We start from the raw sequence: 202,356 nt of genomic DNA, 5'->3' as shown, positions 1-202,356 counted from the left end.
TTAGAGTAAGATGTTTGTGTGGTAAACAGGGGACAGTGACTGAATGGATAAATGGGTAGACTGCTTAGTTGTACTAAAGAAAAAAGGAACAGAAAAACACAGTGACAAGAAAAGAGAGTCTGTTCTTGGCATTGTCTCCATAGTAACAAAGTTTAGAGAGTACAAAAAGTTTTCTAGTGCAGCTAAAAATACTTGTAAACGGGACAAAACCTGCTGGAAAAAACATACAAGACAAAGAGAGAATACATGTATGCACAGTATATATATATATATATATATATATATATATATATATATATATATATATATATATATATATATATATATATATATATATATATATATATATATATATATATATTTCCATGCTGCAAGATAGGATGGTATATAGATCACAAACATTCTGCTAAAAGTTTTCTTTTCTGCCCATTTGCTCTTAATTCAGAAATGTAAAAGCTTATTTTGTTGTTATTTTGCTGTTTTCTGACTTTCTCCAACTTTGTATATATTCTGGTAAAGGATTTCTTTCAATTGCTGAATTTGACAAAGATACACTGTGAAGGGTGCCCTTGGCATGACCAACTGAAGGCTTTCTTTAGTGGTAAAAGAATGCTTTTGTCATTCAGCACTGTTGTTTTCATGGTCTTTCTTTGTGTTCATTAGCTCAATAGTACATCCTTTCTTTTTAGTACAAAATGGTTTTAAGGTGCAAGCTTCTATTCTTCTATGTTGTCAGTTTTATATGAAGGTAGACATTAAAATACAATGATTTATTCTTTATTTAAGCCCCATAAACAAAGCATCTGTTGCCCCTGCAGATAGGACATGATGCAATTCACTGCTAAAATAGCATAAAATCTACATAAAAAGTGGTAAAAAAGAGAAAATACAAAGAGAATAAAAAAGTTTGAGGTAAAAATACCTACATAGAGACTATACGGTAAGCTTGATACAAAGCATGCAAAGTTTTTTTCAATTATATTGAATAAGACAGGAGAATTACATAAGACAAAAAAGTTTTACAAGGAATTTACATGGAATCAATTGTATGGTTGTTGGTCATGTTTCTCTTTTTTTAGCCGCTAATCCACTGCTTTAATTCCACACATATATCTGTTTGGGTTTTTTTGTGGTGTTAGTTTTTACTGTACTTAATTTTTTTCACCCATAAGTGCTTTATCAATTCTGATAATCAGCCTGATGATTCATAAGCCAAGGTTTTAATCCACTTGAAGGTTTCTCCTGATCTTCCTGTCAGAAACTACCATTAAAGCATCTATAAACCAGATTTACAAATCAAATTCACAACAGCATTATTGTAGTCTTAGCGACAGAATGTTTTCATCATATGCAAATGAAGTCACACAACCACAAAAATAAATGTCTTATGGTCTAGCGTTAATTTCTAAATGATTAGCAGGTATGCACCTTCTGCAAAAAAACTAAACAAAAACATTTAAATGATGACAACCTTCACTTGAACTAAGTCATACCAATACAGTTAATCTAATTCTAAATGAGGATATTGCCATTCAAAGTTCATTGGAAATAAAATGTTAAGTCTATCCATGTTGGCTGCTCTAAATACTTTAAGGGACAAGGTGTATAACACTAGGTGCGTATATCTATTTTAATGCACAAGGTGAGAGCAAGATTGGGTGTGTGTGTTAAGCCCAACCACATATTTACACATTTGGCAATATCTATCTGCACTCAGGATTAGAAAATGAAGATCAATTTTAGTTTTTCTGTTGTAATACTGCAGGATACTTAAATTTACAAGATGAAAAGCTATAAACACATACACTGGTTTCCAGGGGTATTAGATAGGGTTCTGATAGATTTTTTTTTAAAGAATGCTTTCACTTATACAGTGTTTAGCCCCCAAGGTGTGGTTAATGTGGAAAGGTTAGGACATAGCAATAACACTTGGTTGCAGAAAGTCAGTTGAGCAGAAACATTCCGAACTATCCTTTGTTTCAATCACATGGAGAGTGATTTCATCATTACTTGACCCAACTGAAGGAAGTGAAAATGTAAGATTAAACATTAATGGCTCTTACTTTTTAGCTGTGCAATAGACCTTAGTGTTTCTGTGAAACAGTGTCATGCAAGTCACGAAAAATCAGTAATGAAAAGTAACACAAAACACACATTGAGCAAAATATATTTTATTTAAATAATCTAATAAGATCTAAAACAATTTCGAGAAGTTTTTGCAGTAATATTTGAATGGACAATGAACAAGATAATTTGACTCTTCTAATAAAGAAAAATTATCAATACCTAATAAAATGTCAAACTTAAGTGGATACAGTACATGAGTGATACTACATATGAGACCAACATTTACATACATGTAAGCTAAAGAAATATTCAATCCCAGTTTTTAAGAACTCAATTAATTTTTTTTGCTACAACAGAGATCTTTTTGCAAGCCATTTGGAATCTACTTTGTTCAAATCAAAAGCTGTTCTAATGGAAAAAAAAAAGTATTTATCTCAGCCTTTTTTTTTTTTTTTTTTTTTTTTTTTTTTTTTTTTTTTTTTAAACATATATAGTATCAAGGAGGCATAAATTGGCACCTAGGAATGAACTGAGTTTGAGGTTTGAGAATATATTATTTGGTATAAACCTAACATTTATTAACCAATTTATTTTGATCGGAGCCTGAGGGGATACAGAAGCAATCCCAGGAAAAATGCAGGTAAATATAATTTAATTCATTTTAAATCAGTAGTTCATAGACGATGCAATTAGAAGCAGAAACACTTCCTGACACCATATACACACATACAGGAAAATTAGACTAGCCAATTCCCCTATTGGTATATTTTTTTTTTTATCAAAAACCCTGTTGAAAAATATGCAGAACTTCTAACAAATAGGAACTAACACCACAGGTTTAGTAACTGAAAGTAAATGTAACTATGTGCAATAGCAAATTAACAGCACAAATAGTATTCTTAGTCTTGCAGTTAAAGAGTTAAATTGTCATAACCTGTTCTCATAGGCCTGGGAATTAGAATCTACAGTATATCCCTTGTGCTCTTTTCCATGTGACTCATGAAAAAAAAAAAAATAAAAAAAACAGAAAAAAATAATGGCTAAATGAGGAGAAGGTCACATAAAATTAAGCAGAATCAGGGCTGAAGTGCCCCAATTTGCTCTCTTCTACCTGCTAATGTGACTTTCAACAAGAAAGAAACAGTCACCAGTTTTGCTAAACATACCTGCACATGCACACAGACATAAAATACAAAAATCCCAGACACACATGCTCACAAACACCCATATACATAAATAATGTACATATGTACACATGCATTCAGGCATTACGGAATTTCTTAGATGTTATGCAAGCAAATTAAGTTAATCAGGGCCAGCAGATGGTCTAACATTGTTGCCTGTTTTTTAGTTTCTATTTTCCAGAAAATATTTTTTGCAGATACAGTTCAATTTGTGTTTTTAATTTGTGGCTTAGAATAAGTGAATCGTTATCGTTTGAGTCTGTGCTTACATTGTTCATCCACAAACCGGCAAGCAGTGATTTGATGGAGCTATCTAAAATGGAGCCAAGGCACCTCACTTTTCTCAGCGGCTGATCCATTACAGAAATCCCACATGCAATCAAACAAGGTGTATAGCTGTTAGTGTTATGATGGTTCTCACACCAGTTCACACACATTCCTTTGTCTGTTTAGTGTCTGTTTATTGTATAATATTTACGTATGTGAGGTATACAGGGAGTCTTTATCTGGGCTTTATCTTTATCTCCGGCTAGTATATCCTCTTGTCCAAACAGGAAACATCTTTAGGTATATATATACACACGTGTCTGCTGCCTGCAATAAACCGAAGAATAACATTACTCCATTCTGTGTGCTGTGTGATTCTTCCCTGATCAGAAAAGGCACCACTGGCATCGCAGTTCATATGGAAAACCTCTACAAGAATCAAGTTTCGTTTGGGCATGATAAAAATCTAAAAATAGCTTTATGTCATCCTCCAACTAAGGGAATGAAACTTAAAATTTAATTATATTTTTGTCATGTTATTAGACAAATATTGATTCTGAACTGCTCCAGATGATGACGTGGCACAGTTGCGGTTGTAGTGTAGAGGTTTGGAGCTTGCTTTAGTAAAAATGATATTCACCATCCAAATGTAAAATATCTATTACTCTGTAATGCCACACGTTGTTATATTGCGTTTTTTATAGTATTGATGGTTTCTATAATTGTGACGTGATAGTGGTGGTATTGAGAGGTTCTTATTGTAGCATCTCTGTAGAAAAAAGAAGTTATCAGTAAACATACACTTAAATCTAAAATCGAGTCAACTGCTAAGGTTTATTTTATAGTTTTTTTTAAACAGTTACAGAAATGTCAGCAATTCAAAGTACATTTCTTAATTAAGAATACTTCATTATTTCTAGTATGTTCATCTGTCTAAAACAAATATTGGCCTTTACAGGTTTCCCTTTCACTTCCTAGTTTGCATCCAGCTGCAGTGGGCTTTCCAGATGTTCCCAAGATGATTGTGAGACATAAGCACTTCAGCAGGTTCCGTCCAATGGGACATGCTTGGTAGAGTTCTGCTGGGAGGAGTATCAAACTGGTATCATTGTAATTAGGACAGCTGGTTTTTCTGAATTGGAAGAAACTGTCTCTATACTCTGAATCTCAAGAGTTGTTAAGAGCTTTACTATTTGTACTGTACAATAGCCTTTTAAAGGTTCAGTAACTAATACTAATTCAGACTAATTCAGACACAAGTACCAGTGTCCATGTTCAAATTAATAATGGTGAATGGTGTAGTGTTGTATAGTCTTGTCTATAAGCTAAATGTATAGTGTTGTTATTTATGTCTGTACTTTTAAGGGTCACCAACTATTGAAACCAAATTCCTTGTGTGTCAACACACTTAGTCAATAAACCTGATTCTGTTGCATGAGTCTGGTTTTGTGTGTGCATTAGTTGTTTGATTGAATTTACTGACACATAATACAAAAGCCCAAAGGTTAACCAACAAAGAAAATACAACTGTACTTAATTACAGCACATGTAAATGAAAACAGCTCCAAAATGTTGGATCAAAAGTTTGTTACTGTACCGTGTCATATCAAATATATTTCAGGTGAAGGTTATTTCGGGTGCATTTCTATTTTAATGCAATAGTCATCTAAACAACAGCCTCCCAGCCAGAAGAGAAAATCTTTCTCCAAATCATCTGACACACACATTCCTTTTTTTTTTATTCTTGATAACCTGTGTTACTGTATATAAGCCACTCAATCTCACAACGACCCCCATGTAAACTGTTACGTATATTTATTGTTCTGCATCTCACTCATATATTTGTACTTTACTGTACTGTATTATGTTACCCCATGGCCCTGAACAGATGACTTTTCATTCTAATACATAAGGTGTGCATGCACACTCACCAAGCACATTATTCTGAACACATTCAATCAGCCAATCATTTGACAGCAGTGCAATGAATAGAATCAAGCAGCTTCAGGTAAATTTCTCTTAAACCATCGGAATTGGGGAATTTAACATTTGAAGTAAAAAATAAAGCAATTATTAATTGTATTTTAATTTAGGATTTTAGCTGCACAACCATACTGGGTCTTCTTTGCTGTTTTTTTTCTTTCATGATGCACTTAAAGTTTTCAACTTCTACTATGAAGCAATAAAGTATTAATAAATGCAATATGCAGTTGCTGAAATATGCTTTCAAATGCATTTGTGGATAGCACAGCAAACTTTGTTCACAGACAATGACTTCTGGAGGTGTTTTTGCAGTGTGGCCTGAGGGCCCAAAGATCACAGACATCCAGGATAGATTTTTACCCTTGCACACAGAGATTTCTCTAGATTCCTTTTATGATATTATGTATTATAGATGATTATATACTCATCCATAATTTTATGTTGAGGAACATTCATTTTAAATTATTACACAATTTATAGGCACAGTTTTTTGAATATTGGTGAACCTCTGGTTGGTGAATTGGGTTACTGACCTGCTCCTACAATTTACATAATTTTCACTGTTTGTTTGTTAGCTGTAGTTCTGCAGAGTGTACAGCAGGGGGCTCAGAACACAACTCTAAGTAGCTTAAGTGCTGAAGGTGAGGGTGGTTGAGGTGTGTTTGTCCACCTGTACGGCTTGTGGTCTGTGTGTCAAGAAGTTGGAGATCCATTGACACAGGGGTGGGCTGAGTCTCAGGACCTCCAACTTAGAGTTGAGCGTGGAGGGAATTATGGTGCTGAAATGTTGTAGTGAATTTAGCTCACAAAAAGGGAAATATCTATAAGTAATTATAACAGGTTATGATTAATTATAAATATTTAGGTTAAATCTTAAAATTAACGGTAATAGAACCAATGTTACAATTATTTGATTTGTTCATCCAACAAACAGCCCCGTCCAATGATGGCGAGCCCTGCGTTGTAGGCAGCAGAGCGGTATCTCAGAGCATCGCGTATAGTTTTATCCACCCACGGCTTCTGGTTGGGAATTGTTCTGATGGTGGTTTTCTGTACTATATCATCCGCTGGTTTCCCGATGAATCCTACAACCGCTTCTGTAAACATGTTGACATCATCAGAGCTGCCCCTGAACATGTCCCAGTCTGCTTCATCTATAATGTCCTACAGAGCGGCCACCGGTGTTTGGTTTAACGTTAGTGTCTCATGTCTCATGTCCCATATTGTCCCATATTGCAGTGTCCATGTCCACTCGAGGTGGAATATAAACGCCACTGAATATGACCGAGCTGAATTCCCGAGGTAGATAGAAGGGGCGACATTTGATGATCAGTAGTTCCAGATTTGGTGTGCAGAAGCATGAAAGAGGAACAATGCGCCATTTTTCCTATATATAATAAACATTTACATTTACATTTGTGGCATTTAGCACCTTGTCCAGAGCGACGTATAACCTTAACCAAACATGGACGCTGCCATAACAGGCATATGGAAGCTGACAGCTCTTTCTGGAGTCTCTCTTCCCTAAGGTTCTTGTCTCTCTCCTTTTTATTGGATACTGAGACTTTAGACCCATCAGCTACAGGTGCGCCTCCGCTTACGAAGGAATAGCTGCCATAAAAGCAACTAAAAGCTGGACAAATTATGCAAACTTTATTTTATAAAAAGTAATATATAATATATGAACCAGATTTAGACACTGTTCAGTTTTTGACAATGATATATTGATCCTTTTCACAATTATACTCCAAAAAATTTATCTTCCAAATGCTCATCATCCTTAGCAAATAATATAAATAGCACAAAGTTTGTAGAATTTTTTCCTATTTACTAAGGGACACTGCCCCAAAGGCTGTTTATATAATTCTGGCAAAGCCTCCAACAACCTGATGGATCGAAATCAGTGTTTAAATAAATGTAACATCTGACACAGTACTGCTAACCCAAAGCATAGATGTTGAAACAAGACGATACAGTAGGGTATGCAAATCCAATGTTTGAGGGATATGTATAAAATAATTATATTATATTATATTATATTATATTATATTATATTATATTATATTATATTATATTATATTATATTATATTATATTATAAATTGAATTACATTTATGATAAAAAATGCACACTTTACAGTTAGTGCTTGTTCTTTGCTGTTTAGTATCAAAATATATAATTTTTCGAGGCAATGAACACTGCCTATTATTCTCAGTATTTTCATAGCTGATGGAAATCTGAATAAATAAATAAAACTCTTTTTCTTAAAGTATGGTTGTAGTTACTCTAGCAACTATGAGTGCCGTCATAACTTAATTTAAAGCGTACTGATTCAGATACACAACATTTCAACAGGTTATTATTTCAGTCCCTTGTGAATATAAGCTAAATTATTTTCTGTCAGAAACATAGCTCTTGCAGGACAATTGTGTGTTTTCTGAGCAGTGCCAGAAGTGCAGCAGTTGAATAATTTAAAAATAAAATTGTATTGTATGCAGCAAAAGTGGAATTTTAAAAACTTCAGTAACGCTCTTATGGGTCAATTCACTTTCCAGAGAATGCAGTCATAATTTAATTATGAATAAAATTACACTTGAAACTTTTCTTAAATGACTACGACCTCAAATTACCTCAAAATATAAGCAATGTTTTTTGTCGGTGGTGGTAATGGTTTTGGGTTTTCTTGAGGAGGGGGGTGGATAACTTATAAATGACATAAAGAATTGCACAATACGAATCCGGCACAGATCAAAAGAATGAGGAATGCATGTGTCACATAGACAGAGAGGGATGGAGTAATTCATTATAAGAGAAAAGGAATGTGAATATAGAGAGATGTGAAACAGCTCTTTACTGCTACTGATTTACCCACTTGAAAAATGTACTGATGCAGTGGCCTCTTTTTTGTCATTATAATTTTTTGTCATCATTAACTTGAGATAAAATCTATCAACATATATTTAAATTAACTTTATTGAACTAACTATTTCAGCTACAAAACTTTTATTTGTAATCAACTTTTAGTCAATTTAATGTTTATGTGTAAGGTTCATAAATTTTATGTTTCATGTGTGGATAAAATTTTTTTTTCCAAAATGCTGTACCCTTCTTCACATGTTTACCCACAATTACAGAATGGTGTTAATTTGCTTTATGATCAACAATTACCAGTTATTTCAGTTTATTCACAAACTAGCTTCTTTAGATCATACAGATTGTCTCTAGGTTACGTATTCAACCCTAGTTCCCTAAGTGAAGGAGACAATGCATCGCAATGCTTTAGGAACGCGACCGCGTTGTCTGCACTCTGAAATAATGTGTGTAATCAGTCAAATTGGAAGCGCGGCACGATCAGGAATTTTTTACAACGCACATGGAGTGAAGCCAGTGCCAGCTTCTGTCAAAGAGATGGCAGTGTGGCATAGAGACTAAGCGTCTCATTCTCTGAAAGAACTAGGGTTACATACGTAACCTAGTTCCCTTTCAGGAACTCGAGTTGCGTCGCAACGCTTTGGGAACGAGTGTCCGATCACACTAGACTGACCAGTCCCTGATCAGTGTGTATAGGCACAGCTAGGTTGAAGGGGCCAGGAGTGACACTGAGGTCACTGTTATAAAACCGGTCAAAGGTCAGGTACAAAAAAGCACTGGCTATAGCTGGGGTAAACTCCAGAAAGAAGGGCATGTACATCTCCCAAATGGCCAATAAGAACACAGTCATAACTGTGAAGTGCTTAAAGGAGGGTTCAGACAGAGCCTCCATCACAAGGGCCAGGTCTCATCGAGGCACTCTGGGTCACACCTGGGGCCTCAGCCTCCGGGTGCCACGGAGAAAAAACTTCAATAGAGGGTCTCTGACCAGAGTTTGCCCTGCCACGGCATGATACACCGAAATGGCGGACATGTAGACTTTTAGGGAGGACGGAACCAACCCTTTGGGAAATTGTCATTGGAGGAATTCCAGCGCTGAAACAACCGGGCAGTAGACTGGTTTCAAATGGTGGTGCTCACACCACGTATTGACCAGGCGCCATCTTAAAATCTCTCCAGAAGCCACAGCCATGCCTAAGCCACGCTCACCTAAGTCACGCCCAGTAGGGTTACATTTATTTTTTTGGACAAACAATAGACAAACAATTCAACATGAAATACACACAGAGCGCTTCATAAACAAACGGAAGCCGATGCCGGCTTCACACCATGTGCCTTTTTTAGCTTTCCGGTCGTGACATCACCCCGCTGGTTTTGATAATAGAAATTTCATTTTCTATTATCATTTTACTTTATGACTGTTTGTACAACATCTCAGGTCTTTATAAATAAAACAGCATTGCTAATAGTAATTGTGTGCTATGGTTTTATGACACCTGACTGGCATGACAATCCACTCTCAAACCAAACCAAAAAATACTATATAAATACTATATAAATAACATTTATCCACCTGTACTTTATAGACATATTTACAGGTATAACAGTGTAAATGCATTCATTATGCGACTCATAAAGTAACTTATTTTAACCTTGTTTTCCTACATTTATTCAACTACTACACAATGCTCTAGTAGCTCTTTTGATAAAAAATCCCCTTAAAATGTTTTTAATAAATTGATTAAGAAACCTGTTGATGGTTTTCATTTGAACAAATTAGGTATGTACATTTTGCATCCGTGTGTGTGTGTGTGTGTGTGTGTGTGTGTGTGTGTGTGTGTGTGTGTGTGTGTGTGTGTGTGTGCAGTCATCAGTAACAGATGTAATAAAGTGTGTGGAGCAGCCCTCTGGGCAGTGCTGTCAACTGTTTAAGAGGTCATTGCCTTTAAAATGCCTTTTAGTGCTGGACTATTTAAAAAGGCTGTAACAAGACACACAGACCCCTGAGACCAGATATCGACTATATGTCATTACCCTCAAACAGGGACTAAACATGTCCTTTAGCTTTGCACTTGCTTACCGTGTGTGTGTGTGTGTGTGTGTGTGTGTGTGCAAAATAAAATCAAAGATATTACAAAATATATATTCTTCTACAAGACGGAAGGTTTGAATTAAGGCAATAAATATCTGAGTAAATAATTATCTTAAAAGTAAATTGCTCAGGATAAGGGTGTCTGCCCAATGTTGTAATATTTTTGTTCATAGTAGTAGTAGTAGTTGAAATTGTAGTTGTATTGTAACAATAGTAAAAATAATGATTGTAATTGTAATTTGTATCACAAATATAATGGATATTTCTGTGAGACAAATGGATAGGTATAAAATCCAGCACACACTTTCCTCCTTGTACCTCTTTTATGGATATTTTATGAATAGCTCAAAAGAAAAAAAAATAATTGTATTCATATCTGGTGCAGTAAGTATTTGTTGCAAGCATAAATATTATTATTATTATTATTATTATTATTATTATTATTATTATTATTATTATTATTATTATTTTATCTGGACATCTTATTCATTGCCGTTACCATTGAGATTTCAGTGTGATTAGAAATACATTGTTGTAATGAACTGGTTGAAAAGTGGCAAATAATTGTATTTCATCAGAGAACAATTTCAGACTATAACCTTTTTGCATAGTAAACATTTATTAACAGCATTTTAGAAGAAACTGTGTTTGCAAAGAGTAGATAATAAAAAATCAGGCCAGATAAGTTCAGTATTTGTGTAAACATTAGTGGAAAAGTTTAGATGCCTAAAATTCAAAAGAGAAAAAAATCATGCTGCAACAGTCATATCTTTATGATAAATGCTTCCTCTTCTTCTTCTTCTTCTGGCTGCTCCTATTAGGGGTCGCCACAGCGGATCAGCCATCTCCATACCCCCCTGTCCTCTACATCTGCCTCTTTCAACCCAACTACCTGCATGTCTTCCCTCACTACATCCATAAACCGCCTCCTTGGCCTTCCTCTTTTCCTCCTTTCTTGTGGCTCCATTCTCAGTATTCTCCTACCAATATACCCCATGTCCCTCCTCTGCATGTCCAAACCATCTCAATCTCGCCTCCCTCACCTTGTCTACAAAACGTCCTACATGCGCTGTCCCTCTAATAAACAAATTTCTAATCCTGTCCATCCTTGTCACTCCCAACGAAAACCTCAACATCTTTAGCTCTGCTACTTCCAGCTCCACCTACTGTCTTTTACTCAATGCCCCTGTCTCTAAACATATACATAATTTACATTTGCGGCATTTAGCTGACACCCTTACAAAAGTGCTTTGAGTCTCTAGCAATGAATAAATCTACAATGGTATGCTAGATTACAAACGTAATATAAATATAACTCTTGAATTCTACAAAGCAAACATGGAAAGTGCTAATTTAAGTGTTTCAGGAAGAGGTAGGTCTTCAACCGTTGCTTGAAGATAGCAGGGGGCCTCGCTGTACGGACATTTAGGGGAAGTTCATTCCACCACCTCGGAGCAAGAACAAAGCAGAGCCTTAAAGTATACTTACCTCTCATTCTGAGAGAAGGTGGTACCAGTCAAGCAGTGCTGGAGGATCTTAGACAGCGTGGTGCAGTGCGAGGTGTGATGAGGTCTCTGTGTTAAGATAGTGCTGGTCTATTTTTGGCCTTGTAGGCAAGAATCAGTGTTTTGAATCTGATTCGTGCAGCTACTGGAAGCCAGTGAAGGGAGATCAGCAGTGGAGCGGTGTGGGAGATCTTGGGCAGATTGAACACAAGTCGTGCAGCTGCGTTTTGGATCATTTGCAGTGGATGAATAGTGTTCAGAGAAAGACCTGCCAGCAGAGAGTTGCAGTAGTCCAGTCTGACAAGAGTGACAAGAGACTGAACAAGCACCTGGGCAGCATGTGTGAACAGAAATGGTTGAATCCTTCGAATGTTGTAGAGAAAAAATCAACAGGAACGAGCAACATTAGAGACATGTGAGAAGAAGGACAGTTGATTGCCCATAGTTACCCCAAGGTTACGAGCAGTGGCTGAAGGGGAGAGCAGAGAGTCATGAAGAGTTATTCAGAGATAAACCATACAACATTGCAGGTCTCACCACAGTCCTATAAACTTTCCCTTTCACTCTTGCAGACACTCTTCTATAAAAAATCACTCCTGCCACTCTTCTTCACCCACTCCACCCTGCCTGCACTCTTTTTTTCACTTCTCTAACACACTCTCCATTACTTTGCACTGTTCACACCAGGTACCTAAACTCTTCCACCTTCTCTATCTCTTTTCCTTGCAAACGCACACACTCCACTGCCCCCCTCTCATTCACACACCTGTACTCTGTCTTACTCCTACTGACTTTCATTCCCCTTCTCTCCAGCGCATATCTCCACCTCTCCAGGCTCTTCTCAACCTGCTCCCTACTCTCCACAAATAACTTACCACAAATAACAATATCATCCGCAAACATCATAGTCCATGGAGACTCCTTTCTGACCTCGTCAGTCCAACCTCCATCTTGAACCAGTTTGTCGTTCCTACTGCACACTTTACTGCTGTCACACTCCCATCATACATGTCCTGCACCATCCTCACATACTTCTCTGACACACCTGACTTTCTCATACAGTACTACAATTCCTCTCTTGGCACTCTGTCATATGCTTTCACTAAATCCACAAACACACAATGCAACTCCTTCTGACGTTCTCTTTACTTCTCCATCAACATTCTCAAAGCAAATAATGTGTCTGTGATTATCTTCCTTGGCATAAAACCATACTGTTGCTCACAGATGGTCACCTCTTCTGTTAGCCTGGCTTCCACTACTCTTTCCCATAACTTCATGGTGTGACCGATCAACTTAATTCCCCTGTAGTTACTGCAGGTCTGCACATCTCCCTTGTTCTTAAAGATCGATACCAGCACACCCCATCTCCATTTCTCAGGCATCCTCTCACCTTCCAAAATCCTGTTAAACTATTTTGTTAAAAACTCCACTGCCACCTGTTTTAAACATCTCAATGCTTCTACCGGATATGTCATCTGGTACAACTGACTTTAAAATCTTCATCCTCTTAATCTCTGCTCTCACTTCCTCCTTACTAATCCTATTCACTTGCTGCTTCACCATCGCCACACCATCGAACCTTCTCTCTCTCTGATTTTCCTCATTCATCAGCTGCTCAAAATACTCCCTCCATCTTCTCAACACACTTTCCTCACTAGTCAACACATTTCCATCTCCATCCTTTATTGCTCTAACTTGCAGCACATCCTTCCCAGCTCGGTCCCTCTGCCTGGCCAATCGGTACAAATCCTTTTCTCCCTCCTTAGTGTCCAACTTCTCATACAGCTCCTCATATGCCTTTTCCTTGGCTTTCCACACATTCCTCTTCACCTGCGGCTGCATCTCCTTGTACTCCTGCCTACTTTTTACATTACTCTGTTGATCCCAATTCTGTTTTACCAACCTTTTTCTCCTTATGCTCCTCTGCACTTCCTCATTCCACTACCACGTCTCTTTGTCTTCCTTTCTATTTTCAGATGTTACACCAAGTACCTTTCTAGCTGTCTCCCTTATCACTTCTGCAGTAGTTACCCAATCATCCAGCACCTCTTCACCACCACCGAGCCAATGTCTAACCTCTTTTCTGAATCTCAAACTACAGTCTTCCTCCTTCGGTTTCCACCATCTTATTCTTCTTTCAGTCTTCACACACTTCCTCTTCTTCTTCAACTCCAAAACCATCCTACGGACCACCATCCGATGCTGTCTGTCTAGCCAATTGATCGGCCCGATCTTAAAAAAATATATATATATATTTATCAGCATTGGCTGATTGTGCTGCAAATTAGGCCAATTATAAGGCAGGTGCATCTGACACACCAAACCATGCATTTACATTCCTTGAGCTCGAGCTGTGTCAACAACGCTTTGGAAACGCTTTCAGGTTGTCCACGCTCTGAATCACCTGTGCAATCAGTCCATTGGAAAGCGAGGCATCACCAGCATCAGGAAGCTATAAGAGCACATGGAGTGAAACCAGCACTAGCTTATGTTTGTTTAGAAAACACTCGGTGTGTGCATGTCTGAAGAAAGAAAAAAAATCAAAGCGACTGGTAAGAGAAAGCACTCTTTTCGGCCATGTGTTTATTTTTGCCCCTGCTATATGTTGGTGGGAGATACGCACAGCCGATGTGTCGCTTTTTTTGGGAGCAGAGCATGCTCGGGTGGTTCTCGAGGGAGCTGACTGCACAGATGCACTCAAATGTCAATGCGAATGCTTTACTTCTGCGAAAAGAACTCTTAGAGGAGGGTGCTCCTGCTCTGCGTGGCTGAGGCGAAGTGGCGTTCGAGGACATGGGGCTTAAAGGTAGACCTAGCAGAGAGTTTGGAGAAGGGCTTCAGGAAGTTAAATCTTCAGGCTCTCTCTGTGGCCCCTTCTTTCCTGGAATTCACTCCAGGCATGGCCAGTGCCTTCCTCTAACCTAAATACAGTAAGGGTATGTTTCCAAGGTACCCTCAGCCGTCCCACAACCTGTTATGCTCCAGGAATTCTTCCCTCCTCCTTTTCAGGCCACAGACCAGGAGAAGCTTCACCAATTGTGTCCAGTGGTAGAGTCTACGGAACGGAACTGTGGAGGAAGTCGGAGCAGATGTGCGTCTGCTATGGCCCTTCGAGGAGAGGTCTCCCTGCAAACAAGCAGATGCTTAGCAGATGGATTGTGGATGATATTTCATCCTCTTATGAGTCCTCTGGTCTTCCCGATTCTTTCAGGGTCAGAGCTCACTCGACTTGAAGTGCGGCAACCTCTAAAGCTTTGTCCTCTGGAGTCTCCCTCAAAAACATCTGCAATGATGAGGGCTAGTCCACCCCACTGACCTTTTTAAGGTTTTATAGTCTTGATCTTAGTGCTACTCCTGGCCCCCCTGTCCTTCGACCTATCAAAGGACATATGTGGACATATGGTTCCCAGAGGGAATGAGAAGCTGCATCTCCATGCCACACTGCCTGCATCCCTGCAGCACTTCCTTTCCTTTTTAGAAGCCATTGGACTGATTACACATGTGATTCAGAGCTTGGACAACACAGAAGCGTTCCCTAAATCGTTACTGATGCAGCCTCTTATTCCCTCAGGGAACCATGGTTACATACATAACCTGAAGATGTTCTGCACTTGTGTGAAAGAACATAACTCTCTCATACCAGCAGGTGGCAGTAATCTATATGATATAAAGTATTGAAAATGTATTGTTAGCGATTGAGCAGAAAGTTGCCACAACAAAAGCTGGGTCTTCTGGTACCAATGATGACTCAAAAAAAAATCTTTATCAAAAAAGACTTCAATACATGTGGATGAGAAAAAGTGCATACTCATGACATGTCAGAGATGCTCTGAATATTGGTGGCAAAAGATGGTATCGCCAGTTTCTGCTAACGCATTTGGCTGCTGAATATGCATGGTTTCTTGATACTCTTGCTGTCTTCTATGCCTTCACCTGACCCACGAATGTGGCCATCATACTGGCTGGTTCTGATGCTTCTGCCTATGACATATGTCTTCCTGATACCAACCATTACTGGATATGGATAATGACAGTGATGTATCCTGTTCTAGTGCCAGTGTTGATTCATGTATTAGTGTAGGTGGTCATGATTACAGGCCCACCTCACCTGTATGTGACAATCTTACTGGTCAGGTCAGTGAAGATTCAGCTGGGGATTTTTTCTGAGTTGTCCTATGTTTTTTCCTTCTGAACATTCCCTCATGTCAAGAACAATTCATTCTGGTCACCATGACCTGATCAAATTAAACTTATCGAACATTGTGTACATATTGTTAAATTTAGAGTGTGCAGTCTGTTCATTATATGATAAATTATATGATAAATAATCCTACATGAGCCTACAACCAGCTGTAGTTTAGGCTGCAGGTAGGCATAGGCATACCAAAACCTGGTAACAAGTGTACTATTTAGAGATTTGTTTTTTAATAAATGTTTAATTTAAGCAATTTTCTGTATTACTTCTTATTAATTAACTGTTAGCTTTAATGAGATGAAGGGGGAAACAAAAAAAAAAGAAAATCTGCCAAACAAAATAAGCATCATATATCGGCCATCGGTTTCCCCTATTTTGGCATAAGCTAAAGAAAAAACTGATATTGGTCAACTTCTACACACAGTCATACTGTCAGGGATTCACCCTGCCACGCCCCCCTCTGTAGCTGTCAGGGATTCACCCTGCCACGCCCCCGTCTGTAGCTGTCAGGGATTCACCCTGCCACGCCCCCCTCGATAGCAGTCACGCTGCTTCCCAAGATTACCGACAGCTGTGGCTCATGAAAGATCAGACTACATAAACTCACGTTCTTGAGTCACAGGCTGTCGGTCGTTATATTGTCAAGCTGGACAATCGCGTGGCTGCTCGACCGCCGGCTGTATATGCGAATTCCACTTCCGACTTGGATTACTCATTGCCGAAGGCTTTATGGATTATGCTTGGGACATTCGAACTCATAGCGGACAACGCGTATCGAGCGGATGTCTTTGTTTGTTGTTTTCAACGGCTTATGAGTGTTTTTGTGTTGTACGGTTGTTGAAATAAAAGGACAATGATCGGACTATATCGGCTTCCGCGTCTGCAGCCTGACACATACAGCCACAGTATATTAGTACTCTATCTCAGTAATTCTACTTATTGTGAAGTACACACTATATGTTTACCTACTTATAAACGAGACAAAGTTTAGCTACAAGTATGATGGTAGGAAAAACATAAGGAAAGTACTGGTCATGATCTGAAGCATACCGCATGTTGTAGGCATTCATGGATACAAAAAGAACTCATTGAGCAAGATGACTTCTTAAGTGTTAAGAGCTTTATAATCTGTGCTGATCAAGTCAAATAATATAAAACCCCCCTTTACCAATTGGCAATGACCCAAAGCACACTTTGAAACCAAATTAGGCAAAAAAAAAAAAGTGCAATGCTCAGCAATGGCCAAATCAATCACCTGACCCGAGACTCGCCTCCCATGTTTGCATGCATACCTTAATCAGCATCTCACTTGCAGCTTATTTCCATATCAGGCAACAGCAAATAATATATCTGGACTTTCAGCCACTCACTCCTATACTGTTCTAGTTTTTAATGTGGTATCGCTCATGTCTGATGTATTGTCTGTTTTTTCTCATTATTTGTTTGTACTAATAATTTTATTTATTTATTTATTTATTTTTTCCGGGTTTTTCCCGGTTTCAAAAGCTTCAAGCTAAAAAACTGAGCCCCGTAACATTAGACCAATGAAATTGCCGAACGGGTTGAGGTGAACCAATGAAATTCTTTATATTAAATCTAGCACGCTCCCACTGAATCGGGCCGCAGCACATCATAAATATGGATGAGGTTTCTCTGACGTTTGACCTGCCTCTCACTCGGACTGTCAACAGGAAAAGTGAATCCTTCGTCACGCTGAAAACAACCGGGCATGAAAACTTCACCTGTGTTCTGAGCTGCACGGCATCGGGAGAAAAGCTTCACCGATGGTGATTTTTAAACGCACGACGATGCCAAAAGAAAAACTCCCGAGAGAAATTGTTGTGAAAGGAAGGAGGAAGACAGTGAACAATGACTTTCTTGGTAGGCTACTGTTTAGATACAAACCGTGTAACAGACACTGTCTTTCGTAAAAGCCTATGTAAAGTTCATTAGTTTCAACGTAGGCTTATAAACAGGTGCGGCTTATTTATGTTCAAAATAAAAATCTTTGTCAAATTCAGCAGGTGCGGCTTATATTTGGGTGCGCTTAATAGTCGGTAATCTCTTTCAGATTTACCACCAGGATCACCCGCATACTAATACTCTGCCTCGCTCAGCCTGATCCCACACTTACCTGGTAGTTTTTTTATTGAGTGCTCAACTTTCCCTTCAGTGACCTAAGTTCAATCCCTGGTCTCAGTGTTTACCAGGTCTGCATATTTCATCTCTTCTCTCGCATCTTGTGGCTTAACTCCCCCCCCCCCACACACACACACACACACACACACCCCTCAGCCCCGCTGTTACGTACTGCAAAAGCACGTACATGTTTGTATAGTTTTGCTTCTCTTTCTGCATTGTCTCCCTGTCATTTTGCCTTTCCTTGAATGCAGGTGTCGGTTGTTATCATTGGGGCATTATGGGGGATCTGCCACACCCCTAGCATAAGCAGACGTCACCAAAGAGGTAAGGCTTCCAGGATTAAAGCGTCATCATTGAGGAAGGAAAGGGGAGAGGTAGGGAGATAAGCAGAAACCTGAAATTTTGCTCTGCTTTCAAAGCAATCCCCTGTCTGTAGTTAAACCTGCTGTTACTACCATTTTTGAAAGCACTATGTGGACAGATAGTTTGGGCACGCCTTTACAAAAAACCCCATAGAGGTTTTCTGTTGAGGCACACTAGGATTAGAGGCAAGTGTTAGTTTGGCAAGTTAGGATGTAAATAAGTAGTGAAGTTTCACCCGGTCCAATAATATGATATTACCAATAAACTACTTTCTCTCTGCCAGGGTTAGGGTTTGGGTTTTCGTTAGAGTGACAAAGAACTCAGGTTGGATAAGCACATGTGGGAGCAATGCAGGGAGGGTTTTCCCTGGCCAATTAAATTGTCAACAGTTCTCTCAGTTTTCAAGCCCCTTCCAAACCCTGTCCTTGTAGTAATAGGCCTGCCAACCAGGATAGGGTTGGAAGAGCCTTGAAGACTGGGAGGACAGACCTGTCCACCCTGGCCAAAAGAGAGGGCTTGCAAATACATTGGTTTGATGGCTAGTGGTAAACCAGATAATCCTCCCACCGGGGCCTCTGTAGACCCACAATCTCCTGACATGTGTACTGGTCCATGTAAGTATCACAATCGAAGTTAGTTATTCAGCAAAGAACAAGCTCTTTCCACAGCACTGTTTGTTTGATTGATGGGGGCCATGAAGAAAGAGATCAGCAATTCCCTTACTGCAGCATAATATAGCCCTCCTCTTTGGGCATCAGGTTTCTCTTTGTGGCTAAGAAGGACAACACTTTTCAATCATGTATTGACTACAGGTGTCATCAATTAAAAAAAAAAAAAAAAAAAAAAAAAAAAAGAAAAACATTTCCACTAATGAACTTCACATTCACTGGTCTATATAAGGGCTGGAGATAAATGTAAGACCACATTACACATTACAATCATATACCAACCAGGGTCTAAGAACATTAAGCCTAGTGCCCTCTCCAGGTTGTTTAACCCCCAAGGAGAAGACCTCAAAACCAGGCACTTTCCTTGCTCCAGAATAGCAGGGGCTGTTTCCTGAAAGATTGAGGCTTAATGTTCTCAACTGGACTCTAGAGGTATTGGTCCTCCTAACCGATTATTTGTCCCCAGTTCTGTGTGTTCGCATGTTCCCAAGTGGGGACAATTGTTGTGATTTTCCTGAAATTCTGGTCAGTCCTTTGCATGTCAGGATCCAGGAGATTTTCCAGGTACTGCGCCACATTTGTTTTCTGTTCTCGCCACAAGAGGATTTTGGGTCAGCTCTAAATGCTTCCACCTTGTTTCCACTGTGAATAAATAGTTCCCTTTTTGGCTTGTCTCTCACTGTTTCATTGCCTTTCCTGACGCCTGTTGACTCTTCGTAAAATCGTGTCAGCTGTGTTGGCAGCCCTAATCCCCTGCCTTTTCAGTCACAGAGAAGGTATTGCTTTTAAGGTTTTTTGCTGTATCTTTGCTCATACCTTTCACTTTTATTCTCCCTGCGATAGACTCAGGTCGATTCAAAAGATATAAACTGTTTATATTTTGCCGGATTATTTAATATTCTATTCTAAAACTATTGTTGCATTTATTTATTTTTTTGACAGTTTTTCTAATCACTGTTTTTGGTTCAGGGCTTTTGCTCAGCTTTTGTTAAATGCTTCTTTCTGTGTTTTTAGAGTTGTAATTTTGGTTCCTGATGGATTCATTTTGTTTTGCTTTCATTGAACATTGTGTTAGTGTCTTTTGGAATTCTTTTGGACACTGTCATGGACCGTGGACCCCAGTTTGTCTTTCAGGTATGTAAAGCCTTCTGTAATGCCAATTGCATGTCTGTCAGTCTGTCTTCAGTCTTTTATTCTTAGTTGCGTCCTGCTCCCTTGCAGATCATCATTGTAGGCTTGCACACAAATGTCATCCATTGCAGATTGTATGGCATGCTACTTAAAACATTTTACTCTTAACTATCTTTAACAATCTCTTACCTTGCTACCTAGACCTGTTCGTTATCGAGAAGATCATCTGTATATAAATTCAAGCAACCCAGATCCACGAGAGTCCACCCATTCTTTCACATTAAAGCCAATCCTAGTTAGCAATTGTTTGTTAATTTTAATCTCTCTGTTCTTAGGATTCACTGCCAGCCTCACTCAGGCTGCTCGCCTGGTGGCTCTTTTACTGAAAGCTTGACTCTCACACCAGTGATCCTATTTTGAGTTCCGGTCTTGGCACTTTCAAAATCTGCATATTTTACTTTCCTTTACTAAGTATGGAAAACGATATATTTTTTGTTTCATCTTTTGGGTGAAAAGATTTTTATGTGAACATCTGGAAATGCACCCTCAATGCTAAAATATGTGTAAAAGCAACATTTTATTCCATTCATATATCTTTTTCCAGGAAGCCCTTGCATATTCCAGAGAGGTGATGCTAAACTGCATACTGCATCTAATTCAACAGCATGGCTTCATAGTGGAAGAGTCGAGACTTTTTACCAACTGAAAACATTTGGCACATTATGGAACAAAAAATATGGCAAAAAAAGTGCCAGGACTGTTGATAATCTAGAATTCTGTATCAGACATGCATGAGAACATTTCTTTCAAAATTTTAGGAATTGGTCTGCTCAGTTATCAGATGTATAAAGGACATTGTTAAAAGAAGAGGGGGATGCTACACAGTGGTAAAAATGGCTGTGTCCCAAACTTTTTGAGATATGATTCAGCCATCAATTTCAAAAATATGTTTTCCATAAACTTTCAGTGTTTTCTATGGTCTATTGTTAAAATATATGTTTATGAAATTTGAAAATCATTGCATACTATTTTTATTTACATTTTACACAGCGTGTGTGTGTGTGTGTGTGTGTGTGTGGCAATTGTTTAAAACCTGTGTGCCAACATATAACAGGGATCAACAAGGAACCAAATCTAAAGAGAAACATATAGTAAAACATTTTAAACATTGCAACATTTAAACATTACTTTCACATTTTCAAATGAACATTAATATCATTGCATGGAACAGTCATCAATTTGCAGTCTTCTGACTCGGAACTCTACTTGAAATACTGTATTTAAGTAATTTTCCTGAACTGGAGTCACAAATGTTGGAATAATGTCACACATCTAAAAGTAAAAAAAAAAGACATAAAACAAGAGACATCAACCCTTTTACAAATTAATTACACAAGTAAAGTTAAGTTTATTAAAAAAAAAATACAGTCATTTAGTGATTTTTCCAGAAAACCCAGCCATTAGGGATGCACAATCCAGTGCACTCTTAGTGCCGGTCCTAAGCCAGGATAAATGGGGAGGGTTGCATTAGGAAGGGCATCCAGCGTAAAACATATGGAAAATCTAATATGCGGGTCACGATTAAGAATTTCATACCGGATCGGTCAAGGCCCGGGTTACCAATGACCGCCACAGATATCATTAGCCAACAGGGTACCGGTGGAAATTGGGCTACTGTTGGCCGAAGGAGCCAAAGGAGATGAAGGAGAGGAGGAAGACGTCTACAGAGGTGACAGGGAACAGAGACGTGTAGGAGAGTAGAGGTTAGGGTTGGTACTTTAAATGCTGGTACTATGACTGGTAAAGGGAGAGAGGTAGCTGATATGATGGAGAGGAGAAAGGTAGATATGTTGTGTGTTCAGGAGACCAAGTTGAAAGGGAGTAAGGCCAGAAGCATTGAAAATGGGTTTTAACTGTTCTATCATTGTGTGAATGGAAAGAGAAATGGTGTAGGGGTGATTCTGAAGGAAGAGTGCAGTAAGAGTCTAGTGGAGGTGAACATAGTTTCTGATAGGGTGATGGACGTGAAGCTGGAAGTTAAAGGTGTGACGATAAATATCAGTGCTTATGCTCCACAAGTGAGTTGTGAGATGGAGAAGAAGGAAAAGTTCTGGATTGCATGTCTATAGTGGGCATGTTGGTGAAGGGAACGGAGGGAATGAGGAGTTAATGGGTAGGTGTGGCTTTAAGGAGAGGAATGTGGAAAGGCAGATGGTTGTAGATTTAACAAAAAAGGATGGAAATAACAGGTGTAAATACATATTTTAAAAATGAGGAGCACAGGGTGATGTATAAGAGCAGAGGAAGGTGCACAACAGAAGACTGTATTATATGCAGGAGATGCAACCTGAAAGAGAATGGAGTAAGGAGACTGTGAGGTGTTGGCAGGAGATAGTAAAGTCTTTTATCAGTAGATTTTTCTTAGGTAAAGGAGCACATCTGGAGGGATCATGGATATAGAGTGTTTGGTGAACTGGGATATTTGTATAATGTTGTCCCCTCACTCTTACACATTTACTCAGTTTTGTTGATGGTGGTGTGGTGGGTGCCGCTGCAGAAAAGACAAATGAGGAGCTGTATGTGAATTTGGACAATAAGGAAGGAGAAAAGTATTTGTACCAATTAGCCAGGCAGAGGGACGGAGCTGGAAAGGATGTGCCGCAAGTTAAAGCAATAAAGGATGGAGATAGAAATGTGCTGACAAGAAAGGGTTGTGTGTTGAGAAGATGAAGGGAGTATTTTGAGCAGCTGATAAATAAGGGAAATGAGAGAGAGAGAGAGAGAGAGAGAGAGAGAGAGAGAGAGAGAGAGAGAGAGAGAGAGAGAGAGAGAGAGAGAGAGAGAGAGAGAGAGAGAGAAGGTTGGATGTGCAGGAAGTGCATAAGATTAGAAGCAGGAAGTGAGAGGAGCTGTTAAGAGAATGAAGAATGGAAAGTCAGTTGGTCCAGATGTCATACAAGTAGAAGCATGGAGGTGTTTAGGAAAGATGGCAGTGGAGTTTTAAACAAGATTCTGAAAGGTGAGCGGATGCCTGAGGTATGGAGAAGGAGTGTGCTGGTACAGATTTTTGAGAATAAGGGAGCTTTGCATACCTGCAGTAACAGTATGGTTTAATGCCAAGGAAGAGCACTATGTATGCAATATTTGCTTAGAGAATGTTGATAAAGAAGTATAAAGAAGGTTAGAAGGAGTTGCATTGTGTGTGTGGATTTAGAGAAGCGTTGACAGGGTGCCAAGAGAGGAGTTGTGGTATTGTATGAAAAAGCCAGGCAGAGAAGTATGTGATTGTGGTGAACAATGTATAAGGACAGTGTAACAGCGGTGATGTTTGCAGTAGGAAAGACAGACTGGTTCAAGGTGAAGGTTGGATTGCATCAAGGATCGGCTCTGAGCCCTTTTCTTTTTGCAGTGGTGATGGACAGGTTGATAGGTAAACCATTTCTGAAACAGGTGAAAACCTGGCCAGAAGGAGCTACTTCTGCTCTTCAGGACTGTTTTGAGTGCACTGACTGGGACATGTTTAGAGAGGCTGCAACCAACGGCGATTCCATCAACTTGGAGGAGTACACATCATCAGTGACCAACTACATCAGCAAGTGCGTTGATGATGTGACCATCTCCAAGACAATCACTACATGCTCCAACCAGAAGCCGTGGACGACTGCAAATGTGCATGCGCTGTTGAAACAAAGAGACTCTGCCTTCAGAGCAAGGGACAAGACGGCCTTAAAAACAGCAAGGGCCAAACTGAGAGGCGAAGCGCACACATGCGAAAAAAATCCACAGCCACTTCCAGGAAAGTGGAGACACTCGGGGCATGTGGCAGGGCATTCAGGCGATCACCAATTACAAGACAACATCACCTGCTTGTGACCGTGACGCCTCCCTCCCAGATGCGCTAAACGACTTCTACACCCGGTTTGAGGTACAGAACAACGTGAAGGCGAGGAAGACCATCCCTCCTCCCACTGACCAGGTGCTCTGTCTAAACACAGCTGAAGTGAGGAAAGCTCTCTCACCCTCCCTGGACCCCATGCAGTTTGCGTATCGTCCAAAACGTTCCATGGCCCTCTCCCACCTGGATAACAAGGACTCATATGTACAAATGCTGTTCATTGATTTCAGCTCAGCATTCAACACATCATTCCTCAGCACCTGATCGAAAAGTTGAACCTTCTGGGCCTTAACACCTCCCTCTGCAACTGGATCCTGGACTTCCTGACTGGGAGACCCCAGTCAGTCCGGATTGGGAACAGCATCTCAAGCACCACCACACTCAGCCCACTGCTGTTCACTCTGCTGACTCACGACTGTGTAGCAATGCACAGCTCGAATCATATCATCAAGTTTGCCGATGACAAGGCCGTGGTGGGTCTAATCAGTAAGAACGACGAGTCAGCATATAGAGAGGAGGTGCAACGGTTAACTGCCTGGTGTGGAGCAAACAACCTGTCTCTGAACGTAGACTAAACGAAAGAGATGCTTGTGGACTTCAGGAGAGCACAGAGGGACCAATCTCCACTGATTATTGATGGCTCCTCTGTGGAGATCGTCAAGAGCACCAAATTCCTTGGTGTTCATCTGGCAGACAACCTCACCTGGTCACTAAACACCAGCTCCATCACCAAGAAAGCCCAGCAGCGTCTCTACTTCCTGAGAAGGCTAAGGGAAGCCCACCTCCCTCCCCCCATCCTGACCATGTTCTACAGAGGGACCATTGAGAGCATCCTGAGCAGCTGCATCACTGCCTGGTTTGGGAATTGCACCGTCTCGGATTGTAAGACCCTACAGAGGATAGTAAGGACAGCTGAGAAGATCATCAGAGTCTCTCTCCCCTCTATTATTGACATTTACACCACATTCTCAACACACAGAACTAAAACAAAACTCACACACACTCACTCACACACACACACACTCACTCAAATGTGTGTTACCGAGCTGTACAACCTGGACTAAACACAATCATCACTCATCTCGATCCACTCCACCACCATTTATTTTTTATTATTATTTATTCTTGCACCTTTGTATTCAGTATAATGTTTACATGCTGTCTTGCACCTCCTTGCTGCTGTTTTTTTGCACTACATTGTTCTGTTCTGTTCTGTTTGTATTCTCTCCTGGGTATAGTTTTTACATTTCTCTTTGCACAGTACTGTATAATCAAGTATACAGTAGGTTTACTAGTCGGCGCTATACTTGGTTTTTTGTTTTTTGTCTTGTCTTGTGTTGTCTTGTGTTGTCTGTCTGCACTGTCTGTCTGTACTGTTTTTTGTTTGCACTGTTTACACTGGGTTGCACTCGATGGACTTTATGTTTGTGTTGTAGCTCTATGTTGTTGTTGTTTAGTGTAGCACCTGGGTTCCGGAGGAACGTTGTTTCGTTTTTACTGTGTACTGTGTACCACTGTGTATAGTAAAAATGAAAATAAAGGCCTCTTGACCTTGACCTTGACAGATGAGGTCAGACAGGAGTCTCCATTAACTGTTGTTTGCGGATTGATTTGTGGTGAAAGTAGGGAGCAGGTTAAGAAGAGCATTGAGAGGTGAAGGTCAAGTCAAGTCAAGTCAAGTTTATTTGTATAGCGCTTTTCACAACAGACATTGTCTCAAAGCAGCTTTACAGAAAACAACAGTGAAGGTGAATGGTGTGCGTTTGTCCCTGATGAGCAGCCGTGGCGACAGTGGCAAGGAAAAACTCCCTTAGATGATATGAGGAAGAAACCTTGAGAGGAACCAGACTCAAAGGGGAACCCATCCTCATATGGGTGACATCAAAAGGTATACACTGGAGAGAAGGAGAATGCAGTCAGTAGGAGTAAGACAGAGCACATATGTGTAAATGAAAGATAGGGCAGTTGAGTCGTGCTGATGCATGGAGAAAATGTGACGTGGATGAGTTTATGTACCTGGGGTCAACAGTACAATGTAATGAAGAGTGTGTTAGAGAAGTGAAGAAAAGAGTGCAGGCAGGGTGGAGTGGGTGTAGAAGAGTGGCAGGAGTGATTTGTTTCTGTGGTCTAACCTGCTATGGGGTATGGTTTAGAGACTGTGCCATTGCTTAAAAGACAGATGGAGGTGGCAGAGTTGAAGATGCTGAGATTTTCATTGGGAGTGACAAGGATGGACTGGATTAGAAACAAGTTTTTTAGAGGCACCATGAAGGTAACACGTTTTGAAGACAAGGTGAGGGAGGCGATTGAGATGGTTTGCTCATGTTTAGCAGAGGGACATGGTGTATATAGAAAGAAAAATGATGAGGATGAAGTCGTCAGGCAGAAGGAAGGCCAAAGAGGAGGTTTATTGATGTGATGAGGGAAGACAAGTAGGTGGTTAATTTAAAAGAGGCAGATGTAGAGGACAGGGTAGTATGGAGACGGATGATCCGCTGTGGTGACCACTAATGGGAGCAGCCAAAAGAAGAGGTTTCGGTTCCATTGCATTCATGGTATGAAAGAGTAATTTGGAACAATAATAGTTATTTTATAGCATTTCAAATATATCTTATTTAAATAGTTTGCTTCTATTTAAAAAAGTGCTTGAATAATTTCCTTCCCTCCATTTACATTTATGCATTTGAAGGACCTACATCCAACAAATGCCTAAGATAATCACAAGACTGACCTCTCAAATTAATCTCTTGGAGTGTATCAATGTTGAATAGTCCCATGAGCAAATTTTACATTAACATCTGTTACACTAGTTTTACATAGTAACTAATTCCAAATCTCACCATCATGTATCTCATATATTATTTTGTATTTTAAGGTATCATCAATGATGTTACACAATATTTTAAAGTGTACATATCTTACATATGTATAGAAACATTAGATAGTAAGTAAAAAAAAGAACGTTTCCCACATGTTTGTACATAAACTTTATTAAATATGCCTCAAGCAACCAATAGAACTACAAATATGTTCATATATGTTAACATATACAGATGGTCCCGGACTTACGATGGTTCGACTTACAATTTTTCTATCTTACGATGACGATAGTGATATGACAAAATGTAAAAAATATTCATAATTTTGTGCAACAGTCACAGGCAGCAGTGTACGATACATTGGATGCGCAACTACGATGAGCGTATCTCTCGACCTGTGAGATGCACCACTCTCACTAACGGTAGACAGAGTAAATTTGTCTCAGTGTGTGATTTCTTTCCATTTTAAACGGTTTCAAACAGCAATTTTAGTGATAAAAGCATGTCTTCCAAGTGCTCAAGTATGTCTCCTGCTGCTAGTGAAAAAAAGAAGAGAAAAGCCATTAGTTTAGAACAGAAAATGAAAATTATATATCAGCATGAAGCAGGAAAGACCGTCATAGTACCATCTTCGACTTACGATATTTTTGGCTAATGATTGGGCCATCTTAACGTATCTCCATTGTAATTAGGGACTACCTGTATTAAGTAATTTTATATATTTTAGTAATACATTTTTTTAAGTAATAGATTTCCATATGGGTAATGAGGGAATGAGCAACCTTTCACCTATCAAGTAAGAAATGGCATGTTTCATGTCCTGACCTTGACAGTAATGACCTTAAGCACATGCACAGACACCACCTTCAAACTGAAAATGATCGTTGGAAGTTATTTACATCAATTGTGCTAACAATTTAAATTATTATTATAATTATTGTGCTTTGAAAATACTTGGATATACAAACTCTTACTGAGATGTTTTGTAGGTTAAATCTGATAATCTGATGCAGGCAGCTACAGGAAACCAGTGGAGAGAGTGAAGCTATAGGAGATCGTGGAGATTGGTGTTCATCTGGCAGAGAACATCACTTGTTCACTCAACACCAGCTCTATCACCAAGAAAGCCCAGCAGCATCTCTACTTTCTGAGAAGGCTAAGGAAAGCCCTTCCCTTTCCCCATCCTGACCACATTCTACAGAGGAACCATTGAGAGCATCTTGAGCAGCTGCATCACTCCTGGTTTGGAAACTGTACCGCCTCGGATCGCAAGACCCTACAGAGGATAGTGAGGACAGCTGAGAAGATCATCAGAGTCTCTCTTCCCTCTATTATTGACATTTACACCACACGCTGCATCCGCAATGCCAACAGCATTGTGGACAACCCCACACACCGCTCACTCTTACTGCCATAAGGGAAGAGGTTCCGAAGCTTTCGGGCCGTCACATCCAGACTGTGCAACAGTTTCTTTTTTCAAGCAATCAGGCTTCTCAACACAAAACTGAAATAAAACTCACGCACACACATGCTCAACTGTGTGACTGATCTGTAAAACCCAGACTCAACACACAATCGTACTCACTTCACACATCCATACCCATATGAAATCACTTCATTACTTCAAACTGTTTACATGCTGTTTTTGCACATATTTTTTGACTGCTGCTAATGCTTTTTTGCACAAACCATTTTGTTTACATTTTGTTTAATTACAATATTCACTCCCATACTCTTTTACACACCGCACTGTGTAATATACAGCCGGTTTACTGGCGGCGCTATTTTGTGTTTTGTGTATTTGTCCTACATTGTCTTTTATCGTCTTGCACTGTCTGTCTTGCACTGTTTGCACCAGGTTGCACACGATGCACTTTATGTGGCGAGGACACTTACTAGTCCTTAGCTCTGTGTTTCCTGTTATGTAGCTTTATGTTGTCTATGTAACACCAGGGTCCTGGAGGAACGTTGTTTCATTTCACGGTTACTGCATCAGCTATATATGGTTGAAATGACAATAAAAGCTTCTTGACTTGACTTGACCAGGGTGGTGTTGGAGGAGGTTTGAGAACAAAACATAATGACATTCAAAACATTAACAGCTGGAGTATAATCACTATGAATATTGTAGTGTCTTAAACGTATAGTATCTTAAATGTGTAATATCTAAAAGCCTTAACTCATACAATTCTACAAATGGTGTCCTGAAACGGCCAAAGTTAATTACTGAACCATCTGGCCAGATGTTTTCCTTTAAGCCAAATGTATGAAAGGCCCATAGTGCTTATCTTATGAGCCGTGACTGAGAAAATGAAACGGATGGTCGTCTTTAAATCAGTATAAGCCGAAGTATAGAATATGATCCAGGATGCACATCCTCTTGGGAAAAGACCTCTGACCCGTTCTCACTGTATGTTAAGATGAATGGTCTGGGAAAGTTAGCGCTGGTACATTTGAGATATATTAAATCTGGACAAAGACAGGTTTCTCTTTAAGATAAACATTATTGCACAGTAGGCTCATATACATCTGTTATGCATCAAGAGGCGGACCCAGAGAATGATCAGAATATATAATGAGTGTGCAGCCATGGATCGGGAGTCAGACTTTGAATCAGAGCGTGCTGACTCCAGGCTTGACCGGAAGGCCTGTAAAGATGCTATATTTCTGTGCTGAATAAAAATCATTGTTTACACGAAATAACTGCGTCTACGGAGATTCCTTCCAACCGACAGCTACACTCCATCAAGACGACGAAATACACAACATTTCCTGGCGTCACGAATCCTGGGCGGTTTGCGGCCTCCTCAGCTTCGCGGATCTGCTCCGACGACGGCTCCCTGATCTGTCCGGCCGGCTGAAACGGTGAGCGTTTGGGGTTCCGTTTATCTGCTGTTGGGTCGCACCGTTAAAGGCCTGTGTGTGGGTTATTGGGTTGTTGAGTGTTGTGTTGTGATTGTCGGTTTGGGTGGCTCTCCGTTCTAAAATTTTTGCACTGCTGGGCAGCGCAAAAGGGGGGATTTGACTGTAATAATGCTTTAAGGAAAATTAAACGTTGAATTACAATAGAAAAGAAGTGAAGTAAAAAGTTCAAGAGGAAAAAAAAAAAAAAAGGAACAGGAATAAAGAGAGAAGTGAAGAAAATAAGAGTTGAAGCTAAAGTAAAAAGTAAAAGGTGAATGACTCTGAGAAAGAGTTAAATATGGTAAAAAGTTGAGGAAATAAAGGAAAACAGGAATATAAAGGTTGAAATAAAAAGGGAAAAGTAAGAATAAGGTTTAAAGAGGAAGCCGCAAGATTTGGACAAAAACCCTCAGGGAGGTGACATTTAAGTCAGGCCACAAAACCTGGACATTCACTAGGTGGATTTCAGGTCAGTTCTGGGAACTGGATGATGCAGAATTAAAAATTCAATTGAAGTTCCCACTCTGACTAATTAGCTGACGAGCTAGGTGATGATGCAACTGTCATTTGAATTTCTGCATATCAAAGAGGTAGCATAAATTTAATAAAGGAAGGAAATAAAGAGAAAAAAGAATAAAGGTGCGGCAAAATAGCATGCTATAAGTTTGTATGACTGAGTCGACTATAGTGTATGTGGAATTTGTGTGTGTGTGTTGAGGAAAACGTGTGTGCGCTTTGAAAAAAAATAAATAAATAAATAAATAAATAAATAAAAAAAATAATAATAAGAGAAGATAAGGGGTGTCTCTCCCTTTCTGTGCGCGCGGAACTAAGTGTGTGTTTGTGTTTGCGCGTGTGCGCTCAGCTACGAGTGAAGTCCCTCTTTCTCCGCTGTGGGCGGGACCCCCTCCCTTTCTCTCTCTTTCTCTCTCTTTCTCTCTCTCTCTCACTCTCTGGAAAATTTGTGTGTGCGTGACTGATTGCAATATGTGCTGAGATGTGTGATATATAGATATGAATAAATACATAGGAGAGTTAAGGTGGAAAACAAGGGTTAGTTTCTAGTAACTATAAGGATAATATTTATCTTCTATTAAGAATAAAACAATGAGCCTCATTACATGAGAGGACTGAATCTGTTAAAACTTATGAGCTTCCTTCGGAAGACCTTCTTCTGTTAAATAACAAAAGACAAGATAAAAAAAGATGAGCCTTTTTGAGAAAATGTTTTGTGTATGGCCAAATAACTTTATGAGCCTTTTTAACAGGACCTAAATACTAAGTCAAAGCCCCTTAATACTGAATGAACAAAGATATCCCTACAGTGAGACAAAACACTCCCCTGCCCTGAATGAATAATATAATTCCCAAAAAAGGAAATTTTAAGTAGAGAAATTAATGAGTGTGTGTGTGTGTGTGTGTATGAGCAACTATAAAGTGATTATTGTATATGTATATATATTGTTTGAGTAATACTGATTGATAAAAAGTTGGGGTAATTATTAAAGTAAAGCAAATTAAAGTTTAAACAATAATGGTGTTTAGAGGTTAAAAGGAGATAGGAAATCTGTAAAGTATAAAATCTTAAATGCTGATGGATATTGTGTGTGAATTATATTGAATTATATGTGGTGTTAGCTGTAAAAATCTAGGAAAGGATCTAAGGTCCTGTCTGCCTCTTTTGTTGAATCTTTGGTGTGTGCGCGTTGCTGAGACAGTTGCTCAGAACGTCACACGGATTGAGGCCCGTGACCGGAGCAACATGATAAACGCATGGCTTCTGTTTGATTAAGGCCAGTGCTGTTTTATCCAAAATAAATAAATAAATAAATAAATAAATAAAATAATTTTTTTAAATGCTTGGATGTGTATTTGAACATGTGTGCGTATTCAAATATCTATTTTTGTTACTGTGCCGTTTGATCTCTCAGCTTGAGAAGTATCGCAGTGAATTACATTTTGTGTGTGACCTTTGTGTTATGCAGTTTAAAGGACACTTGGCAACGGACTGACCAGTCATGGTGTTTAACTAGTTAATGAGGTACAATCGTTTGATTTGAACTCAGTTACAAGTTGTTGATGCAAGTTTTACAATTGGTTTATGGGGTTTGCTGAAGTCAGTTTTAAGTAATCTTTAATTTGGTAGTTGGTATCAATTTATGCGTACAAAAATACAGAAAGTTGTAATGTCAAAAATAATTACTCCTGTAGATGTGGTATGCGAACAAGTTCTTGTGTAGAGGTTATAAGCAGGTGGGGACTTCCGGATCGAATATCCTCAGATAACGGTAAAGAATTTGTGGATAAAACAGTCAAATTAATCTTACAAAAGTTGGGAATTAAACAGCGTCTTGGAGCAGTGTACCACCCACAAAGTCAAGGAATGTGTGAAAGAATGAATGGTGTTTTAAAGAATCGCATTGTTAAGATCTGTCAGCATACGGGTTTAAATTGGGTAGCAGCGCTTCCGTTGGCACTGATGGCGTGCCGATCAAGTGAGCTGCGTGATTTGCATATGACACCTCATGAGTTGCTAACGGGAAGACGGATGCCGACTCCTTGTTTGCGTACCAGTGGGAAAGGTCCAAGTCTAGCACTTTTGGAAGACGAAATGCGAACTTATGTAACATATATGGTCAGCTTACATAAAAAGATATCCACATATGTTTTTGACAGGCAGAGGAAAGACGAGGCGCAGCAGAAACTTGATGAGCAAAAGAGCACCACAGTGCAACCCGGAGACAAGGTGTTTGTGAAAGTGTTTAGAAGAAAGTGGTATAACGAACGTCGGGAAGGACCATTTGAAGTGGTCCGCAGTACTGGAACAGCGGTCCAGGTCAAAGGGTCTCCAACGTGGTATCATTTATCACATTGTGTTAAAGCACCAAAAGAGGAGATAACGTGTTCCCAGAGTCAGGATGTTGAAGGTTCAAGAGAATTGGAAGAAGGTATGGGTGAGCATGCAGCAGGAGAAGAGATGCATGACAATAACCAGAGTCAAATCCCAGAAGGGGAGATTGTCCATGATATGGGCAATGGTGATGATGATGTGTATGCTTTTGATGATGCCAGAAATGACAGTACAGTTAACGGACAGGAAAGAACATTTGGGGACATTGATTTCCAGCAGGTTCCCGAATCAGCAGAGCCTGTGGCGGTGGAGAGAAATGCGTCACAGGTTAAGAAGGACTGTAACTCAACTGCAGGAGAATCAAGAGAGACAGCTGACAGAAGGAGTCCGAGGCCGGCTCGGAGAAGGGTTAGACCAAAACGATACGAGAACTAGAGCCCATGTGGCTATAGTTTCTCAGCAGATCGCTACAACACCCTCTCCTCCAAAGGTTGTTATCAGAGCTAAGTTAGGGAAAGCGGTTGTTCTTCCTTGTCAATGTGGAAGATGGAATGTTGGTAGTACTAATCCTCCTAAGTGGAGAAATAATCGTGGTGAAGATGTGTTGTTGACAGGACCCGGATTTGAAAGTGTGCCTCGCGATCAAAGAAAGTATTTTTTGTACAATGACATGAAGTTGGTGAAGATGCAGACGGATTGTTCACTAGTTTTGCGTAATGCTACATGGGAAGATGCAGGTGAATATGTGTGCACTTATTTAGAACCAGCATTTAAATTTGTGCCAATTCTTAATTATTGGGAGGATGATTATGTAACGCGTAAAGTGACACTTGTGATAAAAGGTTTGGAACCTAGTGGAAATGTCGCGGATATTACAAAGGTTCAAGATCAATCTAATGCAATGACTACTCAGAGAATGAATAATTCTCAAATGGAGCTTGTTACAGTAGTGCTGGGTACAACTAAGAATGTTGATACATCAACCCAGACTACTACTTTGTCACAGATAAAGCTTGTCACTACAGCTCTGGATACAACTACGAGTGTTATTACATTAACCCAGACTACTCCTACTTTATCTACGATTGTAAAAGAGTATAATGATACAATAGTGCCAATACCTTTGATGCCTGTGAAGTTTGTAAACGTAACACAGGCGCCGGATGTAGTGACCTTAGAATCGACAGAAGTGTTAAATATGACTCAGGAACCCATGTTAAAAACAAAGCCTACAGTAAATGGTAGAGAAGAGACCTTTGAGGCCGGGAAACAGATGTGGGATGAGCATGTTGTAGCCTCAGCTGAGATAACTCAGGAAAATATATCAGATACAATGAGTGACTATTTTAATTCTACTCAAGTTCGTACTTTGCAAAAGAGAGACAGTGACTGGAAAGCATATGGTTTCGATTCATCGGTGTTACAGATTGCTGACCCCTGGGCAAGTAGGAACTTATGGTTCCAGCAGATAACTCATTCTGTTAGATCAGTTAGAAATTTGAATTGTCCATGTGTGGTGAAAGTTTCATCACCAGGCACATGGCCTTCAATTTTAGAAACGGTGCCAGAACCACTAACTATTAGGTGTCAGTCCTTTGCATTATCATGGTTGTTGTTTCAGCAGCAGGCATCGACGGATATAATAATGGCTTTGTCAAGTAGTCTGTTTAGACCTAAATATGATTGTTCATGGTTGGAAGAATTACCTTATGTGAATCTACTGGATCAACATGAAAATATAATACCAGCAGTCCCTGAGCCGATGGAAGTGACACCTGTGAAAGCTGCTGGTTGTTTCTGTTCAAATGAAACGTATACTGGTTCGGGGATGTATATGGGAGTATCTGATTGTGACAGCTATTTGATGAATTTGGGCCAACATGATAATAAAAATATTAGTAAGTTGTATGAAGTAAAGTTTCGTGCGCCACATCAGAAATATAGTAAAACTTTGATGGTAAGGAATCAAGATTTGCCTGGAAATGTGACAATAGGAAATTTTAGAGATATTTGGTGGGTTTGTGGTGATAAGGCATATATATTTCTGCCTTATGGATGGATAGGATGCTGTTACATGGCAAAACTGAAGCTCCCATATGAGGTTTTTACAGTACAGAAGGGAGACGGTCCTGATACAAATCAGTCAAATGTTGTTTCTGCTAATAGGAGGAAAAGAGCATTGGCACAGTTCCATAATTTGGAGTCATACCATTGGAGAATAAGCCTAGGAGAAAAGTGGGGTATAGGTCTGTTCCCATGGTATGGTGTGACATTTTTAGCTGATCATATTGATAACATCACTTATACATTACAGGGTTTCGCCAATGAGACAATAAGGGGATTTGATTTTCTGTCTAATACTCAAAGAAGTCACAGATTGACCCTGCTAAAGCATGACATGGCGTTAGCTTATATATTGGCCAAGCAAGGTGGCCTATGTGTGGCTTTGAACTTAACTGGTGACGCATGTTACACCTTGATCCCCGATTCTTCTGATAATATGACTAGTGTTATAGAGGCATTGCGAAACATACGAGATGAGGATGGAATGGAATTAGATGGTGAACTGATGGAAAAAGTATCCGTTTTGATATTAGTTCTTATTGTGATTCTTCATGTTATTTGGCTATAGGCTTACTTTTTGATAGTTTCCCCCTATACTGTGTTCGGGTGAAAGGGGGGAATGGAATGTGATATGATTCATTTGTTGCCTGAGAAGACGATACTGGTTGGTTTTTTTTTTCTTTTCTTCTCTCCAAGGAAACAATATTGGGGGAGATTTGAAGGCTCGGAACAAGGAATGCTGTGATTCTACACATCGGCGACCCCATACTGAGAATCAACGCAGCCGCGGATGGACATTTTCCCCCATACACACATATATATGTTTATTATAGGATTTTATGTGTTACAGTATATCCAGTGACATTGATAGAAAATGTTTATACTAGTAGTAATCATAGTAAGTCATGATAGTTTTTAAGTTTCTTCTGATACATAACCAATGCATATGTATTACTTCTTGTTAAAATCTTGATTGGGCTGGAGTACAATTTGTGGCCACCTGGGGCAGAGGGGCCGTGAGAGCGGTTTTCCTGTCTTGATTGTTTGAAGGATATCTAAGGAGAAACGGCTGCCTGACAGGTTTTTTCTCTCTCACACTCCATAAATTCATTATATTGTTAAGGTTCTGTGACAGAATGTATTATTACTATTTCTGTAACCAATGATGAATATGTATGTTATATTTTTTGTTTATCGTGGGATTATTGATCCCCCGAAGGGGGGAAATATGTAGTGTCTTAAACGTATAGTATCTTAAATGTGTAATATCTAAAAGCCTTAACTCATACAATTCTACAAATGGTGTCCTGAAACGGCCAAAGTTAATTACTGAACCATCTGGCCAGATGTTTTCCTTTAAGCCAAATGTATGAAAGGCCCATAGTGCTTATCTTATGAGCCGTGACTGAGAAAATGAAACGGATGGTCGTCTTTAAATCAGTATAAGCCGAAGTATAGAATATGATCCAGGATGCACATCCTCTTGGGAAAAGACCTCTGACCCGTTCTCACTGTATGTTAAGATGAATGGTCTGGGAAAGTTAGCGCTGGTACATTTGAGATATATTAAATCTGGACAAAGACAGGTTTCTCTTTAAGATAAACATTATTGCACAGTAGGCTCATATACATCTGTTATGCATCAAGAGGCGGACCCAGAGAATGATCAGAATATATAATGAGTGTGCAGCCATGGATCGGGAGTCAGACTTTGAATCAGAGCGTGCTGACTCCAGGCTTGACCGGAAGGCCTGTAAAGATGCTATATTTCTGTGCTGAATAAAAATCATTGTTTACACGAAATAACTGCGTCTACGGAGATTCCTTCCAACCGACAGCTACACTCCATCAAGACGACGAAATACACAACAATATAAAATATAACTAAATAATGCAATAAAACTAACAGTAAGAAGCTTCATTTCTCATGCTGTAGACTGCTTTCCTGCTGTCTTGTGGTTTCATTTCCTCTGACTCATTGTTTGACAACAAAATAAAAGCACCATTTGCTTCAGCACTAACAAAATGTTTAAACATGTTCTTTCTATCAGGGTGGCCAAATGGTGCTGGCCAAATGGGTGCAATTCAAAATTTGTAAGTTTTACAGAGGGATAGCCCTTCTTTTTCTTTTTCTAACACCTACCCCTAACCCTTTTTCATCAATAAGCTCATCACATAATAATGCCTTTGCTAATTCAGAGTTGATGCTGATTATTGATGATTGTGGCATTAAATTAAAAGTTTTTAGCTTTAAACTTTAGCCAAAAACAAAAAGTTTCACAGATTCATGGACATACCTGAAAGCGATGCACGTGATTCCTCTTGGGCTTTAATTATTTTTCACTTCTCATCGCCAGACTGCTGTTGTCTCTTCCCAGGCATAGTTATCCATTAATTATGATCATTTGCAACCAGACGCAAACACAGGTGTGGTGGGGGTGCGGATGCAAAAATGGCATGTCGCCTGCTTTTGTTCACTTAAAAAATGATAAATTATTTTATATTTATCATTGTTTTGTTTATGTTAAGATTTTTTTATTTATTTTTTAGCAAGAGTGATAAAGCTATTTAGAAAGTAGTTGAAAAAACAAGTTAATAAGTAAAGACAAACCAATTGTTAAAATTTTTTACATCGATTTTATTTCTATAGTACAATAGGCATAATATACTCATACATTTCTGAAATTCAGCAGATGCTCTTATCAAGAGTGACAGTTACTATTATCTTAATTTATAGAACTAGGAAGTTGAGGGTTAAAAGCTTTGCCCAAGTGCCCAACAGTGGAAATGTTGTGTTGCTGGAAATTCAACTAAGCACAAAACTTAACCACTAAGTTACTACTTCCCAATTTTTTTTGTATTTGATGCAAAACTATATATATATATATATATATATATATATATATATATATATATATATATATATATATATATATATATATATATATATATATATATATATATATATACACACATACACACACACACACACACACACATCTTACTTTAGAAATTTTATTTCTGTCTTAAAGATTCAAATAATATATTAAAGATTTCATTATCAATACTCAAATACATCATTCATTGCATTACACACATACATGTAAAAAATCTGGCGCAGTTTTTGTGAGGAAGGATGTGTGCAGATGCAGATCAACCTGTTTATTCAGTGGTAAAGCGAACAGCCACTTCCTGTGCACCACGTTATTACTTTCTTTCTCTAAAACGAACTCTTGTTTTACAGACATGACTTCTGCCATAACTAACCACGCTACAAGCCTTTTGATATTTTTAAGCATCGTTCGAGGTAAGCTTGAATTGATTTATTCACAAGCCTTCAGTACAAATATATCTCGGTTTTATTATTTACAAATGTGTGGATTATTTAATTGATTAAACAATTGTTAAGTTTTTATAAATTTCTATCTTACCTATATCTTCTAAAGAGAAAATAAATGATAATATTAACCAATTAAGCCAGTTGTTTGAAAGACAAAACATGTTACAAAACATTTACTGTTGTATAATATATATGAAAAATTCAAACAAAAATGCCTAAAAAAAATAATAAAAATTTGTCCATCTCTAATTATTGTTCTGCAAACTAATCAACAGGAACTCAAAGTGTCCTCATAGAACACAAAACAGAGGTGAATGCATCAGTTGGACAGAACATAAGCCTGCCATGTATCCTGTTCAAAGAGAAGACAAAAATCATCCAGTTACAATGGCATAAAATGGGAGAACAAGAAGAGCAGAAATTAGTGGTGTTTAATCCTGCTTATTCTCCTATTTATAATGGGAATGTTGAACTAGAGGTTGTAAAGAAAACAGAGAGCACAGAAGTGCGAGGCACCATCCTGCATTTGCACAATGTTACAGTGAAGGATAGTGGAGACTACGTTTGTGATATCGCTACATTTCCTCATGGCAGCATCAAAAGATTCACAAAGGTTCGAGTAACAGGTAAATTCGTAATGGATTGAATTATAGGTGGAAGAGTATGTAAGATGACCAGTAGCACCATTTTTTTTGTTTTTAATATCACAGTATCTACTTTCACAGTATCTAAATTTCATCATCAAAGTAAATGTCTTTAAATTGTAGTTAGTTAGTTTTTGTTTCGAAATTTAAGCCACATACTTTATAATGTACAATATGTAATAAAATAATCTAGATATCCAGAAATATCTTGAAATTGAAGATATCTAGACATTCTAGATTTTAAATTTTGACTAACAAATATAATTTTATTTCTCGATATTTATTACTTATTTCAAGCTTAAAGTTGTCTTTTTCAATCATACCATAATTTCTACTACAATTAGAGGTTTAAAATTATTTAGGTTAAAATTTTATCTAAAGTATCTAGTGATGGAATAAGACAATTTGAGTGAAGTGAAATATATCTAGAATTAAGTTTAATAATAAACAATCAAAACAAATGTTGACTGTTTTACTTGCTAAAATTTCCTTTTTTAATTGCTGTTATGTTTATTTTTATACAAAATATTTTAGCATATTTTAGTGACAGCTGTTCTGCATGTGAAATTTATTTATTACTGAACAGAATATATGCTTTCAAATAAAGCATGATAGCATAATTATCTTTAGACTTAATCACACAAATACACTGCTTTTTGGCCTGTTTTGTTCTAAATTGGAAAAATTATTGGAAAATTATTCATTTGCAGATACATGGATTCAGTTTTATTTTATTTGAATGTTTGTGTCTTAGTGGCAACTGTTTCAATGGAAGTCATGCCCCCTGACAGGACTGTAGTAGAAGGGGACACAGTGAACATTACATGTGTCTGTGATCCTGCACCTGACAAGTACATGTTATTATCCCCCCTGGTGAGTCAAAGAACAAACACAGTAGTAAAAAGTTTCCCACTGTGTACACCATGAAAACCTACTAATTTACAACACTTTGCGCTGCCCTGCCAACATGTAGATATTTTCTTATTTCAACAGAATCATCCAATATTGGAAAGTCAGGATGGAAAGTTTACTATTCAGAGCATTCAACGTTCCAACAGTGACCTGATCTGTCAGCCTTTCTGGGTCTCATCACATCAACACTTACAAAGTCTCAAAGCAACTGTGCACCTTACTGTTGACTGTGAGTCTTTATCTCTATTTATTACAGTAATATACTGACATATTCACTTTGCATTCATTGTGAATAAAGATGCATAAAAGTGAACACAAATCTTAAAGCTTTCTTTTAAAAAGTCTCAAAAATATTATTCTTGCTCTGTCAAACAGTTCTTGACAACATAGACTGTAATTCCAACAGCCAGATACAAGTGGAGACTGGGACAAATCTGACGATTGCCTGTGAAGCAAATTCTTCCAAGTTCTTGCATTTTATCTGGATGAAGGTAACTCACAATATGGACCAAATATAAAACTGACAAACCTGTAATAAAATGCAGATTTATGTTTATGGATTACTACCCAAGATATATATATATATATATATATATATATATATATGTCCTTTATGTAGGACATCGACATAACCGGGTTCCACTGTATATTAGTGAAACCCGGTTATGTCGATGTCCTAGGGGGTTGCCAAAAAGCATCGAGATAACCGATGATCGAGATAAACGAAAATCAATATGGCGGCAATATATTAACGTGCTTGAAATTTCTTTATGTACATGATGTGCGTTAGTAAATGACAATGTGCATGCACGTGTTTTTGGAGGGCTTTTTTACACAACAGCGTTGCCGCGATTTGTTTGATGAAGGCATGCTATAAAAATTTACATACATGTTTGTTAACTGTCAGGAATCCCCCTGCCACGCCCCCTTCGGCGCCCCCTTCGGCGTGGCAGGTGTTTTCTCTGCCGCTTTCTCTGAAGCTCCCGGCTTTAATCGCGCACATATGGTGCTCGTTTATCATCATCACCAGCTTCTATTTAAACTTCCACACTCTCACTGTCCGTTATTGTTGGTATATGTTGGTTCACGGCGGTCGTTGTTATCGCGCATGCGTATCCCGGTACGTGTCTTCCCACCGGCACTTTCTCACCGGCTGCTCTTTTCTTCCAAAAGCGCACCGCGGATTCCCCCCCGATCCTGCCGGTGTTCATTCTATACTTTTGCTGCTCATCCCACGTTCCGCGCTGCGCTCCTACCAAGCGTGGCTTTCGCCCCCCGTTCATCGCATAACATTTAACAACAAAAGGCATATGTGCACTAACTAACAGCAGAGATTCACCAGTATACAATACAACACCTGTAGCATCTGTAAGGCTTGATTTTTCCGCCACTTTCGTGAGTTCTTCTGCAGCTGCACAGCGCCGATCGACATAACTGACGTTAAATGACAAATTTTTCCCCCCTTGTGCTCGAGATATCAGGGGTCGGCGACATAAAAAAGTCGACATAACCGATAAAAAAATGCTTAGACAAAGCGAGAATTTGGCGGTTCCACTTCAAAAACGTCAACTTAATAGGGTTGTCGAGTTAACCGAGGTCGAGATAAGTGAGTTCCACTGTGTGTGTGGTGTGTGTGTGTGTGTGTGTGTGTGTGTGTGTGTGTGTGTGTGTGTGTGTGTGTATATATATATATATATATATATATATATATATATATATATATATATATATATATATATATATATATATATATAATATTTTTTAAAAAATTGCCTTCTCTGCTGGCCTAAACACTATCAGAAGCACTGACCTACATTTAAAAAATAAATTTAATATTTGTTTTATGAAACTGTATTCATTTATTCCCAACAGCTTTCAGTACGTGTTTGTGGATGGTCGATTTTTTGTCCATTCAGATTTTTGCCTCTATGTGCTGCCATGTCAATCTAATCTGCCCAGGGTCTTCAAAGTCAGTAGTGCTGGCCTTTTTACCTTAGTCTCTATCAGAAATATAATAGAATTCAACAATATAATAATAAACTTTCTTCCGGCTTCTCCTATTAGGGGTCGCCACAGCGGATCAACCGCATATTTGATTTGGCACATGTTTTTACGCTAGATACCCTTCCTAACGCAACCCTCCCAATTTATCCGGGCTTGGGACTGACACTAAGAGTGGCTGGGGTTGGTTCCCTGAACGGGGATCGAACCCGGGCCGCAGGGGTGAGAGCGCCGCGTTCTAACCACTAGACCACCCAGTTTAATAATATAATAATAATAATAATTATAATAATAGTTTCTTTAACCAATCAGATTTCAAATTCGCCTCACAGATTTACATTATAATGCACAAAATTATCTAATTTCAAATTTGTTGCTTGATACAGGTCTCAAGAAAGTTGGCACGGGGGCAACAAAGGGCTGAAAAACCCAGAGATTCTAAAAATATTCAGCTTGAAAAAATCATGAAAAATACACAAATACTTATTCAAGGAGAAAACATTTATGCCCTGGAAACTACTGCTTTAAAATCAAAGACATTTTTAAACTGGCAAGTCAGACTGTACTGAAAGCCAAAGTCTACGAAATTGTGCTGAAACTGAAATGAAAGGAAATGAAGTGAACTCTGTCCATTTTGACATCAAGTGCAAGAAAGGCAATTTCTTTATTATGAGTTGTAATCTGTGTTTGCCCAGAGACTGACCTAACATCTTATAAAATCCTCACCATTAACTGCTGGAAACTATTTATGAATGATGCTAATGCTAATGCTGGCCCATTAAATGTACCACTTGTTTGAATGTAAATAGGGATATGACTTACATTTACACAGGGAAATGATTATACAGTCACATCAGAAGAAGAAGGAACTGTCAATCTAGAACTAGTGGGCTAATGATGATTCTTAAGCCCACCCCAATTTGCATAAACGTCTAACTGCGACATTTGGAAATGTGAGCACAAAAGGTGAAAACAAGTGTAGGTGGAAAAAAAAAAGATATATATGCATAAAATAATTTTTGAGTGTATTTCTGAACATTTTTTATATTTTTTTTAGTTTTGTTAAATGTAATCATTCTTTTTATTCATGCTTAAGTTTCCATCTTTGACCACAACAGTTTAGAGGGAAAATAAATCCCATATATTACCCATAGTCGGCAGCACTTCAGTGCTCAGTGCAGTCATCAGTTTGCATGAGCAGAGTGGGGACAGAACCACACAGCAACAAGTAAGACTTCCTTTAGGAGGATAAAATACGATTTGGCACATGGCTGTCATCATGCTCAGCAGTGTAACTCTCTGCCCCTTCTTGATTCCCTTCTGATTTGTAAGATTTGCAGTATGTTGGTTTTTTGCTGGTAACAAAAAAACCCGAAAAAAACAAGGATGATCTACAGAAGCCACAATCTATGCCATTTTCAGTGGTTGTATTGTTTAAAACTGTTAAATGGGATGGTTTGCACTAAAATGGCAGATTAAACCTAAATATTTTTATGATGTAAAAGTGCCTCTTTAATTTATATCCCCTTGTCCTTTTTGCTCTGCACAGGAGAGACCCTCTGCAGCCCCCCTCACTGTAAAAAAAAAAAAAAAAAAAAAAAAAAAGCAACTTTTACTTAAATTTAATAAACAATTTAACTTTTTTTTTTTTACTTTTACTGTACTTAAGCAAAATCCCATCAAAGCAACAGAACTCTTTCCAATTATTGCTTATACCAACTATTTAGGTACTATTATTCCTTTAATGTTTTCATTCTCAATCTCTACTTTTATTATTCTTATTTGGTAAGACTTAAATAAAATGGTGTCTCTTTTACCCATAAAATCCTAAAATCTAATTAAGAAATCTAATTGGGGAATGTTTTTGCAAAAACTAATAAAGCTAAACTTAGTTTATTTGCTCATTTGTTCTGAACCTCAATCTCTTACAAGAGACTCAAACACTTATAAAAAAAAATATATACCTTTTTATCCATCAATGCCTGCTACCTGCCTAAAAATATAATACCTCTATTCATATATGCCTGTTATATTGTCGTTTTCTACAGGACAACATGATAGTGTCCACCAATGGCACTCTAAACTTGTGCTCAGTGAGTCCTGTTCAGTCTGGAAATTACACTCTGATTGTTCATGCTGAAAATCATAGTCGTCTACACAGACAGAAGGATTTTACAGTTACTATTATGAACAGCATTCCCACAGGTGAGTGTGTCAAAAAAACTGCATAAATCTGTAATGAGGAACAGCACGTAAATAAAGCTATAAGATTAAAGAGTTGTTGTTTGCTGAATTTGCTGTTTACTCTTGCACAGCGAGGTGGACTGTTGTCTGTTTCTTTTTAAGGAGAATGTGTTGCAGATATGGAACATATAAGTTGAAATACCTTAAAATACTTGTGCTTAACTTTCATGTTTGCAAACCAAAATAATTAATTATATATATATATATATATATATATATATATATATATATATATACAGTGGGTACGGAAAATATTCAGACCCCCTTAAATTTTTCACTCTTTGTTATATTGCAGCCATTTGCTAAAATCATTTAAGTTCATTCTTCTTCCTCATGAATGTACACACAGCTCCCCATATTGACAGAAAAACACAGAATTGTTGACATTGTTGCAGATTTATTAAAAAAGAAAAACTGAAATATCACATGGTCTTAAGTATTCAGACCTTTTGCTGTGACACTCATATATTTAACTCAGGTGCTTTCCATTTCTTCTGATCATCCTTGAGATGGTTCCACACCTTCATTTGAGTCCAGCTGTGTTTGATTATACTGATTGGACTTGATTAGGAAAGCCACACACCTGTCTATATAAGACCTTCCAGATCACAATGCATGTCAGAGCAAATGAGAATCATGAGGTCAAAGGAACTGCCTGAAGAGCTCAGAGACAGAATTGTGGCAAGGCAACAGACATGGCCAAGGTTACAAAAAGATTTCTGCTGCACTTAAGGTTCCTAAGAGCACAGTGGCCTCCATAATCCTCAAATCGAAGACGTTTGGGATGACCAGAACCCTTCCTAGAGCTGGCCGTCCGGCCAAACTGAGCTATTGGGGGAGAAGAGCCTTGGTGAGAGAGGTAAAGAAGAACCCAAAGATCACTGTGGCTGAGCTCCAGAGATGCAGTCAGGAGATAAGAGAAAGTTGTAGAAAGTCAACCATCACTGCAGCCCTCCACCAGTCGGGGCTTTATGGCAGAGTGGCCCGAAGAAAGCCTCTCCTCAGTGTAAGACACATTAAAGCCCACATGGAGTTTGCTTAAAAACACCTGAAGGACTCCAAGATGGTGAGAAATAAGATTCTCTGGTCTGATGAGACCAAAATAGAACTTTTTGGCCTTAATTCTAAGCGGTATGTGTGGAGAAAACCAGGCACTGCTCATCACCTGTCCAATACAGTCCCAACAGTGAAGCATGGTGGTGGCAGCATCATGCTGTGGGGGTGTTTTTCAGCTGCAGGGACAGGACGACTGGTTGCAATCGACGGAAAGATGAATGCGGCCAAGTACAGGGATATCCTGGACAAAAACCTTCTCCATAATGCTCTGGACCTCAGACTGGGCCGAAGGTTTACCTTCCAACAAGACAATGACCCTAAGCACACAGCTAAAATAATGAAGGAGTGGCTTCACAACAACTCCGTGACTGTTCTTGAATGGCCCAGCCAGAGCCCTGACTTAAACCCAATTGAGCATCTCTGGAGAGACCTAAAAATGGCTGTCCACCAACGTTTACCATCCAACCTGACAGAACTGGAGAGGACCTGCAAGGAGGAATGGCAGAGGATCCCCAAATCCAAGTGTGAAAGACTTGTTGCTTCCTTCCCAAGAAGACTCCTGGCTGTATTAGATCAAAAGGGGGCTTCTACTCAATACTGAGCAAAGGGTCTGAATACTTAGGACCATGTAATATTTCAGTTTTTCTTTTTTAATAAATCTGCAACAATGTCAACAATTCTGTGTTTTTCTGTCAGTATGGGGAGCTATGTGTACATTCATGAGGAAGAAGAATGAACCTAAATGATTTTAGCAAATGGCTGCAATATACCAAAGAGTGAAAAATTTAAGGGGGTCTGAATACTTTCCATACCCACTGTGTGTATATATATATATATGTTGGTACGTTTTTTTAAATTTGAATAAAATGAAAACTAAAAGACGAACCCGATTCCAAAAAAAGGACACTGTACAAATTGTGAATATAAACAGAATGCAATGATGTGGAAGTTTCAAATTTCAATATATTATTCAGAATACAACATAGATGACATATCAAATGTTGAAAAATGTACCATCAAACTGAGAAAATTTATTATTTTAAGGGAAAAATAAGATCATTTTAAATCTTCATCTAAAAAAAAGTTGGGACATGGCCATGTTTACCACTGTGTGGCATCCCCTCTTCTTTCTATAACAGTCTGCAAACGTCTGGAGACTGAGGAGACAAGTTGCTCAAGTTTAGGAATAGGAATGTTAGGAACAGGAATAGGAATGTTGTCCCATTCTTGTCTAAAACAGGCTTCTAGTTGCTCAACTGTCTTAGGTCTTCTTTGTAGCATCTTCCTCTTTATAATGCGCCAAATGTTTTCTATGGGTGAAAGATCTGGACTGCAGGCTGGCCATTTCAGTACCCGGATCCTTCTTCTACGCAGCCATGATGTTGTAATTGATGCAGTATGTGGTCTGTTGGAACTATTGTCATGTTGGAAAATGCAAGGTCTTCCTGAAAGAGACGACGTCTGGATGGAAGCATATGTTGTTCTTGAACTTGGATATAACTTTCAGCATTGATGGTGCCTTTCCAGATGTGTAAACTGCCCATGCCACACGCACTCATGCAACGCCATACCATCAGAGATGCAGGGTTTTGAACTGAGTGGTGATAACAACTTGGGTTGTCCTCTTTAGTCCGGATGACATGGTGTTCCAGTTTATTAAAAAGAACTTCAGATTTTGATTCGTCTGACCACAGAAACTTTTTCCACTTTGCCACAGTCCATTTTAAATTTGCCTTGGCCCAGAGAAAACGCCTGCGCTTCCCAATCATGTTTTTAGATATGGCTTCTTTTTTGACCTATAGAGTTTTAGACGGCAACGGCGAATGGCACGGTGGATTGTGTTCACTGACAATGTTTTCTGGAAGTATTCCTGAGCCCATGTTGTGATTTCCATTACAGTAGCATTCCTGTATGTGATGCAGTGCCGTCTAAGGGCCCGAAGATCACGGGCATCCAGTATGGTTTTCCGGCCTTGACCCTTTCGCACTGAGATTGTTCCAGATTCTCTGAATCTTTGGATGAAATTATACACTGTAGATGATAATAACTTCAAACTCGTTGCAGTTTTTCTTTGAGAAACTCCTTTCTGATATTGCTCCACTATTTATTGCTGCAGCATTGGGGGAATTGGTGCAGGGGCATGTTTACCATGGTGTAGCATCTCCTCTTTTTTTAAAAACAGTCTGAAGACGTCTGGGCATTAAGGTTATTTGATTCTCGAGTTTTGCTGTTGGAATTTGCTCCCATTCTTGCTTGATATAGGTTTCTAGCTGCTGAAGAGTTCGTGGTCGTCTTTTTTGTTTAATGATGCCCCAAATGTTCTCTATAGGTGAAAGATCTGGACTGCAATCAGGACAATTCTGCACCCGCTGAAGCCACGCTGTTGTAAGAGCTGCAGTATGTGGTTTTGTATTGTCCTGCTGAAATACACAAGGCTTTCTTGAAATAGATGTCGTCTGGAGAGGAGCCTTTGTTACTCTAAACCCTTTATATACCTTTCAGCATTAATAGTGCCTTCCAAAACATGCAAGCTGCCCATACCATATGCACTTATGCACCCCAATGCCATCAGAAATGCTGGCTTTTGAACCGAACACTGATTACACAGTGGAAGGTCCCCCTCTTCTTTAGCCAGGAGTACACACCGTCCATGATTTCCAACAATAATGTCAAATTTGGATTTGTCTGACCATAGAACACTTTTACACTTTGAAACAGTCCATTTTAAATGAGACTTGGCCCACAGGACATGACGGCACTTCTGGACCATGTTCAGATATAGCTTTATTTTTGCATGATAGAACTTTAGTTGGCATCTGCAGATGGCACGGCGGAATGTGTTTACCGACAGTGGTTTCTTTTGATGATGTTATATACTGTATGATGATGAGGTTTGCAAAGCTTTTACAATTTGATGTTGCAGATTGTTGTTTTTAAAGTATTCCGCAATCTTTTTACGCACTTGTTCACAGATTTGAGAGCTTTTGCCCATCTTTACTTCTGAGAGACTCTGCCTCTCTAATAACATCCCTTTTATAGCTAATCATGTAACAGACCTGATGTCAGTTAACTTGATTAGTTGCTAGATGTTCTTCCAGCTGAATATTTTCAAAATCTCTGGAGTTTTCAGCTCTTTGTTGCCCCCTGGTGCCAACTTTTTTGAGACCTGTAGTAGGTCCCCTGGTGGTCTAGTGGTTAAGATGCAGCGCTCCCACCGCTGCGACCCGGGTTCGATTCCCGGTCAGGGAACCATCCCCAGCCACTCTTAGTGCCGGTCCCAAGCCCGGATAAATTGGGGAGGGTTGCGTTAGGAAGGGCATCCAGCGTAAAACATGTGCCAAATCAAACGTGCGGAGGATCCGCTGTGGCGACCCCTAACGGGAGAAGCCGAAAAGAAAGTTTTTAGTAGGCATAAAATTTGAAAATGAGCTCATGGTGTGCATAACAATGTCAAATTTCTTTGTTTAAACATTTATGTTCTCTATGTTCTATTGTGAATAGAATATTGGCTCATGTGATCTTTTAGTTTTTATTTTATAAAAAAAAAACAAAAAAAAAAAAAACATCCCAACATTTTGAGAGAGAGAGAGAGAGAGAGACAGAGACAGAGAGAGAGAGAGAGAGAGAGAGAGAGAGAGAGAGAGAGAGAGAGAGAGAGAGAGAGAGAGAGAGAGAGAGAGAGAGAATATTTTTCAGTCATTAGTTTGAAGGGCAAAAAAAATTATATTCTTGTTTAGAGTTAATTATCGATCAGCTGATGACCCCTGTCTAAATTTATGGTTTTTCAACCTTGGAATAAGCAAGCAAGCAAGAGAAACAAGACAACATTTCAGGCAAACTTACATGTGGATGCTTATAATCAGTGACAGTTTGATTCATGAAACAGATCCACAGTGTGATCACAGTGAAAGCTGTTCCTTTCCCTAGTCAAACAATGTTTGGATCAGTATAGCCATGCCACAGATGTTAATGCCTCTTTCCTTTTGCAACGTTATACCACATTTGCAAAGACTATTTATTCATTTTAAATTAATTTATATAAAATGCATTTAATATCAATTTAATATTATTTTTTATTTGCTCTGAATTCCATTTTTTATATTATCAATTTACAACTCCTGTTTTGTTTAACATATAATCTCTGCATGTGTGAATTTAAAGCACATCTGAGCAGCACAATGACAATGGAAACAACACCACAGATAAGCAGCACAACTATGACCACACCAAAACCCAATGTTACAATGCCAACATCACAACCACACCGTACCAGCAGCAGTAGCGGTGCCACATCTACAGAGGAAGTCATGTATAACAGCACCTCAGCTCCCTCTACTGGAACAGTCACCATGGTGCATAAAAACGTCACAACACCACACACAAGAGCCTTCACCACTTTCACACAGACCTCAGGTGAGGTCAGGACAGTTTCTGAATTCTTTGATATATCCAGCCCAGAAGTTACCAAAAAGATTTTCAACTATGTACACCCAGATACCAGTACAATCATCTTAACATCGGCTTCCGCAAGCAAAGCCACTGTGAGAATTAACAATGTATTAACAACGAAAGTTACAAAACAAGGTAATGTAATGAAAGCATTCTTCCTTATTTACAATTATATTTAGATTTTCATTAAATTAAGATAATGTCAGCTGCCTGGAAATCACATTTTATATTGAAATAAACTGATATGAAGCATAATATAAATCAACAATATTATGTCAAAGCATATGCCTTTTAGAATCTACATAAGAGAATGTATGAAGACAGGATATAAAAAGAGAAAGAGATGAGAGGGTTTCTTTTTAATTCATTTCATTATTACTTTGTTACAGATTTAAGTACAACTAAGTCACATGCAGTGTTTATTATTCCTTTTCTTCTCGTGTTGTCTCTGATTGCCTTTCTTTACCGGCAATATTTCATTCAGAAAAGGTTAGTTTTAAGAACATACTGGTATCATGTCTGTCTTCTTTGTTGTACAAATATTTAAATATTTATCTGCACTTGGTAATTTGCACAGTGCTAATCTTTAAGTATCTAGCTGTCTATATTGCTGTCTGCTAATCTCTTTATTTCTTTGCTTCTCAGGCTAGATATGCCACCCCCTTTCAAGCCCCCTCCTCCACCAGTGAAGTACACATCAGCAAGAAATTATGATACACCAATGACAGACATTTTAGTATGATGACCTTACGATTACCTTTATTTTAGACGTGTACATTCAAATACATTACCAATGCAAAAGAAATTGGGATGCTGTGTAAAATGTAAATAAAAATGGAATTCAGTGATTTGCAAACCTAATAACCCAATATGTTTTGTTCTGTGGATGTGGCAACAGGACAATGTTTTTTTTTATTTTTATGACCCAGTGTGCTACATATAGGACTGTCAAAATTAATGCGTAATAAAAAGTTACGCAAAGGTAACGCATTTCTTTGTGACCATTTTTATAGAAAATATAAAAATATAAAAGAGGCTAAATTAAAACCTTCAATGCAACACACATTTATTCACGTCCTTTCTTTATTTAGATATAAAAATAAAAAAAAAGTAAACTACACTGAAAAATCTGTAATCACTTAACATTGCCTTCCTAGACAAATTCAGCATTGACCTTTCCACAGCCGGGCTCACTGTGCACTGGGGAAAAGCAACCGGAACACAATTCTTACCATATTTAACAATTAAAACAACCACTAAATAAAATAAAAATATAACTATAGAAACATAACATTTCAAAATGAAGTTAATATCCAAAGAATAATTATTCAGAGTTTAAAATAAAATAAATGAATAAATATAAATAAAATAAATATATCAATATAAAATCATTAATAACAAAGGGAGAGATTTTAGGTGAAATTTATATATTTGTAGCATCTGGTTATTGTATTAAATACTGGTAAAGTATTAATTTAAAGTAAAACTTGAACAGATAAAAATGTTTGATTAAGTTGCAATTAATAATTTAATAGATTTTTTAATTCATAGTCCTAATAAATATTTAATATATATATATATATATATATATATATATATATATATATATATATATATATATATATATATATATATATATACCGACCATGCATAACTTTATGGCTATCGATCAGGCATAACATGACCACCTGCCTAATTTTGTTTTGGTCCCCTTTTGCTGCCAAAACAGTCCTGACCCACAAAGCATTAACAGCATTACCTACTTCATCAATCAACTACTTTCATTCAAATCACCAATTTTGATAGATACTGACCACTGCAGACAGGGAACCCCACAAGAGCTGCAGTTTTGGAGAAGCTCTCACCCAGTCGTCTAGCCCATTTCAAACTTGCTCTAATCCATACGCTTGCCCATTTTTCCTGCTTTTAACACATCAACTTTGAGGACAAAATGTTCACTTGCTGCCTAATGTATCCCACCCACTAACAGGTGCCATGATGAAGAGATAATCAGTGTTATTCACTTGACCTGGCATAATGTTATAAGGTCATAAAGTTATCCCTGATAGGTGTAAATCGTTTGCTACCACAGGAGGGAACAAATCATGCAAAGCAGAACATATCTTGTGGATCATATTTATATGTGAACATAATCCAGAAATGTTGCTGTCTTCTCTGGGACAAAGCTCATTTAAAATGGATTGAGGCAAAATAGAAAATTTTCTGTGGTGTGAAATAATTTTTGAAAAAACATCTATGCTGTGTCTTCTGGCCTAAAGGGGAGTTTAACATTTCACCTTGTTATCAGCAGTTATTTTAAAAGTCTGCATTTCTGATTGTATAGGGGTGCATTAGTGCCTATGGCATGGACAGCCAGCATCTGGAAAGGGACTATCAATTCTCAAAGGTATATACAGATTTTAAAGCAACAATTGATTCCATACAGATAACGGTTTATCAGGAATATATTACAGCAGCATGGCTTCATAGTACAAGCCAATCATAAAACATTTGTCACATCATTAAACAAAAAATACAACAAATCAGACCTGTCCATCTAATTAAAAATTACCTTATTTGATTTCTTAAAATGTTACATTTCTTAAGGTTAAGTTTATTAGACAATGCATTAATAAAAACAAATCCAAAAGGGCAAGCTAAAAAAAACAATAATACTATGATATACAAACAGTCCAATCTGAACTAGGCAGAGGCTGAATCGGTTAAATATCAATTGTAGAGCTGTAAATATTGTGCATGAAGACTGTTTACACACAAAGACTGGAGTACTAGGAATGATTGTAAATATTGTATTTTTCTTATTTTGTATAATAAAGGCCTCAGTATTGGACACTTTTGTGGTATGTGCTTCCTTTGTACACACACTCAGTTGCAGACCCTGCTGAAGGGTTCAGTAGTAGCAGCTTGGTGGTGGTGGGATTTGAACTTGTGACCTTCCAAACCAGAGTCTAATGCTTTAAACACTGAGCTACCATCTCAGTAGTGCCACTAAATAATATTGGGTTTGTGAATGGACAAGCCTTTTCAAAAGATCTGTGTATTAAAGGTGTGCATTTGGACTGAGATCCTGCAGCTCTTTTAAGGAGGGGAGCAGAATGGCTGCTTCTTCTTTAGTCCATAGCAGATGACAGGGCAGGATTGCCTCTGGAGCCAATATGTTCCTATAGTGATGCTGGATTTTTAACTTCACTCAGAATACCAACAAGGGACATGCCAAAAATGTGTCTTGTAATTGCATTAGAAAAACCTCAGGTTTGTTTAGGCCTTGTTTGAATCCATAGGTCAATTAATCAGCCGCAACTCTGTTGGTGGTCCTTGTAGTGGGTCATGGTTGAGTAGATTTTGGAAGTATTCTTTCAGATATTGGCTGGATGAGCTAATGACGGTTCCCTTTTTTTTTTCTTATTGTTGTTCTTTTTTCCACTGAGCCTCTTGAGAGCCTTGTACAGGTTTTGATACCTGTGACAATGCTTTCCCCGAGGTCAGCTGCTACATTTAAATAGGTTTCTCATTCTGCCTTCATCTTCTGTCAGATTCTGTTCAGATGTCAGAATTGCGCAAAGTAATGCCTTGATTAAGATTCGGTATGACAATGGTTCCTTGCTGAGGATTTCCTTTAGGCCGGCAGAGTAACCACTTTTTACAATTTTGTCATTAAATATTAGCTTCTTTGATCAGTAGCAAGTTCTCCCCAACACCATGGGTCCCATAATGCTAGCACTGGTGCATCTGCTGCCCTGGAAGAGGAAGCATGAGTGAAGAAGTTGAAAATGTTGACCTAAATTCCATGCAGATTCTTGCTTATTTTAACCCGGGTTCTTGGTTCTGGTCACAGTGGTAAAATGAACAATCTCCACTTTTTGGACTTGGGCTTGGCACTATGTCATGGCTCTATACACAATACTACCCTTTTTTTAAGATCTATACACCTGCTCATTCATGCAAAGATGCCTCAGATTCCTGTTTTTGGATGATTGGAGTGGGACCTGATGTGGTCTTCACCTGTTATAACTCATCCACCTCGATTTCTGACATGATAAAATTCCTGTCAGCTTGAACCAATCTGGTCATTCTTTAATATAATTTTTTTTATCTACCTACAGATCTGCAACTTACTAACCCAGCCATTAGGGAGGCACAAGCCAGTGCACTCTTAGTGCCGGTCCCAAGCCTGGGTAAAAGGGGAGGGTTGCGTTAGGAAGGGCATCCAGCGTAAAACATGTGCCAAATCAAACATGCGGACCACAAATGAGAATTTCATACCGGATCGGTCGAGGCCCGGGTTAACAACGCCCGCCACAGGTATCGTTAGCCGACAGGGTACCGGTGAAAATTGGGCTACTGTTGGCCGAAGGAGCCAAAGGAGATGAAGGAGAGGAGGAAGACGTCTACAGAGACGGCATGGAAAGGAGCAGTGGAGGAGAGTGGAGGTTCGGGTTGGTACTTTAAATGTTGGTACTATGACGGGTAAAGGGAGAGAGAAAGCTGATATGATGGAGAGGAGAAAGGTAGATATGTTGCACACAGGTGGAATATGTTCTATGTGGGAGATGCAACCTGAAGGAGATTGGAGACTGTAAGGTGTTGGCAGGGGACAGTGTAGCTAGACAGCATTGGATGGTGGTCTGTAGGATGGTTTTGGAGGCAAAGAAGAAGAGGAGGAGAGTGAGGACTGAAAGAAGAATAAGGTTGTGGAAACTGAAGGAGGACAAGTGTAGTGTGAGGTTGAGGGAAGAGGTCAGACAGCGGCTCGGTGGTGGTGAAGAGGTGTTGGGTGATTGGGAAACTACTGCAGGAGTGATGAGGGAGGCAGCTAGAAAAGTATCTGGTGTGACATCTGGAAATAGAAAGCAAGACAAGGAGATGTGGTGGTGGAATGAGGAAGTGCAGGAGAGCATAAGGAGAAAGAGGTTGGCAAAACAGAAGTGGGATAGACAGAGTAATGAGAAAAGTAGGCAGGAGTACAAGGAGATGTGGCAGCAGGTAAAGAGGGATGTGGCGAAAGCCAAGGAAAAGGCATATGAGGAGCTGTATGAGAGGTTGGACACTAAGGAAGGAGAAAAGGATTTATACCGATTGGCCAGGCAGAGGAACCGAGCTGGGAAGGATGTACTGCAAGTAAGAGCAATAAAGGATGGAGAGGGACATGTGTTGACTAGTGAGGAGAGTGTGTTGAGAAGGTGGAGGGAGTATTTTGAGCAGCTGATGAATGAGGAAAATCAGAGAGAGAGAAGGTTGGATGATGTGGAGCTGGTGAAGCAGGATGTAGATAGGATTAGTAAGGAGGAAGTGAGAGCAGCGATTAAGAGGATGAAGAGTGGAAAGTCGCTTGGACATACCGGTAGACGCATGGAGATGTTTGGAAGAGACAGCAGTGGAGTTTTTAACCAGATTGTTTAACGAGATTCTGGAAGGTGGAACGATGCCTAAGGAATGGAGAAGGAGTGTGCTGGTACCGATCTTTAAGCATAAGGGAGATTTGCAGACCTGCAGTAACTACAGGGGAATTAAGTTGATCAGTCACACCATGAAGTTATGGGAAAGAGTAGTGGAAGCCAGGCTGAGAGAAGAGGTGACCATCTGTGAGCAACAGTATGGTTTCATGCCGAGAAAGAGCACCACAGATGCCTTATTTGCTTTAAGGGTGTTGATGGAAAAGTATAGAGAAGGACAGAAGGAATTGCATTGTGGATTTGTGGATTTACAGAAAGTGTACGACAGAGTGCCAAGAGAGGAATTATGGTATTGTATGAGGAAGTCTGGTGTGTCAGAGAGGTATGTGAAGGTGGTGCAGGACATGTATGAGGACAGTGTGACAGCAGTGAAGTGTGCAGTAGGAACGACAGACTGGTTTAGGGTGAAGGTTGGACTGCATCAAGGATCGGCCCTGAGCCCTTTCCTGTTTGCAGTGGTGATGGACAGGTTGACGGACGAGGTCAGACAGGAGTCTCCCTGGACTATGATGTTTGTGGATGGTATTGTGATTTGTTGTGAGAGTAGGGAGCAGGTTGAGAAGAGCCTGGAGAGGTGGAGATATGCGCTGGAGAGAAGGGGCATGAAACTCAGTAGGAGTAAGACAGAATACATGTGTGTGAATGAGAGGGAGGGCAGTGGAGTTGTGTGGTTGCAGGGAGAAGAGCTGGAGAAGGTGGAGGAATTCAGGTACCTGGGGTCAACAGTGCAAAGTAATGGAGAGTGTGTTAGAGAACTGAAGAAAAGAGTGCAGGCAGGGTGGAGTGGGTGGAGAAGAGTGGCAGGAGTGATTTGTGATAGAAGAGAGTCTGCTAGAGTTAAAGGGAAAGTTTATAGGACTGTGGTGAGACCTGCGATGTTGTATGGTTTAGAGACAGTGGCATTGAGTAAAAGACAAGAGGTGGAGCTGGAGGTAGCACAGCTAAAGATCTAAAGGTTTTCGCTGAGAGTGACGAGGATAGCCAGGATTAGAAATTAGTTTATTAGCGGAACAGCACATGTAGGACGTTTTGGAGACAAAACGAGGGAGGTGAGATTGAGATGGTTTGGACATGTGCAGAGGAGGGACATGAGTTATATTGGTAGAAGAATGCTGAGGATGGAGCCACCAGGTAGGAGGAAAAGAGGAAGGCCAAGGAGGAGGTTCATGGATGTGGTGAGGGAAGACATGCTGGTGTGAAAGAGGCAGATGTAGAGGACAGGGTGGTATGGAAATGGATGATCCGCTGTGGCGACCCCTAATGGGAGAAGATGAAGAGAAGAAGAAGAAGAAGAAGAAGAAGATCTACAACTTACTGGACATTTGGGGTCAAATTAAGATCTAATTCTGAAGTTTTATTTTAAGCCAAAACCTTTATTATGAGTCAAAACCTTACCCTATGTCCAAAATATGACCTATCCAAAAGGTCAGCCTTTTTGTATTTCCTGGGTTCAAATAACATTAATGTTCAGCAATTTCTGCCTAATAAGACTTTTTTTCTACTTAATTAAATTCCTTTTTATTTGTATAGCGTTTTTAACAATGAACATTGTTTCAAAGCAGCTTGACACAGATAATGTGGTGATAAAAAATTAATATGTTTTTTATAAGTATTGTCCCTGATGAGCAAGCCGGTGGCGACTGTGGCAAGAAAAAACTCCCTGAGATGGCGTAAGGAAGAAACCTTGAGAGAAACCAGACACAAGAGGGAACACATTCTCATCTGGGTTGCACTTAATATCCATTTATTGCAGATATACAATGTTGCGGGATACAGTGATGTGATCACTAGCAAACTGTAGTCCTGAGTCAGTGTAGCAGACTGTTGACATTACCTGCAGTCCAAATCCATCCTCAAAGCTCCCGTTCTTACTCCGTAATTTCATAAAACCACCCAGTGCGTTGATGAGAAACCGTCCCCAGCTTCACACAGTGGCCTCCAATTGAAGACAACACTATCCAGGCCTGCCTCTGGGTATTTAGTAGTATTTTATAATCAATGGGAGATTTGATTGGGAGCCAGTGAAGACTGATTAAAACAGGGGTGATGTGGTCATATTTTATAGCTCTAGTGAGGACTCTGACTGCTGCATTCTAAACTAACTGAAGCTTATTTATGCATTTGCTCGAACACCCAGACAGTAAAGCATTACAGTAGTCTAATCTAGATGTAACAAAAGCATAAACTTGTTTTTCTGCATCCTGTAACAACATCATATTTCTAATTTGAGCAACATTTCTAAGGTGAAAGAAGGCGATGATGGTAATATTATTCATGTGAGCCTCAAAGGAAAGACTAGGGTCACTAATCACACCAAGGTCTTTTACTGCTGTACACGCTAAAATAGAAATATTATCCAGAGATGCTACGTAATCGGAAAGTTTACTAGCTGCATGTGGTCCTAGTAAAAGTACTTCTGTCTTATCTAAAATTGAACAGAAGAAAGTTATCAAGCATCCACTGTCTAATGTCTTTTACACACTTGTCAACATTGTTAAGCTGATCTCTCTCATCTGGCTTTGCTGAAATATACAGCTGTGTATCATCAGCATAGCAATGGAAGTGAATACCATGTTTATGTATAATTTCACCAAAAGGCAGCATATATAAAGAGAAAAGCAGAGGGCCTAAGACAGATCCTTGTGGAACACCAAACTTTACCTCAGAGAGTGTGGCAAACTCACCATTTACAGTACATCAACAAACTGATAGCAATCAGTCAAATAAGACCTAAGCCAGGAGAGACCTTTTCCCTTTATTCCAACAATGTTCTCAAGTCTAGCAAGCAGTATATTGTGATCAATGTTGTCAAAAGCTGCACTAAGGTCGAGCAAAACAAGTAAAGAGACAAAACCCTGATCAGAGGCAAATAACAGGTCATTTACCACCTTAACTAGCGCCGTCTCTGTGCTATGATGAGGCCTAAATCCTGACTGATACATTAAAAAATTTTTATTCCTAAGTAGATGTGAGCATAACTGCTGTGCTACAACCTTTTCTAAAATTTTGGATATAAAGGGGAGGTTTGAAATTGGCCTGTAGTTGGACAGCTGACATGGGTCACGGTCAGGTTTCTTAATTAGGGGGTTGATAACTGGCAGTTTGAAGGATTTAGATACATAACCAGTGCTAATGGAAGAGTTTATTATTTTTAAAACAGGTTCAATTACTTCTTGAGTTATCTGTTTGAGCAAAATTGTAGGCAGGGGATCGAGAATGCAGGTTGATGATTTTGATGAGGAAATAAATGAAATTCAAATGAAAGTCATTCTCTTAAATAGGAGTAAAGCTTTGTAATTGATTGTCTGTAAAAATTACACTGCTGTATACAGGGTTATTTGTAAAATAGTTTGGATTTATATTAATCGTCTGGATTTCTTGCCTGATGTTTTCAACTTTATTATGAAAAAAGGTGATTAAAATCAAAGTTAAAATCATTACTACCTATTGGTGTGCATGGTAGTGCAGTGCTTTTATTTCCTGCTAATTTTGCTTCCGTGCTAAATAAAAATCTAGGATTATGCTTTTTTATTTTCTATGAGGGTGGAGAAATATGCTGATCTAGCAGCAGCTAAGAGATTTTCTATAATTTAGGAGGCTCTCCTTACATGCTATTTGAAATACTGTTAATTTTGTTTTGACGTCATTTACATTCTAATTTCCGAGTGGTCTGTTTTAGGGTGCGCGTATGATCATTATACCACTGTGCTAATTTTTTCTCCCTGATCATTTTGGTCTTAAGGGGAGCTACATCATCTAGAGCAGGGGTCACCAACATGGCACCAGGTCGCCTGCAAGGACCACATGATTCGCCCGCGGGCCTTTTCTAAAAATCTGTTTCCTACCTTGTTAAATCATTGTTGATAATTATGGTGAGAAATCATTATCAGTGTCTTCACATAGATCAGGGGTGTCAACTCAAGGCCCGCGGGCCAAATCCAGCCCGACGTACAATTATATCCGGCCCGCGAGATTATTTTATATAGATCTATTATTATTGTTATTAATGGCCCGGCGATATGAAGCGCTGATAACACAAACTACAGATCCCATAATGCTGTGCTTCAGCTGCCTTACCGAACGCTAGGCTACCTGGGAACATTCCAGCATCAATCAAGTCGAGCTTCTTTTCATGTATTTAACCCTATTGTAAAGTTATTTTGAAGCCCTTCACAATGGTGAAGAGAAAAGTGGATTCTGAAAACAGAGCCTTTCGAAACTGATGGGATTCTGAGTATATGTTCACTGACACTGCTGGTAAACACGTGTCTTATTTGTGGAGCAAATGTGGCTGTAATTTAGGAATTGAATCTAAGACGCCACTACGAGACAAAACATCAGGATAAGCTAAAAAACCTGAATACAGAGCAGAAGATACAGAAAGTAGAAGAGTTGATGAATCTGACATAACAGCAGAAGTTTTTCTCCAGAGCAAAATCATAAAGTGAAACTGCTGTAAAAGCAAGTTTTATTGTGGCAGAGGAGAAATCAGAACCAAATCAGACAGTTATTTACCTAGGGAGAGTTTCTGAAGAGCTGCATGATGAAGGTGTGAGACGTCTTGTGTTTGACAGGGGATATTTTTATAGAGAGCACAATATTTTAAAAAGATTAATTTTTTTATGAAATGGCATAAGAGCAAAGACATCTGATTGTTTTGATTTGTTGTTATTTTAACGTTTACTTAAAAGCACAATTCTTATTGATTTTTTTCAGGGTTTTTTTGCAGCATGTTCATATTTCTGAATTTTAATTTAATTTCTAATTTTGACAGAGATATTTTTATGGAGAGCAAAATATTTTAAGTTATTTAAAGTTTACGATAATTTATTCTGGAATAATATTCCTGTCTGTTTTTATTCATATTTATGTAAAAAAGAAAAAACATTGTTTTAGTGTGTTTAATAAATGTTCGGCCCAGGACCTAAAGTGTGCTTTGAGTTTTGGCCCCCTGTGCAATTGAGTTTGACACCCCTGACCTAAGCTGACCTGCTATGTCCAGCGCCCTGGCTCCCGGTATACACATGACCTGTGCTGCTGGTGCCCCCTAAAGGTCTACACAGCTGTAGGCCATTTAGTTTTTAATAGTGTTTTAAAGAGTTTCACAGTAAAAATGCTAAGGTCATTTTGAAGCCTCAACCAATAACACAAAACCTACTGCTTAGTGACAATTCCAAGATTATAACTCAATCATAAAAAAACAGGACAGAGAACATATTAAGGCAACCCTTGCCTTTTGATGAGCCACATATAAAAAGACTTGAGAATTTAAGATGAATCGACTATCAGAAAATCATACTGTATGTCTAGTAACGATAAATTTGCCAATTGTTACTACAATAAAATTTTGAAGATATTTCAGCACACATATAAAGGGCTTTATTAATATTTATAAGAATATATTCATTCTTAGTATTATTACATTGGTATGGCCGATTTATACAAAAATATACAACCATGAAACAACCATACAACCATGATTTTAATAATGAAATGGATGCCTGAAAACTTTGACACCTTACTTCTCAAACATAGAGAATGACCTTTTAAAAGACAGTCTAAAAAAAAACAAGAAAAACCTTAGCACCAATGTTGAAACTTAAACCACAGGTCACACCTCAGATATTCAGACAAGACAGGAAAGCTAACCAAACAAACCACATCAGATATCAAGAATTGACCAACAGGAACACCTCCCTTCAACTGTACAACTTCGTGTAAAATATTTTTCAAGAAGGCTAACCACCAATGTGAATAAAAATGTAATTCCATTTCAGTTGTCAGCTAGTGACAAGTGATCTGGTCTGTTTTATTACTGTTAAAATCTTAGCAAGAATATGTCCGAATATATGTGAATCAGGTAATATCAAATAAGGTGAACATATTTTATAATAATTTGCATGATAACTGAGATAACTATGTATTTGACCAGTTTAATCAATGGGATTAATGTTAATAACAGTGAATATATATATGCTTACACTGGCTAAACTGTGTTAGTCATTACATTGTGCAACTGTTTTGTGTTTGTGGTTCAGTACTCACTCAAAGAACAGATACAAGTTTACCCAGAAGGACGTTTCCTGCTCTGTGGTCGGAAATGGAAAATGTAAAAAAATGAATCTCACATACTCCACAAAGTACACACATCCTGCAACCTTTAAACATTTAGCTAAAAGGAATTAACAGATAATAATATATCAATAATGTTTACCGTTGCACTGATTCAGATTTTACAGGCTGGTAGATGCAAATGCACACCAAATACTCAATTATTGTGACTTCATTCTGGTCTGGTCTCTATATGTTTCTGTTAAACACTACATGATTCAGCATGGGAGCTCTGAAAGAAATGATGACAGCATTTGGAATTTCATTTGGCTTAAGATACAACCCATGACTGCAGAACACAGGTCTATAACTAATGCCCTCAGTCTTTACAATTCGATGCAACTTTAATGCATTATATTTATTAAAATGACTATTTAACATTACACATGATTGAAACATTTGTGTTGATTCATATTGTTCCAGATTATTGGGGCATAAACACAGCATTAATTGGACACAAGACTAAGAAAAAGATATAAATTACAGTAGACACTGTGCTACAAAAAAGCATTAAAAAATTATAATGATGAAGTGCAAGTAGAAAAAATGAGTGACAAAGTGAGGTGCAAAATAATAATTTACTATAAATAACATTTGCTATTTCTAATAGGTAAATCTATTCACAGTCTTGTAAAACTGTAAAAAGTTCCAAAAACATCCACATATATATATATATATATATATATATATATATATATATATATATATATATATATATGTGTGTGTGTGTGTGTGTTTTTGAAACTTGAATAGATGAATAGATTCTATTCATCAATCTATAGGTCAATTATAGGCCACAGACAGTCAATTGTATTATTTATCGTGTTTACCAGAAAACTGAGGGAGTAAATCTGAGGAGTGAATTCAATAAATGAAGCAGAGACAAGTCAATAAACAATTATCAAACAAAAAAATAGACAAAATAAAGATTAAGAATGATTACCTCTTAATGTTTCAACAAACATTTAAAAAAAAGCTACATTTTTCTTGTTGTGACTTACCGGGTCTTCGTGTGACGTGAACAGTTGCAGTGAATTAAGAATCGCCCACATTTCCTGTTTGTAACCGAAAAAGACACAAGACAAGTAAAAATAGAAGCAGATATGGTGCACCCCTGAACAACATGCGTACTAGACAGAGCTGAAGCTGCACTGAAAACGGACAGTTGAGGACCAGAAGATCCACAGTGTCAAACAGTAAGCTATATAAAGTAAATTATTACTTTTGTTGTGTAATAAGTATACTTAGTCTAAAACATGTAAATTCATTCAGTTTTCAAAACTGAAGGATGAGTATATATCTTGCAACTGAACAGTTCTTTTTCACATTTTAAGTGTTTCCCATCAGGTTCTTTAATGCATTTTTGAAAGACACATAAACAGAACATAATGCAAAACACATAAACAGAACAAAACTAATGTGCTAGAGAATTGGAGTAAGCGTGGCCTATTAATTCATTATTTGTTTTAGTACGTTAAACATTATTTCATCTATCATTTATACATCTGTCCTATCGTTACTGTTAAGAAGTTGATTTTTCATTTTGTTCTTATTCATTATTATTCATTTTTATTCATTATTATTATTATTATTATTATTATTATTATTATTATTATTTAAAATAAAATACTATACAACACAACACAAATGTTATTGATATTTTTTCCATGTTTTTTTTATTTATCTGGCGAAGTACTATGAAAGTTTACTATGAAACTATGAAACTTAAATGTAAAATGTAGGATGAAAGTATCCGTTTTGCATTCACTGTGATGAGTTGATTGAATTATTACAATTGACATAAATGCCTATTTTACGTGTCTATTTTATTAAGTGACTTGCATGGAATACACTGTGGGTCTGGCACTAACATCTATAGCACTGGTAATATCTGTATGTTTAAACATACTTCTCTATTCACTGAGAAGAAAAGAACAACAAAACAGAGGTACATTCAATCGTTTTTATTTAACACATACCTGATTAGAAAGCAGCTATTATATATTAGAAAATATAATACAGTTTCAAAGTATATTAAGAATAATTTGCAATGGATTTTGTATAATTATACCTATAATGTTAAACATATCAAGTTAATAATCTTACAATGCATTTTAATTGCAACAATACTATCATTTTTTTCTCCCTGTTATAGATATTGGCATGCCAATGTACGAAGATTCTTTACAAAGTGACAGGTAGAGATATCCTATGAGCGATTTCGCATGCTTGCCTACGTACTTATGTACTTACATGACAGAAGTCAGGTATTACATCAAATTTATTTTTATTTCATAGACTGGAGGAGGATGAGCCGCAACTTCAAAATAATCCTATTTATGGTAATATCTTTGTAGATAATGGAGGTGAGCCTTTAATCTCTTATATCTCACTGATACTGTGGGTATGCAGACCACAAGCTAGAAAAATGAGAAACACAATAAAATAGTATTGTAAAAGACAAGAGATCAGAACATTCAGCTAACGTTCGGATCATATAATGATTCAGATAAATGAATTCTTTGAAATCTAGTTTTATATACACGTGCTTTGTAAATGTCATTTATTTTATAAATACGTTTTTTTTTTCATGCAGTATAGAAAATGGTTCATTGTGTGCTATAAAAGATATCATCTGATTTTAATCGTTCCTTTTTTTTTTTTTTTTTTTTAAGAATACAAGCCAAGGACTGTAGATGGGGACTATGAACCAATGACAAAGCAAAGCACAAGACAAAATGAAAAGGTATAGTCCACTCGTGCCACCCGTGTATACAAACATTTAAACAGATTGAAATTGGAAGAGTGGCAGCTTTGATTACTTTTTTGCTTTAGCTGATGTTCTGAAAAAAGATTTTATCATAATATAAAACTAATGCATGCATTGTGAAATTTATAGTCAGGTAACTATTTTGAGCAGGCCATCCCACGCATTTATAAGCAGCCACATGCACAGAAATGCTGTGGCTCTTTACATTCACACAACTACTGTGGTATGCATTCTTAGACCACCGTGCGTCAATAGGTTCGACTCTAAGAAATACACAGGCACAGGAAACCAAATAAGACTGAAAACTGACAGAGAATCTTTATTTTGCATGACTGAGACATGTCAAATATAATACAATAGACTATTTCTTCAGGAGCTGTATATTATTGACCTCACAGCCGCACCCAGTGAACCATTGGTCACAGCTAAATAATTTAGCAACGTTAAACAAAAGTACTTCTCTAAAAGGTGGACTAACCTCTGTGCAGTGCAAACAAAAAAATAACATTTTGACAATATTAAAAATGTAGCACAATTTTAAGGGCACAGTTTTAATGGAAGCAAATTTGTGATACTGATCATGCTAACTGCGTTTACAAAAAAACGAAAAACTATAACTGTATCTGTAAGTTTCATGCCTTCCACTAAAGCATGCATTCAGTTGACAGAGGACTTTCATCTAAAACGATTGATCAAAGTTCATACAAACTTGGCACGCAATGTCATTAAAGCGAATGAGAGATATACCACATACTAAGAAAATCTTTTTAAGATTTCCACATTTTACTCAAGTTGTTGCTGATAACATCATTTGTAATAAAACCTTTTCTATTTTCAGTAGTGACTAATGACTTTTAGACCCCACTGTATATTACATTTAAAATGATAGCCTTCATGGATGTATGTAACAAGCCAACTTTATACATAGCTATCTTTTTAATGATTTGTTCCCTTTCAGAAAACATTTAAAGGCTAAATACATCTAGCAATTTACACACATGTACTTTAAAATTCTAATTTTGATTGATTTATGTACAATTTTTACACTGATATTTCTGTACATCCAACAATAACTCTTACAAAGCCCCCCCCCCCCCCTCCACCAAATAAATAAATAAATAAATAAAAATGACTCAGAAACAAACAAACAAGCCAACAAAATTTGCTATATTTCCTATATCTTGAAATTTGATTGGTGGTTGCACTTTCTTAACATTCCAGGCTACATATCTGTAGATGGGTGATGCAAGGGGGAAAAAAAAGATGTCTCCTCAAGCCACCAAACCAGCTTCAGCGCACGTATACTCAAGTGCCTTTAACCATACTAAAAAAAATGAATACTGTGCTTACTGTTTTCCCCTCACTTGGTGTTTTAATGCTAGTGAAAAGATTGGATTCCTGGGAATAGACATGTTTTATTATTAGAAAGAAGCTACCAGTCAAAAAACTTTGCATTTATTTTCAGTGATCTTCAAAGGGGGAAAGAAATGCACCATTTACTCTGTTAATGTGACATATTTGAACATTACATCCTGTTTATCAGATTAATAATAAATAGCACAATGATTTAGTCAAGAATGCATCTTTACACTCATCATTTCTTATCAGTTTGAATGAATTAGCAGGTCTATTCTGAACTGAGGACCATTCTGTATTTTAGTCATTGAGTGGGATATAGATTAATTAAACCAATTTTTTTTTTTCCCACAGTCTGATTCAGAAGATGTTTCTTATGCATCGTTGGATTTAAAACTGTTTCAGAATCGTAAGAAAAAGAAGAGATACCAGGCGAAACAAAATCAGACACATAAGGTCCAGACTCACCCTCCACCTAGGGCACAGATGAGGCGCATGGACTCAGTAGCAGACTGTGACGTCGCACTGCCTTCACGCTCCAGCAGCATCATTGTGTAAAATATACATAAATATCTGTATTTTCTACTATTTACATTTTCAAACCAGGCTTGTTACTTTAGTTTGAATCCATTTAGTGACATGATCAATGTTTTTTCTTTTCATTGCATGCAGTTTTCAGCCGATCAATCTATTTTTTTTCATTTGTGACTTTTTCAACCTGCCACTGCTGTACCATTTCCTAGCTCTCACACATCACAGATGTAGGCTAGTTTATAGAGTATACAGTGGGTACGGAAAGTATTCAGACCCCCTTAAATTTTTCACTTTTTGTTATATTGCAGCCATTTGCTAAAATCATTTAAGTTCATTCTTCTTCCTCATGAATGTACACATAGCTCCCCATACTGACAGAAAAACACAGAATTGTTGACCTTTTTGCAGATTTATTAAAAAAGAAAAACTGAAATATCACATGGTCCTAAGTATTTAGATCCTTTGCTGTGACACTCATATATTTAACTCAGGTCCTCTCCATTTCTTCTGATCATCCTTGAGATGGTTCTACACCTTCATTTGAGTCCAGAAATGTTTGATTATACTGATTGGACTTGATTAGGAAAGCCACACACCTGTTTATATAAGACCTTACAGATCACAATGCATGTCAGAGCAAATGAGAATCATTAAGGTCAAAGGAACTGCCTGAAGAGCTCAGAGACAGAATTGTGGCAAGGCACAGATCTGGCCAAGGTTCCAAAACATTTTTTGCTGCACTTAAGGTTTCTAAGAGCACAGTGGCCTCCATAATCCTCAAATGGAAGACGTTTGGGACGACCAGAACCATTCCTAGAGCTGGCCGACCGGCCAAACTGAGCTATCGGGGGAGAAGAGCCTTGGTGAGAGAGGTAAAGAAGAACCCAAAGATCACTGTGGCTGAGCTCCAGAGATGCAGTCGGGAGATGGGAGAAAGTTGTAGAAAGTCAACCATCACTGCAGCCCTTCACCAGTGGGGCTTTATAGCAGAGTGGCCCGACGGAAGCCTCTCCTCAGTGCAGGACACATGAAAACCCGCATGGAGTTCTCCAAGATGGTGAGAAATAAGATTCTCTGGTCTGATGAGACCAAGATAGAACTTTTTGGCCTTAATTCTAAGCGGTATGTGTGGAGAAAACCAGGCACTGCTCATCACCTGTCCAGTACAGTCTCAACAATGAAGCATGGTGGTGGCAGCATCATGCTGTGGGGGTGTTTTTCAGCTGCAGGGACAGGACGACTGGTTGCAATCAAGGGAAAGATGAATGCGGCCAAGCACAGGGATATCCTGGACGAAAACCTTCTCCAGAGTGCTTCGGACCTCAGACTGGGCTGAAGGTTTACCTTCCAACAAGACAATGACCCTAAGCACACAGCTAAAATAACGATGTAGTGGCTTCACAACAACTCTGTGACTGTTCTTGAATGGCCCAGCCAGAGCAATGACTTAAACCCAATTGAGCATCTCTGGAGAGACCTAAAAATAGCTGTCCACCAACGTTTACCGTCCAACCTGACAGAACTGGAGAGGATCTGCAAGGAGGAATGGCAGAGGATCCCTGAATCCAGGTGTGAAAAACTTGTTGCATCTTTCCCAAAAAGACTCCTGTCTGTATTAGATTAAAAGGGGGCTTCTACTAAATACTGAGCAAAGGGTCTGAATACTTAGGACCATGTGATATTTCAGTTTTTCTTTTTTAATAAATCTGCAACAGTGTCAAAAATTCTGTGTTTTTCTGTCAATATAGGGTGCTGTGTGTACATTAATGAGGAAAAGAAATGAACTTAAATGATTTTAGCAAATGGCTGCAAAATAAAAAAGAGTGAAAAATTTAAGGGGGTCTGAATACTTTCCGTACCCACTGTATATAGAGTATTCTTTTGTATTAATATATTAATATGATTTGAGGTTCAGTTACCAGTGTGACACTAAAACAGGTTGAAGTAATGTCTAGTTTTTACTTAAATACATATCAGAGCCCAGAATTTACTTTAGCTTGTAAAAAATATAAAAAGTGTAGTCAGTACTCTTTTTAAACATGAGTATTTGTCCTTCTACTTGAGTGAAGGATGTGTGTACTTTTGCCATCTGATCCTTTCAATATACAATTTGGAAACAACATACAAAAAGTGCTGTTAGTAAAATGCATTAACACAAATGTGTGATTCTTTTTTCATAACTGTATATTCAATGGAGATCAGTGAATGAGTAGTACACTATAAAAACGCGATAGGCTTCATGTCAGACATTAGTACATTTATTATCGTTTGAGAATAAAATAAGTTTATCCTTCTGGAGATATTTTGCTATATGTTTGTTGTGTCGGTGCTATTTCTAATAAAATGCTTTTTTTTTAACATGGCAAATGTGTCTTGTGATTATATTTAAAATATTGCATATGAGAGGAGAAGTTTCTCTTAATTATTCTTATATATTTTTAAATCTTTAATGTTTCCTGCTAAGATATAAAGAAGTGAATGTGTGAAAAGAGCTATAAGTGCTAGTGTCTGTTGGATTGAACTATATTTATTTATTCATTTTTTTTTACAATTTAAGTCATGTGAAGCATGTTTGTTAGTAAATTGTATATGCTCTGTATCTGACCTCAGTTATTTTTTATCTCCTACCTTTGGGACATTTCATTTAGCCTGTGTATTAATCAAATGACATCACTGCTTTCAGAATTTCCTCTCAGATTTATATCTCAGAGAGAACTCGACGATTATGCATCCAGTTCTTACCAGTTTCTTTCGTTTATATACTGTTTAATTCATGTTTTAGGCAGGGAAAGCTAATCATATATCAGTGTGAATTTGAGCCTGAACCACAGAACAGGCAGCTTCTTATGTCAATGGAAGCTTTAAAGGAAGAAGCATGTCAGAGCAGCATGACTGGTTTAAAAAAGATCCTCAAGGGGGCTTGTGCAGGAACTTTCCAGTAAGGTATTGACTGCAATCTGAAGATCAGCAGCTCTTTTGTTACTAATTTTGCACTGTAATGACTTTTTTTTTACCATTTATTTTATTTGCATTTTGGGAAGCATTTTCTTCTTCACTGCATTTTATTGTGTATTATCTTGCTCCTCTCTCAACTACATTTCAGTAATTTTCAATAACAAGCAGGTGAACACATTGTGTGAAAGGATAACCTCTGTTCTCGCGAGACTTGCAGAGTAAGTGTAATGTAGCTGTTCTCGCGAGACTTGCGGAGTAAATGTAATGTAGCTGTTCTCGCGAGACTTGCGGAATAATCGTGTAGTAGCTGTGCTCACCGTGTCTGTACCGAAAAAAAAAGATTTGCATGTGAATGAGAATTTAAACTGCAGAAATTATTCAAGTGTCTTTCTTATAGATTAAAACTTTTGATACTTAAGTGCATTCAAAAGAAGAAATACTCATATTAAAAGATAAAGGGGATACTTTGACTGGATTAATATTTCTGAAGGTTATTTGTTACTGGTACTCATTTACAAAAATGTCGTATATCGTCCATCATTGCACTTTGAATAACAGAGGGACTTCTTGACATCGTAGACATCTTTATAATCGGAGCCTAATTATATCTTTGAGACTGCTTCAAGAATGTTGGTCAGAATGAGCTGCATTGTGTTTGTGGTTTTAGAGAAAGCGTACGACAGGATCCGGAGAGAGGAGTTGTGGTATTGTATGAGGAAGTCAGGTGTGTCAGAGAAGTATGTGAAGGTGGTGCAGGAAATGTATAAGGACAGTGTGACAGCAGTGAAGTGTGCTGTAGGAACGACAGACTGGTTCAAGGTGGAGGTTGGACTGCATCAAGGATCGGCTCTGAGCCCTTTCATGTTTGCAGTGGTGATGGACAGGTTGACGGACGAGGTCAGACAAGAGTCTCCATGTACTATGATGTTTGCGGATAATATTGTTATTTGTGGTGAGAGTAGAGAGCAGGTTAAGAAGAGCCTGGAGAGGTGGAGGTATGCGCTGGAGAGAAGGGGAATTAAAGGCAGTAGGAGTAAGACCGTGTACAGATGTGTGAATGAGAGGAAGGGCAGTGGAGTGGTGCGGTTGCAGGGAGAAGAGGTGGAGGAGTTTAGGTACCTGGGGTCAACAGTGCAAAGTAATGGAGAGTGTGTTAGAGAAGTGAAGAAAAGAGTGCAGGCAGGGTGGAGTGGGTGGAGAAGAGTGATAGCAGGGGTGATTTGTGATAGAAGAGTATCTGCACGAGTGAAAGGAAAAGTTTATAGGGCTGTGGTGAGACCTGGGATGTTGTATGGTTTAGAGACAGTGGCATTGAGTAAAAGACAGGAAGTGGAGCTGGAGGTAGCAGAGCTGAAGATGTTTAGGTTTTCGTTGGGGGTGACGAGGATGGACAGGATTAGAAACGAGTTTATTAGAGGGACAGCACATGTAGGACGTTTTGGAGACAAAGCGAGGGAGGCGAAATTGAGATGGTTTGGACATGTTCAGAGGATGGACATAGGTTATATCGGTAGAAGAATGCTGAGGATGGAGCCGCCAGGAAGGAGGAAAAGAGAAAGACCAAGGAGGAGGTTTATGGATGTGGTAAGGAAAGTCATGCAGGTAGTTGGTTTGAAAAAGGCAGATGTAGAGGACAGGGGGGTATGGAGACTGATGATCCGCTGTGGCGACCCCTAATGGGAGAAGCCGAAAGAAGAAGAAGAATTATATATTTGAGACAGGAAGTAATATTTAAAATCAGACCAGAATTGTGAACAGAATTCAAAGTGCTTGCATGTCTTGACAGTACAGAAATCACATTGTTTATTCCGTTTAAATGACTTTATTCATTCATCTGTTTATAACGCCCTAGCAAAGCTCAGAATGCAACATAAAGTTGACTTCCGGGGTCCCGCCTCCGCTATGATGACGTTGATGCGGCTGCTCTGGTCACGTGACATCAACATGGCTGCGCGCATATGAAAGTCATGCTACAGCTTGTCGGGATCACTACGCGTTGTTGGGTTTTTTTAAATAACAATTTATGAACAATCACAAGAGAGCAGTCTAATAGTAGCGTTTACAGATATTTTATTTATAGATACATTTACTGATTTACTGATATGGAACCCGACGGACAGCTACGGAATGTAAGTAAACGGAATACTTGCTTCATTAGATGAGGAACTAATACTACGAAGGTATAAGACTTATTGTTGAATTCTGTTTTGTTTTGGACTGTTTAGCTTCGCGACTTCCTCTTGGTTTATAATCGAATGACGGAAATTTGCTTCCAGAGATGCACGAACAATTTCAACTACAGAACCCTTACAATGGATGAAGTAAGTCAAAGCATGGATGCGAACCAGTTACATATCAATAAACTGCAAGTGCTGAGCAACACTATGTACATTTAATAATGCTTTATAAGTCCAGTGCTCTAGGGTTCACTAAAGATTTGTCCTACCTTATCAAAATCTTATAGACCTTTATAATCTACATTACAATTGTTTTGTATTATTTGTTTAACATTTCAGTTTAACCTTTTAGGAAAATGCTTCCAGCATTCAAATAATAGGTACCTACTTTTTATACACTACCAGTCAGAAATATAGACACACCTTTTCCTTTAGTGTTTTTTCTTTATTTTTATTATTTTCAAGATTGTACATAATACAAAAACACAAACTACTGAAAAACACACATAGAATTATGTAGTAAACACGAACATGTTAAATAACCCAGAATATGTTTTATATTTTTAAATCTTTAAAGTTGATCGATGACAGTTTTGCAGACGCTTGACAGTCCCTCAGTCAACCTCATGTGATAGTCACCTGGAATGCTTTCCAACAATCCTGAGGCATTCCTATAGATGTTGAATGCTTGTTGTCTGTTTTCCTTTACTCTCCAGTTCCATTAATCTCAAACCATGACAAATGGTAGGTAATTGTGGAGGCCAGATCTTCTGATATATCACTGTATCACTCTCTTTGAACAGATAGCTCTTACATAACCTTTAAGTGTGTTTGGGGTCATTGTCCTGTTTGGAAAACAAATGATGGTCCCACTAAGTGCAACCCCAAAGGGATGGCATGTCGGTGCAAAATGTGGTGGCCATGCTGTTTAAGGGTGTCTTATCACCAACAATGCAGATGAACACCATCACACCATCTCCTCCAAACCTCAAGGCTCTTCTGCTTGATATTTTTTCAAAAGTACTGTTTTATTTTTATATTTGGTGCAAAATCGACCGTGATGGCATAGATTATGCAGTCCCCTCTGATCAGTGGATGTTGACATACGTCTGCCACTAGAACTCAAGAGAAGTATTTATGTGAATCATAGGTTTCTGAGGCTGGTAATTCTAATAAACATATCCTCTGCAGCAGAGGTAGCTTTTGGTCTTACTTTTTTGAAACGATCCTCATGAGAGCCTGCTTCATCATAGTGTTTGTTCTTTTTTGGCAATTGCACTTGGATATGTTTCAATTTCTTGAGATTGACTAACCATCATTTGTTAATGTAATAATAGACTGTCTTTTCACTTTAATTAACTAAATGTTTTTGCCATAATATGCATATGTACAGAAGTTGTATCAGCACTAATAGGGCCCTTGACTTTGTATTCACCCTGAGTTGGTAACTCAGTGGTTAGGGCTCTGGGTTACTGATCCTTAAGCAAGGCCTTTAACCCTCGGTGCTCCAGGGGCACTGTAACATGGCTGACATGAGCTTTCTAACATCACTGTGATATACATATACATTTTTTTATTGTGCTGTAAAGTACATGTAATAAGTATGAAGCACCTTTTCCTCTGCACAAGACAACTGTTAAACTAAAGCACATTAAAAAGGCAACAACCAGGCACACATGTGAATTAAAGACCATTCCAGGTGACTATCGTGTGAATATAATGAGAGAATGCCAGGAGTTTGCAAAGCTGTCATCAAAGCTTTTTGTAGCTCCTTTAGACAATCTAAAATATTAAACATATTTGGGGTTGTTTAACACTTTTTTGTTTACCACATAATTCAATACATATTCTTTCATAGTTTGGCTGTCTTCAGTATTAATGTAAATATTTGAAATAATAAAAATAAAGAAATACCACTGAAGGGGTGCTCAAATCGTTGACTGGTGTTGTATGTATAGATTGTCTTGTCAGAAAGTGTTCAAGTGAAGCATGCATGCTCAGAAATTCATAGGCTATTTTTGATGGTTGTCAGAAGACTGGGAAGAGTTATTGTGGCATAATCATAATAAGCATGGTTTGATAGCATTAAAACATGATTTTAGTGAATTGCGTAGACATAAAAATGACCAGTTGTTTGACATTCTCAGGAGCGTTGTGTGGACAACTGTGCTGGCAAACTAATCCGTTCCAACCATCGCCTCATGGGCACATATGTAAAACTGATGCCAGCTATGGTCCAAAGGCGAATGGAGGAGTTGGAGAGCAAAGCTGCTGAAGCAGCAAAGGCAACCGAAGCCATAGGCCCAGTCGAGCCTACAGACATAACATCTACTCTTGCTAAACCTGCACCATATGGGCTGACACCTGCATCTGCTGCAGAAGTGTCAGGAACAGAATCTATCACAATCTTATCTGCACCATCACCATCTAAAAATGAGGCATTTGTTTCACCCATCCCTGTTACAGAAAGTGCACACAAATGTTCAACTGAGCATCCATCAAAGCATGCATCCTTAGACCTGACTTCTCCACTTTTAGAGGGACTGCATGTCTCTACACCTCCTGCAAAACCTAGTGTACAAACACAAGAGTCCTTCTCCAGTGCTTCATCAGGCATTGCTTTAAAAAATGTAGATGTAAACCACATTGGTATAGTGAACAGCAGCATATCACCACCAGCCTCAGCCCATCAATCTACTGGGGGAGAAAGACCACCATCTTAATTTTAGTTTATTGATATATAGGGATGACTTTTATTGATCATAGCTGTTATATCAAAGCATGTCCTTGGTAGAATGACCAGTATAAAAACTGTTGATTTTCATATTGTCTTGAGGGACGTTGATATTTCCAATTCCTATTGATAGCAGGCGCAGAGGCAACAAAATATGACCGTCATATATGAATGACAACTATGTTTAATTCATTTTTCTGTTCATGTCCAAATTTGGGAAGTAAATGTGATTATGACTGAAAAGATAAGCAACTGGGAAAAGGTGTTGTAATGGTGTTTAGATGTGTAGAACAAGTAAACTTTTGAGTAAAAAAATAAAATGTGTAAATCCTCTGAAGGTGTTTTTTCAACTTCTTAATATTATCTAATTTTGGGTTGATGATACTTTTACACTCATGTTATTGTAGTATATTGGACAAATAACTACCATATTTTTTCAGACTATAAGCCGCTACTTTTTTCCTACGTTTTGAACCCCGCGGCTTAAACAACAAAGCTGCTAATTTATGAATTTTTCCTGGGTTTTTCCCGGTTTCACAAACTCCAAGCCAAAAAACTGAACCCCATAACATTAGACCAGGGGTCGGCAACCTTCACCACACAAAGAGCCATTTGGACCTGTTTCCCACAGAAAAGAAAACACTGGGAGCCACAAAACCCTTTTGACATTTAAATTGAAATAACACTACATGTAACGTTTTTTTTTTTTGCCTTTATGCTATGTATAATCAAACCATAATGTGTTGCATTTATGAAATCAATGAACTGCAGAGAGAATGAAATTACATTTCTGCATGCAACAAAAAATTTTATTTTCCAAAGCCACAGGGAGCCGCAGAAGAGGGATGAAAGAGCCGCATGCGGCTCCGGAGCCGCGGGTTGCCGACCCCTGCATTAGACCAATGAAATTTCTGAACGGAAACGAAAAAAACGCACCTCACCTGTGTTCTGAGCTGCACGGCTTCGGGAGAAAAAACTTCCATCGGGTGATTTTTAAACGCACGACGATGCCAAAAGATAAACTCTCAAAAGAAATAGTTGTAAATGGAAGAAGGACGACAGTGAACAATGACTTACTTGGTCGGCTACTGTTTAGATACAAACCGTTGTTACGCGTTGAGTCTGGGTGAAGGGAGAGCTTCAGTCAGAGATAGCTTCTCCAGTTGCAACAGAAATCATATAAGCACAGACAGGTTTCCAAAACTCGTGCTTTTTTATTTTTCTTGGCAACAGCATTACGGGTTAGTCAAAGAAACTTAGAAATGAGCATCAAAAAATAATAAGGACATATTCCTCGGTCTCCACACATGCAGTAATACCGGAAACAATGCGGCGGCATGCTATTCCCAAAATACCGCTATGCTCCTAAAGGAAGCACATATTTCACCCGCTACACCGCGTGTAACGTGTATTTTGTTAAAGCCTGTGTAAAGTACATTAGTGTAGACACCTGCGGCTTATTTATGTTCAAAATAAATATATTTGTAAAATTCAGTGGGTGCGGCTTATATATGGGTGCGCTTTATAGTCCGGAAATTACGGTAAGTTTTGAAATGGTCTGAAATTTTTTATGGGAAGTGCTACTCGGACACCTGACATTTCTCATATTAGTCTTTTATTTATTTAATCTATTGTCACAATGAATGTATTAGATTATAGATAATACTATAGTTTACTGTTCTTTAAAGAAACTGAAACAATAACTGATGCAGATATGTTCCACTCCACTTACAAACTGCACAAATGTTCTGTTTGATAGCATGTGTATTTAATTTATGCTGGCTCTCAGTAGCTCAAGAAGCAATGCCTGGAGTGTAATCGTGAGCAATAAACAGTCATTCAAGACCTGCTAGACATTATTAGTTCATTCTCAGTGGTGGACACTAACAAAGTAAATGTAATTGGTCAAATATTGATACTTTTTACTCAACTTTGAACTTGTTTTGATTGCCCCTTGGTAGTATCTGCTAAGCACAAATATACAGTTCTACAGTTCAACAGCAAGCAGAAACTCCTGATTCGATCTTGCCAAAACACCCGTGGCCTTATTTCTTTGACTTTCTTTAGTGTTAATGATTATATTGATAAAAAGATATGTGTTTGACTTATATTATTCTATTTCTAGATTTGTGTGCTAAGAGTAACAGATTCTTTTCACATAAACTGGGTTGATTAAGCAAGAGTCTTGTGATAAATTATAATAAGTACGTTCTAGCTTATTAAATCATAGTGATCTGGATACCTCAGTACATTTAATGGCAAATACTTTTGTACTTTTACTCAAGTGAAAGTTTAAAGCGAGCATTTTTATTGGAGTCATATTTAATCCAGTGTATTTCTACTAAAACTCGAACCGAAAAATAGTTTTTAATCAATAAACATTTGTTTTAAGTCGCATGGAAACATAGCAAAAGTTTGGTGTTCTGATTTCTGTAATTTAAAACACCATAATTACTTTACATGTTGATTAAAATATTGAAAAATGTGAAAAGTATTAATTCAAGGTTAGGGTCAGATTTAGAACAGATTAATCGTGATTAATTACAATAAAATATTTTAATTGATTGACAGAATACCCCCCCCCCCACACTTTTTTTTTTTTTTGAGTTTGTGCAAAAGTCAAGAAAAGTATTTAAGTATTTATATTTTCTATGCAGATTGGGAAATACCCAATGCATCTTAGAATGGGTTACTCACAGGAAGTAGTAAAAATATTTTTGCAGTGTTGCAATCTCCTGATCTTTTTATGTATGTATGTCACTGACAGTCACAGGAACAAGCTGTCTTCCTGTTGGCTATACAGAATAAAATACCATCATGCTCTAAATCTCAATGTGTTTCTTTATCTTTATTACTTATGGCACTTGCTGTTTCATCGTGAGCATATAAACAATAAATAGTGATATCTTTGTTTGCCTGTTTTTATAAATCCCTTTTTGAAATAGGTGTGATAACAAGTTAGAGTTAAAAAAAAACAAAAATTGGTACTACATAATCCACATGTATTAGTATAAATGAAAAATATGTTTTTTGGGCACAAGAGTGTTTTATCCGTCTTAACCTAAATACTGTATAACTCAAACAAATAATTTACACCCATAAAGTCATCAAAAGTATATATTATTATATATTCCGTATATACAATGATAGGTTTCCTTATCATTGTTAATCCTATAATCAGACTGCTGTTAGTCCAGCCACAATAGAAATGAGGTGTGCACATATATGGGGTTTTATAGTAACCACCTTGTGAAATGTAAATGCTAGTTGACATGGACAATTTTTTTTTTTTCTTAGAATAGCTAGTATTTGTTCACTGCAAAAAAAAAAAAGAAAAAGTGATTTTTAAGGTAAATAATACTTAATAGGTAAATAATTTAAAGTAAATTATGCACTTTTCAGCCCCAGTCCCTAGGGTATGGCCAGGGGTGGCCATGGTCATCATTAAATTAAGATTGGGAAGCAAATATGCAAATAGATTTGTTGTCTTTTTTTTATTCATCTGAGCTCACAAAATCAAAGTTCTTTTGAATGTTTAAAAAGAAATGACCATAAATAGTCAGACAGTTCCCAAAATCCGAAGAAATCTTAATGTATCTCCAAGTGCAGACAAACAATCAACGCTATGATGAAACAGGAACTCATGAGGACTGTCCCAGTAAAGGAAAACCAAGAGCTACCTCTGCTGCAGAGAATAACCAGCCCCAAAACCCAACAATTTACAGCAACTCAAATTATAACCTTTATGAATACTGCTTGGAGTTTAAGTGCCAGACATTTCAACATGCACTGTTCAGAGGTGACTGCTTGAGTCAAGCCTTCATGGTAAAATTGTGGCAAAGGAACTATTACTTCAGAAGAACAAGCAGAAGAGACTTGCTTGGGCCAAGAAACGAAAAAGAATGGACGAAAGATCAGTGCAGAATTGTCCTTTGGTCTGATGAGTCCAAATTTGAGATTTTTGCTTGTACCTGCTATCATTGTTAGACGTAGCGAGGGTGAACTGGTGGTTTTTGAATGTGTGGTTCCCATTGTAAAGCCTGGAGGAGGAGGAGGAGTGATGGTGTGAGAATGCTTCGTAGGTGACAGGGGGCACTCTACCAGCATGTCTACCACAGCATTTTGTAGCGACATGCCAGCTCATCTGTTTTGAACTTAGTAAAAACCAATGGCAGGCCGTGCATTTGGTACCTGGGCCTTCAGTTGGGACTTACCCTATTTAATCCACCTCTTAATACCACAACTATCATATCGCAATTATAGAAACCATCAATACTATACAAAAACGCAATGTAACATTGCTTGGCATTACAGAGAGAGAGAGGCATTTTACATATGGAGGGTGAATACTATTTTACTAAAGCAAGCTGCAAACCTCTACACTACAACCACAACTGTGCCACCTACATCACCTGGAGCAGTTCAGAATCAATATTTGTCTAATAACATAACAAAAACATACAAAATTGATATAAAATACAACCTACTCACCAGAGATGCAGACTCATAATTTGCACCGCTCCTCAGAGGCTGTAAGACAGTGATACCGCTTGTAGGCACTGGTCTGAAAGTGGCAAACAAACCATTTTCGGGGCTGAGACAAGCTAGCTAGCTTCGGGGTTGGCCGACCTCTTCTTTTGATGTCTGGCTTTTCTGAAAATGGATTTTTAAGAATTTCCGAGATCAAATCAATTTCTCTTCCTCCGTCAGCCATTGTAGGCGAGAAATTTCTAACTCAGATGTGTGCAGATCATTACAGATGTGCTTTGCTAGTCAAACTTGTCTGTAACAGTTTCCCTCTGACCAACCAATTAGAGGGTGGAAAAATGCTGACGCTATTCTGAGCAAGCTGGCCCTGTGAGGTGAATTTGAAATCTGATTGGTTAAAGAAACAGACCCATTGCTAATATAGTCTAAGGTAAAAAAAAGGCCAGCACTACTGATTGTAAAGGCCCTGGACAGATTAGATTGACATGGCAGCACATAAAGGCTGAAATCTGATTGTACAAAAAATGTAACATCTACATACACCTACTGGAAACAGTGCAGCCAAGAGAAATGCTACAAAATAAAGTGAATAAACTGTTGGGAAAAAATTTATACAATTTCATGGAACAAATATTAGAAATTAGATTGTAAATGTAGGTCAGTGCTTCTGATAGTGTTTAGGCCAGCAGAGAAGGCTTTGCTGGCCATGATGGCCCACCACTGGTGAGACCATCCTTTGTTTTTCAACAAATTAATTTTTTAAAAGGACAACGACTCCAACATACTAAAAAGCTAAAGGTTATGTAAGAGATATTTCTTTAAGAAGGAGAGTGATGGAGTGCCTCATCAGATGATCTGGCCTTCCTAATCACCTAATCTAAATACAGTTAATATGGTTTAAGATTAATTGGACTGGAGAGTGAAGGAAAAGCAGCCAACAAGCACTCAACACCAATGCAAACCTCATGAAGCTAAACGAAAGAATGCCAAGATTGTGCAAAGCTGTCATGGCAAAATATGTCAAAACAAATGGTGGCTATTTTAAAGAATTTTTTTAAATATAAATACTTAACATGTTTTTGTTGACGACATAATCCATATTTGATCTGTCATAAATTAAATTTTCAAATAACAACAAATAAAGAAAAACCATTGAATAAGAAGGTCTGTTCAAACTCTGGACTGAAGAAAACATACAAACCTGCTTCCTCTGTAAGTATATAGTAACATTTAAAATTATAATTCTATACAATTCTACTAACCTCAGTGCCCTCAATTTATTTTGCCATGTATTTTTTGACATGTAAAAGCATGATATTCCTATCTTGAAGATTAGTACTAAGTTAAAAGAAAAGTAGATTGTTTATTCCTGTGAAATGACCTCTCGTACACAATGTTTCCCATACAGTAAAGTGTGTTGTTCTTTTTTTTTTTTATTTTTTTTTTTAGTTTCGCTGGATCAGGGGCGTAGGTTACACGGGGGGATGCGGGGGATATGTCCCACGCACTTTTTATAAAAAGTAAATTCGTCCCCCTCGCTTTTTTAGTGGAGAGTTGTGTTCACAACATGTTGAGGTTTTAATGGAGCAATGTATATAAATGCACAGTGATTTAAAATTCAAAGAGACAAGATAAAAAAAACTCCTTTTTTACAAAAAGTCAAGCAGTGTAAATTGGCATATGGTATCCGAATTGTGTTGCACAATGTTTAGTAACTCTGCCTGTTGCTCTTGTTGAATAATTAGCAAGTTTTAAAGAATTTAAAGGATTATAAGGAAAAATAGCTGCTTGGACAAACGTTCACTTTTTTCTGTGTATTTTCCTTGAACTCTTTTATAGATGAGAAGCAACGTCGCAGAAACACTTTTGACAGTTTTAAGTAGCTTTATATGTTGAGATATCTGTTAGCTTTAACACTGTGTAAAAAGCTTTAAAAAAGTGACACAATGTTTATTTCATCTCATTGTATAATTGATATAGGGTCTTGACATGTTTGTCAGTTGAGTTCAATACATATTTTCTTTCAATACTTTGTTTTGTATTACCGTAATTTCCGGACTATAAAGCGCACCCATATATAAGCCGCACCCACTGAATTTTACAAATATTTTTATTTTTTACATAAATAAGCCGCACCTGTCTATAAGCCGCAGGTGTCTACACTAATGTACTTTACACGGGCTTTAACGAAAGACACGTTACACGGTGTAACGGGTAAAATATGTTGCGCTTCCTTTAGGAGCAGAGCGGTATTTTGGGAATAGCCTGGCACTGCATTTTTTCCGGTATTACTGCGTGTGTTCAAGACGAGGAATATGTCCTTATTATTTTCTGATGCTCATTTCTAAGTTCCTTTGACTAACCCGTAACGCTGTTGCCAAGAAAAATAAAAAAGCACGAGTTTTGGAAACCTGTCTGTGCTTATATGATTTCTGTTGCAACTGCAGTTAGCGAGCTCTCACTTCACCCAGACTCAACGCGTTACAACGGCTTGTATCTAAACAGTAGCCTACCAAGAAAGTCATTGTTTACTGTCTTCCTTCTTCCTTTTACAACTATTTCTATCGGGAGTTTATCTTTTGGCATCATCGTGCGTTTCGAGCCGTGTAGCTCAGAACACAGGTGAGGTGCGTTTTTTCGTTTCCGTTCGGAAATTTCATTGGTCTAATGTTATGTCGCTCAGTTTTTTGGCTTGAAGTTTGTGAAACCGGGAAAAACCCAGGAAAAATTCATAAATTAGCCGCTTCGTTGTTTAAGCCGCGGGGTTCAAAATGTAAGAAAAAAGTAGCGGCTTATAGTCCGAAAAATACGGTATTTGTTTTTTATTCCTGAAACATGGACTGTAGAATAGAACAAAATAAAGTATTATTTGAATGTGCAAGTATCTATTACTGTGTGCCATGTACTGCACAAACACAAAATACAATATGAAATATGTAAACAATATACTCTTAGTACCATTATAAGGACATCTTTGTACTTTATACTCAAAAAGGTACACATTACTACCTTAGAGTACCAATGTGTACCTTAATGTACAACTATACATTTTTGGGGTAAATAAGGTACAAAAATGTCCTTTTAAGGGTACTGTCCCAGTGGCAAGCTGTTGTATTTCTTTCTTTCTTTCTGTTTTATAATCATATATAATCATAAAGCATATAAAGCAAAAAAATTATGATTACAAGTAAAACCTGTCAATTACACAACGGTTAACTGAAGGAAAAAAAAAAACAGGTAACACTAGACATATCGTCTCCCCCACTTTTGAAATGATGGTTACGCCCCTGCGCTGGATGAAGATACCACTCACTCAGATGATTCATCTTCATCACAGACCTTCTGATCATCTCTGTAGATAACTCTACCTGTGGAAGTCCTCGGGACTTTGTTTTCTATAGTGTTTTCTAAAATTGCCACCTGAGGGCACGGGTTTTGAGCGGATTCCCAACAGAGGGCGGTGCAGGTTGGTTGTTCTATGTGTGGGGGAGCGATTTTACACTCCCAGCAAGGCGGTTCCTCATTCTGTACGTAAAGTCTCCGAGAAGGGTGTGGACAGTGAGGGCTAGTGTCCGCCACACTGTCCTTTCTCGGCTTGTTCACTTCAGCCAGAGCTGCCTCTTCAACAGGTAATAACCGAGGTTTATATTTCACATTTCATTGACTTTCAGTGGAATAATCCGCTTGGGTAAAGGCACTCCTGCGGTCTGCTCAGCAGATCTACGGTTCGCTAACGACCTAGCCTTCTAAGCTAAAATGGCTAAGAGTTGGGTTAGCTCATTGAATACCATTCTTGCTTTTTTTGCACTTAAAAACATAAACGGAAATGTATCGAAGGCGAATATTTTAGTCATTATTTTTTTAGGTTTTTTGCGTTCATTACTAACTTTTCTCTATTTTTCTCCTCTGCCCCAGCGAACACAATCTCAAACTGCAGTGCTAACGTCACAAATCCCGAATCCACGTCTGAACATTTCAGGCATAGCTTTAAAACCCCTCATCTTTTTTAAGAAGATTGTTTATTCTTTCAAGCTAAAAACTCCTATTCTATTATTTCTTTTAGAAACGTGCCGGGTGTTAGATTTTTCATGACCTTATATGAATGTAGGCAGAGGTGGTCTTGTTGTGATTTTGTGACGTCATCGTGTTGGATTTCTCCCCCCTCCAGACCAACGTTTAGTTTAAACTGTAACATAATGCAAACATGATGTTCTCCTCAGAATGAAAGTGTTTAGAGAGAAGTAATAGTAACTTATTCTAGGGTTATTGCTTCATCTATGAATAAAAGGGTGGATCAATTAGAGTGTAAATGATTGATGTTTTTCTCTGGTAACTGCAGACAAGGCATGTGTCTGTACTCAGCTGCAGGATACATCAGTTTTACTGTCATGGACATTATTATCACATCCCCTGCATTCCATTAAGGAAGAAGCTGCTTAGGTTGACTCTTTTGGAATGTCTTAAGACCATCTCCTACAGAAGGTAGAATAAGGACAAGGATTTTTATTCACCAGGAACCACTTAATTTCAAAACAATAATCAGTTGTGTGGATTTCTGATCAATTACGTTTACATCAGTAACAACTCCGTTTCATTCGACTGTCTGCTTATAATGTATACTTTCTGTTCCGTGTTTATTAACCTAACGTTGATCTGCTAAGATCCCATCAATGCACCTTCATCTACAGTCTCATTTAAGATGTCCATCTGATGGCCCTGATATGATCATGCACTTTTATTCTCTCTTTTTTTTTTCACTATTACAATTTGCTGGTGCACCCTATGTATAGTTACTTAATTTTCTACTTGCATATACAAAAACTTCATGTACATGGAAAAATTATTACGCGCATAACATTTCACCACGTAAACGCACCTTGATGTGCAGTGTACTAACTGTGTATCATAGGTTTTTCTACACTGTGTTGCTTGTACGTTTTTGTATGTTGGTGAACTGGCTGCTGTAACATTACCCTTTGCTATTTATCCATCCATCCATCCATCTACATATCTTAAACTAATCTATCGTGGCGACAGTGAGAATTCATCTTCACCTCGAGCGCAATGCAGCAGCCCTACAGTTCTTTATTCAGCCCATCTCTCTCCCTCTACACTCTGTACTAAGAAATAAAGATACATATTGAGACAGAGAGTCTACTTTCAACTTAATATATCGCTATTTAATAACGTTGATTTCTTCATCTGATTACTAAATAGCCAAGCAAAGTCTCTGCTGTAACTCAGTCAAACTTCATCTTATAGCAATGTGTTCTGTTACTTTAAGTCCGTTGTTTGCTGTCTCTAGATTTCTCATAATAAAATGTCTTTAAATGTTTCCAACAAATAGTCAGTGCGAAATGAAGCTCCTGCTGATTTTTTGTAATTAGGATTATCTCATTTTTATATCTTACGTTTGAGATTTGTTGAAAATTATTCTGCCAACTACTTTTGGGAATGGCAGAAAAATAGTACACAGACCAACCAGCAGCTTAGCAATTACCATTAAGCACATCACAAACGTGTTTCTGAGTCAACTGTACCTGAAATTCATTTTGCCACATTTAACCGAATGAACGTGTTTAACCAAATAAATTGTGTAGTATTAGGCTATGATTTATGATCTCAAAATGTGAAGAAATGAAACATGCTAAAAACAAGATTGCACATAGATATAAAACAATAAATGCAGCATTTTCTCATATTTCCAATAAAACAAAAGCTGTTCAAACAACAAAAAAATGTTCCCAAAAGCAATCTGTAAAATAACACGTAATGTTTTCTGAAGCATTTTGAATCAAAATTGTTTAACGTTTCCAAAACATAACAGGCAACTATTTGTTCTTGTAAATGTTTAGAAAGTTTCACTATATTTAACTAAAGTAATTTGACTCCACAGGCATTTTGCTAATGACATGTGGTGAGACGGAGTTGAAAATAAGAAACCTGTCAGAGTTTTTATTTGTATTTTATTTTTCTTGTTAAATGCCACCCATATACTGCTAAACAAGTAGTGAGGTGGGATGTAAGAAAAAACATTAGCACTGTACTGCACATTTATCATGAGCATGTATTGTAATATTTTACCATATTGTCTATACACATGAAGCACACCACATAGATATCCGACTGAATTGTTCATTACTTTTTATGTCTTCAGTTGACGAATAACAGGAGTTCTGATAACATTGCTATATTACCTACCTGGTTAATATGTAAAGTAACAAACTGTCATGTCTCTCGAATGTGTAACTGCTGGAAAATAGGGCTTTATCATGTTTATTCTCATTGATGTAAATGTCTTATTTTCTTCTGCTTGTGTGCTCCAGGTAGCGCTATATAACACCCCTCTCCCAGGGCACTCCTGGTAGGGGACGAAGGATTATTTTAGGCAGAGGAAACCTAGCGAGCTACAATGGACGACATCTTCACTCAGTGCAGAGAAGGGAACGCTGTAGCCGTCCGCCTCTGGCTGGACAACACGGAGAACGACCTAAACCAAGGGTAAGTTCGCTTCTAGATACATGTGAAATGCTTCTAACTGTTAACGAGAAACAGCTGAATCATTGAAGCGGTCTTTGAGGCTAAATCATTCCACGGATCAATTGAATATTACAGTTTTGTGCAAAATACTATAGTTAATCTTTAAGCATTTTTTAACGGAGTCTGTCACTTTAAGCAGGCAGGATACTTGACCTGGCTTGTTGCTTGGCATTTCACTTACACTCTAAGCACTGTTATGCCATGTCTTTTTATTGTGGGTTTTTTTTTTGGTGTGTGTTTCATTGTAGCCCTTAATTTGTTCCGTTCTCTACAAATCTCGAGGTTCAATTCAATCCAATCAATCCCTTTTGGAAGGTGTGGTGGTTCAGTGTGTAACATTCAGTGTGTGATGGGAATCCTAATGATCCACATTATGAGAGTTCAGTGAGTTGGTACTCGATTGCAGTTCACTCTTCCAAATAGTGTGATGGTGTTGGTCCCGAAGTTTTTGGAGGAACCGTTGATTGCTGGATAATAGTGCTTGCTTGTGCCTTTACAATTTGCTTCCACATTCTTCTTCTCAGCGAGTAAACGGTACAAACAGTGCTGGCTCTTCAGATAACTCGCTGACAGCATAGTTATTTTCCACCGAAAGACCATCGGTGAACGTGGGCTTCGTTGGAAGGGTGACAGTGGAAAAAGCCGTGCACATGCTGGAGTTGAGAAAACGAACGCGCGTCCCTATATGGTGCAGGGATATACAACGTTTATCCTTGACTCAATGTTCCAGACAGCTCTTCTAGCTGCTACGTTGAAATAGGTAGTGATATCATTTTAGGCACCCAATCCAAGCATATTTGAAGCAGATCCCATTCATTCTGCATTCAGTTCAGTTAGTATTTATGCAGACATTTCGGGCAAAAGTCCATTCCTGTATTAGCTTTGCTAAACTGTTGCCAAACAAAACCATTTAAGAATATGTGCTAGACAAGGAGAATTAACTATGAAGAAAAACCATTGATATAAGCAATTAAGTGCAGGACAAAGTATTCTTTTAATAACACTCCCAGTGCAGAGTTCCAACATGTTAAGATGTTGTCATTGTCTGATGTGTTGATCACAGGCAAATACATGTTTGTAGCATGGCACTTCTCTGTTCATAGTGTAGGCACTATCACGTGAACAGTTGAGCAAATCGTCATATCCGTTTGTAGATCCTATCTAGGCATTTCCTGGATACTTCAAACTGTTAACCACTGAAACAATCAAGCAATCAAGCTCGCCCTAATGGTCAACTGAATTAGACTAATGAAGACTCATTAATGATAAGATTAGGCCTATATATTCAGCCAGGTATGTTTTGCAGTGTGACTAACATAAGGTACATACTACATTACATGTTTCTAACACTATACTGACTGCTATTGTGGAGGTGGGAGGGGGAAGGAAAAGCCAGACTGCTCAGGAATGGCAGGGGCGAATAGTTTCCATACTATGAGCTCACTAACCCGAGCATTCTGACTTGAGCCATACCAGTGGTCTTGCTCATTCTCTTTTTCTCTCTTTCTGTCTTCCGTTTTTCTATCACCCTTTTCTTCCTTTCACACAATCTTTCACACAAATTTTCCTCTTCCAGAAATAGAACTGCTACACCAAAATTATCTGAATATAATTGCAATTCTGGTGTTCACTCACTTGTCCATAATAAAGTTTAGAATTATATCATTCTGGAACTGGTCACAAAACATGGCTTTGAATTTCTCATGAAGTGCATAAAGTAAATTTGCAGCTTTTTCAGGGCTGTAAAAGGCATTTAGATGTCACGACCCTAAATTGTTGTAGGAGGGGACAGGAAATGGCAAAAAAACATCCAGGCTGTGTAAATGACCATGGAAGCTTTAGGATTTCAGTTATAGACAGATCTTATCTGAGAGCACGCAGTTAGTTTGAGGACCCGCTTTCTTTGGACCCGCTCAATGGTCTAATTCTACAGGAATTTTGCAATTGTCAATACAATGATTAGTTCAAGGTTTTCCACTGTGTTGTCATGCATTAAAATTAGTTACACGTTTTTTTGGTTTGGATGCAGGAGAAACTTTAATCAGAAGACCTTTTGTTTACCAACTCATTACTTAAATTGCTTCCAACAAAGCCAGTTTCGTCTGTAGAATCAGCATAAATAACAGAATGCCCTCATGTTAAGTAGAGAGCTCTGCTTTCATGTGTGTTAGATGGACAAAGATGGGGAACATCACTGCTTCTTCTCACATCCCCTTTCGAATTTAATACCGAATGGTGCATAAAAGCTGCTGTACGTTCAGATACTGTATATATTTAGAATTTGACTCAGAACAGTATGCAGGGGTGGAGAAATCATCAGTCTATTAGCTGGTGCACCAGGAAAGTACAAGCTCCAGTGTGCCAAGTCAAGTCATGTCAATAAGCTTTTATTGTCATTTCAACCATATATAGATGATGCAGTACACAGTGAAATGAAACAACGTTCCTCCAGAACCCTGGTGCTACATAAAACAACATAAGGCTACATCACAGAAAACACAGGGCTAAGGACTAGTAAATGTCCTCACAACATAAAGTGTATCGTGTGCAAACAGTGCAAAGACATCACAGGACAGCGCAAGACAACACAGGACAGCGTAGGACAAATACACAAAATAGTGCCGCCGGTAAACCTGTTCTATATTACACACTGCGGTGTGTAAAAGAGTACTGAGTACAGGAGTGAACATTTGAAATTAAACAAAATGTTGTTCAAAAGAGCAAAAACAGCATGTAAACAGTTTGTAGTAATGAGGTGAAGTAATATGAGTGGTGCTGAAAACATGGATGTGTGACGTGAGTGCGATTGTGTGTGTTGAGTCCGGGTTGTACAGATCAGTCACACGTGTGCGTGTGTGTGTGAGTTTCAGTTCAGTTCTGTTTTGGTTGCCAGGAAATTGATTAGGATAACGAATAGCAATCTGTTTAATTGCATATAGTGAACCAGTGTGTTAGTTATGTGCATTATTACAGACTAAGGAAAACATTTGCGATTGTTATTCACATTGGGATTGTGCCCTAGATAAAACATCATCCAGCTGTTTGTCAGCATTTAAGTAGATTTGGTGTTTTGTCTTCTCATCACATCTATAAAATATTCAAGTCTGAATTTTATTTTTTGAATTCTATTCTACTGAGCTTTTTTCTAAACTAAGTTTTGTTTTATGTTTCCACATGAAAATCGGAAAAAAAGTCTGTACGTGCGTAATGAATATTCCTGGTAAAAATGAGTGACCTCATGTGCTGTAGTTACTGTATCGAGGTATATTACACAACCATAAAGCATGGGGGGAAGGGGGGGGGGGATTGCTTGTAATGGTCTGGTGTTTTATCTCCCTTAATGTTTCTATTTTTTATTATAATTAATTTTTTATATAATTTCCAGCTCTATAGAGAGCAGTTGTAATTTAATGACATAATCTAAAGATAAATTTGATAATGTAATTGTCACATTCTAAAGTCCTTACTGCCAGCAGTCCATCAGTTCACATTCAGAAAGTTGTTCAGCAATCAAATCATATCACAAGAAAGAGCAAGTCATTACAGCCTAATTAGAATTTTTACATTAAAATTACTTTACATTTTGGTCTACACTTTATTACCTTGTATAATCCATGTGCATGTGATGTAATGCTGTTGCACTAGCGCACATATTGCTGTCCGTTTGTTGTACATGAAGAATCAACATTGCCATGACACACGAATGTTCTGTTTACATCAGCAAGGTCAGGGGTCTCAGTAGCACCTGAAAAGTGCATCTGCCCGTGGCCCGGTTCAAGAAGGCACTAACATGTTTCCTGAGTGATCTGCTTGAATGGTGGTTGCACTAAGTACAGTTATAAACAGGTCAAAGGCCATGTGTCCACATCACATTTCTGTTGTGAACATGAATGTGCTTCAGTGCATCTCAGACAGCAAGCAAGGATTGTGTCATTGCATCACTGCTTTAGCTTAAAATGTACAAGACCTTTGCAAGACTGTTTGGAAATCGTACTGCCATTGTAAGAAATAAAGGGGTAGCGGCCACGAGTGGCAGCTTGGCTATACTGCAGTTTGAACCCCCGACCTTTCGATCAGTAACCAATGGCCTTAACCACTGAGCTACCACCTCCACAAACATTAAAGAACCTTCAAAGAACGTTATGCTGAATATGAACATAGCTTGCTGTAGCTTGGTGAACGTCTGCCTATCTTTAAATCTCTGCCTTGCTTAGATACCCTTTTATTTATTTTTTAAATCACAATCATACTACTGACCTGTTGCCAATCAACCTTAATATTTTTTTTTTATTTTTTTTTATAGTAACATACTGTTCCAACCTTATGTTGACCCGTCCCTGTCGTTTTGCAGCCATCAAATTCATTATTTTTTCCTTCAAATTGTACATTTCATCTGTTAAAACATTTTATATGATTTCTATGTTTTCTTGTGAATAAAATTAGGGTTTATGAAATTTGCTTCAATTTGAAATCTGTTTTATTTACATTTTACACAGTGTCAGAATTGGGGTTGTAAATGCAGTGGAAGACTGGTGTAATAAATGTACACCCTTCAGCAGAAATGATGTATGAAATCTGATAGGTAGTGACAGGGGACCTGTTCATCTCACCAGAGACGGATGTTACTACCAGGTGTGAACAGGGCCAAGCTGTTTGCTCTTCACAGTGGTGACTGGTGAATGCATTCGTTGATTAATTTATGCCTAATATCTACAGGACAGTCCTGAACAGAATTGTTTTTTGCACTTCCCTCTGGACATGTTGCTGTTGCTGATAGCACCATTAATTTAGGGGAGAATTAAAAAAAAAAGATTTTTTTCTAAAAAATTTTTTAAAAACAATACTGAGTACACTTCTCTAAAAGTATTCTACCACATAAACCACTATTTTTTTTTTCTAGTGGTGAATTTCCATTACAGAAGTATAAGAATACTGTGATCACAGATATAGAAAAATCATAGAGCTGATTATACTTAAGCCAACCTTAGACACACAATAGCACAATAATCCTGTGTAAAAGCATTAATTACAATTATTTAATGGAAGTATAAAAGTATGACTGTCACTCATCGGGTTGTGGGCGGTTCTAAAAGGCAATCGAAAAGAAGTAAAAAGAATTCTGGCTATTGGAAAGAAGTAAAAATTAACATAATTTTATTTGCATAGTTAATTTGATGTGTTATGTAGGAGCTTTTAATAATCCTGCGTAGTATCGCTCAAGCTAATATATGTGCTTCGTGTTGGTTGGTTGTTCTTTTACACCCTCAGTATGAGTGTTAATGATGTGCGCCTTTGGACTTCACATCCTTACATGGACAAGAGAGTGTCTTTCTAGGAACAGCACAGCACCCACACATGCTAAAAAGGCGAGGGGGGGCAGCCAGGGGTATTTTCTATTTCCTGGCTTTCCTGCTTGCTTCGCTAATAGTCCTCCTTCCTATGTTTGATAGTGTCAGTCTTTTCTCTGCGGAATCATTGTGAAAGCTGTGTGATATTGATGCACAGCTGCTGTAATGTTGCATATCTCGCTTGCAGAAGGAAGCATGACTCTTTTTTTTTTTTTTTGTGTAATAAAGCGTCTTGTTGCTTGGCTCTTTTTTTTTATTATTATTATTATTATAAATACTTCCCTAACCTAAAAGTCTGACTCAGAAGCTTCCTTTTTTTTTTTTTTTTTTGTCTTTTATCTTTTTGTAGGGTCTTGTTTACAAATCTTGTAGACAGGGAGTTCTGGACCGTTCTTCTTACATGGTCGCGATCCAGAGACCTTTAAACCCTCTAAATGTATCCAGTCCCTAGTTTGTATTTGTGTGTGCATGACTATGTGTGAGTGTTTGTGGCTGAGTGTGTGAGTGTGTGAGTGTGTGTGGTCAGTGCCTATGTAGTAATGCAGCATGAGAAACACTAGCAGCTGTCTTAAAGTTATCTGTGCTCAGGAGTAAAAAAAAAAAAAAATCAAAGAATTTTTGCGATTGTAATAAACTCACTACTTGGGTAGAATTACCAGTGGATTACTAATAAGATAAAGGTGTCCTCTGATTTTGATAGCCCTCAGCAGTTTGTGAAGTTCTTGCTCTTTCTTTAGTAGCTGTAATTATTGCTGCAAATCGCTGGCCCCGGCCAAACTGCTGATATCAGCATTCACAACCGTTCCCATTCGACCATGAAAAAGGAAATGGATGGCCTGAGAAAGAATCCCGCATTCAAGTATAAATAAAACCCGTTGCTGATTGAGTTAGCATGTCACATACACACACAGAGCAGGGGGGAGGATGTGCTGCAGACAGCAGAGGGCCAGTTAACTGCTGTTTATATATAACCTGACAGGGGAGCCTTAGAGACTGACAGCTGAGAGTAGGATCGCCCGCAGTGTGTGAAGAGAGGGCGGTGGAAGTTTCTGTGGCCAGTGGCTTTATTTAATAAAGGAAAAAAATCCTCCTAATATGAAGAGATTATAAAGCTATTACATCAGTTCATTCAAATGAGGCAGCTACCTAACTTGGTAATATTTCTGTAACGTGTAAGGACATGCTCACGGCAGCACTCCTAACTGTGATGTGTATTAACTTGAACACATGAGCTCACCACAGTAGTCAGTGTCAGTAAAGTACAACGTGTAAACAATCTTGTGATACTGAACTATAAATACCCAGTAAGTTCTACAAATCTGCTGTATGTATTTAAGTTTTCTTCATTTTTGTCTAACGTTTGTCAGATTTTCATCTGACCGTAATGCTTCTGTGTTTGTGTCTTAGAGATGATCATGGATTTAGTCCACTGCACTGGGCGTGTAGGGAGGGCCGCACCAATGTGGTGGACATGCTCATTATGAGAGGAGCTCGCATCAACGTGATGAACCGCGGAGACGACACGCCTCTCCACCTGGCCGCTAGCCACGGACACCGTGAGATCTTGGGCAAGGTTTGCAGATTCGGCACATATTTCTATATATATAGAAGGATATGCTGATTTTATTGGCTGGTTCAGAATTACAGTTGCATTGTGGTGTGCAAAACTGATGTTTGTGTGTTGACTTTTAATTCAGCTGATCCAGTGCAAAGCAGACACCAACGCATCTAACGAACACGGCAACACCCCTCTCCACTATGCCTGTTTCTGGGGCCATGACTTGGTCGCTGAGGTGAGTTTACGCCTCCCCCTGTTGGCCATAATATAGAACCACTGGATTTTAGGAAATCACCATAATGGCTTTAAATTGAAGCCCGAACCTTGCCTGTACCAGAGATTGTTCGGCCAGAAACAACCGGTACTTTTGAATTTCAGTCATTTGCAGTCAGCCGTGTTTCTGGATTGCATGCGACAGTTTCATTAAAGCATCACTGCCCCCCAGCACACCAGCTCAACAGAGAAATGCCCAATTACCAGTTTGCTCGGTGAACAACAGATTTAGCAATTAGCAATTATTCTTGGAGCACAAAGGTTTCATATCAGAGATTGCAGAACCATTTTTTTATAACCATTTATACAAACATCCTTATCAGTACAGTAGTATTTGTGAGGAAAACAGAACAGGCAGTTGATTGTTTCAGTGTGGACCTCTATTTCTATCTTAATAATATTTTGCATTATCTCAGCTAACTAGTTATAGCTAGAAGTCTGCACAGTATTTCAAGTAAATGCAAATATATACGGATAAGATGAAGAAGAACATTGCTAGTGTCCAAACCTTTATGTATCATGTAAATCAAGAAGCTGTGACAGAATGACTGTATCAGTGTGACAGTAGTTCTAGAGTACACTGATGGACACCAGTGTTAAGAGAACTTTTCTTGAGTGCAAGGAGAGCTACTGAAGACCTTTTTTGACTCTGAGGTGGCCTCAGCCATCTTTTATGGTATGGTCTGCTGGTGCAGTGGCATCTCAACTGTAGACAGGTAGAGACTGGACAACCTGATCAGGAAGTCCAGCTCAGTCCTGGGGATTCCCCTGGACACTGTGCAGGAGGTGGGAGAAAGGAGGATGGTGGAAAAACTATCATCATTGCATTGAAGACTCTTAACCCTGTATGAGCAGCTCCTTTAGTGACAGACTGTTACATCCTAAGTGTCTGTAGGAGCAATACAGAAGGTCTTTTCTTCCAGCTGCTATTCGACTGTACAATCAGAGTTGCTCCCAGTGAACCAGTCACCATAATACACACTCTTATTGTGTTTTTAGCTGCGCAAAATTAACAATAACAAAGTTTTGTGCAATAACACTATTTAAAACCGTGCAATATTACCCATGTTTGAAAGCGTAACTACTTTATCTCTTTTTCTTTTGTTTTTATGTACTGTGATGTATATACTTTTATTATGTCTCTACTTTATAAATATTATTATTATATTATAATTTTGCACTTTTGTTTTTGCTGCTGTAACAGAGAAATTTCCCCACTGTAGGACAAATAAAGTTATATAAAGACATTTGGGTAGCCTCTAAAATGTTCTGGCAAACTGCTCAGCTCTTCAGGAAGGGGAGATAAGACCATGCATAATTTTTGCTGTAAAAGTGTGTAGGAGTGTTTACATCTTCTGATGATATTGTTGAGCAATAGAAGGAGCAGTTAGGGGATATCATTAAACCACAGTACATATCCTCCCTTTATGAGGCACTGCCAGAAAATTCTGGTGTTATGTACTCCCTCTCTATATCTGGGGGTTACTACAGCAAAATCTTGTCAATGAAAGACAAAGTTCAACAAGCTTCTTGAATGAAGATTTGAGGCGGTGTCTGGGAAACTGGAATGGTGGTCCCTATTTTTAAAAGAGGCTATGTTCCAATTATAGGGCAGTTGTGCTCCTCAGCCACCTGGGAAAATGCCATTCCAGGGTTCTGTAGAGAGGATACGCCATCAGATAGTTAAACCTGGGACTCGCGAGGTATGCGGTTCTAACCCTATGCGTGCCAAGAAACAGTTAACCAGCTCTTTTACTTTTGCACAGCTTTGAAAGGGGTTACGGTAGTATAGTCAGTTCACTTGTCTTATAGATTTTGGAAAGGCCTATGATTGTTCGCCATTTTTGGGAGGTACTGAACATGGGTGAATGCCTGGGTTTGCTTCTAAATGTGATCTCTATGACCACTGTAAGTTGTATCCATATGTTTGGCATTAAGTAGAAGTTTCCATCTCCATCAAGGGTGTGTCTTGTCCCCACTACAATTAATGGTTTTCTTGTATAAAGGGTATAAAGCTGTAGCCAAGGCTGGACAAGTTTCCAGCATGGTGTAGGTAAGAAGTACCATCCCTGTCTTGGCACTAAATAAAGAGGGATGTAAATCAGCACCTCAAAGTCCAAGGCTTATGGTTCTCTCTCAGAAAATACTGGGATGCTTTGTTCAAGTGAGGAAAAAGAGCTTGTTTAAATATTTTGCGATCCTATTCCTCATTAATAATAGGCACCTCCCACTGGAGATGCAGGACCAATTAGAGAGACTATTTCATAGTTTCTTTGGGAACGTATAGGGGTCTCCTAGAAGGAGCTGGAAGCTGTAGCTATGAAAAGTCTTGGTTGATTTTTCCCTGCCTTTTGCCACCATTATCATTACAAGGAAAAGCCGAATGAATAAATACATAAATATCAGCTATCTGTTGTACCTAATTGAAATATTAAAACAATCAATTTCTTATGATAATATTTTTTACTTGCTCTTACTAAAAATATCATAATTGATATCTCCTTTAAATCCATTTTAGGACCTTGTCAATAACGGTGCTCAGGTGAGCATCTGTAACAAATATGGAGAAACACCAGTGGACAAAGCAAAGCCACACCTGCGTGACCATCTGAAAGGTGATCAATCTATTTGTGACCAATTGTACAACTAATGGAACTTAAAAGAGTTCTTGTTTTAAACGCTATTTTGTATCTGCTTGTCACAACTGTCTAAAATTGTCAAAAATAAATCCTGGTTTATCTAGAAATGGCTGAGAAGCAAGGACAAAATCTGACCAAAGTTCCCTTTAAGGACACCTTCTGGAAGGGCACAACCAGAACACGACCACGTAAGCACACCCACAGTGTGGAAAATGTGGAAAATGTGCATGTAGGATGTACAGTTTGTGTTAAGTTTTGCTTAGGATTCTCCTAATTATGCGCTTATTAAAATGTGATTTTAAAATAAGAACCGCCAGTATAAACACTGTGATGTAACTGGAAGAAGTTACAGAATATATCAGGAAACATCTTTAAAAAGATGCAGTATTAAAACATACCTTTTGTTCTTTAGTTTCACTGCTTTTACTTTCGATATCTGTAGGCAATGGCACCCTAAACAAGCATGCCGGAATAGACTACAAGCAGCTTTCATTTATGGTCAAGGTCAATGAAAATCACTCAGGAGAGGTGGGCCCAGTTCTTTTTTTGTTAACATTGGCATTTTTTTATTTTTTTTGGTTTGTTTTTGTCTTTTGGGATATTTCTTACTTTGGCTTTGAAATATTGACTTTTTTCTGAAATTTGTGTTGTTGATTACTCTCTCTGTGATAGTTGTGGAAGGGCCGCTGGCAAGGGACTGAAATTGTGGTTAAAGTGTTCCACATTCGGGATTGGACCACCAGAAAGAGTCGTGACTTTAATGAAGAATACCCCAAACTAAGGTATACATACACTCATCCTATGTAGCTGCTACATCTACAGACGGAAATGGGGATTGCATGACATCATTTTGTTCTCTTGTACTGTACATTTTTAGTCATTTGTCCCATTTCTAGCCTTTATGCCAGGCACACACTGCACGATTTATTATTATTATTTTTAATATTCCTTGGTGATTACAAACAGGACCCCCATTTCACAGTGTAGGATCTCAGTTGTCATAATGTCAGACTGCCAGTCAAAAATTGATGCACACAAGAAAAAGACACGTCCAAAGTTTTGTCATTAATCCGTGATGGGTTCAGACCCACTTTCTCTCGCTAATGGTAGCAAGCGGCAAACAAAAACAATCTGTAGTTGATTGTTTTTTATGACATTCCTTAATAATAAACAAACGGACAAAAAAAGTCATACAAACACTCCTTTTCCCTGTAACTCAATACGTTTTTCCTCTTGCTGTATTGTCCACCTGACCCACACCTCTACATTTTCCCTGAGGTGGTTTATCGGGTTCTTGGTTCACGGTCATCTGACACTGGCAGAATTAGATTGAAGGGAAAAATTATCGCAACAGCCAGTAATCAGCTGTCGGTAAACATGTTTCCCCACGGACCATCATTACTGACACACCACTCACCAAACTAGAAATTTCGAAACAGGGCTGGAAACTTGCGTACTCCACTTTTTTCCTCCTCTGTTTCTACATTGTGTATACGAAGGGCTCGGACTTTTTTTACCGGTGCGCACTTTCTCCCGTCAAATTTTGTTTTTTTATTTATTGTTTTTTTTTAATCAATCACAACTTTTGCGTGACTAGTGGCGCACGCAGGTTTTCAACCTTGTTTTGTGCAGACGCATGTTTTTGTTTTTTGGTTTTTTTTTGCGTTTTGATGTAATATGGCTATTAAATGCACTAAATGTGTTTTCGTTTTTACAGATTGCAATTTTAGCAATAAAAATGTTTTTCTAAAGATGACAAAAATGACTTGTTCATTTATAGAGACCTGTCTTATTTTCTCTTGAATATTTTGTATTAATCTTTAATTGTAGAAAAAGTACTTCTCATCCAACTACTCGATGAATTGATTGAGTAATTAGTAGAATATTCTATTACTAAAATAATCCTTAGCTGCAGCCCTTGTTGATGGGGGTAGTTGAACTGTTTCAACCAAACTTGCTCTTAAATGTTTGTCTGCAAACTGTCATGTGTGCATACGTGTTTGTAACCCACTGTAGAATATTTTCCCATCCCAACGTGTTGCCCATGTTGGGGGCCTGTCAGTCCCCCCCTGCTCCCCACCCCGTCATCATCACACACTGGATGCCATATGGCTCCCTTTACAACGTGCTCCATGAGGGCACCAGTGAGTAAAATTTTTAAACACAACACAGTCTGAACACAGACAACAAAAATGACATTGTTTTTAAGTGGTTTTGTGTCTCATGTTTGGCATCACAATGATATGTTTTGCTTTTTGTGGTATATGTGTTGCAAAATTATTAGATTATGATTATGAATTCCTAATACGTATCACTTTAGACTTTGTGGTGGATCAGATGCAAGCGGTGAAGTTCGCCCTGGATATTGCATGTGGGATGGCTTTCCTTCACACACTGGAACCCATGATTCCGCGTCACTATCTCAACAGCAAGAGTGTCATGGTAAGCATGAAATCAGCACACGATCATTGTAGGCTTCAAGAGTATCAGTACATTGGATGAGGTCTGCAGTATTTTGCACAGAAAAGCAGCAAGTTTGCATAACCATCCAGACCTGATTCTTACTTTGAACATTTTGTGTTTAGAAGCAAGTCAGGCTGTTCAATATTATAACATTTTATAGTTGACTTTACTCCACTACTAGACATTTAAAATGCATGGTATTTTTCTGTCCTTCATGAATAGTATATTCTGAAAATTACTACTTTCATCTCTTTTTTATTTATTTATTTATTTTATTTATTTATTTTTTTGCCATTGATGACCTAACAGATAGATGAGGACATGACAGCCAGGATAAGTATGGCAGATGTAAAATTCTCCTTCCAGTGTCCGGGCAGGATGTATTCTCCAGCATGGATAGCCCCTGAGGGTATATCTCTTTCATTTTGCTTTTTCATTAAATTTTTATATCTTTTCTGATTTCTTACCCAGTGTCCTTTTTTTTTTTTTTTTTTCTTCATGTGCTCCCACTAGCTCTGCAGAAGAAGCCCGAAGAAATTAACAGACGTTCTGCAGATATGTGGAGCTTTGCTGTGCTGCTCTGGGAATTGGTCACCAGAGAGGTACCATTTGCTGATCTGTCCAACATGGAGATCGGAATGAAGGTAAGAGTGTGTCACCACCTTCAGCCCACGTGTGTATGTGAGGGTCGGTTGGGGTGGTAGGTGAATTTTTTTTTAACGATTAATTATTACTAAATATAATGTTGAGAGACGAGGTTGTGCTCTCTAGAGTAAATAAATGAACAGGACACCAAACATTTGTTTTACTGATGCACCAAGTTTCAAATCAAGCACCAAAATCCGCCATGATGCCCACATTCCGACAATTAAAACCGTCCGTGTAGAAACATGGCAAAAGTTCCTTTTGGTGTCCTGACGATTTACGTAATTAAAAATACCATAATTACTTTAAATCGTTAACAAGAATATTTTGTCTCCATGCTCTATGTTGAGTGTGGTTTCACAAATAATAAACAAACATTTTCCATGCACATGTTGATTAGAGTATTACATATTAAATACATCTGCTGTGGGTTTTTTCTATCATTTTATTTATATTTTTTTACTGAGCTAATTTGTCTTCCAGGTGTCGCTAGAAGGTTTGCGTCCCACCATCCCGCCTGGCATCTCACCCCACATCTGCAAACTTATGAGGATCTGCATGAACGAAGATCCTGCCAAGAGGCCCAAATTCGATATGATCGTGCCCATCCTGGAAAAGATGCAAGACAAATAACGAGCCCCAACTGATCTCTCTACACTTCGTTCTACACCTCCCCTGCGCATCTACAACAATCATATGCTGATTGCACCAGTATTGCCTTAAACCCGCCATTCACCAAAGTGCTCTGTGTCACTGTAACCTTTCAGCAATGACAGCACGTACGTGCTTTGTACGTGTTGGACACTTTAGTTTTATCCTTGCAATCTCTCTCTTGTACTGTTCTTTCTTGAACACAATCAGTAGCTGATTGTGTACGTTAGTATGTATGTCTGCTCTGTGTAAGCGGTTTATGGAGATGGATATGGAATTATTTAAATGCCTCTTAATAGCCATAAATCAGTGTGTTGGTGATGAGGAGCATGTGACACAGTGAATGTACGTAACAACTAAAGTGTACCATCTAACCACTAGTCCCTTCATTTCATTGTTCATCCTCACTGTCCTTCCACGGGGTCATATTTCAGCATTATTAACTGTGCTTGTGAAGTTTTTATTTCAACTGTTTGTTTGCAATGTATGTTTATCTTCTGGGGCGAATGGAGTATTGCTAAATATACTCCCTGCAAGAGAATTATATATGCAATGAATTATGTATTTGAGCAAATGTACCATGTTAGCCATATTCCCCACTTCTAGCAGCCATCCAGTAATATTTTGTGTGTGCAAGAAGTGTTATACTGTTTAGATTTTGTACTGAACAATCTGAAAGACTTGCCATATCTAATGTTAGTTCTTTGTCCTGTCATGCAACTAGTTACCAGATTAGTGACATGCCCTAAAAGCATCATGCTAAACTTGATTAAAATACGACTGCGGTTATATCAGTGGTAGGTTTCCCTGTATCATGTTTCGATCCAGGTCAAGAGGAAAGCAGCATTTTTCTCTATAAATGCATGCATGACTTGCTCTGTTTCATCAACTAACGTTTCCATGATCTAATCTTCATTGTCCTTGTTGTGTGCTGAAATGTAACGTTTTAAACACTTTTATACTGGCTGTATACATATGTATGGGTTTGTTTTGTTTTTTTATCATGGGGGAGATGGATCTGCCAACCCATGAACGCTTTGTTATGAACTTTTGCCAACACTACATCTATACACTAGCTCCACTGTTTCTGCTTTCATTCTCCAATCTGAGCTTCTAAGTGTTTTATAAGAGCCAGAGAGAAAATGATCATAAAGTCTCATATACGATTTAAATAAAATATATAAGATCAGTAAGGGATTTTTTTTCCTTACTTTAGCTTTAGGTAAACCTCTAGGTTGTGGAGGAAGAGATCCTTATATTTTAAATTATCATGCAAGTTTTTTTCGGCTGATATTTTGAGTATATTTTGTGGCCTTTTGTTTATCCTGTTTTGGGCAGTTTATATATATATTTTCATGTTAACAGGAGTTTACAACAGAAGACGAACAAATAAAGTGTTTTGGCCTTGCTTAACCCGATTTGGCTTCATTTTCTTAAAAAAAAAAAATAATAAAATGTATATTGGGGTTTGTTGGTTTTATATCTTGATCGGGGTTTTAAAAAAAAAAATCTTGCCATTTTTGGGACCCCTTGGTCACGTGATCAAAACAGGAAGCAGATCGCTCAGGCCAATCTACTCGGTGTAGTTTGAGAACGCAGCAGAGCTTTTCTATATGAAAAAGAGGTGTCAGTTGTGTTGTATTTGTTCAGCTATGGCTATTATCTTCCTTGTGATGTTCGTGATGTATAGCACCTTAAATTCCCAGGTACGTGTTTTATTTTCTACTGCATTTGACATTGGAGTCTGCACAGACCTCGGTTGCAGATGTTTGGAGCAAAGAAGGCACCTAGCTACATGGTTAATACTAAACAATTAAATGCAATAATAATAACTCTGATGTTCTGATAAGAGGAAACAATGCTTGCTCTAAGATCTTTTTATATTCATAAATGACCAATTCTGCCTATATCAGTTTCACTTATGAGTTGCAATTTCTTTTCTATGCACCGGTAAATGAAGCTCGACTGATTCTGCGTTATGATAAATTGAGTTACATTTGCATTATATATGCAATAATTAAAAGAATACATCAATCATGTTATGTGCATAATAGGAATTTAAATTGCACGTTATTGTGTTTAGCACGTCATAGGAAAGGAACCAGGAAGTGTTTTTTGCCGGGTGTAGCCCAGCCTTAGTTATTATCACTGTGTCTGTGAATCATTTTTGTAAGCATGAGGTACAGGACAGAATCAGCTTCCTTCTGTTTTATCAGGATTATTATTATTATTTAGAATTAGACCTTTACCAGCCTAGTATGGCTACAACCCTTACTGAAAACTCGAGACCAGTCAGTGTACCAGTCCCTTACACCGCGCTGCTCGGCCTGTACCCCGGCTATATTAACAGTCCTGGGTCTTCTTTGTTGTACTTTTTGCTTGTTTGTTTTATAATGTTTTTAACTCGTGATAGGTTTGGACTGTAGGCAGCACCCAGCCTCTTTTACTACTATGCAATATGTGGTTTAGCATTGTCTTGCTGAAATGTGCAAGACCTTCACTAAAAATTACGTCTGGAGTAGAAGCATATGTCCCTTTATATACCTTTCAGCATTGATGGTTACTTCAAATGTGCAAGCTGCCCATTCCATAGACACTAATGCACCATCCATACCATCAGGGATGCAGGCCTTTGAACTGAGTTATGATAACAAACTCTATAGCCCCTCTCCTCATTAGTCCTCAATATTTTGGGAATTTTATACTTGTCTCTTTTTAACTTTGCCTTAATTCATTTAAATGAGCTTTAGCCCAGAGAAGCTGGCCACTTTCTGGAACATGTCCACACTATGGCTTCTTCTTTGCATGATAGAGGGTTAGCCTGTGTTTGTGGATTGCACAGCAAACTGTGTTCACAGACAACTAATTTGGCAGGTGTTTCTGAAACCATGCAGTGATTTTCATTTCAGAATCCGGCCTGTGTGTGCCGTCCTGACCGGACACCTTGCGTGTGTCCACTCTGCTTAGTCAAGTCAAGTCAAGTTTATTTCTATAGCGCTTTTTACAAAAGACATTGTCTCAAAGCAGCTTTACAGAAATCAACATCAAGGTGAATGGTGTGCATTTATCTCTGATGAGCAGCTGTGGCAAGGAAAAACTCCCTTGGATGTTATGAGGAAGAAACCTTGAGAGGAACCAGACTCAAGTGGGTGACATCAAGAGTTTGATCACAAATCTTTCAACAATACAGAACACTGGAGACAGAGACTGGAGTATATAGCACTGTAGTATAAGATTATAAATAATGTTTTTTCTACAGATTTATACAGTCTTTATGGGTTTAAAATAGGAGCTACTGAGCTCAACATTTGTGATCATCACAGATCCAGCAACAGCTTCTCCATGCCAGAGCCTTTAAACACTCAAGGAGGTCCAATGTCAAAACTCCACAGATGTAGCGGGATCCAATTGGCACTGGTACATCTCTAGATGGTTCGGGATGTTTGCGAGTTCGGCATCTACTTCTTCAAAGGTCCATAATCTTCATGAGGTGGGACATGACTGGAGCTGGCCAAACCTCAGGATGCCTCGGGATGGGGAGAGAAAGAGAAGCAGTGGAGAGAAATTAGCATAGCTGCTGTTCATGATATTAACACCACAAGTTGATAATGTGCATGTGATCATATGTTCTGAAACACAAGGTTATGATGTGAGACGTATGTTATGTGTAGGCTCACATAACATAGCCCCGAACACTGTCAGGAAGACTGTTCCAAAGTTTAGGAGCTAAATGTGAGAATGATCTACCACCTTTAGTGGACTTTGCTATTCTAGGAACTACTAGAAGTCTAGAGTTTTGAGATCTCAGGGAGCATGACGGATTGTAGAGTGTTAAAAGACTGGATAGGTACATGGGTTAGCTTAGTGCTGACATCTGTTGTGGAGAGTGAAAGTGGAATGTTATCAGAAGAAGGGTCAGCATTTGAGGTGAAATGTCCTATGTCTTGATTAAAGCGAGCAAAGAAGTGGTTAATGTCATCTGAGAGGAAGGCACTACTGGTTGTTAGGGATTGTATTGCGGTCACTAATAGTCTGGATGCCGTGCCAAATGTGTCTGGGGTCAGAGTTGTTGTGGAAGTGCTCTTTAATGTGCAGTTTGTATGAGTGTTTGATTCTCCTAATACCCTTCAGGTTGGCCCTGGCTTTGTGGTAGCCCTCTGCATTGCCAGATTTAAAAGCAGCATCTCTTGCTTTCAGCAGGTGATGGACCTCAGGGTTCATCCACAGGGTTTTGTTTAGAAAAGCTTGTGTTCATGTTTTTGACGGCAGTGACAATGCATGGGTTAATATGGTCCAGAATAGAAGTGCAAATTTCCATGTCTGTGTGAAAGTCCAGTGTAGCAAACATGTTCTAGTCATTATCCCGAAACTGTTGCTGTAGAGAAGAAATGGCCCTCTATAGCCATACCTTCATTAGTCTCACAGATGGTTTCACCTGTTTGATCAGTGGGGTGTATTTGGTAGCATGAGCAAAGAGTGGTGATCAGACTGACCCATATGGGGAAAGGGAATGGCTTTGTATGGGGATGTTTGTGTATGCATTTAGTTTTTTACATTGTTCCAGGTAGGTTTGGAAAGCTTTTTTGTCTTAATAAATGAAATCATTATTCAAAACTGTTTACCAATCTTATATTTATTAGTGTTATTTAACACTGAGGAAATGCCACCCAGCTTAGGTTCAAACTGGGAATTCTGGACCTGTGTGGCAGCAATGCTATTCACCATGCCACTGTGCTGCCCCAGCTTCTTGATTACTTGACTTATATTGTGTGTCAAAGGTTTTGAATAACAGTCTTCTATCGTTTTTGAGACACATGCATGTTCCTTTGGTTTATATGCAACAAACTTATCAAAAAAGAAAAACACACAAGAAATGACAATGAATGACTGGAAGAAATGTGATGAGATGGACATGAGACCAATTTGACATTTTTGGCTCTGAAAGAAGAACTTACTGTATGTAAGATGGAGAACAGGAGAGATGATGTTCGCAGACTGCATCAGTCAAAAATGGAGGTGGAAGCATAATAGTTTGGGGTTGTTTTGTAGTAGAGAAGGTTGGAGACATATTCCGGTTGAAGGGATACTGAGCTAACATGGCTACCATTCCATACTACGACGGTTTGCAATTGTGTCTGGACTAGAGCTAATTAGAGGCAAGTTCACCGTACAAGACAATGACCCGAGTATATATTTGTTTGGTCAGAGTAAGTCTTCATACTTTTAAATGACCTAGATTGTTGCACGTAAACAAGAGGAACATTCACGTAGGCACATTTTTCAGCATTCTCTTAACCTACTGCATGCGTAATTGGTTAAATTGAGCTGAGATTAATTATTTGAAGCATTTTTCTCATTGTTACTATCAAACTATCTTTTCTCTACGCTCCGTATTTGATAATTTTTTTTCTTTATTGTAATGTTTGGGAAGTATTTAGCATCAGGACATAAAAGGGACGTCAATACTGTCGGAAGATCCCTCTACAAGCTGGATGTCTCATGGCCCAAATATTCGGAGCATTTCACCGGAGAGGTTTTCGGAGTGGCTGTAGGCCTAGCTGGCCTAGTGTACGTAGCGCAGGTGAGGTTTAAACATGCAACTGATTTAACTTACTTACTAATATTACTAGTTACTTATATGTAACTAATTAAACAATACAGATATGTATTAGGTGTGTACACTGTTTCCATGCAGAGAGGTGAGAATATCCCCAAAGTGCTGGTGTTTAGCACAGATGGGGAATTCCTGCATGCCTGGAACACCAGCACACTAGAGATGCCCCATGGTATTTTCTTGGCCAATGCTTCAAGTGCACCCTCTGTGTGGATCACTGATGTAGGGAAAGGTAAGTTCATGCAGAGATTTGTAATAATTTCAGTTCTGATCTTTGATTTAATAGGAGGAAAAATGCATTCCAAGGATACTGATACAATTACTTAATTGGAAGCAAAAGTATCTTAGGAGGAACAAGTGCACGATGTTGCATTAGGAGATAATAATTAGTATTGTAGTACTCAAACCCATATTCCCATATAAAACCAGGTCTTAAGCAGAACTGACATTACTTTGTCTATATTAATAGTCACCTTACAGCGATGGTCAACTGGTGCACCACAGTCTGGTTGCAGAGCCATCAACATTTTCTAAGACTGGGCAGTATGTGTGAAAACACACTGTAGAGTTTTTTAAATCCACTACCTGTATTGAATGTCTGAATCAAATGGGATGTTGGCACCTTACAAAGCTTTATATTATACTTTTAACAGGAAGAAAGCTATTAAAAATATTTAGACTTGCACTATATAAGACTTTTACTTATTGTGCTTACTGTAACCATTGTTACTGTTTTGGATAAATTACTAAATCCAATTTGTTCAGTGAATGGACAGATAAACAGACAAACATCTAGAAATGGCAAAAGCTCAATAGCAGTCTATTAACAATAATGTATTAATGGTCGGCCTCTTGTTTCTTATTCTAATAATAAAAAAAAGTAAACATAATTGTGTTCCTATGTGTCTGTAGGACCCTATGGACACACTGTAAAGCAGTATTCTCTCTCAGGGAAGCTGCTTCAGGTACTAGGAACAGCAGGGAAACCCGGCCCTGGTCTCATTCCACTACAGTTTGACCAGCCTGCTGAGATTTTTGTCCATGACTCTACCAGAGAGATTTACATTGTGGATGGAGATGGAGGAATGAACAACCGGCTTATCAAACTGTCTCAAGGTGTCTTTTCTGTTCCTCATTTTTTGCATTGCTCAGTTATTCACAATAATAATGATAGCTTAATTTATTGTATATTAAGAATGCTAAGAAATATTAAAAAGTGTTCAATGCAGATGTGCAAATATACAGCACATAGGACAAGAGAGAGATATAATTAATTTCCAATAACTATGATAAATGACTGGTGGATTAATGATCTTGGCAGTGCTAGTGCATGTTTTTAAAAACTTGATCTTTGCACTGCATATTTAAACAGTCAGTAATTGAAAACACAGAATCTTTAGAGCGTCAAATTAGTCAATAAAATGATTTTTTTTTTCTCATTCTCTGTGACTATTTGATGACTTTTAGAAAATTGACACCAGAGTGATACAGTAAGCTACAGCGGAGTTACAGGCTGAAATATTAAGCGGATATGCATCTAAGCATTTAATATTTGTTAAATGTTTTATATATTACCGTCTAACAAATAATTATTCTTACCAACAGGAGAAAAGATTCTCTTGTTTCTTTTTTCCCTGCATTACGTATTATTTTTTGAATAATATAGACAAAAGGCACATTTAACATATTTATTTAGTGTTTATGCATAAATTGACACTATTTTACTGACATTTGAAAAATGCTACTGAAAAATTACTAAAAGCAGAGACCTTTTTTAGGAGGCACAAATAATTCTATTTAATTCATTTTATGTTTCTATAGAGATTTTTACAGTGGACATTGTCCCAAAGCAGCTTTACAGAAATGAATAGATTACTAGGGCTGTAACCAATGATTATTTTGCTAATTGATTAATCAGATGATTCATTTTATCGAATAATTATTATTCTTTTTTTTTATATACTAAAAACATTTTTATTAATGCTTATTATAACTATCTAAAACCTTAATTCCGTGTATTTATGTATTAAAGTGTACTTTAAAAATTGAGTTTAACTATCTTTAATTTGTCACGAACGAGCTGATTGCTCAACGAGTCACGACAGAACAGATCTAGTGCAACCGTCCCGAAGTTACAAACAAACAGTTTACACAATAGCACCTGATTAAACTAGAGCCTTTTCACATGATGTTTTTGCTTACCGTTCTGATGTTTCGCCTTCATCCGTGATTTGGACACTTTTTCCTGCTGCTGGATGACCTTGAACTCTCCGCCATTTCGCAAGCGGCTGTTTTTTTTTTTTTTTGCCATCACACTAACCCATAACTTGAGCAGCCCAACTACTCAATAATGGCATTCTTTGACAACGAATTTCATTATTGATTATTATCCCTATAGATTACATATATATTTTATCATTTTAAATGTATAAATCAGTTCCCTGTAAGTTTATATGAGCAAGCCATAGCAACAGCAGTAAGGAAAAATCCCTGAGATGGTATGAGGAAGAAACCTTTAGAGGAACCAACCTAAATAGGGAACTCCATTCCACCTTGTTAAGGTTATCAGTTGCTTACTGATGGTCACTTGAATGGAAAAACAGTTTTGTAGCAAAATGTTTATATTAATCACAGTCCAAATCCATCTTCGTGTCTCTTAAGTTGAACCTTGCTCAGTAACTTAATGGATCTTTAGACTGTTCGAGTGGAACCATTATTAGCAGCAGCAATGATGTATAATTATCAGTACTCAGGCAACAGCATTTGACACTTTTTGTAGTTCCACTTTCAGGCAGATATCAATATAGTCTATTTAATGGAAAATCCAGTCTCTGTGGAAACCAGGCTTTATGAACAGAAATCAATCTCTGACTATTCACAGCAAGGTCTCTCTGAAAGAATTCCTTTGAAGAAATACTGAACATTGTGTGTGCTTTCTAATTTCTAATTAAACTACAGAGCTGTTGAATGCTTGATTCTGGTTGCTCAGCTCTATAATCAGCTATGATGGAAGTTCCAGCTGCCAGTTTTATATTGATATAACTCATTTTACACATTAGCATTTTTGTCAGTGGTTAAGCTGTAACTCAGTTTTCAAAATCACAGCAGGCCTTTTTGTTTCTTAGTATAAAAAAAAGCTGTATTTATTTTACTCTTTTTAACTGAGGGAGGTAAGAGAATGACTGACTGTTTTGTGGATTTTATAAATAACAAACTTATTAAAAAGTATGTGTAATTTTTTTACCAAATGATTGTGGTTTGACAGGAATAAAGCACATTGGGACATGTTTTATTGATTTTTTTTATAATTTATTTTTTATTTTTATTTAGACCTACAGATGGTATGGATGCATGGTGAGAAAGGTGAGGGACTCTCGCAGTTCTACATCCCTCACAGTGTGGCTGTCGATAACTTTCAGAGGGTATGTCACCGAAATATTTTGTAATCCTCTTTTAACTGTCATTCATCCACTTTTACATCAGTATGGTTTTTACAACCTTGTACACTATGGAAAAAAGGTCTGTTGTGCTCATTTGTTTTTTGTTTTGGGAATGACAGTTGAAAATGTAAGATTTCATACAAAAAATATAAAAAATACACTTTTTAATTTATAATGACTGAGTTATCTGATTTTGTCACACTCTTGCGCAACCCAGATGTAAAATAACTGATCAACCATCAGTGTATAAACCGTCTGTGGCTTCATCGAACATTCCGGCTTTGCTCTGGGAATTTAATATGTATCAGTACATGCTTTTCAAAAGCAACAAAAAAGTGACAGTAAATGGGAGTTCAACAAATATCCCCAAACACTCACCCTGCTTTGTACCATGCTCTACCGCTGCAATCTCTGAATATATTGCTGTAGTTTCTATTATATTATATAATATATTATATCCCCCTGTTCTCTACATCTGCCTCTTTCAAACCAACTACCTGCCAACTACCAACTTCCCTCACCACATCCATAAACCTCCTCCTTGGTCTTCCTCTTTTCCTCCTTCCTGGTGGCTCCATCCTCAGCATTCTCCTACCGATATACGCCATGTCCCTCCTCTGCACATGTCCAAACCATCTCAATCTCGCCTCCCTCACCTTGTCTCCAAAACGTCCTACATGCGCTGTCCCACAAAAAAAAAAAAGCAGAAAATATATTGCCCCTGCACTCACGTTAGCGCTCACGTTACACTTTTGCTCTAGCCATTATCACAGTGCTACCCAGAAAAGGACAATCATGTCAACGGTATGGAAGTATTTTAAAGCAGTAGTGTCACCGCTACATCACAACTGGACGCGTATCTTGCTGAACTACCCACTGGCAAAAGTGATAATCCACTTGACTACTGGCGCATGAACAAAGAGAGCTTTCCATCGCTTGCTCGGATTGTGCGCAGGTATTTATCTGCCCCAAGCACAAGCACAGAGAGTGAGAGACTACTTAATGCAGCATCTCATGTTCTCAATGAGAAGGAGGAACCTTCTCTTCTGCCAGAAAGCGGGGGAACTGTTGCTCTTAAAGTAAAACCTGGCACTTTTATAGAAATCGAAAGTGGTCTAATTTGCTATTTGCAGTTACATAAAAATATGCGCAGCCTTGAAAACGTTGTTCTCGACTTGTGGTTACATCTGTTATTTATAGTTTGAGGTTGGTTTCAGTTTGTATTACTGCAGTTTTGCACAATAATTGTAAAATTGTATTATGCTGAGAAGAACTCAATGAAGAATAACATTTAAGTTCTAAAATATTTTGTTTAATACTTTTGGGGTTTTTTTTTTTCTTTTTTTCATTTTGTTGAGATTCTTTCAATAAAAAATCATGAAATGCATGCTTATTTTTTTGGTTTGTAGTTTGTCAGTTCAGATAAATAAAATTTCACATTACAAAGTCTAATATTAAAACAATTAATTATACAAAAAATATTTAAATAAAAAAAAAAAAAAAAAACGGATTATCTAGGTCATAATTCACATTAAGTTTTTTAATTGCGAATCAAAAATATGTATGAATGCAGTATATGTGTATTCTACACGGATGTTGTGTACTATAAATTGTTTGTTTATTGTCAGGTGTGGGTTGCGGACCGAGGAAACAAGCGGATTCAAGTGTTTAACTCCGTGACAGGGGACTGGCTGGGCTCATGGGGAAGCTGCTTCACAGACGATGCCCCCTACTCCGTGAGGTAAGAACAGATCACATGATGACATGATGAATAAAAACCCAGTATGTGTTCACATTTTAATACAGAGTTTCACCAAGATAATTGTTGCACGTCTTAGTGGACAGATAGACATTTGCATGTGCTTTCTGAACATTCCATTCCACATTTAGCTCCCATTTGCTACTCTTCTGGTAAGACTTTCCACTAGATTTTGGAGTGTGGCTGTTGGGGATTTGTGTTCATTCAGCTACAAGAGTTGTAGTGAGGTCAGGCACTGATGCCAGGTGAGAAAGCCTGGGGTATAGTCTGCATCCCATTAGATTTCATTGTTTTAATGGACCTTGCTTTGTGAACAGGTGCATTTTCAGGCTGGAACATGTTCAGGTCTCTTATTTCTAAAGCGAAGTTATAATGCTACAGAATACATGCTATACAATGTTTTGATATACTATACAAAGCCTGATGGGCATGCTTTTGGTCTCGTTCCGGTTGCTGTGTCTCGTGCTCTTCTGGGAGAAGTGCCTTTACAAGGAATTTCACACTTCATAATGCCATGGAGGGCCATAGTCATAAAAAACTTTCTGGAACTTATGTGAACTAGGAAGGAGCGTATTTTGAAACTTTGTTAATTTTTACCATGAAAATCCATTTTAACAGTGTAAATAACTCAGAATGCCCCCCCCCATTTTAAGTTGTTAAGCCTGTATAAACTGTGTACCAGTACACATACATTTGATTTTTTTTCTCCACAGGTTTACCCCTGACCAGAAGTACCTAGTGGTTGCACAGTTAAACACTAACCGTATCACTCTGCTGGAGGCTCCACCTGTAGGAATTATCGGCCAGTGTAAAGTGGTGAGTTCCATCCAGTTGGCTGACGACGTTAAACCTCACCTGGTGGACTTGGATCAGAAAACCGGTGCACTTTACGTGGCAGAGATCGGTGCGAAGCAGGCTCAAAAGTTCGTTCCAATCACATTCACAAATGGTGTCCTTTAAATGGAAGACTTCACCTGCTCAGAGTGGGAGAGGTGTGAGTGAAGGGAACACGAGATGATATGGTATTGTTTAGATTCATTTTTAATAAAGGTGTAAACCCTTTGATATTTGGGGTTTGGTTCATTTTTGTTATTTGTTTGATCTTTTTTTAAACCGAAAATCTTTATTATTATTATTATTATTATTATTATTATTATTATTATTATTATTAGATAATAAGAACACCTTGGTTGTAGTTATATGTAATAATGCTGGTGTCTGTTTAAATATTTTTTTAAATTAAAAGTTTTTCATTTGTTATGAATTCATGCATATATTTTCTGACCTATACGCATGCATGCATACATCTTGCTCGGTGTTGATGTTTTTTAATGTGACTAATTGTGTTTGCTATTCTTTTTGTAAGAATCCATTCTGTAGGAAGGCTTTACCTCGTAACAAATTAATGCCAATGTTGATGTCTGCTGTCATTTTTGTTTGTACAATATGGATCAACTTGCAATTACACAACTGATTTTTATCCATCTATTATTTTTGTGTGACTTTCAAAAAGTTAAAAGCAAATAAATGTTTTTTTTGTTATGTATTGATGAAATTCACTTGGAGTTGGCTAATTTTTTCCTAAAATACTCTATATGGACAAACATTTCTGGACACCTGACCTTAAGATTTGTAGTTTATTTTATTTTTTTTTTATATCCCATTCCTTATTTAGCACCTATTTGCTGTTATAATAATCTCGGCTCTTCTGGGAAGATTTTCCACTCGATTTTGGAGTGTGGTTGGAGATTTGTGCTCATTCAGCCACAGTGGTTTTAGTAAAGTCAGGTACTGATGTAGGGTGAGGAGGTTTAAAGTGCAGTTCCAATTCATCCCAGAGGTTGTTAAGTAGGGTTGAGGTCAGAGCTCTATAGCAGGTCAGTCAAGATCTAAAAGGTCAGTCAACACTAAATCATGTACAGTATGTCTTCTTGGAGCTTGCTTTGTGCATAGGAACTTTGTCTCCTAGCTCAAGTGAAGGGGAAATGTAATACTATCCTGTACAATTGTGTGCATCCAGTTTTATAGTAACAATTTTGGGGAAGAACCACATATTTCTGGAAAAGTTCCAGTATGTTTGTCCATATAGTGTTGATTTATTATTATATATTTTTTTCTTAATTAAATGGACACAAATTTCATTCCAAAGTTTAAAAATCAAAACTGTAAAAATAATTAAAATTAGTATAGTGTTAATGATCACATCTATAAATATTATTACGGATTGATATTGTATTTATTTATTTATTTTTTTCCTAAGTGTTTGTTTACATTTGTAATGTGATTCAATCAATGAATCACTCTAGTAAAAGATGAAAGGTAAAGGGGCAACATGCCCAGACTTCATGAAGAAACTGTCATTTTGTCTTTACTGGAAAGTAACCATTGTATTAAATCATTATTTTCAAACCAGTGAGCGTTCTTTTTAGCTGTGAATATAAATTGAATGAGTCTCACCTGAGACATGTGCTGTTACTGTGTGTTTTTCTCTGTGCATTACACACATTGTGCTTATACACGTTTGTCACTTCCACCTCTAGGAAATTATCCAGTCAGGCAGCAGTGCAATGCATAAAATCATGTACATACAGAGAAGTTTGAGAAGTTCAATTGATGTTAATTTCAGAGTGGTGAAAAAAGGTGAATCAATTAAGCACCTTTAAGCCAGAATTGTTATTGGTGTCAGAAGGATTGGATTAAGAATTGCAAAATCTGTTGATCTCCTGGGATTTTCACACACAACAATCTCTTAATGTTTATACAGAATAGTGTCAAGAAAGGAAAAAACAAACATCCAGTTAGAAATGCATTGTTGATCAGGGTTTTATGGTTTTCACTTGTATCATGAATCTACCACAAACATGTGCATGGTGGCCATTATTTGTTCCCACTGAAGTGAGTAACGAAGTCTCTTCCTGCAGTGTCTAACACAAAAAATAAAGGGGGGGGGGGGTATATTGGGCTGTTTTTTAATGCAGAACATGTTTTATGCTGCTTCAGTGAATAGGTACATCTTCCCAAATAACAGAGCTTGTTTTTCCACCTCAGCAGGGTTTGTTATTTTGTGCTTCTCTTGTGTATGTTTTTGCTTTATCCTTATATACTAGTGGGCCCTGTATTTCACACCTATGTCTTTACTGGTGTCCTGCCTAAATCAATCCACCTCTTAGTATCACCATTTTGTATAAAAACCATCAGAATCACACAGAAAAGCAGTATAAAAAAGTGCTGCATCATAGACAGGTATCTCATGCAGTATGAATGTCATTACTAAAGCTAGAAACCCAATGAACAAAATTCAACAAGTCTCCTTTCCACCTGCATACATCATCTCTAGCAGAACAATCAATATTAACCTCATAAAATGACCTTAAGATTTTCAGTGCATTTTTGTACATTTGTGCATTGGTTTAACGGTTTTTCAGGGATTTAAATGAAGGCAAATTGTTTGTTTTTGTGCAGATTCTACAGGAAAGAAAACGCAAAAGTATTAATTGTTAATGAAAAAGCTCTGTTTTGTTCAACTTCTCACGATGTCTAGCTTTTCTTGAAAAGTCTATCTTATAAATGTCTTTGTAAGTAAATCTGCAAACAAATTAATTTATTCCTTTTTGTCGTGCATTGTGGTATGAAAAAAAAACTATTAAATCCATATGAATGTTTGTGAGCTTGTGCAGTTTGCTACAGATGCGGTTTGCGAGTTCTGAGTAGTGTGCTCTCTGACCATCCAAGGACACGAAAATGGCAATGTTATCAGATGCCTTTTAGATGGCATATTGAGTCCAGATCGCAATCTAAATGGTAAAAGCAACAGCTTAATTCTCATGTATTTAACGCTACCAGGCTCTTGTGGTGCTAATTTCTAAGGGCCTTATGGCAGATAACTTAGAACCTGACAACACGTAATGTGACGTCAGAAAGCTGATTGGATGAAGGTTCTTGCAGCATTGCACAAAAAATGGTATGAAATGAAGAGAATATTGTATTAGGAATACTTTTGTACATATTCATAGAAAAAATATATTAAAACCCAGTGGATGGCCGTGCAATTGGTACCTGAGCCTTCAGTGGGAATTTACCCGACTTAATCCACCTCTTGATACCACCACTATCACGTGGCAATTATAGAAACCATCAATACTATACAAAAACATTATATACCTCTACACTACAACACTTTATTTTTAACTATGTCGGAGACCAAAACAATTTATATTCCTTCATAAGCATAAAAAAAGTTTAACTCTTATCCAGAGACTTAAAGTATTTCATTTATACAATTGAGCAGTTGAGGGTCAGGGGCCTTGCTCAAGGACCCAGCAGTGGGAGCTTGGTGGTGCTGGAATATAAACTCATAACCTTCTGATCCAAAATTCAACATATTATACATTGAGCTCCCACTTCCCTACTTGGTTGCTTTGGTCAGTTATGCAAATGTTTTATCATCTTCATAAAAGGCGTTGTAGAACACCATCTCCCCATCAGAGGTCGCTGTACTGCGATTCTTTGAAAGACTAAGTCATGTACCGAACAATTACATCATCAAGATCCCATTACAACATCCTCCTATAATTATATTTTATTGTTCTTGATGTTGAAGCGTTAATTACGGGAGGTTATTGGACAGAAATGCACCTTATTAACTGTACTAGTTTGGGATTATTGTTATTTCGTACAATCGTGAATAATGTCTGAGAGCGTACTACAGTATTACCCGCTTATGAAATCAAATAATTATATTAGTGTTTAAATAATGCATTATATAAGCATACAGCTATTTTTTATACATTTAAATTTGTAAAGCAAAGTTGCGGCTTTCTCTCCGAGTAATTTATTTATTTATTTATATATTTTTTAACGAGGCCCTCATTGGGACACACAAAAAAGTGCCTGCTGTAAAGGTGGGAAAGGTCCTAAAAGAATAAGGTAAAAAAATAATTTTACAAAGTGCTTAGAAATTTTTTAATGGACATGTTGTATTTGTAGTAAAAGCCTTTCATGATGAAATTATGATGCACATTTTTAAGAAAGATAATTTTATTAAGGCGTTCCTGTAGGCACCTATAGCTGCGGCTCTTGTGTTTTGGCGTCGATCAAACATTAAACATGGCGGACTTTGGGGACTGGGTCTAGCAAAGGTTGGTGCTTGGTTTTGTCTATATTTGGTGACACGGTTGCATTTTGCAATTGTAAAATTTTCATATTTGTATATTGATGGATTTTTTCCAAATGTGCTACTTTGGTCTTGTTCTAATGTTAGCTGGTTCGTGCTGATTATGAGCTCTGTCTGTCCCAGCACTCTAACCCAGATAAAGAACTGCGAGGAAATCCTCTTGGTGCTGATGAGGGATATCGTGTGTTTGTTTTTCCCCTATATTTTCTCAAAAAGGAAAAATCGCGCGATCATGGTCACATTGGTGTTTTGTGTCAGTTTGAGTGGGATTGTGCTGTAGAGAATTAACTAGCTGTCTGTCATGTTGGACTGATCTTTAATGATTTAATGGCAGCAGTGTGTCGTGAAAATAATGTTGTATTTGCTCACTGATTACAGCGGATTTAAGCGTGACGTTTCCCCACACTGTACTGTACTGTTAACACGTGTGTTGTTTTTAGTGGTAATTAGATTCTAGAGGGTTTCCAGCTCGCACTTATACTGTTTTCCATCAAGAAGATTTTTATTTTGTAGACATTTCCGCAGGTTATTTGCTAAAAAAAAGGAGACCATTTCTCCGGATTTGTCTTATTTTAGTACAAATCTATTCAGATATACAGACAGATAAATAGTATGTAAATATGTAAATATATGTAGAGCCAATACATATAAAGACTTGGGTGCAGAAGTGTCTAATGGAGTCACTCATAACTGCAAAAAACATTTAAAAGTTCAGATGTGTCTGTTCTTTACTTTGCACTTTTTATTAACAGTGTTCATGGGGAAAATGACCTATTGTATATTCAGAAAGTCGCTAGAAGGCAAATGACAGACGCATTTGCATATTTGTTGAATCGACACGGTCATTTGCATATCAGACCATTACACAGGAAGAAGGAAGATTTCCCGAAGACCCTTTCTATTTTCTAAAATAAAAATAAAAAGTACTGTGTGTGTGTGTGTGTGTGTGTGTGTGTGTGTGTTATTATTTATATATATATATATATATATATATATATATATATATATATATATATATATATATATATATATATATATATAATTATTATACAAGTAGAAAAATAATAAATGATATTAATTTATATATAATAAAGATATCATTTATTTTCTATTTTGTGTGTGTGTATATATATATATATATATATATATATATATATATATATATATATATATATATATGTATACACATATTGTATGTATTGAATATATATGTTTATACTGTACTTTTTATTTGTATTTTCTCTGAATGCAGAGGACAAATGCAGCAGTGTGGACTATAAAAGCGACAAAGAAAATGGCTATAGATGGAGGAATAATGCACACTTATTACTTGTTAACTGTAGCTAAGAAGAGAGTTTCAGTTTCTACAAACGTTTGATAAAGATTGGTGATCATTGATTGGTTGTTAGGAATCAGTAGTTATCAGTGATTGGTTGGTAACTTTGGGTTGGATTTACATGTCCAACTCAGTCAGTCAGTTTATTGTAATGTTTAGCACATTCTCTGTCAATAGATCAAAACAAAACAGTGATGAGAACCGATTGATGGTTTTATTGTCCTCATCATCGTGTCTTCTACATGTTGAAAGCGGAAGAAATTTGTATACAGTATCAAATCTGAAAGAAAAGAAAAAACAGCTTTTTGAATGGGAAGGTATTTAGTGTGACTTCCCATTACCAACTTATAAACTTATTGGGAAGGAACCCTGATTAACCTCATTGCTTATGCTTGTGTTTGTCCGAATATTTCTTGTCAAAATCACTGCTGTGAAAAAGGTCTGTTCTACCAGATTTGCACAAGACATGCTTGAGTATCACATACACATGTTTGAGTTTGATTCATTTTAACTTGCTAATAAGACAAACTTTTTATTACATTATTCGGTTCAAAATGGAATTGATCACAGAATTGTCAGTATGGTGTCAGTAGGGGATTACATGGACAGAGAAAGAAATAAAAGACCACCTAAATAAAAAACCTTAAAGAAAGTGCTATAAGAAACCTGGAATCGTATACCTGAAGATTCCTTCAGAAAACCTCAGAACAGTCTTTTAAAAATAATTCAATATACTGACTTTTGCCCGAAGAAGCCATTTTGTTTTAAAAATCGTGGGTTTTTTTCTGTTTGTATGTTATATAAAGACAGAAAATTTTATATGGATAGTCATTTAAGATTTGCTACAACAAAGCTGGAAAAAATAAATAAATAAAACCATCAGATTTAGCGACAAAGACCTAGAGTGTTGATTTTTGTAATGATAAAAATGTTAAATCGAAACATTTCTAATTATGTAATAAAGTTTTTATTTTTTTTTTAAGGGTCATGTTTTCTAGATCAACATTAATCGAGCGTGCACGTTTCTGACCGTGTTCACACTCCCCCCAAGGTAACAGTTTATTTCTGTAAATGTTTCTATTCTTATAGTAAAAATAAAGTTTAAAAATGATTGTTCATACCTTTTAAATCCAATTATATTAATGTGCAACAACTTAATGATAATATGTGATGAATTGTTTTTATTTATAAAATGCATTGATCAGGCGTAACATTATGACTGGTAAATCATGGCACCTGTTAGTGGGTGGGATTATTATTATTATTATTATTAGGCAGCAAGTACATTTTGTCCTCAAAGTTGATGTGTTGGAAGCAGGAAAAATGGGCAAGCATTTGGATTTGAGTTTTTTAAGGGCCAAATTGTGATGTCTGGGTCAGAGCATCTCCAAAACTGCAGATCATGTGGGATGTTCCCAGTCTGCAGTGGTGTCAAAAGTGGTCCAAGGAAGTAACAGTGGTGAACCAGCGACAGGGTCATGGGCAGCCAAGGCTCATTGATGCACGTGGGGAGCGAAGGCTGGTCCGTGTGGTCCGATCCAACAGACTGGTCCTGTTAATGCTAGACAGGTCAGAACTGTTTTGGCAGCAAAAGGGGGACCAACACAATATGAGGCAGGTGGTTATAATGTTTTGCCTGATCAGTGTAGTTTATAGCTGCAAAATCATTTATTATTAAAACATTTTCTTATCAAAGAAAGACTGTTTTTTTTTCTTTTCTTTTTTAAAAGTGGATGATTCAGCAGGAGAAGCCTCAGCTGCCTGCCACCATGCCGGTGGTGTGGCCTACACTTCTCGACCTCAGCCGTGATGACTGTAAAAGAATCCTGCGAAAGCTTGGTGAGATGATTTTGTTGTGTGTTATCTGACATACTTTGACACTTTGTGAAAGTGTGAAGACCCTCTGAACATAATGTTCATGTGTAACTGTGTTTTTAACTGGTTTGCGTGTAGAGCTGGAGGCATATGCTGGAGTGATCAGTGCACTTCGTGCTCAGGGTGATCTTACCAAGGACAAGAAAGACCTGCTTGGGGAGCTTACCAAAGTATTAAGGTAGATTCTACAGATTTTCTCGATTGTAACATTGTAAGATTTATGCGGGGTTTTTTTTAAGTGCATTAATCAAGGCTGAGAGTTTGCCATGAAAAATAGTTTGCCATGTACACCATCTGGTCATAAAAAAAAGAGTTTGTAGAGATAAAATAATCTCACTGAGAGTAAGAGAGAAAATTGATCTTCCTACCATGGAGTAAATGTAAAGAGAAATTTTACAATGTGCTTTTAGCTAGCATATGCAGACAAAAACGCCATACAGGAGGTAAAATATCACTTTTGTGCCCTTCTGCATGTATGAATATATTAATATGTATAAACCTGGATAATTTACGTAAAAAATTATTCAAAGTCAACATTATGCATAATATTTCTGTGTAAACAAACAGAATTATTTAATTAGGGGTTGTCCAACCTTTTTGTGAGTTAAAACTCCCTAAAGAGATAAAAGAATCAACAGGGTGAAAATATACTATTAAGATTATAAATAATACAAATAATGGAATATCTTGGTATCCCATAATAATAATCTCTGAAACATTTGACATATTTCTTTATTCAACAATATTGAAAAATCATCTGTTTATCATAATCATATGTGTCTTGTAATATCTCATTCTAGATATAATACAAAGTACCGTTTGCTTTTATAAAAGCCGAGTTTTTGTTAATCACTTTTTTTTTCTTTTTTTTATTGACCAGCATTTCAACTGAGCGGCATCGTGCAGAGGTGCGGCGTGCGGTGAATGATGAACGCCTCACTACTATCGCATACCAGTAAGAAAGCCTTGAAACACTGCTAATAAAAGCTTTGTGCCTTAATCCAACTCTACAAGCTTAATCAGAACAGTATCTGGTTTATTTATAGCCTTCAAATTTATTATCTTAAACAAATCTCTTAATATGTTTTTTTTTTTTTTTTTTGGGTAACAGCATGTCTGGGCCGAACAGCTCCTCAGAGTGGTCTATTGAAGGGCGTAGGCTGGTTCCCCTGATGCCCAGGCTGGTACCTCAGACAGCTTTTACAGTGACTGCCAATGCAGTAGCCAGTGCAACAGCACATCAGAACTCTTCTCTGCTTCTGCCGGCAGAGACTGGCAACAAAGAAGGTAAATGAGAACAGTTGAAATATTGTGGGAGCTTGTATGGATTTGCTTATGCAGTGATGTGTGATAGTTGTGGTGTTGTTTTGCAGTGGTAGTGTGCTATTCGTACACCAGCACTACAACCACGCCCCCCAGTGTATCCGCCCCCAGCGGCAGTGCAGCAGCTGCGGTCAAATCACCTCGGCCTACGAGTCCTGCCTCTAACGTGGTAGTGCTGCCCAGCGGTAGCACTGTGTATGTGAAGAGTAAGTACTTCAACGCACAGATTTAAATATCTATCTGTGTGTATGCATATGTAAGAGATGAAATGTAAAGATGATTGTCTGTAAGAGATGGAATGAAAGTAGAAAGAATTAGAGTTGACCTATTTTACCGAAACCAAAAGTTTTTAAAGTACCGTATTTTCCGAACTATAAGCCGCTACTTTTTTCCCAAGCTTTGAACCCCGTGACTTAAACAACGAAGTGGCTAATTTATGGATTTTTCCTGCGTTTTCCCCGGTTTCACAAGCTTCAAGCCAAAAAACATTAGACTAATGAAATTGCCGAACAGGTTCAGGTGAACCAATGAAATTCTTTATATTAAATCAGATGCGCTCCCACTGAATCGGGCCACACCACATCATAAATATGGATGATGTTCCTTTGACGTTTGACCTGCCTCTCACTCGGACTGTCAACAGGAAATGCGAATCATTCGTCATGCTGAAAACAACCGGGCAGGAAAAAACACACTTCACCTGTGTTCTGAGCTGCATGGCATCGGGAGAAAAGCTTCACCGATGGTGATTTTTAAACGCATGACGATGCCAAAAGAAAAACTCTTGTGAAAGAAAGGGGGAAGACAGTGAACAATGACTTTCTTGGTAGGATACTGTTTAGATACAAGCCGTGTAACAGGCACTGTCTGTCGTTAAAGCCTGTGTAAAGTTCATTCGTTTCAATGTAGACTTATAGACAGGTGCGGTTTATTTATGTTCAAAATAAAAATCTTTGTAAAATTCAGTGGGTGTGGCTTATATTTGGGTGGGCTTAATAGTCCGGAAATTACGGTAGATACTGGATTAAAAACAAAAAACAAATAAACATTCCATGTGGAAATGTGCTTGAACTTTCTTAAAAAAAAAATTAAGTACTGAATCATGAAGATGTACTAAATGAAATAAATATGAAAATATTATTAATAAATAAGACATGCATTCAAACCGAAAAAAGTAACACTTCAAATAAATAAAAACAGTTACATTCAGATTGAATAATAAAACATTTAATAAAATAAACAAAAATAGTGTAGTCATTCACCTTTAGAGGCCGCTCTTGTACTGTAAAACGCACCCCGGAAAAACTATAAGTATGGATTTTTGCTGATAGATCCAGCAATCTACTATTGGTGCTGATAAATTAGCAAGAAAGAATGTTTCACATTTAATGGGGACATTTTGACCTAGTTAACATCTAATGAGTATTTATCTCTGTCAGCTGCAAGTTAATAATCAACACATTGACTGTAAAGAAAGAAAACTGTAATTGTCGTTCTCTCTCTTTCAGGCGTAAGTTGCTCTGACGAGGATGAAAAGCCTCGCAAACGTCGACGCACAAACTCCTCAGGTTCTTCACCTGTTCTACTAAAGGAGGTGCCTAAAATGACCCCACCCACCTCAAAAAGCATCACAGTGCCACAGTGCAGCCCAAAGATGAGCAACCTGATGCAGAGCATCGCGAACTCACTGCCGCCCCACATGTCTCCTGTAAAAATCACCTTTACCAAGCCGAGCACACAGGCCACTAACACCACCGCCCAAAAGGTCAGCACACACTCACTGCTTTTCTTCAGTTCTGATAAATCAGTTTTATTGTCATTTCAAACACACACTCTTATAAAAAAGAGCTGCACAACTAGTGATTTGTATTATTTGACCACTAATTAGTAAGCTAGTAGGGGTGTAAATCTACAAAAAATTCACAGTTTGGTACATACCTCGGTTTGTAAGTCATGGTTCGGTTTAATTTCAGTACAGTTGGGGGAAGAAATGCAAAACAAAATTGCTCGTCATTTTCTTTATTAGCGCACTTTATTATTGTTACTATTTGTGAACATCAACAGTTTACATTTTCAAAAACTTTAAATAAAATGCCTGCTTGGTTAAATAATTTATATTAAATAAATTATATTTCATAATATTTTATATCAATAAATCAAATTAATGCAAAAACCCTTTACACTGATTAAATTGAGTAATCTATTAAATTGGCACAATTGATTAAATAACATTAAATAAATAGAAAAATGTAATTAAATGGTTTACGTTTGTTAGACCCCATGTTTTTACATTTAATATTTAACTTTCTAAGGATATGAACTACTTAACTGTTCTACTTATTTCAGCATACTTCAACAATTGTCTTTGTTCCTTCCTTCCATCCTTCATTCACTCCCTCCATATGAGGAATTGTCTCATTATAAGAGAAATTCTTGAATCTGGACATGAAACACACTTCCTGGTTGGTGCTAAAGTTAGCGCAATAGATTCTTTAGCGTTTTTATACATGTGCTAAACAAATCCTATATTCAGTATGTACTGAGTAGCCACAGTGATACTGCGCTAACTTTAGTTTCGCTAACTCTAGTCATTTGAAAACAGATTAGTATAACTAACTAATTAAACACATCAGCCTTCAGCTTGAACAATAGCTGCCATGCATTGCTGTTTAATGAACCTCAGATTGATGTGCTTTTTTGTTATTGTGTTTTGAGCATTTTTGTTCGCTTTCAAACAGTTTACAATTTACAAATCATATTTCCAGCTCCATTTTGTGTTTTTCACTGTTAATGACAAAAACAATTCAGTGGTATAAATGTTTAAAAAAAATAAGTCTGTTTATCATATTACCAGAGGTCTACCCATAGTGGATTTTACCGATAGCTAGGTTCTCCTTGTAGGTCAATGATCAGCCTGTCTTAGATAAAGGATGAAATGTCTGTAGTAGCATCTGTGAGGTGTTTTCAAGCTGTTAATGACTCAGTAGTCTAACTAGCTTGTGCAACTTCAGCCTCGGTAGCATTGTGAAAATGAGTTGTCGAGTCAGTAAGTATGCGTTGCTCTAAATGAGCTGAATTAGAATTATTTTATTTTTCTCACTGTTTTTTTTTTCTCTTTTTTCTCACTCTGATTGGTCATTAGTGGCAACAGTGACAGCTAGCCTGTACAAACCCCTAGTATACATACCCATGAAATATCAAGCCTCTAAAAACACTAAAATTCAAGATCATATAGATGTCAAAACAGAAATGTGCAATTGTAAAAGAGTGAGAAAAAATCTGAATGTTGTTGTTTTGAACTTAAAATTATCTTGTCTTTTCACCTTAGGTCATTATTGTAACAACATCTGCCAGCTCCAGCTTTGTTCCCAACATCCTCTCCAAGTCGCATAACTATGCAGCTGTCTCAAAGCTGGTGTCCAGCTCTGCAGTTACATCGTCTGGTCAGAAGCAGACCATGGTGATTTCAGCTGGCAACACCACTGCCCCTAGCCCTGTCGCCGTGACAACTGTGGTGTCCTCCACTCCTGCAGTGGTCATGTCCACCGTGGCTCAAAGTAAGTAAAATAATTAGGCTGATTTATTTTTTATGTATTTTAATTGTTTATGGTTCACTGAAAAGATTTTCTCTCTCTTTTTCTTTCTCTCTCCCTCTTTCTCTCTCTCTCTCGCTCTCGCTCTCTGTTCAGCAGCATCTACAGCAGGAGTAAAAGTGGCCACAGCGAGAATGCCCTCTCCCAAAGCTCTGGTTGGCTCTCCATCTCAGATCCTCCAGTTCCCAAAGCCACAGCAGTCAGTTTCACCCAAAGGCCTGACTGCGTCTCCTCTTTCCTCCTCACCTCAAACCACCAGTGTAGTGTCTTCATCCAAACCCACCATACAGATCAAACAAGAGTCAGGTCAGAACCCTTACTCTGTCTTTATCTGGATTTCATTTTAGGTTCCAAATCTCAATCCATTAGATTGTCAAAGACCGTGTCCTTGTTATAAGTTGTAGTTTGAATGAGAGAAAACATGAGAGAAAATCTGCAGGCAAAATTATTTGAGAACAGACTATCATGTTTTCTTCCCCAAAAAAGATTTGCAGTAACATTTGGTGAGCAGAATTGCAGAGACATGGTGGAAATACATTGATTTTTATTTTCTTAATGTATGTGTAAGATGTTCTATTCCTGAACAGTATGTATTAGCACTAATATTATTTATTATTAGTAGAAATTAGTATAATATTTAATTGGAGTCCTTTTTGAAACCATCTGGATCTGTTCTATCCCTTGTTCTATGATATGGTGCCTAGTGCTTTTAAGACGTTTGAATAATTTCCTTTTATTAAAATAGCTAGATGGAAAAAAGGTACAACGTTTTTGTGTGTGTAGGTGTAAAGATCATCACCCAGCAGATGCAGCTAGTAAGATTTTGCCGAAGCCCACGAGTGCTGCAATGCCGAGTAGCAGCTCTGGTCCCATCATGGTGGTGAGCAGCAATGGAGCCATCATGACCACAAAACTGGTCTCCACTCCTACTGGTACCTCTTAAACATTAACCCCAAATTAAAAAAGTGCTTAGGTTCTGGTTAAACGACTGTAAATAAACAGTGTAATACACAGTGTTGATCTCTCTCTCTCTCTCTCTCTCTCTCTCTCTCTCTCTCTCTCTCTCTCCCCCTCTCTCTCTCTCTCTCTCCCCCCCCCTCTCTCTCTCTCTCTCTCTCTCTCTCTCTCTCTCCCTCTCTCTCTCCTCTCCCCCCCCCCCCCCTCTCTCTCTCTCTCTCTCCCCCCCCCCCCCCCCTCTCTCTCTCTCTCTCTCTCTCTCTCTCTCTCTCTCTCTCTCTCTCTCTCTCTCTCTCTCTATATATATATATATATATATATATATATATATATATATATATATATATATATATATATATATATATATATATATAAATATATATATATATATAGTGAGAATGCAGTGAGAATTCCATCTGTTTTTATGGGAATTTTAAGTTTGGACATAACCTGAAAGGAAATGCCTTTTTAAAAAAAAAAAATAAATAAAGGCTTACTGCATAGCTAAAGTGGAACATGTGTATTAAACCTAATGTTAGCTAATGTGCATATAAACTGATGTTTTCCTTTGCTGAGTTTCTGGAAAGAATTATAAAATGTGCACAACATGTAAAAGTAAACATATAGAGTGCGTATCATGTGTGTGCAGGAACCCAGACTACGTACACACGGCCCTCTGTAGCTCCATCCATCGGAGCTCGGATGGCAACGTCACCCGCTGGGACTACATACGTCAAAACCACCAGTGGCAGCATTATAACAGTGGTCCCCAAGTCTCTTGCAACACTGGGAGGAAAGATCATCAGCTCCAACATAGTGTCCGGTAATTTGATGAGCGAACAGAAGCACAGGGTTTGAATTTATGTTGAATTTAAGCCTTAGTGCACTGAGCGCATAGTTATTGCGAGAGTTATCATCCTTGTTTAGTTGTCTGACATAATAATGTGAAAAATATGTTACATGAGGGCTAGTTTGTGCATTGTGTGTGAGGAAAGGCAGAAATCTGAAAAATTTAAACAGTTGTCTCCATAGTGCATGATATGACTTCCTTTCTGTACTCTTAATGACAGGCACCACAACCAAGATCACCACCATTCCCATGACCTCCAAACCCAATGTCATCGTGGTGCAAAAAACCACTGGCAAAGGAACCACCATCCAGGGCTTACCGGGGAAGAATGTGGTCACCACATTGTTAAACGCAGGGGTAGGATCATTATTATAATATTTTAACTCAGTTTTTTTTTTTTTTTTTTTTTAAATCGTTTTTTTTAAGAGTTAAAGACAAATAAGTGTTTGTGCATGTTCCCCAGGGGGAGAAAGCTCTGCAGGCTGTGCCGGGAGCAAAGCCTGCCATCATCACAGCATCTCGGCCCATCACGAAGATGATTGTAACGCAGCCGAAGAGTCTGGGCTCAGCTGTGCAGCCAACTACCACCACCAAGCTCATCCCAACCAAGATTGTCTACGGGCAGCAGGGCAAGACACAGGTCTGCTGTAGCGTTATCTATTCGATCTTTTTGGAAAATGCTTGATTTATTGCACACAAACTAAATATCACCTCGAATTCCTTGCAGGTGCTGATAAAGCCAAAGCCAATGGCGTTCCAGGCGACGGTAGTGAGCGAGCAGGCAAGGCAGCTGGTGAGCGAGACGCTGCAGCAGGTGAACCGAGTTCCTGAAGCAGCCGTAATACCAAGTTCTAGTCAGGAGGGGGCGCTCAAGGATGAGTCTTCATCCTACTTGGAGAGCAGTCCAACTTCTTCAGACAATACTCATGGTGAGAGATTGCAGTGAGCAAGCCGCATTCTTTTGCCTTTAGTTATTATAAAACTCCATAGTATATATTTAAACAAAGTCCTTTTCTTTCTTTCAAAACAGCAGCTTGTGTATTAGTCCTGCAAATAATTAAAGGAATATAGTAACACGTATAGTGTTGTTCTGCGTAGAATAATTAAGAATAACACATTCACTAATTCAGTGTGATCAAACATAGTGCACATGACATTAGTAAAAGATAATATACAATATACATAATATACATACACACACACACACACACACACACACACACAGATGGTCCTCAAGTTAGGGTTCGACATGGAAGATTTTTCGCTCTTACGACGACAAGAGCGATACGACAAAATTGTAAAAATATTAAAAATTTTGAGCAGCAGTGTACGATGTTGGACGCACAGCTGGGATGAGCGTATCTCTCACCCTGTGAGATGCCCCACTCTCGCTAGCGGTCGATGGAGTAAAGTTGTCTCAGTGTGTATTTTTTTATTGTTTCAAACTGTTTGTAACAGCAATTTTAATGATAAAAGCATGTCTTCCAAGGGCCAAGTATGTCTCCTGCCATCAGTTTAGATCAGAAAATAACAATTATATATCAGCATGAAGCAGGAAACACTGTCACAGTCATAGTACCATCTTCGACTCGGGTCGTTATAATGTTTCTCCATTGTAGGTAGAGGACTACCTGTATATGTATATATAGCACAGACTTGGATGTCTTTGGATTCGTTAGCATTACAATTTTCATTCAGTTACTAGAAACTAGGAGACCTAAACCTGTTCCAGCATGACACAAAGCCAGCTCCATAAAGATATGGTCTACATTGATTTAAATGAAAGAGCTTAAGTGGCCTTCTATAGAGCACTGACCCCAACCCTGATGTACACCACTGAGATGAATCGGAATGCTGACTGCAACCCAGGCCTCCTCACATCCCTCCTACATCAGTACCTGACTTTACTAATGCCCTTGTGTCTAAATGAGCACACATCTTAACAAGCACACCTTAAAATCTAGTGGAACATCTTCCCAGAAGAGTGGAGGTTATTAGAATAGCAGATGTGGACTAAATATGAAATGGGATGTTCACACAGCACATTATGGTTCACAACATTTTGCCTATATAGTGAATATGGCCAGACATTTAGCACATTCATGATTCCACAAGAGTCCCTGAACCACTAACCACAAGTTGGGCCTAAAGCCTGAATGATACACCACAAGATTTAACACTGGTTAACACTTGGGTTTTCTTGTTTCCACTCCCCTTTTGATTCCAAACTTGCTCGTTTTGTACACAAGCAAAAAGCTTGTTTTGTGGTTTGAATGACACTTGGTATCATTCAGTCTATGCATGAGCTTTCTGAGATGTTCACAGAAAGTGCTTCTTTTCAGTGTTTAAATAGCCTATGGTTATGAAAATTGATTTTATCAAGCGTTTTTTTTTTTTTAAAACAGCAAAAGTTTGCAAGTCAAAACCTGTGACAAAATGCTTCCTCTTCAAGTTGACGATGGGACAGTTTGTTCACAAGTCCAATTCTAGGCAAATTTCCAACTGGTAAATACAATAATAATGCTTAATAAATAACTGCTTGTGTATTACTGGATGTGTGCAGATCATCAACTGTCTGTTACTGTAGTGTTCATTGGGTTTTCTGTGGGAAATCCCATGGATTATAATAGATGATATGAGAGATTTCCATGTGTGCAACTTTTTTGGACTATAAAGAGGACATGGTTATACAACAAACCAAGTTTATTATAACAGATTTGAAAGTGTGAAAATAGTATTGATACTTTAAATTAACCTGTAGATTTTAAAGAAAAAAAACCTTTTTTTACTAAGCTTGGCTTTTCCACATTTCTGCAGACACCCAGTCGGTCGTCCATGTCATCAGCTCCAGGGGCCAGGACTGGACAGAACAAGAAGTCTCAGTGGAAGCGAGTCCCACTATCATTTATCAGGACATAAGTGGAGAAGCTCAGTCTGCTACGTCTACCATTAAGGCCCTGCTGGAACTTCAGCAGACCACAGGTGCACATGGATATGGGTGAAGGCAACTTCACCTGTTACCCTTCTTTAAGTAACTGATTACTTTATCTGCTGCTGAAATGAACATGCAGCTGTGTTTTGCTCTTTTTTATCTCAGCGAAGGAAAAGGCAGAGGCCAAGCCTCGGCAACACACCATTGATTTGAGCCAGATGGCCGTGCCAATACAGATGCCCACAGAGAGAAGGCAGTCGCCTGAACCCTCAGGACAGGCTGCAGGCGAGCCTGAGACCCAAGCAGATGCCACAGGTATAAAAAAATAAATAAAATGCCCTGTTTACTAATAGGCTCATTTGCAAATCATGAGTGTTTATTCTTTTTTTTTGTTCAAGTATGGACTTTAGACTATGGTAAAAAAAAAAAAAAAAATACAAAAATGCAAATAAAAAAGCAAAAACTAAGAGCATTTCATTTATACAAAATATAATAAACCAAGTGATTGGCTTTTTTGTAAACAATTAAATAAATAAATAAATAATTGTGTGTGTGTATATATATATATATATATATATATATATATATATATATATATATATATATATATATATATATATATTCATTCAGTGAGGAAAATAAGTATTTAAACACCCTGCTATTTTGCAAGTTCTCCCACTTAGAAATCATGAAGGGGTCTGAAATTGTCATCGTAGGTGCATGTCCACTGTGAGAGACATAATCTAAAAAAAAAAAAAAATCCAGAAATCACAATATATGATTTTTAAACTATTTATTTGTATGATACAGCTGCAAATAAGTATTTGAACACCTGTCTATCAGCTAGAATTCTGACCCTCAAAGACCTGTTAGTCTGCCTTTAAAATGTCCACCTCCACTACATTTATTATCCTAAATTAGATGCACCTGTTTGAGGTCGTTAGCTGCATAAAGACACCTGTCCACCCCATACAATTAGTAAGAATCCAACTACTAACATGGCCAAGACCAAAGAGCTGTCCAAAGACACTAGAGACAAAATTGTACACCTTCACAAGGCTGGAAAGGGCTACGGGGAAATTGCCAAGCAGCTTGGTGAAAAAAGAAAGCCTCTTAAAATCGCACATTGCGCCAAATAAATTTTTCAAATGTTTCAGAATCCAAATGCTTAAGTGATTTCAAGGCATGTAGTTATTGTTTGAGGAATCTCTCAACATCTTGGTTCATTTTGAAACTGTTTAAGAAAAGCTGTTTTGAAATTGGGATTCCTTGATATTATGTTTGTGTATGAGTTTGCTAAATAAGAAAAGTTTTATGTTTATTTGTTCAGGTAAAGCAGGGAAGGTTGCAGCAGGAGGTGAAGTGTCTACATCCTGCAGTCAGTCATCAGCTCTGTCTTCTACAGTGAAAAGCTCCAGCACTGCTCCATCCACCAGCACCAGCTCAATCACTGTACAGGTATTACACTAAAACTGTAAAGTGTCTGATTCTAAACTGATGTCCTTTAAATTTTGATCCTAACCGAAACACAAATGAACACATTCTCTTCAGATAGATCGTATCTTTAGAAATCAAGAGAACATAGGAAGGATATTCATCTTTGATTCACTGGACTGTTATTACTCAGAATGAAAAAAAAACTATTCCCAGTCACAATCACTTTTGCTTATGTAGCTAAAACAGCTAAAAGTGGAGGTAAAGTAGGTAAGCTCTCATGTATCTAACGGTTTCCTGTTTTTTACCACCGTTTCTGCTTGTATTTTTAAGTAAAATTATTACTCAGTGAAATGTGAGCTGATAATAAAACTGCTGAAACAGTGGGTACAGTAGAAAACAAAAGAAATCCAAAAATAAATTCTGTTGATGTCTTTAAATAGATAAAATGGCTAAAATAGCTGTTATTTTGTCCACTACAGTACCAAGTTTGTGACAGGTTATAGTGTGTAGCATGTGTGGCTACGATTCCCTACTTCAACCCAATGCAATTCCATCTAATCTGTGGCTAATTGGAGCCATCTTCACCATACAGCAAGACAATGACCCGAAGCATCTGGCTCTGTAAGCATTATTTAGAGACCAAATAGTCAGATAGAATGTTATCTATATTGGAATGGCCTGTCTAGTCACTGCAACTAAATTCTTTTGAACCACTTTGGGATGAACTGGATGGCAAGGTCAGAAAGGAATACGGAGAACACCGTTGGCACGTTTTACTAGAGGCATAGCAAAGTATTTCAGCTGAACAAACCAACTGTCTGGATGCCAAGAGTGTGTAAATCTTTTATTTATATATATATATATATATATATATGTGTGTGTGTGTGAGAGAAAGAGAGAGAGAGAGAGAGAGAGAGTACCGTATTTTTCGGACTATAAGCCACTACTTTTTTCCCACGTTTTGAACCCCGCGGCCTAAACAATGAAGCGGCTTATTATATTATTTATTATTTATAAATTATTTATTTTTCCTGGGTTTTTCCCGGTTTCACAAACTTCAAGCCAAAAAACTGAACCCCATAACATTACACCAATTAAATTTCGGAACGAAAACGAAAAAACGCACCTCTCCTTTGTTCTGAGCTGCACGGCTTTGGGAGAAAAAAAGTTTTTTTTAAACGCACGACGATGCCAAAAGATAAACTCCCGAGAGAAATAGTTGTAAAAGGAAGGAGGAAGACAGCGAACAATGACTTTCTTGGTAGGCTACGGTTTAGATACAAGGCGTTGTAACGCGTTGAGTCTGGATCATGGGATAGCTCGCTAACTGCATTTGCAACAGAAATCATATACAGGTAGTCGTCGACTTAAGACCACGATTGGGACCGACAGACCGGTCGTAATACGATTTGGTCGTAAGTAGAGTAGGCTATATGTACAGTACTGTGAAATGATGCCGGAAGCTGGTATGACTGTCGGACGCCACGGCTAGCGATTTTGGTCGTAAAGTCGAATGGTTGTAAGTTGCATAGGTCGTAAGTCGATGACTACCTGTAAGCACAGACAGGTTTCCAAAACTCTTGCTTTTTTTTATTATTCTTGGCAACAGCGTTACGGGTTAGTCAAAGAAACTTAGAAATGAGCATCAGAAAATAATAAGGACATATTCCTCGTCTTGAACACACGCAGTAATAGCGGAAAAATGCAGTGCCAGGCTATTCCCAAAATACCGCTATGCTTCTAAAGGAAGCGCAACATATTTCACCCGTTACACCGTGTGTAACGTGTCTTTCGTTAAAGCCTGTGTAAAGTACATTAGTGTAGACACCTGTGGCTTATAGACAGGTGCGGCTTATTTATGTTCAAAATTAAAATATTTGTAAAATTCAGTGGGTGCGGCTTATATATGGGTGCGCTTTATAGTCCGGAAATTACGGTACACATTTCTGCCTGCATTTAATTAATAAATGGTTTAAAAGCAACCAGTATGAATGTGCAAGCAGATGTGACTACAGAATGCCATTCAGTTTTAATGGCATCTAAAGGAAAGAAACCCAGCCTTTGAGACTGTGAAGGCTTTGTTAATAAGATACTATGGTTCTGTGTGTGTTTGTTGCAGGCAGCTCCTGGCAAGCCCATGGAGGAGCAGGCCATAGTGGAGGAGGGAGAATTAGAATGTGACACATTGGACCCTCAAACTGGACTGTTTTACCGATCAGTAAATCCGTCGACCCAGACTACCCCTCCTCCTCCCCCTCCTCCTCCTCCTCCTCCTCCTACTACTACTACTACCCCTCTGCCTCCCCCTCTCCAGCAGCACCGCACCTCCCCACACACTCTTAGCAAGCCTGTGGTGCTGTCCATATCCACACCCACAAAGTCTACTCTCAGCCAGACTGAGGTCACCAAAATCATCCCCAGTGCCAGGCCTCCAGCGCCTTCAGTGACTGTACGGGTGGAAAAACCCACCATCTCACCTGTTACCTCTCTTTCTGCTCCCTCTGGATCTGGAGCCCAACACACTCCCCCCACTAAACCAATTCACACTCCACAGCTGCCCCGACTACAGCAGGCACCGACCTCACACAACCGACCCAACACACACACGCAGCTCTCCCAGCCTCCACCACTGCAGGCCCACCATCCTGTGACCTCTGATAAAGCTGCTAGCAGCAGCAGCCAGGTTGGAATGCACACATATACATACACAAAATATGGAATGAAAGAAATCACACTAACCAATTTACTGGTATCGCACTGGAAAAAAGATAGACAGGCAATTGTTCACCAAGCAGAGCTTTCTTTATTCACTTTTGTTTGCACTTCCGCGACTTTCTTTCCAGTATTTACACCATGGCTCACCCACACACACGCGGTTTGGGGCGCCTTTCCTTCTCGACATTCACTGGCAGTCCCTCCCGGATCGGCACACACTACTTCCCATTTTATTTAAGGGTCTTCATTCGGCGACCCTTCTGCTCATCTCTCTGTTTGGTGTCTCTCTCTCGGCGGTTGGCGTCTGTCTCCTCGTTATTGGCGTCGCCGGACTGAAACAGAGCGCACTGATTAGTCTCATTAGCTGCAGGTGTTTCTTACCGCTTGTTTTGTCCGGCCCCACCCACCACTCGTGCACCGCTGGTATATACCCCCAACGCCCGACTCTGGCCAGGGAATTGTTCGGCGGCATGAGAGACAAAAGGTGGTGGAGAGTGCTCCCAGACTTCAAGGAGCGGGTGGGCGGGCATGCGGGTGGGGAAGGAGAAAGGGAAAAGAGAGAGCAAGAGAGAGAATCTGCCTGTCCCTGAACAAATTTATTAGTACCGCCCTGGAAGAACGATAGACAGGGAAAAGTTCACCAAGCAGAGCTTTCTTTATTTTCTTTCGTTTTCACCCTGGTGGATTCCTTTTCAGTACTTACACCAGGGTCTTACCCAGACACTCCCTGTTCGTGACGCCTTTCGTTCTCGACGTTCGCCGGCAGTCACCGGCACTCCTTCGGCGTCCTCCCGTCTCACTCGCGGATCGCTGCGTTTTCTCTCTTTGGCGCCCGCCCGAGTTTCCTTGCGGACCGGCACGCCTTTTACTGCGTCCACCTGAGTTCACTCGCTGGCCGACACGTCTTTCACTGCCGCCCGATTTGTCCCCGTTCGGTGACCCTTCCGCTCGTCTCTCTGCTTGGTGTCTCTCTTTCTCTCTCGGTGGTTGGTGTCTCTCTCCTCTTTATTACCGTCAGCAGACTGAAACAGAGCGCACTAATTAGGCTAATCAGGTATTTCTTACCGCTCGTTTTATCGGCCTTCGCCCTCCACTCGCGCACTGCTGGTACACACACAAACTTAACCGAAAGGTGATTTGACTGAACAATTGCTTGCTGGATGTTAATTTTTATAAATTTTTTTATGTGACAGGTGCAGCAACCAATCATAACACAAGGGGCAGCGGTCACCAAAATCACATTTGGGGCTCCCCCTGTGTCTAGCAGCAGCGGTGAGGCTGCGGTAAAGCTGCAGGCCGAGTCCAGCTCGGAGAAGCCCAGCGTCTCTGATATCCTGAAGATCTCCATGATGGAGGCGGAGATCGAGCCAGGCACAGAGGCCGTGGTGGTGGACTCATCCAGTGACTGCAGCACCTTTACCAAAGCCGCTTCAACTTCGCCACTCATCAGCAGCTCAAAACACACACACTCACATACACACGCCACCTTTGGACGCATCCAGAAGAGCAAGGACCTGAATGTTATACAGGTAAGCAACCACTTGCTTCTCTGTGTGAGTTTTAGTTTTAATCTTCCTTAGCACTCATTTGGTAATTATAGCATATACTGAGGATTTCAGTTTAAATTTCTGCCATGTGAAAGGAAGGGTAATGTAGACATAATGAAATAGCATACTTATTTACTGCTTATTACGGTACATTAGTCTAGATCAGGGGTGCACACACTGTTTCAGCATCCAAGCTACTTTTAAAATGACAGTCAAAATGATCTACCTACTATAAAAATGCAGAAATAACTATTTTTTTATGTCATGCGATCTACCCACACTACCTTTGCGACCGGTAGATCGCGAACGACATATTGGGCACCCCTGGTCAAGGGGTCAACCTGTAGTGAATTTTACTACCAATAGCTAAGTTGAATCGTACTTGCTGATAACTGAGTAAAATGGATACAAACACTCCATGTAAAAGTACTAAACTTTATAACAAAAATTTTAAAAAGTACTGAATCATGAATATGTGCTAAATAAAATAAATATAATTTATTACATTTAAATATAATTATGTAATTAGTAAATTATAAATTAGAATTAGTTTACCGCTTTCAATGCAGTATGCACTCTCCGTGCAGCATGCAGCCTCGCATGTAAAAACAAACAGAACGTGACACCGGTGACTAGCCTCTAGAAGCTGCTCTCGTAATGACAATGGACCGGAAGGTGGATAAACTAGCTGTATTGATTTCTGCAAATACTTCCAGCAATCATCAATCTGTGCCGATTAATCGGCAAAACCGATTAATTGGTCGACCTCTACAATCATCTATTGCCTGGGATCCATTCTCTTTGATTAAGATCTATTTGTAAGCAAAAGTACTCCTATACAAAAGACTAAAGACTATTGCATGGTGTTATGTCAAAAACTGACAGTATTACAATTAGTAGATCAGAATGGTGCACTAAATGTAACTATAGTGCACTGTATTGATGGTGAAGTGTCCTGTGTCCATGTTTGGTAGTCTATTGTTTTAAATGTTGAATTAGATAATGGCAAAAAATTTGATTATGATTCTCCTTTGTTCATTTTTGTAAAAAAAAAACAACAAAAAAAAAACCATTAAAACTAAAATTCTAAATGGAGACATACCCTTTCAGAAAATAGAGTATACACAATGCAGGTTTTAATTTTTTTTTCCCAAATGTAAATCTTTACAAGATTAAATAAGGCCTTTCACTCTGCGCAAATTAATTTAACTGACATTTTTCATGCAATGAGCTACAGGAGCTCGCTGGATATAGCTTTCTTATCCGGCACCTACAACATTCACAGTCATGTTTATGATATCTTCATAACCTTTTCCCCAAAATAAAATGAGTCATTTTGTGGTTTAATCTGCTCAACGATGAGTAAAAGGAAGTGTGCCATCTTTTGATTGCTCTTGCAGGTTGATAATGTTCCAGTTTTTTTGTACAATTGCTTAAATACAGGTAGGTTCTGTTCCACTGAATTCTCAAAATACCTCATTTCCTAGTGTGATGACGAGAGCTGCGTTCTGACAAATGTACAGAACTTCTCATTTCATTTAATCGAGATATACACTTTCTATAAATGTTTGTAATCTAGGTATCCTTTTTGGCCGAACACCTCATAATATGTTCTTTATAAACTTCACTTTTTATAAGCTCTGATCGGCTTCAACCTTCATAGCCTTTAAACTGTCAGGAAAGGTTATTGTTCTTCCTTAAACAGACTTCAACGCGTTCAAAATGTGGACGATTAAGCTCTCTGTCATACCAAACACCCAGCACTCATTTCTGTGTTACTGCAAAAGATACGTGTTACCTGTTCTACAGCAGATCAAACTCTTACTTTGCACTTACAAAGCATGCCATGGCCTTGCCCCCGTCTGTCTGAGCTCCTACACCTCTGCTCTCACACTCTAATGGTAATACCTGACATTATTAGGGGAGATGATCTTGTAGTGCTATTTTCCCCACTGAGGATGAACTTCTTTTCTTTTCTTTTTCCCCCTATTTTGGACTTTCTCCTTTATTAAAAATTTACTATTACTTTGATTATTTTAATAATAATAAGTAATAAATTATAACCAAAGAATTGCTTTTCTATCTATTATATATTGTTGCCAATATATGTGGTCATAAATAAGCCATAATTACTATTATAACATTATTAGTTATTAGTTCACCCCTCTATATTCCTCTATACACATTATACAACTCTCTTTCTCACTCTCTCCTCTAGGTGATACCGCAGTACTCCATCATGCCTGACTCGAGTCAATCAAATGTCGTGGTGGAGCCAAGCGGCTTCCTGGAGATCACTGACTACACCAGCCAGCGCCTGGATGATGAGGCCGCAATGGACCAGGAAGTGGACAGCAGTAATGATGAGGGTGCAGCCCCCAGCCCAATGGAGACCTGCGCTGATCAGTCACAATGAGCAAAGGCTTGTTTGAAAGATGCCAGCATTCACATTCATGCTATTAACTCATGGCTTGACTGGTGGCTTTCTGTGACATTTCCTGAAGGAGATTTTTTGAAGAACGATTCCTAACTAGAACTCTTCTCCATCGTACAGTTTTCAGAAAAGAGTTTTCACAATTATTTCTTCTCAACACTTTTTTTTTATTTTAATAGGACAGTATTCAGCCATGTTGTGGCATTACTGTTTCCAGAAGTTTAAAAAGTTTTCGTTTTGTTTACTTAATATCCTGCATTATTTTACCAGGCTGAGCAAGACAGAAAGAGCAGAAGTGTTTATTCTTGTCATTTCGTGTATGCGTGCTGGATATGATACTGTAGATTTACAGAGCATGAGCTCTTGGTTTATGTTGAATTGTCAACACTAGAAATTTGAATTGTTTCATGCCGTTTATTTTTTTCTAAAAGGCGTGCGTGCACTGTGCCGCTGAGTGTAAATATTGTTACAGTTCTCACACAAGCAGTGTGAAGATTCTTATTTTCATGATGCACTTGTAAATTGACATTTTTTTTCTCCAGGTCCCTAAAGCAAAAACCTTTCCCTATTCACTTAATCATGCTTTGTCTTTTAATGTAAAATTGATCATTTTAATAGAGTAAACTTTCATTCATGGTTTCTCACCAAAACCTGTACTGTGGTCTTATCTTATCAGTAGCATGTGCTTGACTTTCTCTAGTTAAGGGGACAGATTAGGAAGTCCTGTTAGACATGCATTTAAATCTGGAAAGTACCAATTTCCTTGTTAATCAGCTGATTGCATTGTGTTGTTTAATCACAGGGCTGGGTTGGAGGTGTGTGAGGTAAAGTTTAGGTAGGTGAGTGTAGAGCTGCTTTGAGACAATGTTCATTGTTAAAAGCGCTATACAAATAAAAATGAATTGAATTGAATTGAATATTAGGTTTTATCAGGTAAAAAAAAAAAAAAGTAGTAGGATGGGCTTCTGGGTGGATTCCAGCGGCTGTAATGGTTATAGGTGTTTGGGAAGCTTTCAAAGTTTACATGCATTATTTATGGACCTGTTTGATGAAGAGGCGGCAGCTGGCCTTTGTGGAAATTCAGAGCGCGTCACTAAAAGCCCCTTTCAGACCCTTATTTGCTTTCCCACTGCATGTCACTTTCTGTTTCTACGTTGCTCCATTGCCCTTGGTGGCATAATTTCCATTCATTTCCATGTTTCGTGCAGGGGTTGGGACTTTCCGAGCCTGTTTTCCTGAAATCCATCGGGAGCCACAGTGTCCACCTTTGGCTACAATTATAGTGTCGTCATAACAATCCGTTTTGACAGTTTCATTTTTCTATCCTTTTCCAAAACCACCAGCATTTTTTGTCAGATTATGTTCTTCTAATGTTGCATGTAGACACCCTGCTATTAGAAACATTGTGAACATTTTTTTTCTTGTTCAAGTTTCCAGTTTGTCTTCTTTCTTTGTGTTCTATAATCTGACACCATATATAATCTGACATGTGCTCATGTTTGTGTATTTATCAAAAACAAGTATTTAAAAAAAAAACCTAAATGTTTATATTTATGGGAAAGAGGCCAGCAGCTTCAGCTATTTCTATAGGCATTGGGATTTCCCAACATTTAATGCATATTTTAAATAGATCTGGTTTTCCCGCATTGGATAGATGTGCATGAAACATTATGAATAATTTGAAAGGGTGCTGTATCTTGTGGTTCTGACAATACAAGTCAGAGACAATCAGCTGGTTGAAGTTACGCTTTCAGTTTCAGCTACCTTGTCATGTTAGAGTGAAGCATCAGGTGCGGGGAAAACCCATCTATAAGCTTAAATGAATCCTTTACTCCTTAACTGTCAAGGGATCAGAGGTTTCTGTGTTCATAGGTGTCGATTTTAAAACGAGGATCATTACTGTTAACTAGGACTAAGCCTAGGATTAATGTAGAACTGAATTCAGGATTTTTTAGAGTTTAATCACCAAAAGGTTGATTTTTACCTTTAGTTAATTTCTGCTTGCAAAACTGGTCCTGTGAGTTCATACAGTGTGTAAAGATATGGGATCTTGTTCTAAAGCGCTACCTTGTGAAAAGGGAAACCTGGTTTTGGTTTAAATTGCATTTTTCTACTATAAGTGCATGATTTAAATTATGAAAGCTAGAGCAATCAGTGTCTTGTGGAAACATGTTAAGACCTGTAAACAAGTTAATTAGATGATTGGGGATTTCCTGCACTGGTCCTGTTTTGATTCTAGGCTGCTATGCAAAGCTCTATCCTCCCAGAAAGACTAATATGGCCGCTTATTAAAGATTTAGAACTTTCATTTGAAAGTGACCTGAAACTCTTAACAGGTTCACATGGCCAGGCTGAGACCATTCACATTTTTATTGATATGAAGATTTGGTTGACTCCTACATGTATTATTCATTCCAAAGTATTCCCCTTTTTTTCTGTGGACATGGGGAATGCGGAGATGTTACGGTGCCAAGAATATTATAACAGCAATATGTTTATTGGATTGGTTTGGAATATATTATCCTTCTAGTTAGTATTCAGGGAACAGGCTCAGTGGATAGGTCTAGGTTGAAAGCATATTTCTTGAGTCAAGCCTTTAATTAATATTTTTTTCCTAGAAAAGGAGCAGATCTGGAGGGTTCACTAATGGTGTTGATGAACTGGACCATTTTGGTTACATGCTTCCCTCCAGTTTTGCTGTCGTAGCTAGTCTTGCCAGAATTCCCGCTTGCACCGTCCTAAAAATGTCCATTGCCCATTGCACATAACCAAGCATGTCTCTTTCTCTGTCTGATCCCTCCAAAATGCACCACTTGGAAACCAATTGCTGCTCCTGATGGCATCACATGGGCATGATGCTGACAATCGCTTCACATGGAATTGAAATTCTCTTACCACATGCATAAGCCGTCCCTGGCTATTTCACTCAAAATATAAAGAGTTAAAAAAGTGTGACTGATGGCTGTGGCACCAGCATTTAGCTTGCACATAATGTTACATGGCTGAATTAAACATTCATGACCCTCCAAAACCTCAACGTAAAAGTATGCAGTTCATAAGACAATATGTTTGTTGTGGCAAACCGCTGTAAATTAAAAGCACTGCAACTCTAGGGCATGCTGTTATTGGAAATCTTCAGGGTCTTAATTATTTTCCACTGCACCCATTGTGTTCTATATCCGCAGAACTCCGACCCTTGGGAGCTATTTCCAAATAGAGTGAATGCTGGAAAGCTATATAGGGTTATTCAGCTGTGCATCAAAATGTAAAGTAATTAACATGAAGCTCAACATGTTTGGGCCTCCTCCTGAGATCAGTCGATAAGGAGGAAAGACTGAACATGTGTCTCTCGTTAGCTCGCTGGAATTTTACTGTCTTTAGGAAAGGATTTATGGACCAGGGTATTTTTTGGGTGACACCCTTTTCCTTTTCCCTCTCAATCATGTCTGCACACTCATTTGAAAACCCTGTCATCCTGGTATCAGCTCAGAAAAACAGCCCCCACAATGCCTTTTAAAACAAAACCTGACATCTAGAGTTTAGACGTCTTTAATATGAATTACGGGACAGTTCATGCAGGCTTACGCTTTTGCCGTTCTCAGAAGATACACAGTAATTGTTTTTTGATTTCTGCTCAGAAGAAGATTGTACAGATCGTACAGTTGCAGCTGGAACATATAACACTGGAATGCAAATCATTCCGTGGTCCAGTCTCGTGAATAAGTGGTGAGGCACCTTTAGTGGGAGAGAGGCATGTTGGCAAGTTAACTGTATAGAGTAATCACAGAATGGGCTTCACAGGAGTGAACTCGAGCAATACATTTCAACAGAGTTTGTTTTTACCTGCTTGTTGCTCAACTCTCTGTTGTTTCAAAACCGAGCCGACTAAGTCTCACCAATTTCCGGATAGACGCTGTGACTAGCTGTGTCTATATTTAGTGTTATTCCTATCAGAGTGGTTGCTTTTTAATACAATGATAAAAAAAACAATATGTTTATTTGTATGACACATCATTTATGGTAACTTTTGAATACGAACCCGAAGGGCTGGTTTGAGTATTTCAGAAACTGCTGATCACCTGTGATTTTCATGCACGAAAGTACAAAAACAAAAAAAACATTCAGTGAGCAGTGTTTTTGTGGGTGGAAACACCTTGTTGTCGAGAGTTCGGAGGAATATAGCCAGACATGTTCAAACTCACTCACAAAGGAATTATACATTGACTACTAATACTGGCATCCTTTGTGATTTCAAATTACTTGGTAATTATAATTACAAATCATGAAAAATACTCTGCTCTCATGAATATCAAATAATTGCAAACAACAGTTTTATTAAAAATGTCTTTGTTGAATATTCATGTGGCACAATTATTGCCACCCCTGTAAATTCATATGGTTCATTGGTCACATTTTATTTTAGGTGTTTATCACAATGCGAAAGATTAAAGAATATAGCTGTGATGTGTTGCAACAGGATGAGTTTCCCAAAATAGGAATTGGCTATAAAAAATAGCAAAAGCATTAATAATACCCATTTTCACCATCAGGAAATAATTAAGAGGTTTAACTGGAGATGTTCTGAATCAATCTGGAAAAGCATGCATGCCCAAACTGTCTCAATGAACTGTGAAGATTATTCGAGTGGCCAAAATATTTTCAAGGACCACAGCTGTAGAATTGCAGTAATGAGTTGGGGTCAGTAATCTCCAAAACTACAATCTGACATCACCACAAGTTGTTCAGTAGGGTTTCAAGAAAAAAGTTTCTACTCCTAACCAAAAAGAAACTTGAGCAGATTCTGCATTTTCAAATTAGATCAAGTTCTATGTTCAGATTAAACCAAAATCGAGCTTTTTAGCAATTAACACCAGAAGTGGATTTGGTGCATATAGAGAAGTAGCCATGTGGAGAAGTATCTCATGCCCATGGTAAAATATGGTGGTGGATCCTTAATATTTTAGGGCTTTTTTTCTTCTGCCAGTGGACATGAACAATTTTTAGGTTAAAAAACACCATGGACAAATGTCAACAGATATAAATTAACACACGAACATTTCTACCAGAAAGCTTAAAGTGCACCATGGGTTGATATTCCAGCTGGACAATGATCCAAGACTTACATTAAAAGCAACACAAAATAGTTTACAGAACTGAAGCATGAACCCCAAAATTTAAAGGATCTGCAATGATGGAGGGATGTATGAAGAATGAGCTCAGATCTTTTGCCTTGTGTTCTTCAGGAGAAGATTTAGAGTTGCTTTTAAAGGGAACCAGCACAAAGTATTTTTTACATACATACATTTAAAAAAATATATTATCTTCGATAAACTCTTGTTGCAATTGTTTGAGATTCATAAAAAAAAAAAATAAAGAAAAAATTTCAACACAAGATCAAATGATTCAATAATAAAGACAACTTTTCACAGCCTTCTTTGCTCATATCTACAAATGTTAGTGGGAATGTTAGCAGAAGGCCACGTCTGTCAGTCAAGAACAGGAATCTGAGGTTTTATTGGATACAGGGTTAACTAAACTCAGTTTTTTCCAGTCTTCAACTATCCAAATCTGAAACAAGTCTGCCGTTCTCATCTGATCTTTTACATCTACCAGGAAGTTGCAAACCTGCCATTTGCTGAATGTTTTTGGGTTTTCCTACCGTTCTGTTTAAACTCTGTAGACTGTTGTGTGTGAAAAATTCCAAGAGATCATCTATCTACTCAAGCCTATCCAGTACCAACAACCGTAGCAAGGTCAGTGTAGCTGAGGGCATTTGTGCAGGTATTGATATTCGATGCAAACATTATCTGACGTTTTTAATCTGTATGTATTGTGCTGCTGCCACAGGACTGACTGTTAGATAATTGAGCAGAAATATTTAGGCCTACAGGTGTTTCTAATAAAGTGTATGGTGATTTTATGGAGAGCCGACATTATTTTTCCTGACTGCACTCTTTTTTCCAGCAATTTTAAAAGAGTTTGATCTAGTTTTCAACCTGACCAACCTTCTGCTCCGATTTCTCTGGGGTTTTAAAATGGCAAATCTATTTAAAATCACATAGTAAAACAGCTACGAGACAAATTTCTTTCAAATCTTTTTTTTTTCTTTCATATCTCTACAGTATACTAATCAAAAAATAATGATCAAGTTTAGCTTTGCCTTTATTTATAGTGACATGTATATTAATTTTCCTTTGTAGTAGTCATTCTGTATAACTTTGTGGATTCTTCCAAGTTTTTGCAAAGTACTCAATTAAATTTATTTTACATTATTTAAGGTTTTATTGTGTGAAAGCCACGACTGTTGGTGCTATAATGACTGATCTATCTTCAAATTGTAGTCTGCTCTCTCTCATTTCAATTCTGAAAGAGCAGACAGAACTGACTCATCAGAAACAATTTCGATGTCCTCCGATCTTCAAGCTGTCTGAACCCCAGACTCAAACAGGAAACCGTCTCATTCTGAAAGGAACACATTTGATGTTATTTGGGTAATGTTGTAGGGCTGCTGCATAATGCTCTCTGTGAGGGCGAATAAGTTTCACTAACGTAATTATGTTTTGTCTGGCTCAAGTCTTATCAGGAGCTCAAACTCCTCAGATCTGGTAAATCTCATTGATTACATATAATTCGAGTTTTGTAAGAAGATGTTGGCATGTTAAATCTTTCTGTGTGGAACACAGACACCGTTTTCTCATACTAGATGCTTGTGTGCTGAAACCCGAATCTCATGGGAGAAACAAAGCATTCCAGTGCTAATAATTGCACAAGACAAGGGCTTATATTTTAAATGTCTGGTTCTAAAGGTATAGTTTAGTGTTTTTTATCAGAAGAAAAATTCTTCCTTCGTTAATTTGTTAAAAATTTGGTTATTTATATGTAGTTTATAATGAAGCATTTGGGGCAGTTGCATGTAAATTAATGTGAATGTGAAACATTTATTTTATAGAACATAATGATGCATTCTGTTGAATGGTGGGACACGGTGTTGTGTTGCCGTTCCACAACTGACGGGTGAAGTTTTAGATATTTTCTCTGAGTCCATCTGGGTATCCTCCTTCCTCCCAACTGCCCTTTGCTGTCAATGTGTGTGTACATGCCCCCTGGTGATGGATTTGCCATTCCATCCAGATTGTATTCACACATTACCTTGTGTTTCTGGAATAAAGTCTGGATGTTCTGAAACCCTCCTTATTATAAAGCATTTAAAGAACATGTTAAATATGTTCTTCTTGGATGACGCAATTTTTTATATTTTTTTTAGATAAGAATAACTGGCTATACATTGTGCTGATTCAAGTGTACATAGATACTATGAAACCTCAGTGAAAATGTAAACAGCTATAATTCTTTTTTACTGTGCTACTCCAGTGTTGTAAAACAGAATAAAAATACTCCTGGAATTACATAGAGGAAAGAGAACCGCTTTGGAAAGACCAGACATACAAGATATTACTAAAGTGTAATAAATTATACCTGTTTAGTGTTTATAGAAATAAACAAATTCCACTTTGCTGAGTCTTTGTGCTGTTGGAGTTTTAATAAGCCCCCCATTTCTAGCCACACCTGCCCATCTGGTGTTACTCAAAGACTGCGTGTGTGTGCGTTTGTGCCTCTGACTAAGCATTGCTTGATCTCTGTTTGAAGTGATTTGGGTTTGTGTGTGTGTGTGTGTGTGTGTGTGTGTGTGTGTGTGTGTATGTGTGTGTGTGGACATTTAAGGCTAGCTTGTCATGGTTGTATTTGTCAATTCTTTCATTTGCAACTCATACATTTATTCATTTATTTGTTCGTTCAGTCGTTCATTGTTAAATCTTTCTGTCACAGAATCACAGTCCTGGCTTGTCCATTAGACATAGGACAGGCCAGGAATATACCCTGGATGAGATATAAAAGGAATAAAATGAACTTTTATAAAGCTTATTTCCAACATTATTATATATATAATGACCCTGTGCTGTGGTTAAACTTTTTGAAGAGTAAAAATTCTAATTCTCAAATCCTCAGAGAGTCTTTGTCATGAGGTGCCATGTTGAACATCCAATGGCAAGTATGAAGAATTGTACTCAAAGCACAGAATTCTAACTGCTCTGATACAAAATAGACAAATTTGTATGGTCCTTTCGAGCAGACAAAAACATGAACATGATGAATAAGAGATGTGGCTTTGCATGGTTACATGACATACAGCTGTTTTCACTTAGGGTGTATTTACTTTTGTTGCCAGCTATTTTGACAATAATGGCTGTAAAGTTATTTTCAGAGGACAGTAAATCTGTACCGCTATACAAACTGCACACTGACTACTCTAAACTATATCCAACTTTCATTTCTATAGTATTTTCCCTTGAGAACATATACTAAAATGGTTGCTGAAATGTGAGGGGTGTACTCACTTTTGTGAGATACTGTATATATAAACCTAAAAAAATAGCTATTACTAGAATGTTTGATTAACAAACCGTAAATTTGATATACTCTTCCAACCCTCTTAGTGCTGTATGGCCATGGTTTGTCTCATGTCATATATCCTGTTGTAGTGGAAAAGTCCTAAAACAAAACAACAAACAAAAGAAGGGTTACATGGGTTAGACACTCAACTCAGCAGATTAGTTTATAATGAGTGTGTTTGGCCCAGATTTTTTAGTTTGTTTTTGCCATATTCTCTGTTTGAAATGAATTCCTTTTACATGTGGATGTGATTTGATTCATCACATGATTGAAACATCTAAGGCGAGAGATATCAAGTGACCCTGATCTCATTTAAAACTACAGCAAATAACAACAAACTGATTTCAAGCTCGTCATGTATTAGTTTGTAGTTTTGTAAAACAGGAAGTTGTTTGGAAAAATAAAGAAATCCATCTGGAGCACTTGGTCAAGCCTTAAATGTTTATTAGATTAAGTAAGAGAGTCTGGAATCTCTTTGTTCAGTTTGCATTTCTTCGGCATTACCATGTCTATAAAAGAACATACTGCTACAAAATGCCAACAATTATGCTGCAAATGTTCAATATATAATTAACCCAGGTGAAACTTTAGCACCAGGGTTTGAATTCCAGTATGGTTTCTATTACACCCTCACTGATTTTCCCCTTGTCATTGTCCCTGAAACAGGGGAAATCCCTTATGCCATCTCACTATTTATTAGCCTAAGTAAAGCTTGCTGCATGAACTATTGAATCAATGTAGGAACTGGCTTTGGCAGCATTGTGTGAACAGAAGATTAAACTGTGGGGTGGTGAAACTTTTCATAAGTGTAAACATAAACAAAAAACATGCTTAAACTTTTTCCATTTTTTAAAGTGTTTCAATCTATATAGTCCCTTATGTCAGTAATTGGTTAGTAAAAACATTATTCACAGCAAGGAACATGGTTTAAAGCTTGCATAGTTCAGTTGATTGTTAGGGTTTTAAAATTTTAAATCTACTAGACACCACCTCAGTAAACATGTCTACCCTTTCCATCACAGCAAAAATGTGTAATTGTGGGTGTATGCGAGCCCGTGTAAGCAGAGGAGTATGGAGTGTGCTTTTCTCCGAACGCGTTACACTCCCTGAGACACAGACAGAATGGGCAGAAGTTCAAAAGATAAGACGTCTCAGAGGAAGAACCTTTTGCCCTTTTTGCTGGAGAGATGGTGGGTAAAAGATTAGGAAAATTAAATGGAAAATGCAGGACTAGCAACAGTTTGTGTTAAACCGTTCAATGTGATATGACAAACCATTAAGAAAACATAGTGATATCGTCATCTAAGTTTTGGGATTCATAAAAGAACATAAAAAACTTCGTTGATGAATTTTGAAATGAGTGTAGAATGGGTGGAGTCCATACTTATAACCAAAAAAAAAAAACGGCCCATTAAAAGTAATTTACTCTTCCCATTTCTAGTTTATGTAGTAGAACAAATGCTTCCTTGAGCATTTGCACATTTCCTGCCAAAGATTGCTTGTAACTGTCTAAATATGTTCTTGTTAAGAAAAACAACAAAGATGTTTCTCTCTAATGGGGAAACTTCTTCCATAACCAGCGTTGGTGCTTTATTTCATTATCTGGAATAACCATTAATTATATGGGGGTTTCAACACAAAATCTTTTGAGTCGTATTAAAAACAATAATTAAAAGATTTCTAACATGCACATAACTAGCACTATATTTATTCATTCATATATTTAAAAGGCTTGAATTAATAGCAACATACAAAACAATCTTCAAATGAGGTAGAATTTAAATTCAAACATTTTAAATCTGCATCACAATGGCAATTTTTATAGATTCTAAACTATATTGTATCTAAACATTTTACAGATTTTGAGTTATACAATTGCAATAAAAAAAAAAGAACTCAGAATTATAAAATAAAGCATAAAAATACTTTCTAGAGATAATATACTGTATATCAGTATTCAAATTAAATAATAAAAAACTGAGATATGTAGAATTTCTCATTAAAGTTCCATCTCTTAAGTTAAACAAGCAAAATGCTGCACCCAGACAGAGATTTATCCATGGAAGTGTACTAATTCAATCATGTCCATGCTTCTGTGAACAAAGAAACGTTGCTTTTCTTTTGCTGACTCAGAAAAGTGTAGCATAGTAAAAGTTCAGTAAAATGTGACTCAGTGTTGGGTCATAAAGGAGAAAAGTAAGTGCAATCTGTTTGCACTTTAGAGACCACCTCAAATGCATAGCCCTTTTAACCCCCATCGTCACACAGGACATCAGTCAGAATTTTTTTTTGCCCGGAAGAGGCCATGTGCAACTAAGATATTTATTTTAAAAGTGAACTAACATGACTGCAATTAGTGTTCAAGAATTTACCAAGACTGTGTTTGCTTTTTAGTATGTACACTCTGATTAATAATTTTGGTTCATTAGACCAACAATGACTTTCATTACAGCTTCTTTGGAGCCTTTACTGGATTTTCAGGTCAGGGTTTTGGGTCTTCATAAATCTAAGTCAAGTCAAGTCAAGTCAAGTTTATTTGTATAGCGCTTTTCACAACAGACATTGTCTCAAAGCAGCTTTACAGAAAACAACAGTGAAGGTGAATGGTGTGCGTTTGTCCCTGATGAGCAGCCGTGGCGACAGTGGCAAGGAAAAACTCCCTTAGATGATATGAGGAAGAAACCTTGATGAGGAAGAAACCTTGAGAGGAACCAGACTCAAAGGGGAACCCATCCTCATATGGGTGACATCAAGAGTTTGGTCATAAATCTTTCAACAATACAGAACAATTTGTGATCATCATAGATCCAGCATCAGCTTCTCCATGCCAGGGCCTTTAAACACTCGGCATCTACTTCTCCATGATCATCCATAGGTCCATAATCTTCACGAGGTGGGACGTGACTGGAGCTGGCCAAACCTCAGGATGCCTCGGGATGGGGAGAGAAAGAGAAGCAGTGGAGAGGAATTAGCGTAGCTGCTGTTCATGATATTAACAGCACAAGTTGATAATGTGCATGTGATCATATATTCTGGAGCTAAGTATATATAAGTTCTCATCCAGGCTATATTTCTGGCAGAAATTAACGGTGCTGTAATCTCATCCTAACTGAAAAGCATGGCGGTGGCAGCATCATGATTTGCAGGTGCTAAAAGACACCTGCCATTGAGCACCTTCACCACAGCTTATGCCAGCTTTTTCCATCTACCGTCATCCTACCTTATGCTACACTATACTGCTAGGACACTGATCTCTCAATGATGCTTTATTGATTTTAATGCCATCAATCATCATATAGTTCATCTCCAGTCTGTATATTCTGAATTATCTTATTCATCCACTGTCCCTCTGAATCACCTCTGAATAATTAGAACTATATTGAATTTTTAATTCATAGAATATCCTAGATTATATTGAACTGCTAATAGATGATAAACTGCATTGTCCTTTGTGCGTTCCTGTACTATGTTTCTGTACTGCTGGTTTTCAACCGTCTTAAAACTGTATAATTGTAGCATAACACCAACTGTTTGACGATCCTTTGTAAAGATCTGTGAGTAGGTGTAATAGTGATAGATAGTGAGTGGTATGAAACACTTCCCTATCATAAAATAAAAAGCTGACCTAGACATAAACCTCAAACACAGTAAGGGGATTTCAGAAAGTGAACAAAGCCACATAGAACTTCAACTAGGCTTTTTAAATGTGTCACTGAATTCATGCTTTTGAGTGAAGAGGACATGACTGTGGTGTGCATAAAGTGCATATCTACAATAGCAGCTGTTTACTGCCATGATATCAATCTAAGTTTGGCCTCAGTGGAAGTCCAGAGGGTCTATGTTGCAGCAGTTTTGACATTAGAGGCCCACAGAGACTGCATTGCAGTGAGCTTGGGCTGTGGGAAATATTTTGGTTGGCAAACACAGAGAGACATTTTTATAGTATGTATAGCAAATGACATTTTAAGTGAGTTAATAGAGAGTTGCATGCACTAGTGTTGGCTGGTAATTTATTTGGTTTACTTCACTGGCTCTTACATTCCCATAGAAAGACTACAAGCATGCAAACTGACTTATTAGTACACAGAACTAATTACTTGTTTTGGCATCTTTGAACCAAAGCATGTTGTTATTGTCTGTTAGTTTGTTTATGGGTAGCCATGGAGTGCCTGAGAAGGTTACAATAAAATAGAATGTAAAAAAAGCTGCTTTTTTGCGTACTACGGTGGTTATTATCTCTCTCACAGACACACACATTAATTTCTTTCTTTTTTTTATATTAATTTGTAGTATTACTTTTACTACAACTATTATTAAAAGTGTTTTGCATAATTTTACTATGCTCAGGGAAAAAGGAGAAATATAATATATATATAAAATATTATATATATATATATATATATATATATATATATATATATATATATATATATATATATATATATATATATATATATATATATATACATATACACATTGATTCAGAAACAGCTTCAATGATGTATGCACACTTTAGGTGGAAAAAATATTAAAAAAACATTAACAAGTTCATGAGAATGACTTCAGTATTATCTGTGTTTCTGGCTGCTGCTTCACACAGGTCATGTCATAAAAGAAAAATAAATGTGTTTCAGTAGAATGGCATCGTAATTGATACCAGTTGTGCTTGTAAACTTACTCACAATGTGGATCCTAGTGGATTGTGAGCGGTGTGCATGATCTCAATACACCACCCATTTGGCGAAGAGCAAAGCATGTTCCTTCTCAGAAAGCAAATCATTTGAGCAATAAATATAGACTTATAAAGATCTATGGAACAGTAAAATAATAAATTGTTCTTTTTGCTGAATTTGAATAGTGAACTTTTCATCTCTCATTTGCCCCCAAGCCCAGTTTTATCAAGTTGGAAGTAAGACAGATGCTAACCAAGAACTTATTTTCATTTAATTTCACACTTTTACACAAGTACATCTCTAATCAAGAACAGAAACAGCACAATTCATTTATTTATTTGCACTAAATGTTGCACATGTGCATTTTGTGTTGTTATTTTAGAGTATGTATAATTCTGTGTTCCTTTTTTCCTTATGTTCATTTATGTTGTTTGCGTACACCTTGGTCTTGGGGAAACATTGCTTCATTTCACTGTGAACTGCACTGTATATGGTTGAAAGGACAATAAAACCTACTTGACTTGACAAAGAAAAAGAGCAAACAAACTACTTAAAATGTAAGGCTTAGAATGTAATGTGTTTCTGAAGCACACCTACGGGGGGTATGTATATGTGTGTGATTTAAAAATAGTTGTTTTGAAATAGGTTCCTATATGAAATATGTAAATTTCCCTAGAAGTGCTGACAGCTGGTTCTTCTGAAAAGAGCCCACTGGCGTCATGGTTAAATTTGGCGTCCCTAACTCACTTTTTGTCGTCTTGCAGAATGAGTCTCAAAATGAGAGTGTAAAAAATGTGGCAGTGGAAGAAAGTCTAAAAAACAAAGGAATACAGAATAAATTTAATTGTGATGAGTCATGCTATTTTTTATTTCTAGATTTGACTCAGTGCTGATGACATGGTTTCAGTAAAGTAGAATGTAAAAAAAGCTGCTTCTTGCCTACTATGGAGGTTACTATCTCACACACACACACACACACACACACACACACACACACACACACACACACACACACACACACATATACTATATATATATATATATATATATATATATATATATATATATATATATATATATATATATATATATATATATATAAAATAGTTGGAGAATAATTCAAACAATACAGTATATCACTGGGAATAAAACAGATAAAAGTTTGGATAATGTTAATAACATTCGGAATGGTATCTTTTATTGTTTATATATAGAGGCTAGAAGTCTGTAATTGAATCCTGTTTTTTGTCAAATGTGGGTCAGAGACCTGCGCTTGTACGCTAATCCAAAAATGACATTTTGGAATGTAAATGCATGTAAAATCTGCACTTAAGTTACCGCAAAATGCATACAACATTGTTGAAGATTGAGCACTTTTTAAACTATATTCTGAGCACACAAATTTCAAGCCTCACACACACACACACACACACACACACACACACACACACACACACACACACACACACACACACACACACACACAGCACTACAACAGTCTTGGAATAGTACTTTTTCACTGAATGAAATACTGAAGAATTTTACTGAATAATCCATTCCTTTGATAGTTCCACAAAGGTTTACCATGTAACTAAGTGACCACTGCTGTTTACCACAGAAACCGTTTTGTGATCAGTTGCAGCTGTAACCCTTTCAGATTGTGGGTCGAGTCCAGTGGGGTGTTTAAAAACATTCCTGTATAATTCAGTGTAGGGTTTTACATATTAGACAGTAATATGTAGCCAATGATTGTGCATATAAGCAGTAAAAAAACAGTAGCTATTTGGCAGCATTTGTTTTATTTAGTGTTCTGATATAATGTTATTTATATTGTTGCTCCTACGTGAACCTTCTGTGTCTGGGACTGTGTGACTAAATTAATGTTGACAGTGAAATGTTTGGAAAATTCAAATGAAATTAATATGTATCTTAATATGCAGTATACATGCTGTTTGAATCAGTTCTAATACAAATTATTTAAAAAATCGACAACTGATTTTAGTAGTAGTAGTAGTAGTGTAAAAACAACTGTGTACAAGATTTTAACAACAAATTGCTGTTTTATTTAATTACAGGAATTTACTATACAACATTTAGAGACTATTAATGCAATAAATTACAGAAAAGTATCAGAAAATTAAATGCATTATGAAATATCTAGCATTTTAGAAGGGATTGAGAATAGTATAAATTCTCATTGTGTCAATGTCTGAAAATAGTGGATAGTGTTTTACTCTATATTTTAGTGAAAACAAACCCAATAATGTACTCATGTATGCTGGTAAAAATAAAAAATATAAAATAAAAAATAAAGGTTAGGAATTTGTTTAGACAAATTTTATTTATTTGTCAAAAATGTGTCATTTTGCTGCAAGCATATTTGGCAGTACAGGAAAGGTTAATCAGTAAACTTTTGTTCAGAAAAAGTTGGCTCAGTAGTCGAGTTTCATTCCTAACATTGCCAAGATGCCATGGTTGTGTCACTGGGCAAGACATTTAACTCATTTAACTTCATTTCACAGCTTTGTTCTGTATCAGAGCAGCCATTTTTATTAGTATTTTAAGCATAAGCATTAGGTAGAATGAGGCAAGAATATGAGAACACAAAATAAGTAATAATAATCATTCTACTGTTGTAAAACAACACAAGATTTTGCTATGTCTAATATGACCTTGTTACTCAAGTCTCAGTATCAAGACTGATTTGTATATAAGCATTGAAGATAGAAACAAATGTGCTAATTTTGCACAGGGTTCCTCCACGCTAATTTAAAGAAAATCCACCACCAGTGGAACGTTCAGCTCTGATGTAGCCCATCGACAATATGGAAAATTCAATATCACACTGTGCCACTAAATCAGTAAGGAAAGCTGTTTTAAGTGCATGGCTACAGGCAATTCAGTGCCTGTGAAATGTGGACATCAGAGTAGTTTCTGGTGTTATTGTAACACATACTTTAAGCATTTGATTCTTCCTCGTTCCCATTAGGGATTATCAAATTACAAAATCTAGTCTCAGTCTCACACTTACTGAATCAGAGAAAAACAGGTTTGTTTCTTTTAACATGCCATGAAAGATTTTCTTTTTTCTTTTTCCTAGATCTTCCAGTGTCACATTGTAAATCTCCATAATTTGTTTTTTTTAAAGCTTTAGGGTGAAGTAGAATGCAATTAATTCTTTGGCCTCTGTTTTTGTTAAATGTCTGCTTGATTGATTTATGTATGCACTCTTTTTGCCTCAAAGGCTACAGAAAGTTTTTCTTTTTATTCTATTTCATTCTCTGCTAACCTTGATTTAATTATTTGCCTCAAATGCCTCAGTGCGTGTATGTGCTGCACTTAATTAAGCTTGTAAGGAAGTTCTAATGAATTCTGACCGGATAAAGCGCATTGCTCAGAGGATGTGAGATACCTTGGTGGATGTGAGACTGACCTTAGCTTCATAGTTTATCTCATAGACCATGTGCAACGCTGACTCATATGTTAAACCCCTCTTCCATCCACATGACACTCAGCCTGACTAAGATTTCAGTTATCAGTAGACATATACACAAGTCAACGAGGATGTTAGAGAGATGATTGCTTCTCTCTTCCCCTCTCTCTTTGCCCTCTCCTTTCTAAATCATCTAAATATTACATGCTGAGCTAACGTAGATCTGTGTGTGAGTGGGAGGTAGAAAGCAGACAGCAGAAGGAATTAAGGACTGGTACAGTGGGTGGGGGGAATACATTTCCGATGGACAAACAAGTTAAAGGAGAGAGAACAAGCAGATTAGATCCATAGATAAATGCTGTCTGGACCCACACAAATTGTCTCATGCTTAAGGTTTTGGGGCAGAGGGTGGGGAAGGGATGATGGGTTTTTCAGTATGTATGTGAATTTTCAGTTCTCTTTCATTTGTGAACTTTGACAAGGTCTGTATGACTATTCATGAAGTAATGGAATAGCGACATTTCAATGTAGGTATCTGGTCCTGTTCATGCCAGCTCAAAGAAACCAGATCAGTTTTGGTTTCAGCGTGGATCGTTATTCATTCATTAGTTTGTCTCATTGCACAAAGAATCCACCTTGTGTCCATTGTCCACCTAACCCTAAACATCGATCCAAAATTCTGTTTAGTTGAAACCACCTGTTATTTATTCATTTATTTATTTGTTTGTTTTTTAGGTTTATTTGCATTGTATTTTGTTTTTATTTAGCTATTTTATATGTGAAGGTTACCTCCAATAATTTTTCTCTATCTTGAACTGGCTGTGACTGATTAATATATATAATATATATTTTACCTAGAATACATTGCTCCAAAAATCTTTGTCTGTGCGTGCGTGCGTGCGTGCGTGCGTGTGTGCGTGTGTGTGTGTGTGTGTGTTGCCTAATGTCTCACATACCTGGTCACTGGTCTGCCCTTGGAAAAATAATTGCACTTGTGTGACCTAGGATGTTTAAAGTTTGGTATATTTTTGATAACCAAATTCTGTTTGATACTGACCAATAATATGGACAATTTTGTGTAGGTTAAAATTAGAATTAGATTAAAACTTATAATGATACACATTTTAATTCCAGGTTCTAACACTACACTAACAGTAGACAGGGGTGAATTGTATACACAAAGACACACACACACACACACACACACAAATTGGTTTTTAACCTTTACTTCTTTCAAAGCAAAGACTTCTTTAAAAATAGAGGATCATCTTGTTTTCTTTGTAATAAGAGACAGATTTTTTTTAACAGTAATCCTGCCTCCTCCATTTGTGAGTGTAGTTTGCATGTTCTCCCCGTGCTTTGGGGGGTTTCCTCTGGGTACTCTGGTTTCCTCCTCCAGTCGGAAAAAACTTAATTTGTAGGCTGATTGGCATTTCCAAATTGTCTCTTGTGCATTTTAGGTGCATAAATGTGTGTGCTATTTTGCTCTGTAATGGAATGATACTCTGTAGATACTCCACCTTGTACCCAAAGTTTCCTGGGATGTATTTCGGCTTCCTGGGATCCTATGCCGGAAAAAGTGTATAAAATATGGATGGACAAATGAATGGATGGATTTTTGACAGGTATCTTATGTGATGATGATAATGATGATGATGATGATGATAATGATGATGATAATAATTAACTACTACTACTACTACTACTACTACTACTAATAATAATAATAATAATAATAATTTGAATTATTATAATTATAATTATAATTATAATTATAATTATTATTATTATTATTATTATTATTATTATTATTATTATTATTATTATGATGTAAGAAATATAAATATAAACACTCCACTGGTATTCTGGGTCAGGCCGATGGCACGTAACAGGACCGGGTGTGAACATGACTCTATTTATAAGTGCTGACCATTTTCCTCTCAAGCTGCTTCCTGTTTGGAGAAGCCTGATGGATATTGTCCTGCTGTCTTTCTGCCAGCTACCATTATATTAATACAAACACGTCTCACACCACCTTATTCAATCCCTTATACACACAAATTCATTTAAAAACACACAGGCCTAAAAATATCTTGTTCTTTAAACATTCATTTTGACACACTATGTTATATGTAATTTTATATATATATATATATATATATATATATATATATATATATATATATATATATATATATATATATATATATATATATATATATAAAATTACATATAACATAGTGTGTCATATATATATATATATATATATATATATATATATATATATATATATATATATATATATATATATATATATATATATATATATATATATATAGTTTCATTACAAATCACTAATATTCAACATTGAAGCATTGCAACTTTAGTACACACTTAAAGGAGACAAATCTTTATTTTTTTTTATCAAAATATGGATATTCATAAATATACATATGTTTATTTACATTCTTCATAAATTTTTAAAGAGTTCATTCATAAAGCATAAATTTTTTTGCAGAACAAAGCAGGAGTGTTATTCTGAACAATGTTGTGTGTAGAAGTCTGAGTGTATGTATGTGATCACTGCTAGTTTCGGCTGTTAAATAACTGCGTAGGTGGTTAAACAAGAAGTGGTAGTGACCATGAAATACATAAGAGGAAACATCGCATCATTACAGCGTCAACAACCTATGACATGATCTTCTATTTAAATACAAAGTGATGAAACAGTTGAGGACACAGGGATTTCCTCCTGTCTATTTAAGTCATGACTAGTCCTGGTATAGACAGCGACTTTAAACAACTTCCACCCTGAAGTCTATTAATAAAATAAGAGCAATAAATACTGATGCCACCTTAAAATCTAACACTCAGATGCCATGAAGCAAGATTATACCTGTATGCTTTTTTGAAACATGTAAATAAAATGGCCATATTTTATCATCAAACAGCTACATTTTGGCTATGTAACAAAAACATCTTATTCGCATTTAGAGTTGTGAACACCAAATCAATAACAGGAAAGCTAACTGTAGCAGCTCTAAAGCTGTGAAAACATGCTACAGTTTTACTGCAGGAGTCCGGACAGCAACACTTCCTCTGCTGTGGCTTGGTTAAATCATATCTCACACACACATACACACACACTAACATTTCATATGATCTCATGGACTGGTCCCATGACACCTATGCCACTGTTTTTCAAATCATGCCAGGAGGGCATTTTACAAAGCTGAATTTGTTTATTAGCAAGTTAACTTAAGGCTATGGTAACTTCACGAGTGCACTGAATGCCACTAGAGATTTAAAGATGATAACATGATAACTAAATTGTGACTGGCAAATATCTTGTTTAGTTTTCAAATCTAGCCTTATTCTGTGCTATATCCCTATGTAGAACTGTAGTAGGTGCAACTGTTATAGTGTTTGATTGATTACTATTTCTTAGCTTGCTTTAAATTTACTTAAATACAGTATGTACACATTGTTTATTACACATCTTTCATTTGTCACATTCATATTCCATAAAGTGCAAATAAATAGTTTTTTGACAATGCTGGGGAAATGTAGTGACCTTTTAAAATGACTGAAATATTTTAGGTATGCAAAACTAAGTAATAACAATGATGGTCCTTCATATCTTCAGTGTCTGTCGTTTATACATTATATGATAATAATGATTTCTTATTACAATGATCTTCTATCTGATCTATCTGTCTGACCTTTATGTTCCTCTTCTTATATTGAACCTTTCTTCTTCATGACAATTGTCCAGGATTTATGTGCCTTCTCAACTTCGCTTTTCTGTTCTGCTGTTAAATTGCACATTTCTGTGTGCAGCCTTAAAATAGAACTTAGTGTTTAAACTTGGTGAAAACCATTTTAGCCAGTTCCCCATCACACATATTCCATGTTTTCAGTACCTCAATGTAGAGGGACCTTCTGCTGAACTCATGTGATACCAGTCACTTATGTCACTGCTTCCATGTAAGGTTATTTTCCCTCTCTCTGCCTCCCAGTCTTTATAATTGGTTTATTCTTCCTGATGGGGTGAACTGATTAAGTCATCCAGATGTGAGGTCTTGTTGGCCAATACCCACATCTGGTAATAGTATAATATATATTTCTTGCTTTCACCCTCTAAAAATGTTAAGCCTTGTAACTGTTGCTGAATCTGTGACTTTTTGAGTGGCACAGCTTTATAGCCACTAACAAAACAATCATCAGTCCTAAAACTAGTACAGATATCATGGCAATTAAAAGTACTTTGCTGTTTAGAGTTTCACAATGTTCTGATTTCACATCTCTGAGGTTGATTTCCCCATACCCAACATCCATTGTGTATTGGCACATGGCACTGTCAATGTCCACATGGGCCTGCTGCACTAGGCTGATCAGATGCATGTTTTCACAGCAAATGAGTGGATTTGAGGCAAGAGAGAGAGTTTTGAGTGTCTTTTTTAAAGCCAACACTGTGCCAGCGTCCAGGACCTTGACGTTGTTGTTCTGCAGATTCAGAATTTCAATGGCAGTGGCTCTCTCACCCAGAAACAGGCCATCTAACTGGTTATCAGGCAAATCCAAAACCTTTAAGCTGTGTAGGGCTGAGAGGCTGATGTTAAGTTTTTTAAGATGGTTTCCTCTCAAGTAGAGGTGTGTGAGGGTACTTTCTAAGCCTGCTAGGGCCTGTTCACTGATTTTCATGTTAGGGTTCAGAGATATGTCCAAGATTAGCAATGGGCTTCCAATAAAAGCATGTGCAGGCAAAAAAGTCAGTTTGTTCTCAGACATATAAAGGTATCGCAGGGTGCGGATAGAATAGAGAGAGACACAATTGCTCGTTTGATTTTGGAATGGATCACAGACGCTCAGCTCATTAGACTGAAGATGCAGGTTGGTGATCTGGGGTAGATTAAAAATTTCAGGGTCTAATATACTGAGAATGTTGCCCTGCAGGTAGAGTGTCTCCAGTGCCAACAGCGTTTTCTCCTTAAAAGTCAGGTTCTGCAGGTTGTTAAAGCTCAGGTCGAGGGTTTTTAAAGCATTCAGAGGACTGTCAGTGTCCACGAGAAAGCTCTCCAGACAGTTATTGCTAATATTAAGGGTATCTAGAGCCACCAAGCTGGTGAAGAAATCAGAAGGCACAGCCTTGAACTGGTTATAGCTCAGATCTAAGTACAGAAGTCTTGGAAGCAACTGGTGGGTTTTGCTGCTGTAGAGTGGAGTCAGAGTCAGTTCTTCTATGTCCCTCAGATACTGGAGCTCATCATCAGGACCTGTGCTGTTCAGGCTATGCAGCTGGTTTCGTGAAAGGTCTAGATAGATGATTTTATTCCACCTGGGAAGGACAGGAAAGTAGTGCATCTTATTCTCCTTAAGGTCCAGGTAGAGCAACTCAAACTCTTGGTCTGAGTCAATGGTCTGGAAGGAGTTCATGCTGTTTTTGCTCAGGTTTAGTGATCTCAGCTGGAACAGGTTAAAATCAGTAATGCATGAGATTGAATTCACTGATAAATCCAGTTCAGTCAGATTTAGCAGAGAATCAAATGTGCCCTCTTCAATCTCCAAAATGACATTGTTATGTAAATCGATGTTTCTTAGTGACTGGCAGCCACTGAAGGTGCTATTGGCTAATTTTGTTATGCTATTTTCATTTAAAGAAAGGTTGGTAAGAGCAGGAGCATCTCTCAGAAGGTAGTCGATCATGTCCGTGTAAAGGCCGTTTCCAGACAGGTCAAGTTTTTGGACTGTAGAGAGTGGACCCACATGCTTTTTCAGAACTGCATCCAGAACTTTAAGTTGAGTCATGTTCTTGATATCTGATTGGATAAACTGGAAAAGTTTGTGGGACAGATTCAGTGCATTGTTTCCAGAAAGGTCACCGGGTGGTATATGTTTCAAGCTCTGATTGGTGTCAGCTTCACGCTGGAGCTATGGAGGAAAGCAAAGAGAGAAACAGGTTAACGCTTATAGTTCCAAGTTCATAATTTGAAGTAGTCAAACACCACTATATCGTTGTGTCATAGTGCTTTTGTAATATCTGTCACCAAAACAGCCCCATGGATCACAAAACAGGACATGGATCATCAGTACTCATCTCATGTCCCTCCTGATGCTCCATTGTTTCTTTATTTAGGAACATCTTTCAACCACTCACACATCAGCATACTAATAATAACTGTAAATGTACACAAAAGGTTTCCTTTGCTCAGACATGTTGGAAAATATTAGCTTTGTTACTGGCACTCAAGGACACAAATATTTTTCTCAGCCGGGGTCTTTCTGTGACATTAAGCCATTATGCTTTTCCTGCAATGCAGCAATGCATGTGCCACTGTTCTAAAATCTTTTCCACCCGGTCCTTCCCATCAGCCTAATGCTTGTCATATGATTCAGGGGAACATTTATGTCCTCTCACATAGTTCAAGGTGATTTCCTACAACCATGAAAGCCAGTAAATATTTGTGCCTCTTCTTTTCCTGACATAATAACCTAATCTTAAGTAACTTTTTTTCATCCTTGTTAGGATGAACCAGTGTCTATCCCAGGAACACTAAAGCAAGACAGTGGTATAGTAGCCAATCCACCTGCTAGATCAAACTCTGCGGCTGTAAGGAACCAGCTCCACATGCAGAGTCTGTGGTTTAATCCTGAGCTCGGTTTACTGTATGTAGGAAGTTTAAAATGTTTTTCCTGTCCCTGGGGAGATTCTTTGTTGCACTCCGGTTACCTTCCAACTCTTAAAAAACCTGCTGGTAACCACCATGCAGCTCAGGATAAAATGGCTACTGAAAATGAATACATCAATATGTGTATCTAATACGATAATTTCAGCACGGATACATTTCACCTCCCTGTTTGTATACCATTTGAGGTATTTTTAGGGTTGTATAAAAATGAAAAAAGGCAAAAAGACAAGTCCCTAAACATTTGACTCTATCATCGTTTTCAAGATCAAAAACTTAAACCTTTTAAAATTAAAAAGACATGAGTGTAAGGAATAATAATAAAGAGCATTAAATTAAGGCTTAATTCAATTACAATTTCAGGTTATTTTTAACAAATGATTAGTTGACAATGCATATAAGCACAAATAACAATATGAACATTATTCATATCAAAATGTAAAAAAAAATTACATCCAGAAGTGTTTAATTTGCGTTCAATTATTATAAACAGTTTGCTTCAACACAAGTGGAATTTTATTTATAAATCTGTCTAATTGCAACCTAATTCAACTAAGTAATCACAGGCTGAATCCTGAAACGTGCATATTTCTTTGTGAGATGCTCAGATTGTTACTTACCTCTTGGCAAAGTGAAAGCCGTAGTGAGAATAAATTCCCAATAAAGAAGAGGAAGCACACCTGAGTGCTCATCATGCTGCAGGGATCAAAGAGAGGACAGTTTTAACTTACACATTTACACAAAGTCAGATAAATAAAGTGTGTGACCTCAGCATACAATATATATTCTTATAGGGGAAGTGTACATCTGTTAATACATACACGTCATTCTTACTACTACTTCTACAACTCCAAAGCACCCACCTATGCACTGTCAAAAATATTTATTTTGCAAATGATTTCTGTCATGAAAGACATGTATTGAAATGAAATAACCTTTTACTTATTCCATTCGAGGGAATCTTTCTGACATATGTATGTCACATCACAAAAGAGTAAAAAAACAAAAAAACAAAAAAAACATGGTCGTTTCAGTTCGTATATTCATAATTTCATTTCTGACGTAAGAGGAAGCACCCACAATCAGACATTTAGTCATCACTGGGGGAGGAAGGTTTTTTTTTCTTGTTGTTGTCACTTGGGGGTTGTAAGGGTACAAGTTCATGGCATTTTTAACACTAAATGCAAACTAATCGCTACCTCTTTCATTAGAATGTAAGTCTGATGACGGCATGAATCACATCTTTATACACACACACACACACATTAAAAATCCTGACTTCTCAAAAAACAGTTTCACACAGATGACCAGATACACACACACACGCACACACACACACACACACACACACACACACACACACACACACACACACACACACACACACACACACATTGTAAGAGGATCATCATTTAACTTCCTGTGTCCTTCTTCAGGATTCTGTTCCATCTCTGTTATGTTGCAAAATATCACACTTTTTGTTTATACAACAAAAGGCATCACTCAGACAGGGTCCTGTATGTGTATATGTATGTATAATATATATATATATATATATATATATATATATATATATATATATATATATATATATATATATATATATATATATATATATATATATATATATATATATATACACACACACACACACACATATACACTTGCATTCTGCTATTGTTATATTGGACATATACATAGTATATATTGTCCAATATAACAATAGCAGGGTGCAAGAGAGAGAGATACAGTCAGAGGAGTGAAGGAGTGAAATAGAGAGTAATGATGTCTTTCAGCAGTAATCTTACCTTAGAAGCAACTGCACCTATGCTGCTATCGCTTGAAGATGGTGTCACTCATGCTCATGCTGCCTGCAGCCTCTCAGATCAGCACTGACACAGTGCAGCTGGTCCATTCCCTGTTCTTTCCTTTCCCCTCCCTTCTCTCCCTCCCTCTCTCTTTCACTCTCTCACTTGTAGACATCCTGTGAGAATATCCTGCATTATTGTTATGCCCGTACTTTCCTTCTTTGGCCTTACCTTTTATGGAATTGAGGAGCTCTCTCTCTCTCTCTCTCTCTCTCTCTCTCTCTCTCTCACACACACACACACACACACACACACACACACACACACACACACACACACACACACACACACACACACACACACACACACACACACACACACACACACACACACACACACACACTTACACAGACAAAGAGTGCTAGAGAGTATCCAAAGTGAAGATTTGCAGCTGGGCTCTGACAATGAGTTCATTTAGGGAATACCATGAGAGGAGTTTCACAGCTTTTAATGACAAATCCCCAATTAACTGATATTTAAAGAAAAGTCAAATACTTACTGACTTACTGTGAGCTGGAGAGCACTTCCATTGGCAATTCTTCTTTTAAAGAAGGTACATCTCATTTGAAAGAATAGAAAATAGGAGCAGACAGTGATGGGCTGGCATCTATATATACAGTACAAGACAGCCCGCATCCAAATATAATCTGCTGTCATGCATTTCCCTTGTTCAGGAGGCCCAGTCATTAATGGTTAGGAGCATTATATCAATTTTCATTTACCTTTTATCATATGTCTGTTACATTGATTTCACACCACTATTTTTATTAATTTTTTTGTATAAGTGTACAGACTGTAAGTATAACTTGTAAATATAAAATATATAACTTGCTATATTATATTATTATTACCACTATTACTAATTCTATTAATAATAATAGAAATAATACAAAATAATATTTCTTCTTTTAAATATCAGAAGCAGAAACTGTTGCAGGCTGATGCAAAAGCTCAGCTTCACTCACAAGTAAACAGCTCCCTCTGTTGGCTGTGCATATTTCTCATGACTTCTCAGATTTCTCATCACGTTCTAATCAATAAGCAGTTGAAAAAAGCAATACAGCAAATTATGCTATAATTTATGATTTTAGTCAGATGTGTACAGGTGCATCTCAATAAATTACTATATCATTAAAAAGTGTATTTATTTTTGTAATTTAATACAAAAAGTGAAACTCGTATATTATATAGATTCATCACACACAGACTGAAATATTCAAGTGTTTATTTATTTTAATGTTGATGATTATGGCTTACAGCTAAAGAAAACGAATACAATTCAGAATCTCAGAAAATTATAATATGAAAAAGTTAAATATTGGAGATTCGTGGTGTCGCACTCTAATCAGCTCATTAAATCCAAACACCTGCAAAGGTTTCCTGAATCTTTAAATGGTGTCTCAGTCTGGTTCAGGCTACACAATCATGGGGAAGACTGCTGACTTGACAGTTGTCCAGAAGACGATCCTTGACATGGAGGGTAAGACACAAAAAGGTAAACGCTAAAGAAGCTACTGTTCACAGAGTGTATATCCAAGAACATTATTGAAAAGTTGAATGGAAGAAAAGAAATGTGGTAGAAAAACATGAAACGAATCCCATTTAGGAATTTAGGGGGTCTTCACAAAGAGTGGACTGCAGCTGGAGTCAGTGCTTCAAGAGCCCCCACACAGACAGACGTATCCATGGGCTACAACTGACACATTCCTTGTGTCAAGCCACTCCTGAACCAGAGACAATGTCAGAGGTGTCTTACCTGGACAAAGGACAAAAAGGACTGGACTGTTCCTCATTGGACCAAAGTCGTCTTTTCAGATGAAAGGAAAGAAAATTTAGCATTTCACTTGGAAACCAAGGTCCCAGAGTCTGGAGGAAGAGAGGAGAGGCACAGAATCCAAGTTGCTTGAGATCCAGTGTAAAGATTGCACAGTCAGTGGTGGTTTGGGGAATCATGTCATCTGCTGGTGTTGGTCCACTCTGTTTTTTCAAGTACAAGGTCAGCACAGCCGTCTATTAGTAAGTTTTAGAGCACTTCATTCTTCTTTTTGCTGACCAGCATTATGAAGATACTGATTTAATTTTCCAGCAGGATTTGGCACCTGCCCACACTGCCAAAAGCACCAAAAGTTGGTTAAATGACCATGGTGTTGGTGTGCTTGACTGGCCAGCAAACTCACCAGACCTGAACCCCATAGAGAATCTATCGGGTATTGCCAAGAGAAAAATGAGAAACAAAAGACCAAAAAAATGCAAATGAGCTGAAGGCCACTGTCAAAGTAACCTGGGCTTCCATACCACCTCAGCAGTGCCACAGACTGATCACCTCCATGCCAGGGCGAATTGAGGGAGTGAGTAAAGCAAAAGGAGTCCCTATGAAGTATTGAGTACATATACAGTAAATGAATATACTTTCCAGGAGGCTAACAATTCACTAAACATTTTTTTTTTTGAGTGGTCTTATGAAGTATTACAATTTTTGTTGAAAATTGTGTGCCAAAATCATAAAAATGTTAAGAAATAAACACTTAAAATATATATTAGTGTGTGTGATGAATCTATATAATGTACAAGTTACTAAAATAAATCACATTTTTAATGATATTATAATTTATTGAGATGCACCTGTATATGTATAAATACAGTGCCTCCTAAATGGGTTAATTTCCTAGCAAATATTTTTTTTTACTTTTATTGTATCATATTTGAATATATCATATATTTTAAATGCCCCACCCCCGGTCTAAACTAGGCTTAGTATTTAATATTCATTAAGAATTCACTACATACAACCTTTGCATTCAATTCTAAACTGTTTGTGTCCAGTTGTACGTCTGCCCAATAAAAAGCTCTGTCAAAATTCACAAAAGGAAACTCAACTGCGTTTTGATTTCAGTTTTGATTTTAAGAATACTAAGGACACAATTATTTTCAATGTAATTTGATTTATGTAGAGATTTAAGAGTAACTCTAAAGTATCAGGAAAAAAATCCCATAAAATTTGTAATTAAAGTTAATGTTACAACACACATCAGAAACAATCACTAGGGGTTAAATACGTTCTGCAGACACGAGATCTATGAAGGGATAGAAAGAATGTCAACAGAAGTTGGCAGAACTTTGTTTCGTTTTTCGTTCCTCCCACAAGCTGCATGCAGGACATCCCACATGGCATGTGGTGAAAGATTATAAATAAGTGCAGCAGTATTTACATTCACCAAAGATTCTGATGTCTGGCATCAAGCTCAGGATAGGCTACGATATTGCAGCAAGGTGAGCTGAATATCTTTCTATTTTTTGGCTGATTAAATCTTTAATCTTTAGAGTAATATATATATATATATATATATATATATATATATATATATATATATATATATATATATATATATATATATATATATATATATATATATATAAAATTGAGGTCATATGTTTACACACATCTTACAGAATTTGATAAATATTAATTGTTTTTTTTTTTATTATTATTATTATTATTATTATTATTATTAAATAAGCTTTTTGGATTATTTATATGTATTTTTGTGTCTGGGTTCATGATCCCTTGCTTGTCCTGAACAGTTAAGCTGCCTATTCTTCTTTTAAAAAACTCTTCAAGAATACATTATTTTGTTCAGTATGACTTTTTACAATAGGATAACTGAGGGACCCGCACACAACCTTTACAAGGTGCAAACATTAATTGACCTATAAAGGCAACACGATACATTAATAGCCAGTGTTTTAAGCAGTTTTTACATTCCCTCTTAATGTAACGTTACGTTCTTGAGAATCAATGACGGTTTGACTGCTCAAGACAAAAAAGTGTATATAAACTTAATACAACCGGTTAATTATATAATAGAATATTAATATAGACATAGAATGATTCATTATTATGTCTTGTGGACTACATGGCAACATTTGTTTAGTGAAATAACATAAAAAAACTAAATGCAAAAGATGCTTTGTTACATTTTTGCACAATCTGCAAGGTGTTTAGGTAAACCTCTGACCTCAACTGCAAGCACTAGATTTCTATGGGTTAAGAATGTCTGCGTAATGTGAGTTGTTTAACATCTTCAATAAAAGTGTACATCTCTGCACCTGCTGAGTTATTTATATCAGTGTATATTGTTACTTAGTCTGTCTTCATTCGGACTACAGTTCACTTGAGGTAAAATTCATTATTTAATTTGTCAGAAATGTTAATGTTATGAGAATATTAATGATATTCAATGCTTAAATAAACCGTATCAGAAAAGGACTAAGGTGATTTACATCAGCATTTAAATGCCAGGCATAGCGCTGGTGGATTTCTTTTTTAACAAAACCATTATTTTTAGCCCCTTATTTATTACATAGTACACACTTTTAGCTATTATACCATTTGCATTTACCATATAGACATTTCTGAAAACAAATAAGAGAATACTAAATCTCACAATGCACTGCAAACAGTAGTCTCCAAAGGGAAGTGAACACCCTTAACACAGGTTGCAGATTACAGAGTTACTTATAAATGTAACAATGCATGAGATAAAACTGAATAAAAATGTAAAACAAACTCAGTACCAGAGCACTATATCTTTACAGATCTTTATCCATGGGTTTGGGGGCTGATGTCAATCTGAAGGCGAGCTTCAGCACCAGCTTGTACCAGCCTGAGAACATTCTTCAGACCCTCAATGTCTTCAGAAAGAGTGGCACCTTCACAGATGTTGTCCTGCGGGCAGAGGAACAAGAGTTTCCCTGCCACCGTGCAGTGCTGTGTGCTTCCAGTCATTACTTTCGCTCCATGTTTATGGGCCAGCTGCGTGAGAGTGGGCAGTCTGTGGTGCAGATGAATGAAGTTTCCGAAATAGCCCTAGAGCACTTGCTGAACTTCATTTATGAGGGCCAGGTTCATCTCCAAGAGGAGAATGTGGAGATTATTTTTCGAGCTGCTGACCTGCTGGACGTGCCTGCACTGTCTCAAGCCTGTGTGGATTTCCTGGAGAAGCGCGTGTCTCATTTGAACTGCCTGGGCCTGATAGAATTCGCCACCCACTACTCGCTGCAGCCACTGCTGGAACAGTGCCAGAACCTGCTATATCAGGACTTTGACATTGTAGCAAAGCAGGATGAGTTCTTGGAGCTGCCAATGGAGAAAGTGGTGGAGCTTTTGAATTCTGAAAAACTGCAAGTGAAGGAGGAAGTCCTGGTGGAGGCTGCACTGCTATGGGTGCACCACCAAGGCAGTCAACGGAAAGCAGCTCTAGGAAAGCTCCTGGAGAGTCTTCGACTGCCTTTGCTTGACCCAGTCTTCTTTACCAACATGCTAGAGGCTGATGAACTCATCCAGGATTCCCATGACTGCAGGAAGCTATTACAGGAGGCCAGACTTTATCGCACATATGGCAGAGAGATCAGCTCAGAGAGAACCAAACCAAGAAGGTCAGGCAGATAACAAGAGCGATGTGACGCTAATCATTTGGTTTTTTAAGGAGCTAGGTTTAGTCAGAAATGGTCAACACCGATGTTTATACTTGACTGTTGAGATATTGTACTATAAAATGTACAGAGCAATAGTTAAATAATGGAACAGGACCTCATCAGGTATCACTGTGTGTCCAATTAAATTTAACCACATGAATTTATCGCACATCTACAATCAGCATTTTTAGCATTGTTTCACTTTTTAGTCCAATTTTACTTCTTGTCTAAACTGAAACCAAGGCTTAGAATTATAAAGGCTAGTCCAACTTATATTTACTGAAGCTATTATCATGTATAGGAGCTCGGCATGTACACATAGTCTCATTTGAGTAAGTACATTTGTACATCTAAAATCTGGGTGTAATTTAACTGTTACGCATTCTCTCCTTTTCTCTAGGCAATCTGGCTGGGCTGAGGTGATTGTAGTTATTGGAGGGTGTGACAAAAATAGGATTTCAGTATATTCCTCCACTGAGAAACTGGATCCAACATCAGGGAAATGGCTCCCTTCAGCGAATGTGCCAGGATACAAATATGAATTTGCTGTCTGTGAACTTCACAACGACATTTATTTATCAGGTATGCTCTAGGAATCATTACCAGCTTACCCAAATTAGCATCTGTAAAAAATCTGCATTAAATATTTATTCTTCCTCCTTATTTATTTCATATGTGGAGGCGTTCTTTAGTAACATAATAAAAATGTAATTGTCCTATCAAGATACTCAGAAGGTATTTAACTTGGTTTGGAAAAGAAAAATCTTTGATGTTTATGATCAATTCCAGCAATTATAGACAGACATTTCAAAATAATCGCACCACTTGCAAAGGGATGAAAATACTTGAGTAATCTTATTTCATTATGCTTAAATATTACATAGACAAAATTACACTTTACATAAGTATTGACTTTAATGTAGAAAAACTTTCAAGAACCAAAATTCAATTCTTTATCGGCAATGAGGTTTTCATGCGACACAACATGATTAGTGTAATAACTATCTGTGTGCATCTAGACTTCTAGAAACTTCACTGTCAGCAATGCATATGTGCACCCCTGGCCATTTAAGGTTTTTTTAAATACATTTTTATTTGAATTTTAGTTAATGGAGTGTTTGTTAATGCCTGACTAACATTGTTAAATATATAAAATATAAAATTGTTAAATAGGGTTTTTTTTCAGATTTGATAAATTAGCAAATTAATTAATTAATCAAATACTCATACTTATTCATGCATGTATTTAGCAAACTCACCAAAGTATAAATTTTTTATTTCCCAGGCAATACAGAGTAGTTTCTTTTTTGTTAGATAAATTACTTTTCACATAAAACATGACAGGTTTTCCTCCTAATTTTCTAATTCCTATCCATCACTAGCAAATTTTCCTTGAACACATTTTCAGCTGAATACTTTTAGTTTGAAATAAGAATCTGACACATTATCCATACTTTCTAAAATTCATGATTCCACCCCTATTGCCTGCAAAACCCTTACTTTTATTAGCTTTTGTGAAGCAGAGATTTCAGGCCAGTACTCTGGAGTAAATGTTCATGTACATTTTACAGATACAGTACATAGTATGAGTATGGGGATTGTTTAGCTTGTGCTTTTATGCTGCAGCATAACCGTTTCCGTGTTTCTTCCTTGGACCACTTTTGATGGATACTGACCACTGCAGACCGGGAACACCCCATAAGAGCTGCAGTTTTAGAGATGATCTGACCCAGTCGTCTCACCATAACAATTTGGCCCTTAAACCTTACACTTGCCCGTTTTTTCTGCTTCTAACACATCAATATTTGCTGCCTAATAATATCCCACCCACTAACAGCTACCATGATAATTAGTGTTATTCACTTCACCGGTCATAATGTTATAATTTCATATTGTTATGCCTGATCGGTGTACATTGTGATGAGCCGCTGTCCACATTCATTTGGCTGTATAGTCTTACTCATTTTTGTAAGAGGAAAGTTTGCAACAAATACAGTACATTTATAATAACAAAAAGACTTGAACAAAGTCAAAACATATACTGTAAGTTGAAAAAGATTTGTATGTATGAATTATAAAGAAAATCTTAAAATTATTCACATATATCACATATAATCAGATCTAGTTCTTAACTGGTATTTAAAATAACGTATAATTTGTTATAAATTGCAATCAAAAACATTTGCAATCTAAAAGTTATAATCTTGCATGTTAAGGGGAACAGCTGCATGAATTGTGCTTCTACTTAGAACTTATGTATCTGCCTGAGTATATAAAGTGGTGTATGTCTGTTCTTATCTATATCCGTCACGCAACTACTGCTGGCAGTTGGTATTGCAAAAATGAAAAGCTTTTGTGTATGTATAATGTACAAAGTGGCCCGCATGACTTTGTTTTTGGTCATGTTTGTGCATGTAGGTGGGCAGCTGAACAGCTCACAAGTGTGGCGCTTCATGGCACAGCTGAATCAGTGGGTTTCCGTTGGTAGTCTGCTGAAGGGAAGATGGCGACACATGATGGCCTCTTTGTGTGGAAAGGTTAGCACCATATCACACACATTTCCTTTTCTGTGCTATTCCCTATTCTCAGAAACCCTTATTTATCATGTCGTATGGGTGTGTTTTATTAATACAGCTGTACGCTGTAGGAGGATTTGATGGACGGCAAAGGCTGAGCAGCGTGGAATGTTTCAGTGTGTTTGAGAATAAGTGGAAGCCTGTGGCTCCTCTGCTGTTGCCTGTCAGTTCTGCTGCTGTGGCCAGCTGCTCTGGAAAGCTTTATATAATTGGTGGAGCTGTGAGTGACGACTGCAACACCAACATGGTGAGACTTTCAGACTTACATGTGCGTACATGTGAGGTATGAGTCAGATGTCATAAATGAAAACAAGCATCGCATCTCTGCAGCCACTCTCTCTTGCAAGTCTTCACACACCAAAACTTCACTAAGGACAAGCCAGTCCTACTTGAACTACTGGGTTAAACTGAAATGCTATATTAAATTAAGCGTTTATTTAAAGTAAGGGCCTATTATGGACAAACAGTAAAGATTTTGGCAAAATTTTTTAGTAAACTGTTGCACACCAATGATATATTTTGTCAATTCTTTAGTTAAACTTTATTTTGAATAATTTGGATAATATATTTTCTAATTGCTTGTTTCCTTATGACAGCTACATATATAGACAAACATATATTTCTATTTTTAAGATTATACGATTAATAAATTTACATGTAAACATTTTAGTGTAAGTAATAAAATAATCGATATTGCTTTCTTCAAACAGTAATCCTATAATAATTTGATAAAACGCACAGAATTTGTCATATTTTGCTGGTTAATTAGATCTCATTGTTTTAGTGTGGTCTATAACATTTGCCCTCCATATGTCGGCAAAGAAGAAATGACGTGCATTATGGAAAATTAGAAAAAAGTGGTGCATCAATGAATCCTTGGAAAGCAGTGTAACAGTTTTAAATACCACATTCAAATCTTATATGGTAAATAGTAAATGCAGAGCATAATCGATTAAACCCATATAAAACTATGTGCTGCAATATTTTTTATTCTATTTAGATTTATGTTGGTGATGTACATGAGATAAAACCATATTACCAGGTTTTTAATTCAGAACAATAAACAACTGTGTGTGGGAGTGTGTTTAGCTCCATAATGTATTTTATGAACTGTTTTAGAAGCTGTTTTGTGTATGCGTATTTTCCAGGTACAGTGTTATGACCCTGTGAACAATCAGTGGATGTACACGATGTCCTGTCCTTTCTCTCAGAGGTGCATGAACGCAGTGGCTCTAAATGGCTCCATCTATGTAGCCGGAGGGTTGATGGATGTGCTGTATTGTTACACTCCTAAGGGCAACTCATGGGACAAAGTAGCTGAGCTTCCAATGAAACTGGTATGGGAGAAAAGAAAAAAATCCTGCTTATACATTATTCTTACTTATAGTAATTAAATAACTAAGTTATTTTGGCCCCAATATCAATTTCTTCAAAATACCACTATGATACGTGCGTGGAATTCATTAATAATTAAATTAAGAAATGAAATAAAAATAAAAATAATAATTGTGAATAAAAGTAAATAAATAGTAGTATAAATACTACATTGATTTCAGTCTTTATATAGTGTCCATTTCTGCACTTCTTCAATAAGCAAATTATTACTGTGTAATGATCCTGACCTGTTTATGTGTTTCAGGAAAATTGTGGGCTGACTGCTTGTGATGGGAAGATATATATATTGGGTGGCCGGAATGAAGCTGAAGCTGTGACTGACCACACATGGGCTTTTGACCCACTGACCAGCCTGCTGACTGAGGAGATTTCACTAACACACAGACTGACCAACCATGGATGCGTTACTATCACACAGCCCATTTACCACAAATGAAGGCTTTTTTTTTATTGCATGGTCAACAACTATATTGTTTACTGTACATGCATTTATTATTTTGTCTCTGCTGTTCATAGTTTTCTTTTCGGCTTCTCCCGTTAGGGGTCGCCACAGCGGATCCTCCGCACGTTTGATTTGGCACATGTTTTACGCTGGATGCCCTTCCTAACGCAACCCTCCCCAATTTATCCGGGCTTGGGACCGGCACTAAGAGTGGCTGGGGATGGTTCCCTGACCGGGAATCGAACCCGGGTCGCAGCGGTGGGAGCGCTGCATCTTAACCACTAGACCACCAGGGGACCTGTCTCTGCTGTTCATAACAACGCTCAAAAAGAGTCATTAATCCGTTTCATTTTCTAGCAAAATAACACTACAAACTGTGAAAATACCAAACTGTGAAAACGTGCATTGATGATTTAGAGTATTTACTATGCATTGTATCTCTCACTGTTGAAATGCTTTGCTGCTAACTGTCTCTTCTTATTCTTTGTAAGTTTATATTTTATCTTTGTGAAAGCATTATAATTAGGATCTCTTATTACTCTATTTCCAAATCAGTACAGATAACCAATAATAAGAAATTGTCTCCTACTTTATAATGACTTAAAATCTACTGAAATCTCACTGTTGAACTGCACTTTAAAATATATGCTTTCTGAAAGATACAATAAATAAATAAATAATACTTTATTAGCAATGTCTGGACACCTGTTTATTCATACAGTCATGTCACTGCATCATGTGTCTGCAGCAAAATGCATTAACTATATGCAGGTTCAGTTTAGGATCTTCAGTTCATTTTCACATCAAACATATGAATGAGATCCAACATATGATCTCATTGACTCTGATTAGGGTATGAGTGCAAAATACGTCTATATCTATGCAAACAGCATCATTTTGTGTCTACTGCTTACTGTTAATTCATATATAATTTCCTGGCATTTTTTTTTCTTTCTCTTTAAAAGAAATGGGGGCTTAGCCCTGATGTCCCACTTACACCAGCCAGGCCTAAAAATAGGTCTTTTTTTTCTTTAAAAGAAATGGGTTCATAGCCCTGCCGGCCCACTTACACCAGCCAGGCCTAAAAATAGGTCTTTTTTTTCTTTAAAAGAAATGGGTTCATAGCCCTGCCGGCCCACTTACACCAGCCAGGCCTAAAAATAGTTCTTTTTTTTGCCCAATTTTCTCTCAGAAATTCATACATACTTCACAGATATAAAAAACAAAACAAAAAAAAAACGTGCTAGTCAGTGCACTTAAGGAATCTTTTGAACTGACTAGCACATTTTGTTGTGTTCAACAGAATATCCTTGCTGATGGGTTTTAATGGAGCTCTGGAAGCAGAAGTGTTACACTTTTACATTATTTGTTGGAAATAGTTCAATAAACAAAGAAAAAATCTTAAATGGATAAGCAATAGACTTTAGACTTTCATCTAGCTGTATGAATGCTTTTAATGTACATTTTATATATTGGATTATTAAAAATAATAGTAGAAAATAATCATTTGGAGATTCTTCATTAAAAATGAAATGCTTAAAAATGGGACAATTTCATTGTTAAACACTGCTGTAAACAAAAAATAACACAGAAAATGATCTAGGGGCAAACAAAAGCCAGACTAAATCTATATACATTTTTCTTAATGGTTTTTTTTTTTATATACAGTACAGACCAAAAGTTTGGACACACCTTCTCATTCAAAGAGTTCTCTTTATTTTCATGACTATGAAAATTGTAAAGTCACACTGAAGGCATCAAAACTATGAATTAACACATGTGGAATTATATACATAACAAAAAAGTTAACTGAAAATATGTCATATTGTAGGTTCCTCAAAGTAGCCACCTTTTGCTTAGATTACTGCTTTGCACACTCTTGGCATTCTCTTGATGCCTACTTTAGAGAACCTACAATATGACATATTTTCAGTTCACTTTTTTGTTATGTATATAATTCCACATATATATATATATATAAAAATATATATATATATATATATATATATATATATATATATATATATATATATATATATATATATATATATATATATATAATATATATATATATATATATATATATATATATATATATATATATATATATATATATATATATATAAATATATATATAAATATATATATATATATATATATATATATATATATATATATATATATATATATATATATATATATATATATATATGTATATATATATATATATATATATATATACCTTTGGTCTGTACTGTATATATTTTGGTTATTAATTGGTATTATCACTCAATGTTTAAGTCTTTCAAATATCTGGAATTGAAAGACTCTGAAAGACATTGTGCTTTGCAAGGTGAAAGAATCCACAGGTTCTGAACAACTAGAGAACTAGCATCTCCAACAGATGAAGACCCTAGAAATGCTAGTTTCTGATCACTTCAGTAAGCAGATAACAACAGCAATGATTCTTCATCTGTTCATTTTTACCCCCTATTGGTCACTTCCACATTGAGAGAACACCGGGATTGGTTGGTGCTCTTTATGTTCTTTGACTTTTCAAGTGTGCTTAACTCCATCCAGCTTGGACTCCTGAGAGACAAGAAAATGGCTGCACATGTGCAGAGTACACAGTATCTTATTTGCATACCTTTTTACAGCTACATTACAGTGTCTCAGAGCAGCATAATTGAGCAATTGACGTGTTGGAAGCAGAAAAAATTTGCAAGTGTAAAAAAGTGGGAGCAACTTTGACAAAGGCCACATTGGAATGTTATATATCTGTATTTACACACACACACACACACACACACACACACACACACACACACACACACACACACACACACACACACACACAAACTATAGGGACACAAGACCATAATTTTTGCATGTGCTTTTTAAACATCCCTTTCTACATTTAGCCCACTTTAATTTACTGTTAATAATAAACTCCACTACATTTTAGTGTGTGCATGTAGAGATTTGTGCTCATTCAGTCACATGTATTTAGTAAAGTTAGGTACTGACTGTAATACGAAAAGGTGGTTAGGCTTGGGGTGCAGTCAGCAGTCATATTCATCCAAAAGCTTTGGGTCACCTAAGGGAAAATCTTTATGCCCATGCATCCAAAGCCTTCCTACACAATTGTGTGCCTCCAACATTGTGCTAACAGCTTTACGGATGAACTACATATGACTGAAAAAAGTCAGAATGAAACAAAAAAAGGTAAATGTCAAAAAAGTACCTAACTCTATATACTAAAAAATAGATAGACACATTACACAGACATAAGTAGGATTTCATTTATGATAATTAAGATAAAAAACCAAAAACATTCACTTCTGAAGAAATTCCTATCTACATTCTAGGTGCTTTACAAACCTTATCTGCAGACTCTTGCCTGAAGAAGAACAACAGGAAAGCTGATGCAGATAACCGATCGCACTTCCGTAATAGAGTATCCTTCTAAAGAATTTCCACAGAAACACACAAACCATTTTCATGTCTGAAACGTGAGGTAGCTGGATAATAAGAAGGTTCTGTAGCTTCTACAATAAAATGTTTGAACTTGTATACCTGAAATAGTTCAGTAAAGCAAGGCACATAGACGTTTGGGAAAGGATTTACAGTAATGTTTATATATAACTGAAAAATAACTTTATCTTAATTGTATACCAAATACAGTGCAGTTTTCCTACAAATTATCTTTTACTTTTAAATAATTTCACCTGCTAGTCATATGCATATTTACAAACCTCTAAGCCATTTTTTTAGATCAAAATGCAAATTAATTTCACTAAACACTGTGCCAGACACACTAATGCACCCTATAGAATACTCAACTCAATTTCACCCATTTCTTTTTAATTTAAATTTTATTTATTTATGTAAAAAAATAAATTTTTGTTGCCAGGCAGATTTTGCAATGCTTCATCACCCAATCCTGTATTAAAGCAGATATTTCTATAATAACCACTGGAATACAACAAAATAAAAAAACTTATGCAGTCCACAGAATTATGTTTCCCTATAATAGCTAACATGAACACATTCTAATAGTTAAAGTTAGGAAAATTATGAAATAGGAAAGTTGAAAATTTCCTTTCTTATATTGATCTTATTAGATTAAATTTTTGACTTTTAGAATGAAATGTATTTGGCAATAAATCTGTTGCAGATATAAGCAATATTGCAGCTATGTTTTATGATAAAATATTGCTAACAAAATGTAGTTTGGTAAAAATAAATATGACAATACAAACCTTAGAAGATATGTGGGAAGGCACTTACTACCGAGTGTTCTGGTATTTTAAGAAGCACGTGTGTGACGTATTGTCCAAATAAGAGTCCAATCATTTTTCTGTTATCACTGTTGAAATCAACACTGTACTATGCATGACTAATAACAACCCCATACATCGTGCAGTAGCTATGCATAAGTGACATAACCTTTAAAACCAGGAAATACTGCATGGTAGCAGCAGCAATAAATAATAATAATAATTATTATATTAATAATAATAATAACCATATAATTACCTTGAGCTGTTGAACTCACTTCAAAGGTGGCTTGCTGCTTAAATATTTACTTATGTAACACTTTGAAGCAATTATTTATTTGTTTACCTTAATTTATTATTTATTCTTACAACCTCAATCAATTCCAGACTGGAATACTATGTAAATTGTATATTAAAGCAAAACGCAATTATTTGCGAATCTCATAAACTCACATTTCCTTTCAAATTTTAACATAGGAAACATCAAATGTTTACACTAATGAAATTTACTATTTAAGAAAAATAGGAGGTAATTATAAATTTGAGCCCTGCAACATATTTTTTAACTTGAGACAGAGCCATGTTTACCACTGTGTCCAATCCCCTCTTCTTTTAAAAACAGTCCACATACATCTGGGAACTAAGGAGACCAGTTGCTGAAGTTTTGGAAGAGGAATGTTTTCCAATTCAAATCTCATATAGGATTCTAGCTGGGTTACTGTCCTGGGGCTTCTTTGTTGTATTTTTCATTTCATGATGCACATGTCGGAATAAATGTGGAATGGGATTTTCAAAAAGCGTGGTGTCGAAACTTTTGTTCATAGTGATTTTTCTTTTTTTCAAACAATTATTACAGGAGACGCAACTGTTATGGAAGTCAACTGAAGAAACAATAATTTCCTGTCCAAATATTGTCTTTCTCTTCTGTATCCTGTATTCATGAAGCTAAATACCCTTTTTACTGATTGCAGTATGGGTGTAGTACTGAATTTTCCCTTCACTGTTCCAGCATCGCAAAATCCTCTGTGAACAAAGAGGAGAAAAAAAAAACAGTTGCCTGTAAAAACCAGGTAACCCTGCATAGTGGCAGCAGTAAAAAGTAACGGTCTTAACCAAGCCCTAAATGATTATTTTTTCCAAGTATCGCTAAACTTGCACTTCTTCTATAGCTGAAAAATAAAATCTGTTTTACGTCTGTGGTACAATCCGATAGATTCACAGCAACAACAGAAAGCTGATTAGCTGTTGCATGTTGGTCTCATTTGTAGTTGTAAAACAGTGAATTATATTTGGTCTAGCAAAAGAAAGAACGCCACCACCAATGAAATAAACAACCAAAAAAACATGGTGTTACATGGACATGGGAAAAGACCTGTTTAATAAGATATTTTGTTTTTATTTTAGACTACGGAAACTAATAATAAAGTCTAAGGTGGTTTTCTGCTAAAATGCTTACTTAAACTCCAAATTAAACATTTTATTTTGAAATGTGATTATTTAATGGTTTACTTTTATTTTTTATTTAATCTTATAACCCCAAATCGATGCTGAGTATAATGTATGTAAAAACAAAACTTAATGATTGAATTTCTCATAAACCCTTATTTTATTCACAATATAACATAAAAAAACTATCAAATGTTGCACAAAATTCATGGGACATTTTTATTTCTTTTTCACTTCATGATGCATCAAATGTTTTTAATTGGTGAAAGCTCTGTACTGCAGGCAGGACGGTTCAGCACCCGGAATCTTCTACTACAAAGCCATGCTGTTGTAATAGATGTAGTATGCGGCTTAGCGTGGTCTTCCTCAGTGCTTCTTCTTTGCATGATAGGGAGTTAACCTGAATTTGTGGATGGCATGACACAGCAAACTGTGTTTATAATGATTTCTGGAGGTGTTTCTGAGCCCATGCAGCCAATATACAAAATGATGCCTGTTTTTAAAGCACTGCTGCCTGAGGCACAAAAATTGACAGGCATGCAATACTGAATTTTGCCCTTGTACCTTGAACAGATTTGATGTTGTGTACTGTAGATGATGAGATCTCCAAAATCTTCCCAATTTTGTACAAGAGGTTTTTTTTGCAGAGTGGTGAACCCCATTATTAATTACTCTCTAACTCTTCTCTCTTAGAAATGAAAAATATTTTTTTTTTATACCCAATCATGTTACCACACTGCTGCCAAGTAAATTATTATTGGTTATTATAACTGCAAATGGGGATTAAAGTGGAACGGGATGTCCAAAAAGCCCATGCGAATCTTGTGGTGGTGTCCAAAACCTCTTGTCCATATAGTGTTTTTTTTTTTTTTTTTATGCAATTGTGTCAGGTGAAACAACTGATATGGAAGTCACTTAAATAAAGATTTTCTTTAGAAGAGAAAGCTTATAAGTGTCCTAATATTTCTTGTCAATATATTCAGCCCTTTTCTTGCTGTATCCGGTGATCATGAAGCTAAATAACCTCATTACTGATTGCAGTACAGAGGTAGTACAGAATTTTTCCTTCATGGTTCCAGCATGGCAATGGACCATGAAGATATGTTTTACATAGGTTTAAGTAGAAGATCTTCAGAGGCCTGTTATAAAGCCCTGACCTCAACCCTACTGAAACCTTTCCGATGAACTAGAATGTTGTCAACATTCTAGTTCATCTGAAAGGTTTCAGTAGGGTTGAGGACAGAGCTTTGATTGACTGCACCTCAGACCTCCTCACACTACATTACCTGACTTTACTAACACCCTTGTTGCTGAATAAGCAGAAATCTTCAAACACAATCCAAAAATGAGACATCTTCCCATAACAGTGGAGGTTATTATAACAGAAAAATGTAGACTAAATGTGCATTTTTGTCCATGTCTTAAACAATTATGAAAGGGGAAACAACAGACATTTCCTGTTCCAAAGAAATTCTTGTCAACATATTTAGTCCATATCAAAAGCTTAAACTATCTAGGGTTAAATACCATCATTAGTTTAAAGTTCCTCCACTAAAGTTCCACAGAAAAGAAACAAAAACAGATCTGGAATGTGGAGCAGCCAATCTAGTCTTTCTGGGTTATTCAGTGGATAAGGTATTCTTTTATTACTTTATTATTCGGTCATTCAATATTATAATTGTTGTTTTGTGTTATTATCTGCTTATGTGTGCATGATTATGAACTCGGCTTCCAGGCAAACAAATGAACTAAATTTGTACTAAGGACTATTCACTGTCATTCTTATGTAAAGATATTCTTTCAATTAGTTTTTTTTAACATAACGACACCATAGTTGTAAGCATCAAACAAAATGGCAACTTTACACTTTTAAAAGGCTGCAAAAAGCTGCCCTTTAAACAATATTTTCTTCTTTTTTTTTTACTAATTAGGGTCTGAATCCCAATATAGATACACTTCCTTAGGTGGTGTGCAAATTATTCATCCGGAAAGAAAACAAAAGCAAATCAGAGCGCTCGAATAACTCAGCAAGGCCCCTTTTTCTCCCTAATGGAAATATTCTAGTAACTCTAACCATAACTAATGTAGACTTAAAAATGTTAGTTTATATACTTTACAATAATTTAATAATAACAACCTGCTGGTTAAACATCAGAACCCATAAAACAGAAAGAGTTTATTTACTAACAGAAATATATTTTTTTTTGGAGGGGGGACCTTTTCTGTCCTAGTGATGGTTAAAAAGCTTTTGCTCTCATGCCACAGAAAACCCAGCAATTAATATCAAAGAGATCTGAACAAAAAACTCTAATGTGTGTGACTGGTGAATAAATTTACTCTAAATAAATTCTACCTACTCATCAGCATGTACAAGATTATATACAAAGCAGTTTTAAAAAAAAAAAAAAAAAAAAAAAAAACCGGTAGATTTAAAATAAAATTTTATGATTTAAAATAAAATGTAAAAAAAAAAAAATAAATAAATGCTGAATCAGGTTCATCTGACTTTTCATATATTTTATATATGTATAAAAAGAAAGCAGATAAAATGGGTTTTATATATAAAATAAAAGTGGACAGGGGACACACAAACCAGGTTAGTACATGAAATGTGAAAAAGGCACTATAATTCACAACATTCCAGTTCTCAATGAATGGTCACATTATTAACAAATCATTAACATTAATAGTGCTATAAGTCAAAACATGCAGCAGAGCACAATGCATACTTTCCAACACAAAGAGAGAAAGCCTCGGAAATCAGTGACATTTTTCCAGGCGCAACGTTGATGTAAACTGCACTCTGGAGCATATTCCTAATTAATTTATAAGACTGTCTGAGTTTTAATAGGCAACAAAAGACTTTTCTTCTTCAAAATAAAAACAATAATCTATACACATTATTTTTAATCACAAGACTGCATGACAAATGATCCAGCATCATATTAACTGTAAGGAATGTCATGGTTTTGGTTATGATTACCATTTACTACAAGGCTCTTTAAAAGAGTGTTTGCATTTGTTGTTTTTTTCTAAAACAAAACCATAAAACAAAGCTACGATGTCATCTCATAATGTGCAAAGAGATAAACATTTAAGACTTTCAGAGGGGGAAGAAAACAGAGGAATGTTTAACACCACTCCCAAAAATCTACCGTTTTGGCATTTCACAAAACAGAGGCAGCATTATGAGTGGATCAGCATGGACTACATCTAATGGAAGATGGCAGCAATGAAACGCTCTATTAGGCTAACCACTAAAGTAACAGATGATCATTTACAGAAAGAAAGTTACAGCTATGCAGACAAACCTCCTATTAACCGCACTGCTCCTGCTAAACAGCTGTAACTAGGCAACGACAATACTTTGGAAACCTGAATACGCAAAAATCATAACTTACCAAAAAAAATTAAATTATTTTGAATGTTTGTAGTGTAAATGTAATGTAACATATATTAAGTCCTACATCATGCTGCAAAACTGAAGATTTTTTTCCCACTGATTTCAATACAAATGTTAGGACAGCTTAAAGTGTGTCTTTGAAAACTTGCTCATTTCTGTTAGCATTATTCAAAACAATTAGGAAGATATAACTAATCTTGAAAAGCATTGCTAAGATTTAAACAAAGCACACAGACACATGTACAGTTTTTGGAGATTGGTCTCTAAGATTCAAGGGCTCGTTTGGTCGGGACATTTTGCTGTTACTTGAGCTTAAATCAGTAAGACAGTGTATTGTATTGTGAATGTGTCATTAACCCACTGAATCAGAAATTCACAACATATATTATAATCACAATGTGGCATTTCTTCAGCGGGCTAAAGCACAAATGGCAGTAGACCTGGAGTACCTGAATTTTTTGGACCTCAGTTCAGAGAGATCTGAAGGGTGCGTGGAATTAGCAACATGCACAGATTCAGTATAAGGGGAATGAATTAGTAACTGCATTTGGAGCGGCACTAAATCCAAGCCTTGAAGCCTCCCAGTATATGGGATGTCAGTCATTACATTTTTAAGGGGGGGGGGGGGGGGGGGACAACGACATTTAAAAAATTGTATTGTTGCATGAAGAATGAGTACTACTGTTCTCTTGCTTTCATTCTAGTTCTTACGGATGTCAGCATATACCACGGGCTCCATCTTGTGGAAGGAGCTCTTACTGCCAGAGTGATCGAGCTGAGCATATATCACCGGGCCCTGTTAAATGAGAAAAAGAGAGAAGAAGAAATAAGAAGGGGAATACCAAACATTGATGTATAATGGTTATATTTATATACAGAAAATACATAGATATAAAATGTAAAAATGTATCGGTTAATACCCATTCAAATCTCAAAGGAGTGTCTCAAATACCCTTTGGTTTCTATACATAGTAAGGTTATTGGAGCAGATTTGATGGAACATGCAATGCGTCTGGAAATGATACATATACAAACGCCACACATTGCTTTGACAGCAGAAAGCCGAATGAATAAAGTGGTCTACACAGTAGTAAGACAATGTAAATCAGCAACTTCATGTTGCATACCTCTTACAGTAATGATTTCATTTTGAACACAATAATACACAATACGAATTTTGAAATGATCAGATATTTGGAAACCATCTTGTCTTTGTTGTATTAAATTATTATTATTTTTTTTTTATCTTGTTCAGGTTTGTCTCATACCTAATGAAAGCAACATAGGATGTTATTAAAATACTAATATAATACTCACTTTAGGCAATTTCTACTTTAATGTTTAATTAACACTTTAATTTCTACTTTAAATGTTCTAACCACAAGATCCTTAAGAATTCATGGTCTGTTGTTAGATTATCCACTTAATAAAATAGATTCCTGATTCTTTTTATATACACGATGGATATACATTACAATCCATTACAATTCCACAAATGGTGATTTCAGTATTCAGCAGCTAACAAGGTCCATACAAACCTTATTGCTAAGTTGGGACGCTGTGTAAAATGTCAATAAAACAAATGTGATTATTGCAAATCTCATAAACCCATATTTTCTTTACAATAGAACACAGACAGAAGATCAAATGTTGAAAACTGAGGAAATGTACCATTTTAGGTAAGAAAAAAAATAATTTGAATGTCCTGGCCACAAAATGACAAAACCATGTTTACCACTGTGTAGCATCCCCTCTTATTTTAACAACAGTCCATTGACATCTGGGAACTGAAGAAACCAAGTGCTGGAGATTTGGAAGGGGAATGTTGTCCGATACAGAATTCTAGCTGCTCAACAGTCCTGGGTCTTCTTTGTCAGATTTTTCGCTTCAGGATGCAGCAACGTTTTCAAATTGGTAAAAGGTTGACACTGCAGGAATGCCAGTTCAGCAGCTGGACTCTCCTACTACGAAGCTGTGCTACTGTCATAGACGCGGTATACAGTGAGCATTTTCTTGGTAAAATATGCATGGCCTTCCCTGAAAAAGGCATCTCCTGGACAGACACATATGTTGCTCTAAATGCTCTATATACCTATTAGCAATGACGGTGCCTTTCCAGATGTTCACGCTGCCCATTTCAGGCACTACTGCATTCCCATACAATTAGATGCATTAGATGCAGGCTTTGAACTGAGCGCTAATAACAAGCCAGATGGTTCCTCTCCCCCTTAAGTCCAGAAGACATGGTGTTCATGGTTTAAAAAAAAAACAATTCTAATTCCGATTCATCTGAACACAGAACAGTTTTCCACATTGCCATAGCCCATTTAAAATTAGCTTTGGCCCAGAGAAGACAGCAGCATTTGTGATTCATGTTCACATATAGCTTCTTCTTTGCATAATTAAGCTTCAACATATATTTGTAAATGACGCTGCAAACTATGTTCATGGACAATGATTTATGGAGGTGTTTCTGAGCTAATGCATGGAATTCCTTTATAGAAACATCCCTGTCTTTTATGCAGTGTTGCCTGAGGGCCCTTACTTTACCAGTCTTTTGTTGTCCCTGTACCAACTTTTTTATGGTACATTTCCTCAGTTTAAACAATCTAGGGTTTTTTTTGTTGTTGTTGTTGTTGTTTGTTTTTTATGCAAATAAATATTTTCAATTCCTCCAGCTTTTTGGAATCAGGGTTGTAAAAAAAAGAGCCGACTTTACGACAAACAAAAGTATATTTGGATATGTATCTGAATTTTACATTGCACTTTCTCTGTACACTATTAGAATAAATATATACAATTGTGTTTTTCAATAAATAAGTCTTATAATAGAAATGTGTGTATTTCTTCATACTACACCGCTTCAACATGCCTCTGCTGAGTTAAAAAAAATATATAAGGGCAACAAATGACATTACATGAGGACTATGTGAATGGAAAGGACAAAAACATAGAAAGTGGAACAGTGTGGGGACCTTGTGCAGACACATTTATAATTAAAGAATAATAATGTAGTGCTAAGTTATATAAAATTTCTCGCAAAAATTTATTATGGAAAAAATTGACCTTTGTTTCAACATTCCAACGAGTCCAGTTCCCATTTTCTCTAATGCACACAGCTTCACTCGTACCTGTACTGGAGCCGAGGGGCTGCTACAGCGTGAGCCCTCTGTGCTTGACTCAGCTTTCTTTCCCGGCCGAGCTGCCTGTGTGCTTACACTCTCTATGGAGGTGCAGCTGTGGCAAGCAGGAGCGAGTGCATGTGGGTGAGATTCGGGTGACGATGATGCACAGACGGTGGCGAATGGTGGAGGAAGGCACACAAGTGCAAAGAAGAGACAAAGATGAAGAAAAACAGCAATATGGTGAAATAAAATTACGTAAAGCAACATGGAGATACTGGAAAAGCAACGGTGATTAATGAAAAACAAACAGTCATGAGCAAACTAGCAAACTATAGCATAAACTTCCTGTACCATTTCATTTCTGTTGCTTTTTCTTTTCTAAATCAGGAATGGACGATACGATGATGTTCCAAAATATATACTGTTCATTTTTAACAGGGTATTATTAAGTTGTTGTGCAGAGTTTATTATGCCGTTCTCTCTGGTGTTGCAGCAATTCCATATTTGGCAATTTTAACTTTCACTTTTTCACTAATTTCTTTTTGGTATATTTAGATATGTGGGTTAGTGCACATGCTGGTAAAAAACAACAGAAAAGGGGCAGGTCAGACAATGAAAAGAGAATGTGTTAATGAAGGACAAGTTTATCTAAATTGCAAGATGATGTACATGAAAACACAAAAGAGGCCATGTTCACCCTGCGGAGTTCAAACTACAAACTTCGAATGTTCACACTGGATGTAAAAATTGAAACCATCAGAATAGCAAGTTTTACAAGTATGGTCTAAAGGACTAAAAGTAAGATCCATAGCCAAACCAGTTAAACAAAAAAGAAAGAAAATAAACAAGAAAAAAACTAGTGAATCTGCCCTACAGTTAACCCAGGCTACAGAATGTTATAGTATGTTAGAATATTATAGTAAGTTATTGGGTTCATCACATAGTATTGAACTAATGAATGCAATAGGCCATGCTCCGTTGCATCTTGTTAGTCATGTAAGCAGGACAGACAGAGGTCATTCACTTTGATTTGTTGGATGTTTGAGCAACACAGACCTTTGCAACAGTAGCTGTAGTTAAATCATTATCCCAAAGGCATGCATTTTACTTCAGTTTGACGCTGTGCACAAACATGTCTTACACACAATACAAAACACAGCCTAGTAATTCAACCACAACATATCAAAACCTACTTGAAATGTACCCTAATAAGCTCCTAATAAACTTAGTGTAACTTACCCTTCGTAGTCGCGGGTGGACCTCATTACTCTTATTAACAGATATGCCACTACGGCGATGATGATGACACCAATTATTGCGCCGATGACACCGCCCACAATCACTGCAGGGCTCGTCTGAGGCAGGGACTCTGTAAACAGGATTAGATCAATCTTCAAATTATAAAAGAAGCAGCTCTTCCACAAAAAAAATAAAAATAAAAAAAATAAAAAAAATAGACAAAAGCTTCTCAATACATCGAAATGTACATGTTTGACCAAAAATTTGTGGACACCAGACAATCACACCTTTATGTGTTTGTCTATTATCACTTCTATGTTCTGTTAAAATTGAGTCCCCCCCTTGCTGTTATAACCACCTTCAACCTATTTGGAAGGATTCCAATAGATTTTTGGTGTGTGTGTGTGTGTGTGTGTGTGTGTGTGTGTGTGTGTGTGTGTGTGTGTGTGTGTGTGTTTTGAGTGGGGGGGATTCTAGTTCATCCTAAAGGCGTTTGGTAAAGCTGAGGTCAGAAGACACACATTGTTGTAGTGATCAGTATCAGGTGTCCATGATTTATTTTTATTTTTTTTAATGCATATGCATTTTATGTGCATGCAAGATTAACACCTTTAAATTCTACACGTTTTTTTTATATGATGATAGGTCACTGCTTACCTTTCTTCACAACTCTAAGTTTAGTGAGTGAAGGTTTGCCTGATATATCAGGAGGGTTCTTCACGTCGCATGTGTAAGTGCCATTGTCTTGGAACTGCATCTTACTGACACGGATGGAACCATCCTTTTTGTTCAGGTCCCCTGCCCATTCAACTCTGCTCTTAAACTGAGTGCTGCCTGGGAACCCTTTACCACCAGCATAGTGAAAAATCTAAAAATTAAACAGTGTCAGATAAAATAGTTAATTAAATCAATGTTTGGTTTTTCTGCGAGTATAATTGTGTTGCTTAACAATATACACACCTCTCTCTTTCTCTCTCTTTCATACATATACAATTACACACACACAAAAGTGTGTATATGTATATATATGTGTATGTGTATGTGTATATATATATATATATATATATATATATATATATATATATAAATAATTTATATTACACACATTTAACAAACTGCTGTATGAACAGTCATTACAGAGCTACGTGTGTCTATGGACAGAAACTATGGTTCCATTCATGTTCTTCCTGTTTACAATTCTAAACATAGCACCACAAATACATGGGGGTTGATAAAGATGCTTACAGATTCACCAGTAGAATCCAAAGAGCCCTCTGGGACGAAAGACCAGGACACTGATGCTTGACTGCTGATCACTTGATTCGATTTGAAAGTACATTTAAGTATTCCAGTAGTTCCATTTTCTACAAACACCTCACTGAGAGTGTACACTTCTATAGAAGCAACTGGATATGTACCTGTGATAGTAACAAAGTAAAAATCATTAAAAAAAAAAAAAGGCTTGTTTAAAAAAAATAATAATTTACATTTATTTTAATAATCATTAAGAAAAAAAGCATTGGACTCATTTAAAAAAACAAAACAAAAAAAAAACAATGAAGAGCATTTATAAGAGAAAAATATAAGTTACAGGCTTTGCTAAAAAGCCCAATTGTTGTTCTCCTGGAAAATCTTCATGTATGGTAATGACTATTTGTTTAATTTGTCGATTGGTCAATGGATTAACACACCTAAAGATGAAAGCATTGATAAGTGTAGATATCTCGATAATATAAAACAATAGCACAAAATAAAGAGTTGCATAACAAACAAATTGGGTCAAACTTTTTACTCAATGCAAATATAGGCAGTGGTCATGGGAGTGGCCACATTTTGACTCTCTTGTGGAATTAAGTGGGTGGTCAGAAAAGAATCACACAAAAAAAAAAACATGCCAGATGGATGTTGAAGTGAATATTATCAAACGTATAATTCTTATGATTTGTAAACCGAAATTGTTAGATGTATATGGTTATGATTTTTACAGCATACGATCGTGGAATTTCACCCTCTTTTAGACTCTTTCACTCACAGACACCTATTTTTATTGCTTGCACTAACCCAATCTACTTTAAACCACTGTGCACTCAGTCTAATTTTGTTTGGTGAATTATGTCATTTCCTTGTGTAGGGCATGTATGTACACTTCCACCCAAACGCCATGACCGAATTGTTTTTATAGAACTGAGAAGCAGCTCTGAATCATAGTATTTGTATGATGTTTGTGCTAGCTAAGTCAATAAACCAGTTAAAAACTTAATCCTGCTGCTTTAATTAAAAACAACTAAAAACATCTTTCTGTTGTAAATACTGCAATTGTGAGCATCTGACTGCCATGAAAGCAGCCAAAAATGCTGACACTCATATCAGATGACACCAACTGCCCAACCCAAACTGACAATGTTTTTATTTCCAACTGAAGAAAAAAAAAATCGGCGTGGCCAACCTCATGGAACAAAGGGCATCCAAAAAAAAAAGGATAAATAGAAAACGGCTGCATGTGAAACATATGGAGTTGAATAGCGGACCACATCTAAAAGGCACACCAAAGGAGATTTTCTAATGAGCAGACACTGCTGATACAGTTAGTGCCTTGACTCATTACACAGGCAAGGGAACTGCACACTCAGACTGGTCACGCTTAACACAAGTTCATACTGTACACCAACATGTAGATAAACCTCTTAGAGACGTAAAACATTTATACCACCATGATGAGACCAATGTCCGCAGTTCTGCACAGGTCAAACTTGTCTAGGACTTTTATAGCTAACCCTGGACAAAACTCATGCATGTTACTAGCGGAGATTGGAAATCTGGCTGTATAGTAAACCTTTAGGTTTAAAATCATGTTGGACAGTAAAATTGTGTCCTTAAGGCATTGCCAGAGGTTCAGAAATTTACCAATATCATATATTACATTACGTTCACATAATCAGTCTTTGCGATTAGCAGGGTTTTGCTGCATAGATCATTCAAACCTATAAACTGGACCTAGCTGGTTGAAAGTACATTTAGAAACACATGCTTCATGGACCCAACAAATGTAAATAATAATAAAATAATATAACGAGTCTAATGTGTTTCAGATCCCCTGACATGTACAATATTTACTGATCCCCAAGACTTAAATACTTCTGATTCAGACTGAGGTGTGAATAAGACACTTCGAATTGATTAGATAGTTTTCATTGATTTTTATCTAATAAATGTAATTTAATTGTAAAATGTTTTCCCTACTGTTTTGAGGGATCAACCCGCATACAAGAAGGCCAGTGAATGATGATGATTTCAGATTGAACACTAAAAAACCGGTTCACGACTTTACATATTATACTCGGCAGCAGTATTGAGGGTGGGAAGGTAAAAACCTAGTGTTATATAAGCTGTGTTAAGTGTTTTCCACGTCTATAAACAGGTTAGCTAGCCATAATCACTAAAAGACAAGGGATATTTGAGTGTATGATAAAAGATGAGTGTAAATGATCTCCGCTTCATAATGCACAAACGAGAAATAGAAACTGGACAGAGGAAACCGCCACTTCCCGAGCTACCTAGAGTACCTATGTATTAGCATGCATTCCTGGATACATGTAACCAACATTAAATTACATTTCATTACATATTTATTATTTACATGGTGACACAACCATACAGACACGACGACTATGATCCTACTGAATAGTAATGAAGTATGGAACTAGCGAGATAACAATGCAGCTAGCTTAGCTTAGCGTTGTATCTGATTCGCGGTGACTCAAGGCGGAACACAATCTTGTTATCTCGCTAGTGAGCGTTAAAGATTTGTCCTTTTTTTCCTGCTATTCCTCTGAACTTACCTATGATGGCGCATATGGCAAAGCTGCAAAGCCACTGGACACGATTATAAGACCTATTTGAGAGCCTTGGCTCCATCCTTTAGAGCACCGAAGCCGTAGAGCTCCTAGCTAATGTTCCTATTCTCTGTGTTTACGCCATCCGGCCGACCGGAAGTGCTTCCAACAGCTCCATCCGCCCCCCATACAGACCCCAGACAATGACCACAGTCTGTCTTCTACAACCCTCATGATCTGATCATTAATAAATTCACAAACACACAGCTGTTTAACTTTGAATTGTGGATATATTTCTGTATCTTATTTAGTTACGTATTTACTAAATAATGCTTTTACTGGGATTTTATGGCATTTAACTAGATCTGTTACTTGAACTGGGGGGAAAAAAACATTTGTCATATACAAACCAAAATCTTAACCCCATTATCCACCAGAAAACCATTTTTTCCCACCACAAATTAAAGCTGCAGTTTTGCTTTATTCCAGATTACCCAGGGGTGCTGTTTCAAACTTCCTCTTTTGTGGTTCCAGACCTTTACTACAGTAATAGACAGACCTTTACTACAGTAATACTACAGTAATTTATACACTATAATAACCCTAACTGATAAAATACAGTCCTACTGCCTCTATACATCAATTATTTTATTTTCAAGCTTTTTATAATAATAGTGCATATTAGCACACAATTCTCTTTTGAAACAGTATATGATATGGAGCAGAGACAGCAAAAGTACTCACATCCTTTACTCAAGTACATGTACGGATACTTATGTTTTAAAAGACATGCTGACTACACTTGTTCATTCAAGTTAAAGTACAGAAGTATGGGCTCTGACATGTACTTAAGTAAATTAAAGCCATTACTACTACATGTTTTAGTGTCATGCTGGTAACTGGACCTCACATCATTTCAATATATTGATATAAAAGAATTAAACATTTTGCTATCTATTGAATGTATCCAGACTAAACATCCACCATATAGAACACAAGCAGAGAAAAGATTATGATGATCAGGTGATCAGGTATGTCTTAGTTCTCAGACATCTTTACATCATTGAGCAAGGTCCCTAACCCTCAACTGCTCAGTAGTAAGTCTCTCTGGATAACAGTGTCTGCAAAATGCAATAAATTTAAATTGTAAGTGTGTCATAATGTGCTTTTAGATATGTGAGGAATATTAGTTATAGTTGTACAATCCAGGGAGTGATGAGTACTTGCCAAATATCACTGGACCTCCATTTTGGAAATTGATACTAAAATATCTTTCTCCTGCTCAATACAGTTTGCTAAGATTTGGTACATGCTTCGTAAGCTCTTTGTGGACCATGGCTTCAGCAAGCAAATGAAACCATGTAAATGTCAAGAAAATAATAAAGTAAGATCCCAGCTTTATTTGTGGTTAATTAAAATCCCTTCAGCAATAACAATTACATGATAATTGCTTTTGAACTTGAGTTAGGATTTAATTGATTGTTCCTAAACAAACATCCTGTGTGCACGTTTCTGACTAACTAAGAACAGAAAGAGACTCCATGTGGGCCTGACATTCTCTATCGGGACCTGTGCTAATAGCCCAACACCGTGTAGCTCAACTGCCTGCAACATCTGCTGTTGAGTACCAGAATGAAGTCACACTTTTTTTTTTACACATTATTGTCACATTATTTTTTATTTTCAATGAATTGCACAATGTATTTAAGTAAATATGTACAACTTAAATATTTCATTTGTTAAGATCAAATGTGTTCCTATTATTTTTCGAACAAGAACGATTGTATAAATCGTCATTATTGCAGTTGTCCATTCAGCCGATAATGTTACAGGAGCACAAAGCATAGTTAAATGCTGATACTGTGTAAAAGCTATTGGAAAGGATGTTAAACACAAATGGGATGGTCTGAGTATTTCAAAAAGGTGTTTAAGTGACAATCCCTGAGTTGTAATGGCATGGTGATAAGAGAGGTCAGAGGAAGATTAAATTGAGCTAGTAGGCAGAATATAGTAACTATAGGAACTTATGTACCATTATCATGCACCACGCCTTCTTAGATCAAAAGTTTTCTTTTTACAAAGCCCCACAGTTATGGAAAAGCCTTCCAATTAGAGTTTAGGACTCAGACACAGGCTCAGTGTTCAAGTCTAGGCTGAAAACTCATTTATTTAGTTAAGCCTTTTGTCAATAGATTTTTCTTAGGTAAAGAAGCAGATCTGGAGGGATCCTAGATATAGAGTGTTCGATGAACTGGGATATTTGTATGCTGTTACCAACCCACTCTTACGCATTCGCTTAGGTTTGTTGACAGTGGTGTGGCGGGCCATCTCTTATCCCCAGAGATCCCTCATGTCTGTGTTACCTTCTGGCTCTCCCTTTTAGTTATGTTGCCATAACGCGTCTTGCCAAAGTCCCCAACAGCACAGTGTCTTTAACTTTAATACAACTATAAGGATACTTAACAATCCATATTTCTCTCTCCCTGTCACCCATCTTCTTTTTCTCTCTCTCTTTCTTGATCGGGTTAAACATGCTTCTGACATACCAGTAACCAGTGTTTCTGTCCCTTTCCTCTCCTCAGAACTGTCTGCTTTGTCCCAGCGCCTTGTCTCCAGATGGGGTTCTCTTTGAGTGCAGGACACTGTGCAGCTGGGGATAGTTTTGAATAAACTGCCTGGAAATCCATGAAATTACAGAGCAACACAGGAGCTTTGAGGATGGCTTTAGACTGTACTTAATGTCAACAGTCAACTATCACTGCACACCTCAACAACATTTAACTGTAATAAATAGACATTTGGTGCCAGCCAGATTAGGACGGGTTTCCTCGTGAATCTGGTTCCTATCAAGGATCTTCATTATGCCATCTCAGGGAGTTTTTCCTTGTCACAGTCACCACCAGCTTGCTCATTAGGGACAAACACACAATTATAAGAACAAATATATTAATTCTTTATAACTGCATTATTTGTGTAAAGCTGCTTTGAGACAATTGAATTGAATTGAATTGAATTGAATTGAACTGAATTGAAGTGAACTATATCGTAACATATATTCACTCTTAACAGCTATGCTAAGTAGAAAAACATCTCCAAAATACGATTGATGAAAATATTTACCTTGAAACGGAAGAAAAACATCTCTACCTTGAGCTGGATGAGCAAAAAACTATACAGGTGCATTCTCATTAAATATCGGGGAAAAGTTCATTTATTTCAGTAATTCTACTTAAATTGTGAAACTCATGTATTAAATAAATTTAATGCACACAGACTGAAGTAGTTTAAGTCTTTGGTTCTTTTAATTTTGATGATTTTGGCTCACATTTAACAAAAACCCACCAATTCACAATCTCAAAAAATAAGAATACTTCATAAGACCAATAATAAAAAAAATATTTTTTAGTCAATTGTTGCCCTTTGGGAAAGTATGCTTATTTAGTGTTTATGTAATCAATACTTGGTACTGACTCCTTTTGCTTTAATTACTGTCTCAATTCAGTGTGGCATGGAGGTGATCAGTCTGTTCTTTTGTGAACAATGTGAATTGTGAACTATGTGAATGATTTAGGGAATAAATGAGTGCTGTAAGAGAAAGGAAATCGGATGGTGTTTTAAAGGGACAGCAGAGAGATTCGCAGAAAATATATAAATAAGGGACTAAAGCTAACATCTGAAAGAAGACTTAGTCTAGAAGAGAACGGGGAGAAATTATGCAGTGGACTCTGAAAAGGCCTGGCATTAAGCCTAAGTAAACTCAGTTCTCCAAATGGCCAAAGGATGGTGGACACACCAACTCAAAGCTAAAATCGATGACCAAAAAATCCCATATGTGGGCCTTCCACAGTCTTAATGTCAGTGTACCTACTCATTATTTTCATTTATTTTTTGTTTAAAAAATAATAATAAACACAAGTTATATAGCTTATCCATTACTCAATTTAGTTTCCCTTGGGGGAATGCTGTGTTCTCTTCCAGGAGAAATAAAGATTTTTTTTTTTTAATTGAAGATTACGATTACAGATTTCTGTAATGTTGAGTTTTTATTTCTGGTTTGGGAGATTAAAGTTCAGGAAGCCCTTGTCCTTTTCGAGTCACTGATCCGGTCCAGGAGGGTGCGCTATAACATATTTTAGTTGAAACTCCGCTAGATCACGTTCAGAAGAAGAAGAAGAAGAAGACGAAGAAATCCGGCTGCATCCTCTAGCTAAGAGGTGCTACATGAGACTTTTGTAAACATGGCCACATTCTTTGGTGAAGTTTTATCAGTGTACTCCAGAGCAGTCGAAGAAGATGATTACGATGACGCGGAGGAGGAAAACGATGAGGATTTCCAAATACGTCGCGAAATGGAAGAGAAAAGGTGGGCCGATTGTTCTCTGTTAGCTCACCAGTTTGCCAGATGAGTCTGAATTTCACATTGACTTCATGTTGTATCTGAATTAGCCTGAATTTGGAATGAAGTATTGATGTCCAGCTTGCTGCTTTGTGCGTACCTGGTCCTGGAGAATGATGTTTTGAGTTGATGAAACACTCAACTCAGGGTGTTATATAAATGTGTAACAGGAAACTAGATTGTAGAACCTGTATAAAGTGCTGAAGTATTAAAACAGAACTCTTAAACTTTGTTGCAGAGGGTGTAACATCAGAGCATGCTTGGGTTTAGCTAGTGTTTGGTTTCGGTTTGCTGCTGCTTTTGCACGCGCTATTCAATACAATACAGTACAATTCAGTTCAATTTAGTTTTTTCTTTGTATAGCGCTTTTAGAACTGGATATTGTCGCAAAGCAGTTTTACAGAGATAAAATACCTTGAGATAATCTGAGGAAGAAACCTTCAGAGGAACCAGCCTCAATAAGGACCCCATCCTCATCTGGGTGGCACTGAATGTCCATTCATTGTAGGTCTACAGCTACAGAAAAGGTTAATGTACAGTAAAAATCTTTCTTTACATCCCCCGGCTTGTTAGGAAGCTGTGGTCAGAGTGCAGGGTTAGCCATAATACAGCACCTCTGGAGCAGAGATGGTTAAGAGCCTTGCTTAAGAGCTTAATAGTGGCTGCTTGGTGTGGGATCAGGTCCCTCAATGATATAAGGAGCATGCCTAGATATTGTAGAGATTTCATACAGGCTCTTGGGGGTCATACACACTACTTACATTATGAGTTGCGGAGATGATGTTCATTCAAGATGGATCAGCCTGTAATTATTATATATGTATATATATATATTTTTAACTTAGATTTTTTAAATCTAATTTTTAATCCAGACCTCAATAGGTTAAAGATTTTCGTTTCTGTTTAATATTGTCAAAAAAAATTTCTCAATGAGTTACACTATTTAAATAAGAGAGGTCAGAGGAATATTAAACTAAACTGGTGACAGGGTAGAGTAACCATGTAGTAACATATAATCATTCTTCAAAACCATAGTGGAAAAGCACCTCTATCCTGAGCGGAATGAAAAACATTCCCCTTGAAGTGAAAGAAAAACATCTCCCTCTTGAGGTTCAAAAACAAAAGACCTTATTAGATTATACTAATCTGAGGTTGAGTGTATACCTACTACCTAACCCCAGTTTAATAGGAAGCACCCCTGGAGCAGACAGGGGACAGTGAGTGCCCTTGCCCTATATCACCAAGGGCCAATCAGTTGCAGCTTGGCAATACTGGGACTTGAACCCCTGACCTTCTGATCAGTTAACCAAAGCCTTAACCATGGAGCTACCACAGCAGCACACCCATACAAAAAATACAACCATATGCCTGTAATATCAATTGAAACCCTTGACAAACTCAACATAATGTAAACGTCTTTCGGCCATCATTCCCTGAAACCTTCCGAATGAGTTCCTGCTGAATTCATACTGGTTGTGAATGACAGGAAACCCTATTATTTTTTCTGGTGTTTGCAGGACAGCTGCATATAGAGCTAGCATCCTGTTTCTCCTCTCCTGACCACCAGCAGCTGTGACAACACCTGAAAGACCACCAATGTGCCTGAAAGACACAATAACAGAAGGAAAACCCCACCTTTATATGGAATATATGTCTATGTGTCCAGTGACATTACAGCGCTGACAAAAATTTTACAACAAATTTTATTCTGGAACATCTTGTAACAGTAACAACCAGTGGTTGTGATGTCTGTCAAGTGCACTGAAAAAACAGTGATGCTCAGTGATTCTTTGGGAACTGTAGCACAGACTCCCTGGTGTGGAATTCTTCTACTGTAATTGGCAAGTGAGTTGCTCTTGAGTTGACCTTAGGATTTCCACATTCCACAGATTCCAATAGCAACAGGCCCACTATTGAGGAGATTACTGACTCTGAGACTCGGTGCAGATGTACATAAATGAAGTAAAGTTCATGGAGTGAACGGCTGCCCCTATAGGGATGTTGGTGGGAGAAACAGTGAATCAATCTAATGACAAATTTTTTATAAAGATACAAGGCATACGTGAGATTAAATAATGGTTTTTAATTGTTTTGTAAAAAAAAATAGTGCTCATGGTGTTTAAGAACAGTCACACATGGTAACATCACTTTTTAATACCATGTACAATAATGATTTAAACGAGAGAAATGATTTTTCTTTTGTTTTCCATAGAGAGGTTCATACCAGGTGGTGTCCAGAGGTTTCAAAAGCAGTAGAGAGCTCTGGAAAGCTCAAGTGTTCTGATCTGATTATAGCAGTAGGACCAAATGCTGCAGGTATATACCCTTAAATTTTTTTTTGGCCACAGGCAATGCTGAATCATTAACCACACTTTAGACATTACATGGTTGTTTTGTGTGTAAGGAACCTTTTGATGCTGAATTAGTTGATTTCCTGCCACAGTGCAAGTTCTTTCAAATCAGTCTTCATTATCTGTCTTTCGGTTGATACTAAAAGGCTCCAGGGGGTGTTGTGTTGCATGGGTCTGTCTGCTATGTATCTATGATTTACTGTGTCTCTGGGGCCAGGTTTTGTCTCTGCATACGTTCTCAGTTCTGAGGACTGGACACAAGTTGGGTGGGTGTCTCTTTGGAACGAAAGGAGTCGCAGTTCCACTCGCCTAGATACGGCTCCCCTTCCTGGAGAACCAGGCTGTGTTTTCTATCAGCAGAAGAGCTGTCCAAATGTGAGTACACACCCACACAAACACACACTGACATTGTCCATACACTTAGGCATTTGACCAAGTAAATCTTTGTGTTTCAGTGGTTTCCTTCTATTTTCCACAGGTTCTTCTCTGCCAGTGTACTTGCTATATTGCTGAAGACCAGCAGTTCCAGTGGGCTGAAAAGGTACACTTTAGACTGTCTATTATTGTTATTATTTAAAATTAAATTAAAAAAGTCTTTCTGGATTCTGCAATCTCCTTTTTCTTTATGAAGATTCCTTGTTTTCGAAGGTTAATTGTAAAGATTGGGTTAGAAGCTAAGATAGGTCATCGTTTCCAACAAGTGTTGACATATTTAATATTTAAAAAAAAAAGACCTCCTGGGGGATGCATCCTCATGAAGCAGAACATGTCAAGTGGCTTTAAATAGCTTGTAGCATTTAATCTACTTTACAGCACAGTGACCGTTAGTAGTATGGACCTGAGCCCAAAGAATAACTGTGCATTGGATTCTCTCATAGGTTTTTTTACCTTTAACCTCCTGAGACCTAAGCTTTGGTTTGGCTTGCATTTTAGATTTCTTCCAGTTATTTGGGTTTAGGAAGAACCAATAATTATAATAGCCATATATTTTCTTTGAATATGAAGCTCTTCTTGGAAAAAAATGATGTCACTTATGTGGACAATCGGTCTGTATCTACAGAAAACAATAAAGACACCATTGTGCACAATGTCCACATATGTGGACACCCAGGTCGTAGGAGGTTAAAGCCATTTCACTTTTAACCAATTAACTGATGGAAAACTGAATAAAAGGCCTTCATTCAAACAGCATATTTACAAGCCATGCTTGCTGACATGATCATTTATTTTTTGTACTCTAGAGTGACAAATTCGTCACGGTGTTTTTGCTGATTTTTAATATTGGAGGATTTAATTGGACAGAAAAAATCCACTGAAAAGTGCAGAATGATGTCATGAAAATTATCGATTTATATTGGTGGTTGAAAAAGACATTTTAAATGCATATATTTAATAGGGTTATATAATAGGGTATATTTATTTAGGGTTAACATTCATAGTGAAATCCACAAAACGACATTATTTCATTTGTTATTCAAACGTTTATTTGTTAAGTAAACCCTTCTAGACAGTTTTTCAATTGGTGTGTCACTCTACCTTACTGTTCTGTTTATAGGTTTTGGGCAGCATACAGAGCAGAGGACTGACTGTGACAGTGTTGTGCGATTCTCCAATCACCGAGTACAAAACTCCAAGTTACATGAACGGCAATTCTGCTCCGTTCCTGCGTGCATTAAAGACCAGCGCCTTTACAGATAACCTGCCCTGCCCTCTGCTAGAGCAGCCCAACATCATCACAGGGCTTCCTGCTGCTGGTACAGCTCACAAGAAAAACACTCACTAGAACAATATTTCATTATACACATAAGGCCAAACACTGCCTTGCACAAAGGTTTTCAAATTGTGAACATTGTTTTAAACGTAACAGAACAATTTTCATTCAAATTGAGAGTATTGACTAACCGGAGTTTAAATTAAATATATATTCATATATTCTTTGTATTTGATATGTCCCTGTTTTGCTTTAATGACTCTACATTTGAGCAGGAAATCAGTCTTACTGGTTTGTACAAAACATTATGGTCCCTTTTCTATCATATTTAGTGGAATATTTGGAGTATTATTTCCAATTCTAAATGGGAAGAAAGTTCAGTTTTTCAGCATGATGTCAGACATTGTAAACCCTATCAGAGGATTATGAGAATGTGTAATGAAGTAGGTTTTTCTTTTCTTTTTTTTTATTCTGTAGAGGATTCTGATGAATGTTCTTTCTACGATTTAGCAAACCAGACGTCATGATCATTAGTTTGCATAATAGTCATTCTGGACCTAATTACATACAGATTTGTAGATTACAAAAGCAGACATTGCAGATGTATCCAGTCACCACATGTTCCGCTCTTCTGCCTACTTGGTTAATTTTAAGGAAAAAGTACGTACAGCTATTGGTGTTTCGTATATCAGCATGCTGATACAGCCACGTGTAATGATCACTGATTTCGGTCAGGAGCAGATGGAAACTTGTTGGCAAACGGATATGTTGAGCAAAGTCTGTAAAAGCATGCTACCTCGATGTAGAGCATATGTTGTCATTTTTAAATACTAAATAAAGTATACAGTTTTCCTTTTTTCATGCACCCTTTTGAACACCCGGTAGTTCGAAAACTGTGAGCCCACCCTTATTCTAGATATTTTCTCATCACCTGTATGTCGCATTTTGTGGTATTTGCTCGTTCTTTTAATGTACTATTATTATTAATCCTATAATTACTATGTTACAGCATCACAAAATAATATCAGCGTTAAAAAGTATAATGAGCTGCCATATGTTTATCGTTTGTCATTTACGTCACAGGCATGCTTACAGTGATTTTAAAGAGTTTGGAGAGGTATAGTGACATGCCTGTCTGTGTTTGTGTGTGTTTTGCTCTGTAGTGCTCAATCAGTGTCAGGTTCAGCGCTTACCGGCTGTGCTCTTCCAGTGTTTCAGTGATGTTATCCACCCCGACTCAATCACCATGGAGATCTATAAACTCGCCCTGTCATGTCTTAGCACACGGGTGAAGGTAAGGGGTCTTATTATTTTTTTTTTAAATAAAAACCCGATTTGTATTTTTTCTTTTCCTACTATGCATATTTACGTTTACTAATCTTTCACTCTGTTTTTGTTTTTCCTATAGCTGGAAACAAGTCCAAATATGGAAATACTGCAGAAATTAACCACAATTAATGATCCACAAAGCAACCTCTACACCTAGAGGAAGCCCCTCGGAGGTGTACATTGTTTTTCTGTTTGTTATGTATTTTTATGGCCATTAAACACGTTGTAAAAACGGGACCATGTGTATTTTTTATTAGTTCTAGGATTCTTTTTTTTTTTATCTGGACAGCAGGTGGCGCAAAATATGAATTATTATTCTGTTCCTGAGGCGAACTCCAGTTGCATTATAGAGCATTCGTTGAAATCGGAATGCTTTCTCTGTGTTCTGGAAAACTAAGAAATCCATAAAAAAAAAAGTATAATTATTAAAAGACACTGGAAGGTTTGATAGTAAACAAAATGTGCCGAAATTATTGAGGCTCTAAAAGGATATAAAGTTGGGCTTTTTCGATGTTTTCGTGCTTTAATTACTACATGATTATATGTAGTTTGTAATTAATATTTTTTTTACTAATTAATAACTCCAAATACATCTGAATTCCAGATATAGAAAGCTTACATAAAAAAAAGTTGATTAACAGTAGCAAAATCAGTCTGCTGTTCTGGGAAACATCAGCCTGCTGTGCTAGGTTCATTCATTCCCTGCTCAGTAAAGAATGTAATAAAAATGTGAGTCATTCTGAGATTACCTTCTGTGGATTTTATTGATGTACAAATTAAACCAAGATCAAACACATCAGGCATTTTCCCACCTATTATATAACAACAACAAAAAAACGCAAGTGAAAAACTAATCAAAATAGTGTTAACAATTTCCAAAACATGAGATGTACCTTGGAACACTAAAGGCTATTATCAACAAGTGGAGAAAGTAGGGGACCACAATGATCTTACCAAGGGGGTATATTATAAGACAATGGACTTTGGCTTTAAAGATCATCAGTCAAAATTCCAGCTACACCAGGCTGCTAATCATGGGCCCCTAAACAAGGCTCTTAACCTCATAGATGCTAAGTTGTATGAATGAGGAAAATAATATTTATATAATAATAAATAAGTTGTTCTGAATAAGAAAGTTTGCCAAATGTTGCAAATCAAGAGTCAAGTCAAGAGGCTTTTATTGTCATTTCTACTAAACACAGTGTTACACAGTACACAGTAAAAACGAGACAACGTTCCTCCAGAACCCTGGTGCAACATTAAACAACATGGAGCTACAACACACAACATAAAGCTACATAACATAAAGCTACATAAAGTGCATTGAGTGAAACCTAGTGCAAGCAGTGCTGACAAAAAACAGTACAGACAGACAACACGACAGTGTGGGACAAAACACGTATGTAACACAAGATTGCGCTGACCAGTAAACCTACTGCATACTCAATGAACAGTACTATGCAAAGAAGACTATAAACAGGAGTATATGTAAACGCGCACAATGCAGTGCAAAAAAATGTAGATGGAAGCCCTTTCTTAAAAAAAATGTTCACCTACATTTTGCCAAAACCATGTGGAACTATTTGTTGTGATTCAATAAGACCAATGGACATATTTCTAAAGAGGAAAGCAAAAAAAAAAGACAGTTTTATTATAAAAAAAAAAAAAAAACACTGAAGCACTGGGGTGGCAGCATTATCTTATGGGGTTGTGTCGTTTCAGCTGCAAACGGGACTCTAGTGAAGCTAGAGAGAATCATGGATAACTCCAAAAAGAAAAGTTCCTTTCTTTTTTTTTTCTCTTTACTTTGCTGCTAAATGAAAAAAAAAAATTAAGATCTGACTTTTTTTATATTTTTACACTTAAAAATCCTGCCTTTTTAACAGAGATGTGTATACTTTTTACATCCATGTCTAGGTCTCTTGCCTCCTAAACTGGTAAATCCTTGATTGGTAAAAATGAATGTGTAAACTATCAAGAATGAATATCTTTCTACTAGGCAAATGGTCCACTTTAGTCATACATTGGAAATTGAAGAGCGTATATGATAATGTAGATCGCTTCATAATATTGCTTTTGGTATGCAGTTTTACTCACTGGCTTATAAATTACATAATATGTGGCAGCATAATAGATTTGAACAGTGAAATTGTGTTCTGTTTCATCCCTTGAGGTCAAACCGACTTTCGCAAAACTATTATGAGAAAATTTTGTAACTGATTTAGTCATATCTGGGCATTGCGCAAGCAGGCGTGAGGCATCAAACTGAGAACTTCACAATTTGAGAACTTTGGGGTTTCAAAATGCTGCTCCAATTAACAAGCTCAGATCTGCATCTCAATCCTATTGAGCTTTTTTTTTTACCTGATTACCTTGAGGACTAAATTAGAACAAAGTGAATAAGCACTTCATCTGACTCCACGTTCAATCAAAAGTGCAGGAACAATGCTGTGGTATCTGGCACTGCAATGTAAGCAGCACTCGTAGGTCTTTAAAAAGTTATGAGGTGGGCCTCCTTACATCAAACATGTTTGTCCAACAAATCTACAGATGCACAATTGGACTTCTAACTGAAGACCAGGTCAAATCTTTAGCAATTTTCAGGTTCCTCAGACCTTCATATAATGCACACACCTGTCTATCAACATGGTCTAAAGCTAAATACTTTATATGCGGCCACTGCGAGTTCCGACTTTTTTCTTTCATATTTATATTTTTGTTGTTGTTTAACAGTTAAGGCTTGGGTATTCAAGCTACCACTGGTGGACACTTAAGCAAGGCCCTTAACCCTCTATGCTCCAGAGGTGCTGTATCATGGCTGACCCTGCACTCTGACCACAGCTTCCTCGGACCAGCTTCGGTTACTGGGAACACCCCACAAGACCTGCCATTTCTGGAGATGCACTGAGCTACTCTTCTAACAATCAAAATTTAGCCTTCCTTAAAGTCATTCACATCCTTGTGGTTGCCTATTCTTTAAATTTACAACACATTAACTCTAAGATCTGACTGTTCACATGCTGCCCATTCTACACATTGACAGGTGCCTCAGTAAAGAGATAATCAAAGTTCTTCATCTCAACTCTCAGTGGTTTAAATGTTATTGCTTATCTGTTTATTGCTATCAAATGAAAATGATCTCGCCTATTTACAGAGGCCATAATGAATATTTACAACACTTCACTACTATAATAAATAATAACTGTATTATGAAACAGTTATTTCAAACAATGTTCACGTTATTAGACATCATTTATCCAATTGTTCCATTTTAGTAGTTTTGCAGATTGGTCGTGGAATATCTTCTTCCATCCGTAGCCTTTTCAAGTTAGTCAAGTCAAGTCAAGAAGCTTTTATTGTCATTTCATCCATATAGAACCGATAGAGTACACAGTGAAATGAGACAGTGTTTTTCCAGAACCCTGGTGCTACGTGGACGTTGCGTCTGACGGCGTCCACATCCGAAGCCGAAGGTACCCCCTGCGCGTCGCTTTTCGAAGTAGAGAGACGGTACCTCCCTTCCCGTCGCTTTTCGACGCAGATGGATGGGAGCCCCTGTGCTTCGCTTTTCAATGCAGATCGCTGTCCTATACACTTAATAATTTATTATCTATCATAATATGTGTATAGGATTAATTTTAAAATTTCGAAAAATCCTGAAGATGACCGTAACACTAACCCAAACCCTAACCCTAACCCTAACCCAAACCCTAACCGTAACCCGCAAATGGGGTCCCGTCCATCTGCGTCGAAAAGCGACGCGAAGGGTTTCCCGTCCCTCTACGTCAAAAAGCGACGCGAAGGGGGTACCCTCGGCGTCGGATGTGGATGCCGTTGGACGCAACATCCACAGCATCGATATGTGACGAAGTGGGGTGCGAATGTGTTGTTGTGTGATGTGGCTCTATGTTGTTTAATGTTTCATTAGTTTTTATAACTACAAGACAACTGTAAACTGTGTTTTCCACTGTGAATGTGTTTCCATCACAGCAGTTATAGTAATATTATTCTATCTGTTACTCATGCCTGTGTCATATCATATGTTGCAGATGTGCAGAGAATGATCCAGTGCTCAAATAGTATTTGGATAGTGGTGATCCTTTGATGGCCCTTTTTTACACTGATGGATCAGATTATGGGGCTGCAGTCAATAACTGGCAAAGTGCACCCAGATGGTCAACATACCTGCTTAAATTGCCAAAGAGTGTAAGTATAAGGCATGATAAAAAAAATAAATGTGTGTGTTTATAATGGATCTCCCACATTATTAAGCCAAATCATAGAGGCCTCAACTGCTGAATGAAATTTAGCAGTGATAATACATTTATCACATAGCTAGCAGGAACAGTGAGTGTTCACACTTAGTGTGTGTGTGTGTGTGTGTGTGTGTGTGTGTGTGTGTGTGTGTGTGTGTGTGTGTGTGTGTGGGTGTGGGTGTGGGTGTTCGTGCATGCTGACACTTGCCTGCTCTCATTGCCTGGTACAAACTGGAAAGATGCAGTGCTAAACAGTTTTAGCCTGTACTTTTTGCAGAAAGCAGAACCCGGTACTCTTGCCGAATCAGCACTCTTAAAGTAACGCAATGATGTTCATGAAATCCAGAAATGTCACTAAAACTGGAAAAACACTATATATTGCCAAATAACTGAAAATAACTAAATATGGCAAATACCCAGAGCTTGTGCTTGCTTATTAACTTTTAACATATTAAGCAAATAGTGATCTTATTTTACTTCCTTAACATTTATGATTTTTTCTTTTCTAGTGCTGTTTTTTTGTTTGTTTATTGGACATGACTAACTGACTGTGAATGTAAATGTAAATTTGGCCATAAATCAGAGCAGCAATTCTAGGTTTTTCTAAGAAACAGAAAAAACACATACCAGATAACCA

The 202,356-nt window shown here is 37.4% G+C and overlaps 9 protein-coding genes and 3 long non-coding RNA genes across 18 annotated transcripts; 9 read left to right on the top strand and 3 right to left on the bottom strand.

The window, feature by feature from the left end:
• Positions 1-5,553: 5,553 nt before the first annotated feature.
• On the bottom strand, positions 5,554-191,580 carry mpzl1l (myelin protein zero-like 1 like). 2 transcript variants are annotated; one of them, XM_083569188.1, is made up of 7 exons: positions 187,683-191,580; positions 185,089-185,261; positions 184,501-184,711; positions 183,844-183,973; positions 182,611-182,716; positions 180,131-180,275; positions 5,554-5,564 (listed from the first exon to the last, which is right to left on the bottom strand). In XM_083569188.1, the coding sequence occupies exons 1-6, from the start codon at positions 187,756-187,758 to the stop codon at positions 180,180-180,182; spliced, it is 792 nt and encodes a 263-aa protein (XP_083425314.1). In that variant the 5' UTR covers positions 187,759-191,580; the 3' UTR covers positions 5,554-5,564; positions 180,131-180,179. The 2 variants fall into 2 exon arrangements, with proteins under 2 accessions (XP_083425314.1, XP_083425313.1); XM_083569187.1 differs by lacking the exon at positions 5,554-5,564 and having other exon boundaries at positions 178,579-180,275.
• LOC310740706 (nectin-4) lies at positions 20,348-50,498 on the top strand. Of its 6 annotated transcripts, none has more exons than XM_083567671.1 (11): positions 20,348-20,474; positions 38,249-38,311; positions 38,620-38,970; positions 39,743-39,861; positions 39,982-40,129; positions 40,276-40,391; positions 43,950-44,106; positions 49,363-49,380; positions 49,417-49,785; positions 50,040-50,139; positions 50,296-50,498. In XM_083567671.1, exons 1-11 carry the CDS (start codon positions 20,375-20,377, stop codon positions 50,390-50,392), a joined length of 1,638 nt encoding a protein of 545 aa, XP_083423797.1. In that variant the 5' UTR covers positions 20,348-20,374; the 3' UTR covers positions 50,393-50,498. The 6 variants fall into 6 exon arrangements, with proteins under 6 accessions (XP_083423797.1, XP_083423798.1, XP_083423801.1 ...); XM_083567672.1 differs by having other exon boundaries at positions 49,363-49,614; positions 49,696-49,785; XM_083567673.1 differs by lacking the exon at positions 20,348-20,474 and adding exons at positions 37,005-37,098; positions 37,742-37,834 and having other exon boundaries at positions 49,363-49,785.
• On the top strand, positions 62,089-65,919 carry LOC310741536 (uncharacterized protein; the record flags this gene model as incomplete). The annotated part of the gene is made up of 6 exons (XM_083569455.1): positions 62,089-62,431; positions 63,070-63,183; positions 63,391-63,433; positions 63,534-63,601; positions 63,911-63,981; positions 65,716-65,919. Coding segments are annotated over exons 1-6 (501 nt in total). The 5' UTR covers positions 62,089-62,430.
• Positions 81,562-99,779, top strand: ilk (integrin-linked kinase). The gene is made up of 13 exons (XM_083569136.1): positions 81,562-81,878; positions 84,576-84,750; positions 91,545-91,710; positions 91,835-91,930; positions 94,487-94,583; positions 94,712-94,795; positions 95,050-95,135; positions 95,280-95,389; positions 96,624-96,751; positions 96,928-97,049; positions 97,380-97,479; positions 97,584-97,714; positions 98,199-99,779. Exons 2-13 carry the CDS (start codon positions 84,662-84,664, stop codon positions 98,346-98,348), a joined length of 1,359 nt encoding a protein of 452 aa, XP_083425262.1. The 5' UTR covers positions 81,562-81,878; positions 84,576-84,661; the 3' UTR covers positions 98,349-99,779.
• LOC310741380 (NHL repeat-containing protein 3-like) lies at positions 99,898-111,591 on the top strand. Its single transcript, XM_083569161.1, has 7 exons — positions 99,898-100,072; positions 103,798-103,947; positions 104,062-104,212; positions 104,893-105,096; positions 107,311-107,402; positions 109,049-109,161; positions 109,893-111,591. Exons 1-7 carry the CDS (start codon positions 99,980-99,982, stop codon positions 110,137-110,139), a joined length of 1,050 nt encoding a protein of 349 aa, XP_083425287.1. The 5' UTR covers positions 99,898-99,979; the 3' UTR covers positions 110,140-111,591.
• On the top strand, positions 114,215-136,001 carry emsy (EMSY transcriptional repressor, BRCA2 interacting). Its single transcript, XM_083569041.1, is given in 22 exon segments — positions 114,215-114,317; positions 116,672-116,739; positions 117,419-117,527; positions 117,642-117,741; positions 118,444-118,518; positions 118,675-118,850; positions 118,937-119,092; positions 120,395-120,651; positions 122,215-122,443; positions 122,576-122,785; positions 123,263-123,289; positions 123,292-123,411; positions 124,086-124,259; positions 124,507-124,643; positions 124,750-124,926; positions 125,014-125,215; positions 127,104-127,268; positions 127,384-127,533; positions 128,549-128,676; positions 130,775-131,338; positions 132,564-132,899; positions 135,136-136,001. Coding segments are annotated over 20 exon segments (3,687 nt in total). The 5' UTR covers positions 114,215-114,317; positions 116,672-116,739; positions 117,419-117,421; the 3' UTR covers positions 135,334-136,001.
• lrrc32 (leucine rich repeat containing 32) lies at positions 154,303-160,699 on the bottom strand. The gene is made up of 3 exons (XM_083567753.1): positions 160,403-160,699; positions 159,215-159,290; positions 154,303-157,839 (listed from the first exon to the last, which is right to left on the bottom strand). The coding sequence occupies exons 2-3, from the start codon at positions 159,287-159,289 to the stop codon at positions 156,058-156,060; spliced, it is 1,857 nt and encodes a 618-aa protein (XP_083423879.1). The 5' UTR covers position 159,290; positions 160,403-160,699; the 3' UTR covers positions 154,303-156,057.
• klhl35 (kelch-like family member 35) lies at positions 163,546-170,417 on the top strand. Its single transcript, XM_083569106.1, has 7 exons — positions 163,546-163,732; positions 165,059-165,898; positions 166,338-166,519; positions 168,356-168,474; positions 168,572-168,760; positions 169,662-169,850; positions 170,153-170,417. The coding sequence occupies exons 1-7, from the start codon at positions 163,689-163,691 to the stop codon at positions 170,342-170,344; spliced, it is 1,755 nt and encodes a 584-aa protein (XP_083425232.1). The 5' UTR covers positions 163,546-163,688; the 3' UTR covers positions 170,345-170,417.
• On the top strand, positions 172,621-179,526 carry LOC310741438. The gene is made up of 2 exons (XR_014537958.1): positions 172,621-175,606; positions 177,134-179,526. It is a non-coding gene; the product is annotated as an uncharacterized lncRNA (long non-coding RNA).
• On the top strand, positions 181,861-191,586 carry LOC310741439. The gene is made up of 2 exons (XR_014537959.1): positions 181,861-184,872; positions 185,053-191,586. It is a non-coding gene; the product is annotated as an uncharacterized lncRNA (long non-coding RNA).
• Positions 191,587-191,825: 239 nt separating this feature from the next.
• On the top strand, positions 191,826-198,206 carry psmg1 (proteasome (prosome, macropain) assembly chaperone 1). Its single transcript, XM_083569182.1, has 7 exons — positions 191,826-192,039; positions 194,285-194,388; positions 194,641-194,798; positions 194,902-194,964; positions 195,979-196,177; positions 197,298-197,428; positions 197,543-198,206. The coding sequence occupies exons 1-7, from the start codon at positions 191,915-191,917 to the stop codon at positions 197,618-197,620; spliced, it is 858 nt and encodes a 285-aa protein (XP_083425308.1). The 5' UTR covers positions 191,826-191,914; the 3' UTR covers positions 197,621-198,206.
• On the bottom strand, positions 195,149-195,670 carry LOC310741424. The gene is made up of 2 exons (XR_014537943.1): positions 195,529-195,670; positions 195,149-195,294 (listed from the first exon to the last, which is right to left on the bottom strand). It is a non-coding gene; the product is annotated as an uncharacterized lncRNA (long non-coding RNA).
• Positions 198,207-202,356: the final 4,150 nt, after the last annotated feature.

The sequence above is a fragment of the Silurus aristotelis genome (assembly GCF_946808225.1).
Source record: "Silurus aristotelis genome assembly, chromosome: 18".
Taxonomy (NCBI): domain Eukaryota; kingdom Metazoa; phylum Chordata; class Actinopteri; order Siluriformes; family Siluridae; genus Silurus; species Silurus aristotelis.
Note: the sequence above shows the minus strand (reverse complement) of the source record. Positions and strands in the feature narration are given on the sequence as shown.

Coding starts and splice junctions, on each gene's coding strand:
- ilk (XM_083569136.1), top strand. CDS start 84,662: ATGGACGACATCTTCACTCAGTGCAGAGAAGGGAACGCTGTAGCCGTC. Junction 95,390..96,623: donor GAAGAATACCCCAAACTAAG/GTATACATACAC, acceptor AACCCACTGTAG/AATATTTTCCCATCCCAACG. Junction 97,715..98,198: donor ACATGGAGATCGGAATGAAG/GTAAGAGTGTGT, acceptor TTTGTCTTCCAG/GTGTCGCTAGAAGGTTTGCG.
- psmg1 (XM_083569182.1), top strand. CDS start 191,915: ATGGCCACATTCTTTGGTGAAGTTTTATCAGTGTACTCCAGAGCAGTC. Junction 192,040..194,284: donor CGCGAAATGGAAGAGAAAAG/GTGGGCCGATTG, acceptor TGTTTTCCATAG/AGAGGTTCATACCAGGTGGT. Junction 197,429..197,542: donor GTCTTAGCACACGGGTGAAG/GTAAGGGGTCTT, acceptor TTTTTCCTATAG/CTGGAAACAAGTCCAAATAT.
- mpzl1l (XM_083569188.1), bottom strand. CDS start 187,758: ATGGAGCCAAGGCTCTCAAATAGGTCTTATAATCGTGTCCAGTGGCTT. Junction 184,712..185,088: donor TGGATTCTACTGGTGAATCT/GTAAGCATCTTT, acceptor TTTAATTTTTAG/ATTTTTCACTATGCTGGTGG. Junction 183,974..184,500: donor ACTTAGAGTTGTGAAGAAAG/GTAAGCAGTGAC, acceptor TCCTGTTTACAG/AGTCCCTGCCTCAGACGAGC.
- klhl35 (XM_083569106.1), top strand. CDS start 163,689: ATGTCTGGCATCAAGCTCAGGATAGGCTACGATATTGCAGCAAG. Junction 168,475..168,571: donor TGGCCTCTTTGTGTGGAAAG/GTTAGCACCATA, acceptor TTATTAATACAG/CTGTACGCTGTAGGAGGATT. Junction 169,851..170,152: donor CTGAGCTTCCAATGAAACTG/GTATGGGAGAAA, acceptor TATGTGTTTCAG/GAAAATTGTGGGCTGACTGC.
- LOC310740706 (XM_083567670.1), top strand. CDS start 20,375: ATGGATTCATTTTGTTTTGCTTTCATTGAACATTGTGTTAGTGTCTTT. Junction 40,392..43,949: donor TGCATTTTATCTGGATGAAG/GTAACTCACAAT, acceptor CGTTTTCTACAG/GACAACATGATAGTGTCCAC. Junction 44,107..49,362: donor TATGAACAGCATTCCCACAG/GTGAGTGTGTCA, acceptor GTGAATTTAAAG/CACATCTGAGCAGCACAATG.
- LOC310741380 (XM_083569161.1), top strand. CDS start 99,980: ATGAAAAAGAGGTGTCAGTTGTGTTGTATTTGTTCAGCTATGGCTATT. Junction 103,948..104,061: donor GCCTAGTGTACGTAGCGCAG/GTGAGGTTTAAA, acceptor GTTTCCATGCAG/AGAGGTGAGAATATCCCCAA. Junction 109,162..109,892: donor GATGCCCCCTACTCCGTGAG/GTAAGAACAGAT, acceptor TTTTCTCCACAG/GTTTACCCCTGACCAGAAGT.
- lrrc32 (XM_083567753.1), bottom strand. CDS start 159,289: ATGATGAGCACTCAGGTGTGCTTCCTCTTCTTTATTGGGAATTTATTC. Junction 157,840..159,214: donor GGCTTTCACTTTGCCAAGAG/GTAAGTAACAAT, acceptor TTTCCTCCATAG/CTCCAGCGTGAAGCTGACAC.